The sequence below is a fragment of the Mobula birostris genome, chromosome 12 (assembly GCF_030028105.1).
Source record: "Mobula birostris isolate sMobBir1 chromosome 12, sMobBir1.hap1, whole genome shotgun sequence".
Classification (NCBI taxonomy): domain Eukaryota; kingdom Metazoa; phylum Chordata; class Chondrichthyes; order Myliobatiformes; family Myliobatidae; genus Mobula; species Mobula birostris.
The window spans coordinates 71,522,355-71,784,129 of NC_092381.1; the positions used below are offsets into that span (position 1 = coordinate 71,522,355).

Sequence of the window (261,775 nt, forward strand, 5' to 3'; positions counted from 1 at the left end):
TAAATTGATTATATATGATTACATCCTATAATGTGGAATCTCATATGCAAAGTGCAAATTATTAAATCGAAGAGAGTACATACAGCATATTGTTTTCTTGCAAACGGAAGTAACTACTAATTTCCTAGTTCCTAGAGAGCCCTCATTGATCTTATTTCTTGCATGGGTCCTTTCAGGGAAAATATGATGTTGAAAGGAAAATTAACTGAGAAAAAAAACTTTAATAATAATATTAAATTTTATTTTACATGGGCAATGCACAACATAACCTGATTTAGCAACAATATTTTGAGGAGTAATTTATGCACATTTGAAACATACAAAAGCAGAACTTTCTCTCTTTCATATTCTGATTCTCCAAGGGAGTAGCTAGCTCATATTCTCTGTTCTCTCTCCAATCAACAATATGCCCAATTCCACTAAATGTTTGCCACTTGAGTTCATATTCAGAGAGCACACTGTACTACAAGTAAAGATCCAAAGATCCCAAGTATATTTATTATCAAAGTATGAATGCAATATACAACCCTGAGATTTGTCTTCCCCACACAGCCATGAAACAAAGAAAATTATGGAATCTGTTCAAAGAAAAACATCAGCCATCCCCCACACGTACAAAAAAAAAAGAAACCAAAGCATGTAAATGCCAAAAAAACACAAAATCCAAAGAGTCCAGGCATATTCAGTTCAGTTCAATCTGGTGCTATGTTGGCTTATTAACTGCAGGCAGCTCCAATCAAAAATACACAAAAGGAATGACCAAAAACCAGAAAAAAACATCATAACATGAACTACAGAGTCCAATCCACAAACCCCCTCGATTAAAACTTGCTCAAGACCCAGGACTCCAGCACAATCCTCTGGCAGCATCGAGCAAGAGGGAGAGACCATTCAAGTACTGGGAATTTCCTCTGGGAGCCGCAAGCAAGAGGAAGGGATACTGTCATATGCAGACACCTTCATCTGGCAGCAGTGAACAAAAGGCTGATAGATGGCACTGAACACCCGCTTGCCTTCCGCTCTTGCCTCGATGATTTTGATCTTCCTCGAGATTGGCAAGAAATGGAGTCGATCATTGGCACACTCCCTGTCTCCAGGCCAGAAGCTTCGCTTGAAACCTCACCGAACATCCTCGGAGACAGCAAAGTGCCAGATAGCTCAATTGGCCTGAAGACACTCCACCAAAATGTTGACCACAGGCTCCAACAGCAGCAGAAGCACACTGGAAAAAGAAAGAGGTGAAGTGTCTTCAGGCCAATTGAGCTGAAGGATGTGTCTGAAGGATGCCCACCTTGGTTGCGTTGTCGCTGGCACCATTTTCTTCTAGAAAAACTCCATTTACCTTAGGGAATCATTTTTTGTGGAACTGTTGTAGCAATTAACTGGACCCTGAAGACCAGCACTCATTCCTCAATCCATTTTATTCAGGGAGCACAGTCTGGCCTCTGTCACCAACCTGTTCTAAAGTCTAAACAAACATATGCTCTATTTATACAGAAATTGACTAGTTGGACACAGATATTGACCAATTGGTATCCTTGTAGATGTTAATATTCCATATTTGCAAAATCAAACACCAACCACACTACAATAATATAGGTATTAATAGCCAAAGGAATCTACACATTATTGACCATCAATGCTTCAGAATTAAAGTAACTGACCAATAGTGTAACCATAGAACCCTTTGTTTGCATCTTTATCTTGTCTTGTCATGCAAAGCTATGCTCTTCAAAGACTGCTCTTGCCAGGGATGACTGCACTGTGTGTTGCTTAACTAGCAGAACCTGGGCCTCTGTACCTCCCTCTGCAACTGGATCCTCGATTTCCTAACCGGAAGACCACAATCTGTGCAGATTGGTGATAACATATCCTCCTCGCTGATGATCAACACTGGTGCACCTCAGGGGTGTGTGCTTAGCCCACTGCTCTACTCTCTGTATACACATGACTGTGTGGCTAGGCATAGCTCAAATACCACCTATAAACTTGCTGATGATACAACCATTGTTGGTAGAAACTCAGGTGGTGATGAGAGGGCGTACAGGAGTGAGATATGCCAACTAGTGGAGTGGTGCCACAGCAACAACCTGGCACTCAACATCAGTAAGACAAAGGAGCTGATTGTGGACTTCAGGAAGGGTAAGATGAAGGAGCACATGCCAATCCTCATAGAGGAATCAGAAGTGGAGAAAATGAGTAGCTTCAAGTTCCTGGGTGTCAAAATCTTTGAGAATCTAACTTGATCCCAACATATTGATGTAGTCATAAAGAGGGCAAGACAGCGGCTATACTTTATTAGGAGTTTGAAGCGATTTGGCATGTCAACAAATACACTCAAAAACTTCTATAGTTGTACCGTGGAGAGCATCCTGACAGGCTGCATCACTGTCTGGTATGGAGGGGCTACTGCACAGGACCGAAAGAAGCTGCAGAATGTTGTAAATCTAGTCAGCTCCATCTTGGGCACTAACCTACAAAGTACCCAGGACACCTTTAAGAAGCAGTGTCTCAGAAAGGCAGTGTCCATTATTAAGGACCTCCAGCACCCAGGGAATGCCCTTTTCTCACTGTTACCATCAGGAAGGAGATACAGAAGCCTGAAGGCACACAATCAGTGATTCAGGAACAGCTTCTTCCCCTCTGCCATCCGATTCCCAAATGGACATTGAAGCTTTGGACACCACCTCACTTTTTTAATATACAGTATTTCTGTTTCTGCATATTTTAAAAAATCTACTCAATATACGTAATTGATTTACATAAGAACATAAGAAATAGGAGCAGGAGTAGGCCATCCGGCCCATCGAGCCTGCCCCGCCATTCAATAAGATCATGGCTCATCTCTCCGTAAACTCAGCTCCATCCATCTGCCTTTACCCATAACCTTTAACTCCCTTACTATGTAAAAACCTATCTAACTGTATCTTAAATATATTTAGTGAAGAAGCCTCAACTGCTTCCCTGGGCAGAAAATTCCACAGATTCACCACTCTCTGGGAAAAACAGTTTCTCCTCATCTCCGTCCTAAATCTTCTCCACTGAATCTTGAGGCAATGTCCTCTAGCTCTAGTCTTACCTACCAATGGAAACAACTTTCCTACTTCTATCTTATCTATCCCTTTCAAAATTTTGTATGTTTCTATAAGATCCACTTTCATTCTTCTGAATTCCAGAGAGTATAGTCCCAGGCGAGTCAATCTCTCCTCATAGGTTAACCCCTTCATCCCTGGAATCAACCTGGTGAACCTCCTCTGCACTGCCTCCAAAGCCAGTATATCCTTCCTCGAGTATGGAGACCAGACCTGCACACAGTACTCCAGGTGCGGCCTCACCAGTACCCTGTATAGTTACAGCATGACCTCCTTGCTCTTGAATTCAAGCCCTCTAGCAATGAAGGCCAACATTCCGTTTGCCTTCTTAATAACCTGTTGTACCTGCAAGCCAACTTTTTGCAATTCATAAACAAGCACTGCCAAGTCCATCTGCACAACAGCATGCAGCAGTCTTTCACCATTTAAATAATAATCTGCTCTTCTATTATTGCTTCCAATAATGGAATGGTGACTGGTCTTGCAAGTATGGATTTACTTGTTTATTTATTATTATGTTTTATTTTATTGAATTTTTTTTTCTCTCTCTCTCTGCTAGATTATGTATTGCATTGAACTGCTGCTGCTGCTAAGTTAACAAGTGTCACATCACATGCCGGTGATAATAAACCTGATTCTGATTCTGACTTTACAGTAAGGCAAGGGTTAAAGTCCAGGTGAGGTAGACTGTAGCAGTGTGTAGCCAACCCAGACAAGGGAGACCTTTGAAATGAGACTGCCAGAGTCAACCCTGCTCACTACAGATGAGATAGGCGAGGGGATTGCAGCAATGTATAATCAAATTAGATGAGTGGGGCCTCTGAAGTGAGATCTTTTCTAGAATGATCTTTGAAGGACACAACATTCCTTTACACAGTAGTGGGTGCCATAGACGGACAAGTTAGGAGTATAACAGAAGGATGTGAAACACACCCTAAGGGACAACTACTTTACTAACTTCAAAGTGTCATGGGTCTTCAACTTGTAGTTTCTATTAACTATTAACACCCCTATTGTGAATGGTGACTGGTCTTGCAAGTATGGAATTCCAACATGCACAATTTACCAGATGGTCAATATCTGTAACTGTTAGACCAATTCTATATAAAAATAGCAGATTTCTGTCCTGGCTTCAGAACAGTTATTTGGAGGTTCCATGGAGATGGCTAACCTTTGGCTTCATTATACGCGAGAAAGGAATTCAGCCCCGGTAGCAGATCAGTCCTAAGTCCTGGGCTGCTCTAATTTGAGCAAGGGCCTGAGTCTGCTGTTGCGACACAAACTTCCTCCTGTGCGGCGTGGAGTAGTCAAGGTACGCCATCTTAGCCACTGACATAGGAAGGCAGCAGCGTTAAAAGAAAGAGTTGCCCTGGTCCAGGTTGCGTCCTGCAGGAAGCACAGGAACAAGATGCCGCAGTCCGGGTCAGGTTGCAGGTATTCGCAACTAAAATGAAGTGAGGTGTTTTACAATCAGTTAAAAACTGTAATGCATTTTATTGAACTGCAAAACCTGAACATGAAGCACGCTTAAAAGAAACTCTTTATGTAGCTACGTCACCACATCAGATCAACCTCTGAAAATAAAACCTCAACTCAGTGTTGGTGGTTGTGAATAATGTAGAGTTCCACCTATTACATTACCCGACACAGCCTCCACTGCCCCCACTCCAACCCCCAGAGTTCACTAAAACCACATTGTGAGCCTGTATGGAACTCTGCCCGGCACGGGTCCAATGCTTCACGTGTGGAGGAACAGCAGGTGCCCCTGGCTCGTCCAGAGTGGTGATGTCAAGTTCATGGTCATGTTGTGACGCCAGGGGCATGGCAGCAAAATCCTCCAAATCTTGGTGGGTTGGGGTAAGGCAACCTACCAAAACACGTTCAGGTTTTACCCCTCTATCTCTGATAAAAGTCTTTTCTCCCCTTCCAAAACACAGAACAGGCCATCGTAAGAGGGCCTAAGGGGATGTTGGTGTGCATCATGGCAGACAGAATGTAGGTCAACAGGATCCCAAGGACCCTGATGGGAGTTGTATAAAGACCCCCAAACAGTAGTAAGGATGTGGCCTACAAATTACAACAGGAGATAGAAAATGCATGTCAAGACAGCAGTGTTACAATAGTCATGGGGGACTTCAATATGCAGCTAGATTGGGAAAATCAGGTTAGTGCTGGATTACAGGAGAGGAGATTTTCTAGAGTGCCTACGAGATGGCTTTTTAGAGCAGCTTGTGGTTGAGCCCATTACAGGATCAGCTATCCTGGACTGGGTGTTGTGCAATGAACCAGAATTGATTAGAGAGCTTAAGGTAAAAGAACCTTTAGGGGAGTGTAATCATAATATGTTCACATTTACCCTGAAATTTGAGAAGGAGAAGCTAAAGTCAGATATATTAGTATTACAGTGGAGTAAAAGGAATTACAGAGACATGAGAGAGGAGTTGGCCAGAATTGACTGCCTTAGATACACCCAATGACCTGGCCTCCACAGCTGCATATGGCAACAAATTCCATGAATTCACCACCCTCTGGCTAAAGAAATTTCTCTGCATCTCTGTTTTGAAAGAACACCCCTCCTACCCTGAGGCTGTGCCCTCTTGTCCTAGACTCCCCCACCATGGGAAACATCCTTTCCAAATCCACTCTGTCTAGGCCTTTCAACATTCGAAAGGTTTCAATGAGATCCTCCGTCATGCTTCTAAATTCCAGCGAGTACAGACCCAGAGCCATCAAACATTCCTCATATGATAACCCTTTCATTCCTGGAATCATCCTTGTGAACCTCCTCTGGACCCTCTCCAATCTTTGGGCTCCTCATCTTTTCTGAGATGAGGAGCCCAAAATTGTTCACAATACTCTAGGTGAGGCCTCATCAATGCCTTATAAAGCCTCAGCAATACATCCTTGCTCTTGCATTCTAGATCCCTTGAAATGAATGCTAACATTGCATTTGCCTTCCTCAGCACCAACGTAACCTTGCATTGCAAAGTAACCTTTAGGGTGTTCTTTGCATGTCAGATTTTTGGATTTTCTCCCCGTTTAGAAAATAGTCCACACATTTATTTCTACTACCAAAACGCAAGACCATGCATTTTCCAATACTATATTTCATTTGCCACTTGCTTGTCCATTCTCCTAATCTGTCTAAGTCCTTCTGCATCCTACCTGTTTCCTCAACACTACCTGTCCCTCCACCAATCCTCCTATCATCTGCAAACTTGGCAACAAAGCTATCTATTCCAACATCTAAATCATTTATAAGCAGCATAAAAAGAAGCAGTCCCAACATCGACCCCTGCGAAACACCACTGGTCACCAGCAGCCAACCAGACTTGGATCCTTTTATTCTCACTCACTGCTTCCTTCCGATCAGCCAATGCTCTAACCGTGTCAGTAACTTTCCTGTAATACCACGGGCTCTTGACTTGGTAAACAGCTTCATATGTGGCACCTTGTGAAAGGCCTTCTGAAAGTCCAAATATACAACATCCACTGCATCCCCTTTATCTATCCTACTTGTAATCTCCTCAAAGAATTCCAACAGGTTTGTCAGGCAAGATTTTTCTTTAAGGAAACCATGCTGACTTTGAACTATCTAGTCCTGTGTCATCAAGTGCTCCATCACCTCATCCTTAGCAATTGAATCTAACATCTTCCCAACCGCTGAGGTCAGGCTAACTGGTCTATAATTTCCTTTCTGCTGCCTTCCTCCTTTCTTAAAGAGTGGAGTGACATTTTCAATTTTCCAGTCCTCTGGCACCATGATTTTTGAAAGATCATTGCTAATGCTGCCACAATCTCTAATGCTACCTCTTTCAGAACCCTAGGGTGCAGTTCATCTGGTCTGGGTGACTTATGTACCTTTAGGTCTTTCAGCTTTTTGAACACCTTTTCCCTTGTAAAAGTATCTGCACCCACTTCTCTTCCCTCACACCCTTCAACATCTGGCACACTGCTAGTGTCTTCCACAGTGAAGACTGATGCAAAATACTCATTCAGTTTTTCTGCCCTCTCCTTGTCCCCATTATTATTTCTCCTGACTTATTTTCTAGCAGTCCTATATCCACTCTCATCTTTTATTTTTTATATACTTGAAAAAGCTTTTACTATCCACTTTGATATTATTTGCTAGCTTGTTTCATATTTCATCTTTTACCTTCTAATGATTCTTTTAGTTGCTCTCTGTAGGTTTTTTAAAAATTCCCCAATCCTCTATCTTCCCATTTATTTTTGCTTTGTCATATGCTCTCCCTTTTATTTTTACATTTGCTTTGACTTCTATTGTCAGCTACAGTTGTACTATTTTGCCATTTGAGTATTTCTTCATTTTTGGAATACACATCCCGCACCTTCCTCATTTTTCCCAGAAACTCATGCCATTGCTGCTCTGCTGACATCCCTGCCAGTAGCTCCTTCCAATTTACTTTGGCCAGCTCCTCTCTCATACCACTGTAATTTCCCTTATTCCACTGAAATACTGCTACGTCAGACTTTACTTCCTCCCTGTCAAATTTCAAGTTGAACTCAATCATATTGTGATCACTGGTTCTTTTACCTTAAGCTCCCTAATTGCCTCTGGTTCATTACATAACACCCAATTCAGTATAGCTGATCTCTAATAGGCTCTACAACAAACTGCTCTAAAAAGCCACTTCTTAGGCATTCAACAAACTCACTCTCTTGAGATCCATTACCAACCTGATTTTCCTAATTGACCTCCATGTTAAAATCTTCCATGACTATCATAACATTGCCCTTTTGACATGCTTTTTCAAACTCCTGTTGTAATCTGTGGTCCACCTCCCAGCCACTTTTGGGAGGCCTGTATATACAGTAACTGCCTTCTGGGTCCTTTTACCCTTGCAATTTCTTAACTCAACCCACAAGGATTCAACATCTTCTGATCCTATGTCACATCTTTCTACTGATTTGATGCCATTCTTTACCAGTAGAGCCACACCACCACTTCTGTCTACCTTCCTATTCCTCTGATACAACATGTGACCTTGGGCATTCAGTTCCCAACTACAACCATCCTTCAGCTACGATTCAGTAATGGCCACAACATCATATCTGGCAATCTGTAATGGTGCAACAAGATCATCCACCTTATTTCTTATACTACACACATTGAGATACAACACCTTGAGTACTGTATTTGCTACCCTTTTTGATTCTGCATCCCTAATATACTGATACTCACCCTGTTGGCTGCAACCATGTCCCATCACCTGCCTGCCTTTCCTGACAGTCTGACTGCACACTATCTTTACTTTTTTTTACCATCCGTCCTATCCTGAGTCCCTTCACCCTGGTTCCCACCCACCTGCCAAGAACTCCTCCCAAATAGCTCTAACAAACCTGCCCGTGAGAATATGAAAGTAAGCGGGCCAATAATATTAAAGAGAGGATTCCAAAAGTTTCTTCAGATACATAAAGTGTAAAAGAGAGGGGGGAGTGGATATCAGACTGCTGGAAAACAATGCTGGAGAGGTAGTAATGAGAGACCACGAAATGGTGGATGAACTGAATAAGTATTTTGCATTATTCTTCAAAATGGAAGATACTAGCTGTATGGTGGAAGTTCCAGGTATCAGGAGGCATGAAATGTGTGAAGTTACCATAACTAAAGAGAAGGTTCTTGGGAAACTGAAAGGTCTGAGTGTAGATACGTCACCTGAACCAGATGGTGTTCACCCTAGGGTTCTGAATGAGGTGGGTGAAGGGATTGTGAAGGCATTAGTATTGATCTTTCAAGAATCAGTAGGTTCTGGAATGGTTCCGGAAGACAGGAAAATTGCAAATGTCACTCGACTCTTCAAGAAGGGAAACAGACAGAAAAAGGGAGAGAGACAGAAGAAAGGAAACTATAGGCCAGTTATTCTGACCTCAGTGGTTGGGAAGATGTTGGATTATTAAGAATGAGGTCTCTGGGAACTTGGTGGCACATGATAAAATAGGCTGTAGTCAGCATGGTTTCCTCAAGGGAAATCTTGCCTGACAAATCTGTTGGAATTCTTTGAAGAAATAGCAAGCCGGATAGGCAAAGGAGATTCGGTTGATGTTGTGTACTTGAATTTTCAGAAGGCCTTTGACAAGGTGCCACACATGAGGATGCTTAACAAGCTATGAGTCCATTATATTACAGGAAAGTTTCTAGCATGAATAAAGCAGTAGTTGATTGGTAGGAGGCAAAGAGTGGGAATAGAGGGAGATATTTCTGGCTGGCTGCCAGTGACTCGTGGTGTTCCACATGCGTCTGTGTTGGGACTGATTCTTATTTATGTCATATGTCAGTGATTTGGATGATGGAATTGATGGCTCTGTTGAAAAGTTCGCAGACAGTATGAAGATAGGTGGAGGGGCAGATAGTTTTGAGGAAGTAGAGAAGCTACAGACAGATTAGGAGAATGAATAAAGAAATGGGAGAAGGAATATTGTGTCAGGAAGTGTATGGTCATGCACTTTGGTAGAGGAAATAAAAAAACAAAGGGTTGAATATTTTCTAAATGGAGAGAAAATACAAAAAAACAAAGGGACTTGGGTTCCTTGTGCAGGATTCCCTAAAGGTTAATTTGCAGGTTGAGTCTGTGGTGAGGAAGGCAAGTGCAATGTTAGGTTTCATTTCAAGAGGACTAGAATATGAAAGCAAGGATGTAATGTTAAAAATTTATAAAGCACTGGTAAGGCCTCACTTGGAGTATTGTGAGCAGGTCTGGGCTCCTTACCTTAGAAAGGATGTGCTAAAACTGGAGAGGATTCAAACGAGGTTCAAGAAAATGATTCCAGGCTTGAATGGCTTATCATATGAAGAGCGTTTGTTCGTTCAGGGCCTGTATTCCATAGACTCCAGAAGAATGAGGGGTGACCTCATTGAAAGCTATCCAATGGTGAAAGGTCTTGATAGAGTGTACATGGAGAGGATGTTTTAAGACCAGTGGACACAGCCTCAGAATACAGGGGCATCCATTTTGAATGGAGATCAGGAGGAATTTCCTTAACATCTCTATTGTGAATATTGACCTGTTTTTGCCTCAGCAGTCTGCAGTCAGTTCAGCTAATCAATAAATACCTAAATACCTCCCTGAGCAACTGGATCCTCAATTTCCTCACTTGCAGCCCGCAGTCAGTTTGGATTGGCAACATCTCCTCCACGATCTCCATCAGCACAGGTGCACCACAAGGGTGTGTGCTTAGCCCCCACTCTACTTACTTCATAGTTATTGACTGTGTAGTTAAGCACAGCTCCAATGCCATATTTAGGTTTGCAGATGACATCACTATCAACGGCCAAATCAAAGGTGGTGACGAATCAGCATTTAAGAGGGAGATTGAAGATCTGGCTATGTGGTGCCACAGTAACAACTTCTCACTCATTGTCAGTAAGACCAAGGAGCTGATTATTGACTTCAGAGGAAGAAAACTGGAGGTCCATGAGTCAGTCCTCATTGGAGTATCAAAGGTTTAAATTCCTCGGTGTTATCATTACAGAGGATCTGTCCTGGGTCCAGCAAGTGCAATTACAAAGGAAGTGTGGCTGCACCTCTTTTTAGAAGTTTAAGATTCAGCACATCATCTAAATTTTTTGTCAAACTTCTACAGATATGTGATGGGGAGTATACTGACTAGTTGCATCGTGGCCTGGTATGGAAACACCAAAGCCCTTGAACAGAAAAGCCCACAAAAAGTATTGGATACAGCCCAGTCTATCACAGGTAAAGCCCTCTCCACCATTGTACACATCTACATTGAGTACTAGTGTAGGAAAGCAGCATCCATCATCAGAGTCCCCCATCATCCAGGCCATGATTTCTTGTCTCTGACAGTTTCCTAGTGGACTTAATCATTGTTTGTTTTAAAGCCGATTCGTTTGATTTGAATTATTTGCAACACATTGCAAAGATAGGGAACAGATATAAAAAAACACTTGTTCTGATGTGACTGAGAAAATGTCATCAGTTCTTTCTCCCCACAAGCAACCAATATATCCTTACTCTTTCTTTCCACTGTTGGCAGAAAATCAAATTAGTTAACTTAGTGTGAGTTTCTTCACATCTTTTCAATCTACTAATTTCCTAGTCTAGACTTCTGCCTGAATTATTTCTGTCAGCTTTTCCTGACTGTCCTCAATTAGTCAGAAGCAAAATAATATCCTAACATACACAGGTACCCGAACCAAAAGGCAATAATTAATGTGACTTCAAATCTATACTTAAAATGAACATGCTTTCACACTTGACCATTTAATACATTCTCAATGTTTGTATAGCAATTACATTCATTAAATAATTGGACCCATAAACACACACACACAAACTTATGACTCAAATATACTTTGTTTTATTTGTGCACAAGGAGAACAACATGGCCACTATCACCACACCGTTCTGAGGCCAGGCCAGAAGACTATTTTTATAGAGAATTGGCTTATCAGTTACAGATATTGAACATTTGATAAATTTAGTATGTTTGAATTCCTCACTTGCAGGATCAATAGAGCATCCAGACCATGCTCCCTTGTTGTTGCTGCAATCAGGAAGGAGCCTTAAGACCTATACCACCAGGTTCAGAAACAGTTATTAACTCTCAACCATCAGGCTCTCAAACCAGAGGGGATAACCTCACTCAACTTCACTCACCACAACACCAAACTGTTCCCATTACCTATGGACTCACTTTCAAGGACTCTTCATCTCATGTTCTTGATATTTATTCCTTATTTATTTATCATTAATAGTTTTTATTTTTGTATTTGCACAGTGTGTTGTCTTTTGCACATTAGTTGTTTGCCTGTGGGTTTTCAGTGATTTGATTGCATTTCTTTGTATTTCTGTGAATGCCCACAAGAAAAGTAATCTCAGGGTTGTATATGGTGACATATATGTCCTTTGATAATAAATGTACTTTGAAGTGAAAACTGAAGTGTTTGATAATGACTTTTTGAAAAGAGATCTGTATAACCAGGCATCATTTGTTTATTTGAATTCAATTTTTCAACACTCTTCCACACTTGGTTTTAGAAGCACATATAAATACATTTGGCAAACCAGCATGTTTACAATCTAATAAAATATAGATTTCTCATGTAATTCAGGAACTTCTAAACGTTCTGTTAACACAATGACTTTTGGCAGTTGAAATTCTCTGATGACCCAAAAAAAAGGTTCAATAGAAACAATCAACATTTCCGGTTTATCTTCATCAACATAAAATTAGGCATGTTACAGTCCGCTAGTGATTTTGCACCAAGGAAAACTCAGAACTGCCTTCCTTTTTTCCCTTGTTATCACAAGATTATAATCCCATCAATAACAAGAAAAAAAATTCATGATAAAGTCGATTATACCAGGGGTTTAAACATTTCCTGCTTTAACTTCACTGTGTGCCCTCAAGATTCCATAAAAACAAAACTCACCATTAAGATTTCACTCTAAAGAGTACATTGAAAAATAACGACAACATTTTGTTTTCAAATGTGTTGCTCCCTCAGAATTTTTTTTGATCATGATGGACCGCTTGAAGTTGAACACAAATATGATTTCAGACTACTTGTATCACATAGGAATTTGCAGATACAAGAAATTAACTTTTATTGATATAATGCGTTTAATTGCAAAATGGCACTGACACTTTGCAATAGTTCAACTAAGCTAAAAATGTTTTGGTGATGATTTTCCTTTGTACTCAGCGTCAGCTTCTCACTTAAGTGTCCAACAATAGTCAGCCAGCATTAATGGACTCTAGTTGCCCTAATACCGTTTCTCCATGACCACAGCCTTTCACGATGCTCGTCACTGACAGCACCAAGATTTGCAAGGAAGAAGTCTAAATGCAGAAAATGAATCTTTAGTGACATGTTACACTTCATGGTTTTGTATGCTTGAAGCATGTTGTCAACCAACTACACGTAGTCTGGTGCTCTGTAGCTGCTACGAAAATTTTCAACAGCATCCTTGAATGTCTTTCATGTGATTTTCTCCGGTCCCACTAAAAAGACGTTCTCAAGTTACCTATCACTGATGACTTATGAACCAACAAATATACCTTCCTTAATCTTGGCATCAGTTATTCTGATTTGAATTATGAATTGAAATAACATATATAGGCGACTTCCTAAAAATATGGTGCATGATAGGGAAATTTCATTGCGATTTTCATGATCAACAGCCCAAAATTCATAGATACACCCAAAAATATTCAGGAAGCAAAATCTTTTTTGTCCAGTCTAAGCAAAGAGCTTTATAAGTGAATTTCATTTTATTTAAAAAGTAGTTCTGAATGTGTATCTTGCAAACAAAAGATAATTGTACAACACAACGTTTATTCTGTGGATAATTATTCACCATTGAAATGATGTTGGAAACTATCACAGGTGGCGGAGTGGAGATGTCTTTATCAAAGGAGGTGTAAGATACTCTTCTCGAAGAGGTGGTGGGTTTCTGAAATTCTATATCTAGAAGTTTGTGGAGGCTAAGATATTGGTGGTATATAAGGAAGAAGGTAATTTTTTGAAAGACTGGGAAATTGAGGACTATGTAGAACGGGCAGAGGAGTTGAGATCAGCAAATCAGCCAGGCGGCTTACTTCTGCTCCTATTTTCTTGTGTTCTTCAATTAAACTGTGACTGGAAATTTTACAGAAAGGTGTAAGGTTTACAATTTTATAAATTATTTCAGTGAAACTCATTTTCTTTAGATGCAGCTTCAGGCAACCCTGAAGCATCGTGGAATCCACAGATCATAGAAATTTATCATTGATTCTGAACAGCGACAGATATCTTTGGGATTACATTCTTGCACAAATGTGCCATCAGTAAGAAAAGCAGAAAAAGAATAATGGCTTGTCAGTACAAGTATGAGTGTTCACTGTACAGTTAAACAGTCCAGTTGAATTATAGACTTTTACCATAATTTTACCAAATCCCTCAGTTAATTCTCATGGATTATGCTACTTAGAACCACTGATGGCCCCTTAGCCTTGTTATTCAGTAATCTGTACACATGCACTTCTTCTAATTTCTAGGATTGAGTTCTGCTCAATTTTATTGGTTTAAGTCTTTAGAGTAGAGTCTTCCAATAATAACAGAGGCTTCTTTGTTGTTGCAGAATTGAATCCACAGTAACAAGGTTCTAGTTGTCTAAAGCACAAAGTACAAATCTTCTGATAGGCCTAACTTGCTGAGATAGTTAAGGATATCTTTACTGAATGTGATGGATCCACAAATCAAAATGAATGGTTTCCTTCTGCACGAGTTTACAAAATTCTTCACCAAATCACCATTTATACGTCCAAGGTAAGTTTTTTCCTGGTAACTTCTCAGAAGATGTTTCATATTGTGCTCCTAGAGTAATTCAGATTACAGATATTTTATTTTGAATGTGGATGAAATTTCTGCTTGACAACTGAAAAGTCTGGGGTAGTCTCTTCAGAGATGTTTCAGTTCCCAATGAGTAAGTTGTGCTTATTTCGACACAATAAATATCAAATAAATTGTCCGGATATGGATGAGCATTATTCCATCCATTCTATCTATGTTCAACAACTAAACACCAGAATTAAACTCCATATTTTTAAGTGTAGTTCCATGCAAAAGCCTTAGGCCTATATATATATATATAGTGACTAAGACTTTTGCACAGTATTGTATTTGTCAACATGGAGCACAGAGCAAGTTTATAAATCTGGCAGGGGCAAAGGATGTTGGAAATGGTGAGTGTAGAGCGCCATGGAGAGATGTGGGACAAGTGGCAGAGAAGGAATGCTGGGGTGGGATGACCCAGGTGCAGACACACCCAGCTCTGAGACACCAGGCAAGGTCATTTGATTCCAAACAATTGGTCAATAGAGAATACCAGAGGGACGCTTCCCACTCCCTCCCCTCTCCCGTATCCTTTTCCCAACCATAATTCCCCTCTCCTTGCTCCTCTCCCACTTTCAGTCCACAAGAGACCCATATCTGTATCAGGTTTTTCATCACTCACATCATGGAATTTGTTATTTATGTGTGATCCATCTCTAGATTTTATCATTGCCTTCCGTGGGCAAGCCAGTTCTGGATCCACAAAGCAATGTCCCCTTGGATTCCATGCCTCCTTACTTCCTCAATAAGCCTTGCATGGGGTACCTTATTAAATGCCTTGCTGAAATCCATATACACTACATCTACTGCTCTACCTTCATCATTGTGTTTAGTCACATCCTCAAAAAATTCAGTCAGGCTTGTAAGGCATGACCTGCCTTTGACAAAGCCATGCTGACTATTCCTAATCATATTATGCCTCTCCAAATGTTCATAAATCCTGCCTCTCAGGATCTTCGCCATCAACTTACCAACCACTGAAGTAAGACTCACTGGTCTATAGTTTCCTGGGCTATCTCTACTCCCTTTCTTGAATAAGGGAACAACATCTGCAACCCTCCACTCCTCCAGAACTTCTCCTGTCCCCATTGCTGATGCAAAGATCATTGCCAGAGGCTCAGCAATCTCCTCCCTCGCTTCCCACAGTAGCCTGGGGTACATCTCATCCGGTCCCGGTGACTTATCCAACTTGATGCTTTCCAAGAGCTCCAGCACATCCTCTTTCTTAATGTCTATACGCTCAAGCTTTTCAGTCCGCTGTAAGTCATCCCTACAAAGATCCTTTTCCGTAGTGAATACTGAAGCAAAGTACTCATTAAGTACCTCCGCTATCTCCTCCAGTTCCATACACATTTTTCCACTGTCACACTTGATTGGCCCTATTCTCTCACGTCTTATCCTCTTGCTCTTCGCAACCAACACATTCATGTATGGTTGAATGACAATTAAAATTAAACTTGAATCAGTCTCATGTTCTGATTTTGTGCTGATCTTAAATCTGTGATCTTACCTGGCTCAGAACAAACAAGGTTTTCACATTCCAGTAAGCGGCTAGTTCCTGGAGTTGAGGTTTCATGTAGATATCCTGAAAGGTCCTGAAACAGCCAACCAGGGTAACAAAAGTTTCATCGTCCTCATCTGCCACAATATACTGGAGCAGAGGTACCATTGGAGCTATACCAGTTCCTGAGGCAAATAGCAGAAGCTGCTCATACTGACGGGTACAAACAAAGCAAACGGTGTGAGCACATTGCCACTTTGAAGTTTATTTCAGTAAGCACAGTAAGTTGGCACACACACTTTACCCATTAACCTCCTTTTTAATGTATGAAACTGGAGAAGCAATTTTATACAACACCTTGACAGCTGTTTTATATTCAAGCTACAATGATTTGTCATAAGAATGTGATCATTTTAATACTGAAATCTATCGCTAAATTAACAATCTTCCAAAGACATTTTTTTATTCCTTCAGGAGGTAAAAATGACAGGAAAATCTTCATGAGGATTGTTTCTTCCTCTAATTGATCACAATATATATTAGGATTATATTTATGTATTGCAAACCCCAATTTCCAAGCTGAGTGACTTACTTGATTCGGTTTGTATGGAAACCCTCCAAAAGGGCCCCTCCAGCAAACAGTATCCGTCTCCTTCCAGGTCTTTATATGTTGAGACATTAATCCATCTTTATAGATCTACTAGAGACAAAGCAGAAATTAAGCGACTGGATGGTTGCACACATTTCTCATTGCTTGAGATCTTATGTTACATATTAAAATAGGAGAGTTGCACTGTATGGCTGTGTCATTAATTACTCCGTAGCAGTAACAGAAATGTTAAAGTTTGACTACAGAATAGTGATGGCACACTACCTTTATCAGAACTTCAAAATAACCTTCTGCATTCACAGGACTCACTGGAGTATATGCTCTTTGGACCGCCAGACCATTGATAACGCCCCTTTAAGTTAAATAAACAATATGGACTCAGCTAAATCATGATGCATCCAGACAAATAATCCTACCCACCCTATAAGGACCCCAGACCATACCCTTGGTCACCTGCATGGCTACGCCATTTTCCTACACCTGCTTTCACTGTCCAAGATGTTTTTCTCTTATTCTCACCTTTCTCAGTTTCCACGACTTCCCTAATCACAATACTGCTAGTGAACCCGAGGCTTTCATAGCAACACTGTTACCTGAAGGTCCAATAACATTCTCAAAATTTTGCAAATCCATTCATTTGGATCATTTGCTCCAAATTTCTAATGTTTATATTGTAATATAAACATTTCAGAAAGCACTTTAGTTTATAATTCCATTGAAAAAATTTAAACCAGATTATATAGCAATACTCTATAGAACAAATTTCTGATAATATCTTTTGGTTTGATAAAATCTGCTGCTGAGCCCAGACAAAGAGGGTGACAAATAGAATGCACTTGAAAAAGATATCGATTAACTCGTCAGTGAGACACCTTAAAGGATTTCATTTCAACAAAATAACATTATATTTCCACAAAAGAGCTCTGGTTACAGCTGCATTTTACTCCCCTCAAATGATAACTCACTGTTGTATGAAGGAATTCTCCATTCTACGGAGAAAATGTGAATATGTAATACCATGGATAATTGTAAATGTAGAGATCTCTTACTTTGCCACAATGTGCTGCCCCACAGTCAATCCAAGACAGCAGCCACTGGGAAGCTGGAATCTATATAAATAAGTATCGGCTGCCTGCTGCTCCACGTATACTATCTGAAAAGCGCTCCAGTTCTCAGCTGTAATTAACTGCAAATCATTCTGGTTTGACTGAAACAAGATAGGAAAGAGAACAGTAGCAAATTAATAGCAGCAAATGCCATTTAATTTCTGTTCCATCCGAGCAATTTCATGCTGACACAAGGATGATTGAGATGTTAACGCCCACAACTTTCATGTGTGTTGGCATCAAGATGAATTACAAACTGTGCCACAATACATTGTTTTCATTTCACATTCTGGCACCCAGGAATCATTCTACTCCCAACCTGTCTAAATAAACTTTCCATTGCAGTTATTAAATAGTTTTGATGAAAACTGGTGTCTTTTATTGATATATGATTTCTGAAGCCATCACAGGATTTTTTTTGTAAATGTATGATTTTAGATAATTTGTTATGATTGAACTGAAAGATTAATAAGCATGTATGCAGCCCGTTTCACTTCCACTCATAATTATTCCACCTAATAATGAAGCACTGGACATTGTTACACAAAGTGGGCCTCATCTCAGAACTCTGCTGCATATACAAGTGCTGGAAACCCCTGATCAGCAATACCTGCATTAGCCTCACTTTACTCAGGACGAGCATGACAGTATACTATAAAGCAAACACAAGAAAGATTGCAGATACTGGAAAAAGGGCAACATACTAAAAGAATAAACAATTAAGCAGTCTAAGAATTAAACAGTCAGATCCAACAATTCCCCCCCCTTGATTCTAGATCACATGATTAGAATTATTACATCAGAAAATTCAGAGGCAGGAAAACATGTGGTATCTATGTTAAGTACACAATAATCAAAAGCTATTCAAGTTATGAAATATCAAAAGGCCGACACTGTATCTTCTTCAAAGTATTCATAAGATTATGTCATGGTTAGGAAGATTATGTGAGTTTGAACTATTCTATTAATGATCACCTTTAACTAAGTAAAAATATAAATTATGATAAGGCATATTAGTATGAATATTAGTACTCATAGTCAGTAGGCAAAATAACAAAAATATAATATCTAATAATATAATAACTTCATAATATCCAGTAGTTTCCGACTTGCTTTAAGTCTTCTGGCTGGTTGATGATTTGCTCACTGTAACCTAGCAGGGTAGGTACAGCGGCCAAGAGGTTACCAGCACATTAATCACCGCACTTTTTGTCCTCATCAGATACCACTTCAGCTCACATGTAGTGGCTGGCGAGTTTCCACTTACAGTACTTTTACTTTCACTGCCTAGTTAGTAGTTAACAGTATTTGATAAGAACCTTCCAATCCAGCTCCCAGTGGTTCCTTATGCCCCTCCTCCCCCTCGTATCCCATCCGTTATTTATTTTATATATATATTCTTTTTCTCTCTCTCCTTTTTCTCTCTCTGTCCCTCTCACTATACCCCTCGCCCATCCTCTAGGCTTCACCCCTCCCCCTTTCTTTCTCCCTGGGCCTCCTGTCCCATGATCCTCTCATATCCCTTTTGCCAATCACCTGTCCAGCTCTGTCTCCATCCCTCCCCCCTCCTGACTTCTCCTATCAGTTTGGATCTCCCCCTCCCCCTCCCACTTTCAAATCTCTTACTAGCTCTTCCTTCAGTTAGTCCTGACAAAGGGTCCCGGCCTGAAATGTCGACTGTACCTCTTCCTAGAGATGCTGCCTGGCCTGCTGCGTTCACCAGCAACTTTTAAGAATGCTGTCAGTCTCCATGTTCGTGAGTTAAGATGACCATCATGTAGTCATGTTTCTCGTTGACCTATCGGGCAAATGGTTTATCTGTATCGGGGCTTCCCAAAGCAGGTGCAGTACACAATACCAACTTTAAAGTTTGACAAGTTCTTCATTAAGAGTCACAGGGCTGTTTGAGTGCTTGCTGCCCCTCAGGTTGTTGAATGGTTGAGTAGTTTTAGCATATGAATCGACCCATGCTCTGTTGTAGTTGCACAAACCCAGAAATGACTAAAGCTGCTAACCTGTTGTAGGAGGATTCGCTGGCTTAACAGCTTTTGCACAATCCTCGGTGATTTCCCACTTACCTTAGGAAATTATTTCCCCTTTTGCAATTGTGCTTTATCTAGATTCACTTTCTAATCCTTCGTAGATGGATAATCAAACAAATAAAGCATATCATGTCCATGATGGTCTGCAGCTTCAGATGCAATTAGGAAATCATCCACATATTGTATGACAGTCGAATCAATGACTGGTAGGTCTCAGGTGTTGTCTAACAGCCATTTGATAGACAGCGGGACTGTTGTGGATGAAGCTGCCACGGGGCTCCACTGGCATTGTTGACCATCAGCTAGAAAAGCCAACTATGATTGACATTCAGATATCAGTGGTACAAACCAGAATCCACTGGCCACATCAATAACTAAGTCACTTGCATGATAGCTTCTGGGCATTGAAAATAGTTGATGAATCTGCCACTATCTTGTCAATACATTGATCAATAATGGTTTCACCTTCAGTCCTGTGTGGCTTCACTCACTTGTTCTTTATTGGAACAAGCTGTGATAGCTTGTCCCACCATGGAACACTGGTGCAGGAAAGCAACATCCATCATCAGGGACCTCCACCACCCATACGATGCTCTCTTGTTGCTGCTGCCATGAGGAAGGTGGTACAGGAGACCCAGGTCTCATGCCATCACGTTCAAGAACGGTTATTACCCTTCAACATCAGGCTCTTGAACCAGTAGGGATCTTAATTCGTACATACTTTTATCACTTTGACCACAATCTCAAAATACAAGGAGATTGTAACCAAATAGATTGATCTAGCAACTGTAGATTGATCCAGCAAGCAAACAGATTGTATAAACCAATATTTTTACTAGGCACCAAAATAGATTGAAGAGATTACAACCAATATTTTCACAGCTGTTTTTCTTTTTAAAATAACAATGCAGCAGTCCTCAAGCCTAAGTTCCATCTGATATTTGAAGCCAGAAACCTTTTTCCTCTCAAACAGAGGAACACAAGAAGTTCTCATCACTTCTGTTGCACAAAAAAATTCACTTTTGTCTTAGATTGTTCCAAGTTCTAAAGTTCAAAATCTTTCACCAACCATGCCACTTATTGGCTTCTGAAGTTTATTTAAAAATTCAAGGTTGTTTTAGAAGTCACGAAAAAGACACAAAACTTGTTGCTTCACAATTGTTTTATTAAGAGTTGACAGAACAAAGGAAAGTTGAACAGACAGAGATAGTGGTCTACTAGTGAAGACAGAGCTAAGATTAAAGATGGTGCTGCTGTGTGTTTAGCTATTATATACCAGCAGAGATAAGCAGAATTTCATTCAAATTTGTAGATAAAAATTAACCAATTAGAAAGCTATTATTCAAAACTGCAGTACCAATTTAACCAATGAGAAAGTACTTATTCAAATAACGCAGAACAAAGAAGCTTCCAGAGCTTTCCAGAATTATACTTTGTATAGCTGCTAGAGGCATATTAAACTGTTATATGCATATAGAACTACTTAAAATATAAGTAGATAATTGTTAAATTGCAAAGAAATTGGCAATTAAATACTCTAAACCTAGATTTAAACAGTCAGATCCAACAATAGTAAGACCAAGGAATTGATTGTGGACCAGAATTTAACATCGTAAATCAGTGAGTTATTTGTTATGTCTCCCCTCTCACTGTGAAATGGGGACACCCCTTTTTCCCTTACTATGGAGAGAGAGAGAGAGAGAGAGAGCCTGTGGTATGTCGAATTACCAGGTGAATGAGTAGTCTTTGGGGTACTGCAAGTCTGTATCTTTATTGATGCTTTGCTGCATGCTTGAATGCTCGTGGGGGGGTGCTGATACATTTTTGCTGGTGGGAAAGGGGGGATTGTTGCTTTGCTGCTGTTTATGCATGGGAGGGGGGAGCTGGGGGGGCTTTGGGGTTCTAACATTTAACTGTCATTCATTCTTTGGGGCACTCGTCTGTTTTCATGGATGGTTGTGAAGAAAAAACATTTCTCTGACATTAAGTGTACTTTTGAAACCTTTGAAGTTAAGGAAACACATCCCATCCTTATTGAGGGATTAGCAGTTTCAAGTTTCTGGGTGTCAACCTCTCTGAAGATCTATCCTGGGCCCAACATATTGATGCAATTAGAAAGAAGACATGACAGTGGCTATATTTCATTAGGAGTTTGAGGAGACTGGTTTGTCACCCAATACTCTCACAAATGCTACAGATGTACTGTGAAGAGCATTCAAACTGGTTGCATCATCGTCTGGTAATGGAGGGGTTACTCACTGAACAATATCGGAAAAAAAACTGTAGGAAGTTGCAAACTCGGCCTCTCCAGCATCAAGATCATTGTCAAAAGGCGATGCCTCAAAAAGGGCCACTCATCATTAAGGACCCCCATCATGCAGGTCACGTTCCCTTCTCATTGCTACCATCAAGGAAGATTTTTGAATGGACAATGAACCCATGTATACTATCTCACTATTTTGTTTTCTTATTTTGCACTTATATAATATTACAATTATATTTATATATATATTTCCAGTTAATTTGACTATCGATTCATAGGGACAGCCGCTTATTTGGGATGACTCTTAAAGAACAAAGGCTAATTGAGAAAATAAATCGATGTGATTCCCTTTGTTTATTTGAGGAACCATGCCACTTAACTGGGACAGGAGATTGTTGCCAGTTTTTAACTAATGTCAGTCGCATGCAATTGTGAGGCTATTATATCTTCCACCACGCTTCGAGCAAACTGTTTTGAAATGGCATCAATTGCATGTGCTTGTGTGCAAAAACAGTTAGTTTTATTCATCATTAAGGACCCCCATCTGACAGTTGACAAGAAATAAGCAGTAAGACAATTCAGGTCTGTTTTGCTCATGTTAGGCTTAGAGATTCCAGAAATGGATGGAATGAAAATTAAACAATTTTACTACTTCAACAAGTTAGGAACTACAAAGAATTTGACGGTATTGATAATCATCTAAGATGTCAATGAAAATGAATATTTGGAGGATGCAGTCAAAGAAAGCATTGTATGAGGCAGTTCATTATCTGCACTAGGCATCTGTGCACTGATTTTGTTCATATAGTCCATCAAAAGACCACAACAGTGAACACTGGGTGAATTCCTCAAACGATAACTATTAGAAACTAATACACAGTTTTATGGCACTATAGTATTATTGGTAGCATTCTAATTTGTTCATTGAAATGCATAATTTGTGACAGTTAAAGAGTAGTTTAGCTTTTTAAAATACCTTTCCAACTATTTCCATGAAAACTCGGCTAATTGGGGCAGCTGCTTAATTGAGCTAAAATGTACTGGTCTGATATGTCCCAAGTAACTGGAATCCTCTGTAAACATTTCTAATTGTAATTTATAGTTTTTTATTATGTATTGCAATGTACTGCTGCTGCAAAACAAAAAAATTCATAACATATGCCAGTGGTACTAAAGCTGATTCTGATTATGATGTTAAAGTACCTAACCAATCTAGTTGATCCACAGCTCTCTAGTTTGCATCCAGGTCACTTCTTATGCCATCTAGCTCTGTTGCAGAACAACCTGGGTATCCAATTGTCTCTGACGTTATTAAGGGCTTTACAAGTTCAAGTGACATTTATTGATGTCTTTAACTATACTCAGATAACCCACATATGAAACTTCATTTTATTTTACAAAACTCAAAGTAGTATGCTGGTCAATATTATTGTGCCAATTTTGGCTTGCTCCACTGAATAATTCAGCAATTTCTTAGTGTCATCTGGTACCTGAGAGGGAATTTTTTGCATTTGAACCTAGACAATTCACAGCAGACGATTGCTCATCACAGAAGCATGAGAATCAAATCTGTGCCACATCTCAAAGATACCACTCCAGCAGGATTCATGTATTAGGATGACAACAATGAATTCTGGCTGCATTTTGGCTAACCCATTTTAGGAACTGTGAAGTCAATGGAAGTTTCCATTTGCGGTATTGCAGGACAGTTAGTTCAATAATTTTATGACACTTATTGATTTGTATTTTCAGTACCACAGTACAATAAATTATTTTACTCATCTATCCTTCAGAAAGGAAGAGGAATGGGAGAAATTTGACATCTATATTTTATAGCAAATGTTTTGATTCACCCCATAGCTCTGAAAGGGTTTCCAATTTACACTTACCTCATTATCCTTACTCAGAAGATGTTGAACTCCTTTAGTTCTTGCCTGCTTCCATTGCATGAGTTCCTTCTCATAAATATCAAATACGCAGGGATTACAACCACTACCACAACACTGAGTAGGCAGAGGTTCACGTGGTCGAAGAGAAAGCCATTCATCATAGTTTTCAGCCATCACCTGTAAAATAAAATACAATTTCATTCAAAAACTAGCAATGCTGAACACTTGCCCTCAACTCCTCACAACACTAAAACTTTAATCTATATTGTCGATCTCACATATTACATTTCACTTGAAATTTACAACATCAAATTATTTGAAATGTAGCATTCTTTTCATGATAAGTTTGTGGCTAATGTAAAAATTAATGTACATAATTAAATATGGTTATAAAAATAGTCAAACAGCAGAAGATATTAGCAATGTTACTATTAGACAAACATTATTTCAAAGAAAATAATTAGAAAATTTATAATTACAATCTTTTTAGCACTAAACTTAGCTGCAGAGACAATAATATTGTAAATACAATTTGTAGGATTTCAACTTATCATATAAATATCAGTCAAGCATGCAAAAGAAAACAAAAGTACAAACCACCTCACACTGATGACGTTATGAAACTTCTCATCATGCAATTAACACCTGGAACTGTATGGTATAGGAACAGAACCTTCACTCTACAATGTTGTACTGAACTACAAACGTTTGTAGTTAAATTTGCAAAGTAACGCACAACTTAACAAATCCCTTCTTCCTATGTAATATCCATATCCTATAGTACCTACTATCACCGGGCAGGAGGTTCGGGAGTCTTAGGTCCCACATCACCAGGTTCAGGAACGTTTTTAATCTACAACCATCAGACTCCTGATCCAAAATGGATAACTTCACCCACCTCGACGTTGAACCATCTATAGACTCACTTTCAAGTGTTCTACAACTCATGTTCTTGGTATTATTTATTTACTTTTTTATTATTTGCATGATTTGTCTTATTTTGTACATTGGTGTTTGTCAGTCTTTGTTATGTATAGCGTTTCATAAATTCTATTGCATTTCTTTATTTTCGTGTAAATGTCTGCAAGACAATAAATCTCAAGGTAGCATATAGTAACATATAGTTTGATAATAAGTGTATTTTGAATTTTGATTACCTGCACATTTGTGTACTGTTATCCCCATATCCTCTGAGCTTAACTCCCTCATCTTAAATGCATGCCCTCAGGTATTAGATACAGGTTTCCCCCGCCATCCGAAGGTAGAGCGTTCCTATGAAACAGTTCGTAAGCCGAAATGTCGTAAAGCGAAGAAGCAATTACCATTTATTTACATGGGAAAATTTTGTGAGCGTTCGCAGACCCAAAAATAACCTACCAAATCATGCCAAATAACACATAAAACCTAAAATAACAGTAACATATAGTAAAAGCAGGAATGATATGATAAATACACAGCCTATATAAAGTAGAAATACTTTTCCACAATCATTACTGAACTGTTCTCCGGAGTGAAAATCTCACGCAAGCACCGTCAGCAGAAAATCTCATGCAAGCGCTGTTGGCAAGAACGCTCTGGCCAGTAACCTTCAAGCTATGAAGCTGCCAAATCATACCAAATAACACGTAAAAATACACAGCCTATGTGAAGTAGAAATAATGTATGTACAGTGTAGTATCACTTACTGGAATTGGGACAGCGCCGAGCACACTGATGATGGTGTGTTAGGCTGAGTTGGAGTTTGGGTGGTGCAGTGGCCCGCCACCCTCCAGGCCGCCAAGCGATACATTGCCGCGAAGAACGCAGGGGTCCAGCGGTAGCCAGGAGGTACACAGCACATCTTTAAGAAAAAAGCCAAAACAAACATGCTAATTAATTAGGTGCCACCCGTAACTGTCGGCCCAGATCAGTGCCGATTTCCGATTGCGTCGTCACTGAGCTGGGCCGACAATTACGTGTTGGCGGCACCTAATTAATTAGCATGTTTATTTTGGCTTTTTTCTTAAAGATGTGCTGTGTGCCTCCCAGCTATCTTTGCATTCTCCACGAATCGGTATCTGTCCGTGGGGGTTGGGGTGGTGGGACACTGGGGTGTCATCTCGTCATCTGTTTCCATTAGAGCAGGCAGCTCACCTTCTCCTATGACTGCCTGTCTCGATGTCGAAAGTTGAGGTTCATCGTCTGCTGTGGCTGATGTGGAAGGCTTGCTTGACTGCTGAGCCTCGCGCATTTTTCTATCACACAGTTCTCTAATAAGGACTCAAACTATCCTGCAAATATCTCCTAAATCGACGTACCCTTTCAAAATTAAAGTCATACTTTATCATTATTCATTCGGTTTCGATTGTTATCCTTTTTTCTTCCAATTGCATCAGCTTTTCATCTGTCAGTTCTTGGTGATGGGATGCCAAAACCTCTTCAACATCATGTTCGTCAGCTTCCACAAGCCAAACTCACGTTGTCCTTACTTCGTTCACCACGATCAAAACGCTTAATTATGTCTAGTTTTACCGTAAGTGTAACACCCTTACGAGCTCTTTCAGGCTTTTCCGATACCATAGAACTCATCTTGCAAATGGCTGCTCACAGGCACGTGTTAGAGCAATGCCGGCGAGAATCTGGGGGAGAGCAGCTGCTCGGGGTGCGCTGCCTTTTATCGCGCTCTGATTTTTTTCGCGCGCTGATTTTTTTTTCGTAACAGTGAAAACACCTTCTGAAAGCGAAAACAGGGTACTAATGTAGGTCTTTCCTAACAGTGAAGTTTCGTAAAGCGAACATTCGAAAAGCGGGGGACACCTGTATTTCAACTCTGGAAAAAAGATACTGCCTGTCTACTCTATCTGTGCCTTTCTTAATCTTATAAACTTCTATCAGATCTCCCCCCAGCTTCTGCTGCTCTAAAAGAAAAGAACACCCAAGTTTGTCCAACCACTCCTTATAGCACATGTCCTCTAATCCAAGCAGCATCCTGGTAACCTCTTCTGCAACCTCTCCAAAACCTCAACGTCCTTCCTACAGTGGAGACCACCAGAACTCAATGGAATACTCTAGATGTGACCAAATAATTTATAATGTTGCAACATAACTTCCTGACTATTGAACTCACTTCTCTGCCTAATAAAGACAAGCATGCCTTATGCCTTCTTTACCACATTACTATATCACCCTCTGTAGCCACTTTCAGAGAGCTATGAACTTGGAACCAAGGTAACTCTGCTTACAACAGCTGCCATTAACAACGTACTGTCTCGTCTCTACATTGACTATGATGCAACACCTCACATTTGGCCACATTAAACAGCATCTGCCTTTTCTCTGCCCATATATGAAACTGATCTATATCCTACTGTATGCTTTGCCAGTTTTCTATGCTATTCACAACACCAATCTCTGTATCCTGTGCAGACTTATTAACCCACCCACATAGATTTTCATCCAGGTCACATATTACAAATAGTGCACCCCCCAATACAGAACCCCGTGGACCATCACTAGCCAGAGACTTCAGCCACTTTGCAAACTGTACTTTTCTGATCAAGGACGTTACTGTTTCTACACTGGCCTCCTTGATTACTTTATGCAAGCATATTTCACTATTTAAGTAATTTTTTTAAAAAATTGGAGTTAAAATAACTCAGGAATAATAGTACAATGTAAAAGAAAACAGTGCTGGAGTGAATAAGGAAACTAAAGGATACTGAGGATGAATTGTAAACAGGGTGAGGTTATTATTAATCTGAAATATTAGAAAACTGTAAATTCTGTAAATCTTAAATGAAAATGTTTATTATCAGAATTTTGAACACTATGTTGAATTTAGAATATTTTGTTGGAAAATGTGGTGCAATAAGACCATAAGATATAGGAGCAGAAGTAGGCCATTCAGCCCATCGAGTCTGCTCCGCCATTCAATCATGGGCTGATCCAATTTTTCCAGTCATCCCCACTCCCCTGCCTTCTCCCCATACCCTTTGATGCCCTGGCTAATCAAGAACATATCTATCTCTGCCTTGGCTAATCAAGAACATATCTATCTCTGTCTTAAATACACCCAATGACCTGGCCTCCACAACCGCTCATGGCAACAAATTCCACAGATTTACCACCCTCTGACTAAAGTAATTTCTTCGCAACTCTGTTCTAAACGGATATTCTTAATCCTGAAGTCGTACCCTCCTGTCCTAGACACCCCTACCATGGGAAATAACTGTGCCATATCTACCCACTAAATTCCAACTCCCACCCCAAAAAACTCAAATAATATCAAAAATTCTGAGGCTTTTCAAAAAGTCATATACATAATTAAATACACTATGATGGCAGTGACTTCCTAACAAACTTTCCATGTAAAACTATGTCTATCCCAAAGATATCAATTTAGCAATTAAATGTTTTCTTTGCACCTCATAGGAACTGAATTCAAACAATAAATGTTGCACCATTTCTTGATAAGTGCACTCCCTACAAATGCCCGTATCATGCATATTAATTCTGAATAAAGAATTATTCAGCTTAGTATGTCCAATGCGTAAACATATAACTTCTTTCCTCCTTTTATACCCTTCTCCCAGTTGAGTTCCCACCCTCCTCTGAACTTTATATAAAAGCCGTCCTTTCTCCTGATCCCAACTTTGTTGCCACAGTGACTGAATAGTCTTTTTAACTGTGGCCTTCATCTCTCTCCTCATGCAAAGGCACTACTACATTAATATCCTTAATTTGAAGTGATGGCTTGGTAAGGACGTCTGTCAAATCATGAGAAAATCTGCAGATGCTGGAAATCCAAAGCAACACACATAAGATGCTGGAGGAACTCAGCAGGCCAGGCAGCGTCAATAGAAAAGAGTAAACAGTCGACGTCCCCGATGAAGGGTCTCGGCCCGAAACGTCGACTGCTTATACTTTTCCATAGATTAAGGCTGGCCTGCTGAGTTCCTTAGCAAAAATGTCTGCCACCCCAACATGGGAAGGAACCCATATGAAATGCATACACAGGCCTAGACCTTACAGCCTCAACAGATGTCCAATTTCAAGAATTAGCGTACATTTGAAATACCTGTTTTAATAGAGGTCAAGACCGAAAACGAATCAGAACACAGAAGTACATAATCAGGGCGTGCTTCTTCGACCCATTGCAAGGCTAAAACGATAGCAAACATCTCAGACGTGAATACTGATACTTTGATAATCTTTTCTTAATAGTCATCTGAAACTTTGGAATATAAACAGAAACTCCAGAACGACCTGTCACTGGATCTTCTAAACTATCTGTGTAACATCCTCGTATCACAACCAAACATCACCAATTACACGCCGCACAGCCGCAGGATTCGTTACTTTAAATCCCGCCCACTACTTTCTCTGTTCTAATTGGTGGATTGTGATCTAACTTTTAATCTGTATGGTTTATTTATATGTCAACCAAACCTCGCTGGCTAAGCGGAGTCAAAGTTGAAAGTCAAAAAAACCCATCATCCCTTTCGAAGCCTCGTTGCTAGAGTAACCGGATGAGGCCTAATTTTTTTCTCTGCTGAAATTGGGGATTAATTTCTTGCGATGTGGAGCAGAGCCTCGCGTATCGGAGTGCCTGGGTTCTTGGAATGTCGGGTCCTCCATGTCACTGCGGGCCGGTCGATTCGGACCCAAAAGCTAAAGGAGAAACGAGAGACCGTGGAAATACCCGGGCTGGAGCCCATCACCTACTGGGACAGGATGCACTTCGAACCGGGCTTGGCTGAACCCAAATATCCCGTCTGGAAACGTGATCGGGAAGATCCCTTCCACCGACAGGGCCCCAAGTATGAGGAGATGCCACTATACAAGGACAGACCGTGTTATACCTTCCAACAGAGAACCAAATTGCTGGAAGGTAGGTACTGTACTGACCGGGAGAACATAATATCACAAGTAAGATCTATCATCAAAGTACGTATATGTTACCATATTCTTCCTTGAGATTCATTTTCTCGCAGGTATTTACAGGAAAATAAATACAAAAGAATGTATGGCAAAACAAAGACTGACTAGCAATCAGCTAGTAGACAAATTGCAAAAAACAATACTTGGAGCATGAGTTGTAGAGTTCTTGAAAATGCGTGTAGGTTGGGGAATCATTTCAGAGTTACGATGAGAGAAGTCATCCACACTGGTTCAGGAGCCTGATGATTGTAGGGTAATAGCTATCCCTGAACCTGGTGGTTTGAGACTGAAGCTCCCTGTACCTCCTTAACCTCTCGTTATTGCCATCAGGCAGATGGCAATAACGAGAAAAGAGAATGGCTTGAATGGCGGGGGTCCATGATGATGGGATGCTTCTTTCTTCTGGCAGTGCCCCACATCTTATGGCATAGTCCAGCTACCTGGACTATACCTTTTCCCACCCTGTCACTTCTAAAAATGCCATCCCTTTCTCTCAGTTCCTCTGTCTCCACCACATCTGCTCTCACGATGAGGCTTTTCATTCCAGAACTAATGAGGTGCCCTCCTTCTTCAAAGAAAGGGGCTTTCCTTCCTCCACCATCAACGCTGTACTTGCCACATCTCTTGCATTTCATGCAAGTCTGCCCTCATCCCACCCACCTGTCACCCCACCAGCCATAGGGTTCCTCTTCTCCTCACCTACCACCCCACCAGCCTCTGTGTCCAGCACATAATTCTCCATAACTTCTGCCATCTCCAGTGGGATCCCACCACCAAACACATCTTCCTTTCCACCCCCCACTTTGTTTTCCCCAGGGATTGCTCTCTATGCGACTCCCTTGTCCATTTGACCCTCTCCACTGATCTCCCTGTTGGTACTTATCTTTGCAAATAGAACAAAGTGCCACACCTGCCCCTACACCACCTCCCTCACTACCATTCAGGGCCCTTCCAAGTGAGGCAACACTTACCCTGTGAGTCTGTTGGGGTCATCTACTGTATATCAGATTTCTCGATGGCCACCCACATCAATTCTACTTCCTTTTCCCATTCCGACATGTCAGTCCATGGCCGCCTCTCCTGCTGCAATGAGGCCACACTCCTGTTGGAGGAGCAACACCTTATTCCGCCTGGGTAGCCTCCAATCTGATGGCATGAACATCAATTTCTGGAACTTCCTGTAGTTGTCCCCACCTCCTCACCATTCCCCATTCCCATTTCCCTCTCTTGCCTTATCTTCTTACCTGCCCATCAACTCCCACTGGTGCTCCTCCCCCTTCCCTTTCTTCCATGGTCTTCTGCCCTCTCCTATCAGATTCCCCCTTTTCCAGCCCTTTATCTCTTTCACCGATCGAGTTCCCACCCTCTTTACTTCATCTCTCCCCCTCTCCCAGTTTCACCTATCACATTCTATGTTGTATTTCTTCCTCCCTTTCCCCCACGTTCTTCATCTGACTTTTCATCTCGTTTTTCCAGTCCTGCCGAAGGGTCTCGGCCCGAAACATTGACTGTAATCTTTTCCATAGATGCCACCTGGCCTGATGAGTTCCTCCAGCTTTTTGTGTGTATTACTCCATTTAAATGTGCTTAGTGGTGGGATGGTTTAATATAGAAAGTTAGGAGCAGAAGAGGGTTATTTGGTTCTTGTTATTGTTCTCTGTCAATGGCTGATCTTTCACCACTGCCTGATTTTCCTGCATGAGCCCTATATCTCACTCAACTGTTTATTTCCCTCCATGGATTTTGTTAGACTTGCTGATTTCCTCCAGTATTTTGTGTGTGGTTGCTCAAGATTGCCAGCATCCTCAGAATCTCATGTCCCATATCCCTCTAATCCCTTCAAATTAAAAAAAATCTATCAATGCCTGCATGAATATACTCGACAAATGAGCTCCCACAGTCCTCTTGCATGGAGAATTCTAAAGATCCCTTCCCTCTTGGTGTAGAAATTACTTCTCATCTCACTTCTGAATGACTAACTCATTTATCGTGGGACTGTGCCCACATTCTAAGCACCTAACCAAGGAAAACATCAACTCTCTTTTTTTCCCTTTCTACATTACCATGTATTGCATTGTACTGCTGCTAAGTTGATAACATGAGACATGCTGGTGATACTAAAAGCTGATTTGACTCAGTATCCACACTTCAGCTCTGTACCTCATCTCTCATTCTGAACTCGGGAGACTACAAACCTACTCTCTTCAATGCCTCCCAGTAATCAATCAATTGAATCTATGTTAGACTTCATTTATTGAAATTATGATCACCTTCAGATAGGGATACAGGGGCTTGGACTGAAATGTGAACTATTCATTCCCCTTCATAGTTGCAGCCTGTCCTGTTGAGTTCCTCCAGCGTTTTGTGTCCATTGCTCAAGATTTCCAGGATCTTTAGACTCTCTTGTGTTAGATAGGGAGACCTGGCTTATACACAATATTGCAGGGGTGATCGCACCAGTGCCATGTATAATACTTTTCCTCCTATGCATAAGTTCTTGAGCAATAAAAGTCAAGCCTTATCATCCACTTGTCTACTGTACCTGCACATTATCTTTAAATGTTTCTGTGTAGATGGATACACAGCTGTGTCTGAACCTCAACATCTTTCAGCCTCTTGCCATTTAAGAATACCCTACTTCTCCATCATTGTTCTTAAGTGGATGACTTCACATTTTTCTACTTGCTTTAGCTGTCATCAATTCTGTTAACATGTCTATATCTCCCAAAGCCTTAACATTCTTCTCATAAGCTGCACTGTCTTGTCAGCTTTGTATGATCAGCCATTTTAAATAATATTACCGTTTTTGCCCCAAGCCTGTGCACCTTTGATCGACAGGTTGGTCATGAGACCATGACCCTCAGTGTAGAGTCTCCTCCTGTCATCAAGGCATATGGCATTGACTTACTCAGCACTGGCTGATTCACCGACCTGGGCAGCACCAAGCAGCAAGATGGTGCAGACTCAGCGAAGCTAGAAACGTCTTCAGATCAATGAGCAACATATGGAGAACAACCAGGTACAGTGTACACACCAAGGTGAAGCTGTGCCAGAGCTGTGTTCTGTCCACACACTTGTACGGGTCAGAATGCTGGTGCGTGACAGAGAGCGACCTTTCCAAGCTCTCGTCATTCCACACCATGAGCCTCTGGAAGATCCTCAGTATTTTCCGACCAAGAAAAATCTCCAACCACGCTCTATTCCTGTAGTGTCATCAAGAAGACATGGCCACAATGATCATGAGGAAATATTCGAGATGGATTGGGCACATGATGAGAAGAGAAGCCAACTAACTCCATCAAGGCAGCATTTAATTGGACCCCTGAAGGCCGGGGGAAACGCAGAAGACCAAAGACAACTTGGCACTCTACTGTAGAGGCGGAAATGAGGACCAGAACCATACCTGAGGCCAAGGACAGACAGATGTAGGACCTTCATTGCTGTCCTAAGCACCAGCAGTGTAAGTGTTTTTCCCCGTCTAAATCAATATAGTTTATGAACAAATGAGGCATAAGCACGATTGCAGTTGCATCCATTAATCACACCCACCCAACTCAAAGATGACAAACAGCTCATTCCTACTGTCTATTAAGCAACTTTCCATTGACGACATATTTTTGCCTGTTACGTACCCCGTAACAGGTTAAAGAACCAGCAGAAATGGAAAACAGCTGGGAGTCTGGTATTGCTATTTACTAAAGCTCATTTATTAGTAACTACGCAATACAGTAATATAAAATCAGATATGTCAAACAGGTTTGCAAAGTTCATGCATATATAAGTGTGGAAATATATAAAAACCAAGCTTCTTCAAGCTTAGGAGGTAAATGGGTACAGTCTTACGATGATGGGTAAAGGGAATCAGTTCAGTTCTTGGTATTTAGTTGAGTAGTGATGGAGAGAGAGAGAGAGGTGTTTATTTCTTCAGGTAAGCAGATGCCGTCGATTCTCCGTTGTCCTCCGAAATCCTTTAGAAGTCACTGAATGAGACCACAACAAGGAGACCGTCTTCTGTGCGTGAGTTATCAACCCAGGCGAGGGTTGGACACACTAATAACTTCCCACCGGTCACCCCTTTTTCACACTGTGAGAGCCGCTGATTGATCCTCCAAAAACCCATCTTTCTGTGGGCACAGCAAAGCTCATCCAGTGTCCAAAACCATGTGTGTCTAACAATCAGCTGACCTTGTATTTATCTCAGCATGCTGAACACCAGTTGTCCATCACGTAGCTCCTCCTCTCTCTTCGCCCCCTTCTCCCCTGTACAGCTGCACGCTCTCTCTCTTTTTAAAGGCACAGTCCATAAGGGATAATTCAGGATCCCATCACATGCCCCACCACTGTGCTCAAATCTCTTGCATTGCAGCTTGTCCATTCTATGAGTTACAATTTCAAAAAGTATGATTCCCTTTCCGAGTACCCTATTGTTATAAGCATAAGAGTAGATACTGGCATTTTCCCTACTACTGATGTCAGGCAAACTAGTTACTAGTTTATCTTTTTGATCTTCCCTCCTTTCTTAGTAAATGGCATTATATATTTTTCTCTTATATTCATGGGAATGGTACTACAATCTGTAGAATCTTAGAATATGGCAACCACTGCATCCACTATGTTAATGGTTATTCCTTCCAAACTTTGTGATGCAGTTCACCCTGTGTTTGATTACGTGTGTCTATATATCTCAGAAGATATTAGCAGTTTTCTGTCCTATTAATTTTTTCCCATACTGTTTGTTTATTATTACAGGTTTCTTTTAGCTCATCATTCATCTTATACCCTCTATTCCCAGGAGGTTACCCATGTCTTCTCTGAAGACATAGTGACAACTTTTAAAAGATGATTGAATAGGTATGTGGATAGGAAAGGTTTAGAAAGATATGGGCTTCTGATGCTGTCAAATGGGACCAACTTGGATTGGCATGGACCAGTTAGGACAATAGGTCTGTTTTTGTGTTTGGCTCTACGATGGATACAAAGTTTTATTAAATTCTCTGTCATTTACTTATTCTCAGTATAATTTCTCTAGTCTCCGGCTATAGGGGACCCATATTTGTTTTTGCAAATCTTTTCATTTTTTACATACTCATATATACTTCTAGTTTGTTTTTTTTTGTTATATCTCTTGCGAGGTTACTTTCATATTACTTTTTAAAAATTTCTTGGTGATCCTGTGCTGAGTTCTGACACTTTCCCAATCCTTTGACTTGCAACTTTGGCAATGTTATGTGCTGTTGGTAATTTCCTCATCAGATCAGAAGTGGAGAGAGTGGCAGTTTCAAGTTCCTGGTTGTCAAGATTTCTGAGCACCTAACCTGGTTCCAACATGATGATGCAGTTATAAAGAAGGCAAGACAGTGACTATACTTCATTAGGAGTTTGAAGAGATTTGGTTGTCAACAAATACACTCAAAAGCTTCTATAGATATACTGTGGAGAGCATTCTGACAGGCTGCATCACTGTTTGCTATTGGGGGTGGTGGTGGCTACTGCACAGGACCGAAAGAAGGTGTAGAGGGTTGTAAATTTAGTTGGCTCCATCTTGTTTACTAGCCTACAAAGTACTTAGGACATCTTCAAGAAGCAGTGTCTCAGAAAGGCAGCGTCTATTATTAAGGACCTCCAGCACCCAGGGCATGGCCTTTTCTCACTGTTACCATCAGATAGGAGGTACAGAAGCCTGAAGGCACACAATCAGCGATTCAGGAACAGCTTCTTCCCCTCTGCCATCCAATTCCTAAATGGACATTCAACCTATGAACACTACCTCACTTTTTTAATGGATATTATTTCTGTTTTTAGATTTTTAATCTATTCAATATATGTATACTGTAATTGATTTACTTATTATTATAATTTTTTCTTCTTTTCCAATATTATGCATTGCATTGAACTGCTGTTGCTGCACAACACATGCTTGTGATAATAAACCTGATTCTGATTCTAATATGAGCAGGGCAAAGAGAGGTGGAATTTCATCCGGAGAAATGAGGTATTATATTTTGGGAGAACTGGTGAGGCATAGGGGCAGTGAGGGATAGAGACACTGATGTACAAGTCCATACGTTCATGAAGGTAGGAGTACAAGGAGATGAAGCCTGGATGAAGGATTGCAACCTGAAATGTCAAGTGTCTGTTTCCCTCTACAGATGTTCCTGACCCACTGAGTTCCTCCAGCAGTTTAATTTTTTTTTGCTCCGGATAGATAAGATAGTTAATAAGGCATACAAGATAAACGCCTTTGTTAGTCTAGCATACAGTGTAACACTGGCGTGCTTATGGCGTGACAAAATAGATTTTTATTTAGTACAGGTGTCCCCCACTTTTCAAACGTTCGCTTTATCAAACCTCACTGTTACGAAAGACCTACATTAGTACCCTGTTTTCGCTTTCAGAAGGTGTTTTCACTGTTACGAAAAAAAAATCAGCGCACGATAAAAGGCAGGGCGCGCCCCGAGCAGCCGCTCTCCCCCGGATTCGGAACTGCATTCTAGCCGGCATTGCTTAAACACATGCCTGTGAGCAGCCGTTAGCAAGATGAGTCCTAAGGTATCGGAAAAGACTAAAAGAGCTCGTAAGGGTGTTATACTTAGCGTAAAACTAGACATAATTAAGTGTTTCGATCGTGGTGAACGAAGTAAGGACAAAGTGAGTTTGGCTTGTGGAAGCTGACGAACATGATGTTGAAGAGGTTTTGGCATCCCATGACCAAGAACTGACAGATGCCGAGCTGACGCAATTGGAAAAAAAAAGGATAACAATCGAAACCGAATGAGTAATGATAAAGTACGACTTTAATTTTGAAAGGGTACATCGGTTTAGGGGATATTTGCAGGATGGTTTGAGTGCTTACAAAGAACTGTGTGATAGAAAAATGTGTGAGGCTCAGCAGTCAAGCAAGCCTTCCACATCAGCCACAGCAGACGACGAACCTCGATCTTTGACATTGAGGCGAGCAGTCATAGGAAAAGATGAGTTGCCTGCTCTAACGGAAACAGATGACGAGATGACACCCCAGTGTCCCACCACCCCAACACCCAGGCCATGGACAGATACTGTACCGATTCATGGAGAATGCAACGGTAGCCGGGAGGTACACAGCACATCTTTAAGAAAAAAGACGAAATAAACATGCTAATTAATTAGGTGCCGCCAACACGTAATTGTCGGCCCAGATCAGAGACGACGCAATCGGCAATTGCCTCTGATCTGGGCTGACAATTACATGTCGGCAGCACCTAATTAATTAGCATGTTTATTTCGGCTTTTTTCAAGATGAGCTGTGTACCTCCCGGCTACCGCTGGACCCCTGCGTGCTTCGTGGCAATGTATCGGTCGGTGGCCTGGAGGGTGGGGGCCACTGCACCACCCCAACCTGCGACGACTCGGCCTAACACACCATCATCAGTGTTCTCGGCAAGCTGTCTTCCCGATTCCGGTAAATGATACTACACTGTACATACATTATTTCTACTTAATATAGGCTGTGTATTTTTACGTATTATTTGGTATGATTTGGCAGCTTCATAGCTTAAAGGTTACTGGAGAGTGCTTGCGCCGTGTTTTTGCCAACAGCGCTTGCATGAGATTTTCTGCCGAGAGCAATTGTGTGAGATTTTCGCTTCGGCGAACAGTGCAGTAATGATTGTGGAAAAGTATTTCTACTTTATATAGGCTGTGTATTTATCATATCATTCCTGCTTTTACTATATGTTACTGTTATTTTAGGTTTTATGTGTTATTTGGCATGATTTAGTAGTTTATTTTTGGGTCTGCGAACGCTCACAAAATTTTCCCATATAAATTAATGGTAATTGCTTCTTCGCTTTACGACATTTTGGCTTACAAACCGTTTCATAGGAACACTCTACCTTCGGATGGCAGGGGTAACCTGTACTGTATACAGTTCTCTTTGCCACACGATGGAAAGAATGTGAATTGCACATGTGATACAGAGTTGATCCACCAGGATACTGCTGGGATGGATCATTTCAGTTAAGAGTGGAGATGTAATGAACTAGGTTTGTTTTCCTTGGAGCTGAGGAAACTGAGAGGGAGGATACAAAATTAAGAGGCATAGCTTTTGATTTTATTTTTCTTTCAGATACTTGCCCAGTTCCTCCTTGAAGGTTGCAATTAAATCCAGTCCTTAGTTCTCAAAATTAACCATTCACTATTTTAAAAAAAGCTGAAATATTTTTAGTTATTTTTCCCAATCATCTTCATTCTCTGTCCCCTAGTTTTTAAGCCTTCTGCCAAGAAAGAACACTTTCTCTCCATCTGCTCTATCTATACCCTCCAATTTCAAATTAGGTGGCATGTTTGTTGAGGTTACTATGGACAGTGGAATACTTCCCTACTGATATTTCCTGTTACTTTTGCTTAGACCACTCTGTCTAAGTTGAAGTGGCCATTACATTTAAGTTGCATTAGGGTAAGCTCACAAACATTGTAGGTGGGGCGGAAAGGGGGGGAGGTTAGTGTGTGGGCGCAGAGACGATCAGGAATCAGAATTGGGTTTATTATCACTGGCATATGTTGAGAAATATTTTCACGATAGTTGCCAGTGGTATTAAACTGATTCTGATTCCTGATGGGCATCCTTAACGACGGAAGCTATCTATGTGAGTTATTGCCTTTTGAAGATGTTCTCAATACTGTGGAGGCTAGTGCCTATGATGAAGCTGGCTGAGTTTGCAATTTTCTGCAGCTTTTTCTGATCCTTTGCAGTGGCTTTTCCATACCAGTGAAGCAACCGGTTAGAATATGCTCCATAGTACTTCTATAGAAACTTGTGAATCTTTGGTGACATACCAAGTCTCCTCAAACTCCTAGTGAAATATAGCCACTGGTGTTCCTTCTCTGTAATTGCATCAGTATGTTCTGCCCAGGATAGGTCTTCAGAGATGTTGACACCCAGGAACTTGAAATTGCTCTCCCTTTCCTCTGCTGATTCCTCAGTGAGGACTGGTGTTTGTTCTTTGACTTCCCCTTCCTGAAATCCATAATCAAATTCTTGGTCTTACTCGTGTCGAGTGCAAGATTGTTGTTGTGACACCACTCAACCAGCTGATCTATCTCACTCCTGTATGCCACCTTGTCACCATCAGAAATTTTGCCAACAATAGTTGTTTCATCAGCAAATTTATAAATAGCATTTGAGCTATGCCTAGTCACATAGCCATGGGTGCAGAGAGTAGAACAGTAGGCTAAGCATTCATCCTTGAGGTGCATCAGTGTTGATTGTCAGTGAGGAGGAGATGCTGTTTCCAATCTGCACTCACCTCGTTTCCCAATGAGGAAGTCAAGGATCCATTTGCAGAAGGAGGTACAGAAGCCTAGGTTTTGGAGCTTGTTGACTAATACTGAGGATATAATAGTGTTGAACACTGGACTGTAATCATTAAACAGCAGCCTGACAAGCATTACTGTTGTCCGGGTAATTCAGATAGAGAGCCAGTGGGATTGCATCCACTGTAGACCTATTATGGTGATAGGCAAGTTGCAGCAGGTCCAGATTCTTGCTTAGACAGGAGTTGATTCTGGCCATGGCCAACCTCTCAATGCACTTCATCATAGTAGGTATGAATGCAACTGGGTGAAGGTCATTGAGGCAGCTCGTCCTTCTCTTCTTGGGCACTGGTATGATTGTCGCCCTTTTGAATCAGATACGAACCTCTGACTGAGCAGTGAGAGACTGAAGATGTCTTTGAACATTCCTGCCAGTTGGTTGGCACAGGTTTTCAGTGCCCTACCTGGTAACCAAGACCTGAAGCCTTGAGAGGGTTCATCTTCATGAAAGGTGTTCTGACGTTAGCCTCTGAAACGGAGATAACTGGGTCACCTGATGTTGCATGGATTTGCACAGTTGTTGTTTTGCCATGTAGGAAGTAGTTACTGGCAAACCCATGCATCCAATTCCGTATCTCTCTTCACTCGGAATTGTTTTTTAGCTCTAAAATAGCCTTCTGTAGATCATACCTGGACTTCTAGGTCACTGATCTTGAATGCCACAGACCCTCAACAGACTATGAATTTCCTGGTTCATCCACGGCTTTGGGTGTGGGTGTGTCCAGTATGTTCTCAAAGGCACACACTCATCCACACAGGTTTTGATGAAGTCAGTGACAATTATGGTGTATTCATTCAGATCCAAAGATGAATCCCTGAATATTGCCTAGTCTACTGACTCAAAGCAGTCCTTTAAGTGCTCCTCCAACTCCCTTAACCATATCTTCTTGGTCCTTATCACCAGTGCTGCTGTCTTTAGTCTCTGCTTACACACTGGGAGTAGAAGTACAGCCAGGTGATTGGACTTTCCAAAGTGTGGGTGTAGGTTGGCACAGTAAGCGTTCTTGATGGTAAAGCAGTGGTCTAGCATGCCAGAATTTGAATGTAATATAGTAATAGAAATAACCAGTACCAAAGTAAACTGTCTGGAAGACTACAATATAAGCATAAAACATTTAATGTAACTACAGAGATGTGTAATTACAAATCTTTTATGGGTTGTGCACATTGTCAATAAGTCATACTTCCTGTTGTAAAATGTATATATTAATACAAATACTACAATACCAGAGATTTTTGTCGATATTTCCTATTGAAATTTGGTGCATCAGCTGTTGTGGTTCAGGCCATAGTGACTACGTCAGATAAATGGGAATTCTATTACCATAATGGCACAGTATTCTGCTGACTAGCTGGCCATCATTCAAGATTCCCGAACAAGTATCTGTGAATAGAAGAAAATCTGTGTCCTTAGCACTGTAACGTCTTTGTGAATGTATTGAAATGTAGTTCATATCTTCAAATGGGAAGAGATTTATGGCAAGGAAGCACACTTAAGCTACTTATAAGTTAAGATTTCAAGTTCTCTGTGTCAATGTTTCCTTGGTCCAAAGTAGCCATGCTGCTTGTCTAGTTAGATTCACAGTAAGAACATGTACGTACACACACACACACACACACACACACACACACACACACACACACACACACACAGAGATACAATGATAATGCGTGTTATGTGTGTTGATTGCCTACCATCAGGCAGAAGGTACTGTAGCATTAGGCCAAGGACTGTTAGGATGGGAAACAGCTTCTTCCCCCAGTAAACGCAAAATACTCTGCAGATGCTGGGGTCAAAGCAACACTCACAAACACGCTGGAGGAACCCAGCAGGTCGGGCAGCATCCGTGGAAACAATCAGTCAACATTTTGGGCTAGAACCCTTTGTCAGTACCAGCGTGTTGTGAGTGTTGCTTCTTCGCCCAGGCTGTGAGGCTACTGAACTCCTTGCCTCCATCCAGGTCTCATCACGTATGAAGCGTCAGTAGCACTATACTTTTTTTTAACTTGAGTAGTAAATGCACTTTATCATTTATTAGTGTATTTGTGGTAATATTACTTCTATTTTGTGTTTGAGTTACATGTACTATTTTGTGCACCTTTGGAGGAATGTCGTTTTGTTTTGCGATTATACATGTATATAGTTAAAAGACAATAAACTTGAACTTTAAAATAAGGTAAACTAAAAAAACAGATAGCACCACTGCTCTCTGCTGACCTCTTCTGTAGTCACTTGGAGAAGCATAAACATCTACATTTCACTGCTGGTTAAATTATCTTACTTTTCCTGGACTAAGTTAGATGGTTCAGAATACTGAGTGCATTTATTTAAATGCAGGAGAATGAAGATGAAGGGTTAAGTACAAGATGATTTACACCTTTAATTAAAGTATATTTGAAGAGTTTTTAAAAAAATTCTTTGTTCTTGAATGTTTAATTTTTAAACTTTCGGGCAACATTAATAAAAATAGACATACTACTAAAAGTTTTTGAATATTTGAGTGCATTAATGTACAAAAAACATTTAAGCTCTGTCAATTTTGTTGAGTAAACTTGTGGACGTAGTTCAGCCTATTGTCAAAGTAAATCCAATGATTGTTCCAGTTAAAACTGATAAAATTGGAGTCAGCTAAAATGCTACTTCCAATGTATTAACATCTATATTAATAATAAATATTATAGTGGTGATCTTGCTGTTCTGTCTCAGTAGTGTAACTTTTTAAATGTTTTTATGTATTATTATATATTTATGTTTTTAGGTGTTAAACAAGCTCTTTGGCTGACCAAGTCTAAGTTGATAGATGGCCTTCCAAAGCAGTTAGTAAGCATAGCTGAAGATCCTGCATATCGCATGGAAGATCAGGATGAGCGTGTTCAGGCAGCTATCAGTCATGCTCGATTTTGGAGTGGCCCTGAAATTCGTCCCAAAAGAGATCGGTTTTGGTAAGCAGATATACTGATGTGAAAATTAAAGTTTTCTTTATTCGTATAATTCTGGGGGGGTGGGGGTTGGAATTGCATAGTAAGTTATAAAATGGATGTCATCTAAAGTGGGTAAAATGCTAGGATATTTTCCTCTGGAAAAGAGAGACAATAGTATTAGAAAGTATATCAGCCTGCTGAGTTACTCAGTGCACATTAACTAAATATTTTATGGAAATTTGGATTTTGTTAAATCATACAGATTGAAATACAGAAACAAGGAAGCTAATGAAATACCCTATAATGAATCCTTGACCTAGTGCAATTTTTTTTTTACTTAACTTTTTTTGCATTTAACCAATAATCAGACTCTAACTGTAATCATGAACTTTACTAAGATTAATATCAGCCTATGCAGAGAGTAATAATATTTTATCTTCCAAGCAATCACACATATTAATTATTTCTTGCAAATCCTGAGTTTTGACATCATTTAAAGTTGATTTGATGTTGAAACATGTTAATTCTGTTTTTCTGGTTCCTTATGTTTTGACTTGCCGTAGCCAAGATAGAAACATAGGGCATATTATGATGCCTGTTTTTTCTATCTTGCTGCTCATCGGGATTTGGACTAGTTTTGTATTGTTAATGTGCTGGTGAACTATCCTCATTGAACTTTTAATACCAACATCTCAATTTTACAACCACTGCTGTTCAAATCACATTATTTTTCATGGTAGCCTAGTGGTTAGTGTTAAGCTATTATAGCACCTGTGACCCGGGTACAATTCTGCCACTGTCTGTAAGAAGCTTGTGCGCTCTCCCCGTGACTCCACAGGTTTCCTCCTGGTACTCTGATTTGAAAGAAGCTTTGGTTAGTAGGTTGATTGGTCACATGAGTGCAATTAGGCAGCGCAAGATTATTAGCCCAGAGGGGCCTGTTATTGTACTGCATCTCTAAATAAATAGTTTTTGATTTTGATAGAATGATCTATTTCGTTGTGTTTAGAAGGCATTTCCATGTGGCGATACCATAGCCTTTGTTGTTGACAAAGGAACTCTTTGAATGTACAAAATGCTGGGGCCACTCTATAACCAACCAAGGGTAGCCAAACTTCACACAAATAAATAGGTCATTTTTCATAAACTTAGTGATTATTTAAAACAGCTCTGGGTTAAATCTTTTGTATTTATATTTCATGGTTTTCTGTCAAAATTAATTCTGTAGTTTCCAACTCAATGGCAATTAAGAAGTTGTAGCAGTGAATTGATAGTCATTTTTGTGGTTATCAGTGTATCTAATTATGGTTTTGTAGAAAGCTGTTATACTTTTTATAGATTTAAGTACCATGAGTTGAAAATATTGGAAGGCCCATTAATGCATTATACAGGGTGACTAAAAATTATATCTAGCAATCAGCCATATCCTTTGAGGTTCTTTTTTACTAACATCTTTTTGTCAAAGCTTTTAGGTACTAATTCTGATATCTCCTCCTTTGGCTTAGTGTCTGATTTTGTCTAAGTATTTTGGAATGGCTTCTTATGTTTAAAAAAAATATGCAACATGTAAATGAATGTCTTAATTCTTTTTCTGTCATTCTATTTTCAAAATGTGTGTGCTTTTTTGTCAACAAGCATCATTTTACTTTATCAAGATTTTTTGATAACTTTTATATCAACACTGGACAAATGTTTCTAATGGCAATTTTATATGTAATCTCTAAATTTCTCAGGTGTCTTTTAGCTTCCACTATGATCTGGAGATAATCATGTACCTCGTTGCCAGTATTTTGATTTCTCTTGAACATTTGCCCTTTGTTATTTATAGGAAATTAAATATGAAAACCTTAAACTACAAAGTACAATAATTACTCTCAACCAAAAACCTGAAGTTCATGAGAATTATCCTAGGAATAGAAGGGTTAATATGTGAGGAGTATTTGATGGCTGTGGACTTGTACTCGCTAGTGTTTAGAAGAACGAGTGGGGGGGGGAAGAATCTGATTGAAACCTATTGAATATCAAAAGGCCTAGATAGGGTAGATATGGAGAACATACTTCCTCTAGTGGGGAGTCTAGGACCGGAGGGCCTCAGAATATAAGGATATCTATTTAGAACAGAGAGGAGGAGGGATTTCTTTGGCCAGACGGTGTTGAATCTGTGAAATTCTATGTCACAGGTGGCTTTGGATCCAAGAACTTGGATGTACTTAAAGCAGTGGTTGATAGTTTCTTGATTAGTAAGGGTGTCAAAGGTTTTGGGGAGAAGGCAGGAGAATGAGGTTGAGAGGGATAATAAATCAGCCATGATGGGATGGCAGAGCAGATTCAATAGTTTTGCTCCTATCAATGTCTTATTTTCTTATGGTCTAACCAACTCTCTAGCTCAAATCACTTTTTCCCATTCTGTCACTCCCTGAAGAATAGTGCCTTAATTTTCCTCTAACACGAGGAAATCTGGCCTGCTGCGTTCACCAGCAACTTTGATGTGTGTTGCCTTAATTTTCCTCTAGCTCATTCTTGCTCATGTTACTTTTCTGGTTCTACAGCCCTTGCATCTGTTTTACTTTGATTGTTCCTTCTGCTGCTCTTTCTGCTATAAATTGGCTGCCATGGGTGTAATGTAGTTTCCTACACAAATTAAGGTGACAACTGTAACAAAGTACTGTAGGTCTAGTATAAGATCAGTCTGTACCAATAGAACGGGGATATATTACAGAATATTTCAAGGTGTGCTGTTAAGTGTGATAATGTAGGGAATAAGACAGCCAATTTGCATAAAACAAGCTTTTTCAACTGGTGCTGAGATAATGACCAACAATTCATCACTGGTGATGCTGTTTGAACGATTATCATTATCCAGAAACTAGAACTTACTTGTTGTCTGTTTTTGAAATGGATATGGTATCCCTGAGGGAAGATGTATATTGGCTGAATGCATCATTAAAAAGAAGGCACTCCATTTCCTGTGTTGTACTGGACTTCAATCCATAACCTTTTCAAATTAAATCTTAAGGAATTAAACTATTTGAAAGAGTTTGAAAACCAAGTGAAATAACCTTGCTACCATGCAACCTAGTTGGGACTAGATCAATTTGGCCCCAAATTAGCATGTGATGTACATAATATGTAAAATTTTCATGTTGATAGAATTGGGAATGTTGGGATTGCCAGCCTTCACAATTCCACTAACGTATTGGTTACACATAGAATAGGCCAGATAGGATTGACAGGTTTACTTTCTTAAAAAGCAAACATTATTGAACCAGTTGGGTTTCATACTTTTGACTTGCATCCTGGAAGTGATGGTGTGTGGCAAAATGGCATGAATGAGAAGTAACATTCTTCTTGACTCTTTTTGTGTTATTTCCTTTTTTAGCCCTGTACTGATGCAGAACCTCCTACACTTGTGCAGGATCCAGCAGCCTCAATTTCCCACACTTGGAAACAGGATGTTGGCTGAAAATTACCGTATATCAGTAACATGGGAGAGAGGTTAGTCAGCAGGAATTTCTATTTAAGTTGTAATCGCTGGAAGAGGAAAGGAAAGAGCAATCTTCTTCTAAGTAGCATTCTCACGAACTACAAATGCCATGTTCTTCTGCATCTTCTTAAAATCGTTTTTGTCCGTTCATATCATAGAAACTGAAAATACATAAATATGGAAACTTAAGTGCACAGATTGAGAATAATTTGTGCCTGGCCTCTGCTTTTGTAAAATTTATCTAACTTAATCCAACACATCAGTATTTTACTTATAATCTTGAAAAGTTGTTCCTCTATGTGTCTAAGTTTTACTCCCATAATTCAGCCTGTCCAGAGCTTGGATGCATTTAAGGCAGAGGTTGATAAGGTTCTTGAATAGTCAGGGTGTGAAAGGTTATGGGGAGAAGGCAGGAGAATGGGGTTGTGAGGGAAATATATCAACCATGATGAAATGGTGGAGCAGACTCGACTGGCTTAATTCTACTCCCATGTCTTATGGTCTTTGGAGCTAGAATAGCAGTTTTTCTAGACTATTGGATGCTATTCCCACTCAACACACTTTCAATTCACATTTTGTAGATGTTACAAAGTATGATAAATTTCCAAAGAACTAAGTTTGTAGGGAGGGCAGGAATTGAGGCCCTGGTGATTCAGGAGGACAGGATCCAGAGCCCCAGCAGGTATCAAGAGATGATAGGAACCGTGCCCCTAGTGAGTCAGAAGGGTGTGCGGCAAAGATCACTTGGTAAGCCAGATGCCAAAACATTAATATTTCTAAATAGAATATTGGAGTTTTAGTACATATAATCTTTTTAATGTTTGAAGAGATTTGAGTCAAACACCTTCTGATGGTGTACTCCTGATTTTAACTACCCTTTTGAGTGAAACAAATTCTTCCTGTTTGCCCTCTGATTCTATTGCCCACTATTTAAAACTTGAGACGTCTGGTTATCAATTTATTGCCTGAAGAGTTTTTAATCCCCTCCTGTTCAATTTAAAACCATCACACTGCAGCCTACTTTGCTGTAAGTGCGATTATCTTCAATCATCTCATCATTGTCAAAATGATCCATGGTCTTATTCTGGTACAGATCCTTTCACACCTCCTTCAAAGTCTTATCACTTCTAAAGTCTGATCTCAAGATGGCAAATAATTTTCTAACTGTAGCTTTGCCAGTAGTTAAGTACACAACAACATAATGAACGTGAGCAAAGAGAAGGTCATATAGTTCTTTGAATATCTTTCATGGCTGGTCTGAAATTTGTTCTCAATCCTTGACTCTCCTATCCCTGCATTCCAAAACTATATTTTAGATATGAAGGCAGGAAAATGGAGTTGCGAGGGATAAATAATCAGCCATGATGGGATGGTGGAGCAGACTTAGTGGGCTGAATAGCCTGGTCTTGTATTGCAGTCTTGACTACACTTTCTGATTTAGCCACCATGATGCTCTCGGGTAGAAGATTCAAACCCTACAGCAGAAATTGCATCTCGTATTGTTTATGTAGCCAACCCCTCAATCCAAGACCTGTTCCGCAAATACTCTTGTATACTTCAATTGAATTACTCCAAGCAATGGTAGTAACTACAAGAAAATTATAACAAATTGATTTTCTTAAAATTAATGTTCTGAAGTTTTTATGCTCAGTGTACTTTTTTACTTTGCAGTAAAACTACTGAACCATAGAAACTACAGCACAGAAACAGGCCCTTCGGCCCTCCTTGGCTGTGCCGAACCATTTTCTGCCTAGTCCCACTGACCTGCACATGGACCATATCCCTCCATACACCTCCCATCCATGTATCTGTCCAATTTATTCTTAAATGTTAAAAAAGAACCCACATTTACCACCTCGTCTGGCAGCTCATTCCATACTCCCACCACTCTCTGTGTGAAGAAGCCCCCCCCCTAATGATCCCTTTAAACTTTTTCCCCCTCACCCTTAACCCATGTCCTCTGGTTTTTTTTCTCCCCTTGCCTCAGTGGAAAAAGCCTGCTTGCATTCACTCTATCTATACCCATCATAATTTTATACACCTCTATCAAATCTCCCCTCATTCTTCTACGCTCTAGGGAATAAAGTCCTAACCTATTCAACCTTTCTCTGTAACTGAGTTTCTCAAGTCCCGGCAACATCCTTGTAAACCTTCTCTGCACTCTTTCAACCTTATTTATATCCTTCCTGTAATTTGGTGACCAAAACTGAACACAATACTCCAGATTCGGCCTCACCAATGCCTTATACAACCTCATCATAACATTCCAGCTCTTATACTCAATACTTCGATTAATAAAGGCCAATGTACCAAAAGCTCTCTTTACGACCCTATCTACCTGTGACGACACTTTTAGGGAATTTTGTATCTGTATTCCCAGATTCCTCTGTTCCACTGCACTCCTCAGTGCCTTACCATTAACCCTGTATGTTCTACGTTGGTTTGTCCTTCCAACGTGCAATACCTCACACTTGTCAGTATTAAACTCCATCTGCCATTTTTCAGCCCATTTTCTCAGCTGGTCCAAGTTCCTCTGCAGGCTCTGAAAACCTTCCTCACTATCTACTACACCTCCAATCTTTGTATCATCAGCAAACTTGCTGATCCAATTTACCACATTATCATCCAGATCATTGATATAGATGACAAATAACAATGGACCCAGCACTGATCCCTGAGGCAAGTAAGAAAATTTGTATCGTGCTTTAAATTTATTCAGTGCATTGCACATAAGTACTTGATTTGGGGGGTGGGGAGTCGGCAAACATTTTGTGCTAGTAGTTTCAGATAATATGCAAGAGGGTAATAGAAGCAGCCAGCCAATGATAACTAATTCACTATTACTTTGATTTTTTGGGGTTCTGGGTCCTATTATTAAGGCCTGCACGTATTACCCAGCCGTAATTGCTCGAGAGCACTATAATGAGCTATTGTGAACTGTTGCAGTTTTTCTGATGAAGGTACTTTTAGTTGCTCTTGGAGATGCAGCTTAAGAATTTAGGTCTAATGATAGTGTACAGTTAGAGGGGATCCTCTGTGTTCCCACATGAAAGATGTCCTGGTCCTTGGTGGTACAGTTTGTGGAATAAGGGGGTGAGTTAGAATAGCCTTGGTGAATAATGGCAGTGTGATTTATAAATGGTATGCACTGCAGCCACTGGCAGAGCAAAGGAGTATTTAAGGTAATGAAACAATCAAGCAAGCTACTCCATTCTGGGTGATGTCAAATTTCTTGAATATTGTTAGAGTTGCACTTGTCAAAACAAATGAAGAGCACTCTTCACTTGGTGGGGAATCTTTGATGTTTTAGCTCATTCTAGGAGCCAATAATGTGCTCTTGTTGACAAAATATTTAAGTGGTTGGTCTAAATGAGCTTCTGGTTAGTGGTATCCAAAATGCTGGTTATGGTGGCAGCTTCAGCAATGGTAATGCTATTGAATATTAAGGGTAGATGATTAAACACTCTCTCTCACTGGAAATAGTTGAAGTGGTGACATCTGCCACTTACTAGCTTGTACCTGAATATTGTGTAGGGTAAGCATGGTGTACTTCATTTGCTCAGGAGTTGCAAATAGAATTGAAGTATGCTTATTGTATCTAAAAGTTAAATATAGTTTTCTGGTAGTTCAAATAACAAATGTGGAGTTGTATCTTCTTTTCCAGTAAAGTATAGGTTTGAACTTGCATCTGTGATCTATTAATTGATTGATCACTGTACAAATATGGATGAATAAATAAGAGACTCCTGCCATTCTGCAACTCTTGAAATTTCAAAAGTTGCTGAACGACAGGTGAGATGCTATGTATATTTTTCATTCAGGGTTTAATTTTTGTAAAGATTTTCAATATTTGTGTTAACCTGGTCTGCTCCTGGAAGTAAATGTACTTGCAGTCAAATAGTACAGCAGTCGTAGAAGGACATGAGGAAGAGAACAATATCAAGCCATGAACTTGATCAAGATCGTTGTCATTCATTAAGTTCATTGATTGATGAATATTTTATTCTCTTTGCAGAATCTGACCTATATCGGATTTGTGGTTTGAATGGAATGCTCTTGAGTAGTAAGCAACCTTTACCAGCCGTAGCAGGAGAAAAAGAGATATTAAGCACAGAAAACCACCCCCTTCCAACATTCTATCCTATTTCACCTAATATTGATCTGCAGCAAACACACGTCTATAAAGTATATAATGACACAGGTGAGTTTTTTTTCAATAAACTCTTTAGTACAGATACTACAGTGTTACTGGTGAGACTGTTTCTTAACCATAATTTGCCAGTGACAGTACACTACTGGAAATAAAACAGACTTCCACAGGTCAGGTGAACATGTAGGGAGAGAAACAACTAATATTTCAGAAATGGTAAAAGTTGGAGATTTTAAAATGTTGCACAGAAAGTGAGATGAGGGCTGACGTTATGTATGTTATATTCTTGTTCAAAAACAGTGTAGGAGTAAATCCAGTTTGCAGTTCAAGAGTCTTAACTACCACTAGAAAGATAAGCCAGATGAGTACATGGCTAAAGGGGTGGGGTTCAAGTACTGAGACAAGAATAGATTGATTTGAGAAAGTCACCATGGACTTGTTGGAAGTAAATTGTGACAAATAACTTGGCAGAATCTTTGTTTGAATAATGTATCAGAAAACAGTGCTCTATTTTATATGCTAATATCAGCTGGCATTTCTCTTTATTATCCTCACCTTCCACTGTTTGTGCTCCTGCTTGCTTTCTCATAGGTTTCCAGGATGGATACCCTTTTCCTCATGCACACACCCTGTATATTACAGATCCCTCTGTTAATGCAACACTATTCAAACCAGAGCCATTGAGGGCCAAGATGATTATGTTCACTTTTGCCAATGCCCTTGTAAGGGCCAAGATCTTGTATGGGGTAAGTGTCCATCTCTCTAATACTATTATTACAACATGGCATTGTGGGAATTCCATTTCTGCTTAGTCATACAACACAAAGCACTGAGTTAAATCCAAATGCCATTGGGCTAAAAGGGCACTGGGAAAATCAGATGATGAGAGGAAGATGCGGATTTATAGAGGTACTGTATATTAAACGTAAGGAGTCTTAACTACCACTAGAAAAATAAGCCAGATCGATGCATGGCTAAAGAGCTGGTGCAGGGGGCAGGGGTTCAGGTATTAGAGCATAAGGATCTCTTCAGGGTAGAGGTGACTTATACAAGATGTATGGATTTTACTTGAGCCTGGGGGAGGGGAGGGGAGGGGGGGGGAATTTGCTCTTGCCACTAAGCAGCGTTTCAACTAGATTGGCAGGAGTGTGGGACTGGAGGGAGGTCAGTGAGGAGATGAGAACGTGTAGCAATTAGAGAGTGTAAGCCCAGCAGTCAGGATAGCACTGTTTACAGTAAAAAGGCAGATAAGACCACTATTTTAAATTGCATCCATTTCAATGTATGTAGTTTTAACAGGTAAGACAAATGAACTGAGGGTATGGATTGCCTCTAGGGCCTATTATGGTCACAACAGAAGTGTGACAGGACAGCTTTTATTGTACGATTATAAGACTTTTGAATGGTTCCCAGTAAGATGTACTCTTGACTTCATGATCTGTCTGCTTGTGATCTTCCACCTTACTATCTACCTGCACAATAGTGTAACATTTTATTCTGCACTCATTGTTTTTCCGTGTACTACCTGAATGCACTATTACAATGAATTGATCTGTGTGGCTGTTATGCAAGACAAGTTTTTCCATTGTATCTTAGTATATGTGACAATAATAAACCAATGTTCTGGGCTACCAATGCTATAGGCATGAGGAAACACCAGGTAAGAGTGTAGGGACTGGTGCTTTTTTGATAAGGGAGGACAATACAGCAGTATCTAGACAGTATTCTTGAGGGATTATCTAACAAGGCTGTTTTGGTAGAAATAAGGGGAAGGTCACCTTGGTAGGATTATATTTTAGATACCTCAATAGTCAGTGGGAACTTGATAAAATTACACATTGCTGTGAGAGTAAGAGTAGTGCTAGTTGCAGATTTCAGTTTTCCCAGCATCGACTGCAATGCCCAGAGTGCAAAAGTCCAGGATGGATTGGTGCATCCAAGACTGTTTCCCTGCGTAATATAGAACACTGTCTCTGAAATAGGTGTTTCAGAGACAGTGACCACAACTCCCTGACCTTTACAATAAGCTTTGGATAGGTGTAGGAGCGGACAGTATGGAGAAGTATTTAACTGGGGAGGGAGAATTATGATGCCATTAGCAGTAACTCAGTAACAAATGTGCTCAGGGAAATGCACAACGGAAATATAGAGGTTGCATGGGGTTCTAGATAGATTGTCCCATTGTGGCAGGGAAAAGATGGTAGGGTGAAGGAACCACAGTTGACGAGATGTGGAACATCTAGTGGAGAGGAAGAAGCATACTTGCTTTCTAAGCATTAGTGATCAGACAGGGCTCTAGGAGTTACAAGGTAGCCAGGAAGGCCACAGTTCCTTGAAAGTGGCTACAGAGGTTGTTCAGGTGATAAAGAAAGGATATAGCATACTTGACTTTTATTAGTTGAAGAGTTAGAATGTTACATTGCAGCTTTATAAAACTCTAGTTAGGTCATGTGGAGTATTGCATTCAGGATGTTGAGGTTATGAAGAGGGGCGAAAAAGATTTCAAGAATGCTGCCTGGATTAGACAGTATGTGCTGAGGAGAGATTGGATAAATGTGTGGTTGCTTTCTGTGGAGCAGTAGAGGCTGAGGGGAGATTTGACAGAGGATTTATGAGATTGAAGGGCATAGATAGACACCCACACAAAATGCTGGAGGAACTGAGCGCAAGCCAGGTAGTATCTATGGAAAAGAGCAGAGTCAATGTTTTGGGCCGAGATCCTTCATCAGGACTTGGGGGGGGATCCTTTTTCTCCAGTCCTGATGAAGGGTCTTGGCCTGAAATGTCAACGGTACTCTTTTCCATAGATGCTGTCTGGCCTGCTGAGTTCCTCCAGCATTTTGTGCATGTTGCTTCGATTTCCAGGATCTGCAGATTTTCTTGTTTGTGGATGGACACCCTCCATCTTTTTTTTCCCCCCAGATTTGAAATGTCTAATACCAAAGAGCACATTTTTAAGGTGAGAGGTGGTAGGCTCATAGGAGATGCATTAGCCAAGTTTTTAAAAACAGAATGGATGTCTGGAATAGGCAAATACAAAGGAGGCATTCAAGAGTTTCTTAGATAGGCAAGTGAACAGGAAAAAATGTGGTCATTGTGTAGATTGAAGGGTCTTCAGTACAACTTTGTGGGATGAAGTGCCTGTTCCTGTGCAGTACTGTTCTATGTAATTAAATATTCTAGAATCTTCTCCCCATTTTAAGCTACAATTTGGGATAGAATAATAGCTACTTATTTTCATTCTCATTCTCATAGGAAGAACCAAAGGTGTTAGACAATCCCATCACAGTACAATGCATTGCCACGAATGGAAGGCTGTTCCAGTTTCTAGTTTTCCAATTAAATACCACAAAACTACAATCAAATGATGGGATAAAAAATCTCATTTGGTTGGATCAAGACCAGCTCCTGTATGACTATGCAAAGTGCCTCCCAATACTGAAAAAGAAAATGGTCCAGGTAAGTACAATTAGAACCATGCCAAAAAAACTTCAAAGTGGTGTAACAGTAATGGCAGTTTTGCAGCAGTGATTTTCAGTCCTGCATCTTGATGAACTTAAATGTGCAATTTAACAGCAACTTGATCAGTTTTAAACTGACTAGGGACCAAAGCAAGCTTTCTTCATGATTGGCACAAGTTGTCTAAATTTTTAAGATGAGTCCCACACTTAATTAGTTTATTTGGAAACAGTGGCAATATACAAAGTATTGTTTTAAATGTAAATTAAACAACAGATCCATATTCAGAATTTGGTTTCTTCTTCCTAGGTTCCTGCTGGGCTGGCTGGATATTGTCCCGAGACATTCAGCAAGTTTCTTGCATTATACTTGCATGGGGCTGTATAGAATTATAAATAAATTTATTTATATGAAGAACTGTTCATATTCATATGATGTGTCTTGGAAACAAGAGATTCTTTAGTGGAAACTGGAAGAAATACTGACCATAAATGAAAGTACTTTGAATGTGGATGTATACGAAAATCAGTATTGCCAAAAATTTCAAATGGAATTAAGAGTATCATGTTAAAAAGAATTAAGATAATTAATTGTGAATAATGCCATTTTTATTTTTATTAAATGTTTAAAATGCTCATGTTTCAATGGCTAGTTTAAACTTGACACTTTGAAATAATGCACAGTTTAATGTATTTCTTTCTTTACAATACAGGAAAGTCATTCTAATATTTTAAATTCTGGTTAGTGAGGACTACAGTTTTATTTAGGTTGGCCTTCACTCCAGCCCTGTAGGCTGTTGTTCATCCAAACGTGATGAAAGTCCAAAATTCTATCGAAAATTATGTAAACATTTCCCATGAGAATTCTAATTTTTTTAATGTGCAGTTATGGGCCATTGCTAGGGTAGCAGAATGTAGATAGTGGCCAGTTTATCAGGATCTATCAATTCCATTTAGCTATAATGCTGTTCTGCAGCTTTTCAAAATTTCTAACATTTGGTGGAAAGCTGTAAATTGAAACAATCTTAAGAAATAATGACATGCAATGACATTAGGAAAAAACATCTACTGTACACCTGCAGTTTCTGTAATAGGGTATTTTTCTTATACTTCAGGTTGACTTTTTGAATTTAGCATGAGCACATTTTTCATGAGGGTGCAAATAAGTGGTTTTAGTCTTTGGTAGAAAATCAAGAATATGGGACAATTAATTTTAAAGCAGAGCTTAAGGCCATATAGATTTTAAAAATCCTTCGTAATTTGTAATAATACATTTAAATTTAAGGGATTGATAATCAGAGGATAGACCTTTGATAATGGACAAAAAACTAGGTAGATGATGAAAGCTGCTCTGGATTATTTCAAGAATGCTCAGAAGCTGGAGATGGTTACTAAATTAACTGGAGCAGGAGTGGTCTTTTCTTGTACAGCAAGATTGTACCTTCATCCTAATTACATCTTTAAAAATTCAACTTGCTTATTTTAAAGCAGCAAATCCTGTTGGGGACAATAACAGCTAGGGAAGAGTGGATCATCTAATAAGATGCTGTTGAGGGCAAGGACTACTGTAACTGGAGAAAGAAACACCAGTGCAAAGAGTTAACACAAAAAAAGGGATCAGTTAATCCACAACGGATCCAAAATCAGATCGTCTGAAATTCAGATGTTTTATAAAATTGGCTAGCTGCAAGTTTTCTGATCAGAGCTCTGTTTATAAATATATCAGTCTCTTCCCCACATTCTGAATTAACCCAACTCAGTTTAAGTGTCTGGAGTTTCTTTGGAAACATCACAGAAAAAACTTGGCAATTAGAACAAATAATTCAAATCCAAAATCTGATATGATCTTGCTCATAAAAGGCACTAAATTCAGAAACCCCATTTTTGCAAATTAACAAACAATGGGTGATAAGAAATGGGAAACCCAGCCTCACCTCCCCCTTAACTGTATTTCTTAATCTACCTTAACACCAGTAATGGAGAGGTCTGCATTGGTTTTTAAGATTTTGTGGCTATTAAATAACCAAACATGCTACAGGCCTTAATGTAGAGTATTGACTTAAAATGTCAACAATTTCTTTCTTCCCACAGCTGCTGCTTAACCTGATAAATTTCTCCAGATCCAAATGCTGCCTTTGCATTGCTAACATAGCAAAATTAATTTTGTTAAGATAATGATACTTTCAGAAATACTGCTTTTCCTGCGAGGTCTTAGCACTTTTCTCAGCGGACACGTGTAGATTCAGAGGGCTTTGCACAATTACTTTTGCCTGCCTAGTCCTTGCTCTTTAAATATGACTATAATATTTTTAGTGATGCAATTTTACCTCCCTCCATTACCAATTTCCATTTAATATTCAATTATATTTGGCATTAATGGGAATTTACGAGCAGCACAGCAATCATTGATGTAATTGTCAAAATTTAGGCAGTTCTCTTACAAAAGGAAAACTCAATTAACAGCAATGATACCATTGCTGCCCTATCTGAGATCAACTCAATCAGAAGACTGGACAGAAATCTTGGGTCATCCCCAATCAAGCTGATTTAAAACTACATTAATCCATTCAGCCAGCAAGGAATCAAAAACAATAGGTTGTACATTGACCCAAGCTCACGAGCAAGGTATTTTGCATCAGAATCGGAAAAAAAACATTTACAGGAGGCACCATCTCAATCCAATTATTTATAGAAGAGTGAAGGTTGGACAGTCTTATCCAACCTCTTGTGGGTCTGTCTGCTTCTCATGCATTAAATCTTCTTTAAAGAAAGGTTGTTTACTTTAAAGAAAATTTCTGAAGAGCAGAAGCTGCCTTGCGTGCATCAGATTTGTCTACTTCATCACAACTGTAAAGGCATCTTTGCACTGGTACCAACTGATTTATAAATGTAAGGGACAAATATGAGAAACAGAGTCATCAAGGAGTACTTAATGTTTATTGTTAATCCTCAGTTAAATGTTCGATTATTGAAAAAACATGCACAAATATACAGAAAAAAAATCAACACAAAAGCTTGGTTAGTAATGCAAGTTTTGGCCTTGAAAATAAAGTATGAGCCAATGCTTCCTGCTAACAATTTTAGCAGTAGGACAGAATTTAAACACATGGGAAGGAAAATGACAATATAAAGTATAAAGAGAATGGGGGTAATGTTGAAAACACAAAGTATTTAACTTGGAGGTTAGAAATCACTCAATTTTGATGATTCTTGGCAAGGGTACAAGTAAGGTACCATGAGAACTTACAAAAATGAAAGTGAGATTCAAATCTCCAAAGTTTAGTTTGAAGTGTGCAGAGATTTAGAAAACAATCTTGGTATTGTCATTCTTCAGTGAAGGGAGAGCCACAAATATTAGTAAGAATGTCCATAGTCAGATGACAATAAGATTGAAGCTCTGATTAAAAGGTTTAGACAGAAATAATATAGTATTGTAAAGATGGAAACTCAAAATGTTAAACAATAAAAATCAATGTGACTAAGGCTGATGAGTTGAGAGTCAGGAGGAAACAGCTTGTTTGTAGAACCCAGAGTTGGAACTTACATTTTACAAAAAAGCTGTTAGCTGTCATGCTAGCCATGTCAAATGCTGATACTGTGATTGGAGAGGGGTTGGCATTAAATGCATCAAAGTCTTTGTGGATCTTGTACAACAATATTCACTTAAAGTTCAAAATCAGAATACCTATGTGTTCATGATACAAGCAACAATATAGTAAGTCACCATATTCTGGAAGAAAATGGAAGCTGTTAAAATAAAATGAACATGAACCTGTTTCAAAATACAATAAGCCAACATTAAGATACTGAAGCAATAGCAAAGAACAGTGGTAAATAGAAATTTTAATGATTAGTTGAAAATTCAATTGCAGGAATAAAACAAAATGTATTATAAATGGACTAGAAAGGAGAAATTTGAGAGCAATTTGCCACCTAAATTTCTCTTTCAAGATGCTAATTGACTTATTTGCTTTCCTGTTGGAACTGAACAAGTGTAAATGGTTTTATTTCCCTGCAGTACCTGTACCGTACTTAACCTGGCAATTCACTAACTTGCCACTGGATGTAAAATAATATTCTTCAGATTGGTGAGGAAATGTTGGCGACCTAACTCCTGTTTCTAATACAGGGTAAAAATCATAGAACGTCTTTTTCACAGAATGCAGATTTACAGAAGCAAATTCACTTCAATATAATATTAAAACGTTGAAATAAATGTGGACTGAATTATTTTGAACAAACTCAGGTGCACTGTCAAATCCAATTTACTTCTTAAAAAAACTCTCCTAGTTATTATATAAAGATTTTGTCTCACTCCACCTAAGACCAATTAATTACACAGCAACTGCAGTATAAATACATACAAAATGCGAAATATGTCAGTCATCAGTATACTGCAACTTTACATAATGACATTTGAAAGATGTTGGGATTAGAAATAGATGGATAAAGCTTATAAATATCACTAATTTGCATTGAATTTTGTTCACATTGACAAATATTTAAGTGATCGTAATGACAGATTTAAAACTGAAAATAGCTATTCTGAGGTTTTTTTAAAAATGCAATTTACTTTCAATCTAATTGTTTAAAAAATTCAACTCCCAATTTGGAGACAATTAACTTTTGTTTGAGCATCTTAACAGCAAACATTTAAAACGTGAAGGCAAAATAAACCCATCATTTGGTACACATCCTCAGTTATACCTGTAAACATCTGTACACAATCTGTTTTCCCCCACATGGCATTCACACATTCTTTGGTTTCTATTCAAGAGATTTCCTTTAACAAGTGGATTCTACAAACCTAAAATCATTCTAATTTAAGTGTTTCTTTTTTGCTCCAGTTGAATAATAACACTTCAAGAATTCAAGCAATGTTGAAAATAAATTAACATAGTATGAGGAAATTCATGTGGAGCACATGAGACAGCATGGAATAAATAGCCTGGTTTACATTTTACATCAATTTGAGCAAACTTTTCATCTGATTCTCAATTCCTTACCAATGGAAATAATGCATTTAATTATGTAACAAATTAATGTTATTCTTTTTGGTGGCTTCCCTCAATTGTTCCTAGAATTAACACTCAATTACACCTCCTCTCACAATTCACTTGGACTTGCTCTTGATACTTGAAATAACAAAGATTTTATAAGATTTTAAGAAACTCTTGCAGGAACACAAGACTGTAGTTATTAAGAGAACAGAGAAGTTTAAGTATCTTTGAAAAATACATACTGAGGTGCAACTGTCAAACTTACGAGAAAGCCAATACAATAAATCTAATGATCATTGCCAATAAGTACCAGGATGCAAGGAAGTAACTCAAGGAATAAATGCAACAAAGAATCAGTGTCTCAATGATGCATACATTTTATGTACTGCTTTTTAAGCTTGAAAACAGTTGAAATATCTTAAGACTTCAAAGCATCCCAGATCATTTTGTTGTCACCTGGTTATATTTCTCAATGTTTGGCAATAGATACAAAACTATTTAGCTTTGCAAATGCAAAATTACAGCACCAGTTATAAGAAATTAAATAATTTCTATACAATATACAATATTGGCAATCTTCAAAAAACAGAATTATTTAATTTTGTAATGACACTTTAATAGTTCAAAGATAAAACAACATACTCAGGTCAGAAGCAACCACTGATTATATCATATTAGGACAAAACATTCTTAAAAAGCCTCATCATAGTTTTAAATGTCAAGAGCTAGAAACATCTTTCCTGACTTCCTTAAAAATTAGCTGTGGGAGAGCTGATGGAAATAGCAAGGCTGGGAGACACACTGTAAAGTGACACATCTATCAGCTCAAACATGTTTTTTAAAATAAATAAACAATTCTAGTGAATTTTTGGTAGCATTTGTCAGCAACTCACTTGGTTAATTTCTCCATCATAATAAGGTCACTATTTGTTAAGTTCCTTGTTCCTTTTTTTTAGTTTCTTAATTTTTTGTGTATTTCTTTCCAACTTCCCTTTTTAATTTTGTGTGGGTAGGCTAATTTTCCTCTTTATCCATCTCCCATTTTTGTGTTTTTGTTAAAACATTTTTATCTATATGGTTTTTAATTTTCTAAATTACTATTTTGTTACAGTTTCTCAATTCTTGTTCCACAATTTCTTCATATTTTAAATATATTCAGCAAAGTGGTTGTCCTCTGCTACTTGCAGGAGAATATGCACAGGCAAAATACATAGACAAGTTTATCAACTTCACTCATTATTCATTCCCTTCCACCACCCCTATTCCTTTTGGAAAATTCCATTTGTATTTTCTTTCAGATTTTCAAAATTACACATAAGCAGAAGTCATAATCTCATTAGAAAATTAGATTAGGAAAGAAAAACAAGGTTGCAAGGAAAATGGATAATAGGAGATGTTACTGGTGAAATATTAGTGTATTGTTGTGTAGGACAAATCCCTACACAAAAATCTGCATTTCACACAATTTTACTATCATTTCCATTTCCTTTTTTAAAGTTCTATAATTTAATTTCTGATTTCATTTCCTAGTCCATTCAATTGCAGCTTCATTTCCTAGTCGATTGAAAAACACTGGGGCGGGTTGGTCCATGCCTCAGTATTTAAGGATCAATTTTAAACTACAGTTAATGCTCAAGATAGAAATGTGATATTTTGCTATTTTAGGCTTCCATCATTGATCCTACCTCAGGTTATTAGAGGTCTTTTAAGAGGCATTTTGCCTTCAACAGGTGCCTCAAACATCTTAGTTGTTTTACATTAAGTAGGAATTAGATTTGTTCTAGCCATTTAATTGAACATTCCCTACCGTACAAAATGAGAGTTTTCATAATGTTTTTGATTTGGACAATGCGTACTCTAAGTCTACCATCTTCCAAATTGACCCAAGGCTTCCCAATCTAATTTTGAGCATAACCAAGATGGCAAGAATGCTGGTCTCATCCTTCCCTGGATTCAGATGAGTGCTACACAGTTAAGTGCATTGTGCACTCGAGTGACATTTGACAGCTTAGTCCACAATTTCCATAGCTTGCTGTTTTCATATTCAATTCCCTATGCACCAGTCATGTAATACTTTAAGAGTTTCCTGGTGTGACATAGAACCTCTCCACCTTTCACAAGCAGCTTGATCCTTTTCAAACAAATGCCTAGTTTTACCACAACCTACTGCACTTCATTATTCTGTACAATACAGAATGGGAATTATTTAAATTGTTTCTTGTACTTTAACTCTTTTAAGTTGAGGAACAGGAAATATCAGTATTTCTTCCAACAACTCTGAATAGCAAGTTAACAGAAAAGAATCAAAATTAAGTTTTATGTTTATATTTATTACAGCGTTGGAGAAAAGAACCGTTTCATTCAAAACCATCCCAATGAAGACAATAATTTAGCGAATTTGTAAAATTACATTTGCCAGACTTGTCTTTGTCTCAGTTTAAAATGCACGATTTCCTGGAGACTGAAATCTACAATAAAACACCAAAATTTCATCAGTATGTTCCGATCTGACTGCAAATAGGAGATTTACATACTCGGTCAGCAACTCTACAGCTAAACACAGTTAGATTGATTTGAAACACATCTAAAAAGGCAATTCATTTAGAAAGATCCTGCTATTTCCCCCATCCCCTACCACCCCTCTCCCCCCCAAACAAAAACAAAGTATGTTAACATCCCATAACCTGCAGTCAGCACAATAAACACAGTTGACGTTCCTGAAAACTCTGTAAAGGGGTGCAGTAAAAACATCCCTCAATAAAACATTAGCAACAAATATTGAACACAAAACTACATTGTAGAATTTTTTTCTTTTTTATAACCAGACTACAGGGTAAGAAACACAGAACAGCTACAATGTTATCAAGAATCAGCACAAGGGTTGTCCAGGCAAGATAATATTTTACATAACTTGATACACATTGTATAGAATTGGGGTTAAACAAAAGACCATCTGCAGGTAGTGTGTAATTGTACAGAGATCCCAGCACGATTGTAGTGCCACTACAACTGTTTTATTTTCATCTAGTTCAATCAAGTCTGTAGTTGTCTCACGCACAGAGGTTTCCTCTGGGTCAATAAAGTAACAGAGGAATGAAGCAATCCAGATTCGAGGTGTGCACATACGTGTGGGTACTGGGAAGCGCATGTGTATGTGTGTGGGAGGGGGAGGGGGAAAGTGGGTGTGTGGATGGTTGGAGAAAGGAGGGAGTTAGGAAAAAAAATATATGCTCCTCTGAAACTGGAACCCACTTGGCATATCATCGTTCAGCTACACAGTTATGGAACAAGCCACTGATTAACACCTTGCACCTGGAGGGGAAGGCTCACAGAAGCAAGAAAAAAATCTGTGCCACCTAGAAAGGGCCTTCGAAAGTAAACCACATTGTGTAAATGTCCCAGTTAAAATGGCTACAATATGGACAACATCGGATCTTATACCTAGACTAGCGCCTTATTCAGTTCAGCACAAAGATACATGGGTTCAGAGGATGAAGCGGAAGAGGTCTGTTCGGGTGCTAGAGGCGTTTAAATTTTTTTTCTTTGCTTCAAAAAGATGAGATGTGTAACGTACAGTCCTTCCAGGAGAAGGGTTTTATGTCTTGAATCTTTTGTTTTTGTCCTTCATGTTTATGGAATTAAAGAAGTTCAGCCTTTTTATTGCGTGAAACTCAAAATTGGGGTTTTGCCCCCAGTTCCTCGTCAACACGTTGAACTGCTTCTTGCATACGTTCTTTAATCTTCCAAAGGGCAGCTGTCTCATCATTCTGGTCCTGGAGAAGGGGGAAGGGGAAAAATCACACGCTCATCGTCATGCTGGGGGAATACTGAAAGAAAGTGACAAGGATTACATGGGTTGGAACCATACATCTTGTAGCATCTGGGTTCTACTAAACATGGCAAACTGCAAACAGTTTGCTGAAACTGACCTCAATATTACATTGCAATTTAATCTCCACTAATGCGGAGGGAGTAATTCATTAAAAGAACATTGTTTTATCATTTGAGAAAAAAACTGCACAACTGAGTTATGGATTATTGCCAATGAATGTGGGAACTCTAAACCAGGACATGAGAATAACATCACCTGTCATTAGCTTCCTCCCACTCTTTCTTTCTATCCCTCCAATCTGACCCACGTCCACAACACGGTTATCACTCAACTGGCATGATTTTTAGCTTACAAAACAAAAACCATCTTAAATCATAAGTTTTCCACTCCTAATTCAATGCTTTTTGATGCTTCGCTTATTTCCACTTATAGCTAATTAATTCACAGCCATTTGCTTCATCAAACCACACAGTAAGTAACCTTTCCACTGCTCAGTTATGCAACAGCCTACTGAAGAAAACTGGAGTTCTTTTAAATCATGGTTGACCCCATATTGAAAATTTGTTGGTGTATTCAAAAAACATAAGTTAAAATATATAATTCATGGGAAAAATCTATAATTTCCTTTAAAAGCAAAGTGACTAATGATTTGTCAAAGCAAACTTGTTTAATATATTCAGTGGGTATGAGGCACAAGAGCAAAGTAATCCTATTCTTGCCCTAAGAGCCACCATTTTGACCCTTTTCTCCTTTTTTAACTTGAATGTTCTGAGATTTTCATCTGGAAGGAGGTTATCAGTCAAGTCATCAAGAATGGTTTTGCCCTTTTATAAGCTTTAATATAAACCGCTTTGTGTAAACTCATTCTTATTATAATCAAACTTAAATATTATTGCAGTTTAAAAATCTCAGGAACCACACCAGAAATAAAAACATGAATGACATTAGCTCACTAAGTAAAATCTGCAATGGTTATTGTGTGCTCTGGTGATCTCACATACTCACATTATCATTTTGGAAGGAGTGAAGAAAATTGCCTCCTAATTCACCGTCATCTCTCGGAGTGCCTGGAGGATTGGTAATGCTGCTCATGTTGTTGGGAGAGTTCTAGAAAGAACAATAATTTCACTATAAAAGCACAAGTGTTTCTCTCCCATAGACAAAGCAAGTGAACATCAATTCAAATTTCAAAGTAAAATTTATTATCAGAGTTGATACATGTCGCCACATACAACCCTGAGATTCTTTTTCTGCAGGCACACAGCTATTAAATGGCAGTCTTAAAATTCAGAACTCTTCATTCCAAATTTATGCCTTCATGAGGTTGGTTGTCATGTTGCCTTCAATAGGGTGCCTCACAATCAGGTTTTAATCTCGTCATGTGTTCTATCAGCCATGAAGGACATTGCAAAACAGCACACATTCTGGAGAGAAGTCGTAGTTTAAGATCATAAGTCATTGAAAATAGAAGCCAATAATAAGGCACTCAAGCTTCTGTCACAGCAGAGGTTCTTAATCCACAAGGTGGGATCTTAGCTTGCATGACATCCTGCAACAGTGCTGACCCTGAAGTCAAAAGCACAAATCCCTGCTGACACTAAATCGGATATGGAGGAGAGAAAAGTTTTGGAACTGCTCGGGGATCATCTGTAAGGCTAATATCACATAAAGATGGTTCAGATGAGCAGTTCAATGGGAAAAAACAAATGCAGAAGGCAAGCCCAGAAGCTAATGAGAAGTCAGCAGGTACTGCACTGACAGAACTGAATGTGTAAAAAGGGATGGAATTATGGGAAAAAAATTAAAGAATCTTCAGATCCAGAAGACATGGAGAATTGAATTATCAGAAAAGTGAAACAAAAATCTGATTGTTTACAAAGAAAGCTCTAAAGCAATCTAAGGAACTACTATGCATTTTCCATGGGGTATTTTTAATCAATGTTATTGCCAGAATTTCAATTGGAAACAGAAAAGGCATCTAATAAAGGCAATGTTACAATTGTCCTGGAGGATTTCAAAATGCAGGTAGAGTGGGAAAAACTGGTTGGTGCTGGATCCCAAGAGAAGGCATTGAGATACCTTTTTAGAGGAGCTTGTGGCTGAGCCCACTAGGAGAAAGGCAATTTTGGATTGGGTGTTGTGTGATGAACTAGATTTGATTAGGGAGCTTAAGGTAAAAGAACTCTTCGGAGGCAGTGCTCATAATATGATAAAATTCATCCTGTAGTTTGAGATGGGGAAGATAAAGTCAAATGTATCAATATTACAGTGGAATAAAGGGAATTAGAGACATGACAGAGGAGCTGGCCAAAGTTGATTGGAAGGAGGATACTAACAGCAATGACAGCAGAAAAGCAATGGCTGGAGTTTCTGGGGGCTGTTCGGAAGGCACAGGATGTTACATCCCAATGATGATGTACTCTAAAGGGAAGATGGTGCAACTGTGGCTGATAAGAGAAGTCAAAGGACAGAATTAAAGGAAAGGAGAGGGCATATAATACAGCAAAAATTAATGGAAAGAGAATTGGGAAATTTTAAAAACTAACAAGGCAACTAAAGATATAGAGAAAAGATGAAATATGAAGGTAAGCTAGTCAATAATATGAAAGATGCCAAAATTCCCCCCCCCCCCCAAATATTTAGAGTTAAAAAGTGAGGCTAGTGTGAATATTGAACCACTGGAGCAGTAGTAATGGGGGACAAGGAAATGGCAGACAAACTCAATAAATATATTGCGTCAGTCTTCACTGTGGAAGACACTGTCAGAAATCAAGAGAGTGTCAGGGGCAGAAGTGAGTGTAGTTGCTATTACTAAAGAGAAGGTGCGTGGGAAGCTGTAAGGTCTGAAGGTAGTTAAGTCACCTGGACCGGATGGACTTCATAAGAGTTCCGCAAGGGGTAGCAGAAGAGATTGTGGAGGCATTAGTAATTATCTTTCAAGAATCACTAATTTCTGGAATGGTTCCAGAGGACTGGAAAATTGCAGATGTCACTCCATTCTTCAAGAAGAGAGGGAGGCAGAAGAAAGGAAATTATAGGCTAGTTAGCCTGACTTCAGTGGTTGAGAAGATGTTGGAGTCCATTATTAAGGATGAGTTTTTATGTTACTTGCAGTCGCATGATGAAACAGGCCAAAGTCAGCATGGTTTCCTTAAGAAGAAAACTTGCCTGACAAATCTGTTAGAATTCTTCTGAGGAAATAACAGGCAGGATAGACAAAGGAGAGTCAGTGAATGTTGTTTACTTGGATTTTCAAAAGTCCTTTGACAAGGTGCCACAGACGAGGCTGCTTAGCAAGATAAGAGCCCGTGGTATTACAGGAAAGATAGAAGATTGGCTGGCTGTCAGGAGGCAAAGAGTCGGAATAAAGGAGGCCTATTCTGGTTGGCTGTTGGTGTCAGTGGTGTCCCACAGGGTTCAGTATTGGGACCACTTGGGAATTGATGGATTTATGTGGCCATGTTTGTTGACGTGATGGGGCAGATAGTGTTAAGGAAGCAGGGAGTCTGCAGAAGGACTTGGACAGGTTGGGAGAATGGGCAAAGAAGTGGCAAATGGAACATAGTATAGAGAATTGTATGGTCTTGCACATTGGTAGAAGGAATAAAGGTGTAGACTACTCTTTAAATAGGGAGAAATTCAAAAAATTAAGTTGCAAATGGACTTGGGAGTCCCAGTAAAGGATTCCGTAAAGGTTAACTTGCAGATTGAGTTGGTGGCAAGAAAGGCAAATGGATTTTCAGCTTTCATTTCAAGAGTACTGGATTTTAAAAGTAAGGGTGCGATGCTGAGGCTTTGTAAGGCATTGGTCAGAACACAAGAGTATTGTGAGCAGTTTTGGGCTCCTTATTTAAGAAAGGATATCCTAGCATTGTAGAAGGTGCACAAGAAAGATCCCGGGAATGAAAAGGTTAACTTACAGTCTGAGGAGCATTTGATAGCTCTGGACCTATACTCGTACAGGTTTAGAAGAATGAAGGAAGAAATCTCATTGAAACTTATCAAATACTGAAAGGTCTAGACAGAGTGGATGTGAAGAGGATGTTTCCTATAGTGCGAGAGTCTAGCACAGCCTCAGAATAGAGGGACGTCTATTTAGAACAGAAACAAGAATCAATTTCTTTAGCTAGAGGGCTGTTGAACCTGTTGAATTCATTGCCACGGACAGCTGTGGAGGCCAAATCAATAATCAGCCAAGATGGAATGGTGGAGCAGACTCGACGGGCTGAATACCCTAATTCTGCCCCTATGTCTTATGGTCTAAGACTTCAAACTCTCTTACAGATGATGTGGACTCACACACCAGGGCTTTTGTGAAATGCACAGTTTTTCTTCCAATACCTGAGAGCCCTGCCACCATGTTATCCACCATTTTAACAGTCTTGACCACTACGACTTCCTCTGGTACACCAGCTTCTCCAATTTCTCTTCCTTTTGAGTATTGTAGAATATCACATTCACATCTCTTTAGCATCAGTTATTTATCTACATTTTATTCTTCCCACTTTTCCCTCTCAGCTTTTTAATTTGATATTTGATCACCTTTCCACACACAATCCTGACATCCTTCCTCTGCCGTGTAATGTTATGCAGACACTATGCACTCAGTTTGCTCCAACTCAGATCGCACATAAGGGAAATATTCGTCACTAGCTCAGTATGTGGTCAGGGGAACTGAAGTCAATCAAAACAGTCCTTAAGGGATTTGACTTATAACCATATAACCATCACAGCACGGAAACAGGCCATCTCGGCCCTTCTAGTCCGTGCCGAACTCTTACTCTCACCTAGTCCCACCGACCTGCACTCAGCCCATAACCCTCCATTCCTTTCCTGTCCATATAGCTGTCCAATTTAACTTTAAACAACAACATCGATCCTGCCTCAACCACTTCTGCTGGAAGCTCGTTCCACACAGCTACCACTCTCTGAGTAAAGAAGTTCCCCCTCATGTTACCCCTAAACTTTTGCCCTTTAACACTCAACTCATGTCCTCTTGTTTGAATCTCCCCCACTCTTAATGGAAAAAGCCTATCCATGTTAACTCTATCTATCCCCCTCATAATTTTAAATAAGTCTATCAAGTCCCCCCTCAACCTTCTACGCTCCAAAGAATAAAGACCCAACTTGTTCAACCTTTCTCTATAACTTAGATGATGAAACCCAGGTAACATTCTAGTAAATCTTCTCTGTATTCTCTCAATTTTATTGACATCTTTCCTATAATTCAGTGACCAGAACTGTACACAATACTCCAAATTTAGCCTCACCAATGCCTTGTACCATTTCAACATTACATCCCAACTCCTATACTCAATGCTCTGATTTACAAAGGCCAGCAGACCAAAAGCTTTCTTCACCACCCTATCCACATGAGATTCCACCTTCAGGGAACTATGCACCATTATTCCTAGATCTCTCTGTTCTACTGCATTCTTCAATGCCCTACCATTTACCATGTATGTCCTATTTTGATTAACCCTACCAAAATGTAGCACCTCACATTTATCAGCATTAAACTCCATCTGCCATCTTTCAGCCCACTCTTCCAACTGACCTAAATCTCTCTGCAAGCTTTGAACCCCTACTTCATTATCCACAACTCCACCTATTTTAGTATCATCTGCATACTTACTAATCCAATTTACCACCCCATCATCCAGATTACTAATGTATACGACAAACAACATTGGACCCAGTACAGATTCCTGAGACATCCAATCTGACAAACAGTTATCCACCACCACTCTCTGGCGTCTCCCACCCAGCCACTGCTGAATCCATTTTACTACTCAATATTAATACCTAACAATTAAACCTTCCTAACTAACCTTCCATGTGGAACCTTGTCAAAGGCCTTACTGAAGTCCATATAGACAACATCCACCACTTTACCCTCGTCAACTTTCCTAGTAACCTCTTCAAAAAATTCAATAAGATTTGTCAAACATGACCTTCCATGCACAAGTCCATGTTGACTGTTCCTAATCAGACCCTGTCTATCCAGATAATTATATATACCATCTCTAAGAATACTTTCCATCAATTTACCCACCACTGACATCAAACTCACAGGCCAATAATTGCTAGGTTTTCTCTTAGAACCCTTTTTAAACAATAGAACAACATGAGCAATACGCCAATCCTCCGGCACCATCCCCGTTTCTAATGACATTTGAAATATTTCTGTCAGAGCCCCTGCTATTTCCACACTAACTTTCCTCAAGGTCCTAGGGAATATCCTGTCAGGACCCGGAGCCTTATCCACTTTTATATTCCTTAAAAGCTCCAGTACTTCCTCTTCTTTAATCATAGTTTCCATAACTTCCCTATCTGTTTCCCTTACCTTACACAATTCAATATCCTTCTCCTTGGTGAATACCGAAGAAAAAAAATTGTTCAGAATCTCCCCCATCTCTTTTGGTTCCACACATAGCTGTCCACTCTGATTCTCTAAGGGACCAATTTTATCCCTCACCATCCTTTTGCTATTAACATAACGGTAGAAACCCTTGGGATTTATTTTCACCTTACTTGCCAAAGCAACCTCGTATCTTTTAGCTTTCTAATTTCTTTCTTAAGATTCTTTTTACATTCTTTATATTCCTCGAGCACCTCATTTACTCCATGCTGCCTATATTTATTGTAGATATCTCTCTTTTTCCGAACCAAGTTTCCAATATCCCTTGAAAACCATGGCTCTCTCAAACTTTTAACCTTTCCTTTCAACCTAACAGGAACATAAAGATTCTGTACCCTCAAAATTTCACCTTAAATGACCTCCATTTCTCTATTACATCCTTCCCATAAAACAAATTGTCCCAATCCACTCCTTCTAAATCCTTTCGCATCTCCTCAAAGTTAGCCGTTCTCCAATCAAAAATCTCAACCCTGGGTCCAGATCTATCCTTCTCCATAATTATATTGAAACTAATAGCATTGTGATCACTGGACTCGAAGTGCTCCCCAACACAAACCTCCGTCACCTGACCTATCTCATTCCCGAACAGGAGATCCAACACTGCCCCTTCTCTCGTTGGTACCTCTATGTATTGCTGCAAAAATCTATCCTGCACACATTTTACAAACTCCAAACCATCCAGCCCTTTTACAGTATGGCTTCCCAGTCTATGTGTGGAAAATTAAAATCTCCCACAATCACAACCTTGCGCTTACTACGAATATCTGCTACCTCCTTACAAATTCGCTCTTCCAAATCTCGCTCCCCATTTGGTGGTCTATAATACACCCCCATAACAGTTACTACACCTATCCCATTCCTCAATTCCACCCAAATAGCCTCCCTCGACGAGCCCTCTAATCTATTCTGCCAGAGCACCGCTGTAATATTTTCTCCGATAAGCAATGCAACACCTCCCCCTCTTGTCCCTCTGATTCTATCACACCTGAAGCAATTAAATCCAGGAATATTTACTTGCCAATCACACTCCTGTAACAATGTTTCACTAATAGCTACCACATCATACTTCCAGGTATCAGTCCATGCTTTAAGCTCATCCACCTTTCTTATAATGCTCCTAGCATTAAAATAAATGCATTTAAGAAATTTTCCACCTCTTACTCTCTGTTTATCACTAACGGTGCAAACAACTTTACTATCTCCTTTTTCTTCCTTCTCCCCTACATCTGTTCCTACACTCTGGTTCCCTTCCCTGCTTGTATCTAGTTTAAATCCACTGGAGCTTCTCTAGCAAACCTACCTGCAAGAATATTTGTCCCCCTCCAGTTCAGATGTAGACCGTCCCGCCAGAACAGGTCCCACCTTCCCTGCAAATCTGCCCAATTATCTATAAATCTGAAGCCTTCCCTCCTGCACCATGTCTTCAGCCACGCGTTGATCTGCGCTATCTTACTATTTCTAAACCCACCTGCACGTGGCACTGGTAGCAATCCTGAGACTGCTATCCTGGAGGTCCTGTCCTTTAACTTGGCGCCTAACTCCCTCAACTCACCTTTCAGGACCTCCTCATCCTTCCTACCCATGTCATTGGTCTCTACATGGACCACGACATCTGGCTGCTCACCCTCCCTCTTGAGAATACCGAGAACTCGATCCGAGATATCGCGGACCTTGGCACCAGGGAGGCAACAGACCATCCAGGATTCTCAATCTCTTCCATAGAACCTCTTATCTGTCCCCCTAACTATTGAATCCCCTATCACTACTGCTCTCCTCTTTTCCCTCCTTCCCTTCTGAGTTGAGGGTCCCATCTTGGTGCCAGAGACTTTATCTGCACGTTTACACAGACAGGTGTCTGCAAGATCTGAATGCAAGTGCATGTTGGGATGATTAATGCATCTCCTCTGGAGATTCTCAATTCATATGCATGATCCATATTAAGAAAATAAATGTAGTAGCTCTTCCAAACCAGTTCAATTCACTGATATTAAACACTAGTAGGGAACTAGTGTGCAGCCAAGGTCTACATTCCAACATGTGGATCTTTCCCACAACAGTTAGTCCTGTTCAGTATAGAATTCCCAACATTACAGATCCCCAAAGACTCTTCCACTCCAATGACCTTTCGGTTTTGATCAAAGATCTTAATCTAGCAACTTCCAGTGAACTTTGCTATTATATTAATTATTATATTTTGTATTAAAGTTACAGCCAGACTCATACCTTGGGGATTCCGTCCATGTCGCCTGACCCTGAGGAGAGTAAAAGCAAACATTTTCATGAAAATATCTGACAGCACATGCTCATGATAGAAAAATACTGAAAATTAACTTTTGCGATACAAGATTTAATGTGTTTCACTTTCCACTTACACATGCATACAAACTCAACAATTACCTTTTTTGCAGCCAAGGACCAAGAAGCTACCTTAGTTTAAAGAAATTTCCTCTTTGCTGAAAAGGCTTCAGTATTCCTTTATGATTATTCCTGGTAGGAAAGCAACTTACCTAATGATCCATTCATGTGATGTGGCTCAATTCCTCCCATTCCACCCATGGGACCTTCAGAGCCAGGACCCAATGGGAACTGGAAGCAAAACAAAGCACATTTGAAAAAGTTGCATGCCAACAATTTCTATGGCTAATACAGTTAAGCAAAAATATTGTGCAAACATCAAGCTTCTGAAGGAACCCAGCAGGTGAGGCAGCACCCTTTTTTTAATTGATCCATATGAGAGAATCTACAGCTTTGTATCTCCATGAAGTATTGTACTGATGAAGATGACCACCCAGGAATACAAAGCTCTGGTTGAACAGAAACAAGCTTGAAGCTACAATTAATGGCCATTCCTGAGAGGAAATGCAACTGTGATGGATATTCAATTTCCAGGGTCTGATAGGCTTATTGCTACCGTCAGTATGATCTTTCAAAGGGTTAGAATTGTTGGTGATAAAGTTAAACGTCCAACGAATGTTCTTTGCTCAGCTTTGTTGTAAGCAAAAACCAGTCTCCAGTTTTTAATGTAAATTGCAAGCAGCAATCAGTATGAACCTGGCTGCACAGCTTTGCAAACCACGTTACAAAGCACAGGCTGCTGGCCCACAACAGGTGGCTAGCTGCTAAGAGGTCTTGTTTGCAAAGTGAAGTGACCAGGAGATTTTTTGTCTGCATTAGCCAATGGGGTTATGTCACTTAGTACATCAAACTCTATAACAAGTTGGGATATTTGTGTATTCAGAGGGTCGGCACTCATAGCAGTAATTGTGGATGTTTGGGATCTTTCCCCCCCCAGAAGCTTTTGAGACCATCTGTGAGTTGCTTTATCCCAGAAAAGTTACCTGTAAAACATCATATGCAGATGATGTCATTTAGAAGAAAATAGTATAAATATCAGAAGCATTGGGGATTGTTAGGAATGACAAGGAGAATGACAATAAGATGGGGTTATAGAAAGAAGAACTAGAATTCATTCATCAATCCTTAATTTCTGCGATGGACAACTCGTTCGTCTTGAACTCATTGGTATATTCTTCAAGTTTGTAAGAATTGTACCTGGTTTGGAAATCCTTCATAGGTTGTAAATCTATTGTAATTCAGAATTTTTTTAATTAATCAGAAAATGTTTGAGAGTGTTAAATGTGTGTTAAGAACTAATTGTCTAAATTTAAATGTGTATCATTAAAAATAAACTGTGTTTAAACTACTCTGCTAGCTGGAAGTATCTCCTCCTTTGTAGGAGGGGGTATCACCATACAAGCAGTGGGTATCGGCAGCTAAACGCCACCGCAGAGGCTAAACAGGAAGTAAGCTGGTCCCTGAAGAGTGGGTGGATACCACCTCCCTAAGGTGTAGCTGCAGGTATCTACGGTGCCTATAAAAGGTATTCACAGACCCCCTCCTTAGAAGTTTTCATGTTTTGTTTTACAACATTGAATCACAGTGGATTTAATTTGGCTTTTTTGACACTGATCAACAGAAAAAGACTTTCATGTCAAAGTAAAACAGATCTCTACAAAATGATCTAAAATAATTACAAATATAAAACACGAAATAATTCGTTGCATAAGAATTCACCCCCCCCCCTTTAATATGACACACCAAATCACCACTGGTGCAGCCAATTGGTTTTAGAAATCACATAATTAGTTAAGTAGAGATCTGGTTTTGGAGACCTGTGTGCAGTCAAGGTGTTTCAATTGATTGTAGTAAAAATACACCCGTATCTGGAAGGTCCAACTGCTACTGAGTCAGTATTCTGGAAAAAACTGCACCATGAAGACAAAAGAATACTCCAAGCAACTCTGCGAAAAGGTTATTGAAAAGCACAAGGAGATGGACACAAGAAAATTTCCAAGTCAAGACTGGTTCTTGTTTACAACAAAGCTGAGCAAAGAACATTTGTTAAAAGTTTAACTTTTATCACCAACAATTCTAACCCTTAGAAAGGTCATGCCACAATGTTAGAACGCTGACGATAGCAATAGGCCTATCAGACCCTGGAAACTGAAGCAGTCACCAACAAACAGAACGAATATGGCACAGCTGTAAATCTGCCTAGAGCAGGCCATCCTCAAAAACTAACTGACCATGCAAGAACGGGATGAGTGAGGGAGGCTACCAAGAGACCTATGACAACTCTGGAGGAGTTAAAAGCTTCAGTGGCTGAGATGGGAGAGACTGTGTATACAACAACTGTTGCCCGGATGCTTCACCAGTCGTAGCTGTATGGGAGAGTGGCAGAGAGGGAGAGCGACTGTTGAAAAAAACTCACATGAAATCTCGGCTAGGGTTTGCCAGAAGGAAAGTGGGAGACCCTGCAGTCACCTAGAAAGTTTTATGGTCTGATGAAACCAAAATTAAGCTTTTTTGGCCATCGCTCTAAATGCTATGTTCGGTGTAAGCCAACCACTGTACATCACCAAAAACACACCCTCCCTACCGTGAAGCATAGTGGTGGCTGCATCATGCTGTGGGGATGCTTCACCTGCAGCAGGCCCTGGAAGGCTTATGAAGGTAGAGGGCAAAATGGATGCAGCAAAATACAGGGAAATCCTGGAGGAAAGCCTGATGCAGTCTGCAAGAGGCCTGCGACTTGGGAGATTATCTGTTTTCCAGTGAGACAATGACCCCAAGCATAAAGCCAAAGCTACACAGCAATGGCTTAAAAACAACAAAATTAATGTCCTGGAGTGGCTAAGTCAGAGTCCAGACCTCAATCCAATTGAGAATTTGTGGCGGGACTTGAAAAAGGCTGTTCACTCACGATCCCCATGCAATCTGACAGAGTTTGAGCAGTTTTGTAAAGAAGAATGGGGAAAAATTGTAGGATCTAGATGACAGAGACCTATCCACACAGACTCAAGACTGTAATTGCTGCCAAAGGTGCATTTATTAAATACTGACTTGAAGGGGCTGAGTAATCAATTATTTTGTGTTTAATAATTGTAATAAATTTAGACCAATTTGTAGAAATTTGTTTTTACTTTGTCACAAAAGTGTCTTTTCTGCTGATCAGTGTCAAAAAAAACAAATTAAATCCACTGTGATTCAATGTTGTAAAACAATAAAACAATAAAACATGAAAACTTCCCGGGGGGGAGGGGGGTGAATACTTTTTATATGCATTGTATATTGGATAGGCTTAAAATCTTTTGAATTTAGGGCTTTGTAGACAGGAAACCCAATTATATCACAACTAAAGCAGTCACTTCTTTCTCTTCTTTGATCCTACAGGGTAATGATTTGAGAATTTCTTACATTATTCTTTTCATCTTTTCAACAGTACGAGTATCAGTTTTGTAAAGCCAAGAGAAAGTCCACATTTTCATTTTTGTGATCTGAATAGTGTGAGGTTTTCTTTTCATGAAAGCCGTACTCACATTTGATCGGCTTCCTCCAGGTGGAACGGGATTAATCATTGTGTACATGTTGTCACTGGAATTCGTTGAATCTGTATTTGAAGATGAGAAAAAGACCAAAGCATATTAATTCAGCTTTCACTTATTTAGAACATACATGTGACATTTGATAGGAGGAGGATTCTTGGCTTTCCAGGTCCTTTAAAATCAAGATTTATTTCGGTCAGGAGTTATTTGGCATTTTAGCAATAGTTTTGATTACTTTGTATTTACATCAACAAGACAGGTCACTCGATCTAACAAGTCCACATTGTTGCTCCACGTTAATATTTTTCCACTCTTCTCCAATGCATATATTGGGTGGCCACTTAGTAAAGCAGCTGTATCATCAGAAAAATGGGGCAACTTGGACTCCCTGGCGCCTGGACATCCAATTTAATTCTCTTGAAGCTCCGAAGCCATCCCTCAGTCTGTTCTTTTATTGCAAAGAGTATCCAGTATCACTCAAGTGTACTCATTCAATTCCAGTGCTAAACATGTATTTATTGTAATTTTTTCCCAGGGTACTATAAACATAAGGAAACAATTCACTCAAATTGTGGTCAAATCAACATAATGTACAAATCTAGTATGCTTTCTTTTGCTCTTCAATTCCATCACCCTGAGCCGAGTGCAGCACTCCAACTAAAGCACTGTTTTTTTTTTAGCCATATCATTACACCAAATCAGTGATAGGAACCTAACTGGTTAAAATGAGGCATCAAGGAGTAATTACTTTAATCATATCTATGGACAGAAAATAACTGAGCCCATGTAAAGATCATCCACTTTATTACAGTGAAAGCTTTAGAATCAATCTTGTTAAAAAAAAAATAGATTCAAACGTGTTCTTTGCTTACTTAAACCAAACTCACCTACAGGCAAAAAAAAATCTGTATGTTCCTTCAGTAACCAACCATAACAATGTATAAAAATTAAAGAAGCAGCTCCAAAAATAAATCATATCAGTTTGCTCCTGAATCGCATTGCGCTTTTAAGAAAACACTGCTTATGATCAAAAGGTTAATTTATCCTCACTGTGCAATTAAGCAGGTAATTAGACCACACTGTGAGTGCAGATGACACAATATAGGGAATTAACTTGGAGTACTTATTGTGTCCAACACATGTGGGAGCCTATCAATGGAGAATTATTAATCTCATAGTGTTGGCTTTTTCCCAGCCAGCGATAAAACTGTATGATCAGCACTTACTGATGAAAATATAAGCTACAAAAGCAGACAAGGTTCCAATCTAAAACAAAAGATTACTCCCAGGACACTTATCTTAAAGTGTGGAAACAGCACACATTTTCATACAAAGTCTTGGAAAGGAATTTAAGACAAGCGTGTATTTAAAATGATAACATCTGTGTCAAGAGAGACTGCTGTAATACTGTACCTGCCGGGCTTGGCATTATCGGTGTTCCTGGAGGACCTCCACCACCAGGGGGACCCTGTGAACAAAACACCAGCACTGACTGAATGATTCGGAATGGGTCATCCTGCTCTAGGCAAACTGGGTTAAGGCCTTGGTAGGTCACTAATGCTCTCTACAGAATATTAGAATGTAGTCTATATAACTTAGGTAACTATTTTGCTTTTGTTTTTAGACCTCAAACAAAACTGTGGGATCATATGTTGTTAAAAAAAAATCACTCCCTACTCTGTACAGAGTTTTTGTCTTTCGATTGTTCTTTCTTTCCTTTTAGTGTATACCTCAGATAAATATTATGTGGAGATTTGTAACAAATATATGATTTATTTGTACAGTATCTGAAATACATCTTATAGAAATGTTTGTTTGATGATGAAATTCAATAAAAAATAAATTACCAAAAAAAAACTGTGGGTTCATTCCAACCAGAGCAGCAAATCTGCCCAAGTTATAGATGGAATTTAATCTATACTTAACAGTGCTGCAACTTCATTTATTGCTTCACTGTTCTACATTCACAGCAAATCTCTGCAGCAGAATTAACCATTTACCATCATAGCTCTCTTCATTTTGCACCAGTCGTTCACTACCATATTAAGTACTGCTGAGGTCCTTTTCAAGAACTACAAAAGGGTTTAAAGATATGTAAACTGAAATTCAAAATTAAACTAACAGGCAGCTTTTTTTTAGTGGGCACATTTTAGATCAAATTGCTTTCACATACATTCCAGGTTATCAAAACACAAGTTTGTATTCCAGATGACATTTACATTAATAAAGTCAATTCAATTCAGATGCTGGGCAAATTACTTTTACAAGCTATTCTTGTTTTGGCTTTGGATGTGGAAGCAAGCTACCTTTTCCTTTTTACCCCAATAGATTAATTTTCTTAACACACAAGTTACAGGTCAACAGCCAAGCTAATACCAAGTTGATTTGAATTTCCCACCAGCAATCACTACTGATCAATTTTTCCTCAAGTAAAATATTTGCGTTAGGTAAAACATGCTCAAAAATACAAATACATACCCCATATGTACCAGGAGACGAAGAGGAGTATGGAATCTGCAAATTGGGGGGGGGAAAAAAAATCACATTTTAGAGATCATGTTTATCAAACAATAGACAGAAAATTAAACATACTTTTATGGATAAACTTTGTATGAATGCAAAGGGCTTTCGCCCTGCACTTCATTCCCCACCTCCTTTAACAGACATCAAAATTCCTCAGCCACATGCCCAATTTTTTTTAGAAACAGATAAGCAAGCCAAAATGCGTTCAAACTGTTTGTGGGTTTTAGAAATTATCCCAATCCTCCCAGTCACTGATAAATAGGATTTCTGTGGCAATAATTAAAATACAGTTTTTCTTTGTACATTATTTCACCACTCTTCCCATGGGCATTAAGAAAACCGACATGAATTCATACAGCTTTTGCAATTGACATTCCAAAGGTAATTATCAACTTTCTGAACAGTTGAGTAATGTTTAAAAATAACTCAGCAGACAACTTGTACACAAAAATCTCAGAGAGCAAAGTAATATCCAAATCATGATCAAACTTTCCTGCCATGTCAGGACTTCTGTGCCACACGCACAAGGTGACAGAAGCTAGATCAAGTTCTGCCCACTAAGCCTCTATAAAAATTGACAGCTGATTGAACCTCATCCCTCATTTAGTTATCAGATGAAACTTGAAAACACTACAAACAATGCAAAAAGATTCCTGCACATAAAAATATTCAAATTTATAAATTTTAAAAGTAACAAGAAACTACACCAACAAATGCTTATAAATAATGCACTAAAATAGAATTAATTAATACTTTACAGTATGGCATTAAGTAAATGGCGACATTATTCTTATCCCCTATTCCCAGATTTCACAGACTTTGCCCACTGCTCGTCTACATAAACTTTCTGAACAAGTGAGGGAATATCAATAGTTCCACTGAAGGTCGAGAGCCTGATATGGTGGCACTCAAGTCTGGTGACCCAGGTCTGTACAACAAAACCAGATATGACTTGCAGATGATGGACTGACTTCATACAACTTTCAACGACTGCATCCTCTGAATCGTCATTTTCATTGTAACATTCAAGATGAATGTCAATACCTTCAAAATCTTCTTAGTTCATAACTTGAAGTAGTGAAATTGTTTCATTTTCACTCCCGGCATCTCCAAGCCTGAATGCTTGAAACCACAGTGAGCAAAACAGTTTGGAATTGTCTAACGGCCACACAAGTGCACACAACGATCCCAAGCAGATAAAAAAGACCCGGACTCCACTGCCATCAATGCGAGTTCCAGCAACCTTGGACACCTTCAAAGTGCCGATTGTCCAGCCTTCAACTCTTAACTCCAGCCTTGACTGACGGCACCTCTAGGCCAGGACTTTACGTGCTGCCACTGGAACCCGTCTCCCCTTCCCCCACCGCCACTCAGCAATCCAATGTCTTGGGTCCTCGGAGGCTCCACCTTTTTCTCACCCCATCCTCCCTGAACACCCCAACGCTCCCCTCTCCTCTGACACTTCCAACCGCCTTTCCTCCTCTGATCCCAGCTCTCATCCATGCTGGATCTTCACCATCCTCTGACCTTCCCCTCTCTGAGCCAGAATGTTCTGTCCTTAGTAAGGGGCTCACTTTCGTCCCCCTGCGGCTACACCTCAGTGAGTTCCATGTCCCCCATGATATTGAACTCTTCTACCACCGCCTCAGACTCTGTGCCTACTTCTTTGGCAAGGACTCTCCACCCCCACAAATGACTTCTTTGTCCACTTTCTGCCCCCCTCCTCTTCCTGGACACTTCACTCCGGCCTTCTGCCTGCTCTGTTTTTTCTCCATTGCCAATCGCTGATGAGACATCAACTGTCTTGACTTCACCACTCCTCTCCCCAATTCCAACCTCACTCCTTCTGAATGCTCTGCTCTCCACACTAATCCTAACCTCACCATCAAACCCGCAGATAAGGGGGTTGCTGTAATTGTCTCGCAGACTGCCCTCTACCTTGCTGAGGCCCAGCAACAACCCTCAGACACCTCCTCTTACTGACCCCTCAAACAGGACCCCACAAAGAAACACCAGGCCATTGTCTCCCACACCATCACCATCTTTATTAACTCTGGGGATCTCCCATCCACTGCCATCAACCTCATAGTTCCTGCGCCCTGCACCTCCCGTTTCTACCTCCTACCCAAAAAACAACAAACCTGTCTATCCAGGTAAAACCATTTTTTCTGCTTGTTCCTGCCCCAGTGAACTCACCTGCAAACCCAACTCAGTTTTAACCCCCCTGGTTCAGTACCTTCCATGACACCTCACACGCTCTGGATCTTTTCAATAATTATAGGTTCCCTGGCTCCCATTTACATCGCCATCCCTCACCAGGAAGGCCTCAAAGGTCTCCGTTTCTTTCTGGACACTAGACCCAATCAGTTCCCCTCCACCATCACTGTCCTCTGCCTAGCGGAACTTGTCTGCACTCTCAATAATTTCTCCTTTGGCTCCTTCCACTTCCTTCAAACTGAAAGTGTAGCCATGGGTCCCAGCAATGCTGCCTTTTGGTCGGTTACGTGGAACTGCCTATGTTCAAAGCCTACACTGGTGTCACTCCTCAACTTTTCCTACACTACATTGACAACTGCATGGGTGCTGCTTCCTGCACCCACGCGAACCTTGTGAACTTCATCAACTTTGCTTCCAACTTCCATCCTCAAATTTATCTGGTCCATTTCCAACATCTCCCTCCCTTTTCTCAATCCCTCTGTCCCTATCTCGAGAGAAAGCTTATCTACTGATGTCTATTATCAATCTACTGACTCTCACAGCTACCTAGATTATACCTCTTCCCACCCTGTTACTTGTAAAAGCACCACCCTCTTCTCTCAATTTCTCCGTCTCTGCCGCACCTGCTCTCAGGATGAGGCTTTTCATCCCAAAGCGGAGATGTCCTTCTTTAAAGAAAGGGTCCTTCCTTCCTCCACTATCAACACTGCCCTCAACCGCATCTCTTCCGTTTCACACATGCCTGCCCTCACCCCATCCTTCTCTAGTCCTCACCTACCACCCCAGCTGCCTCTGCATCCAGCACATAATTCTCCAGAACTTCCGGCATCTCCAATGGGATCCCACCACCAAGTACATCTTCTCCCTCCAATTCCCATTTTCTGCCGGGACTGCTCCCAATGAGACTCCCTTGTCCATCCATCCCTCCCCACTGATCTCCCTCCTGTCACGTATCCTTGCAAGCAGAACAAGTGCCTCACCTGTCCCTAACATTCCTCCCTCACTACCATTCAGGGCCCCAAACAGTCCTTCCAGATGACGAGACAGTTCGGCTGTGAGTCTGTTGGGGTCATATATGTATCTGGTGATCTCGGTGTGGCCTCCTGTATAATGGTGAAACCTGACATAGATTTGGAGACCACTTCACCAAGCACCTACACTCCATCCACCAGATAATTTATTCAGCAGTTGATCGGAGCACGGCTGCGCAAGCGCGTGAAAATTGGAGCGCGAGTGTTTAAAAAAGGAGCAGATTAACTGAGCAGGCGACGGAGTAGTGGGAGACAGAGTAGGAAGGCTTTGGCTCGAGAGGCTTCAGTGAGGAGAGGCTGAGGTAAGGCCAGGTAAGTTCCTTTAATTACTCTAATTAACTTAGAAGTAGGTAGTGCAGGCAGCAGTTAGGGCAATCGAGTGCTCCGTTTGCAGTATGTGGGAAGTCAGGGCGAACACAATTGTCCCTGATGACTACACCTGTGAAAGGTGCTCCTGACAAACCAAATTAGGGAACTAGAGCTGGAGCTGGATGAACTTTGGATCATTCGGGAGGTAGAGGCAGAAATAAACAGGAGTTACAGGGAGAGTCACCCCTAGGAGTCAGGAGACAGGTAGCTGGGTGACTGTCAGGAGAGGGAAGGGGAACAGACAGAATGAGCAGAGCACCCCTGTGGCCATTCCCACCAATAATAAGTATATCATTTTGGATACTGTTGATGGGGACGACCTACCAGGGATAAGTTGCAGTGGTTGCATCTCTGGCACCGAGACTGGACCCTCAGCTCAGAAGGGAAGGAGGGAAAAGAGGAGAGCAGTAGTGATAGGGGATTCGATAGTTAGGGGGACAGATAAGAGGTTCTGTGGAAGAGATCGAGAATCCCAGATGGTCTGTTGCTTCCCTGGTGCCAGGGTCGGCGATATCTCGGATTGAGTTCTCAGTATTCTCAAGAGGGAGGGAGAGCAGCCGGATGTCGTGGTCCATGTAGGGACCAATGATGTGGGTAGGAAGAGTGAGGAGGTCCTGAAAGGTGAGTTTAGGAGGTCCTGAAAGGTGAGTTTAGGAGTTAGGCACTAAGTTAAAGGACAGAACCTCCAGGATAGCAGTCTCAGGATTGCTACCAGTGCCACGTGCAGGCAGGTTTAGAAATAGTAAGATAGAGAAGATCAATACGTGGGTGAAGACATGGTGCAGGAGAAAGGCTTCAGATTTATAGATAATTGGGCAGTTTTCCAGGGAAGGTGGGACCTGTTCCGGCAGGACGGTTTACATCTGAACTGGAGGGGAACAAATATTCTTGCAGGTAGGTTTGCTAGAGAGGCTCCAGTGGATTTAAACTAGATACAAGGGGGGAAGGGAACCAGAGTGTAGGAAAAGATGTAGGGGGAGAAGGAAGAAGAAGAAGATAGTAAAGTTGTTTGCACCATTAGTGATAAACAGAGAGTAAGAAGTGGAAAATTTCTTAAATGCATTTATTTTAATGCTAGGAGCATTGTAAGAAAGGTGGATGAGCTTAGAGCATGGACTGATACCTGGAAATATGATGTTGTAGCTATTAGTGAAACATGGTTGCAGGAGGGGTGTGATTGGTAACTAAATATTCCTGGATTTCGATGCTTCAGGTGTGATAGAATCGGAGGGACGGGGGGGGGGGGAGGTGTTGCATTGCTTTTCAGAGAAAATATTACAGCGGTGCTCTGGCAGGATAGATTAGAGGGCTCATCTAGGGAGGCTATTTGGGTGGAATTGAGGAATGGGAAAGGTATACTAACACTTATAGGGGTGTATTATACACCACCTAATAGGGAGCGAGGATTGGAGGAGCAAATCTGTAAGGAGATAGCAGATATTTGTAGAAAGCACAAGGTTGTGATTGTGGAAGGTTTTAATTTTCCACACATAGACTGGGAGGCCCATACTGTAAAAGGGCTGGATGGTTTGGAGTTTGTAAAATGTGTGCAGGGTAGTTTTTTGCAGCAATACATAGAGGTACCAACTAGAGAAGAGGCAGTGTTGGATCTCCTGTTCGGGAATGAGATAGGTCAGGTGACGGAGGTTTGTGTTGGGGAGCACTTCAGGTCCAGTGATCACAATGCCATTAGTTTCAATACAATTATGGAGAAGGATAGGTCTGGACCCAGGGTTGAGATTTTTGATTGGAGAAAGGCTAACTTTGAGGAGATGCGAAAGGATTTAGGAGGAATGGATTGGGACAATTTGTTTTATGGGAAGGATGTAATAGAGAAATGGAGGTCATTTAAAGGTGAAATTTTGAGGGTACAGAATCTTTATGTTCCTGTTAGGTTGAAAGGAAAGATTAAAAGTTTGAGAGAGCCATGGTTTTCAAGGGATATTGTAAACTTGGTTCGGAAAAAGAGAGATATCTACAATAAATATAGGCAGCATGGAGTAAATGAGGTGCTCGAGGAATATAAAGAATGTAAAAAGAATCTTAAGAAAGAAATTAGAAAAGCTAAAAGATATGAGGTTGCTTTGGCAAGTAAGGTGAAAATAAATCCAAAGGGTTTCTATAGTTATATTAATAGCAAAAGGATGGTGAGGGATAAAATCGGTCCCTTAGAGAATCAGAGTGGATAGCTATGTGTGGAGTCAAAAGAAATGGGGGAGATTTTGAACAATTTCTTTTCTTCGGTATTCACTAAGGAGAAGGATATTGAATTGTGTAAGGTAAGGGAAACAATTAGGGAAGTTATGGAAACTATGATGATTAAAGAAGAGGAAGTACTGGTGCTTTTAAGGAATATAAAAGTGGATAAGTCACCGGGTCCTGACAGGATATTCCCTAGGACCTTGAGGGAAGTTAGTGTAGAAATAGCAGGGGCTTTTGACAGAAATATTTCAAATGTCATTAGAAACGGGGATGGTGCCAGAGGACTGGCGTATTGCTCATGTGGTTCCATTGTTTAAAAAGGGTTCTAAGAGTAAACCTAACAATTATCAGCCTGTAAGTTTGACGTCAGTGGTGGGTAAATTAATGGAAAGTATTCTTAGAGATGGTATATATAATTATCTGGATAGACAGGGTCTGATTAGGAACAGTCAGCATGGATTTGTGCATGGAAGGTCATGTTTGACAAATCTTACTGAATTTTTTGAAGAGGTTACTAGGAAAGTTGACAAGGATAGAGCAGTGGATTTGTCTATATGGACTTCAGTAAGGCCTTTGACAAGGTTCCAAATGGAAGGTTAGCTAGGAAGGTTCAATTGTTAGGTATTAATATTGAAGTAGTAAAATGGATTCAACAGTGGCTGGATGGGAGATGCCAGAGAGTGGTGGTGGATATCTGTTTGTCAGGTTGGAGGTCGGTGACTAGTGGTGTGCCTCAGGGATCTGTATTGGGTCCATTGTTGTTTGTCATATACATTAATGATCTGGATGATGGGGTGGTAAATTGGATTAGTAAATATGCAGATGATACTAAGGTAGGTGGAGTTGTGGATAATGAAGTAGGTTTTCAAAGCTTGCAGAGAGATTTAGGCCAGTTAGAAGAGTGGACTGAAAGATGGCAGATGGAGTTTAATACTGATAAGTGTGAGGTGGTATATTTTGGTAGGACTAATCAAAATAGGACATACATGGTAAATGGTAGGGCACTGAAGAATGCAGTAGAACAGAGGGATCTAGGAATAATGGTGCATAGTTCCCTGAAGGTGGAATCTCATGTGGATAGGGTGGTGAAGAAAGCTTTTGGTATGCTGGCCTTTATAAATCAGAGCATTGAGTATAGGAGTTGGGATGTAATGTTAAAATTGTACAAGGCATTGGTCAGGCCAAATTTGGAGTATTGTGTACAGTTCTCTCACTGAATTATAGGAAAGATGTCAACAAAATAGAGAGAGTACAGAGAAGATTTACTAGAATGTTACCTGGGTTTCAGCACCTAAGTTACAGAGAAAGATTGAACAAGTTAGGTCTTTATTCTTTGGAGTGTAGAAAGTTGAGGGGGGATTTGATAGAGGTATTTGAAATTATGAGGGGGAGTAGATAGAGTTGACGTGGATAGGTTTTTTCCATTTAGAGTAGTGGATATTCAAACAAGAGGACATGAGTTGAGAGTTAGGGGGCAAAAGTTTAGGGGTAACATAAGGGGGAACTTCTTTACTCAGAGAGTGGTGGCTGTGTGGAATGAGCTTCCGATAGAAGTGGTGGAGGCAGGTTCAATATTGTCATTTACAGAAAAATTGGACAGGTATACGGACAGCAGAGGAATGGAGGGTTGTGGGCTGAGTGCAGGTCGGTGGCACTAGGTGAGAGTTGCATTCGGCATGGACTAGAAGGGCCGAGATGGCCTGTTTCCGTGCTGTAATTGTTATATGGTTATAAAGCGGAATCTCCCAGTGGCCACCCATTTTAATTCCATTTCCTGTTCCCATTCCAACATGTCAGTCCACTGCCTCCTCTACTGTTGTGATGAGGCCACCTTCAGGTTGGAGGAGCAACATCTTGTATCCTATATAGGTAACCTCCAACCTGGTGGCACGAACCTCGATTTTTCAAGCTTCCAGTAATCGTCCATCCCCTTCACCATTCCCCAGTCCCTTTTCCCTCTCACCTTATCTCCTTACCAGCCAATCACCACTCTCTGGTGCTCCTCCCCCTTTTCTTTCTTCCATGACCCTCTGTCTTCTTCTATCAGATTTCCCCCTTCTCCAGCCCTGTACCTCTCACCAATAAATTCCCCAGCTCCTTGCTTTACCTCCTTCCCCGCTCCCTCGCGGTTTCACCTATCACCTTGTGTTTCTTCCTCCACTCTCCCCACCTTCTTTATCTTTTTATTCCAGTCCTGTTGAAGGATCTCGGCCCAAAACGTTGACTGTTTGCTCTTTTCCATAGATACTGCCTGACCTGCTGAGTTCCTCCAGCCTTTTGTATGTGTTGCTTGATTTCCAGCATCTACAGGTTTTCTCATTTGGATTGAATAACATGTATTTTACCCACTGACAATCAGGAAAATTCCCTGAAAGAACTTTAATCTGCAAGAATTATCACCATTAGAGGGACTGTTGAATCAAAGGCTTTAATGTGATCTAACGCCCAAATAAATGAGAAGCATAAAAAGCTTAAGAAAATATACCAGTTCTTCTGCTAATTTTGCATTAAATTAACAAAATTTAATGTCCTAAAGTTAGAATATTCAGAAGTAGCTTAAGCTTATATTTTTTTCAAGAAAGTAATGCTGATAATCTACCAAGAATATTATTGATACTTTGCCAGAATAGATCATTAGAGAACAGTCTAACACACATGTAAAACGTGAGCCAGCTATTAGTTAGAATGCATAACGGAACAGGTGATATAAAACATCTGAAGGACAAGCCTTGCAGTTTCAGAACAAACAATGCTGGAGGCACTTTGTCCTGTCTTAATAACTCCCAAACTTTTCTATAACCAAGCCCATCTGTCTGAAAATATAATACAATGAAAATAACATGTAGAAGAGGTTCATTCCCAAGCTTTTTTTTAAAAAAGAAAGCCACATAGAATACCATATTAGAAGAGGTGGTTTTGAGAAGCGCAACCATATGGAAAAATATGATTACAGATCCAGATTAAAAAAGATTACTTGTGCAGTGTTTCATAAGATCAGTAACTCTCTCCTTGCTCTGCTTCCATTTAAAAATATTGGCCACCTTAACATACTTTCACTGGAACCACTCCAGGACCTTCAACATGGGTTTAAGATTATGTATGACTAACTTTGGATGGCAGGATGGAGATATGTCTCTGCCAAAGGAGGGCTAACCCACCCCTTCCCTCCACTAGCCCGCAGGTCACCTTGGGCAAGGTGTAGCACCTGCATAGTCCCCAATCAGGGTCACATGAAGCCATGGGAGCAGGTGGTAGATGGTTCAATGAGCAACTAGTGCATATCAAAAGTCCTGGTTATGCGACCATTGACACCAGGCAGACAATCTCTGAAGAGTATTAATAATGACTGGGATCATCCATCTTGCAAACTGCCCAGGAGGCAGCAATAGCAAACCACTTCCGTAGAAAAATCTGCCAAGAATAATCATGGTCATGTACACCATGATCGCCCTCCTCATGTGATACAGCACATAATAATAATGACGACGACGACTAACTTGGTTGAATATATATTTTGAGCATGGAATACAGAGGATTGAAAAGGGCAGTGCATCCAAGGTTGTCTACATGGATTTTAGCAGAGCCTTTTAAAAGTTTCCATGTGGTTGATTAGTCAGAGAAGTAATGGGATTTAAGAGCAAGGGAAAAAGTGGATCCATGATTAGCTTAGCTCCAGGAAACAGATAAAAATGGTTGATGGGTGCTTTTTTGATTGGGAGCGTAACACCTCTGAGGCTCCACACAGCTCAGTACTCAGTCCCTTCTTTTTTGCTTTTTATTAATAATTTAGACCTAAATGTGAGAACCATGATTGCTTAGTGATAATAAAAACTCACCTTATAGTTCAACACTTTGACTGCAGGAAGATATTGGTCAGAGAAACAGCAAATGGAATTTAATTCAGAGAGTGTGAGATGATGCGTGTGCAGAGCCGAAATGGAAGGATATCGAGTGACGTGGAGGAACAGAAGGATTTAATATGTATCCACAGATAGCTCAATAATGCAATTATAATGGCATTCAAATTACTTTCTTTTATTAGCCAGGGTATAGAATACAGGGCAGGGAGGCAATGCAAGAACTGTATGAGCACAAGAAATAGGAGTTGGCCATTCACCATGGCTGATTTCTCCAAATTATTCCCATACCTTTGAATCCATTAACATCCAATCTACCTTTTTTTTTTAAAAAAAGGTATGGTTGATTTATTTTTCCCTCTCAACCACATTCTCCTGCCTTCTCCCATAACCTTTGACATCCTTACTAATCAAGAACTTATCAACCTCTGCTTTAAATATACCTAATAACAGCCTCCATAGATTCCCTACCCTTTGTCTAAAGAAGTGTCTCAGCTCTGTGCTGTATTGTTCTGAGACTGTGTTCTCTGGTCCTAGACTCCACTGCAGGAAACATCCTCTGCATGTCCTCTCTATCCAGGCCTTTCACTATTTCATGTTTCATGAGATTTCCCCTCATCCTTCTAAACTCAAGTGAATACCGGCCCAGAGCCATCAAATACTCCTCATACATTAATTCTTTCATCCCCAAGATCACTCTAAACAACCTTTGACTCTCTCCAATGCAGCACATCCTTCCCTAGATTTGGAACCCAAAATTGCTCACAATACTCCAAATTCAGTCTGATCAACAGCTTATAGTTACTCAGCATTGCTTTTATATTCCAGTCCTCTCGAAATGAATGCTAACATTGCCTTTATCTTGCTTGCTGTTGACTCAATGTGCAAGTTAACCTTTATGTAAACCCACACAGGACTCCCAAAGACCCCTTGCACCTCCAATTTCTGATTCACTCCCTGTTTATAAAACAGTCCACACCTTTATTCCTTCTACCAAAGTGTATGACATTACATTTCCTTACACTGCATTCCATCTGCCACTTCTTTGCCCAGCCTGTCCAAGTCTGTGCACAGCCTCCCCGCTTCCTCAACACCACCAGCCTCTCCAGCCATCTTTGTAACACCCCCAAACTTGGCCACAAAGTCATCAATTAGATCATTAACATATACCGTAAACAGTAGCAGACCCAACACAAACCTCTGTGGAACACTTACAGCCAATTAGAAAAGACCCCCTTCATTTCCACTCTGCGTTCTACCAGCCAGTCAATCTTCTATCTATGTTTGTACCTTTTCTGTAATATCAATAGTTTGTTTAGCAGCCTCATATGTAGAAACTTATCAAAGGCCTTCTAAAGATCCAAGTATTACTCACTGAGTTAGCGTTGGAAGGATTAGGCCATGGTCGCCCAGCCCCTGGACCCCTGAAAAAGACATCAGCGTAAATATTTATTTTCCTGTTGCATCAAGTTTTGGTTCATTTTTGCAGTACTAAATCTTAATAAACATTCACTAAACCTTCAATTATCTAATTTAAGATTCAGAACAATTAACATTATCCATGGTGCAAGTTTCAAATCCCTTAATATAAAAACATTAGAATAGTCAAAAGAGCAAAAATATAATGTATATATTCCTTACTAGTTTACAATCATGCAAGCAAGGAAAATACCTTGTAAACTAATCAATAATAAATTGGAACTTTAAAACCAACGGTCTCCACTTTTAACAATAAGTAGACAACGGGGTGACCCACTGGGGCACCCTTTGAGAGAAGGGTACTGCAGTCTGATATGAGCAGAATGAACATTAAATTTTCCTGAATGCTATTCGTATTGCTTTGCTTTGGAAACTGAAGTAGAAAATCTCAGTTTATTAAAGAAGAATGACATGTCGCAAAGCAAATATAGCTGCTCCTCTTTTAACGAAGGACACTTTTGATGGCATCATTTCTCATTTATCAGCCACCCTTGTGCCTCTCGTTGTCATTCTGGAGACATGCAGCCCTTTCATCGCTCATCTCTTCAGCTCTTCTGTTGTTTGTTGTTTGTCTCTGATCCTGGAGACGTGCATGCCTCTCCTCCTCTGTCTCCTCTTCTCTCATCTTTTTTGTCCTGACTCTTTGATCCTGGAGCCGTGCGGCCCCGGCCTCATCTGATTCTTGTTCTCTCCCTCTCCTTGCCGCTTCCCATGTTTGGTGTCATCTCTTGACCATGATGACCCCCTTCCCTTTCCATGCAGCATAATTAGGCTGACCATTTTTTTTTAACCCTAATGCTGGATAGAAGATATGAAGCACTAACACCAAAGGATGCTGATTATTCTAGATGTTGTGGTTGGTGCTCTCCTAAATGGACATGATATAGTCACCGCTGTCCTTTGACTGCAGCAAAGGGTTTTATGGGTGTCTCGAAGTACGTCATTACAGTAAGATTTAATTATCTCTTATTGATGGGTGGCAGTTAGATCTGTCCCAATCCTGCACATGCTGATGGTGATTAGCAGAATGTGACCCCTCAAAATCCCTCTCCCTCTCTTCCCCAACCCAGTTTCACTCTGCCCCCTCCTCCAGCTGCCTATCACCTCCCTCATGGTTCCGCCTCTTTCTACTACCCATTGTGCTTTCCCCTATTCCTTCTTCACCTTTCCTGCCTATCCTCTCCCCCCATCCCTTTATCTTTCCCCTTACTGGTTTTTCACCTGGAACATTTCTAGCCTTCTCCTTCCCACCCTCCCCCCACCTTCTTTATAGGGCCTCTGCCCCCTCCTTCTTCAGTCCTGACGAAGGGTTCCGGCCTGAAACGTCGACTGTTCGTTCCCACAGGTGCTGCCCAACCTGCTGAGTTCCTCCAGCGTGTTGTGCGTGTTGCTTTGACCCCAGCATCTGCAGATTATTTTGTGCCCTCGAAATAGAGCTGCCCTGCCCTTTTGCTCCAGTAGGTGTCGTTGCTGGGGCTGGCCGTGCGCATGCGTTGGGCTGTCGTGTCCCGACTTCCATGATGGCCAGTCGGGTCTCGGGTGAAAGCCAACCCGATTTTTGGCAAATGAGCAATTTTATACGAATATATAACCCTGAACTTTGCCTGCATTCTGTAAGTTAGCGCACTTGAATTCAACGTAGCCAAAAAAAGTGCTGCTGTAATACAGCGTTTGCGCTGACTCGAGGTCACAAACAGACAGACAGAGCATGAGAGTTTTAGTAGCATATAGATTTATCTGTATGCAAGAGACTTACATGTTCATTCCAGCCATGCCTGGACCTATTGAATTGGGTGGAGGTCTCATTGAACCACCATAGTTCTGCAACGATAACCAAGGATCAGACTACCATAACGAGAAGGAAACCAGTGAAGGGCAGGGAAGGGAAGAAAAAACAAAGTTAATTTGTTAATATGCACATTCCCAATACCAAAAGCAAAATTCAACTGACATCATCAAGCTAATTCTCAGTCCCAGTTAAAGTTTTTTTTTAAAATTTAAAGCCCAAGACAATTGCTTTCACCACATGGCACCCACCCAAATTCAATTGGACATCAGCAGCAACACTTTAGCCCCAGCATGCACTTGAATTCACTACTACCCCAACATACTCCCATCTTTTCCTCACTAGATAGAAGAAACGCCCTTAAACATTTGATCAAAAATAAATGGGTATCAGGAAAAGTTGTCCAATATTGAGAGTCGATGCTGAAGATGCCTATGCTGAAATTCCTACCTTCAAATTCTGTAGTTTAGCACGATACTATAAACTACATACCAACACTGCTGCACTGTATGAATGATATGCTGAAAACACTGCGCCAATGCTTAAACATTTAGGATTGTGTTTGAAACCACAACCTTCTCATTTACCAGTTTAAACAACCAACAAACCAGGCCTGGGAGGAACTTTTCCTCCGGCAGATGTTTCTTCTCTTTCTAGATCAGAGGTACTGTGTATCCAAATTCAGAAAGGATAACTTATGGCACATTTGATACACTTACTCAGTAGCCATTGGAGACTTCCAAATACTACCTCCACTTAATTAAAAACAAGGGCTCATTTTCAATTGACCTGCACAACCTAAATTTATTTATTTCGAGATACAGCACAGAACGGGTCCTTCGAACAGCACCACCCAGCCACACCTGACAACCGGTTTAACCCTAACCTACTGCGGGACAATTTACAATGACCAATTAACCTACCCAGTATGTCTTTGGACTGTGGGAGGAAACCAGAAGGCGAATACCTGAATGAATAAAGTACAAATCTCTTCATAAGGAAGCCAATCAGACATGCTAGGGCTTGCTAACAACTGGTGGACAATGAAAATTACAGATTCTGCTAAAACACGATTCCCATGTTCAAGGGTAGAAACTGAAAGAATGCAGTTTCTGTTCTGCTTACCTGCTGTCCCATTGGGCCCATTCCTCGTGGAGGAGGATTCATTCTCTGCATTGGCCCACCCATACCAGGGTGTCCTATAACAAGGGAGAGGAAACTTTATGCAGTGTACACCACAGAATTCTTTTGATTCCTATCTGGAGTTGGGAATACATCTCACCTTGCTGCCGTGTGGGATCCAATGTGTTTGGTAGCAACGGCTGTGCACCGGGAACACCACCTGGGGGCTAAAACAAATGCAGGATTACTAAACCGCATCCACTTTCACAGAATTTACCTCTGCTCCACACACAACTAATGGATATCCATGTGCCAGTTGATTAATGAAGGAGAGACAAGAGAGTGCATATGGGGCTACAGTGAAGGGTGGCTGCAAAGGATGAATAATTGCACATTTCCCGTAATCAGCAGCTTTCCAAAAATTGCACTGGAACTTGCACGTTTGAAGCATTATGAAGAAATTGTAATGACAAAGTTTTATGAAGTAAAATACAGTATACTGAAGTGATAAAACACTTCCGTGCTCTTTCATTTTTTCCCTCTTCTCCTTAGGCATGAACTTTTGCCCCTCCTAAACCCCTTCAATGTCATGGATCCAAGTGGTCTACTTGTGTACAAGTGTTAATATATTGTCACAGATTGACTTAAAGGGGAACATGCCTAATGAAAATGAACCTTTTTTTAAAAAAAAATTGCTTTAAGAAATTTAAAAAAGACAAGCAGACATATCTTTTAAAGACCATCTATTTAAATCTTCTACTAAGTAATACTACACCTTATATGTTTTATTACCATGAACTGTGGCAAGGCTTTTGACAAAGTCCAGCACAGCAGGCTAATCCAAAAGGTTAGAACAGACAAGACCTCGGGTGAGCTAGTCAATGATGGTAGCAGTTAGAAGCTCATCGTGGAGGGCTGTTTATCAGACTGGAGGCCTGTGATCAGCAATCCCCTGTTGTTTGCAATGTAGTTGGAAGAGAATGTGGGTGGCATAATTAGTAAATTTGCAGGTTGCACCAAAATTGCTGCTGTAGTGGACAATGAAGAAAGTTGTCTGAAGTTGTAGCAGAATTTGGACCAGATGCGGAAATGGGCAACTCAGACAATTAATGCAAACTGATGCATTTTGGAAAGTTAAACCAGGCAGGACACAGACAATGAAATGTTGGCAAACAGAGAGATAGGATCCAAGTACATGTTTCGCTGGTTGTTTTCACTGACCACAGCACTGAGTGTAAGAGTTGGGACGCCATGTTCTATCTGTATACAACACTGGTTAGGTCGTATGGGGAATTGTGTGTAGCCCTGGTTGCCACATAGTCAGGACATGATTAAGTTAGAGAGAATGCAAGGAAGATTGAAGAGAACATTGCTTGGATTGGAAAGCTCAAGATATCAGGGGAGTGCAGATGGGTTGGTTATTTCTTTCCCTTGACTGAAGGAGGCAACACAGCAGAGGTATGTTAAATTATGGTAAGTGTAGATAGCCAGCGTCTGTTTCCCACTGCAGAGGTGTTTAAAACTAGAGGGCATTGGTTTAAGGTGAGAGAAGTTTAAAGGGGATCTGAGGAGTATTTTCCCTACAGCGGGTAGTCGATATCTGGAATGAGCTGCCAGAGGTGGCAGAACAGCAACAATATTTAAGAGGCACCTTGAAGGGTACATGAATGAATGGGGTGGGGGGGGGGCGGGATATGGAATTAGTACAAACAGGATTAGTATAGTTGGGCAAGGTGGCTAGTATAGACACAGTGGGCTGAAGGGCCTATTCCTATGCCACACAATGTTTAAAAATTCCCAATAACTGATTCCTATCAATCATAGTCTAATGAAAATGTTAGACCACAGGTTAGAAAATGTGATTAGACAATTACTGTGACAGCAATTAAAGTGTTGCAATAGAATCACGAACTCAATAATTCTGGCTCAGCGTACTTTACCAATAACACTTAGAAAACTGCTACACTGCTCAAACTAGGAAGCCCTACATTTGGGGGGAGGGTGGGGGAAGAAATACTATTACTAATTACTGAAGATGATCCAGCCAATTGGCTCAACATTCCTATGCAAAAGACCCAGAACATGCTGACGTTAGGGTCCGTCCAGTACTTGTGTGTTATACAATGGATTCAGCAGAATACAAAGACTGCACCCCAAGTTCAGTAGCTTGGGGTGACTGAAAGCTCACCTCATCTCCACTAATGGCATATGTAAAATTGTTGCTCAGCCAATCACCACTTGACTAGCTGTGGATGGTAGGGCAGATTGAATATTAAAACCTTTTCCTTGCACTCCAGCAAAAAATTTTAAAAGTTGCATAGATTTTTCCAGCTCCTTTACAAGGAGAAAGGTTTACCTAAACTAAACTGGAACAACAACTCATCTGTCTTTATGGCGGTCCATTTCACTCTAACTGCAATAATTAATTTGAGCCATCTTGAAAAGAAACACAGTATTTTGATATTGTATTCCACCAGTCCACAGTACTACAAGATATTGCAGTCCAGAACGGTTCTCAGAAAAAACAATGAGGACATTATTGCTAATAAGCTAGGGCTGCTGCTGTAATCTGAATGGACCGAAAAAAAAAACCCCTTCTGTTTCTTGGTAGTCTTTCTATATTATTCAGGAGGAGAAATTCTTATGGCATCGGAAACATTTTAGGAAGGAAGGGCGGGTTCTTAATAGCACCAGTTATTTAATCTTTCCCAGAAAAAATGCCGCGTCTCTGCACAGGAAGCTGCAGCTGACACTCAGAAGAAAGAACATACAAGTTCAGGGTCAAATGGAAGTAGTTTATTATCATGCCACTGGGCGTGGGGAACAGGAATGTATTGCAAAGACCAGGCTCATGTTTTGGAAAAGCTGCACGGTCGTATTTAGAAGGCCTCTGCATGAAGAGAAAAGTGACATCTTTATGCTTTTAAAGTTGCCTTCAAGGAGGTAATCCAGCAATGGTTCAGCTGAACAACTAATCTAAAATTAATTTGTCAGGATTAATTTTTGGTTTGGGTTATACAAAATCAGACCTTTTAGTTATAGGGAAACATTCATTCCTAACTTGTCCTGTGGTGCGAGGGGAGAAGGGGGAGATCAGGAGGAGGAAATGGGAAATGAAGTAGTAACAGCCTGGCATGTCAACGTACTGATGGTGACTGTTGAGCTGGTGGAGCTACATATCCTAAGTTGTTCTCAATGTGCCACAGACTATGAAGGTAGGTGAGCAAGGCAGAGTGAAAGCAGTGAGTGAGATTTCCCACTCCTAATCATTGCTCACATCCAAAAAATCACTGGACGATGCGGAAATCTGATGGGGTTTCAGTACTAGCTACATAAATCTAACATAAGTGATAGTTAATGCAGTTGAGAAGGTGAATTGGGTTTGGGTGAGGTGGCGATGAAGAAAGGTGCTCTGGGAACTGGAAACAGATAAATGAAGAATGCAGACACTCCGAAAACTAGTAGAAACAAAACACAACGTATTTCATTCCAAGGACCATGATCATTTCGATGGTTTCCAAGACAAATTGTTGAATTAAATATATTCTAATGGTTATCTCATGTCCCAACAAAATAGATATACTTCGCAAGGGCTGAAAAAGAGCCATCTCCAAAACCAGGTTTTCCCAAATGCCAGGGTGCTGCTGAAATCAGATGCCACATGTGTACATGTATTCTGTAAGCAAGTTTTCTCAATAAAACCATTAACACTTGTGCCAACCTCATGCAAGAGTGTAAGCAAAGACAGGCTCCACGTCATCATTGATCTGACATTCAAACCAACTGAGCTTATTTGTACAGGAAAACAAAACTCAACAACAGTACAATATCACTCACAAGATGGATCAGCAGTGGATGTGGTAAACCATTAGAACAAAAAAATTAAATATATGCATTTTAAATTTTAATATGCTAGAACCAGTGGTGACTCCAAAGATCCATATATACAAGTGCACTTAACTGTAGAGATCAGGCACCAGAAGAATGGAAATAGCCAAAGGAAAGTTGGCCTTTGGAAGACCAGAATACAAAGGGGGGGGGAAACTCTTGCTACAGCAAATCAAAGTCTTGGATAGCCCACATTAGAAAGACAGTACAGACATAAAGGAATGTTATCAGGGAACTAAAGATTATTTAGATTTGGAAGAGAGATTATTTAAATTAAGCTAGACTTCCTTGGATGATAGGTTAAGGGATGATCTGACTGAATGCCTTTACATTGGCAGGATGGGTACACAGGAACTTATCCCACTAGTGGGGAAACTAGAGGACAAGGGACAGAACTTAAAACATGGTGTTAAGTCATTGAGGAGATACTCCTTCATGCAAGAAACTGCAGCATAGCGTGAGAGAAACATAGAAAGGTCTCACACAAAAACAAAATGCTACCTCAATTAATAATTTTGAATCTGCAAAAGATGAAAGTTTAGCCAGTTAAGGCTATAAAGCAGAAACCAAGGAGAGGGTTGCAGTTGCGATCAGCCACCACCTCACCGAATGCCAACGTCGGCTCTACAGGCTGAACAGTATAATCTGTTCCTATACTACCGAGGATATTAAAATCACCCCAGCCAAACTGGTACAGGATGGGGCCACTTACTGTGGCCTTGTGATAGAAGCACAGTGGGTACAGTACCTGGCTTCCCATTCTGATGGGGGGCCTTGGACCTCCTGCGTATCGCGGTGACATAAAAGGCTGCAATCACATAGAATTGGTTAAGTCTACAATCTGCTAAAATAACAGTCTTAATCTCACTCAATTAAAACATTTTTATACAAGTGGAAAAAAAACTGCAGATTCATGCAACAATTTGAAAAGTTACCATAGACAAAGCAAGTGATTTGGTGACGTGTGAAACAGTAAATTAACCAACCCTATGAATTCCTGCACTCTCAGTGAGCTCAGTACAATTTACAATCCATGCAAGGTTCAGGTGGAATTGAAAACAGTGGTTTCTGAGTGATTTCACTTGTGGCAATAAATCACTTGCCATAGCCATTTCTTGATTACTGCATCTGGATAAAAATGAGGACTCGGAGGTGACAAAGGAAATTGTAATTCACTTTTCAAACATCATACTATGCTTTTAAAAACAATTTTTTTCCAAATATTCCAATGAACAACACTACACAAAAGAAAGTTTAATAGAAACTGAATACTGCATATTACAACTCAACTTCTCTGACCCTTCAGAGAAGAACCTTTATAGCTTTAAAGCTGTATCAATTTCCTTCACAACATAACAATCTGTCTGGAATAATTAAGCAATATATTCCACTTTACCGTGGAGTGTGAAATATTATAGGGTCGTGCACTGATTCGGTGCTAAGTAAGGAATATGTTCACAGCCAATGTTTCTCCTCACAGTGGTGCTGCTCTTTTACAGCTAAACTTTAAAGGATAACAGACTCTAAAGATTGCAAAGAAAAACAGATCAAATGCAACTCAATTTTTATTCAGTTACAAAGAATTTGTTTCACTTTGTGAACAAACTGAAATGGACATAAGCAGTCTTACACTTTACCTAAGCAAAACTATTTCCTCCCAACAAACAAAGCCACGGCAAATTTATGCAAAAACTGGATGCTGGAAATTTGGAAGTTTTTGAAAATAATTACAGAAAATTCCAAGCTCCCACTGAAACATTTGAGGCATCCACATAACAGGTAAAACTTCTGCAAGACTAAGATTTACAGGAGTATTTGCTATTCTTTTAAAAAAACACCATTGTACTGGAAGGGAAGAAGATTCTAAAGAAAATCCTTCTGCCTGGGTATCATTATACAGTTTTTGTGGAGCAGCACCAGCCAAATAAAATGTGGATTGAGAGAGGAATGCAATAGATATTCAGCTGGAGGGGGGAGTGAATTAATATATAAAGCCAAGTTATTTTAGATTTTCAATATAAGACATTAAATAGGAGTCTTAATTAAACAAACTGTGGAGTAATGTACAATAAAAAGTTGCTGGGAGTATCATTTGTTTGGAAATGTTTTCTCAACTGCCTTGTGTCTAAACACAGTAAAATGAACACATTTGTAGACAGTGAGCTCACGATAGCCAAGGAATCAGTGACTCAGCAACATCTTGAGGGGATTCCTCAACGCCGCAAATAACATGGTAAACAATCATGCAACAAAATACTGCACATTTAATACAGAGACACACGGACATGTAAATACAAAAAAATCACCAGTAACATAACTCATCAATAAACATCAACACATTCAGTTTTAAACCATGGACTCAAAGAAATGAAAATGCTCACAGACCCAGTATCAGGGCAGTGAACTGCACACATAGCAAGTACATTTAGAAGTATTTACAATCATGGAAGGAAATATGTAATAGCTAATCTGGTTATCCCATGAGTGAACCTTCTTAATCCCAAAGGATCATGTATATACTTTTGAAAGTCAAGCCACCGCACCACCCTACAAAGTTTCCAAATAAAAAATTAATTAGTCCTGCCATCTGAAATTGCACACGTTTCAAAAATGCCAGTATGCCAAATGAATTTAAGACATGAAGTTTAAGACGAGGGTCTCACCCCACCTGATACATGCACTATACGGGTTGGAATCGAACCAGGTGAACAAAGGAGACCAAGGTTCAGCTCCAGTTCGATGCCCTGATTTAAGAAAATTTGGCAAAGCTCAATACGCTATTAACCTCATGCCTCTGGACCCAAAAGGTGAATGCCGAGGGATAGATGGTAGTTTAGGACAGGTGGGTGATCTAAAGAAATGGGGCAAGAAAACTATAACCAACCAGAGTTCCTACTTCCATTCATTATCCACTGATTCTTGTGGGGAAAATGTGCACGTGTCTGTGTGGATGGCAGGACAGGACTGGGCTGTGATGGCCTCCGAGTGCAAAGAATCACCTTGCTTTCACTGACAAGGGTCACCTCTGAAGTCTGGCCACATCCCTCAAGGGTAGGCATACCACGACCTAATCTGGGGAGAGGCCTGAAGGGCATGAAGAGAAGGGAACAAAAAAATGATTTCAATATGCATTTGTGTACTGTGGGCCAGCAGAAGCCTGAACCAAACTGAACAAATTTAGAAGAGCCCTAAACGGAAGCTTCACTTCTGGGGACAACCCGATCAGGAATTTTGTACATAAAAGAACAGCAAGCAAAGGCAAATCATTAGTCAAATGTAGAAATTCTTGCTCCCTTTGAAGTGAAGAACCCAAGCAACTGCATCAGCTCATTACCTGATTGTGGGGTCCCATCATGTTGTTAGGATTGTGAGGAGGCGGCTGTGTATGTGGCGAGGGTTGAGAACCTGGGGGTCCCTGCGAGAGGTTAGAGAGCAAAGGAGGGGGGTTACAGCGTCAGTGCATCAAGTTGCAGGAGGCTCGGAGAATTGTAGAGCCATTTTAAAAGATTTTTTTTAATATTACAAGAAGAGCATAACAGCTGTTGCAGACCCGCCATGTTTGTGCTTTCAACAAGTGTTAGTCTCTAGGCTGCTGCCAGCGACAATGTAGTTTGTTACCACGAGCAATTTTCTTAATTAACAGACATTAATTAGTCATTTAGCAATTCTGCAAAGCAGCTTTACCAAACATGAGTACCACTGTGATAAATAGTACTGATTAGAGGGTGCCCTAATTAACAGCGATGAGCAAGAGAGAAATGAAATTACGCAAATTAAAAGGGAGTGGAAGTTAATGAAGCCGGAATGCATTTGCACCTGTAGTTCTTTTGTGTTGGTGAGAACGGAACACACTACAGAATTTACATCTCATCATTTCGTTAAAAGATTCATGGCAAAACACAGTAAATAAAGCTTTTGAACCAATTAGGTTGATACTCAGCCAACCAGTTCCATTTCTAGATTTACAAGAAGCTTTTCTGTAAGTCCCTGTAATCATCACCAATTCTACGCGTTATTGAATTCTGGGATTCAAGTTTTGCATTAAACATTGCAAAGGGGACAAACAAAATTCAAGACATGGAGTGGGGAGGGGAGGGGGACTAGGAGGAGGGCCTTACATGCAGAAACTCCTCCCCCAACTTGTCCATTAACCAATCAGTTTCCTCCAGCTCTGCAACAACAACAAAAATTAAACACTACGTCACTTTTAACAATTTCAAATTAGGTATAAAATTTCAGATTTAAATGCTGGTTAAAAGTGGAACTCAGAAGCCAAGGGAAGAGTAATCACAGCTACAGGTTTCCATTACCCATGACAATCAAATTAAAAACTGCACTCCTTTAAACTGCATCAGTCAGGAATATTGAAAAGTAACTACCCAAAGGAGGCAATTTCCTCCTCCCCTCCTGAAGGTATAAACTTCTCCTGGGATACAATTCCATCAAGTTTCAATATGATGCCTCATAAGCCATACATTGTATTCAACCCAAAGAATCAAAACTCAGCTCTACCTTGTTCAATCTTCCCAGATGGTCTTGTGCCAAAGCCTAATTCCACACCCCCACCCCACCTGGACCCCCCCCCCCCATCCTCATCCCCATCCAGTTTCAGACAAGCCAGCAGAGTTGGGACAGAATTTGCCACTTTTTTGATCTATTTGCCTCAGCAACACAAGAGACAGTGCACTTATTCACTGAGCCACTTGGGGAGTCCTTTTTATATGAAGGAGCCTCATCAATGGAAGAGAGCCTGAAAAAATTACCTGAAAGCTGAGAATGGCCTTTCCATAGAGTGGGAGTTAACAGAATTAGGAAGACAAAATATTTTAAAACTCTCATTTTACTGGTTAGAATTACTCATTCCATTAAATCTGGTCTCATGGAATGAGTATTCAACTAGGAATTCTTTTTTTTTGCTCCTGATTTTGTGGAATTTACATCACTTAACATTCTACAAAACTCTTAGAATGTATATTTCTCCCTTAACCAAAAGACATTGTCCCAGTTTAAAATCTCACTTAAGGGTTAACTGAACAGAAGGTCAAATAAATATGTTTTTTTGTGTGAGAGCAACCATAATACTACTGCCTCAAGCAATAAAAAACTTTAGACATAAAAAGGAACGCCCAGGAAATCCAAAACTTCACAAAACCTCCCAACTGGCAGTAAATTTTTTTCAGATATGAATCAAACCCTTGCAGCAATTGCAACTTCTTGCGTTGATGTTTCTGGCAGATACTTTCTGGATAATGTGGCGGCAGACGCAGCATCAATGTAAACACTTCAGCAAACATCGCATTCTCATGCCAGCTCTGTCTGTAGGGGTCGTAGGGCTTGGCTGTCTGCATAACAAAAGTGTTTTAAAACCCTGGCTGTCCACTTCCTCCCAGCCTCCCACGGGAGGGTGTATGGAAAAGACGGCACACTACACCTCAATATTCTAACAGCAATGAAGAAACAGGATGCACGTGAGACAAGCAGATTTCAAGAAGGAATCCAATTTGATTTTTACATTATCGGAATGTTCTGAGAACATAAAATGAGCACAATCTGTTGCCTTAAAATCATAACAATGATTTTATACGTTCAATTAAACCTCAAAGTTTGGAAAATGAGCTGGTGATTGGCGGCAGTTGAAGAGGGCTGGGAAGATGAAGAGTGTGCAGAAAGTTGGGGAGGAAAGAGAAAGTGGCTGCACAGTTCGATCTATATTTAGAGTTAGTCAAGAATGGGGATATAGTGTGATCGCAATCTCTTAAAATCAGTTAATCTAATTTCAAACTACAACACAATACACACTGAATCCAACATATAGCACATTACATACAGCCTTGCAAGCAAATTACCAAGTACAATGCAGACATTGCCCTCTACAGAATACCCAACAGACAACACAATGTACACTTAGCATTTGAGATACTAATCCAATTTTAACATTTCTGCTCCTTTATGAAAAAGATGACTAAAAAAAGTGTGTCTACTGTTAGGAAAAGATGCCTCAAAGTGTAGAAAGTATTATGCTGGTGACATCAAAAACAGCCTGATCTTCTTTTAGACACATTTTTAAATTGGGTTACCTCTTAACCTTTCAAGGTAAACTGCTACTTTAAAAAAATTGAAAGGATTTAAAGCATTCAGATAGAAATGAAGCAGTGCAAGATTACGTTTGGAAGTTTTCTTTTTAATTTTGAACTACAATTGTCGCATAAACATCTGCCAAAATTCTGCTCAACCAGTTACAACATGAGGACCACTGTATCAATACCAACATCCAGAATATCCTAATCTAGTGTGGTCTGATACTATTTTACTTTTGCTGTGACTGCAAACAAAAATGTACATACATATATACAAATACAAATATATACATACAAACACACACTTACACAATTAGTAGAAATTGCAAGCGTGTGCAGGGCAGTGGAATAGTAAATCTTTTGAAGTTGATAACCAAACAGTCAAGTTAGCTGTACTGACTATTTCTTCAACGTGACGTGTATACAACTGTCTATCCAACATTTCCTGCAAAAGTTGTTCAAAATTTCCACCTGAACTCATGTTGGTGCAAAATCCAGTACAAAGTTGTTCACTTCTGTACAATATCACAAAACATTAGGGGGCAGTGGTGGCACACAAGACGGGCTGCTTTGTTATTCCTCACGCTGCAGGCTAACTGCTGATGCGTAGCAAACACAGCAATGGACATTGATTTATGAGCAACTTTCCATTTCAACAGTGGTGGTTCAAACTCTACATGGCTAGTTTCTGTAGAAAAGAAAACCTGATGGTCGTAGCCTAAAAGTTTCCAATTTAAGGTAGAACACAAACAGATCAGCCATGAATTACTGGAAAAACTATACCTTGAACATTATGCCATTCGTTAATTCATAAAGAACCATCTGTCAGAGAAGAAGTGAGAAAAATTGCACCTACCTTTCAAGTTTGTAAAATAAAAACAAGGAGCAAGATCATTTGGAATAGAGAAAGCGAAAACTTATCTGGAATTAATGTTTACTTTGCCTGAATGGTATAGGGTGGGAGAGTGCAGAGTTCAGGGAAGGAGGAAGTCAGTTTGGATTTTCGGTTCTGATCACTAAAACACAGAGCTGAACTGTTGGGACGTGTTTGTACCTATATGCCAAACGTATTAGTGGTGAACTAAATTGCCTGCAATGCCCCTTCTACTGCCCTTGCAGTGCATTAAGTGTATACAAAGCTAGGCAGTGAGTCAAAAATCACCTGAGCCAGAAGCTTTCTTTAGGGTTTTTAATGGGATCTTTCTTACTTGTGAAAGGATATTGCTGTTTCAAAGGTACATAAAGAGTGCATGAAGATGGATGTCTTTCCACCGTGTGCTTCAAGCTGAAATCTAAATTAACCCGCGCAGGAAATGATATAAAAAAAATGCTCACATGCAGGAAGTGATGTTCATGCAAAACAAACTGCATAGGAAACGAACTGCGCCTCCAGAGTCCAGAACACTTCCCCCGGCATCCATAGGATGTCAAGTTAATTACTGAAACTAAAAGACAAGTGTCGACTCATTAAGTCTTTGGTAACAGAAGGATAGTCTCAGAAACTAGCCTTGAAAACAGTCTTGAACCGTTCTCACTTCGAAAATGTTGCTCATGGTGGCAATGTCTAATGAGCAGACATTAGACATGGTGCTTACTCAGAATGACAATTGGGTAACACTTTGCCTTGCCCAGGATGAATCCAACTTCACTACGTCCAGCAATGTCTGTTGCCTTCAGATACTTTTGTGTTTCAGCCTAGAATTCCTTCTCTCCCTTGATAGCGGATTACCAGAGCTGGCAAGGAAGGGACAGTTATCAAATACATGAACTTTCTTACTGTACTCCAGAATCTTGATGTCCAGTTGGTGGCCTTGAAACCACAAGAATCTGAGGTAGACTCGATGATCCTCTCTCATGAGGCAGCTGGACCAATTTCTTTTTCACAGCCAAGATACATTTGTTCTAAGTCTACCATCACTGGGACAGACTCAGCTCTGAGGCACATGACAACCCCAAGCAGACAGTTATGGAGGTCTGGACCCTGCAAGAACACATTGCTCAGTGATACGTCTTTGAACTGTGCACTTGAATCAAACAATTCGTACTTATGCAGGTTTCTGGGGGTGGTAAACATGAAAGTTGGGCAAGTACCAGTTTTCTTTTTTGGGATCTGGTGGAGGTGTCTACTCAGCATTATTGTCCCTGAGGTCTCTCCGTGAACTCTGCGTAATGATCTTTCATTTCCGGTTTCCTTCTCAATGTGACTGAGGGACACGAGTCAACTGAGAGCCTGCTCTCTGTTGTCTGGTAGGAGTTGCCTTGGAGAGCAGCAAGGAAGGGAAGATACCCAACTGTTCAACTCATCTTTGCTGAACTCTTCATAGTTGAAAGGAAGACTTCATCTTCAATGGAAGATGCCAGCGTATAATCATCTGAGTGAGAGAAAACCAGCTTGCCTAAATCTGATTGAGCAGAAGTATGTCAGGGTGCTTGGTTTGCTCGCCTACAATCTTCTCTTTCATATAAATTCTACTCTCAGAGTCTGAAATGACTTAGGTGCACATTCTCCGGGATATTAGTCTTAAATGTGCTGACAGTGGGCTGATGAACACCATCACGGTAGACTTCACCCACTGTGATCCAACCCAGGTCCAGTCATTGGGCATAAGGTGAGCTGAGCAGACCACTGCGCTGATCGTGTACCTTACGTGCACAGATGGTGTCTCTGCCAAGCAACAGGAGAACCTCAGCAGAAGAATCAGTGAGGGATCTAGTCAGCTACGTCCTCGTGTGCAGCTTCAGGAATTGGAATGTCATCCCTGTTGTTGGGAACATGGCCGCACTCAATGAGGGTTGGCAAGAGTAAGTAGACCTCTCCTCCTATTGACTTCACAATAAATCCATTGGCTCAGTTGGCTCCCCTCTGTGCTCTGCTGCAGGTACTCCTTAGTTCTCTGTTGAGGCACAACATTTGAAACATATTGAGTATGCCTTCAGAAAGTGTCTCCAGTCTGCAAGCGGTTTCTTGCTGAACTCTCTGCATTTCTTAAAGGGGGTAGGTTTCTGATGGTCAGGGCATTGTCTACTGAGGTTCATAACAGAGTTTTCAACTTAAGTTTTGTTGACCGTTGTAAAGTGTTCTCGTTTCCCATGCTTTTACCGAACCGAAAACCTCTTTGAAAGATGTGTTACCTGAAGCTGAGAACATAAAACTAGGGTCATTTCGCATTTCTGTGCGGCAGCAGACGGACTCCACAAAGAATGAAAAATGACAGATAGTGGGCATGATAAAAACGCAAACAACAGGAATTCTGCAGATGCTGGAAATTCAAGCAACACACATAAAAGTTGCTGGTGAACGCAGCAGGCCAGGCAGCATCTCTAGGAAGAGGTGCAGTTGACGTTTCAGGCCGAGACCCTAGTGGGCATAATGCTTTGTTTAGTTATCCACTGTTCTTGCTTGGTAGTCTCTGCACTGTAGGGTTTATTCCTCTTGCCATGTCCAAGTAACTCAGTCCTCGTAGGTAACCCTTGTTTTGTTCTGACAACAGATCTGCAAACTCCAGTAGCTTCTGCTATTCTTTGTGTGAGAGGTTTGGAAAATTAAGAGTCTGCTGAAGAGATATCCTTCGATTGCCCCTGGAGAGTCACAGAATTTGTCCACCTCTCCAACAGCATTTGTAAAGCCATAGCTGGATTATTAATGTGCACCACCCTAACCTTTCTTGCATGTTGCAGTGACATCAAGCCACTTAGAGAAGGTCTAGCTCTTCACCATGGCATTGCAGAAGCTTGATTTCCAGGACAGATAAAGGGTCGACCGGTTGCCAAACACTTTAGTCCTGCTGTGACTAGGTTACAGATACCAAGTGAAATTTAATGCACCTAAGGCTCCTGATTGAAAGCATTGTGGAGACTGGTTTGCCAAATGTATGTCCTGGGATAGATGGAAGCTCAGTCTGTCCATGTCTGTGCAGTTGAAATTGGTATCACTTGCAACTCTTGACAGAGGTTTTTGCTGTGATGAAACTGAAGAAGGGGGTATTTGTGGATCTTTACTGCTGTAGACCTTGATAGTCAATACCTGGAATACGCGAAAGGCATATGGGCCGTATGGTGTGGGCAGCTGGACCAATTTCTTTTCACAGCCAAGATACATTTGGACATATTCTTTGGATGCATTGGTTCTTGTGATGGCAAACCATAACTGATTCTAGTTGCAGACTCACCATTATCTAAATCAGCTGCTGCATCATACACCTTGGCCTCTGCTGAGGCAGCCTCAGCCTCGTCTTCTTCCCCAAGTACATTTAACATAGCCTCTACACTCATTCTCTCTACATCTACGCAAGCTTTCTCTGTTTGCATCTCAACTTCTTGTTTAGCATAAGCCACTCGCTCTTATTCTTGCTGCATTGGCTCTGCTGCTGATTCATTTAAGCATCGCAATGACACAGTCAATGCGCTACATTCTGACTTCATTTCTAAGTCTTGGTGATCAATGTTGCTCAGGTCAGAGGATGACACTGTCGTGTACAGCGTTCAGCGTGTGTTTGTAGTGTGTATACACAAAGCTGTGCAATGAGTTAAACACCTTCTCAAATATCACCTGAGCCGGAAGCTTTCTTCGGGGTTTTTAAATGAGATCCTTCTTGTGAAAAGATATTGACGTTTCAAGGCAAATAAAGAGTGCATAGAGATGGATGTCTTTCCACCATGTGCTACAAATTGAAATCCAAATTAATCCGTGCAAGAAATGATGCAAAACAACAGGTTACATACAGGAAGTTACCTACAGAAGATTGGAGGCAGAGTTAAGATGGCGCTAAACGGCGACTCCTTTGCTTTGCATCTTCGGAAACAGCTCTATTTCCATCTTTAATATCTTTATTTTTCCCTTTCAGGGTTCTTTTGAAGTCCCTGACCTGAAGTTACACGCAGACTTCGGTTCTTTGCAGGAATGGGACCCGTTCTCGGGGTTTCAGGATTGGCCAATGTTCGGCACACCAAGGGTTCAACCTGAGAGTCCGGCTCGAATTCAGAAGCCTACAATTTCAGGGCTCTAGAGACGGGCGGATTGAGTGTCACGGTAGGAGACTCGCATGTCGTTGGGGAGACCGGAAAATCTATCGCTGTGGGCCCAAAGACCCAAGATCTTTGCGATCTTTGGGCACAGAGCTCGAAAAAAGCAACAAAACGGACTTTTTAAACATCGTAAACCAGCAGGCTGTTGTTATGTATCCCGCTCACAGTGAAAATGGGGGACACCTCCCTCTCCCTTACTGGGGAGAGAGAGAACCTGTGGGCTGCTGAATGCCGGATGAAATGCAATAGTCTTTGGGGTAACTGCAAGGTCTAGGTCTTTGCTATCGCTTAGCTCACACTTGTGCTTGGTAACGGCCGCGCTTTTTTTTTGCGGGGGGGAGGGGGTATCATTGCCCTGCTGCCGCTTACGTGCGGGGGGGGGAGAGGAGGGGGAGGGGGACCGGGGTTCTCACTTTTAACTTTCGTTCATTCTTTGGAGCACTTCTCTGTTTTCATGGATGTTTTGCGAAGGAAAAGCATTTCAGGATGTATATTGTATACATTTCTGACATTAAATTGAACCTTTGAAATGATGTTCATGTAAAACAAACTGCACCTCCAAAGGACAAAATACTTCCAACTGGCTGAACAACCAAGTAATTCTCATCACCTGGACTTAGATGAAGAATGCCCTTGCAAGTGAAGTGACACTGAGCAGCCAATACCACAGGGAATATGGGTGATGCCAAATCAGGGGAACAAGAATTAAGAACCAAGGATCTACTCACTCCATAAATGGAACAGCTCTGCTTGTATGTCTGTTATCAGAGATGTTATAACTCAATGAAGATCAATCCTTCACTATTCAGTGCATAGAGCAAGTCAGAATGAATGGAACATCAATTGCGTTGTTGCTTCTATCACATTTGAAATATCTTTGGTTTGACTATACACTAAGGTTGTGTGATACAGGTGTGCCAATTGGACTGGAGATGAAGATTAAATTTACAAGACAACCACTCAAGAACCACTGCTGCAATGAGAACCTGTACTAGGTCAATTTTTCATGTTTCTATATAGGAAAGCTCTCAAGCTGAGTAAGTGTTAATAGATGATGGCGCTAATATAGATCAGGATATCCTCATTTTAAAAAGAATTTTCATTTAAAATGTTGTATGTGGATTAGTACTGGGAACCACCTTTGTAAATTATTCATGCTTCAACAAGACCCAGTAGCGGTACAGCAGTAGAATGAAAATACAATGCCATGATTTACACTGTGCCCATTACAATGATGGGAATTGTGTATATTATTGTATTGTAAACCTAATGGGAAGAATGGACAGGAAGAGTAAAGGCGTGTGTAGTCTGGACATGATCATTGTACTTTACTATTGAATATCTTGCCAACACTTATCACCTGGAGCAGGGAATCCCAATCTGGGGTCCATGAACCCCTTGCCCATGGTAGAAACAAAGGTTGGGAACCCCTGATCTAGACTCATATGCGACTTACCAAAATGCTACCAGTGCTAAAGCTGTACACTGGTATGAGATCAGCACTTTCCAAGGAGAGAACCTAAAATTGCATTCTTTGTTGTACACTTTTTGTTTACCATGCAGTAACTCATTGAGACTGCATTCACATAAAAAAAAAAAGAATTCTCTTAAAGCCATCTATGATCCCTCCTTTTGCCTCGTATTGTCCCTGGGAACAATTTTCAGAAAGGCATCCCAAGTCTGAGTAGGAATGCAGTTTCTTCTTCCAATAAAGAAATCCTCCCCCTCCCCTCTTCTTCCATTCCCCACTCTGGCCTCTTACCTCTTCTCACCTGCCTATCACTTCCCCCAGCCCCCCCCTTCCCTTTCTCCTTTGGTCCACTCTCCTCTCCTATCAGATTCTTTCCTCTCCTACCCGCTGGCTTCACCTATCACCTTCTAGCTGGTCCTCTTCCCCCTTCCCCATCTTTTTATTCTGGTGCCTTCCCCTTTCCCTTCCAGTCTTGAAGAAGGGTTTCGGCCCAAAACATTGACTGTTTACTCATTTCCATAGATTTAGCCTGACCTGCTGAGTTCATCCAGCATTTTGTTTGTGCTGCTTAGGAAGGCAGGTATTTTCCTTCACTGCAAGATGCAGGCACACTTAAGTGGTTAAAGGTAGAGATTGCATGAGACTCCCCTACATCATTCAAGACTGCGCTGAAGTTTTATTTAATGCTGAAGCATAAATTCAAAAATAAACCAACCCAGTTCACATTTGCTAATTTGCATCTGCCTGTAATTTGAGACTATTAAATATTTAATACCTTCCAAAAATTATTCTGTTTAAATTTACTAAACTGTTGCCATGCCATTTGCTGTAGCGATCCTAAACAAGGGATCTGGGCCAGTTTATACAATGCAAGATATAGAATTTACTTTCATATTTATTGGGGTTTTTTTTGGATTCTCAAAATGCTTTATCGAGTTTTGAAGAGCAAACACCCTTGAATAGCAATAATGCCATCCATGATATAGTACAAAGTTTTAAATCTCACATGAACACTGCAGGATGCATTATGTTGTCTCTGGTTTCAAATCCATTAGCTCAGACTTTGAAGAATAATTTCCGATGGTCCCAGTCTGGGACTAGTGGAATTTTTGACCCCGAGTGAGATTAATAGCAATTTACATATTTCCTATGCTTGCATAATTAACACATCTGCCTGCTGGCTTTGTGATGAATGTCATTTTCCCTTTTCCATTATGTGGCCCTATTAAACTTGCTCTCTGGTGAGTTGACAGCATGTTTGTTATAAAATCCTCTCCTGAGGTTCATTCACGATGCTCATCACAACAAGCAACATTACTTTGACCATCATTGGGCCATGATAAAAAGAATACAGCTAAAAGTTGTTCAAAAGATTACCCAATTAATATTTTAAAGTTAAAAGAAACCGATTTTTTAACAAATGTTATCTAAATAGGGTGGTACAATTAAGAATACAAATCAGTTAATTTTTCCCTCCTTACTTCATTCATGAACAATGTCTTGAGAAAGTAAATACAAAAAAAATTGACCAAAATAAGGCCCAAAAAACTGCGTTCTCATTAAAGCAAAGATTAAACTGGTTTTCAAAATTCAAAACACTGGTACAGGAAACAGACATTTCGAACTGCAAGCAAAACAAAAATCAGAGGTCACTGACTTAAGATAATTAGAAAATCCTTGGGAATGATTGCTCCTTTTTATAAAAAAAATGAAAGCTGACTTGGACTGTTTAACACGTTGGTGACGCAAGTTTAATTGCAACTTTCAAAGAGGAATGCACTACTCTCATGAAATCCGTGTGGGGCTATCGACTCTTTAAGGCCAGCAAATGGTTCCAGGATTCTAGGGATGCTGCTGCACAGAAGAATTTTGTTGATAGGGCACTTACAGTCTGTAATAAGCCTACCAGAAAAGGAACTTTCACAGAGTGCCTCAAAAGTTGGCCAGTGGTACGGCAGTACAACTGCAAAATGCTCAGGGCCTCTGCCCAATCTCACAACCTACCATCAAAATGTGCAAATTTCCAATGACTCTCAAAGACATGCCACAATATTTATCTGATTTTTCTCCTCCCTACTCCAATTCAGAGCTCAAGAACACCAACTGCTGCAAATAAGCAACAGCAAAAGGATCCTTTCTGGAATTACCCTATCTCAAGCACGTCAGTCCCCAAGACTCACCTATTAAGTCAATTATAATCAAATAAAAAGCTGGCAATACTCAAGATTAGCCTGCATCTGTAGGAAAATAAACAGAGTTAACATTTCAGGGTTGAACTTTAAAAGTAAACTGGTTTCTCTTTCAACAGGTGCTGCTTGGTCTGTTGAGTATTTCCAACATTTTCTGTTCTTATTTTAGATTTCCAGCATCTGCAGTTTCTTTTGTTTTTCTTTAATTCAGCTACTTGACCAAACTTCAGCCACAATGACTTTCAAAAACGAAACCAGGTGGTAATATTGCAAGGCCACACAATAGCAGTTTGCATTTAAAACAATGCAAAATGCCAGAAGGCGTTTTACAGGAGAAAATTATGATCAAGTCAGTATGGAGAAACTAGGACAAATTACCAAAATTTACATTAGCATTTTAAAAGATGCAGAGGGATTAAGGGAGCAAATCACAGAGTTTAGAGATTATAAAGCAGCCTCCAATGGTAGACCAAGGAATCAGAGATGCCCACAAGCCAGAATAGTGACTTGCGGGTTGTAAAGCTTGAAAATAAGGAAGGGCAAAGCCAACAGGAGACTTGAAACAAAGTTGTGAATTTCTGAATTGAGGAACTGACAAATTAGAATCTGATAAAGGAATCAGTAGATGTGGAGAGAGGGCAAGAGAGCAATTGATGGTGAAAAAAATCAGTGGTGAGTAGCTGATGATCAAGTAGTTTCACTGCATCCTGGGACAATAATCTATCTAAACTTGAAGAGCAGAGTTCAGGGCTAGAGGCCAGCTCTTAATCTTGTTACACAATGTACAGTATGTTAGGAAACAGAATTTTGTATAACCCCAAACCAAGTTTAGATGAGGAAATATACTAAATCCATCAAAATACTCTATATCCCAGTGCCTTTTCAACTATGAGTTCTACATTCAATGAACAAAATTATTCTTGAAGAAAGCAATCAAAGTTTTTTTTAAAAAACCACTCAATTTGTAGTCGTAAAATAAATGTAGAAAATATTGATCTGGATTCAAGAGTATCATAACATCTTCTTTTGTGATGTGGATTAAAACCATTCTATTCAGGACTGACACCATGACGTTGGAAAGCTTGAAGTCATTTATCTTCATGCCCCAGTCAGAAACATCCCTTCACCACCAGCTCCATCCGTTTCCCAGGCAACTGACACATGGAATAAGATTGTTTGCAGTCTTTGTATTCTGGTTCATCCAAAAATGAACTTCAGACTATGCCATTGCTACAATCATCTACTTCCTGATATCCATCCTTTTCTCAACTTGGCTAGCCACTACAACCCTCATCCAGGCCATTGATACCCTACTAGCCAGTCCGTTCACAACAAAGTGGAAGACACCTAAAAATTTGCAGCCTTTATCTCAACTCTTGCCAAGTTCTGATCACTATAACAGTGTTGACTGACCTATTCAAACTTCATTCTGAAATTATCACCTTGATTTTCCAATTGCTCAGCAGCCTTACTCATCAATACAACTCTATATCATTTGTGTTCCTCCAACTCAGGAGTTCCCAGCCTTTTTGCACCACAGACCAATACCATTCAGCAAGGAGTCCATGGACCAACCCTTGGTTGGCAACTCCTGCTCTGGTTTTGTTTTTACTGCTCAATCACTGGAGTCTATACCTTCAGCAGACAAGGGCTCAAGTTCCGCAATTCCTTCTAAACTCTTGAGATGTGCTTTCAAATCTAGCTGTTCTGGCCACCTGCCCTAATTTCATGAGGCTCTGGGTCAACTTTTGTTTAATAGTACACCAGAAAAATGTTCAAATACTTTGGGCCATCACCGAGGTGCAGCTAATGGAACTGCTGCCTCAGTTCCACCAATCTGAGCTAAAGGACCACGTGCATGTGTATATGGGGTCTCCACATTTTCCTCAGGACACTCTAGTTTCCTCCCACATCCCAAAGACTTGGGTTCATGACTGGCCACAGTGTGTAGGTGATAGGAATGCCAGGAGAAAAAGGGATTCGTACAAATGGATATTTGACAGTTGGTGCAGAGTCAGCGAGTGGAAGCGCCTTTTTTTTTATTGCTTATGATTCTGACTGATGATTTTTCTTTGTTAAAGATGCTATATAAATACCATTGTATGTGTCAAGGCAATTCATCTTTGCAAGTACTTCACTGCCTGTAAAGGGCACAGGGACATTTTGAAATCGTCAAGTGGTACCAGAGCTTAGTTTCTCACAATCAATAAAGAGAACACCAATGACTAAAATGATCCCCAGACCCGCACTCATCTTCAGCCACAACTTCTCTGGCACGAGATTCCAAAGTGGAATCTGTTGACAGGAATCAAAGCACCATCCGCTTCAGTTGAACATCAAACTCACCTGCACCTTCAACAAGCCAAATAGTTCAGATCCACAAATACAACAGGAATCACAACCATCAGTGATAACATGGTTTTAAAAAAAGCTACAGTTTAACCTTCAAATAGACTGTAATTTGGATACTGAGGCAACTCAACCAATAAGAAAGCCTGTTTTTGGATCTGCCTGCCATTTTTAGCTACTCATTTGAATCTCAACTCTCGGCCAATGAAATGCAATGATGCATAGTTCACTTGCTTGTGAAGGTCAACTCAGGCATCATACTGGTAGAAATCAGATCAACTGATGGAAGGTAAAGTGTTCTGCATCACCTATAACTTTCTCCACCTAAATAACCCGTCAAAGCACCAATATTAACAAATTATCACTGTTCTAGAGAGAGGAAAAAAACTTTACGAGTACAGTGTTTGTAAAATCAGGAATAAATTGGTCAAAACATTTAAGATCATAAAACCTTTTTACCTGAAAAAAGCCTGGAGGAATGGGGCCTCCTGGTATCCCATCACTGGGAGGAATGTTTCCAAGCACTGGACTTGGAGCTGCCGCCGCACTCTGCAAGAAATAAAACATTCAGATTCAAACCTCTGTCACAATGACATACTTCCCTGAACCCCTTTTGGCAAAAGGTTAAACTCGGTGGGAACAGTTCACTCACTACCAGAGCAAGAGATTCATTTACAAAGAGCAATCTGTGCCTAACTACCACAGTTCCTTTTCACATTGTTCTGGAAACTCAACATCCACTGATCCATTGCACATTGTGTCACAGTCCTTTCACCTATAAAAAAAACTGGATGCTTTCCTCACACACCCAGATGTTGTTAAACGAGAGATCTTTTTCCCAAAACCCTTGGCATGTTTGAAACTTACACTTCCCAATTTCTTCCCTCTTGAATTCTAACCAAATCTAATGGTCCTGCTTTTAACCACATACCCAGCAAACGTGGACTGTGACGGATTTATTCCTGTCAAATTAGGCTGCTTAGAGACATCTCAGCATCTTAAGTCTCATAACCTGACAGCTACTAAAACAGCTGTCCAGAGATTCAATGTTTTGTGCAATTGCAACTCCATCAGTCAATGTTGTTCTGTACACACAATGAGAAAAAATATTTGCAAAAGCTCAAGTCATTACTTTTCATCTTCCTTTTTCCTCATTCACCCTAACAAATCACTGATTCTGAGCAGAATATCTGACCAGTGTAAAACTTGTACAATACTTTATTACATGGCTTACGCACAAACGAGATTTGCCATCACCCTCAACCTTGTACACAAACCAGCATTCTTTTCTGGGTTGGCAAGAACAGAGGCCAAGGTTGGGGGGGGGGGGAAGAAGTGTATTGTTTGTAGACAGCAAGAAAGTTTTGCCATTCTTGAATGGATTTCCCTGCCACACTCCAACAGAAGTAAAAATGAGATGCAGCATCATGTGTTTCATAACCAGAATCATTATCATTGACATATGATATGAAATTAGGTGTTTCATGGCAACACTACAGTGCAAGGGCATAAAAGGTATAAATTGCAAAATATAAGAGTAAAAAGTCTTCCTCTATTCCCCAGTCTGGCCTTTTACCTCTTCTCACCTGCCTATCACTTCTCCCTGGGTCCCCTCCTCTTTCTCTCTCTCTCTCCCATGGTCCATTCTCCTCAGAATCTTTTTTCCCCTTCAGCACTTCTTAACATTGCCCACCCCCCTGGCTCCACCTATCACTTTCTGGCTATTCTCCGTCCCCTCTCCCCACCTTTTTATTCTGGTGTCTCCCCCAACCCCCGTCCTTTCCAGTCCCGAAGAAGGGTCTCGGCCCAAAACATCGACTGTACTCTTTTCCATAGACGCTCCCTGGCCTGCTGAGTTCCTCCAGCATTTTGTGTGTGGCTCGGGATTTCCAGAATTTCTCATGTGTATAATGTGGTAGTGCTCATGGGCCATTCAGGAATCTGATGGCAGAGGGGAAGCAGTATTGAAATATTTTGAAATTGTTTCTAACTGAGTTACTGACATACAATACCTTAATATTTCATGTTGAAAAGGGAAAGCTAACTGCTCCAACTAAAAACAGAATATACCTGCACACAGTGTTATCTTACAATTGGGAGACAGATTTGTCCCTCAATTGATTTTTTATTAAATGAAGCCATAAAGCTGGTCAGTAGTGCTGATCTTTTATAAAAATAGGTTGCTGTAAATACATTGCATACTCTGATTCTGCTCTGTTCAGATCAATTACCTGTAGAATTCTGAGCGACTTACATCCATAACATTAACTCGTGCATTAGTTAATAACGGATTTGATTTGTAACCACTTTAGGTTTTATTAAAAAAAATAAAATCTTAAATAACTTGGGTGTCGTTTAAAGCATGAATGGTATTTTACTCCCTCTAAGTGAGTGGATCTAAACCAAATAGAACAAGTTAATGATCCAAATTTGGAACTATAATGATGAAGCCCTCAGCATTCACTGTTGTTCAACAGTATTAAAAATACAACAATGGGTTTAGGAAGGAGAAATCCAGAAATTATGGTCACTGATTTTCAGCTCCTTCATGAGTACGCATCATTTTGCAATCATTTCCAATAAAATCTTCATAAATCTAGTTAATGGGATCACAGATATCTACCAACTACCCTGTTTTGTTACAAGAGGGCTAAGCAAGTTTTAACTGCCACCATTAGTAATTCAACATCTCCCACACCACCCCCCCGCACTTCCCAACCCTAATAAAAACTAAATTTACACATGGATTTTAATTCCATCATGTAATTTAAAAATAACATTTTAAAATTATTTTATACTTAGATTTCAGCTACCTCAATTCCATATTGACATCTTCAATTTACACTCTACAAAATGCTTAAAATATAATAAAATTGAGTTCTTTTTCCTCATTTGCTGTGAGAATTCTTCAATTCAGTTGGCCTTTCAGTTGTTTCAATTGGCTTGATAGCATCCTTCTTGACAGATAACAGGGACACTCCCTCCCACCCCAGAATTCATTGCTCTCTACATCTGGTATCCAGGAAAGTGGTGTTGGTGGGTCAGAGAGGAATATAGTAAATTAAATGGTAAACAATAAGAGGTACATGGTTGTATCAAGAGCTCAGGGAGTTAGGGAAAATAAATATTGGATAGTTTCTAGAATGGGAGAGGGAGACATACAGCAATCAAGAAAACGTGCAGGGTTAAAAATAGAATGCACTCCTTTCAATCTTCCAGCCAATCTTGAAGCAAATGTATTCACATTGAAGCCAAAATATACTCTAAATTATCGAGCCTTGGCGATTTAGCTTTGTAAATGACTACAGTCATGGTATCAAGCCACTTGGCTTGGCTAGAGAGAAATACTAACAGATCTTCAAATTTACCACAGTTCAGCGAACTGCAGCTTGGGAACAAGATCAGGCGATGAAGTCACCTCACAAAAATCAAAAACTGGAAGCAATACTAGAGTGAACACAGTCCAGCGAAAAAGAATAGGTGGTTAGGGGTAGTAGGAAGATGATTATTCTTGGGTAGGGAGTGGAAAATAATGGGAATATTTGCATTCCAGCAATCCACAAGCAATTCCTATATTTTATATACATATAAAAATTATTCAGAAGTAGGTAAGCTCACACTGTACTAAAGCCTAAAACAGTTATAACAAAATATTCCTGAACTGTGATCAAAGGCAAAAAAAAATTGAAATCTCTTACCAGCTCTATCATCTCCAAATAATTTATTATATGCAACATGTAATAGTAGCCATGGAACCAGATAATATCATATATAGTATTTAGCATTTTCTTGGTTTACCGAACCCATGTTTCACGCACATCTTCCCTAATTTATTCAAGACTTTGCTCATGACAGAGCAAACTCTCATTGAGAGTAAACCACACACAGATTAGGCCATGCAAGGTCTGTGGTTAAGTCACTAGTCCAGCAAGTTAAAGCTGGACTATGGATACACAAGTTCAAATCACACTGCAATAGCTTGGGAATTTAAATTCCTGCAACTAATTAAATATCAAGAGTAAAAGTAACCATGAAACTATTGGGCTGCTGTTTAAAATTATCTGTCTTTCAGGCAAGGAAATGTGATATCTTCATTAGGTTGGTGACTGTGACATGGTTGATTCTTAGCAGTACTCTGAACTGTCTTAGCAAGCTCCAGTTCAGAGGCCACAAGTCCGGCTTAACAATTCACCATTCAGTATGACTGTATCCTTAGTTTCTAGCTTCGTCAAGTTGTGCTTCACCTGCTGGACAATAATAAGAGTAAGGGAAAGAACACAGAACAATCCCTGAAAGAAACAGGCCCTTTGGCCCATAATGTAGTGCCAAACTCATTAATCTAATGACACCTTCTACATGCACACATAGTCCATATCTTCTTCACAACCCCCCCTCCCCCATTCAAACATTCCCATCTCAGAGCCTCTTAAACATCTGTCACCACCCTGGCAGCATATTCCAGCACCCAGTATTATAATAACTGGCCCCGCACATCTCTTTTGAACTTTCCTCTCTTACCTTAAGTGCATTCATTCCTTGTAGCATTAGACATTTTCACCCTGAAGAAAGAAGCCGGCTGTCTACTGTCTATGCCTCCGCCTCCCAATTTAACAAACTTCTATCAGGTCTCCTCTCAGGCTCCACAACTTCAGAGAATACTGAAGTTTGCCTGTTATGTTCTCTCACCTATAACAACAGATGAGACCCGAAACCAGGAGATAGGACAAAGCTGAAGCAAATTCAAAATACTCTCTTATTCAGTAAAACTATGCAATTACAAATCACAAACTCAAAAAAACTCACTGTACATCCTAAAGCATGACCATTTAAACGGTTTACCCAAAGAACATTCAAGATGTTGATTAGAACAACGACAATCAATTTGTGGAAGTCAGCCTGGAATTGGCTGTCAGCTGACCAATAGGTGCTAGTTGTCCCGGCTTGCCGTAACACTTCCCTCTTGAAAATTTGAGCCAGAGGTTGTTTTGAATTGGAACGACCGGCTCACGCTACAGATCAGTCCTTCTTTGTGGTTGCAAGCTGTCATTTTCTTGTCATGGTGTTGTTTGCAGCTCTGCTGATGCTGGTAGTTGCTTCAGTCAGGGTAAATTGAACCAAACCAGGAGTTGAAGGCCCAGTTCTGTGTCTGATCATCTGCCTGACAAATTTGTTACACCGTTGGGAGCAAGTGGTCACATCTGGTTGATGTGGCAACGCCAGCGATGTCTGTCTATGATAACTTCGTACAGCACTTTCCCTGTTCATTGGCCAATCTGACCTGGTACCCAGGAGTGTTGTCCATTGCGACACTGTCTGACCCATGCTGCAGCTCCAGGCTTGCGTGGCTTCATCCACTGACCAAGGTCTGTGTGGCCGCCTTTATGCACCTGACCATCTGCTGCCCAAGATGTTGGATGCTGTGGCAGCATTACATCCAACACGGTGTGCAGTTTTCTTCCCAGAAGTGCTTCAGCCAGCGACTTCTCCTCGAGACCTAGATGCGATGTAATTCAATATGTGAGCAGAAATGTGTTGACAGCCTTGGTGGACGCTCCTTGATTTCAGAAGTGACCATTTGAAGGTATCTACAAACCTCTGTGCTTGGCCTTTGGACTGTGGATGATATGGGGGTGAGTGAATGTGGATAATTCTGTTGTTCTGGCAGAATGCAGCAAACCTGTGACCTAAGTTGCGTGCCATTGTCATAAACATGTTTTTCTGGCCTCCTAAAGTAGCTAAAAATCTGCAGCAGATGTTGTATACTAGCCTCTGTTGTTGACGCCATAGATAATATTTATTGAGATACGGTACGGCCCTTCTGGCCATTTGATCCCCCGATTTAATTCTCGCCTAATCACAGGTTAATTTACAATGACCAATTAAACTACTGAGCAGTACATCTTTGGACTGTGGAAGGAAACCGGAGCACCCAGAGGAAACCCACGTGGACATAGGAGAACGTACAGACTCCTTATAGTCAGCAGCAGGAATTGAACCCAAGCAACACATACAAAATGCTGAAGGAACTCAGCAGGCCAGGCAGCATCTATGGAAAAGAGCACAGTCGACGTTTCGGGCTGAGACCCTTTATCAGGACTGGAGAAGAAAAGATGAGAAGTCAGAGTTAGAAGGTGGGGAGAGGGGATGGAGAAACACAAGGTGATAGGTGAAACTGGGAAGGGGGAGGGGGGGAGAGAGGGGTGAAGGGTGAAGTAAAGAGCTAGGAAGCTGGTGAAAGAAATACAGGCCACGAAGAGAAAAGGACAGAATACAAGGTGTTGCGCCTCCGCCCTGAGTGTGGCCCTCATGACGACGGTAGAGGCCATTGACTGACATGTTGGAATGGGAATGGGAAGTGGAACTGAAATGGGTGGCCACTGGGAGATCCCGCTTGTTCTGGCAGATGGAGCGCAGGTATAGCAATCAACTTCCCAGCTCTTTACTTCACCTCTTTCCCCTCCTGGTTTCACTTATCACTTTGTATTTATTTCTCCCCTCTCCTCCACCTTCTAAATGTGACCCCCCACCTTTTCTTCTCCAGTCCTGATGGAGAGTCTCGGCCCAAAATATCAACTGTACTCTTTTCCATAGATGCTGCCTGGCCTGCTGAGTTCCTCCAGCATTTTGAGTGTGTTGCTTGGATTTCCAGCATCTGCAGATTTTCTTTTGCCTGCAATGGAAATCGAACCCGAGTTGCTGGTACTGTAAAGCATCGTGCTAATTTTTGGCTATTTGGAATAGGCATCAACTAAGACAAGGTAGGCACACCCACTGATTGGACCAGAGAAGTCAATATGTACTCAACTCCAAGGGCTGATGACCTGAGGAAATCCACGGTTGTGGATCTGCTCTACTTGGATCCTTGCTGCCATCAAGCACTGGTTGCAAATGAATGTGATTACCTTTGTCTCTAACTTGCCCCAAGAACTGTAAACACAACACCCCTCAAGAAGAATTTCAAAATCCCCTCAAGAATAACTTTGCTTAAACAGCACCTCTCACACAACTTGACAACTCCCAACCAACAGAAGTAGTAAAGTGTCCACAGCATTTGGCTTGCTCTGAACTCCAGCACGATCAGCAGCAGTGAAGAGACTCTTGGCTTCTCTACCAGGACTGCTTTGCTGAAAATTATCAAGCGTTCCCTGAACTAATGCAGTTGTTCTGATATGGAGTGGAAAGTCCAGTTCCATCATAACCAGTAAAGATATATCCAGCAGTTTCTGCTGGTATCTCACACCAGTTCTTGTTAATTGCCAACCTGAACCTATATCTGAAATCTTTCAAAGAGCAGATTGTAATAGCTGTAAAATAATGCAAGGCCCATCAAAGCAAACAAAGGACAGAGAATAAGCACAGCCTTGCCAAAATAATCCTTATCTCAAGGTCAAAGCACAGTATTGTCGACTCACGTGGAGGAAGTCTCTATGCTGGTTTCTTTCTGTAATATCCCAGGAAAACTGGTGATATGGTAGTGTGCTGACTGCCATTCTGATTGACAGCCAGTCATTTTGGCAAAGACAACTTCAAGTCTTGGACTATGACAATAAACCTAGTTATCCAGTGAAACTTTAGCAGAGGATAGCAAAAAAGTATTTCAGATTTCTAGTTGTTTTTATTGCAGTTGCTGGTGAAGATTTATTTTAAATGCTGCCTTTGAGCTTCCATTCTTATCTGAGTAAAATGTTAACTCTAGCCTCTTTAATCACTCATTTTACTCTACATCAGGGGTTCTCACCCTTCTTTATACCATAGACGCTTCCATTAACAGAGGGGTTCATGGACCCCACGTTGGGGAACTCCTGCTCTAGACCTAAGCAATTTTGGAGTGTTCCATTTCACCAGGCTACCCATCCCCCATTACTTCCTCTCCAGTGGCTTGCAAGAGCTGCAATAATCTCCTACTGGGTCACATAGCCCTCCACAGTTTAGAGGCAACAAAGAGCTAAGAAATGCTGCTTGTTTCAGCAGTCAAACTACCCAAACCCACCTTTGCACAAGCTCATAGTCATAATTATTATAATTAGGAAAATATTGAAACTAAACAGAAAATTACTGCATCATTTTTCTTTTGTCTTCTTTGAAATCTTATCAAAGGTTTATTTAATATGAAAGCATGTATCCATATACAACTTGTATCTAAATTAAAAGCAGTATTCAGTCATTAAATACTAACTGGTCTCCAAGAGATTGCAGCAGATACTGGAGGTAGAAGTCTCAACTGGTCAGACTGCATGTGACAAGAACACAAGGAGAGACTCATTAAAACTGTGGTGTACTTCCGCAGATTGCTATCTCTCCTTCCACCCAGTGAATATATTCTGAATTTAATCCAATCGAATGTATCCATTTCAACATTGCCCCCTCTACTGTAAAGATGAAGCCACACTCAGGTTGGAGGAACAACAACTTATATTCCATCTGGGTAGCCTCCAACCTGATGGCATGAACATCGACTTCTCTAACTTCCGCTAATGCCCCACCTCCCCCTCATACCCCATTTGTTATTTATTTTTATACACACATTCTTTCTCTCTCTCTCTCCTTCTTCTCCCTTTGTCCCTCTGACTATACCTCTTGCCCATCCTCTGGGTTCCCCCCCACCTTGTCTTTCTCCCCGGACCTTCTGTCCCATAATCCTCTCATATCCCCTTTGTCAATCACCTGTCCAGCTCTTGGCTCCATCCCTCCCCCTCCTGTCTTCTCCTATCATTTTGGATCTCCCCCTCCCCCTCCCACTTTCAAATCTCTTACTAACTCTTCCTTCAGTTAGTCCTGACGAAGGGTCTCGGCCTGAAACGTCGACTGTACCTCTTCCTAGAGATGCTGCCTGGCCTGCTGCGTTCACCAGCAACTTTGATGTGTGTTGCATGAATTTCCAGCATCTGCAGTATTCCTGTTGTTTTCATTTCAACATTTGTTTGAATAGCAGTTATAGCGTACTGCCACCAAAAACATCAAACCCAGACACAAACAAGAGAAAATCTGCAGATGCTGGAAATCCCATCTACACACACAAAATGCTGGAGGAACTCAGCAGGCCAGGCACCATCTAGGAAAAGAGTACAGTCGATGTTTCAGGCTGAAACCCTCAGCTTACAAGTACACCAAACAATGCAGGGTAAGTATTTAACCTACTGTTTCAAGAGCTGGTGACCAAGAAAACTTTGCCAATCAGAACCCCCAAATAAAGCTGATAATTCACTATTCAATTATTCACAAATTCCAATGTTTCATCATCTGGACTACAGTTGATGTCTGCCGTGAAGCTAATGCACTGGGACCTCAGTTCCAGCACTCTGCACTATCTGGGGCCCTGAGCTTTCTCGAATTTCTAGTGGACCAGCTAAGTTTAATTATAATATTATGTAATATCTAAAAAAATAAATTAAAATGTATTGAAATACTATTAGAAATAGCATCCTATAGTCCATAAAATCTGCTAGCCTGACAAAGTCTCAAGCGTGTGAATTATCCATAATGTACGTTAGTAGACCTTTTGGAATTCTTCATCAAGCAAATTAATTTTCATCTGTCCTCCACTAAGACATACACAAATCCAGAACAGTATGCAATTCAACATGAACGGAAGTCTGTATAATCACATTAAAACTCCCATCTTTCCCCAGACAAAAACAATAAACTTTTGCAATACATTCAATACCAAGAAATGAGGAATGGTGGGAAGGAGGTTCCAGTAAATGACTTCGATCAACTTGTTAGCCCTGGTTTTCTAACTCTCCTGGAATATTATGTAACTATGTGTGGGAGAGAACAATGTCACTATTCATAGCTGTAGCATTTCTATCTGCACTCACTTGATGTACCAGGCGGCCTCGTTGATGCTTTAGATGTTCTTTCATGAAAGCAGCTCGAGCAAGTTTCTCAAATACCCTCGTGCATAAATAGCAAACCCATACAGATTTTACCATGATGTTACTTTGATTTTGCTCTTTCACAAAGAATGCCTGAGGCATTAGATGAAAAAAAAAAGCCACATCAACAAAATAAATGCCAGGTAGCCAAACCCAATAACATCACCTTCTCATGCCACAACTTGTTCATCAGGAAATGCGTGGAACCTTTTTGCCCATGCTCTCTTTACCACAGCATATGCCACATATCACAACAAATCAAAGAATGTCCTCAAGAGCAATCACTGCTATTCAAATCTATTTGTATACTCTGAGTACCAAGTACTTGCACACTGGATGTTATACTTACCCTTTTCTAATGGTCAGCTCCAAAAGCTCGAACTTTGTTTACTGTTCTCCAAGGACATGCTCATTCATTTTACCACAGCACCCTGACACAACACAACTTAAAGAATTCAAGCATAAAATGGAAGGATATCAAAATGCCCTTGTGGAAGTGTCATATTATAAACAATCATTTTATTCCCCTTTTCTTTCGCAACATAACATTTCTGAAACATGGTCAAGCTTAAATTACTAGTGTTATCTTTACAATTCATCAGTTGCATGTAAAAATGAGTTATTGAATTTTAGATTTCAAGGAGAAAACGTCCAGTTGTTCTGTGTGGGGGGGGGGGGAGGGGGGAGGAGAAGATAGAGTTTATTTCTATTTCCTCTCATTCTCACAATTTTACATCCAGTAATCTCATGACAAAGTGGAAGAAGCCATTTTTGAATCATTAACTGTGGATCTTCAGGCTCCTGTACCTCCTCCCTGGTGGCAGTAACTAGAAGAGGGCATGTCTTAGATGGGTTCTTACTGACGGATGCCAGCTTCTTCAGGGACTGCTTCTTGAAGATGTCCTCGAAAAAAATTGGGTGTGGGTTACACCCATGATGGATCTGGCTGAGTCTACAACCCTGTGCAGCCTTTTGTGATCTGTGTACTAGAGCCTGCGTTATCAGGCTGTGATGCAACTAAAATACAGTACAATTATATCAATAGACATTTGCAATTGTCTTTGGTGACATATCAAATTTTGACAAACTCCCAATGAAGTAGAGCCACTGGCATGCCTTCTTTGTGATTGGATTAATGTGTTGGTCCTAGGATAGATCAAGAATACTGACATACAGTAAATTAAAGCTGCTCATCTCTGCAGAATCCAAATCCTATCAATATCAATGATCTCTCCCAGGCCAACATCCCAGTATCACCATTAATCAGTTCCAATGAACAGATCAAAAACTATTCATACGCTCATCATTAAATTTCCAATGCAGGCAAACAATACAAAGCTCTGCTCAGTTAAGAGTCAGAGCAATGCAGCACGGATACAGGCCCTTCAGCCCAATGATTCTATGCTAGCCACAGTGCCCATCCAGCAAAACCCATATCCCTCTAAACCCCACCCCTCCATGAACTTATCAATATGCATCTTAAATGATTTTATCGTATGTGCCTTAAAGTTCAAGATAAATTTATTATCAAAGTACATATACAATCACCAAATACAACCCCGAGATTCATTTTCTTGTGGGCATACTCTAAATCTATAGAATAACCATAACTTAATCAATGAAAGATCATGCAACTTCAGCATTTAATAAGAGTGCAGAAGACAACAAACTGTGCAAATACAAAAAGAAAGAAATAATAAACAAGTAAGCAATAGAGAACATGAGATGAAGAGTCCTTGAAAGCAAGTCTATTGGATGTGAAACATTTTGATGATGGGGTTGAGTGAAGTTATCCCCTTTGGTTCAGGACCCTGACGATGGATGCTCTTTCCTGTGACAGCATTTCAAGTAGATGTGCTCAATGGTTGGGAGAGCTTTACCCGTGATGGACTGGGCTGTACCTGCTATTTGTAGGAATTTCTGTTCAAAAGCTTTGGTGTTTCCATACCAGATTGTGATGTGGTCAATATTACTCTCCACTACACATCTATATAAGTTTGCCGAAGTTTTAGATGTCCCTGAATCTCCACAAACTCCTAAGGAAGTAGAGGCACTGTCCTGATGAAAGGTCTCAGCCCAAAACATTGACTGTGCTCTTTTCCATAGATGCTGCCTGGCCTGCTGAGTTCCTCCAGCATTTTGTGTGTTGCTTGATTTCCAGCATCTGCAGGTATTCTCTTGTTTGTGATTAATTTACTGAGGAATTTAAAGTTGCTGACCCTCTCCACCTCCGACAGCGGTGTTGTCAGCAAACTTGAATATGGCATTGGAGCTGTGCTTAGCCACACAGTCATTAAGTGTAAAACCAGTAGAGCATGTGGCTAAGTACACAGCCTGTGGTGCACCTGTGCTGATGGAGATTGTGGAGGAAATGTTGGAGATGTTGTTGGCCAAACTGATTGAGGTCTACAAGAGAGGAAATCCAGGATCCAATTGCACAAGTATTGAGGCCAAGGTCTTGGAACTTACTAATTAGTCTGGAATGAATGATGGTATTGAATGTTGAGCTGTAATCAATAAAGAACATCGTGATATATGCATCTCTGCTGTCCAGCTGTTCCAGGGTTGAGAGAAGAGCTAATGAGGTGGCATCTGCTGTGGACCTGTTGCTCTGGTAGGCAAATTAGAGTGGATCCAAGTCGCTTCTCAGGCAGGAATTGGTGTTTCATCACCAAGCTCTCACCTTATATCTAAGCCCCCTAGTTTTGGATTCCCCTACCCTGGGGAAAATGACTGCAACCATCCACCTTACCTGTGCCCCTCATGACTTTATAAATCCGTTAGGCTACTCCTCATTCTCCTAGCCTGGCCAATTACTCCCTATAATTCAGGCCCTCTGGTCCTGGTAACATCTTCATAAATCTTTTCTGTACTCTTTGTAGTTTAACTATGTCTTTCCTATAATAAAGTGACCAAAACTGTATACAATACTCCAAGTGCTGCTTCACAACAACATGTACAACTGCAACATGAAGTCTCAACTCCTATGTTCAATGCCCTGGGCTGATGAAGGCCTGTGGGCTCAACTCCTTTTTCATTACTACCTGTGATGCCACTTTCAAAGAACTATGCAGCTATACTCCTGGTTCCCTGTTACCTTACACCCCCTTGTGCCCTACCATTCACAGGACAAGTCCTGCGCTGGTTTGAGTTCCCAAAATGCCTCACCTCACACTTATCTACCACTCCTTGGCTCACTCTTCTAAATGATCAAGTTTATCTATGAAAACCTTCCTCACTGTCAACAGTAACACCTATTTCTCTGTCACCCGCAAAATTACCAATCAAGCCCTGTGCACTTAAATCCAAATCACTGATACAAATAATGAACACAGCTCACCTTTGGTTACTGGCAGCCATTCTGCGAAACCAGCTCCAGCAAGAGATCAGAAAAAAAAATATGGATGATCTCAAAGCCTATCTCGCTCACTTGTGGGAATCCCATGACTGGCCTAAAATGGAGAAGGAATGACTTGGGTAACAATGACAACCTCTGGTGTCTTTGATGGGAACATACAGAAGCCCAGCAAAAATGGCAGGAACTCCCTGCCTCTCATACGACCGACCCATCTGCCTGTACCTTCAAGCAGCTTCTGCCCCATCTGTGATGGTTCCATGGGCTTTCTTAAAGCCATAAAGAAGAAATCCCTTCCCTAAAATTAGTGACCAATGGTTTCAAACCACATACCAGTTTTCCTGCTGTCTGTGCAAATAGAACCTAACTTGTGCAGTCAACAGATTGCTACGTTGTGGCAAACAAGGCAGTTGGAGATGCCATTATACATTTGTGTTGGCTTCCGGGGGGGCTCAGCTGGTGCCTTTAACAAGAAGTCACAATCAGATCTAGACCATCATCTATCTGAATTTGAGTTGTTTCCAAATGTTGAGATTTGTGGAGAAACATCTTCTGAGATTTTGTTTCGTTTTTACCTTGGCAGCTTCAAGCCCATGGTCTGCTCAGGCAAGGTGGAGTCAGAGTTTGAACTGAACCACAGAGAAATGGACCTTTCAGCCCATCTTCATGCCAACCTTTCTGCTAATCTATACCCATCTCAGTAGCCCACAATAGGCTTGTATTCCTCCACATCATGTCTATTTAAATATCTGTTTAAACATCTCTTAAACATGGTGATTGTATGATTCTGCTACATCCTCTGAGTTCCAATACCAACAACTGTGTAAGCAACTTTCCCGTCAAATCCCCACTAAAATTCCTCCCTCTTACCTCAAATCTATGCCACTTTCGAACACAGAACAGTAGAACATGGGTCCTTCAGCCCTCAATGTTGTGCCAACCTTTAAAAAAACTGCTCCACTATCAAGCTAACCTTTCCCCCTAACATAGCTTCCATTTTCCCAACTTCCACGTGCTTATTTAAGAGTTGTTTTGATGTCTCTATTGTATTAGCCTCTGCTACCACCCTTGGAAGTAGGCTCCAGGGACCTACCACCGTGTAAAATACTATCTCTGACACCTCCCCTACAATTTCTTCCAATCACCTTAAAATTATGTCCTCTGATATTGGCCATTGCCACCCTGGGAAAAAGGCACTCGTTGTCTATGCCTCTCATAACCTTATACACCTCTAACAAAATACCCCCATCTCCTTCACTCCAAAGACAAAAGTCCTGACTCACATAACCTTTCCACATAGCATCCTGATAAACCTTCTCTGCATTCTCTCTATAGCTTCCACGTGGTTCCTATAATGAGGAGACAAGAACTGAGCACAATACACCAAGTACGGTCTAATCAGAGTTTTACAGTGCAGCAACACCACCTCACAGCTCTTCAACTCAATCCCCCCACTCATGAAAGCCAATACACCATAGGCCTTTTCAACCACCCTATCAAGTTGTGTAGCAACTATGTGGGATCTATGGGACTTACTTATGATGACCTTACCATGGGATAAAGACTATTTACACCTCTGATCATTCTATACACCTCTATCACATCATCCCAAGTCTCCAGTGCTCCAGAAGAATAAGCCCAGCCTGTTCTATCCAATCTCTCCCCTTAACTGAAGTTCTCCAATCCAGGCAATATCCTAGCGAACCTCCTCTGCACACACTCCCCAGCTCAACCACAGCCTTCTTATAGTGAGGAATGTACACAATACTCCAAGAAAAATCTAATAATTGTTTTATTCAGTTGCAACACAATGGCCCAATTGTTATTTTCTAAGCCCCACCCTACGAAGGCAAGCACGCCATATTCTTTCATTACCCAATCCTACTGGCATTGCCACTTTCAATTAACTATAGACTTAAATCCCAAAGTCCATCTGTTCATCACCCTTTGCACCCCATCATTTACTGTTCAGATCCTACTCCTATCAGATTTAGTGAAATGGGCAAGACAAATTTCTTTACAGACTGACAGAACCAAAACCAGCTCCTTCCCTTGTCCAGATAACTACACCAACTCCAAATCCAAACCCATTCTCAAACAGAGGTGATCTTTTTAGGGTGCATTTATAATTGGGACATACTTAATTTCTGCATTCCGTTCATGTACTCAATTACAGGAAGTGCTCAGCTCGCAAAATCCTAGTCACCAGATCAGCTGTTTTTCTTTCCCCAAGCCTTGAGATTTTATAAACTGAAGCTTCCCATTTGCAGAGCTCAGCTGGAGAATTGTAATTCATATTAAGGAATAATGCGTACATGGTTTGAATGTAGAAATTGACTAGATCCAAATTATAAATGCGCCCCAAGCAATTCATTTTAAATCCTAACCCAAGTTCGGTTAGTGCATCTCTCAAATACAACAGAAGCTTTTCAAATTTGCCTGAGGGGAATATGATAAAACCATAGAGCAAAAATTATAGAGGGCAAAGAGCACAGCATCCTTAATTCCTACAGCAACACTGCCTTGGTGAGGACTCATCAATATTTTTGAGCAAATCCTGGAACTCAGACCATATGATGATACCAATGGTGATATTAAAATATTACTTTTAATATAGGCAACAAAACTGATGATAATACCCAGAAATGATCCTTAGGATAAAGCAGTCCATTTGGTAGCTCATCCCATCACCTTACGCATCTCCCTTGCTCCACCACAGTGCAGCATAACTATACTGCATGTTCACTGCAGAATCCACTGCTAAAACTCACCCAGGCTTCTTTGACAGTAGCAGCCTGAAAAGCTCCATCATTTCGAAGGACAAAGTCATCAACTGGATCACCTCCAAGCTACCTTCCAAACAACATACATCATTATCAATGTTCTTTCGTAATCACAAAGTCAAAATCTTACAACGTCCCATTTAACAGCACTTTGGGAGTAGTGGGCTCTAATGGTCAGGAATAAAGCTCATGAAGTTCAAAAGGTTATCTACAGAAAGGTGAAATTTTGTTTTGGATATATTTTGATAGATTTTGATTTAAGTGCATTAAGTTTAAGAAATACATTTTTTAAAAAACACTTCAGTTGTTAACAATACTGAATCTTCCACTCTTTTCTTCCCCTTTACCTTTTGCAGAACAACCAAATCTTAATACAGGCTTTCCTTTTCCACAGACAGAATTTGAAAACAAATCACTGCATGGCACTTACTCATGAAATAACTTTTTAAAAGAATAAACAGAAGCCATTCTCCACCTGGTTGGACCTCACTCACATGATAAAGTGGTGCTGTTGGTTGGCAATGCCTCAATAATACTGGAGCTCTTAAAACCACAAACCATGGACTCACTTTCAAGAACTCTTCATCTCATGTCTGATATTTATTGCTCATTTATTACTTTAGTTTGTGCTTTTTTTCTTTTGTATTTGTAATCTGTTGTCATTTGCACATTAGTTGTTTGTCCACTTTGTGTGAAGTTTTTCATTTATTCTATTGTTTCTTTGTATTTACTGTGAATGCCCACAAGAAAATGAATCTCAGGGTAGTATACGGTGACATACATGCACTTTGATAATGAATTTAATTTAAACTTTGTAAGGGATACAAAGGGATACAAAAGGATAATAGGATCATTCCTGACAGGCACCCATTAGTGCCAAAGAACAAGACAGAGGCCGCATACATTCACCATTAAATATTAACATGACATGTAAATAAGAATCAGTGTTGTAGAGGAATGGGGCATGAAAGTAGGCTCTTTGACCCTCCAAGTCTGTGCTAGCAAGTACCCTTTGTTTTTAAAACACAATTCCTTTCCTACTCCATTTTATTCCACATTCCCATCAATTTCTCCCAGATTCTATCACTCGTTGATACATTAGGGACAGTTCACAGTGGCCAATTAACTTATCTACCTGCACTTCTTTAGAGTGGGGAAGAAAACCAGAATACAGCAAAAACACAGTCATGGGGAGAAGATGAGAATTCCATACAGGTGGCACCAAAAACCAGAATTGAACCGGGTACACCACTTACATGCCACTCTACTGCTATGCCATTCACAGAAATATTATTAATTTACAAGTTGTATGCAGTCCATTGTTGCTGCAGGAATAAATGACAACATAAAGATACAAGTTTTCAAAAATCTTTTTGGCTGAACTGCAGGTCAATCAAAATTAGGATTAGCAACTTTGAAAATGGGATTGGCGTATACAGGCATCATGATTGGTGCCTATCACGATGCTTATATATGCTCCCTGGTCGTGGGTCACACAGGTTTGTTTCTGTGTTGTACCTTGGTACAACTGAAAACTTTGCTACTTTTTTTTTGCTTTCATTGTTTATCACCTAAAGGCGAAAGTCAACATCAGCACAACTCAACTAATTAAAAACTTCTCAACCTGTTACATTTTCCTAAAAAAGTGCCAAACGCAAACAGACATAGCATCTTACACAAATTAATAAATTAAGAATTTTTTAATAATATATACATGTTCTTGCATATTTAAATAATTGGTACACATCTCTAAATCTGTGAATGTCCTGGAGCAGAAAATTCAGGTTATTTGTTAGCATTTGATAAAATTAGTTCTAGGACCAAATAGTTCAATTCACTCTAACGTCTGACAACCCAATGATATTCAACTTTACTCAACCAACTACAAGGCAATGCAGTCAAGTGCTTCTTAGATGTCTTGGTACTAATTTTTATTAGTAAAATCAAAATTAGCACCAAATTAGCAAAATTTAAATTGAAAAGTAAGGTGTCTTTCAATATTCTATACTGCTTGCTCATGCATAATCCTCAGCATAAGAGACTTGGTTTTGACAAATATGTAACAATCAATAAGGTATTGAAAGGGTAAAGTGATTTAATAATCACAGAAGCCAACAACTGTGCAGTGCAGGTCTTGCTGATCTTGATTTCTTTCTGGACTTTCCAAGCAACCATTCTTCTTGAGTGAAGACAGATAAGCTGAGCTGGCAAGCTGCTTGACGAAGTCCCAAACTCAACTTCCAGCAACATCCAAGTTTATGGAAATAACAGCAGGTGGACAGAAGGAAAAGATCAGGTATGTTGTCCTTACATTGCTGATGACTCCTTGGAATCCCCGGCCTTTGACCACACAATGTGGAATAGCAGGATTCAGGGTGGCATCACGAGTCTCAGGTCCTTGCATCAGGAGCACACAGGAAAATATGTACTGTGAATGGTGGAAGCGCCACCTGCCTACCAATCCCGTAAGGTACCTCTACAGAGCAGTCTCAAGTCCCACATAAGCTTCAAGACTCAACTCACAACCCAAATATTAGAGTAGAAGTAATCCTTGATCCTGAAAGACTGCCTACAGGATCACAGATGAAGGTCTCAACCCTGAACATCAATTGTCCATTTCCCTCCACAGTTGCTGCCTGGTCCACTGAACTCCTCCAAGCAGCTCATTTTCAGCTCTGATTCCACCATCTGCAGTCTCTTGTGACTGAGTAATATACAGAACCTATTTAGATGCTGCATAAACTGTCAGTGCAGATTCTGCATCGAATGTAAACAACAACAAACTTTAGAGCAATGTTTCTTTGATAAATGAGTAGACATAATTGAAAGCACAGTGAGGGATGAATAGGCAAGAATGCTCTCACTCTCACCAGAACTCAAAGTTCAGATTGCACCAAAGGAACCATATCTTCACAAAAAACATTATGTGCAAATCAGACTCACAAAACGCATCTTTGGATTAGACTACATTAGACATTTCTATGGTCAATTCATTGCAAGCAAATGCTTTTGCTGGTGATCCCTGAACATCTGCCCGTTTAACAATTCACATGTGTCAAAGAACAGAGGCAACGCAGCTTACCATATTCATTACCAATTTAGTAGAACCATGCAGTTGTTTTGTCTTTAAACCGATAAACATCTGGCGTGTAAATTGGTTGTGAAAGCTGAAACTGACCCCTTAAGGAAAGCAGGAGCATTGCTCTGCTTTAACAGTATCAAGATGAGATGCCCACACTTCATTTAAACAGCACTCTCGCCACAGCAAAAAATCATTTCTCATCAACAATGAATTCAATTCATTGAGCCCCAATACTCCACACAACCTCACTTAGAATTGGCATTATTTGCCAAATTTCTCTTTTCTCCTAGGAGCTTCACATCCTGATCAACGACCAGATGATATACGCTTTGCAGTTGGCCAATACAGCCATTTCAGAAGGAAAGAGTTTCATTATGTGAAATTATATAAATCGAAAATGCTGGATGCAAATCTTGGTACAATGTACTCCCATACACCAAGTGTGGCAGGCTGTTCTCTCCAGTGAAAAATAGTTGCAAGTAGACAACAGTATTATAGCTAATACTTGTGAATCAAATGTTGCAAATCAAACTACTCCACAAAATGTTTTGTCAAGACAACAGATTATAGTCCCTAACTAATATGCAAAACTAGGTTCCAGAAGGCGTCACCAGATAGTAATTTAAAATACTTCCTGGATTTTCAGCAGGCACCAAAAAAATAATTAGTATTCCAATCACTAACTGAGCAAAATTAATGCTGTTGTCTCCCACATTTTGTTACCTCAAAAGAATATGGAGCACACTTATGATGAGCCAAAAGATACATAAAACCTGAAATATTTAGAAATATTTATATTTTTTGTTTTCAAACCTTCCTCTAGTTAGAAAGTACGTGCATAACTCTCTTCTGAACCTTCCTTCCCAGTGATCTAATGCTGATATGACACAAATGCTGAATATTCAAGTCACTTTTTATTGTCATTTCAACCATAACTGCTGGTACAGTACACAGTAAAAATGAGACAACATTTTTCAGGACCATGGTGCTACATGAAACAATACAAAAACTATGCTGAACTACGTAAAACAACACAAAACTACACCAGACTACAGACCTACCCAGGACTGCATAAAGTGCACAAAACAGTGCAGGCACTGCAATAAATAACAATAAATAATAAGCAAGACAATATGCACAGTAGAGGGCAGTAGGTTGGTGTCAGTCCAGGCTCTGCGTATTGAGGAGTCTGATGGCTTGGGGGAAGAAACTGTTACATAGTCTGGTCATGAGAGCCCGAATGCTTCGGTGCCTTTTGTCAGATGGTAGGAGGGAGAAGAGTTTGTATGAGGGGCTGTTTGCTTTATGGATGCAGCATGTGGTGTAGATGTCTGTAATAGCGGGAAGAGAGACCTCGATGATCTTCTCAGCTGACCTCACTATCCGCTGCAGGGTCCAAGATGGTGCAATTTCCGAACCAGGCAGTGATGCAGCTGCTCAGGATGCTCTCAATACAACCTCTGTAGAATGTGGTGAGGATGGTGGGTGGGAGATGGATTCTCTCTGCCTTCGCAGAAGGTAGAGACGCTGCTGGGCTTTCTTTGCTATGGAGCTGGTGTTGAGGGACCAGGTGAGATTCTCCGCCAGGTGAACACCAAGAAATTTGGTGCTCTTAACGATCTCTACGGAGGAGTCGTCGATGTTCAGCGGAGAGTGGTCATTCCATGTCCTCCTGAAGTCAACAACCATCTCTTTTGTTTTGTTTACATTCAGAGACAGGTTGTTGGCTCTGCACCAGTCCGTTAGCCGCTGCACCTCCTCTCTGTATGCTGACTCATCGTTCTTGCTGATGAGACCCACCACAGTCGTGTCATCTGCGAACTTGATGATGTGGTTCGAGCTGTGTGTTGCAGCACAGTCGTGGGTCAGCAGAGTGAACAGCAGTGGACTGAGCACACAGCCTTGGGGGGGCACCCGTGCTCAGTGTAATGGCGTTGGAGATGCTGCTTCCAATCCGGACTGACTGAGGTCTCCCAGTCAGGAAGTCTAGGATCCAGTTGCAGAGGGAGGTGTTCAGGCCCAGTAGGCTCAGCTTTCCAATCAGTCTCCGAGGAATGATTGTGTTGAATGCTGAACTGAAGTCTATGAGCAGCATTCGAACGTACGTGTCTTTTTGGTCCAGGTGGGTTAGGGCCAGGTGGAGGGTGATGGCAATGGCATCGTCTGTTGAACGGTTGGGACAGTACGCGAACTGCAGGGGGTCCAGTGAGGGGGGCAGCAGGGTCTTGATGTGCCTCATGACGAGCCTCTCGAAACACTTCATGATGATAGATGGGAGTGTGACGCGACGGTAGTCGTTGAAGCAGGATACTCTGGACTTAATAGATTATGGTGTTACATACTATTACAGAGGGCTAGGTTTTGTACATAACACTTAACCACATAAATGCTGTTTTCCATTGTAACTCTGGAAAACACAAGATGTTCACACAAGGATTTTAATTTGTGAATCCCTGAAACAATCTAAATGGATTGGTGCAGTTAAGTACGGAAGCACAGCAGGGGGTGTGATAATACCCTTATACTAAATAGGAAATCCACAGGAATTAAAATAAGCAAGCATCTATAACTGCATTTTCTTTAACATTTTCATTTTAAAGTATTCAAGTATCTTTAAGTATTATTTATCCAATGTCTCTGAACAGCTGAGACATTCACATATTAAGCCCATGTCATAGCTCCAGCTAAACTTGGGAGCCATGGTTTAGCCAGCTGGGTCTGCTGGATTGGCTTGATCTGCCCCCACCCAATACGGTATTATGTTGCAACATACAGAATTTTGTCACTGAGGACTTGGCTGGCTTACAACTCCAAGTTCCTACTGTCAAAGATTCTAAGCAAGAACAGACTTAGTTTTGAGATTAGTAACAAACATGAGCTGACTATAGACTCTAGGACATTGCATTTAGTAAACAGAACATTGCCCATAGTACAAGTGTTGGGATAAGTCACTCAACACACCCCTTCATTCCTTGCTTCTTTGCGTATTTAACTTACTTCCACCAAGTTACATCGAAGGTGTGCAGTGACCTCAGCTTGTAGTGTTTGACAACTTTGGGTAAACAGTCTCAAAAATTCTCTATTGGATTTGTAAGTGACAAACTTATATATACAATTCCCATTCCTAATCTTCTTTGAGATAAACATAAAAACATCATATGAAATTACTGTTTAGGAAGGTGAAATTACTCAGTTCAGTCCTGCCGAAGAGTTTCGGGCCGAACCATCGTCTGTACTCCTTTCCACTGATGCTGCCTGGTCTGCTGAGTTCCTCCATCATTTTGTGTGTGTTGCTTGCATTTCCAGCATCTGCAGATTTTCTCTTGTTTAGGAAGGTGTCCAACTGATAGCACAGGACTGTAGCCATTCAGCTAATAAGTAGCATCTATTATTCAGGAATTATACATCTATCTACCAGACATCATGCCCACATATCCAATCTTTAATAAAGAATTTAAAATGTTTACTGGGTCTATGAGAAAATTTGAATTAAAACCACTGCTATAAGGTAAACAAGTGAGTAACAAACTAATATTACTGCAGATTTGGTCTCTGTGTATCAACCGAACTATTTTTTCCATTGGAAATAGTAAACCTGTGGCCATGATCAAAAATATTCCAGTGCCTGACTTCAATTAATATAAACTTTAATCTCTTCTCTTTGTAATAGGCAAGACAGACATTGACAAACCATGTCTGTGGATTTCTGCCCCTCAACAATGAGGCACCTCACCAATAGAAGCACAAAAAATTTATGACACAGGAGGCCATTCAAAGGAAACACCACACGTTTTACTAATCAATGCCATTAAGATCATTCACTCATTCCAAAAAACTCTTCTATCAAACTTTTAAAATTGCTTCCATTCAAACGTAAATCCCATTAATGATTTGATCCCAGGAGAGGGCATTAGCCATCCAGAGGAGCCTGACTTTAGAGTTATTATGTGTAAAAGATGACTGCACATCAACAACTGAGTGGAAGGACTAAGAGGTTTACTCCCATTGTGGAAGTTTTCCCTATTTCAATGTGTTTCTCTTCCAGCCTATTATGTACAACTACAAACCAATTTCCTATTTTCCAACCTTGGGATACCTCTTGGTTGGGTGGCAAACTGACTACAAAAACATTTATGTTGAGCCTCTTCTGTTTTCATTATACATTTCCCAATCACTGGCTCTGGTATACCGAAGAGGATAAAGAATGGGAGCAAATGTGATAGCTCAGTTTCCTGGTTAGGAACCATGTGGCTACTTGCATAGGACTTGGTTCAAGAACCAGGAGGGAAGCTTGCCCAATGTGTTCCTGAACACCAGCAAAAGCAATAAATTATATTTTAGCACCTCCAGTACCTCAACTTTACAGAAGTGTCACTGAATAAAATTTCATAAATATCAGAAGAGCCAAAAGCTCAAAATGTGCAAGACATAGGGAATCAAATAGACACTGATTTCAGGGGTATTAGAGAATGCTAAAGGGACAAAGATTTAGGGAGCAAATTCCATGCTGAAGAACAGCTTCCAATTATGCATAAATTTGAAGTGGATTAAGAGTCAAGAAATAGACTTACATTTGAGGATCACAGGGCTGGAGATGGTCACGGAGATATGGAATGCAAGGCCCTGGAGGGATTTGAAATAAAAGTGAGAATTTTGAAAGAACCGCAAAAGCGAGTAATACTGGTCAGCAAGCACAAAGATAAGTTAGGGTTTGGAATATCTCAAGTTTACAAAGGAGGGAATGAAGGAGGCTAGCTGGGAGAACAACAGAATAGTCAAGTCCGGTAATGACAAACATGGATTAGGGTTTAGCAGTAGTGAAGCTGACAGTTGCAGGGCTGGCTATGTTTTTCAAGTGTAAATAACCAATCTTAGTGATGGCACACATATGGAATAATTAGCAACAAACAAACTGCTGGAGTAACTCAGTGGGTCATGCAGCATCTGTGGGAGGAAATAAATTGTTTACATTTCAGGTCAAAACCCTGCATCAGAGATCACCTTGTCTGGAATAACTAGCTGTTGTGGCAGACAAAAGCAGGGCACCGTTGTGCTGTACATGGTAAAGTCTGATCTAATTGCAAACAACCAAAACAGATGTTTGCCTAATCCAGACATCTGCACCACTTGAACTTAAAGAAACAGAGTTGAAGGCTGTATCAGGAGAGTGTAGCACAAAATGTATGCAATGACTTTAGACTAGGCCATATTAAAGCGACAGCTTCTACACAGAATCTTTAAATTCATATGTATTGTATGAAATGGTGAATATTTCTCAAAATCGTTTTATAGCATAATGCAAAATGATGCAAATCAATAAAACGAGGGAATGATTCAGATTAGTTCATTTATCACACGTACATCTAAAACGACAGTAAAATGAGTCGTTTGTGCTGAGGCAGCAAGTGTCGCTACACATTCTGGGGCCAACACAACATACCCGCAATGCTCAGCACAACACAAAGCATGACAAGCAAAAAAAAACAGCAGCAAAGCTCGCTCCTTTCCTCCATCCCACCCACATTGGACAGTCCTCCAATCAGCACATAGACAATGGGCATCTGATTTTCCCAGTGGACTTCAGGGTTTCGGCAATCGGGCTTTGATCTTTAGTATCAACCTCAGTCAATAACAGGATACTGAACTCCAGGCCTCGAACTCTGGACTTACCAACCCTGTATATCTAGGGGGAGTCACCAGCTCTCATGCCCCTTGATGGCACGTACATTCGATCCCAGGACCTACTGACCTGGGGGACTAGCTGACCTGGTCATCCTCATTAGTCTTCATCACAGCGCTTTCCATCCCCACATCCACTGACCACCTTCGTCCAGGTTGCTGGCCTTAGAGGCCTAGACTCCAAATGTCCCTCAACACTCGCCTACATCACTGGCCTTCACATGCGGAGCACAGGGCAGAGGCCTAGACTCTGTCTAACTCCTCCACATCCCTGTCCCTGAACGCTAACCTAACCTCTAACTCCCCTCTCTGCCCCCAAAACATTCCCTACAAACTTAAAATACTTAATTCTGAGCCACAGCCTTGACGTAGAGCGCAGCTCGATGCCATCTTGACCAGAATGATAGGGATTCTGAACACTGAATTTCTTGACCCTGTATTTCACATAAATTTAATCTCATTTCCCTCTCGCATTAAATAAGCTATTGGCGTTGCTGTCCCATTTTTCCTCAGTGAAAAATTATTATGTACAAGAAACAAGTATTGCTCACTTATTACCATTATGCCCTTGAAGGAGCCCTATAATATACTGGCAGCGCAAGATAGGTACCAGAAAAAATTATATATTTTGCACTTCATGAGTTTCCGTGTAACATACAAATGTTATTACAAAATGGAATATGACTTGCTGCAACAGTTTGCTCTCCACATCGAACTGCCATGGCTTGCATACTGGCAAGCATATCACAAACAGCAACATCCATGATCAACTGACCAATGGAGTGCCTCCAAATATGACTTGGTGCAAATATCCTAACGATGAAGGGTTGTATGCTTCCAATCGGTTTTTTCCAATGGGGTAGGGATCAAAGCCATCAAAACTGATCTACTGAAGACTTTACTCCAAGGAGTTGGGGTGGTTTCAACCCTATTTTAAAAGCATGAGTCAATTACACACAATATCCACTAATTAGTCTTGAAATTAGCAACTTTGTAAACAGAAAGGATTAAGTAGGCATTTGAAAGTGAAACCATTGGCAGAGAAAGAGCTTTTTTTTGAGGTTGTTGTTATGGAGTAGTATTAAAATACAACAAACATAGCTTTAATTCTCATTTTTTCTTGTATTGTATCTGATATGGCGTAGCTTAGCACTGCAAAAAGATGAACTGATAAGGATACAGAAAACTTCCATCTTTGTCCCGGCATTTGATGAACATAAATGTCAGTTAAAATTTATTTTAAATTTGCTTATTTGTAAAGGCATTAATCTGGAAATACATCATTATTTGACAATTTGTAAAATTCTTTCCCCTCCCCTCCTCATTTGCCCACCACCCCACTCCCCCAATGCTGCACAATATTTATTGTAAGGTCATTTTTGCCTCACAGAATGTGCAAACAGAGCTGGGTTCAAGCAGATGCAGTGTAAATCCTGCAATCAAATCATGCACTAATTGTGCTAATTGACATAACGAGCACTGTTGAACTCTCTACTCCAATCAACAAGCAGCCACTAATATTACTGCAGAGACACAAGCTGTTGGCTTTCATTTTATTGTGTTAGCCCATTAAATGATTTGGAGCCATTAATTGATTTATTACTGTTGCCTGAAAGTACAGCTTTGCAAATCGAGAATGATGTAGTTTGTAATTTGGATGAGAAAAAAATGAGACTAGAGCAAGGGTACTTAAATTATCTGTAGGACTCTACTCATCAAGTCTCTTGACACTTGGGTACAAACGACAGTATGTTGATTTGGCTGCATAGCCAGAAACCTGCTAACTAGACTGGCACGCCAGCAGGAGAAGCAATTATTAAGTGCCAGTTCTTCTCTGTACATGGTAACCTATCAAAGCCTTCAGCTGTGTCAAAGAATGATAGACTCGTAACACACTCAGAAAACAAATGTTTATTCTCTTAGTTTATATTACTAATTCAATGAAAACCCTCTTTTTGTTTTGTACTCTCTGCCTGACAATGGACAAGTGAAGCTAGATGCCATCCTCTTCAGCTTCTTCTTCATTTATTGCCATCTTCTTCATCGCCCTTTCTTCTTCATTTATTGCCATTGAAAACAGAAATACAACTTAAAGCAATTTCTAACTGCTGGTTCCACGCAAAATATATTTAATTCATATAGAAAATTAATTTTAATTGATAGAGAAATCCATAAACCAAACAGTAAAGCTTTTCTAAAAGCAAGTGATTGTTCATGAAACCAGTTTACCTTAAAAGCTCTGATGCAGAATCACACAAAATAGTCAATAATCTAACAGGGGATACCAAATTTTTTTTTCCAGAGATATACAGAGGAAGAGGCTAGAGTGGACATTGGAAATTACACCGGAGAGACGTAATGGGAACAAATAAATAGTGAATGAACTGAATATGAACAGTACTTTGCTGTGAAAGCACCAGCAGTATGCCAGAAATTCGAATGTCAGGGGGCAGAAATGAGTGATGTTGCAATGACTAAAGAGAAGGTGCTTGTGAAACTGAAAGGTCTGAAATTGGATAAGTCGCTTGGAGCAGATGGACTACACCCCAGGGTTCTGAAAGAGGTAGCTGAAGAAATTCTGGAAGCATTAGTAATGATCTTTCAAGAATCACTAGATTCTGGAATGGTTCCAGAGGGCTGGAAAAATCGCACCCCACTCTTTAAGAAGGGAAGGAGGCAAAAAGCAGGAAAGTTCAGCCTAGTTAGACTGACATCAGTGTCCATCAGTAAGAGTCCACTACTGAGGTTGAGATTTCAGTATACTCCAAGGCACATGATAAAATAGGCCAAAGTCAGCATGGTTTTCTAAAGGGGAAATCTTGCCTGACAAATCTGTTGGAACTCTTTGAGGAAATAACAGGTAGGATAGAAAAAGGAGAGTCAGGGGATGTTGTTTTCTTGGATTTTCCAAAGGCCTTGGACAAGGTCCTGCATAGGAAGCTACTGAACAAAGTAGGAGCCCATGGTATTACAGGAAAGATACTAGAATGGATAGAAGTTTGGCTGATTGGCAGAAGGCCAGTGGGGGGCTTCTAGTTGTTTCTTAAAATTTACTGTGAATGCCTGCCAAGAATTTCAGGGTTGTATATGGTGATGTACATGCGCTTGGATAATAAATTTACTTCGAACTTTTTATTATTTCCTCCCCCCCACTAGTAAGTGCTTGACTTCTTAAGCCTACTTTTGAAAATTAAATTAACTGTTTGTATCATGTATAAATGTAAATACTTTAAATTTCTAAGACCAGCATTAATAATCCAAAGAATAATACATCTACAGCTCTCTAAGAATAAGCAGTAGCTTCTTTGGGGTGGGTCTCAACACAGTTTTCAAAAACAGAATACTGTATTTCCATTACAGTCAGGTCATCCACAAATCTATACAATACTAAAGGTATAGTTTGACCCAAACATTAGTCTGATGAAAATAAAACTGTAAATGCTGAAAATCTAAAACAGAAAGAAAAACAATGGAAATATTCAGGATGTCGGGCAACTTCTGTTAAATGAGAATGTGTTTGCACTTTGGGCCTGACACCCATTGTCAGAACTAGGAAAGCGGGATTTAAAATATAACAAAAACATCTTAAATTTGTAAAGATGGCAACAGGAGAAATGGAGAACAGAAATGGAATGGGATGGTGAGACAATATTTACATACTTTTAAAAAATCTAACTGCTCAATTCTGCTCCCAGATCACAACTTCTTTCAACATTTACAAATTGTTTGGGCTGTGTGAGACACTTGTAAATTTATACCAATGTACTGTGGAGAGCATTCTAACTGGCTGCATCACAGCTTGGTATGGAGCCTCCAACAAAGGAGATCACACAAGAGGCTGCAGAGGACTGTAGACTCAAACAATTCCATCATGGACACAACGCTCCTCACCATAAAGGGCATTTTCTAGAGATGGCGACTCAAGAGGTGACATCATTACGGAAGACCCTCACCACCCAGAACACACCCTTTTCATGTTACTATCATTGGGGAGGAAACAGGAGCTTGAAGATCCACATTTAATGTTTTAAGGACAGCTTCTTCTTCTCCATGATCAAATTTTTGAATGGTCCATGACTACTGCCTGATTATTTATCTTTTGCACAACATAGCCATTTTTACCTCGTGCTGTACTGCTGCTGCGCAGCAAATTTCATGACATGTGTCAGTGATAGTAAACCCGATTCTGGTTCACTGAGTTGGATAACCTGCTCCTGAGTTCATTAAACATGTTGAGAATTAAGTCAATTAAGAAACACTCTCCCACAGTTCCTATCCCACTGATTTTTATTAATTTCCTTCTCAACTATTTCCAACCCATTCATACAGTAAAGATTACCCAAATTCCTCCCACCCCACTGTATGTCATTGTTTCATTATTTCACGTCTTTAGAATTATTAATGTAGTTTGAAAGCACATTGTTGATGAATTATCTTAATTGCCAAATATACCACATCCCAGTTCCCATTCACAAAACTGAGCACAAAATGATTCCAAGGAGGGAAATAAATACCTTCACAAAAAGTCATTTCATGACTCTAGACTCATCATCTTTTTCTGAAATAGCAGTTTCAACTAAGATGACCACAAGCATTACTGGACTTTCTCTGGAGACGCTCAGTATTCATCATGGGATGGGTTATATAATGCATGCAGAAATAGTAACAGAAATTCAGAGGAGATGTGACTGTTGCATGGATTTCAGAATCAGGTTTATTATCACCGGCATGTGACGTGAAATTTGTTATCTTAGCAGCAGCAGTTCAATGCAATACATAATCTAGCAGAGAAAAAAAACTAAATAAAAAGTAATATTAATAAAGTAAATCAATTATGTATATTGAATAGAATATAAAACGTGCAAAAACAAATACTGAATATTAAAAAAGTGAGGTAGTGTCCAAAGTTTCCATGTCCATTTAGGAATCAGATGGCGAGGGGAAGCTGTTCCTGAATCGCTGAGTGTGTGCCTTCAAGGCTTCCGTATCTCCTACCTGATGGTAACAGTGAGATAAGGGCATGCCCTGACTGCTGGAGGTCCTTAATAACGGACGCTGCCTTTCTGAGACACCGCTCCCTAAAGATGTCCCAGGTACTTTGTAGGCTAGTACCCAAGATGGAGCTGACTAGATTTACAACCCTCCGCAACTTCTTTCCGTCCTGTGCAGTAGCCCCTCCATACCAGACAGTGATGCAGCCTGACTGAATGCTCTCCACAGTGCAACTATAGAAGTTTTTGAGTGCATTTGTTGACATGCCAAATCTCTACAAACTCCTAATGAAGTATAGCCACTGCCTTGCCTTTGTAACGACATCGATATGTTGGGACCAGGTTAGATCCTCAGAGATCTTGACAGCCAGGAACTTGAAGCTGATCACACTCTCCACTTCTGATCGCTCTCTGAGGATTGGTATGTGTTCCTTCATTTTACCCTTCCTGTAGTCCACAATCAGTTCTTTCTTCTTACTGATGTTGAGTGCCAGGTTGTTGCTGCAGCACCATTCCACTAGTTGGCATATCTCAGTCCTGTACGCCCTCTCATCACCACCTGAGATTCTACCAACAATGGTTGTATCGTCAGCAAATTTATAGATGGTATTTCAGCTATGCCTAGCCACATAGTCATGTGTATATACAGAAGAGAGCAGTGGGTTAAGCACACACCCGAGCTGTGCCAGTGTTGATCGCCAACAAGGAGATATGTTATCACCAATCCGCACAGACTGTGGTCTTCCGGTTAGGAAGTCGAGGATCCAATTGCAGAGGGAGGTACAGAGGCCCAGGTTCTGCAACTTCCCAATCAGGATTGTGGGAATGATAGTATTAAATGCTGAGCTATAGTCGATGAACAGCATCTTGACGTAGGTGTTTGTGTTGTCCAGGTGGTCTAAAGCCATGTGGAGAGCCATTGAGATTGCGTCTGCCATTGACCTATTGTGGCGATAGGCAAATTGCAATGGGTCCAGGTTCAGTCTAGTCATAACTAACCTCTCAAAGCATTTCATCACTGTCGATGCATGAGTGCTACTGGGCGATAGTCATTAAGGCAGCCCACATTATTCTTCTTAGGCACCGGTATAATTGTTGCCTTTTTGAAGCAAGTGGGAACTTCTGCCCATAGCAGTGAGAGGTTGAAAATGTCCTTGAATACTTCCACTAGTTGGTTGGCCAGGTTTTCAGAGCCTTACTGGGTACTTCATCGGGACTTTCCACCTTGCAAGGGTTCACTCTCTTTAAACACAGTCTAACATCAGCCTCTGAGACGGAGATCACAGGGTCATCGGGGCTTATGTTTATTGCAAGACTTGGAAAATACTTTTAACAAAATGAATTAGAAACCAAAGAGCAAATAATCTGATCGTAGAAGGAACATCTTGAGAGAATAGATTCTACTTTCAATTGGCTTCATCATAAAATGCAACCACCAAACTAGAAGTTTAATTTATGAACTAGCCATATGAATGAATTCAGTTTTCCTAATAAAATTTTGCTATCCTGAGGCCCTTTCTGGAGTAGACACTTAGGTTGTCTACTGATTCCTTAGTAAGTGGAATGTTTTTAAAAGAACAAATTAAAAACTTATATACACAATAAAACACCACAAACTTTCAATTTTAGTTAGTCAACCCAGACAACTCCAGAAATAAAATTTCTTGGTTCCTTTAGAACCAAATGAGTATGTACCCAAAACATCCTAATCTGTTGAATTACTAAAATACTTAAATAGAAAACAAACACTGGTCTGATAATTGATAAACAGCTCACTTTTCAATATTTTTCTTCAATATTTTGCTCAATATAGGTTCTGCCACAGTTGAAAGTGAATTTTTGGCTTGTTTTCCTGAATATTTAGGGCTTCAGAACATCATCTTGTATCACTGCAAAAAACTTCAGCAATAAGAATTAGATTTTGATTGTGGACTGTAAATTCAGAATATTTTTCACTTAACAGAACCTATTCGATACATTTAAAAAATAACACTCCTTTCCTTTATTCTTCATCTGTCTGCTATCCTTAACTGACAATCAAAAACTGTCTGCAGATACATAGCCAACAGCCACTTTCACCCACTTCTTACATTCTCAAGGACCAAACCACCACTGACACCACCAGCCCTATTTCCCCTATCATTTATCCAAAATCTATTACTGGATGAGAACTTCCTCCACATGAATATCAAATACTAAACCCACTGCTTCCAATTATCTTCACAAGCTGCCATTTCCCAGCAGCTCTGTGAATTTTAACAAGACTTATTGTAAACTTGTTAACATAGTAACGGTGCAGTTGAATTCCCTTTTCTAACATTGCCCATATTGGCCATTGTCTCAGCGCACCTTGGAGCAAAGACAGAACTGGAAGAATAGGAAAAACTTACTTTTCAATTGCACTCTCAGCACACATCCTATATTCTATGCTGTGTAAATTCAGAGTCACCCAAAAATTTTATACCTTTCCCCAATGCACAGTCAACACCCCAGCATTTGTTGAATTACACTGGGTCTTGGTTAAGCAATCCCTCAGATTTTCTAAGTTGCTTTGTGGCCTTACTCCACTCCTTTGTAGAACTCCCAACTTGACAACTGTTTGCAAAAACTCCAGAGTAGGGATTTTCTCATTCCCAATTTTCATGATTTCACCACAGATAAGGATGCCTTCAGCTGTCAAGACCTGAAGCTCCCCCCAAAATTGTCTGCTCCTTTCTAATATCAACTTCTGTAATATTTTTGTTGATAAGACACCTGTGAAGCACCTTGTAATGTTTTGGACATCTGTTGCAAGTATAAATCTTTTGTCAAGTCAAATGCTAGGCTGTGTGGCTTAGTACCACATGTACTTTTACCAACTAATGAACTGAGAAAGCCAAAATGTCAATTTAATCTTGCCTGCCCTTTACTTAGACAGTATACAGTAATAAGTGATAAAATTATTTAGACTTGTGGTAGGGAGGGGTGAAATGGAAATATGACCCATGTCCTTATATTTTTGTGACACCAATTATGAAGAACACAGTTTTAATGAAAGTTCTGCAATCTGTCCCTAAGTGTGTCAATGATGTTCAGAGTAGTAATACTGGTGTTCAAATTCTGCAAAGTAAATGTTATTTAAATCCTCTTGACAATGTTTCCAGGTTAACTAAGTGTTAAATTGGCCCCAAAGGGTGACCAAAACCAAATGTTAATGTCTCAAACACGGCCTGGATAAAGTTCAAACTATTCTCGTTTGTGAATGAATTGCATAAAGCCAACCATTTGTGTAGCTTATACCAGAGCAGTTAATTTTATAATATTCAAAATGTACCAATTTTTGCAGTTCTGTGTTATCCTTTTAGCAGCTCTGCAAATTGAATGAAGCTTCACACTTACACTAATAGAGCTTACTCATCCTGAAAAGAAGGGGTTAAAGGACTTGAAGTGAAGAGATTAAAGCATGATACTGTGCAGGAGCAAATCTTGCTCTTTAAAGGTTGATGATTGAAAAGATATAGTGGTATTAAAACAGTCAGACAACTTTCAAGGAAGAAACAAACTAAAAGTGAATGACAGAATTACTTTGGACAGTGTTACTCACTGGATATCATCAGCATCTTACATCTCAGTCCAACATCTCAAGTTAGTTTCTTTGAATAGAGTTTTATTACACCAGATCACCACATTCCAGTTCAAGACAACACCTTCAACTCAGGACTGAAAATAGAATTTAACAGAAGATTTAAATAATCTAGATGGAAGTGAAAACAATATATTTTAATTAAATACAGGTCTCTGTTGGAGATTTCCAGGGTACATGACAAAAATGAAATTTTTGTAATGGTGTATTCCATTTCAAAACATTGACTGAAACATCTGATGAAGCTATTTGCACAAAAATTGATGCAGACTCTACTGACAAAGTTGAACTAACAGCAAACTCTACACCTCTTCCACAGGTGTCCTGGTCTTACAATGGCAAATCCTTTCCACTTTAAATGAGATAATAATAGCATGGAAGAAATAATATCGTGTAAGTGAACTAAATTGAATGGTAGAAACATTCAGGGTTGAGATCAAAGGGAGATATTTCAAGAATCAATTTGAGTTCTCTTACTTGCAAGGTACTTTTAATACTACTAGATTACTGTTAATACGGGTGGTAATGCCAGTCATTCCCATTGTATGGGCTTGCTCAAACACCAGCAGTCTCTAAGCAAAATTCAGCATACACTTCAGTTGATAGAGGAGATTCCCTAGTTTTAATAATTCCAAGTCAGGTACAACTTTGGGAAATGTTACAAGATGGACAAGACCCACACATCAGGAGCTAGTGATTGCAAGCTACTACAGAAATAAGCAATTTAGAATTACTGTCCAGACTACTAGTTAATTACTATTCACGTTAAATGGCACCAAGGTCATGGAGATGAAATCCTGATTAACTGGCACCTATCAACATCTTTACGGATCACAAGACACCACTGGTGATAGACAGCAGAGAAGGCTTTAATAAAGATTATTTGGGGAGCTCACTTTTTTGGAACTGTAAGGAGGAAAGAGGTTATCAATCTTTTGGATCTTTATCTTGTTATAACTGCTATGGTCTCAGAGCCACCAATTCTCCTGCTGATAAGTAATGCTTGCCCACATCTAGATGACAGGACTAAGATTGTTGTTACTCCCTCAGGTTCAAATTTCCTGAAGCAATACACTACTGTGCACCTTAGATATTTTTTCCCCAGTAGAAGTTTTGTTTTATATGTATATTTTTTGTTTTCTGCCTTAGTGTCTGTAGAAAAGAGATTTTAGATTTCCAAACATTCATTTCCCAAAAAAATTAAATGTCAGAAACTTCAGTAAAGAAAGTAACATTAAGTAACAGACTACTTTTCAAATAAGAACTTGATTACTTTGCAGGTAACACACACAAAATGCTGGAGAAACTCAGCAGGTCCGGTAGCACCTATGGAAAAGAGTACAGTCGACATTTCGGGCCAAAACCCTTTATCAGGGACTGGCAAAAAAGAGAAATGAGAAGTTAGAGTAAGAGGGTGGGGGAAAGGGAGGAAGTAGTACAACGTAATAGGTGATAGGTGAAACTGGGAGGGGGAGGGGTGGTAACGAGCTGGGAAGTCAATTGGCGAAAGAGATAAAGGGCTAAAGATGGGGGAATCTGATAGGAGAGGACAGAAGGCCAAGGAAGAAAGGAAGGGGGATGACCACCCGAGGGAGGTGATGGATAGGTAAGGAGATAAAAGTGAGGGGGGAAATGGGAATGGTGAAGGAGAGGGGGTGCCATTCATTATCAGAAGTTCCAGAAATCAATGTTAGTTTGTTGGAATATAGCCCAGTGTATGATTAAACAAAGATAACAAACAGGTGCTAATGATCAATGACATAATGAGTTGAATGAACTAAACTGATTAACTGAACAGAAACTGGTCGAGAAGGATCAAACTAAAAGGTGAGGTTGCGACAGATGTGACAGTTTAACCTTCAAGTTGTCATTTCTTGCACCATGACAAGAGTGAGCATAGCAACAAGACACAAGGTGATTGTCCTGCATCAGCAAGGTCTCTCGCAAGCAGAAATTTTGCAGCGGAAAGGAGTTTCAAGTCCTCTTCTAAAGAAGCACAAAGAATCAGGCAAGGCTGAGGACCAGAAATGCAGTGCTTGGCCATGGACACTGAGTACAGCAGACGAAAGATACGAACTGATGTCCCTTTTAAATCGGAAGTCCAGCAGTACTAACAGCTCTGAACTCACAGAAACCACTAGAACCAAAGTACACCCCTCTACAGTCTGGAGAGGTCTTGTCAGAAGTGGTCTTCGTGGAAAAGTTGCTACCAAAAAGCCATTCCTCCAAAGTGGAAACAAAACCAAGAGACTCACCTACGCACAAAAACACAAGGACTGGGTTGCTGAACAACGACAGCAAGTGCTATGGTCTGATTTGAAATTTTTGGCTCAAACAGGATGCAGTTGTCCTTCGAAGAGCTGGAGAGCTCTAGCTGGATGAATGCCTGCAGCCAACAGTGAAGCATAGTGGTTTGGGCAGGTTTGGGTTGCATTTCTGCAAATGGAGTTGGTGATTTGGTTAGATTTAATAGAATCTCAATGCTAAGTACAAGCAGGTTCTTATGCATCACACAATACCACCAGGGAGGTGCCTGGTCAGTCCCCAACTTCAATCTGCAGTAGGACAATGACCCAAAACACATGACCAAGGCCATAAAGAACCATCTTCAGTGAGAACAACAAGCAATTCTGCAACAAATGGAATGGCCTCTGCAGAGCCCTGATGTCAACACCATCAAGGCTGCTGGAGAGACAGAAGCAAGTGAGACAACCAAAGTCTGCAGAAGAACTGTCGCAACTTCAAGATGCTGGGGAAAACCCATCAGCTGATTTCCTTACAAAACTGCACAACAGTGTACCCAAGAGATTTGCTGCAGTTTAAAGGCAAGGGTGATCACACCAACTATGGATTTGATTTAGATTTTACTGTTTACTGCTCTTTATAGTTTTTTTGATAATTAGAAACTTACAGTTTCATTATTTTTGAAAGCATCTTCATTTCACACATTTATTTACATGTACCCAAGACATTTGCACAGTACTGTACGTGGTGAAAATGCGTGAGTGTGCGTGCACACTTTCTGCATAAACAAACTTTATTCATCCTCACCCATTTAACCCTTACTGAAAATCTTTCCCATGTACCTTCAATTTAGGACACTTCCATGCCCATCTAAACCTATTAATCTTGCAGATCCATCAAATCTCAACATTTATCATTAAGAGAACACCAATTGTTTCAGACTGACTCGTTCAAAGTTCAAGGTAAATTGATTATCAAAGTATATATGTCACCATATACAGCCCTGAGATTTTTTTCCTGCAGGCATTCACAGAAAATACAAGAAACACAATGGAATCAATGAAAGACCCCACCCAAATGGGTGGACAAACAATGTGCAAAAGACAGCAAACCACAGAAATACATAAAGAAAAAATAACAATAATAAATAAATAAGCAATAAACAGAGAACAAAAGATGATGAGTCCTTTAAAGTGAGCTCACAGGTTATGGGAACAGTTAAGTGATGGGGGCAAGTAAGTTATCCCCTCTGGTTCAAGAGCCAAATAGCTAAGGGGTAATAGCTGTTCCTCAGCCTGGTGCTGTGGATCCCAAGGCTCCTGTACCTCCCTCCTGATGACGGCAACAACAGAGCATAGCTGAGGTGGTGGGATCTTTGATAGTGGATGCTCCTATCTTACAACAATGTGCCGTGTAGATGTACTCAGTGGTGGGGGAGGGCTTTACCTATAATAGAGTGGACAGTATCCACTAGTTTTTGTAGGCTTTTCCATTCAAGGGCATTGGCGTGTCCATACTAGGCCACGATGCAACCTGTTAGTATAGTCTCCACTACACATTATAAAAGTTTGTCAAAGTTTTAGATGACATTTCAAAGCTACACAAACTTCTAAGGAAGTAGAGGCACTGCCGTGCTTTCTTCATAATGGTACTTGTGTGTTGGACCAAGGAGCTCCATGGCTTTTCAATCTTCAACCTTTAAAGAGCAAGTTTGGCTTTTGCCCAGTATTGTGCTTTAACCCCTTCTTTTCAAGCCCTTTAACCTGTTTCTCCCCCCCCACCCCCACCCCAGGGTATGCGCAAGCTCTACTAGCACAAATGTGAAGCTTAAACTCATTCAACTTGTACCGCTGCATTTGTGACACCTTTGGACCAGGACAGATTCTCTGAGATGATAACACTTTCTCTGCAAGGAGGCAGTAGAGGATATAGTTTCACAACAAGGTACTGAGCTCAAAATATTATAGCTTATAGATTAGATTTGAGGGGATGACAGTATTGAATGCCGAGGTGCTTTCTTGGGAACATGAGTAAATGTTAGAAATCTCTTAAAATATCTTTAAATTCTTAACTATGGTGTCCAGAACGGAAAGCCTAAGCGGAGATTTTAAAAAGTTAAGCATAATAAACAGACTGCACTCTGAACGTTGAAGATCTAGGCACATGAACCCAGAAGCTGCTTTGTTCCTCCGTAATTCAGAGCTTTGTCACTAAGTATATAAAGCCTGCCCACATACCTTCTGCCATTTGCAATACCTCAACCGCCTCATTTGTCTGCCTATTCCAGTAGCTTGTCTATACCTGTTGCAGTGGACAGGTAGCCTTGAAGTACACTGTCCTTCAGAAGTTTGGTATAATAAATTTAAGGTATACTCTGTATGCCAATATCCTAATTGTTTAAATGCATCAATAATAAAAGCACAGAACAAGCAATGACCTTTTGGTAAATTCCACTGTCTATCAAGCTCCTGTCTGGAGAACAACTTGTTGCCACAACTTGGGTAATCCTTTATCCAAGCCAATACCTAACTCTATTATTCCAGAACGCCTAATTCTGTTAACCAGTTTGTTTGAGAAACTCTGTCAAAGACTTCAACCTTCAGTCAGGCTAGTCGAGCACAGTCTGCTTTTACACAAATATGTCCTGGTATATGTACTTTGATAATAAATTTACTTTGAACTTTGAAATCTCTCCTGCATGCCTGTTAATTACCTACCCCCACCACCATGCTCATTTCTAATTTATCACTAATGCTAGCCTTACTGATCTGTAGTCATGAGGAATGCCCATACTTTCTTGCTTTCTCAAGCAAAGGGGGCATATTTACTACTTTCCAATCCCCAGGATCTACTATCTGGGATAGACATCAGAGAAAATGTCATCCACCATCTCACAGCTGAGTGCAGCAGCAAGTAAACATGGGGAAAATTCAGGAAAACAAAACACACAACTGACCTTGGTCTTGAACTAAAAGTATTTCACTCAACAGGAAGATTACCAAAAAACGTCTACTGGCAACTGCAGTGTGTTTTTATTCAGAATTAAATGGCTAGTCATTTTGCCCTCTTCCTACAGGAAGCCATCTAGCTGATTGTGGAATTCATTGCAAAACATGAGACAAGAGATTAATTTTTGAACTGACTACTAAAGAGTAATTTGCAGAGGTAACTGTCTCTGCTCAACCGTGTTTGACCTCTAAAGTACTGAACCAAAGCCAAAAGAAAAATGCAGATGCTAGAAATCTGAAACAAAAATAGAAAGTACAGGAAACACTGAAGAGGTTGGCATCTATGGAAAGTGAAACAGTTCAGGTCAAAGATCCTTTTTCAGAACTGAAGAAAAGCAGTCAGGTTTACATTGAAGGTGAGTGGGGGGAAAAGGAAGAGCATAGGGAAAGAAGCTGAGTGCACCTTTCTTGCTCAACATGCATGTTTCTTTTGCATGGTGAGTGTTTTATAATATCCAGGCATGAAGAGCTAGGAAATTGAAAATTATAATTCTTTGGTGACAATAAAAACCAGGATTACACACTGAAAAGGATTAATGATATTACACTGCCCAATTCATCATATTTCAGTCAGAAAGCAAGTATATTTATTTCCACCTTCCAATTCGCGAGTGAAGAATACTGCTGCGATTTAGCCTTCCTTCACCCATTCCATCACAGCTAACAATGCTTCAGCCTATTCCAAGACTTCCTCCCACACCCTCAGTAAGCCTTTCACCACTCAATCTTATCAACCTCCTAAAGATGAAAATAAAGTCTTCCTGTTTTACATTATGTATTCTGTACACAAACTATTGGCAAAAGGCAAACAATTTTACACCAGGTTTCCACAGCAGCTGGATCAGATTTCACATTCGATTCCAATGCAGGCACATTTAAATTAAGCTTGAATATTGCAGCTCAAATAAATAATTTGAAGGTTTTTTTTGCATGTTTGACATGCATAGGCATGCATTCGCATGCATTCATGACTGAACACAAATCACTTAAAGTTATGTACATAGAATTTCTGTAGCAGGGTTTCCCAATCTCGGTAAATGGTAGGGGTCCATGGCATGTAAAAAAAGATTGAGAACCCCCGCTCTAAGGTGTCTTATGATCACAGGATTAAGGAGGTATTGGGTCAAACAGGCCTGAATGTATATTTAGAAGAATAAGAGCAGATCTCATTAAAACAGACAAAATTTCAACAGGCCAAATACAAGTGGTATTGTTTCTCCAGGTTAGAAGGGTTTAAACTCCAGCGGTCAAACCTCTCCACCATCAAGGACAGCTTCAAGAGCTGGTGCCTCACGAAGGCAGCATCTTTCAAGGACCCTCACCATCCAGGACATGCCCTCTTCTCATTACCACCGTCAGGGAGATAGCACAGGAGCCTGAAGACCCGCACCCAAAGAATCAGGAACAGCTTCTTCCCCTCCACCATCAGATTTCTGAATGGTCCAGGAACTATACTTTTTTATTTTCCCACTATTTTGTAATTTTTAGTAAAATTATGTCCTGTGCTGCACTGCTGCTGCAAAACAACAAACTTCACTCCATATGGAGCAGGATTCTGATTCAGGACTGAAAGAAGAAGAATTTCTTGATGCAGAGGGTGATTGACCTTCAGAATAATCCTTGAAGGCAGTGGAGCAAATATGCTGAATACAGTTAAGGAGACAGATTCTGAGATACAAAGTACAGTGGCATGCAAAAGTTTGGGCACCCCAGTCAAAATTTCTGTTACTGTGAATAGCTAAGCGAGTAAAAGATGAACTGATTTCCAAAAGGCATAAAGTTGAAGATGACATATTTCTTTAATATTTTAAGATCACTTTTTTTATTTCCTTCTTTTACAGTTTCAAAATAACAAAAACGGAAAAGGGCCCGAAGCAAAAGTTTGGGCACTCTGCATGGTCAGTACTTAGTAACACCCCCCTTGGCAAGTATCACAGCTTGTAAATGCTTTCTGTAGCCAGTTAAGAGTCTTTCAATGCTTGTTTGGGGGATTTTTGCCCATTCTTCCTTGCAAAAGGCTTCTAGCTCTGTGAGATTCTTGGGCCGTTTTGCATGCACTACTCTTTTGAGGTCTATCCACAGATTTTCGATGATGTTTAGGTCGGGGGACTGTGAGAGCCATGGCAAAACCTTCAGCTTGCGCCTCTTGAGGTAGTCCATTGTGGATTTTGAGATGTGTTTAGGAACATCATCCTGTTGTAGAAGCCATCCTCTTTTCATCTTCAACTTTTTTTTTTACAGTGTGATGTTTGCATCCAGAATTTGCTGGTATTTAATTGAATTCATTCTTCCCTCTACCAGTGAAATGTTCCCCGTGCCACGGGCTGCGACACAAGCCCAAAGCATGCTCAATCCACCCCTGTGTTTAACAGTTGGAGAGGTGTTCTTTTAATGAAATTCTGCACCCCTTTTTTCTCCAAACATACCTTTACTCATTGCGCCAATAAGTTCTATTTTAACTTCATCGGTCCATAGGACTTGTTTCCAAAATGCATCAGGCTTGTTTAGATGTTCCTTTGCAAACTTCTGACGCTGAATTTTGTGGTGAGGACGCAGGAAAGGTTTTCTTCTGATGACTCTTCCATGAAGATCATATTTGTGCAGGTGTCGCTGCACAGTAGAACAGTGCACCACCACTCCAGAGTCTGCTAAGTCTTCATTAAGGTCTTTTGCAGTCAAACAGGGGTTTCGATTTGCCTTTCTAGCAACCCTACAAGCAGTTCTCTCGGAAAGTTTTCTTGGTCTTCCAGACCTCAACTTGACCTCCACCGTTCCTGTTAACTGCCATTTCTTAATTACATTACGAACTGAGGAAACGACTACCTGAAAATGCTTTGCTATCTTGTTATAGCCTTCTCCTGTTTTGTGGACATCATTTATTTTAATTTTCAGAGCGCTAGGCAGCTGCTTAGAGGAGCCCAAGGCTGTTGATTGTTGGGACAAGGTTTGAGAAGTCAGGGTATTTATAAGGTTTTGCATCACCTGGCCTTTCCTAACGATGACTAACAAGCTAATTAAGGTCTGAGACCTTGGCAAAAGTCATCTGAGAGCTCAAATCTCTTGGGGGTGCCCAAACTTTTGCATGATGCTCCTTTCCTTTTTTCCTCCACTCTAAAATTGTACAAAACGAAAATAATACACTAATCTTGCTTAAATGTTGAAAAGAATGTTTCATCTTTAACTTTATGACTTTTGGAGATCAGTTCATCTTCTACTCACTTAACTATTCACGGTAACAGAAATTTTGACCAGCGGTGCCCAAACTTCTGCATGCCACTGTATATGGGAATATGGGGAAAAGGCAGAGAGAGTTCAAAGACAGAGAGTCAGCCATGATCATATGTTCCATGCCTCCAAATATGCAATAATTAAATTTTGTGTTTTAGTCCAATCTGAAGATAACTTTTTTAGTACACTTTTAGCTAAAGGTGAAATCACCAACTGTGCTGCTTCTCCCAAGAACAAGGAACTATTATGAACAAAAGAAATCTATGATACAAGTGCCATGTACCAGGAATCAGGAGCTAACATTAGGAAGATAGAAGGGAAATCAGGGTTCACTTGTAAAATAAACAAAAATAACAAGTCTGACTGCAACAAATGAATGCTACTGAAGAGGACCATACCAATCATCCACACTTCCATCAATTTAAATTTCATCTCCACATTTGACCTAGCCTATTGAAATATTGGTAATTTTGAGTGTCCACAGAAGGTTCACGAGGATGATTCCAGGAATGAAGGGGTTAACATATGGAGGGTGTTTGGCAGCTTTGGGCTTGTACTCACTGAAATTTAGAAGAATGCGGGGCGGGGGGGGGAAGAGATCTAATTGAAACCTACTGAATGTTGAAAGGACTAGATAGGGACGACATGGTGGGGATATTGCCTATGGTGGTGGTATCCAGAACTAGAGGGCACAGCCTCAAAATTGAGGGGTGACCTTTCAGAGCAGAGGTAAAGAGGAATTTTTTTTTTAAGCTAAAGAGTAGTGTATCTCTGGAATGCTCTGCCACAGATGCAGTGGAGGCCAAGTCCGTAGGAAGTTGATCGCTTCCTGATCGGTCAGGGCATCAAAAGATATGGCAAGAAGGCAGGTGTACGGGGTTGAGTGGGATCCGGGATCAGCCATGATGGAATGGCGAAGCAGACTCAATGGGCGGAATGGCCTAATTCTGCTCCTATGTCTTACGGTCTTATGATCATGCTTCAGCAACTACTGTTTGCTTTTGAGAAGTATAGCAAGTTGGTTAAAGAAGGTTCAATAAAAAAAAATAGGGCCTTGGCCTGGCTTCGTACGTCCTTTAGAGCATTTCCATTTTAAGGAACTCTTGTTTTGGAAGACTACATTGCGACCCAAAATGTGGGTTATGATTGGGTGACTATCACAGTGCAAATATATTTTCAGTCTGCCAAATTGGCTTAATCTAAATATATTACAGTGAAATACGTGTCCACTATTTCAACATTGGCAAATACTTTCAGAACAACATGACAGGAAAAACGTTACAAAAAAAAATCTAAATAACATCTGCAACTTTTTAATACAAAAACAAAATACAAGAATAAGTTTGTTCCCACATATAGGTTTGGTCCTCATCAGACCCTGGAATCACAGTCTTTGTGCAAGTGAACAGCCCCTACCTACAACCATTCCAGAGCACAGAACCAAGTTAACATACCTGGGCTGTTAAACAGCAGGCAAGAGTCACATCCCTGCCTTCCAACCATCAAACCCATTCCAACTAGAGAATCCAGGGATCAGGTTTTAGACTTGGAATAATTTGGATACAGCACAGTACTTAACTAAAACCAGGATATTCACGACCAAGTGTGTAATATTAATGTGAGGCACCTTCAATGGTTCAAGAGCACTTTCAGTTGCTCAGTCAATGATGTTAAATGAACTCCACTTCAAGCATTCGGCACGGACTAGAAGGGCCGAGATGGCCTGTTTCTGAGCTGTAATTGTTATATGGTTAAGTAAAATAATGTTCCCAGTATAAAGCAATGGTCTTCAAGGTCAGTTTGTTTTCAACATTTATACAGCCAAACGAACAACACTCTTCCAGATCATGTTGCACAACACAGTACATACAACTCTCACACACAACAGAAGTAATATTACCACAAGTAGGTTAACAAACAATAAGATGCATTTATGACACAAGCTAAACTGTAAACAGTATAATGCTACTGGTGCTTGATACATGATGAGACTTGGTGATGGCAGAGAGTTGAGTTGTCTTACAGCCTGGGGGAAGAAGCTGCTTCCCACCCTAACAGCTCTTGTCCTAATGCTCTGGTACCTCCTGCCCGATGGTAGGGCTTCAGAGATTGTTGGACAGATGGGAGGTATATAACAGTGACAAGGGTAAGGGCCCTGCATTTGCAGCGCTCTGGATAAATATCTCTGATGGGTGGAAGAGAGACCCCAATGATTCTCTTAGTGGCCCTCACAATCCTTTGTAGGGACTTGCAATCAGATGCCTTGCAATTCTCATACCAGACGGTGATGTAGCTGGTCAGGACACTCTTGATGGTGCTCTTGCAAAAATTAGTTAGAATGGGGGTAGAGGGGCATCCTCACTCACCTCAATCTCCTCAGGAAATGGGGGTACTGCTATGTTTTCTTGACCAAGGTAATAGTGTTGAGGGACCAGGTGAGATCACTGTATTCTACAGTGAAGAGGAAATTAGCAGGTCATTCATTTCAATGTAGTTCATAGTATTGCTGTGTTGTCTGCCTTTTCCAAATCCCATCCTTCAAATTCATAAGTCATGAAGTATGAGGGACATAAATTTAAAGATGGGTGGAAGTTTGTATACAAGTTAAAATAACTTAAATGATGACTAGAAAAATCAACAGTGAACTTAACCAGTGTTTTTTTCCCCTAATCTACAGCTTAGTAATAGGCACATTCTTTACAGTAGTGGTACAAGAGAAAATCATTCAACTCTACATGATACACAAACTTTTTAAAATTTGTCCTCATCCACTCAAACACACATACCGCTACTCTGATAGGAAGAGAGCCAGGGGTCCAAAGTCTTAACAAATGCCATTGCCACTTCGAGATAGAAAAGCTTTATTCTAGTTACAGCATTACTGAATCACTGCAACAGATTAACTGAAGCATATAGGGAAAATGTGCTTCATATTCTCCCCCATCTGCCTGCCCTGTACAACACCTCTCTTTTCCACGGCTGGAAGTACTTATCTCCCCTCAGAATGATACATCCCAAGATGCACTGGTGAAAACAGTGCACTCTCAATGGCGTTCAACCAATGAGTTTAGTGGGTTTTTCTTCATCATGAAAAATTCCTGCTTCTTCACATTCCAACCCTGAAATTGATCAAGCATAGTTTGTGCAGCTGCTTGGTCACAATCCCTTCACCTATCTGCACCTGATATACCACGATGAAAACCCATCTCTAGATGGAACACTACATCACAGGAACAGGTCCTTCAGCCTATTCTGCTAGTCTCATCAACCTGCACCTGGACCATAGCCCTCCAGGTACAACAAACCTTTCACAAAGTTAGCTGGACATTCAACATCTGAGCTAGCTGTTGCAGCACCACCATACTGAGTCAGTAACATAGCATGGAAATAGGCCTTTGGCCTAACTCATCCTTGCTGACCAACGGTCCTGCATTTGACCCATAATCACCCGAAATCTTTCTTCTCCATGTACCTACCTACGTGCCTTTTAAACGTTGTGATTGTACCTGACTCTATCACTTCCTCCAGCAGTTCATTTCTGTAAACTACTTTAATGAAACTGTTCGAATGCAGTGTTACATTCTCAGTTATTCACACACAGGAAGCATGGTGCAAAAGAAAAACTGAACATCACCATTTATGAAGCACTGGTACACAATGGGTCACATTACATTTTTGGGATGAGCTACAGGGAAAATACTCCATTTTTAACTTGGGAATTAAGGGGTTTAGAGATGATCAAAGAAAAAATTTTCCACTAAGTATTTATCATTATAGTAGTAGGATCTTGTAGTGATTTTCTACATCACACAGACCACAATGCCATCTTACTCCAACTCCTACCCCTAAGATTTGCCTCATTGTTCATTTCTGCTGGAACAGCCGAGGTTATTAAATATTTACAATTGCACATATGCCAACCAGCCAGTAGATAATGTGACACATGGGTGTGTGCACTGAAACCAATTCTCTCCATTTAAGGCAATTAGCAGTATGGAAATCAGAGCAACCTGCAAAAATCTGACCTAGCCTGCTGCGTGTACAGCACAAATAGAAAGAATACCTGTTGTTAATTTAAGCTGCTTTTAAAGCAGAAAACAGGAAAGGGGTTAGACGACAGTTCATCTAACCCCTTTCCTGAAGAATCCACCCATCATCAACAAAGCACCTATTGGTGGGAGATAAGGGCCTGTGCTGTATCTTTCCATACGAGCCTCTTGCAATATTTAAGGCTCTTTTATTTTGAACCTTAAATGCAAAAGGGTGCAATTTTTCCCCTTTCAATTATATATACTCAGTTTCTTGTTTCCTACCACTTTATTACTTTTATCTTCAAAAAGGCACGTCTCCTCATCCCTGGAACCTCAAGGCCCAGTAACCCAATGAGTTGTGATTTATTTCATTTTAAAAATCCCATCTTCCTCTTCAAGCCTTGTTTCCACACCAGTTTAATGAATTTTCCTATAGACCTAAAGAGTTTGCCAGAGGTGGCAGGTGTTCAAACAGGTAAGGGGTACTCCATTGATAGGTTAGTTTGGGAAGTGCGTGATATTCCCATAGTTTATGTTGGGCTTCTGTATTTCCAATGAATAGGCTCAAAATTCTTAACACCATCCTAAATGCTCCTTCTCCACTCTGAGCTATCGTGGCTAAGAACTCCCTCGAGTTGATGTGGATATTGCAATTTTTCCAAGGCATCTTTGAGAACATGCATGAATCTGTTCCTCTGTTCAGACTAGTAACCTCTTGCCTGTAAGAACTCAAATTTGAGTTACCTACATCAGGGTCTGGCGTTGCACATGCAGACAATGAGGTTTTCCTGCTGGAGGCAAAGAAGAGAAAGAGTACAACTAGCACTTCATTGCAGATGTTGACCTGGAAGAGAAACTTACATTGATTTGTTTACTCTGAGAATATATTTGAGGATTTTGAAAGGTTTTTGAAAGTGTTTGCGGTCTCTCCATAGTGAGCAAGTGAGGTACCTGCTATAGGTAGTCCACGTCTCAGAAGTATACAAGTTGGACAAAGGTCACTTTTGCCCAGTAGACCATTGTATACTTTATGCTCATCTATTGTCTCACCAACAGCGTGGCCTTGAATGTTACAGAGCTGGCTGCAGAAGCTTTGATTACTACTGTGGGAACAGCATCAAAGTTAGTTGAACACAAAGGTGGTGACAAGTGATGATTGGTTCTAATTTAGTGGGTTAAAATATACTGGACCACTTACTTCAGCATTTCATATTAGTGGAAAGGGTTTAAAAGTAGAGTGTGCAGAGGGATTGGGATAGTTTATTTAGGGGGCTTTGCTGTCTGGCTGGTTGCGGACAGTGCTGCGGATCGGCTGAATGGGAGGGTGCTGCACTGCAAGAGGCCTGAGTGTGACTAGGTAAGTATTTTAATGCTTGCTCTGTTCTGTTCTATATACATAGTTTTGTAGTTCTAGATAATTGGACCTGGTATTTTTCTGTCGTGTTGCGTCAGATCCAAGAACCTGTTGTTTTAACAAAACATTCTGGCATAGTCAGCAAGGAATCTAGCAGGTGCAATAGAAAGCAAATATTTAGAAGTACGTGTAAGAAGAAAGAGACCCCGTGTGAAGAATACCGTGTAAAGGGGTGGATCGATAACTCTGCAGGGTTTGGGAACCTGGGCAATTTGCTGGCGGACTATGACATGCCAGCAGATTGGACGGACAAGCAGGAACCCCCGAAGGTTAAAGATGGGACACCATCTTGTGTCCATACTAATGGGATTAGGGTTTCCGAACAAGGAGGAGAGCCAGAAAAGGACCTTTTGGCTGTTGGTGGTCATCATGAAATGGCAGCACAAGGCAATCTCTCAGGAGGAGGAAATAGGGATACCTAAACATGAGGTGAAGGCACTGAATCAGTACTGCACAACCATGGGTGGAGGCCACCCGGTCAGCACAGACCTGATTCAGGAAAAGAATGTCGGCATCGCCTGCCACGTGGCCAACATCCAGCAGCAAGAAGCAGCACGTAGGGCTAATTAGCAACCAGACCAGTGAAAGCCCAGGCTCTTATTTTACAGGGTGATGACTCATATACCTGGTTTGGGGATATTTGGTTTGATGGTGAGGATTGAGAGAGTCATCCTCTTCACTGAGCCTCTGGGCCTTTGAAAGCATGACCAACTAGGGTTACTATATCCATAGAACAAGCCTGCAGGGTCTCCCAGCACTCCAGCATAATCCAACCCAGGAATAATGAGTCATCCAGCTAGAAGAAGATTGGGAGTGAAGACCTGAAATGGTGACCATCTCACTGATGACTAGGGACAACTCCTCCAAGGTGGAGCTGGGGGATCAGTAAAGAGAGAAATCAGGGGAACCATAAACAGCATGGTTGGGACGGGACGGGACGGGACGGGACGGGACGGGAGGAGGTGGAATGATCTTATCCAACTGAGAAGTGAGTGCCCTGGGAGGATTGTCATTAAACCATGGGGCAAACAATGCCCTACGGGTGACAGTCCAAGAGGAAAGGTCTTTGTGGAACAGAGTAACAGTCACAGTAAAGGTTAAGCATCCCTCCCTGTTGGACTGGGATTTTAAAACTTGAGAAGAGTGGAACACGGCAAAGGAGGGGACTAAGGCTCTCCATCATTGGGCCCTGATCACTGGGATTTATGGGAGTGGGGATGGCCCACCAGAGAATCAAAAATTTACCTCAACCATCATAGAGTACCTAGTATAAATGGCATGACTCCATCTCAAGGGAATAATGCTCCTTTTAGGGCCAGTGGAAGGAAGTACAGCAGGATTGGCTATTGGGCTCTTGGAGAGGTTGGCACATGTTTGTAGGGCTTGTAGCCAGGGCTCCCAGAGTATACGTTCAGTAACCCTTTCCCAGCCAGGAGACCTGAAGCCTCATATATCTACTGCAATACATTAGGGAAAGGGAAACGCATGATTATGGATGCTCCAATGGCATTAGCAAAATCGGGAGATGCAAAATAGGTGACAATCCTATTGGGAAAACATACGGGACGACACCCAGAGGCGGCAGATCACTGTCTACCATGCAGACACTCACATTGAGCAGCACACAACGCTGCTGTTGATAGAGATTCTCAGAAAATGACAGCCACGGCGACCACAAAGGAGGAAGATCAGAGGTTTTTTTTGGCTGCGTAGGCACAAGAAGAGTGAACGTCTCTGAGAGGAGGAGGAGTAAGGAAATGGGCAGAAGCCTGAGGGGTGGCGCAGACATGTGGTGAAGCCAAAAGAGCAGCAGTGAACAGTCCAACTTGCCAGCAGGTGAGGCCAAGGGCATGGCTGGTGGGCCTCCGGGGACAGATCTGAAGAGTTACGGAGAAGGGCTAGTCAGATTTGGCAAGTGGGCAACTTTAAATCCAGAATCGCAGGTCAGGGAGGGTTCCTGATACCCTGAAACTTGGTAGTGTCTGAATTCTTCCACCACCCCCCCGCCAACCAAAATTGAGGGGTGGAATTGAAAGAGAAGTGGGGGAAGGTAAGGATACAATAATCAACAGTGCTGCTGGAGAGGGGGAGAGATTGTGGTGCAGGAGCCAGGTAATACGCGGTGGGTGGCGCAGCAATGTCGTGGCAACTTCTGTAATGTAGGAAGCACACTACCACTCCCTTTTAGTTGTTGAGTGTTCAGACACACCATTTCCTGTTCTGAAAGCGCCACCCACCACGATCTGGGAATAATTGCCATCGCTGTTATGATGGGCAGGTTCCAATGGGGAACGGCCAGAGTACCTCTATGCACCATAATGGTATAGAGCAGTGTGGCACTATGACAAAGGGAATATACTGCTTTCTTTCCCCCCTTGTTGAATGGCACATACTGAGTCTGCGGCTCCCAGGCCTACCCTTGGCTCCCCATGGGCTGGTTGGGCTGCTGCTACCTGGAGTATGTCATGCCATATGTGTATCACATTGACCTGGCTAACAACCCTATCTCCAAGAAAAGGGACATCACGGAGGCTGATCAGTTCTGGATGATAGCTTCCACCTCACCACACCGCCCCCCACTCCGTATTGTCCTGCCCAGTTATCCAGGGAGGTCATCTTGATGGCCTCAGACAGAACAGAATGGCATTAGATTATAATCCTGGCAAAGGAAGGAGGTACCCACGCTATAATGGGCCAGAAGTGTTGTACAACATACATCCTTGAGTCAAAGTATATACAGATTTGGCTGACCATATCCAATGATCGGTAGGTAAGAAAGATGCAACATCAGTTCCATAACTATTACACTCCAGGAAGGAGTTGGTGGCCCTTTGGAGTGCCAGGAGGCTGGTGGGCTACTGTAGTGCACTGGGTGTTACTATAGCCATTTGCTTTTATGCTTAGTTTAGCAATTTACTTGTAGTATAGTGTGGTATCTGCAGGTGTTGTATTAATGCTTGTAGCTTGGATGCAGCAGGGCTGCAACAGACAAAATGCATTGTAGAGGGTTAATCCATGCTTGTCAGATGTCTCAACGCCACTGTGTTTCAATGCAACCATACTGGCTACAGAAGATTTGATTACAATCATGGGAACAGCATGAAAGTTAGCTGAACACAGGGATGGGACTGACAAGTCATCATTGGTTCAAATTTGGAGGTTTGGGATGGCATTATGTAGAGATCCACTCACTGCAGCATTTCATATCAGTGGAAAGGGTATAAAAGAAGAGCATTCCGGAGGCTTGGGATAGATTTTTTTGGGCTTCACTGTCAGGCTGGTTGTGAACAGTGTCGCGGATCGGCAGCCATAAGGTGTGCTGCAGTGAGAGAGGCCGCGTTTGCCTAGATTGTCAGTGAATTTTATCATTTTTGTTGAGGTGTTTCCCAAGATATGGGGAGGGTTAGCATTTTCCAGGATCCCTTCATGGACCTCAAATGCCTTGAATGGAAGATTTTGGAAAGAGAGAGTAGTGTTGCACATTGGAGTAGGGGGTGGTGTAAGAGTCTGGAAGGATGTAAAGTCATTTTCTCATATGCTTCAGTGAGCCTATTGGATTGACTTGGAGCTCAGCCAATGAACATGCACATAACACAATTATTGTCTGTGACGGCAGTTCAATGATGAAAGTTAAGTGACCTTGGTTTTGGAGCTCAAATGATACAGTTTAAACAGTTTCACTTTTGTTCTGGGGACTAGTTGTGCTCCATCAGGAAGTCTACAGTGCTGTTTCTCATCTCCAATATTGGGGAAAATTGCTGGAGCAATGATACAGCATTGTCTGACACCATTCTTCATTGAGATTGTGTCCATTGCGGTCCTACTGATTAAAGTTGTGGTTTATATGCCATAATGCAGCAAAACTTAGGTGCAGATTTCTGCAGGTGACTAAACTATGTTCCAAAGACCTTAATGATTGGATTGAAAAGTTGTGACAAGGTCTAAAATAAAAATCATGAAGAGTGGTTGATGCTGCCCCGTTTTTTTTTTCTTCAACTGGTAGTGAAGATCACACTCACAATGCCCTAAATTAATGGAATCCACACAGATTCAGAAAGCTATTTCACCTACTGAGAGGTGGTGCTTTTTTTTTTTAAAAAAAAAGGATCCTGGCAATGTCTTCCCCTGCAGCAAATGGCAGCAGGGAGAACTCGAAGAACTCTGAAGGAACACACACAAAATGCTAGAGGAACTCAGCAGGCCAAGCAGCGTCTATGGAAAAAGGCACAGTCAACGTTTCGGGCCAAAACCCTTCAGCAGGACTGGAGAAAAAAAAGCTGAGGGCTAGATTTAACAGACGGGGAGGGGATAGAGAAACACAGGGTGATAGGTGAAACCTGAAGGGGGAGGGGTGAAGTAAAGAGCTGGGAAGTTGATTGGTGAAAGAGACAGAAGGCCATGGAAGAAAGAAAATGGGGGAGGAGCACCAGAGGGAGTCAATGGGCAGGCAGGGAGATGAGGTGAGAGGGGGAAAAGGGGATGGGGAATGGTGAAGGTGGGGGGGGGGGCATCACTGAAGTTTGAGAAGTTGATATTCATGCCATCCGGTTGGAAGCTACCCAAACAGAATACAAGGTTGGGAATAGGAAGTGAAATTATAATAGGTGGCAACTTTTTCTGGTGGACAGAGTGTAGGTGCTCGGTGAAGCAATCTCCTGATCTACGTTAGGCCTGACGATATACAGGAGGCCACTCTTGGAGCACTGGACACAGTATATGACCCCAACAGACTCACAGGTGAAGTGTCGCCTCACCTGGAAGGACTGTTTAGGGCCCTGAACAGTAGTGAGGGAGGAGGTGTAGGGGAAGGTGTAGCACTTGTTCTGCTTGCAACAGACTCCCTCTGGTGCTCCTCCCCCACTTTCCTTCTTCCATGATCTTCTGTCTCTTTCACCAATCAACTTCCCAGCTCTTTACTTCATTCCTCCCCCTTCAGGTTTTACCTATCACCTTGTGTTTCTCTCTCCCCTCCCCCTTTTAAATCTACTCCTCAGCTTTTTTTTCCTCCAGTCCTGCTGAAGGGTTTTGGCCCAAAACATTGACTGTACTCTTTTCTACAGATGGTGCCTGGCCTGCTCAGTTCCTCCAGCATTTTGTGTGTTGCCTGGATTTCCAGCACCTGCAGATCTTCTCCGTTTGTGATCGGAGAACTCTGAAGGCTCACATGACTCATTGTCCAAATCAATGTCCCTGATGAGGGAGATACGGCTAGGCCTATGGAACCAAAAATATTCTAGCCGAATACCGGCAGAGAGAAACTGCAGTCAAAAATTCAGAAGCCACATCCATTGAGGATGGTAGCACATGAACTTCATCGTTTACATTACTTCTAATAATTTCCAACCATCCAGAGTACTGTTCACAGTGAGGTGAGTGGAAGAGGAACCACCAAGTTACTGAGTCACATGAATTATTCTTACATGCCAGAACATTTTCAATACAGTAGATTCCAGTTAATTGGGCCATCAGTTAATCGGGGCAGCTGCTTATTTGGGAACAAAGACCATTGGGAAAATAGCCAGTGGCACTATGCCACTTAATTGGGGCAGAAGACTGTTGCTGAACAGTTACTAACTAGTGTCAGAAGCATGCACTTGTGTGGGCATTAGATACTACACTACACTTAAAGCTAACAGTTTTTAATATAGCATCAGTTGCATGGATTTGTGTTCAAAAACAGTCATTTTTGTCACTGATACTTGGTGAGAAATAAGCAGAAAAACAATTCAGAACTGTTCTGCTCACTGCAGTTTCAAGCATTCAGGCTCGGAGATGCCAGAAACAGGCAGGAATGAAAACAAAACTATTTCACTATTTCAGCAAGTTAGGAACTAGAAAGAATTTGAAGGTATCCACAATCATCTTGAATGTTACAATGAAAATGAAGATTTGGAGAATGCATCTGTCGATAACATTGTATGAGGCAGTACAATATAGCCACTAGGTGTCCCATGAACCAGAATCCACTGTACTTTGAATTTGTTGTCATTGTCAAATGGAATTCTGCAGCTAAGTATTAGCATCAGTTTACAAAAACAATTTCTACAATTACCTTCCCACTTTAGAATTGTACCACTGAACTTCTTTAGAAAAATAATTCATCTCCAGTTAAGTGCCATGATTACAATCACTAAAGGGAACTCCTGTATGCAAAAGCACAAGGATGCACAATCAGTGGATGTTTACTAAAGAGAAGATGATAAAAGCTCAATTTTTGGTCTTGGTTAAATTAGATGTTCGTAGCTAACTTGGCGAGAGGATACCATGAACAGCTTTTATACTGAAGACTGAAAAGATCCAATTAGATTGAAGACCTCACAATACCTCCTATAATTTTGATATATGGACATCAAGTGAGCAAAAGAAAAATGACAACCAAATCTGTGGTGCTCCAGGATCTTACATGCAATAGAAACAAAGCAAAGAAAAAGAATGAACATAAATAACGTCACCACTGACTGAACTGATTTTGAATATGGCTTTGTGTTTCCAGTCTCTGCATCAGAGCTTGGTTTCCAGTTATCTCGATCTCCACTGTCATTGGACCAAATCCACGTAGCTCCTGGTATACAATCACAGCGTCACTAAAAGAATTCATACACAGATATTTTCTCTACTCAAGTGGAGTAGAATTAGATCCATCTTCAACTCTGGAGGGACTGCTTAACACAACACCACCTACACCAATACTTTCGATATTTTCTATTCAATATTCAAAGTTTGCCAGTAATCATGGAGTTGCACCACAAACTTCTAGTCATTGTGCAGGTGAGATCTGCTCTAAGAGAGTGATGACACTTGCCCCTGTTCACTTTTGGGCCAATGTGACCTCATCCATGTAACTTGGTGGATTCCATCCAACTGGAGGCAAAGGACTCAAGTTCACCAGATAACAATTCCAAGAGAAAAACTGGGAGCAGGACCAACCACAAAACCTTTTTTGACCAAATCCCTTGATTCTGTCAATCAAGGATAACTAGAGAACATTTTTTCCACATTTGGCTGCCTACAGGATTTTTTCTCCATTCCACATCTGCTGTGTTATTGCCTGCAAATTATGATTTTAACAATTAGTACTACACAAAAGACCAAATTTTAATGCCAACTAGTGTCATGCAAGGCTGCTCAATTTCCTCACTTTTCTGTCTTTCTTGCCACAATACTGTATCTCAAATCCAAGAAGCATTCTGTTTAATTGGATCTAATCCACACAAGTGGGAAACTATTCAAACAGAACACAGGTCACTCCAGCACAGCAAGACCCTAAAAAACACAGGATCACTCACCTAAGGGACAACCTCTCAACCAATTCAGGCACTGCTTTCTAGGCACCAACACGGCTTGTGAGCTTCTGAGACATCGTGTCTGACGATCAAAACTTCCAACCAACCCAAAGTTCATGTTCCATCAGCCAGTAGTGATCCCTACTTCAGAGACATGTGCTTTTGAGATCCCTGCTGTGGATAGTAAAAGGGAAATGCTGCCAAAATCATTTCTGCAAAATCCTCCAAATCCACTAGTAAGTAAATCCACACTGCCTTTCCTCTCACACATAATATCCTGAGCATCTAATCGTTTAGTACATTTAGCCAGCTCCAAATGATTCACATGTCCACCACAAGACTCCTCAAATAGACACCCTATGCTGATTACCAGAAGCAGCGAGGCAATGATTCATTGATGTGCTCAGTGCCTCTATGAAAAAAAAATATGATTTTCCCATGGAGTCACAGAACCCCATGGTGCTCAACTGCTCACAAATGAGGATGTTTGAGATTGCAATGAGATGATCAGAAGGAGCCTCTGAAAATGCCTGAAAGAGCTCATCACATCAAAAAAAAACAACTGCCCAGCTGTCTGTTAAGCATCCCATGTGGGAGTGTCTGCAGGTCTCAAATTGACCTCATCAGCCACTTCAGATCCTACAAAACTGTTGAATCAAACTGCACTTCATTTGTCGAGCAGCCCAAGAAGATTTCACAATTATGAATCAGGACCTTTAGCAGTAGATAAGAAAACTGTACCAAAGAAATAATCTAATTACCGGAGGAATGAGTAAACAGGAATAGGTATACAAAGCTGACCAGTACTAATTTCCTTCCATGGTTACATGCTGTAAACTCCAGACACAAGGGTTTCATGAGACTGCTGCATTTCTTTTGGAAAGCAGCCAACATTCAATATCACTCTGAGAGCATTAGGCACACTTGCGCAGTCCCACTGGTACAGACAGTACAAATACTGTAAGTACATAACAAAATCTGCGTTCATCTGGTTTATACTGCTGCTAACTATGACAGCCCCTTTAGAACAGCATCTGATAAGGGTAATGCAAACAGGAGCAACCATTTCTCAGAAAGAAATGGCAAAAGTTACCAGCAGGAAATGACAGGGACTCTGAAGCATTTCAAACATACAGCATTCCCACTGAGGCTTAGACGGTTCCTTAATATAACTCCTCAAAACTATGACTGCATGGAACCTCTCAATGACCCCTTTCCTTGAAGCAGAGACTTCAGTGATCTCTGCCTCACCAGTACTGGCTGGATTAGTTAATCATCAACTGCGATCATTTCTCTCTGCAGGAATTACTGCTTAGCCTTAAGCGATAATGAAGAACCTCCTGCTTTCAGTTAACAGGTTACTAAAGGACAAGTGAATTGGAGCATGCAGGGCTTTACATTCTGTATGAAACTGAAGTATTCTATTTAACTACTCCGATTAGTACAAAATCCATATGGATGGCTGGATATATCCAAGCTTGAGGGGCAAACTTCAGCTCTCAAAATATGTAATGTCCCCTTTAGACTTTTCTCTGATCCACACTCAGCAACATCCTTCTTCCCCATGGCAGCAGTCCAGCAAAACAAAAGGTATTTGGACACCGTCGTCAAGGCTGCAGGTGATAATCTTCCCCTATTTAACACCAGGCAGATTATGCCCACGTTTAACAGTACAATGGCAATCCACACTAGCATAGTTACAGTTTATGACTGTTAACATGTGGCTGGGATTTGTAACCCCCAAAAGGTCAAAATTTAAACTCTCAGCTGTCCCATCTGGGCAAAGTACCACACAGCACCCTACAGGATTGAGTGCTGGCTAAATCGTCCTGCCAGTGGAAGGGTGAGAAAGCATATTAAAAAGGCAAGAAATATCATAGGCAAAACAAGATTGAAGGAAAAATACCACTGTACTTGAATCATTATAAGGTTCCATGCAGTACAAGAAGACTATCAAAAATCAGAGATGTGGCACTCTGAGGTAGACAGGCCTGACACTGGCATGAGCTCTCTACACAAAGTGCAGTATGCCTCATCAGAAACTGTTGTCGATCTTGGCCATGCTCAAGGAGTCCTTTACACAACACAGGACGTTTCCAACAGCTGCCATTGATTAGATGAAAGGGAAATGATGCCTTTCCACCAGCTCAAAGACGGCTATTATTATTTTTTTAATTGCTGACCAGCCCAAAACCAGTGTCATCATGCACCTCTAATTAACCTAAAGGACTTTCCAGTGGTTTTATACTTACTTTGCTTGACAGTTACTACACTGTTAAATTAGAGAACACACTCAAAAAGGTGCCAGCAGAATCCAAATTCCAATTTCTATTTTCCAAGCAGATTATTGGGAGCTTTAGGTGCTATCTCAGCATCACCATCTTGACCAAGAATGTCATCCTTGGCTCAGTTGGCATAGCACTCAAGTCAGAAAGCTGTAGCTTCCAACACTGCTTCAGGTCTTGCACATATGATCTAGGTTGACATTTCAATGCCATACTGAGGAATGGAACATTACATCAACCCTCCATCTGCTCTCTTTTGGCAACATTCAAAGAGCAAGGTTGTCCTGATGGTATACAAGCCAGCATTTAGCTCACTCAACATGAAAAAAACAAACCATTTATCTCATGTGTTGCTTGTGATCTGTCCATGCACAAAAATGGTGGCAGCATTTTCCTACAAAGTTACATGTCAACACTTCAAAAGGACTTAAGTAGCCTAATTGAAGCAAAATATTCTAAGGTTATTACAGAGGCAAATATCAAATCATTTGAATTTATACAACAGGGAACTTGGACAAGATGGGAGAATGCGGTTGAGAGGAAAGTGACCTGGACTGATCTTTGGAAAGCCGAACCACACCGCATCCAATTTCTCATCCAGACAGTGTACAATGTGCTTCCAAGCCCATCAAACCTGCATACATGGGGCAAAGCAGTCACCTGCGTGCCCACTGGGCTCCAAGCAAGGAACCCGGGAGCACGTCCTCAGCGGCTGTGCAAGGGCACTTGGTGAGGGACGGTACAGGTGGAGGCATGATCAGGTCCTAAAGACCATCACTGAAGCCGTCAGCACAGGAGTTGAGTGGGCGAAGCGGTCCCGACCCTCCAAGCAGACCATTGCCTTTGTCAGAGCTGGGGAGCAGTCAATACCCGCCAAAAGAACATCTGCAGGCATTCTGACCTCTGCAAGGGACTGGCAGCTGTTGGTGGACCCCGAACGGCAGCTGAAGTTCCCCAACCATATCACAGCCACCACCCTGCGACCAGACATTGTCTGAGTCTACTAAGCAAGTGGTGCTGCTGGAGCTGACAGTCCCATGGGAAGATCGCTTGGAAGAGCCCTTTGAAAAGAAGCTCTCCAAGTATGCAGGACTGGTCAGCAACTGTCAGCAGGCTGGATGGAAAGCGAGGTATCTCCCAGTGGAGGTTGGTTATAGGGGATTCGCAGCCCGTTACAGCCTTCAGCAATTTGGGCATCCAGGGAGAGAGGAAGAGGAGAGCCATCCACAGTACCACCGATGCGGCAGAGAGGGCCTCAAGATAGCTGTGGCTCAAAAGAGGGGAGACATGGAGTCACAAGTAGCTAGCCATCTGGACACAAGCTGGGGTCTGATCAGCCCCGGCTGGGTCACCTGGAGGAGGTTGTATGATGTTGAAAGACCCAAAACACCCGATGATTCCAGGAACATCACTGAAGATGTGTCCAGAAGCATCAGTAGATGTATGACAGCATTGCCACGGTTATATTTTCCTGCCACTATTTTCCTTCATGACCTTAGCACTCGAGCACTCAGTCACAGAGTTATACAAGCCCTATGGCCCATCACATTTGTCTGCATTAAATCTGTATCCTTGTATGTGCTGATTATTCAAATACCTGTATAAATATACCACTAAAATATAACAATTGTATCTGACTCCAAACCTCCTCTGGTAGTGAGTGCAACTATTGATGACCATAAAAACTAACCCTTCAAGTTCCCTTTAAAAGTTCTTCTCACCTGAAACCTCTGTCCTCTCACAGGGGAAAAAAAAAAGATTCTGACTGTCTACCCTATCCTTGCTTTTTAAAACTTTATATACCTCAATAACGTCATCCCAAGCCTCCTTGGACAAACAAATCCAGACTAGCCGATCCTAAAGTCCTCCCTTCCAGGGAACACTCTCATGAATTTCTTCTGCACTTTCTCCAGCTCATCCATCCTTCCTATTGTGTGATGACCAGAACAGCAAACAATTATCCAAGTGGGATCCAACTAGTGTTTTGTGAAGCTGCAACATAACACCTCATCTTTCACGTCCAGCCTATGAAGTCAAGCATGCTGTATGACTTCTTGACCATTCCAACTTCACCATGAAGTCACTGCACCCTTCAGCTGCATAGCTCCCTAAATTTCCCCAGCACAAAATAAATTGCTTCAAATCTGTCAAAAGGTCAACCTGATAATTTAACCATTTCTCTCTTCGAGCTTGGTGCCTGACCTGGTAAACATCTCCAGCTACTTCCTTCCCCATCACCATCCAAAATTAGGTCTTCTGTACTCTTATATTTATGAAGATCAGCAGTGACATGAAACATCCCAAGGAGTGTAGTGAGGGCAGGAATGCAACTCAAAGGAACATGATAATTCCAGTTTATATTAACACACATCATTTCACTTGCCAAAAATATTTTATAAACAAACAACCTTTTAGTTTAAATTCCATGCAAGCTTCGGAAAAAAATAGATGCTGGAAATCAGAAATACTAAAATTTCTGGGAAAACTCAGTTTACCATTCAGGAAATGCAGAAGGGGTAAAAAGTAACTGCTTCAGGTCAATGACCTTCTCTCTGTAACATTGTCACTATCTTGGTAATGTCCTTAAACATCACAGACTTTCATAATCTGTACACTTTCCTAATTCTGGGAAAACTAATGTTTCAGATGATCACAAAGGCAGGACAGGCAGGACTTTGGGTGGATTTGAAAACAGGAGCAACTATTTTAATAATAAATCAAGACATTACTGTAGTAGCGACCAGCATGGGTCCGCAAGTACAGGAGTAATAAATGATGGAAGAAGAGACTGGTACCAGTTCAATGGTGAAGCTATAAACAAGATGTTAATAGACTTAACACAGTAAATGTGGAGCAGCAAGAAGAATACGTAGCCACATAATTTTGCTGCATTTGCAGCACAAAATTCATTTGTCATTTTGAAGTTTGTTTTGGTCTCCGTTGATCTATGTCACAACTGCCGAGGTCAGTGTTGGTCACCAAGAAATGTGAGAAACAATCAAGGTCTACAAACATCACACATGAGACTGAATCCTAGAGAATGAAATAGGATGAAAATGTTACCCAGTCTTGAAAAGAGGAAACCATTGTGTATATATAATGGGGGGGGGCAGTGGGGGAGAGGAGGGAGAGGAACAGGTATTGATTGATTTGATAAAGCTAAAGATAAAGCTAAACTGAAAGCAGCAATTCAACAAAACTCACCACAAGCCAAACAAGGCATCATGCATCCTAATTGATGAACCGGTTTCTCACCAATCTGTTTTACTTCGGTGCAAATTAACACCAGAAACAAAGATACAGTTGAAACAGAAGCAAAAGTATTGTTGATTCTTTGTTTGTCATCTAGTTAGCAAAGTCTGTGATAGGATGAGATCATCATCCACCTCTCGTTGAATGTCACCATGCACAAAAGAAATGGTACATGTCCCAGTTTTTCTCCAACAGCTCTGCTGTTTTCCTGGCACTGAACCCAGACAGGCCCCAATTGCTGCTGGAAGATTAAGCTAGTGATCTATCAGAAACCTACTCTTCTTTCAGCCTGTGTTGCCTATGAGCACACCAAAGTATGGGGATACTTGTTACTTCCTTAAGCCTATTCAACTATCTACAGGCAAAGGCTATTCAACCCTGAATACAGCGCGAATTATATACAGCAGACTAAAAAATATTATTTGCCTTTGCATCCATTTAGAATGTACGAATTTTCTATGAAATATTCTACAAAAGATATCATTTACCTGGAATTTTGCAATGTCTGCTAAATGCTAGCACTCAACAAGTGATCTCAAATAGAATAGATAAGAATTTGACTTGAAGGCAGGAAGCAGCGATTAATCATAATTAGCTGTTTTTCAGACCAGAGGATGGTAGATACAAATGCTCCCCAAGTTTCTGTATTGAAACTCTTGCTTCTTTGAAAGATTTGATATCACTTAAACATGGGTGTACAGGGTAAACTTACAAAATTTGCAAATTTTACATAGCTTGGCAGCATGTTAAATAATGAGGAAGGAAGTCATAGACTCAAGACAACAGATGAGCTGGCTGAATGGGAAGACAAGCAGCAGATAAAATTTAATAGCATAGCGCACCGCGATCAATTTTGGCAGAAAGAAGAATGAGTCATAATGAAAACTGAATGGCAGAGTTCTAAAAATGCAGAAACAGAAGAATCTGGATGTACATGTATATAAAATCCATGAAAGTGGCAAGCCATGTTAAGAGAGCAGTCGAAATTCATAAATTTAGACCTGTAGTAAAAATGTTTTAGAAGCCCAGCTGATCAAATACAAAATACTAGCATAATGTATCCAATTCTGCTTGCTACACCTTGAGAATAATGCAGGAGGTTCTAGTGAGGCAGATATGATTAACTAAAATGATTCATCAGCTGAGAGGTGATACTGAGGCAGAGGTGGTTGTTCTTAAAGCACAGAATGTTGAAAGCTAGAGATGTATGGGTTCACTATTGTTTCCCACTGGCAGATAATTCCATTTTGGGCAAAGATCTAAAGAGGATACAAGAAAATGCTTTTTTGTTAACTTCTGTTGCAGTTATGATATGCAATTCATGATCTATAGAGATGGTGAAAAAAAAATACCTTGACCTGCATCTTTATAAAGGGACAACACACTGAAGAAACTGTGTTGCGGAGGCATCCAAGGAGGGAAACTGACAGTCAACGTTTTGGGTCAAGACTCTTTATCTGGATAGGTGATGACTGACCCACCGAGTTCCTCCAGCATCTGCACTCTTACGTTTCCATCTTCAAAAGGGAATTGGACAGATATAGTTGACAGTGCTTTGGCAGGAGAGCAAACAATGGAAATGGAATTACTCAGAAAGGAGATAGCACAGAGTGCATGGACTGAATAGTGTGACACATAACAACTATGATGTTATTTCATATTAGTGATAATTTCTCAGCAGAGTTGAGAAATTTGAAAGGCAGACAAGTTGATAAAAATGTGACCCCAGGTAAGCAATATTGATTTAGCACAAAATAGTAAACAGCTAAGGAGTAAACTGAATAGAAAACAATGACAAGGGCACATTTTAACAGATTAATTTATTACTCATTCATATTCACCATATGACATTGATTTGAAATATTTGAAACTAAATCAGAACAGGACAGCAACATCTCAAGCTAAGAGTATAAAGTATTAATGTAGAGAAACCAGATGCCAGTTACAAAATTTGTCAAAATAAGAAACATTTTTATACTAGTGCAGAGTAGGGAAATGCCTAAGTCATCGCAAACACTAGAAAAATTTAATAAAAATTTAAGTTTATATTTGGGTTAGACTGTGCATCTTCAAGCACTTAAAAGAAATTCAACACAATTTGAAAATATCTAATAAGATTACCAGTATATCCATGTCAAATAAACTGTGCACACAACAGTCACTCTGAGTTTATATATTTGTGTTTCATCCTTTATCACTAACGTGGAAAAACGAAACTGACTGCATGACAAATGTGATCACACTCAATGAATGCTGCAATTTCTGAGCCTCCAGCAAAAGGCATGTCTTTAGAACAGGTAGCAAAATAAAAAAGTTATATGTTATGATGTATTGACTGCAATTAAACTTACTGAATTTAACACAAAGGAGCAGTAAGCTGGCCTGCCTAGCCATTATTTAACAATGGTATGTAATTGACCATCTGCCAAACAAGCTGCCACCAAGATTTGGAGGCATGCACTTTCAACCCAAAGATGAAATCTTTAAGTGTGCAAGGTAGGGTTTTGGCAGGCCAGAATTTTTGCTCTGCAAACCTGCAAATAAAATACAACTACAAATTTGGCTCAGACTGTGCATTTTAAACACACTTTCCAGAGGAAAAAAGTAATTAGTGATCCCAACTACATTCATAAATATTAGAAAAATGTTCAACTCAGATAAAGTTTGCTCCCGGGATTTATTAAATGAAGCCACTTTACCCTAGTGCAAAATGCCAGTACCTATTTATTTTTGTAATGCAAAGTTGTCAATCCATGATTTAGCCTCCTCAAAGTCCGATTTTTTTATGATCTATCTGACATACTGCATCAACTTATCTAACATGCATCAATTCCCACCAAGACCAAATCCTCTACTTATACACCACTAAGTGTGGCATTGTTATCAATTTTAGAACAACATTTAAAATTCCCAAGTGAAAATTTGAGCACATTTCATCTATACGCATTCTCAATTTGGTGCAAAAGTTGAAGGACAAGTCTTACTCCGATAGGCATTCTCTGAATTACAATGAAACTGTTTCCTCTGAAATTCTTTATTCACTTCTCACCACACTTCATCTGAGTCAGCAAATTCAAAAGTCTCCTCTTCAACCACAGTTCCTTAAATTAGGCCCTTCTTTTATTGTTCCTTAAAAAGGCTTTCCAACTTGTTTTAAAGGGATTGAGCTTGCCTTCTGCACAAAGAGCACTATTTAAATTCATGCCATAAATATCTATCAGGTCACGCTGCACACAGCCTCTCCCATCACACTGGAAAATAACAGAGAGGCCTGTGCCATTTATCTGCACTAAATGTGTGGGGTGGCATGATAGTGTAGCGGTTAGCGTAACGCTATTACAGCCCCAGCAACCTGGATTTAATTCCGTCGCTGTATGCAAGGAATTTGTATATTATAACCATATAACAATTACAGCACGGAAACAGGCCATCTCGGACCTTCTAGTCCGTGCCAAACGCTTACTCTCACCTAGTCCCATCTACCTGCACTCAGCCCATAACCCTCCATTCCTTTCCTGTCCATATACCTATCCAATTTTTTTTTTTAAATGACAAAATCAAACCTGCCTCTGCCACTTCAACTGGAAGCTCGTTCCACACAGCTACCACTCTCTGAGTAAAGAAGTTCCCCCTCGTGTTATACCTCTAAACTTTTGCCCCGTAACTCTCAACTCATGTCCTCTTGTTTAAAACTTCCCTACTCTCAATGGAAAAAGCCTATCCACGTCAACTCTATCTAATCCCCTCATAATTTTAAGTACCTCTATCAAGTCCCACTCAACCTTCTACACTCCAAAGAATAAAGACCAAATTTGTTCAACCTTTCTCTGTAACTCAGGTGCTGAAACCCAGGTATCATTCCAGTAAATCTCCTCTGTACTCTCTCTATTTTGTTGACATCTTTCCTATAATTCGGTGACCAAAACTGTACACAATACTCCAAATTTGGCCTGACCAATACCTTGTACAATTTTAACATTACATCCCAACTCCTATACTCAATGCTCTGATTTATAAAGGCCAGCATACCAAAAGCTTTCTTCACCACCCTAACCACATGAGATTCCACCTTCAGGGAACTATGCACCATTTTTCCTAGATCCCTCTGTTCTACTGCATTCTTCAATGCCCTACCATTTACCATGTATGTCCTATTTTGATTAGTCCTACCAAAATGTAGCACCTCACATTTATCAGCATTAAACTCCATCTGCCATCTTTCAGCCCACTCTTCTAACTGGCCTAAATCTCTCTGCAAGCTTTGAAAACCTGCTTCATTATCCACAACTCCACTTATCTTAGTATCATCTACATACTTACTAATCCAATTTACAACCCCATCATCCAGATCATTAATGTATATGACAAACAACGTTGGACCCAGTACAGATCCCTGAGGCACACCACTAGTTATCGGCCTCCAACCTGACAAACAGTTATCCACCACTACTCTCTGGCATCTCCCATCCAGCCACTGTTGAATCCATTTTACTACTTCAATATTAATACCTAACGATTCAACCTTCCTAACTAATCTTCTGTGTGGAACCTTGTCAAAGGCCTTATTGAAGTCCATATAGACAACATCCACTGCTTTACCCTTGTCAATTTTCCTGGTAACCTCTTCAAAAAATTCAGTAAGATTTGTCAAACATGACCTTCCACGCACAAATCCATGTTGACTGTTCCTAATCAGACCCTGTCTATCCAGATAATTATATATACTATCTCTAAGAATACTTTCCATTAAATTACCCACTGCTGACGTCAAACTTACAGGCCGATAATTGCTCGGTTTACTCTTAGAACCCTTTTTAAACAATGGAACATGCGCAGTACACCAATCCTCCGACACCATCCCCGTTTCTAATGACATTTGAATATTTCTGTCAGAGCCCCTGCTATTACTACACTAACTTCCCTCAAGGTCCTTGGGAATATCCTGTCAGGACCCGGAGACTTATCCACTTTTACATTCCTTAAAAGCGCCAGTACTTCCTCTTCTTTAATCATCATAGTTTCCATAACTTCCCTACTTGTTTCCCTTACCTTACACAATTCAATATCCTTCTCCTTAGTGAATACCAAAGAAAAGAAATTGTTCAAAATCTCCCCCATCTCTTTTGGCTCCACACATAGCTGTCCACTCTGATTCTCTAAGGGACCAATTTTATCCCTTTTTTTTGCTATTAATATAACTGTAGAAACCCTTTGGATTTATTTTCACCTTACTTGCCAAAGCAACCTCACATCTTCTTTTAGCTTTTCTAATTTCTTTCTTAAGATTCTTTTTACATTCTTTATATTCCTCGAGCACCTCATTTACTCCAAGCTGTCTATATTTATTGTAGATCTCTCTCTTTTTCCGAACCAAGTTTCCAATATCCCTTGAAAACCATGGCTCTCTCAAACTTTTAACTTTTCCTTTCAACCTAACAGGAACATAAAGATTCTGTACCCTCAAAATTTCACCTTTAACTAGCCTCCATTTCTCTATTACATCCTTCCCATAAAACAAATTGTCCCAATCCACTCCTCCTATATCCTTTTACATCTCCTCAAAGTTAGCCTTTCTCCAATCAAATATCTCAACCCTGGGTCCAGTCCTATCCTTCTCCATAATTATATTGAAACTAATGGCATTGTGATCACTGGACCCGAAATGCTCCCCAACACATACCTCTGTCACCTGGCCTATGTCATTCCCTAACAGGAGATCCAACACTGCCCCTTCTCTAGTTGGTACCTCTATGTATTGCTGCAAAAAACTATCCTGCACACATTTTAAAAACTCCAAACCATCCAGCCCTTTTACAGAATGGGCTTCCCAGTCTATGTGCGGAAAATTAAAATCTCCCACAATCACAACCTTGTGCTTACCACAAATATCTGCTATCTCCTTACAAATTGCTCCTCCAATTCTCGCTCCCCATTAGGTGGTCTATAATACACTCCTATAAGCGTCACTACACCTTTTCCATTCCTCAATTCCACCCAAACAGCCTCCCTGGATGAGCCCTCTCATCTATCCTGCCGAAGCACCGCTGTAATATTTTCTCTGACAAGCAATGCAACACCTCCTCCTCTTGCCCCTCCGATTCTATCACACCAGAAGCAACGAAATCCAGGAATATTTAGTTGCCAATCACACCCCTCCTGCAACCATGTTTCACTAATAGCTACATCATCATATTTCCAGCTATCAATCCATGCTCTAAGCTCATCCACCTTTCTTACAATGCTCTTAGCATTAAAATAGATAACATTTAAGAAACTCTCCACCTTTTACTCTGTTTATCCCTGATGGTGCTGACAACTTTATTACCTTTTTCTTCCTTCTCCCCTACATCTTCAGTCTGAGCACTCCCCTTCTCTGTCATCTGCCTATCCTCCCTCACACACTGTCTACTAGCTTTCTCTATTTGTGAACTAATCTCCTCTCTTGTCTCTTCTCCTATTATCCCTGTGCTCCAGTTTCCTCCCACATTCCAAAGGTGTACGGGTCAGTAGAGTAATTGGGTGGTGTGGGCTCATGGACCAGAAGAGCCCGTTACTATGCTGAATCTCTAAATACAAACAAAATAAATAAATAGCCTTGAGGTTAAGTTTCTGCAATGTAACACTGATTACTTTCAAATTAAGGAACAGATATCCCATTTGTAAATAATTCCACATTTCTTATAGATGTATCCAACATCTAAATAAGTTATACCCATTTCAGTAACCTGAATACAGTGATCCAAATATTTGAAGCATAATTTTGGTATGTTCTTAAAATTATAAAAACCTCATTTGTTCAAATCTCAGGTCCTCACAAACACGCTGACATGCTCCAAAGTCTTTCAAAGAAGTCAACTTGGGGAAAATAACCACTTTCATTCAAAGTACTAACAAAGGTACTAACTTATTCAAACTATAACACAAGCCTTGTGTACCAGGTAACAGAAACATAGATTTGTAGAAGCACAGGAAACCATTTCATCCATTGAGTTTGCAGTCTCCTTGTAGAGCAATTCCAGTCTGTTTCCCCAAGGCCCTTCAAATTATTGTCTTAGCCAAGCCACCTCTTGAAGTTACATAGTGATATAGTGACAACTATATAGTTATATAGTGACAACAGCTTCTCTTTCCAAAAACTTGTTTGTTTTTTTTTAAATTATTTAACCCAATGCCATCTCCCCTTCAGCAGGTACAAGCCTAGCCTTTCTTCAATTAATCCATCCATCCCAGAGATATTGGTCTAGTTACACCTTCTCTGAACTGCTTTCCTAAATAAAGAGACTAACAATCTGTGCAGTTCTACAGAAGCAGTTTCACCAAATGTCCTATATAACTGAACACAAGCTCCCAACATCTTATATTTAAATTTCCAGCAATAAATAATAATATTCTGTTAGCTTTCCTAATAGGTCTCTTCCTAAAAGACCAATGCCTTTAACATGTCTTGACAACCAGAAAAAAAAATCCATTTATGCCTACAGTCAGTTGCTTATCAGCAACAGCCATTACTGCCTTCTAACCATGGCAATAATGCTCCCATCTACACCATGTACTATTATTTTCCAAAATTACCTTCATGCATCATCTTATCTAATGCTCTCTGGAAATCTAGAATACAACATACACATTCCCCTCTATCCACAGAATTCCCAATAAATTAGTCAAATGATTTTGTTTACACAAAACCAAACGGACTTTGGCTCACAAGAATTTTATTTTGTTATGACATCTTTAATTCTGCTCCTATATCTTATGGTCTTAATGATACATCGGTACAGGGTAAATACAAAAAGGTGACAGTAATTCAGTTTTCTTCTCTTTCCATTGATGCTGCTCATCTGTCGGGTACTTCTAGGATACAATTGTTTCAGATTTACAACAAATGCTGTGTTTCCTTTCTCACACTTCCAATACAATCTCCCCCCCTCCCCCCTTAACGGCCAGCACTAAAATCCATGCTACCTCCACTCTGGCATAAACATTTCCTACCACTCCTGGCAACTCAAAAGAAAATTCATATTTTCTCACTTTACCAGTACTGACCTGATACACTAACGCTTTTTTCTCTCTCCATATACCTACTGAAGTGTCCTGAAGGGTCTTGGCCAGAAACGTTGATTGTTCATTCATTTCCATAGATGCTGCCTGATCTGCTGAGTTCCTCCAGCATTGCATTTTCATTGTGATTTTATTTCAAATTTGGATACTCCACAGTATTTTACATTTTGAAGAGATGCTGTTCTAAAGTTAGTCGTTAAGTACTCAAACAACTAACTTTGTCAAACTACAAGTTATTTAACCTTATATTGCACAAATATCATCCAAATGCACTTGCACTATTTTGCAAGTAGAGTGCACTAAACTGGCCAGACATTCTAGGCACCCGTCTCTGTGTTAAATAAATTTGCCCTGCATATCTCCTTCACCAGTGAACACTGAAGAGAAATACTAGTTTAAAATTCCACCCATACTATGCTGCTCTCTAAGGGACTGACTCTCTCCCTAGCCACCCTTTTAACCAATAGAACTTCTTGGGATTTCCCCATTACCTACCTGCCAGATCCACCTCTTACCTTCTCTTTGCACTCCTGATTACCCTCTTCACAATGTCCTTAGTCTTTTTATAGACATTAAGGGATTCATTCGCCTCCAACTTGTTAAAACCTTCATTTTCTTATCAAACCCTCAGTATCTCTCATTATCCAGTGTTTCCAAAATTTGCCAAGTTTACCCTTCACCCTAACAGCAACATGTGGGCCCTAGACCCTTGAAATCCTATTTTGAGTATTAATTAAAGTAACATGCAATAGTATGGAAAACCTGCTGGCTGGCATCAAAGTCCCAAAAGTGCCTGATTGTCTATTTTACCATGCACCAAGTTTTAAAAAGCCTTTCCTAATTTAAAATGATCTTTTCTAAAATAAAAAAACTCCCAATTTTTTAAAATCATTTACTGCTTCCTGTATAACTAACTAGGGAAGCCATGTTCAACAGCAAATATTTAGTTGGTAAATTTTGGAGAAGTAGAGCAATGAAGGGCAGCAGCACCATGTTATTGACTGTGGGTCAATGAAGGGCAGTAGGGACACGTTATTGGCCATGGGTCAATGAAGGGCAGTAGGGACACGTTATTGGCATGTTCAGTTATATACTTCCATGATCCAACAGTCTCACTCCCATTGATCAAAGGGAACATCAAATCTGTAATGTTTTTGAGATATCATCATCCAGTGTCACCCAGCTGGGTGAGGCCGTATTTGGCCACTTCTATTCTTATCTACCCAGAATTAACTAACAAATCAACTGAAATACTTCACTTCCTGCTGTGCAACATTTCTGGTCTCCCCCACCCCAAGTTTATTCACAGCCCTTGTTATTTCAGATTCATAGGTCGCTCTTTAGCAAAATCTTTTCTGTGTACAAACTGATAACCTATTTGTATAACATTGTCAAATCTAATGAATCCAACAAACTCTCTAAGTCAAAATTTTGCCCACCAATATACCGAGACGGTTGAAGTCCTTGTCAAACTGCTCTATATTCACCAGCCTACCCTTTTCATTGATATCCATTTCAAGTTGAAATAGCGATCACAATTTTGGTGTGATTTTTAATACAGAAATGAACCATAGATATTAAGTAGGTGCTCCATAGGTATTAAGAAATACCATAAAGCAGCACTCAGCTCATCTCCTACTAAAGCACTCAAGGAAGTGAAGTACACACCAATGTCTGTCAGCCCATATGGTCATCCACAATTCTGGTATCTGAGTCTCAAAAACATGCTGGCAAATTAATTGGCAGCTGTACACTATCCAATAGTTCTGCCAAGTAGAAGTGGTAGAAAAGGAGCAATTGACGGGCAAAGAAAAAATATGATACAGGACAACAGAAGGAAATGAGAATCAGACTGATGGGATTGATCTTCTGGAAGACATCAGCAGCTAGTGGGCAGAATGGCCTCCTATGTCACACTAAGCCTGTTGCTCACTCATCATTTCAGTGCACCTACTGAAGTACAATGGCTCCTAGTTTAATATCAAGTATTATATTTCACTGTTTATTTTCAAACTTTGCATCCCATCTCGGATCTCTCCCAGCATCGCACACCACCATAATTCCAGGTGCCAGGGCCAAATTCAAATTCCTAGTCCAAACTTCTCCATCAGTTTCCTCCTCAACCAAATTTTTGGTCAATAGGACTAGTGTCATCTCATGTGACTGTTTTACCATGTTAGGTACACTGTAGAAATAGTCTTAGCAGAGAGCAGGTAATGCAAATATTCAGATTGATTCCAAAAAAACAGGGTGACTGGTGCCTCTCTAAAAAACCATCAGCGGACGCAAGAAATTCTCACGAGTGCTACAGCAGAGGTTTATCCCAAGTGTGTAGGTGAGTGGCAAAATCTGGCAGAGCTGCATTAACGGAACTGTGGCCAGAATAAAACAGGATTAGTGTAGGAACACTAGCTAATAGTAACCACAGATTTGATGGGCTGAAGAGACTCCTTTACACTGTGGTGATTTTGTGGTACCTTCAGAAGGACCCATTGTTTTTATTTGTTAGCACAAAACATCAATTGATTTTCTCTGTCCTACCTCACTCCACAACCCCTTCCTTTCCCCAAGCTTATATAGTGCCGAGCTAAAGCTTCCCCGTCCAGCAGCAAAATTCAACACTTCCACCCCAGATGAAATCAAGGGTTTTGCTAAAACTCACAGCTTGTTACTTATTAATCTTTTCCTATCCTTCTGGGCACCTTATACATAATTTATGCACACAATGCAAAGAAATCACTTGTTTTCTTTATGAACACAGTTCTGTTCTGGAAAATAAACCATTGCAATACTTTGTTCAATACAGGCGTGTGCTCCCATCTGCTGCTTTGAGTGCAGATTGTGTCATATGGGACACACACAGCCCAGCATCTGTTGTTCTCCACGCCTCACTATCTGCTAAACCGGCAGTTTGACAGGCATCAATCACATGACAACACTGACCACAAGCCCCAGAGGGAAGCCATTTTCAAGCCAAATACAGCAGGCAGCATCAATAAATCAGGCTTCAATGTTTTATGGTGCTACATCTGCAACAAGACAAATCACAATACACTAAAGGAGGACAAGAAGGCAACAGCAAGCAAAGTAATTCTGTTTTTTTAAACTACAGTAAGCATTCATGCCAAGTGCAGTATATACAGTATTTCAGTACTATTTGAAAAATATTGTAAATATATTGTTTGATTAAGCAGTCTTTGTTTATATAATTATGGATTATATGCAAGTAAAACGTGAAAGGTATATGTCACTATGCCCCCACGTCATATGTCAGAGTCTTACTAAAAAAGGAAAAGGTATTAAGTAGACACCACCCCGGTTCCTGTGTTTTTCTCTCTCTGTTCGTTTCTGGAGTATAGACACAAGATTGGCAATAAGGAAGTCTCAAAGTGAACCCAAAATGACTATCTAACTGTTGAAGCACAGCACGTTTTCCTTCAGAAGGAGAGAGAGCAAGAGATGTTTGAGTTATAAAAATATGTGGCATATTTTTCTTTGGAAGGGGAGAGAAATATTTGAGTTCAAAAAAAGGCAGAAAACTGATGAAATTGACAACTACGAGTATGACCACAGGTTTATAGACAGTGAGTACTAGGTGAAAACAATAAATTAAAAAAGCAGAAATGGCTGGCTAAATTGGAAAGATAGACGCATTTCATTGCACAACAGATAACTGGATGATGTACATTGAACAAATTCAGCAGTATTTTGAAGCAAAAGAAATAACCAATGAAAAATGAGTGCCAATGTTGCTGAATGCAATGCATGAAAAAGCATATTTTGCTTAGAAGTTTGACTGCTCCAACCAAACTAGCCAAAATGAACTTTGCTGATATCATAAACATAATGCAGGAACATTTAGAATGAAAACCACTGTTGATTGCAGAACGCTTTAGATTTCTTAAGCAGAATCAAAAGGAAGGGGAGGGTTTCAGCTTATGTGGCTGAATTGAAGAAATTGTCGGAGCATTGTCAATTCAGTGATGGGCTTAATAATGCACTGAGAGATTGCTTAGTTGTGGAGTCTTACAAGAAAGCATTCAAAAACAGCAAACTGAAACACACTCGCATTTAAAAAGAACAGTTGAAATAGCTGTATCAATGGAAACAGTAGACAGGCATGCATTTGAGTTGCAGTCATTAATGACATTAGTGTAGACAAAATTGCCATCTCTCAACTGAAACCTGCCTGGCCCAAATTGTCCTACTGTTGTGGTAGGACACCACAACACCATACACCAGAACAGTACAGGTTTAAAGGCGAAACTTGAATAAAATACAACAAAGTAGGACACATACAAACAATGTCAAGCAGAAAAAAATAAATGCACTGCACAGGGAAGAGAGAAAGATAAAAAGTCAAACTGCAGTTTCAAAAAGAGCACTAATCTGCATGCTGTTGATGAAAAATCTGATAATGGTGAGTGACATAGGACTGAGCAGCATTGAGGATTACAATGTGAAAACTAACAAGAGACAAGCATTACAGCTTACACCACAAGTGAACGGCAAATTAATTTAAATGGAATTGGAATTGGGCTCAGCTGTTTCAGCGATTCCTCTAATGAATCTGAACAGCATTTCAAAGACACTGAATGGCATTATAAAGTTCATCCAGTTCTTTATCCCATCCATGATAAAGTAGCCAGTGAGCTAGATTGCATGGAGACTGAAGAAATTTTTTCCAAGGTTGAGTGGAGTCTACTGCCAGCGGTTCCAGTAGTTAAGAATGGGACTGTCAGGATCTGTGATTTTAAGGTCACCACCAACCCAGTACTGAGATAAGATCAATACCCTCTGCCCAGGATAAAGGATATCTTTGCTGAAGTGCTTCCCTCCAGAAAGGTTTGCAAAGCAGACTTAGTTGAGGACTACCTATAGATGGAGTTGGAAGAAGATTCCAAGGTGTTTCTCACCATAAACACTCACAAAGGGTTGTATCACTATAGTCGGCTTACCTTTAGAGTAGTATCTGCACCTGCACTCTGACAGAAAGCTATGGACCAGCTGCTGCAAGGCTGCCTAGCAATCAGTGTTACCTGGGTGACATCATTGTTACTAGACAGTGTGACAAGGAACATCTCCAAAATCTCAAGACAGTGTTAAAAAGATGAGATATGGTCTCAGAGCACGACGTGACAAGTGTGAATTCTTTAAACCAAGCATCACTTACTGTGGTCACACCATTGATGCACAAAGATCACACATGTATGCTGAGAAAATTCAAGCAGTGGTGAAAGGCCAAGGGCATGTCACAGTTACAGTACCTTTTAGTATTTGTCACCTACTTTAACAGGTTCCTGCCAAACCTGCCTACTATACTTCACACCTTGAACTCATTACTACAGATCAGGAAGAAATGGCAATGGATAAAACAGCACGAGGTGGCTTTCCAAAAGGTAAAGGAAATGGTGATCTTCGCTGTACTCGGATAATGACCCACTTTATCCACTGAAACCTGCATGTGACAACTCGCCTTATAGATGCAGTCATGACACGTTATGAGTGATGGAAGTGAATACCACATAGCCTTTGTATCACATTCCCTTACTGTTGCAAAGAAAAATTACACACAGATTGACAGAGGCTTTGAGTCTGGTTTGGGCTGTTAAAACTTTCAGCCAATACATGTTTGGAAGAGAGTTTACCCTCATCACTGAACATCAACCACAGGTGTCCATTGTCAATCCACAAGAGTGTTTCACTAACAGCAGCAGCACTAATGCAGAAGTGGGCTCTGTTTCTTGGAGGACAAAATTATAAGGTCAAATTCTTTCTTTCTTTTTCAATCATATTAATTTCATAGAATGAAAACATAAAGCAAAAATACAAGTAGTAGGAGATACATTGTTACATTTAAAATGAGTAATTGTAAAACCAAATAGTAAAGGTCAAATTCAAAAGGACAACTAATCATGGAAATGCTGACAAACTGCCCCATTTATGTCCTGAAAATTTTACAAAAATTACAAAAGGGGACACTCCTCTTGCAAATCAAAACTGTCCCTTTTGCGACAGAAATGATCCAAAGGGAAATCAGAAAAGTCCCCACAGTGTCCCAGACCTATGGCAACTGAAAATGGATTGAATGTGCAGCAGAAATTCCAGCTCCCCCATTGTTACTAATGCTGGGATAAACTTGTCCTTGACAGGGGTTGCCTTATGTGAGGACTGAAAGTTGTTGTACCATCCCAGCTGAGAGGTAAAGTGTTGGGAGGAGCTACATGCCAGTCATCCAGGCGGGATCAAAATGAAAGCACTGGCTCGAAGCTTTGTCTGGTGACCTGGGTTAGACCAGCAGATCGAGCAGCTTACCATGCATTGTTCGAGATGGCAACACGCACCCCCCCCCAAAAAAAAAATCACAGAACCTCTCCATCCCTGGTAAAGGCCTGCATTGCCCTGGCAGAGGATTCAGGTGGATTTTGCCAGACCATTCAAGGGCACTAAATTCTTGGTAGAGGTCCATGCAGCTACAATGTGGCCAGAAGTGTTCCCAATAGCCTCCACTACAGCCTTACACACTATTGATGTGTTGAGAAGCACCTTCACAAGGACTGGTGTTCAGGAACATTTAGTCAGTGACAATGGACCACAATTTGTTGCAGAATGGTTTCAATCAATCCTGAAAATGAATGGAATAAGTAGTTACATCTGCACTATACCACCCAGCTACAAATGTCTTGGTGGAAAGGCTTGTCCAGAGTCTGAAGAACACACTGCTAGCAATGTCAGGAGATCACACTCCACTGACACTTAATCAGAAGCATGCCAATTTCTTCCTTCCATAACGCAATGCATCACACTCCAGAACCAACAATTCACTGTTAATGCTGTTCCTGGGTCATTCCTTGCACTCACACCTGTATCTCCTCAAACCCAATCTCAGAAGAAGTATGCAGGATAAACAAACTGAGTCAAATCAAGGGCTCCTCAAACAAGGAGGTTCGATGTTTCACTCCTCTACAAGCAGTTCTGGTGTGGAACTACAAAGATGATCAAAAGTGGGTCCTCGGAAAGATCAAGAACAGAATCGATCAGTTGAGGAGAGCAGAGACAATTTTAGAGAAGAAAGGTGTTGACAGCCATCAGAACCACTTTCTGCAGTCCCAGAGTCAACCCTAACAACCACCATGGAGGAGGCATCAGAACCCGAGATTGTTCCACAGCCACAACTCTCACCTACCAAGCACAGTGACACCCCTCGTCAGGAAAGACATTATCCCACAAAAGAAAGCCTCCACAGAGATTAAATACTTAGACCTGAATGGGACAATTTAATATTTGCTATGCTGTGGTAACTATATAGTTGTGTTATATGATATACTGTATGATGACTAGAGTAATATGTTACATATTTGAGATGCATTCAATATCAAGTTGAAGTTTATAGCTAAGCAGAGATTGTAAAAATATTGTTTGATGAAGCATTTTGTTTACATAATTCATATGGGTTATATGTAGGAAGTACGTGAATGGCATATGTCAAGAAACCAAGTAGACACCATCCTGGCTCCTGTGTTTTTCTTTTGATTAGTTTCTGGAGTACAAAATGTTACAATAAGAAATGTTTCCAGTGAATTTTATGTGTCTGAAATTCCCTTCTTACACTGATGAAAATGGGATACAAAAATGACCCCAAAAAAAAGTTCACTTTTCTTCAAATATCTATGCAGAAAACCATAATGTTCAACAACAACCTGGTGTCTTGGGTTTTCTTTGTTGCAATAGGACCTTACAAAAATTTAAACTGTTTTATGATCCTCCTGTCACTCACTGATCTTATATAAAAAGCACCAGTTAAAGATTTAATCCTTTATCTGTAACCGTCACTCCAAAAATACTGGTAAATGCAAATATGCCTCAGTTGCAGCTGCTCCACTCCCATGTCGGGGAAGCCTTTCCCGTCCTTTTTGCTGAACCCTTTAGCAAGCACCAAGCAGCCTTTCCTGATCTCTGCAGAGTGGTAGCTATAGTGATACAATTCTTAAATAAGAATCCTGAACCTACCAATAATTTTCACAGATTAGAAAATACAACTCTAGAAGAGTAAAGTGTTTATTTACTTAGATACAGCACAGAATAGGGCCTTCTGGCCGCACCACTCAGCAACACTCGATTTAACGCTATAGCCCATATCATAAGACAATTTTATAATGACCAATTAACCTAATGACCTGTACGTCTTTAGACTGTGGGAGGAAACCGGAAGACCTAGAGAAAACCCACACTGTCCATAGGGAAGATGTACAGAGTCCTCAGATAACGTCAGAATTGAACTCTGATGCCCTGAGCTGTAACCGCTATGCTACCATGGTGCCTTACACTCCTCCATAAGTACTCTAAAACAACACCACAAACTCCAAGCCTGCTACAGTTTTACTCCCCATTCCATCTTCTTACTTAATTACTTTTTTAAAAGTTAGAGTAACCATCACAATACAGAACCTTAGAAACTTAATGCATAGGATATCTGCATGCCAACCAAATGAGGAGAGTTTTAGATCAACTCCAGCTCTCAGTACCATAGCTTATGATATATCCAGAGCTCGTTCAATCTAATTGTTAAAAGAGTTCCTGCTTCCCTCAAGCAGAAAGTTCTAAATAAACCCTCTGATCATTTTACCAAATATCATACATTTACAGTTGAAGTCAGAAGTTTACGTACACTTAGGTTGAAGTCATTAAAACTCATTGTTTAATCACTCTACAGATTTCATATTAGCAAACTATAGTTTTGGCAAGACGTTGAGGACACCTACTTTGTGCATGACACGAGTAATTTTTACAATTGTTTACAGACAGATTATTTCACTTTTAATTGACTATATCACAATTCCAGTGGGTAAGAAGCTTACAAACAAATATCAAAAGAAATCAGCCAACACCTCAGAAAAAAAAAACAGTGGACCTCCACAAGTCTGGTTCATCCTTGGGAGCAATTTCCAAATGCTTGAAGGTACCACTTTCATCTGTACAAACAATAGTACGCAAGTATAAACACCATGGGACCATGCAGCCGTCATACCGCTCAGGAAGGAGGCGCATTCTGTCTCCTAGAGATGAACGTACTTTGGCGTGAAAATTGCAAATCAATCCCAGAACAACAGCAAAGGACCTTGTGAAGATGCTGGAGGAAACAGGTAGACAAGTATCTCTATCCACAGTAAAATAAGTCCTATATCGACATAACCTGAAAGGCTGCTCAGCAAGGAAGAAGCCACTACTCCAAAACAGCCATAAAAAAGCCAGACTACAGTTTGCAAGTACACATGGGACAAAGATCTTTTTGGAGAAATGTCCTCTGATCTGACGAAACAGAAATTGAACTGTTTGGCCATAATAATCACCGTCATGTTTGGAGGAAAAAGGGTGAGGCTTGCAAGCCGAAGAACACCATCCCAACCGTGAAGCACGGGGGTGGCAGCATCGTGTTGTGGGGGTGCTTTGCTGCAGGAGGGACTGGTGCACTTCACAGAACAGATGACATCACGAGGAAGGAAAATTATGTGGATATATTGAAACAACATCTCAAGACATCAGTCAGGAAGTTAAAGCTCGGCCACAAATGGGTCTTCCAAATGGACAATGACCCCAAGCATACCTCCAAAGTTGTGGCAAAATTGCTTAAGGACAACAAAGTCAAGGTATTGGAGTGGCCATCACAAAGCCCTGACCCTCAATCCAATAAAAAATTTGTGGGCAAAACTGAAAAAGTATGTGCGATCAAGGAGGCCTACAAACCTGACTCAGTTACACCAGTTCTGTCCGGAGGAACGGAACAAAATTCCAGCAACTTACTGTGAGAAGCTTGTGGAAGGCTACCCAAAACGTTTGACCCAAGTTAAACAATTTAAAGGCAATGCTACCAAATACTAACAAAGTGTAAGTAAACTTCTGACCCACTGGGGAAGTGATGAAAGAAATAAAAGCTGAAATAAATCATTCTCTCTACTATTATTCTGACATTTCACATTCTTAAAATAAAGTAGCGATCCTAACTGATCTAAGACAGGGAATGTTTTCTAGGATTAAATGTCAGGGATTGTGAAAAACTGAGTTTAAATGTATTTGGCTAAGGTGTATGTAAACCTCCGACTTCAACTGTGTATTGCTTTAGTGTAAGATCCTTTGCTAAGGGAAATGACCACATACAAGCATCAACTTTTACACACTTTATAATCTTTGTTTCAGAAGAGACTAGACCCCAGGTGGCCAGTCTCTCTTCACAACTGTAGTTCTTCAACCCCAGCACCATACTTGTCAATCTCCACTGCATCCTTTCTGATGCTATCACATCCTTCCTGTCATGTAGTGTATAGAATTTATAAAGAACTCCATAGTCTAATGCTTTGTACAGTGTATTATGGCCTCTGTCAATAAAGGGACATAGTTCATGTGCCACCTTCATCTTATTCATCCATCTTGCCGATGTCAGGGATCTGTGGAAGTAAACTACAAGATTCTCTTTCTATGCTCGCTTCATTATCTCAGCATTAATCATGCAGTCCCTTGATTCCTCTCTCCTTCAATTCTGGAATATGGACTTACTCATCTATGACCAACCTTACTTGGCTTTGATTGACTCTATTGACTGCCTCTAATGTGTGGGTATCGATGAACTCGCACCTCACCCCCCGGCAATTCACTGATTACTGAACAATTCATTTGCAAGTGGTACTGGTGTAGCGCAATACTTACGTCCCTGAGAAACTTCATGCTACGGAAAGCTGCTTTACAGCTGACTGTAGTTGCCTTCATGGAACAGATTTAAACAGATTTTCCCAGTTGCAGTACTACCAATGGGTACCATATAAAGCAAATAATGGCCACTAATCCATCACATCATAACCAATTTACAGAAACAAATATAATAGCAGAACTATCTGCACAAATGGACTCCAGTAAAATAGACAAGATCGTTTAAAATAGTGGTTAAATAGCAGCATTATCAAGACTATGAAGTATCAAAAAGTAGTCCACCAAATGTAATCTTTCCAACAAGTTAGCATAATGTTCGAAGTTTGCATAAACTTCAATCAAGCTCTTTGCTTCTGACATAAAAGTCAATTGGTAGCAAACACTATGAGAAATTAGAGCTAGGAAGTCAAGCTTAGGATGCAATTGGTCTACAAATTTGCACAAATCAACAGCCTCAAAGATAGAGTTAAGAATTTTAAAAAAGAATACACGAAAGGAGGTTTTGAAACAGGTATTAGTTAAAAGCTGTGATACAGTTTCAGAGTAAAGTGTGCTATATCATATTTCACAGGTCAGGATTAATTTCAGAACTGGACAATAGAAACTGTCATCTGCTTTGCCAATAAAGTCTAGAAAAGGAAACAGTGGCTCATCCTGCACACAAGCACAACACAGGCCTGCGTGTTCCAGAGTTATCAACTTGGTCAAAGGTGCATTTTAGATTACCTGAAACACGTGTGTCTTTCCATTTGTTTCAGCGGGATCAGGGAGTCTAGAGAAAGACTCAAGTCAAATTGAGGAGTATGGGCAGGAAAAAAAAATGGCAGATGGAATATAGTGAGCAGCTTTGGGCCCCTTATCCAAGAAAAGATGTGCTGGCATTGGAGATGGCCCAAAGGTGGTTCACAAGAATTATTCTAGAAATGTAAGAATTAACACATGAGGAACATAGCATAGTACAGCACAGTACAGGCCCTTTGGCCCACAATGTTGTGCCGACCCTTAAACCCTACCTCCCATATAACCCCACCCCACCTTAAGTCCCTCCATATACCTGTCTAGTAGTCTCTTAAATTTCAAAGAAATTTAAGGTGGATCGGGGCCTGTACTCATTGGAGAAGTTTACCAGAGTGGGGGGGGGGGAGAGAGCGGGGGGGGGGGGCAGTGGAGAAGAAGAATCTCAATGAAAATTATCAAATATTGAAAGGTCAGGATAGAGTGGATGTGGAGAGAATGTAGTGGGCAAGTCAAGGAGCAGAGGGCACAGCCTCAGAATAAAGGGGCATTCATTTAGAACCTGATGAGGAGGAATTTCTTTAGCCAGAGGGTGGTGAACCTGTTGAATTCATTGTCATGGATGGCAGTGGAATCAAGTCATTGAGTATATTTAAATTAGAGGTTGATGGGCTCTTGGTTCATCAGGGTGTCAAAGGAGAATGCGGTTCAGAGGGATAATAAATCAGCTATGGTGAAATGATGAAACAGACTTGATGGGCCAAACGGCCTAATTCTGCTGCTAGGTTTCATACCAGGATCTGTCCAGAAATGAGTGCCGGAAACTGAATCAGAAGGCTGAAGATGTTTCGTATGGGCCCCCAAATCCTAAGGACTTTCTACAGGGGTACAATTGAAAGCATCCTGACTGGCTGCATCACTGCCTGGTATGGGAAATGTACTTCCCTCAATCACAGGTCTCTGCAGAGAGTGGTGCAGACAGCCCAGCACATCTGTAGATGTGAACTTCTTACTAGGGCATTTACAAAGACAGGTGTGTGCAAAGGGCCCGAAGGATCATTGAGGACCCGAGTCACCCCAACCACAAACTGTTCCAGCTGCTACCATCCAGGAAACAGTACCACAGGATAAAAGCCAGGACCTAAAGACAGCTTCCCATCAGACTGATTAATTCATGCTGATACAGTTGTATTTCCAGGATATATCGCCTGGTCTGTTGTACATACTATTTATTATAAATTACTATAAATTGCACAATGCACATTTAGACGGAGACATAACGTAAAGATTTTTACTCCTCATGTATATGAAGGATATAAGTAATAAAGTCAATTCAATTCATTTTCCTGATGTCCAGGCTTAGATACAGAGGTTCACACTTAAGCTTGGCAAAGCTGTTGCATAAGCTTTATAGGGAAAAGTCACAGATACAGTTCTTTTGCCCTGGCACAGAAAAACGAGAAACTGTTTAAAAGCTCCTTCAACTTGTCATTCATGGGATGTAATTGAAAAAAAAGTTTGATATGTTGACAAATATTTATCTTATAAGCAAACAGAATGATACATCTGACAACATGTGACTGACAACATGAATATATTTTATTATATTTGCAAATGTTTTGAATACGGTGGACTTTAGAGAAAAGACAAGTCAGGTGAAACTGTCTAAATCAGTTTGTCATCCCCATTATTTATTCCATTTGAGTGTCAAAGTTGCAATTGCTCAATTCTGAGGTTGAGAGAAAACCCATTTCTAGCTTCAGGACTAGGTTCTGGAACAAGGCATTAAATATTGATGACTTCATCCAAAGCAGTACACCATTTCTGACATCAAAATCTTCTGGTCAGAAAAGATAAATGCAATAATTGTTCAGTGTTTTCTATATCACAAGAATGCAGGAACTGCTCTAGCTGTGCTTTCATTGGATGTATTACTTTAAAGTCACCTATTCAAAATATCACCAAATATATCTGACACAGAGCATTACACGCTTATAAACAACTCCCTCATGCAACATCAAGAATCTGCCTAATAAATTAAGAACTGCAATTCAGAATCACATAGAACATGCTGGGACTAACATAAGTCATGAGAAATTTTTGCACATACCTACTCTAGAAAAAAAAGACTATCATTAAGCTTGAAAATATGCACAAAGTTCTGCAGCCACAAATCCTCCATGAACTGCAGTGAAACAAAATAAAATTCTATTGCCATGATCAATGGAAAGTGAGCACCCCTACCAGCAAGATTTTAAAAAATCCTTTCTTCCCCATACACCTACATAGGTGATCAAAATTTTCAATCTTTAACTGTAGCCCTCAACATTTTTTTTTAATTAGCACATTTTTATTCATCAGAACTGGTGCCTGGATAGTGCAGCATATCCCTGCTACTTAAATGCAGGTGTTTAAAATTTACCAAGATACTGACAATACTGTTAATTCTACTGGGCAACTTCCCAATACATCGGTGATTTTCCATTTTATTTCTTCCCCAGGAAGGTAGACTTTAATCAAATGCTTCACCTACAAACCCAAAATTAACAATCGTCTGATCTACCAACCCGGCTTTATTTAAGGGAGTGGACACAGTGACCATCTTTTAAGTACTGTATCCTACATCCATGCAAGAGTCGAGGCTCCCATTTTGAAAACCAATGCAACACATAATCAGCAAGTTCTCGACCTGGAGAGTGGGTTGCAACACAGCTGGATGTGATACATTGCTTAATTACACATAATGTACATCCAAGCTCCTTTCAGTAGTAGTAGTAGTAGTAGTAGTAGTAGTAGTAGTAGATCAAAATGATGCAAGCTTATTTTGCTGATCTTATGTTTTCAGTAAAATATTTTTCATGCAGCTTTTATAACACATTAAAGAGCCCTCAGTTAAAAGGTTCACCTTTTCTGATATAACAGGCACTGAATTATAATGACTGTGAAGCTAATTTGGGGTGGTGCCTTATATACCGAATTACCTCAATAATTGAAAAAAGAATCTCCAATCGCTTATAGTTTAGGAGTTTCCTCACCCCAGATATGATTGATTCAACTCTTTTTGTGGTTAAGCAGTGGTAAATGTTGTAGCTCTACAAGAATGTTGTCAACTTGCACTTTACTTTATCATACTTCAGCTGGTATATTTAGTATTAGGCTGAAGATCCAATAGGCAAGTTTTCATGTATGGCTGTCCTGCAATTCTCATCTACATGGCACAACCAAACAAAGTGCTAGCTTTGTCGAAGTTGTTCTTGCACAAGCTACTCCCTTCTTTTGGATCCCTCAGCTAGATACAACCCTACTATAAACCAAATAGATTTTAAAGTCAATACCTCTGCCAGCTACTCTAGCAAAAAGACTTTGCCCTATAAGCCTTGCAGATTTAAGGCATGTTAACAGAATTTACTTGAGATCTATGCTTATGCAATGGAATTACACCTAAACAGCATGAACAAACTAGTACCTGTACATATGCACAACCTATTATGCATTGGACTGTAAAAGAACTGAGCCTCAAATCTGCTGACAGGTAATCTGAAGGAATCACTCACTGTTCATCAAGTCTTTGCCAATTTTCAGAGATACCCAATTATTTTCATTTTCTCCACAAAGCTCAGTTGCCCCCCCACCAAGGTTTTTTCTCTTCAAAGGTTTTCCCCATAATAACCACTGCACTGACCCCTAACATCTTATGGAAAGATGTATTTTCCCACATAGCATTAGTTAATGTATCTGAGAACTTCCTGAACTGCTGTCACTGCTGGAACTTTCCCTTTGCCTACTTCTTTATCCAGGTGACTTTGCAACTACAGCATTGATCAGATAAGCCTCACTGATCTTTTCCTGAGCTCTACTTTTCCAGGATAAGTATATTCCTACCACAGTCCACCATGAATAAACTGCTGAATAATGAAAACAGTCTCAGCACAAAAACAATCGGCAGTTCCGGACTCTAAAATTTGGGCATCAGTTTTAAACAGGCGAAAGATATTTTCACATCATATAAATTTTGCAATAATTATGTACAGGTATAATAAAACTTGTGAATTGCACGTTTATCGTACACCTTATATACTGAACACAAAAGGGATTGTTTCAAATAAACACACCAATTGGGAGCAGAAATTGACCTTACAGCCTGTCAAGCCTTCTCCACCATTTAATAAGATCATGACTAATCTGATTGCAAACTAAATTCCACATTCCCACCTACCTCTGAAACCTTTTAACTTAATATCAAAGATAGGTCTCTCTGTTACAAAAACTCTGTCTCCATTGCCGTTTGAGGGAGAATTCCATGAGCTCATGAAAACTCAGGAATGAAAAACCACCTTAAATGGATAACACATAATTGTAGATCTGCCCACAGAGAAAATATCCTCTCCACCTCCATGTCAAAATCCTTCCATCTCAAGTTTCAATCTCTTATTCTTCTAACTTCCAGCAAATACAACCCTAGCTTATCCAAACTTCAGGGCAAGCAACCTAAACCTTCTCTGAACAGCTTTCAACATCCTTCCTCAAACAAGGAGACCAATGTACAGATACTCTTTTAATCCCCCTTTTAAATGAAGCATGATCATCCTACTTTTTCTTTACAATTATGCCAACAAGTTTCACAACACACACCAGTGATCATAAAACTGATTCTGACCATAAAAAAAATTAATTTCCTATTTACTTTCTGTCTACATCCTTGTCCATTCTATAATGTACCAAGAAACCTAGATCCATCTGCATCTCAGAATCAACATTTAGAAAATTATCCTTCCCCAACACCACCCCCCACCCATAAAGACAAGGTCCCAGCACCAATCTGTAGGGCACAATACTTACTACATTTTTATCAACCAATGAAATGAAAACCTGTATCCATCTTCTTCCCATTAACCAACGAAAATGTTACTTCTAACATTATGAGCTGTTAGTTTCCAAAATGCTTTTGATGGGAGCACCTTTTCAAAGTCATGAAATTACAATCAAAAATAGAAATTCAGTTTATGGTTAATGGATATTATCTGTAATACATGTTAATTTAGGTTTTACCAAAAATGTCCTAGCCAACATCTACCTCTAACTTAGTATCACAATCAGGTTAAATTTCATCTGTTTGTACAAACTTGATGTACACAAATGGATCACCACATTTCACTGCAAGGACTACACTGGGAGAAAATTCATTATGTAGTACTTTGAAAACACCAAGGACATGAAAAGGTCCCAAATATGTACAAGTTCATCTTTAACACCAACGTGCATCTTCAACACTATTCAAATGCTACATTTCTCAGAATCCTTCACAATCTGGCTTTGGAAGTACTGAGGAATGCTTTAACACCCAAGGTCAAATTAATATATAGGATTTGGTATACAAGAATAAGTCTATACTAATGCTGGGATTTCACCAAAAACTACAGTTTAAGAACTATTTATTCTATCTGTTCAGAAATGTAAAACTGCTCAATGTTATCTTCATAGACCTTAGGGAAAAAAAATACTGACCACAAAATCATTGTTGTCAAAACCCATTCTATTGAGTTATGTTAATAATACCATTAAAGACAATGCATCCATTCAAGAAAAAGCATTGGGCTTTCAAAAATGTGTCTAAAAACAGCTTACCAAAAATATCATTTTCAACTGCCAATAATATATTTCTTTCCAATCCAAAAATTGAGGTTAAGCATTAGACTTTTGCACTACAGCTTGAATAAAAGTACTGTTGTTATAGTCTCCCCAAACGTGTTGTTCATGACACTTTATATGCCATCAGCTCAACCCCACAATGCAGCAAGCCATCAGCTCCAGCTTCTTGTGCAACAAGCCAGCTCCTCTGGAGCAGCCCTCTTTATCATGAACTCTTTGCTCACTCCCAAGATATCCTTCTCCAAGCAACCAACCAGTAATAAATACTGGAGTCCCTCGCACAAATAAAAACACTCGGAATAAAGAGGAACAACATCAATCCCCTGCAAACTACAGAGGCTGGCCCAGAAAGATAGCACATCTACAACTTCATCCTAGGTAAATCAGCAGCAACCACTTTCTTACAGCCAGCTCTATGTCAGCAGCAGATGCTCTGTAAAAACTTCGTATGGTGCTGAAAAGTGATCCCTTTTACAGCATATCTGCATTTTACAAACAATTTACCAAGTTTTTACAAATACAATGCAGAAATTTGTGCAATTGTGACCTATTTCAATAGGATCTCATTTAAAATTATCATTTTGCTCAGAATCACTCACGTGCCTTATAATTAGACAGAGATAGCTTGCAAGACTAAAGCTACTCATCCTGTTTGCCATTGTACTTGCTTTGAATTGCCAGAAGACAACACAGCAGGGTTTAGTAATTACGTGGTATAACTGACTTGCATATATTGGGTTTTGGTGAAGAGTAATGAAGAAAGGGAGGGGACACATCAACCACAGACTCCACTTCTATGACCCTGACCAGAAAATATAGGGCTACAAGTATGATACAAGTACCTGTATAGTATTATGTTAGTCATTCACACTCTGCTGACCCAATCTCAGCATGTGTGCTGAACAGCCCAGCAAGGAAGCATTAACTACTAGAATAGTTTAAGAGAAAAAATAAGGGTTAATTAATTTTTGAGTAAGCAGTTGGAGAGAAAGTTAACTTATAATAGAAAGCAATAAATATTCTGATTGGCATTAAGGCAGTTTCCAAATTAACATGCTGTGGATAGTTCAACTCAAAAAGGTAAAGATGAACCCAATCTGCTGCTTTCTAGAACCCAAAATATTAAGTGTTGTGCTCACAAATCAGGATCAAGAGTGGGGAAGGAACAGTAAATAACTGAAATCTTACTCATTTCTTACGCTTCAGTAAGGAATGTACAGTGCCTTGAAAATGTAATCAGCCCCCACAACTGTTTTCACATTTTACTGTCTCATTTTCTAAATTCAAAATGTATTGAAGTAAGGTGTTTTTAAGCTAATCTACAAAACATTGTGCATCTTATCAAATCAAAAGAATTCCAAAACCAGTAACTAAAAATGAAAAAACCAAAATTGTGAAATGGAAGTATTCACCCCCTTTGTAATTACTATATTGACTTTCCTCAGATGTAATATACAAGTATTACCTTACTAATTCACCCAATTTATTAATGTAGAAAATTGGAGGATCACCTGTTTTCAATTAATTCATGAGAATAGATAACCCATGAGAACAAGGTCCAATAGTATGGTAGATTTTCAACAGACCAAACCAAAATGAAGATAATAGAGCATTCAAGACGAGTCAGGGAAATGATATTCAAGAAGCCTACATCTGGGGAAGGATACAAGACCACTTCTAAGGTACGGAACAGATCTCAGAGCTCAGTGCAGTTCATCTTGAAAAAAGCTGAAAAAACTACAGCCACACTGCCACCCCTCTAAACATAGTCAACAAAAAATGGCATTTGTAAGAGTGGTTACTATGACCCCAACAGTCACTGAGTGAGCGGCAGAAGTCAGTGTCTGCAACTGGAGATGAAGTTCATGGCTCACAATCTCCAGGGCCTTGCACAAAAAGGGCATTTATGGAACACTGGCAAGAAAGATGCCCTGGCTAAAATAAAAAAAGCATATCCTTGCTCATAAAGATTTTGCAAAATGTAACTTAGAAGATACTGTAATGATGTGCAAGAAGGTCTTGTGGCCAGATGAGACTAACGTGGAAATTTATTGCCTCAACACATGTGGAATCAATCTAATACACTGTACAGTGTGTCAGCGAGATAACACCATCCCTACTGTAAAGAATGGTGAAGGTAGCATCATGACATAAGGTCGCCTTTCAGCAACAGGGACTGGAAATCCGGTCAGAATTGATCAGAACATGAATGCTGCTAAATACAAGATCCTGGATAAAAATCTGCCGGCCTCTGTTTGAAAGCTTAAACTAGTAAGGAAATTCGTCTTTTAGCAGGACAACAACCCAAAGCACACTGCCAGAGCAACCATGGAGTGGATTCAAATGAAGAAACTTGATATCCTTGAATAGCTCAGTCAGATTCCTAATCTTAACCCAATCAAACATCTCTGGCAAGACCTCAAGATTGCTGTCCACTGCCACTCCAACTAACCCTGCACAGTTTGAATAATTTTGCAAGGAGGGATCTTGCTCCATCACGTTCTGCAAAGCAGTGATAACCAATCAAATGACCGGTTCTTAAGAGCAGTTAAATGCTATTAGACCCAAGCACACCAAATATTTTGATTCAGGTCCACCTAATTCCACAAGGTTTAATCAATCTCTACAATTCCTTTGATACTCAATTCTCCAAACCTGCCCCTAGCCACAAAAGAAATACAACTTGCCATGACCTGCAATTACACATTACAGCCACAGAATTATTATACAAGCTCAATATTGTGACCAAGTGCTACAACTATAGATTGCAAAGACACAAACCCTTTTCCTACCACGTCAGTGTGCAAAGCCCAGCACGCTGTCTCTGGATAACAGGCAGAGTGACGTACATACAATATGCTAGAGAAATTCAGCAGGTCAGGGGGCATCCACAGAGGGGAATACACATTTGGTGTTTCAGACTGAGATCATTCATGAGGACTGGCCTCCAGTCCTGATGAAGGATCACAGTATGAAACATTCCAACATTCATAACATGCTGGAGGAACTCAGCAGGTCGGGCAGCATCCGTGGAAAAGATCGGTCGACGTTTCGGGCCGGAACCCTTTGTCAGGACTGTAGAGGGAAGGGGCAGAGGCCCTATAAAGAAGGTGGGGGGAGGGTGGGAAGGAGAAGGCTGATAGGTTCCAGGTGAAAAACCAGTAAGGGGAAAGATAAAGGGGTGGGAGAGGGGAGGCAGGAAGGTGATAGGCAGGAATGTGAAGAAAGAATAGGGGAAAACACAATGGGTAGTAGAAGGAGGCGGAACCATGAGGGAGGTGATAGGCAGCTGAGGGTGGGGACAGAGTGACATAGGGATAGGGGAAGGGAGGGGGAGGGAATTACCGGAAGTTGGAGAATTCTATGTTCATACCAAGGGACTGGAGACTACCTAGACGGTATATGAGGTGTTTCACCTGGAACCTACCAGCCTTCTCCTTCCCACCCTCCCCCCACCTTCTTTATAGGGCCTCTGCTCCTTCCCTCTTCAGTCCTGACGAAGGGTTCAGGCCCAAAACATTGACTGATCCGTTTCCACGGACGCTGCCCGACCTGCTGGGTTCCTCCAGCGTGTTGTGAGTGTTGCTTTGACCCCAGCATCTGCAGAGTATTTTGTGTTTAGTATGAAACATTGACTGCTTATATCCCACCCTCCCCCCTCCTTCCCAAGATGCTGCTTGAATGGCTGAGTTCCTCTTGCACTTGTATGTTGTTCAAGATTTTCAGCATCTACAAAATCTTGTGTTCAGAGTGAAACTGTCACTCCCTTTCATTTACTCTTAAATACCACAATTTGAAGATTGACAGCTTGCAGATTGATTTCTCAAACTTATGCTAACTTGAGCACTTCTGACCAACTAGAGCTCAAAAATGAATTTGAAGAAACCAACAGGGTAAAGGTTATCAGTCAGTGTGCAGAGAAACATGTGTAAGCTTCCTGCTGTTTTGTAATTTATTTCAGATTCCCAGTTCTATATATCCCATCAAGCTGGATACATATCTCATCTTTACACACTCTGAAGCACTTGTGATCATTTCCAAAAAACAATGATTCACTTTAGAACTTGGCAGGTCAGGCAGCATCTATGGAAAAGAGTAAACAGTGGACGTTTTGAGTAGATCCTTCATCAGGTTTACTCTTTTCCATAGATGCTGCCTAGCCTGCTGAGTTCCTCCAGCATTCAGTGTGTGTTGCTTTAGATTTCCAGATATTCTCACCTTTGTGTCACTTTAGATCTGTAGTGCTGGCTCACATCAAGATAATCAAGTTTTATCCCAGAATAAGAGTTAATCATGATCACAACAACACAGGTGTACAGTATAGATAATTTTAATCCACCCATTGAAAATTATCTATTCTCAATTTTATAATGCCTTTACATTAAAGTACACAGCACAGGACAAAAGATGCCCTCACAAAATTAACTTAAAAGTTGTAACAGCAAGCCATAGGAGGTAGGCTTTGAAAAGCTGAATTGTTGCATTAAATAGCAAGAACAAGTCACCTACATTATACCAAATTTCTGGCACTGCATAAGATTAAACTCAACAGTTGATTTGGAACCAAAATCTCTATAATAAGAAACAGACACGGTTGCTGCCCAGCACAGCAGCTGCAAAACAACAGTTCATCAAGGGATCTGCAGTCATTGCATACCCACGTCCTTCTTTAGGGGCTGAACGGTGGGTGGGTGCAATGAAATGCAAAAGTACAGCAGCAAAAATTAAATGATGCTCTGACTAAAACAAATACACTTAAGTAATGTAACCATCGCAGAAGAATTCTCCAGGTGTTGCAGTCTCAACTGCAAGTTAAAGTTGATAAACCTCAAAGCTTTCCCTGAGCCCAGCACCGATCAGACACCTGCCTTTTCATATCTCAGTTTAAGCATTAATGTTTCAAAGGTTGTGCAGCCCAAATAAGATAAACATTTTTTTTTAAACTCTAGGTTTTAGAGATCTGGTTTCCTGCTTCTATATAAAATGATTATAGTCATTTAACAATTTCCTGATAATCAAAAGCAACTTCTTCATAATAGGTTTTGATTCTGTGGTGCATTGAAGCAGATCTAAGCCCAAACCATTTGTTCCTCTTTTCTTGTAATTCACTAATTTTTAGAATATTTCACACTTCTAACTGGTAATTAACTGTGCCACAAGGCCATCCTCCTTGTACAGAAGTTCTGACCTATGGCCCATCTGACATCAAGCTCAGATACTCATCTAAAACTATGATTAAAGCCTATAAATAAATCCCACCAAATCTATAAATGTTCAAAAGTTTATTCCTTTCACGGTTCTCAAATAGCATTTCTCCACTTCAACTGCCTAATGCTATCGGCAGTAGATGCCAGTGTTTCACATTTTCAAAATATTTTGTTTTCAATTCTTACACAAATTATATTCTATACTCTGTTCAGCCCTTCCTAGATTTCCACCTGTTTTAACCATTTCTATCTCTTCTATTCCACAGACACCTTTACTTCATCCTCTCAGACTTTCTCTGCACATAAATAAAAACACCCACATCCAAAGACAACACCATTTGTGTCTCCATGTTACACATTTTAAGAGCTGTCAGCTTGATTTGAACCCTTAATCAGGAGAAATTGCCAATATCTTTTGTTTTGTAATTAATTACCTCAGAACAATGTTGAAAATTCAGGATCATTATAATAGAAATATGCTTCCCACCAAAACAATTATATTGGCCTTTTATCAGTTGGACTAAGCAAACTGTAAAGAACTGTACTGGCTGTGCTTGCCTCTCCACACATTTTTTTTCTGAACAATTAGAAAGGGTGAATCTCCATTTTTGAGATGGTAAATTTATGGCTGTTATTCCAAAACAGTTGGATTTCAGCTGTACTGTTCTGTAGCCACATCCTCGCACAGATTGGCTGTGGAGTCAAGACGCTGCACACACTAAAATCTGGGGAAAAAAAACTGACCAACGCAGCCAATCAGGCAGCATCCAAGAGAAATGGGTCAAGACCCTTTATCTGAACTAGATAGCATGTGATCATGGAAATTCAATTTCCTAGCAGCAGGGCCCCAGTCTCTCCTGTGCCTTCATAAAAATCAACCATTGAAAATTTAAAATAAATCGCAGCTACCATTGCCCAAATCACCCACCCTAAACACATTATCACATGGGCAGCTACCATTGCCCAAATCACCCACCCTAAACACATTATCTCTGCACAGCTGTAAAAAGCTCACAACCTTCTTAGTGCAAACTATTTTGCAGTTAGAGCATCAAGTTCAATGAATCATTAATGAATTAAGGACTACAGTATAAAAGCATAAAAAGAAAACCATTTACAAGTCACAGATACAAAGCAGATATGATATTAAATAATAAAGCAGAAAACATTTGGCTCTACAAGCGTGATTGTTTGTCAAGAATATGTTGAGCACATGCTTACAACATCAGATCTATTATCACATTCATAATTGTCAGCAAAGCTCTTAACCTCACACTTGCACGAAAAGATTAAACACTAGTAGGCAAATAACATGCAGGCTGCTGAAATGCACCATTACTACTGCAGCACAAAAGAAATTTGAAATAACTTCCTCGTATTTGCACTGCTGAACAGTCAAGCAATTACACATCAGGAAAATAGCAAGCAAATTCTATCTGCTATTTCTGAGAAAAATCATGCACTTCTGGAGGGAAATGTCAAGATTATATTCTCAATGACGAAACTATCAACAAGCAAACTCAAAACTTCTGTTTTCAGTAAAAAGAGTAATTGTCATTCTTTAAGGCTTTCAATACAAGATCTACACATCGCTTATATTTGCAGTACAGTATATTCCAAGATATTGATCTTGAAATTTTGAGCACAAGCCCTCCTTGGCCTTCTGTAAAGGCCAATCAGTCAACTGCTTTCTTCCAGTTGTTAGCAACATTCTAGAAGATAATTAGTTACAAAAGTTAATCCAAAAATACTATTCATATCTGACATTGCCACTAAACTAAAAGAACTCTTTCGGTGCTTTATGTCTCACATTCTTAGTCTGTGCAGTTCACAATGCTCTCTGAAAGCTCTTTGTTGATTAATTGGTAATTAACATATTGATCTAATATAATGTATAGTACTTATCTTGAAGTTAGAAAATCTGCTTCCCATACATCTGCAATTTCAAAACACACAAATTATGTTAAGGGCCATGATTTATTCACCTGTTTCCTTTTTAATTACAGTATCTAAAAGTCAGATACAATTCTCACATTGTTTCACCTTCCCTGAATCATGTGCTACCAAGAATTGAATTCAAAAAAAATTTGAAAGGGCTAAAAAAAAACCTGAGTCAGCATACTCTCAGTACAGACGTGTGGAAATTAGTGATGAGAACATTGCTATCATAACTTCATTTTAAAATCATGAGAGTATCTGAGTTAATGTTTCAGAAATCTATTTTACACAAGCATTTGAGACTGCTTCCCCTGAAGTTGTATCATTGTAATCAGCGCCCCCAGTTCTAGCAGCAGAACCCAACACCAAAAATTATGACTGGACACAGTTCTGCTTTGAGAAGGTAGGCAAATTTATTACCGTAAAGAGGGCAGGAAGAAGTGAGCAGTTGGGTTTAAAGAGAGTAGCAAATTATTCTGTTTATATTAGATGGCATCACGACTTCCAACTGTGCTCACTTAGCTCTGCCAACCTTGATATTGAAAAGCAGCTGGATCAAAGAAAACAAAGAGGGAGTTTGGTTAACCCCTGCAATGTCCGTTTCTCATGAAAAATAAATGCACAATTTGATCAGTAGTTTTTAAACTCTCTTTTAAAACCACTTTTGAGTGCATTTCTATGCTTTTTCCACTATGAAGTCAGCTTGGTATGATGGGTTTAGGCCGAGTAACCACAGCTCTCCATAACCCATTCGCAAAGTCTGCAGGGCTAACAAGGTACTACACAAGTAGCTTACGTACATTTGAAATTGCAGCATCCATGGTAAATGGCTTGCACTGGCTGGATGACTGACAAGGTGGCAGAAGAGCAAGGATAATAACTTGATACTAAACTAAAAGGAAGTGACTAGAGGCATTCCATAAAGTTCTCTATCATTAACTATCAACATTAGTGACACAAATAACATACCCAATTTTGCCAAGAAGACAAGTGCAGTGGTATACTAGCGTAGAAGGGAATACACTATGAGGATTAATTAAGGAAGAGGACAAAAGATGATAGATGATATTTGAACAAATCAGCAAGAGGTCATTCAATACAAAGCAAAGAAAAAGTTTTAACTTGCTAAAAACAGTGAGATTAAGGACAGCATATTCACAGATACAATATTTTGATCAAGCACAGGCAGTAAATGAAAAAAAAACAACAGAATCCTTGACTTTAGAACCAGAAGAGCAGAATGAAAGCAGAAGCAGCTTCACAAACCCTTATGGACTACATCAGGAGTGCCATTAGATAACTCCACGTATAAATGGTCACTAATCTTGGAAGGACTACAACCAGATTAACCAAAATTTTAAACAGAACTTAAAAAGTAGATGCAGAGAAATGATTAAAGGTACAGATACTCCCTATAACTATAAACAATTATGGACAACTGTGGAACCCAGTAGTTTTCCCACAAGTAGAAGATGCTCCTGATTTATAATTCAGACCCAAGACCAGGATAGTTTTTTTGCTTAACAAGGACAAAAAAAAATTACAAATACAGGATCAAAAATGATGAACTGTCTGTTCAATCAAGACTACATCAGCCATCTCAACTGGATAAATCACAAATCAACTGGAATAAGATCCAAGATGCAGGCAAATGTGACCAACGAGGCACCTTGGTTTTACGGACGAGTTGGGCTGAAGGGCCCAGTTGTGTGCTGTATGCACTGATGACGCTTCCCCCTATAAGAAAATAAGATCAAACCTGTTCCCAATTGTAACCAGTTTGCTGCAAATGCCCTTGATCATAACATGTCTCATTTAACCAGGGAGACCTCATTTTTGGTCATGCTCTTTCACCTCACGAAACTAGAACCAACCACAAAATACCCGCTTGCAGTGGTGAAACAGCATTCAACTTTCGTAGCTCAGATGCCTCCTCAAGCAGTTACCTACCACCAGCAACATCCAGAGTACAGATAAACTCATGGAAACACTCATTTGACTAGTTCAAATCACAAAGTCTGCAAAGCCATCGATGGCTGCATAGAGAGACTGAAAAGAGCAGACTTCAACGCTAAAAGAAATTTGAAAAAATTTCTCATATCAGAGTAGAGTTACCCATTCACCATTACCTTCCCCAACCGCCACATCCCCCCTCCATCCAACAGCATATTTATAGTTGGATAACAGTGAGAGCAAATCAAAATGTACGACTTTATCTCAGATGTGTAATAACTTGTTGCATGCACTGAAACTACCAACCCAAATTGAAATGCTCCTCAGTGAAACAAAGGGAGCTGCAAAGAGCTGCCAGAATCTGTTCACTAACTCAGTGTGGTTCAGCATCAACACAATTGGCTTTCTTTCTCCCCCAGATAAATATTACATCTTCTCAGCTAACCAATGCATCATATATTCCAGGGCATAAAAATTCTCAAGTTCACATTTAATTGTCATTCAACCATACACATGAATATAACCAAACGAAACATAATTCCTCTGGGGCCAAGGTCCAAAACACAGTACCAACAGTCACACACACAGAGCATGTAATTACAATAGCAGGAAAACATACAATCACAAAAGAATAATATAGCCTAAGTCCCTAAGTGGTATGACCTGTAGATTGGTGGTGTGTGAGATGTCATCCTGGAGCCACGTTTCACATCATGTGTTAGTGTGGCTACAGACGCACACAATCCAGTTTGTCTTCCATCGAATGAACACTGGAGTGCAGCAACAATGGGAGGGGTTAGCCCCCCCCCCCAAACCAGAATGAATTCCAGCACCCCCAGAGGCTTCTGCTCTCTCTCATGTCGCCTCTGGTGTCTTTTCTCCCAGGTGGCTACAACAAGTGGGCCTGTTCCGTGTAACACCCAAGGCAACACAGCTCCCCCACCAGTCTTGCCAATGAACCAGTGAGTCGGTCTTGCAGTATTCTACATTACCAATCTACCAGTGCATCTCTCCCCCCACCCCCCAAGCACAATGACACGGAACCATCAAAATACCAGTCATGGATAAGCTAAAGCACCTTTGAGCAATTGTTTTTTTCTAGACTCACTCCAGAAAGTCAAATTAAACTGACATTGCAGAACATTGTCAAATCTGCCAGTCAAGATTTCTTAGAACTTCTCATATGAATAGAAATCAAACTGCAGTTTTCAAAGAATAGAAAGGTTCTTAATGGCATCCTGATTAATACTTATCACTCCACCAAGATATTTCAAAATTTCCTGATCATTCTCATATTACCACTCATTAAAGCCTACTTTCAGCAACATTTTCAACATTACAACTCACTATAATTTTAATATTACTTCATTATTTAAAAAGCATTGCCACAAATAAGCTTAAGTTATGATTTAAAACATAATTTTTTGCTTTGTTTCAATATGGCAAGTTCTACAATAGATTTAAGTCAAGATTTCCCCTACATTCACATCTATATTACTCTTGGAAAATACATTAAAAAGAGCAATCAATTTGGGGCAGTGGAATAATCACACACCACCCAAAATAATGTACTTGCTTTCATTGAAAACAGTCAATAGCTAAAGTTTCTTTGGTCATTTAATCCAATGGTTCGTAATGATGTAGCTACTAAGAGAATGCTCCGTTTCACATCTAACCCTCTCATATCAACATATTAGAATTATACATTGTTGGAATTAGGTAGATTGAGTGTTCATGTAACAAACATGCTGTTTTAAAAAAACTCAGAAATACCTTCATTCAGATTAGAAATTAATGCCTTGAAAAAATATCACAGTTAACTGGGACATATCTGAGCACCACATATTAAAGACAAGAAATGGTTTATATTACTCACTTTATGGTGAAGAAAACAGATAAATAATGTGGATTTAAATTAATTTGAATGCATTTCCAATAAAAAAATGGCTAGTTCATAAATGGCCAGAACTCAAGTGGTGAAAATTCAACATGAAATGCACAAGATAACTGACAAGCAGCTCCGCCCTGGTCAACTGCAAGTTAAACTCAAAACTAGCATATAGTTTTTCTGTCCAAAATTTTCCTTTGCTGTATTGGTCACATGACATTCAACAAGCAAGCAAGCACAAAATAAAATCCAAACACAAAACTTGGAGTCTTGCCTATAACAAACTGTTAAAGAGATGTCAGCCATGAATCTAAACTGAAGAGCAATGATGTCAGAAAATAAAGGTGGAACAGCCACCGGCTCCCAAATTGTGAAATTGTGAACATTCACTTTCCTCTCACAAACTAGAGAAAATCTGTGGATGCTGCTATTTCTCTCCCCCTCCCCCCCACCTTTTAAATAATCTACTCCTCAACTGCTTTCCCTGATGAAGGGTCTCGGCCCAAAACATTGACTGCTTACTCTTTTCCACAGATGCTGCCTGGCCTGCTGAGTTCCCCCAGCCTATTGCATGATTCACTTTGCTCTGGTTGCTTACTGTTTGCCACGCCAATTTTATCAGAACTATCCATGTGTTTTTCCACACATGACACACCACAATTAAGCCTGCTAGAAACTTTCCCTTTGGTAAAAATACAAAGTTATACAAATTGATTAACTCTTCTATCATGGTTATTTCAATCATAAGTGATATAAAATTTAGGAATTGGTATGTACTGGACTCATCTGCTCACTCCTATAATCTATTAAATTACAGAATGCCAATGAAACAATAATTGCCAAAAATACTTACTTTTGTAACCTACAATGATTTCCAAAACTCACTATATGGGGGGGGAGGGGGAAATTGTGTTGACTTGTTTACCTCCTTTCTCCACGATCACCACCCCCCTCCCCTGATGCATTTCAAATATTTAGATAGAAATTTGTCAATTTTGTTAGGGGAAAATTTTGTAATTCAAACAATGCAACCCTAAAATTTTACCTGCAGTTGTTTCCTTGTGCAGCCCTGAGAAAAGCAGATCAGATATTCCAGCAACACACATCAAAGTTGCTGGTGAACGCAGCAGGCCAAGCAGCATCTGTAGGAAGAGGTGCAGTCGACGTTTCAGGCCGAGACCCTTCGTCAGGACTAACTGAAGGAAGAGTGAGTAAGGGATTTGAAAGTTGGAGGGGGAGGGGGAGATCCAAAATGATAGGAGAAGACAGGAGGGGGAGGGATGGAGCCAAGAGCTGGACAGGTGATAGGCAAAAGGGGATACGAGAGGATCATGGGACAGGAGGTCCGGGAAAAAAGACGGGGGGGGGGGAGCCAGAGGATGGGCAAGAGGTATATTCAGAGGGACAGAGGGAGAAAAAGGAGAGTGAGAGAAAGAATATGTGCATAAAAATAAGTAACAGATGGGGTACGAGGGGGAGGTGGGACCTTAGCAGAAGTTAGAGAAGTCGATGTTCATGCCATCAGGTTGGAGGCTACCCAGACGGAATATAAGGTGTTGTTCCTCCAACCTGAGTGTGGCTTCATCTTTACAGTAGAGGAGGCCGTGGATAGACATGTCAGAATGGGAATGGGATGTGGAATTAAAATGTGTGGCCACTGGGAGATCCTGCTTTCTCTGGCGGACAGAGCGTAGATGTTCAGCAAAGCGGTCTCCCAGTCTGCGTCAGGTCTTGCCAATATATAAAAGGCCACATCGGGAGCACCGGACGCAGTATATCATCCCAGTCGACTCACAGGTGAAGTGTTGCCTCACCTGGAAGGATTGTTTGGGGCCCTGAATGGTGGTAAGGGAGGAAGTGCAAGGGCATGTGTAGCACTTGTTCCGCTTACACAGATAAGTGCCAGGAGGGAGATCAGTGGGGAGGGATGGGGGGGACGAATGGACAAGGAAGTTGTGTAGGGAGCGATCCCTGTGGAATGCAGAGAGGGGGGGGGAGGGAAAGATGTGCTTAGTGGTGGGATCCCGTTGGAGGTGGCGGAAGTTACGGAGAATAATATGTTGGACCCGGAGGCTGGTGGGGTATTCCAGCCTATTGCAGTGCAGATATGCTACTGCTGGCAATGTATTACCTTGACTCTTTTTGGGGCGAATAACCATTTTTATCATTTTCCAAAATGTAATTCAAAAGGGAAAAAAATCAAATAGCCCAAGATTCCTTGTGTTCTGCTAATTATTCTCTGCTTTAAAAAAATAAATTCTGTTGACACCAGCTGCTGCAGCACAAGATCATTTATACTCAATTTCATGAGATGTTATAGCATGTATTAATTTATTCCCACATTTTATGAAACTAAACACTGCAAAGATTTATAATTAGTTATCTTAATAAGAGTTGTACCACTCCAGCTCACAAACATACAAAAAATATTTTATTTTCCTCCCAATGTTCTTTCTCTTGGATATAAACCTATATCAGGGTAGGACCTGGGGAGTTTGAGCCAGTGGCAAAGAGAAGTGTACAGATCCAATACAATTCTTGTGTCCCTGAAAATTAACCCATATGCAACACCCCTCTTCCAGGAGAGGAATTCAAGACTACAAAGGCTCAAAAACCTTAAAACATACAAGACACAGGTTAGCCAACAACTGCAGCAGATCAAACAAAGTCAATGTTTCAGGTCTATAACTTGTCATCAGAACAAATCTACATCCTAATATTACAGAAACAATGGAAGTTGACATTAAATGTAACTTCACAGAAATTAAAAAGTTTAAAACGATCCAAAGTGACAACCAGCAGGAAAGCCAAGTACAAAATAAAGCAATCAGATCACAGTATAGAATTCCCGGAGACAGGAAAATTCAGAGAACAGTAGACTAGTGAGTACTTCTTTGACCTCATCATCCTAAAGCACCTCACAAACACCAATGTGCCTTTGAAGAATAGCCACTGTTGAAATGTGAGAAACGTGGGCAGCCAATTTCTGATCAGGAAACTCTTAAATGTTTCTGTTTGATGAGATAATCCAATTTATGACATGCTGGATGAGGGACAGATACTTGGAAGAATTAATGGGATCAACCATTCTCTTCTGCAAGATAGGGTTGTGAGGTCTTTTTAGGTTCACTTGAGATAGTTGGTCAACCAGGTAGGGCTGTGTGGTGAGGCCAGACATGCATAAAAGGAGAAATACACCTGCAGATAAAGTGGTAACATTTCTGTAGCACACCCAAAACATCCTCCAAAGTTATAGGTTTATTGGCATCACAGTTTAGAATCTCCAGAATAAAATTTCTCAAAACAGGTGCATTTATTGAGGAAGAATTTAACAACAACATTTAAGGTTACAAAGCTGGAGCTGAAATAAAACATATTGTGAAGTGGTATTCAATTCAATTCCCTTGGCCACTCTTATGGCCCCACTGCTACCCTTTTAGAGAAAGAAGAACCAGATGACAGATCAAGTACCAAATAGTTGCATATGTCAGCAGGATGGAATGAACAACCCAAGAGAGCCATGACTTGCAGAACAATCTAGTGGTAACAGCCTTACCAGAACAGGAAGCTGCCTGAAGATGCAAATTTACCACCACCTTGGATACGGCTCCATTTTCAACAATCACTTTCTTCTCCTTAACAACCTACCACCACACTGAAATACACTCAGGCACCAAGCTAAGGTGGCACACTCGATTCCCAAGTCAGACTGCAATGTACAAGATGCATACACCACGTATTTCCACCTCAAAAACAAAATACCACAGATGTTTTCAATCTATTTAAAATTTAAACACACCACAGGTAAAAGATGATTTAGGCCATGTGTTTCTTAGTAACACAACACCATGTACTCAGAGAGCTCACTAGTTAAATTGTTAACAGACAAGCTCCTTCCTAGTTTGCCTGTGCACCGCCCAACCGGAACAATGTTGTGATTTACTCAAGGTTCTGCCCCTGAACCGTCTGACACCAACCATGGCCTCAGTGACCGTGAATTACAGAAGATAAAACTATCTTAAAGGGCCTTGGATTATGGGTTTAATTTCTCCTACAACCTTGAAAGTAAATACACACATGAATACCAGGCAATAATTTCCGAAGTTGTATAACCTATTGATGCCCAACAATAAAACTGTGGGACAGTCAGCTGGTCCCCTCAGATTGTAAATCTGTTAGTGCATGAACTTAACATTCAACAAAGGATCTGCATTAAAATCTAAGCCATTTCAAGTTATTTTTGCCTACATTAGAGTTGGAACACGAATTCTGTCCACAAGCCGGGCACCAGAGATTTCCTTAACATTATGCTTACTCAGAGGCACTGGGAAGTCTGTCGTGCTTCCTGAATGGGGATGGGAATAAGATCTCCAAAGCCACAGTTCTACAACACAGGGCAAAGCCACGCCTGCTGGAAAGTATAACCTGAAACACAGGCAGCTGTACACCACCTTACGGAGTGACCTACTGTGGATATCAGTGTCATACAGTCATGGTCTCGTGGACATTACCTTCAGTTCTCAAACGACAGACCCAAGCCTGTCTGCTGTTCAGAAGTGAAACCAACCTTTCTCCTCCCTAGCTCAGAGGCACAGAGGGCAAGTGAACAGACTACTACATGCTGAAGACTAATATTACAACTAACAACTACACTCATTAAAGATGCACATTGTTTCAACAATACAGGGTTTGTATAAACCCCCACCCTGTAATTTAAGCCCATCATGATCCACACCCCTAAAATAGTGCACACCCCATCTGTCATCTGAGGTAATGTCTGTATACACACATTTTAATTTAGCCGACAGCAGCAAAACTTCCTTAAAGCTTAATTAGCTGCTTCAAGACAATCTTCTTGCCACTGTAGCCTGTTGTGAAACATTTATTCCCCAACCTTAAAGCCAGTAAGGTTTATACTATTAGCAATATCAGATATAGTTTGCACTGTACCTTTCACACTCTGAGTAAATGCAACATGATGTAGTGAACTAAGGTCATGGAAGTCCCAAATTCCACCCCGAATACTCAAGTTAATCTTACGCAGGACAGCAGTGGAAGTGATATAATAAATAGGCTGTAATGGCCATGACAAAAGATTGGGAAGAGGGAGGCAACAGGAAATGAGACTCCTGCTAGCTAACATTTAATATCCCTCACCTCTGGGCTGAGCTTTCATCATGGCTTCACTGCAGCAACCCCTCTCCCCACATCAAAATGGTTGTTGACTCACTTCAAAACCCAGAGTGGCAGCAACCCCAGCAAAAGATATCAGGCAATCAAAAAAACACCTTGCTCCAGATCTGGCTGGCAACTGAATACCAGGATCTGTGGAGGAAACAAACATGGAACTCCCAAACTTACTGAATAACAGATAGCATTTGGGCAACAGAGAACCCAGAGGCAGAGCTCCATCTTCCCAAGATACTCCAATCCTGAGCTAAGGAAATATTCTCTCAGGTCCTGTGCCAATTTAGATTTTGCTACATAGTCCAAACTTCACTGATGTCAGTGCACTTTGTAGGCCTTCGCACATTAAGGAAGGGAAAGCAAAATCTTTTTTTAAATAATTAAACACTACACAGAATTATTTACTGTGTTTGACTGTTTTACCTATGTCAATAACATTTAAATTTTAATTATTTACATCATTTTAATGGCTTTAGCATCTCCAAATGTCAGGGATATTTTAAAACCTGTTGAACACCTCTCACAGCGGCAAAACTGGGTCTAGGTCTTTACAGCCAAAGTCGTTAGGGACAGTCTGAGGGGGATGGGCTTCTTCACCACACGTAGAGGTCCTATCATTATTTAGAACACACCAATGATCTATGACACTTGGTTCTACAAAGTACAGACTTGTGTTCCAAATAAGATTAAGCATGTATATGGAGTGATACAAGCAGCAATTTCATGAGTACCTGTTAGTATAGAACCTATGGACACACAGGATGAATGGAACAGAATACAGCCTATCCATCTTTTCTAGCACTTGTGTAGAATTCAAATCTCCTGCTGTCTTTCCTCATTTTCATCAACTGGATAATATTTCCTTTACATGCTTGCCCGTTCTCCCTTCAATTCCATCTAGAGTAAGGTATTCCTTTCAATTATTCCTCACGATTCTACATCTCACTATTCCTTAGTCCTAAGTTCTTCACAGAAAAATAGAAAGCTATTCAAACTATTACCTCGTCTTTATGATATTCTCTTACCTTTAAAAGTCCTGGATCACAACATAATGACCCAGCCCTGTAATTTCTTCTTTTTTTTTTTAAAAAAAGAGCCAACTATTCCCTTGAATATTTTTCAATAAATTAGATTTGAAAACTAACATGGGGCTGGGAAAGTGCACAAGTGCTTCTGCTTGCTCCTAAATTCATATGTTCATAATTAAGCATTATTTAATGATGGACTGATATGTGGAACAGAATATAGAAATTTCCCCAGGTCTCCATGTAGATTCTGCTAGCTAAACAATTTCCTTGTGTGCGAACAGTGAAGGAGAACTGGTTGCCACTCATCCTCTGAAATCCTCCCTGCACATCTAACATCAAGAACTACTTGATGAGAAAGGCACATCCAAACAGGATACCTTAAGTCAATCACTTACTTCACATTTGAGAAAGACAAAAATCAGGAGGGAAAACAAGAAAGCAGAGTCAAAGCCATCAAGTGGTTTTAGTAAGAGGTGAGGATGGTTACAACCTAATTGTAGTAACTTCAGACATAATCAACGTCATCAATTATCATTTCTTCCACATACACACAAACCCACTGGCACCTGAAGAAACCACAAGCTCCTTCAGTTTACTAAATTCTGAGGACAAGGTCACATCCATTTTTCTGACTTCAAGGACCATTACTATACATGTACTTACTGCTGTACAAGACAACTTCAATTCACATTCAGAAGTTAACTTCCCTGTTTAACCCAACAATCGCTGAACAGGCTAAACAAGCCAAAAATTCAACCTTACAGGAAATATGATATTTTACAGAAAATCTCTAAGAAAAGTGGAGTTTTTTGTCTCCCTTGAAACAGTTACCGCTGTCCTATTTAGCTGCAGTTTTGTTTTTATTTAGAACTTCCGACTCACCAATCTCTTTTTAGATAGGGAAGCTTCCTGTCCAGAATTCTGTCATCACTTAATACAAAGGAACCACCCACTTAATCTTGTGATTTGTCCCAGTAAACAGGAAAAAACTTAACAGACCACCATTTTCATATTTCTGAAATAAACACAAGAAAATTGAAAACAAGTTCAATGAAAGAAAATAGTTGTCAATTTCTGTTGCTCTCAGTACGAATCAATTTATCCTCTATAATCAATAGGTTCAATTCTAGTTTTCATCACAATCCAGCAAGCATACAGCAGTGCATCTATGATCAAATATAGCAGATTTCTCAAAACTATTGTGTAAATTGAACATAAAGCATTCAGGCTGTAGACTATTTTTGTTCTTTACAAAGGACTAGATGAGGCTAGTATACAATTACTAGTTCCTTTTCTATATATTTGCCAGCAAAAAAGAACTAAAGTAAAATTATTTCTGTTTTTGTATACCATATACAGGCTGATCTACATAAGACTATAAGATGGTAAGACATAGGAACAGAGTTATGCCTCTCAGCCCATCAAGTCTACTCCACCATTCCATCTTGTCAGAATTATCATCCTTCTCAACCCCCATTCTCTTGCATCTTCCCTGTAACCTTTGATACCTTGAACTAACCAAGAATCTATCAACCTCCATATTAAATATATCCAATGGTTTGGCCTCCACAGCCGTCTGTGGGAATGAATTCCATAGATTCACTACCCTCTGGCTGAATAAATTCCTTCTCATCCCTGCGCTAAATAGATGTCCCTCTATTCTAAGGCTGTGTCCTCTGGTCCCTGATTCACCCACTATAGCAAACATCCTTGTCACATCCACTATATCTTGGCCTTTCAATAGGTTTCAATGATATCCCCCTTCATTCTTCTGAACTACAGTGAGTACAGGCCCAGAACCATTCCCAGGATCATTCACATACACTAACATCAATGTAAACCAGCAGTCTTTTAGTTACAGTTCTGAACCACATTAGCAACTCCAAACCGAGGTCAAAATCCATTCTGGGCTGAACAGCAAACTACAAGGTTACCAGAGCAGAGATGGAAAAAAAAAGTTCATACAAATTAACATCAAGACATTTTTGTAATGAGACAGCTATATGACTAATTCAGCAAAAAGCAAATTCCCCTCCACACCACCTTTAGATTGGCCTAAATTGCTATTAACTGCATGACTTAGCACCACCCTACACCTTCTATCAGAGGGAGATCATGCCATGCCCAAACTGTACTATCAGAAATGCACAGGCTTGATGGACATAAGACTTTTCCTTGTTTGTTATTTTTGTACATATGTAATATGTTTAAAACTAAATCCACAGGATCGTGGCATCCCTTATAGATAATTCCACAGTAATATCAATGGAAACATCCCACCACTGGGAGACTTTGAAAGAAAAATGTACTTTATATAGATATAAAAACATTTACTCTGTACATTTCGTTTGTGGTACAAAAGTTAATCCTTGCAATTTTACAATACAAACCTGATTTAGAGATACAACCAACCATAATTGGATACGAAGTTAATGAAAAGGTATAGAGCAGGGATTCCCAACTTTTTTATGCCATGGACCAATACCATTAAGCAAGGGGTCAGTGGTTTAGGAACCCCTGGTTTTCAAAAGGTGCTTTGATTTTGTGGTTTGGAGTTTACTTAAATAAACAAGGTTGAGGATTTAAGGGAGAATATTCCAAAGCACTTATATATCAACTGAGGCCATTTCTGCCGATGGTAGAAGAGGTGTGCAACAGACTTGGAAGAAGAGAGAAGGCCACAGAAACAGATGGCAAAGCAATTTAAACACAAGGAACTGAATTTTAAATTGAAGGCGTCAGGAACCAATGTTGATCAGAAAAATCAGAAATGTTGCAGAAGATGGCCAGTACATTGGCAGAGTTTGATATGAGCTGATATAAAGCTCATGAGGATGAAAGGAAAAAAATAGCTATGTCTCATGGAAATAGATTGTCAGCAGCAGATAGTCAAAATACTGAAATGGAACTTGCAATGAAAGCACTAAGTTGCAAGCTCAGCTCAAGCAGAACTTCCAAGATGTGAAGCTGTCCGTAACCAGGAAGAGAGACATGGAACTGGAAGGTCAGAGTTTGTGACAAGGGCAACCAGTCTTCAGCATCTCCAAAGTCCCCTTGCAGGAAATTGCGGTTCATCTGGTACTGAATAATCAAAAACAGGCAGTGGAGTGGAGCTAATTTCATGTCTACATATGATCTTGTTTAGGAAAAACATATGGAACATCATTAATGAGTACAACAGTATGAAAACCAGAAAAGGCCAATACAGAAGATTACTTTGCCATAATCTGGTGGATAAAAGTGAAATCAATTTGGTCAACAGGTGCAAATCATGATACTGTATCAACAACTAAGATTCAAGGAGTGAAAATGCATTATGATCAAAGTAGATCATGCAATTTGCAACAAAACCCAGCAGGAAATTCAAACAGGAAAGATGCACATGGATAGAGAAAGCAACATATTCAGAGTTACAAAAAAGAATCTTAAAGCAAAAAAAAATGCTGGACTTCTGAAACACAGGTATAAAATGCTGGAAATATGCAGCAGGTCAAGCAACATTAATGGACAGATAAACACAATTAATGTTTCTAGTCAATGACTTTTTATCAGAACCACAAAGGAGTCAAGCTGAGACATTTGTTCAGAAGAACAAAGGGTTGAGGATGAATATTCTGAAAGGTCACAAGTAACTATTTTTCAAAGAGAGGTAATCACTCACCATAACAGGTAATATAAAAGTCAATAAGAAAAGCTGTGAATGTTTGAAATGGATTGGGTTAGGGCACATGGTGCAACTCAAACAAAATCAAGCTCAGCAATAAGATGAGGGTAAATAACAAAGAAACACAACAACGCAGGGATAAAATAAGGCTTCAGCCCCACCACTGGCACCTGTCCCTTTAGCAACCAAGACCACAGGGTCTAGTACTCCCTCATGAAACTCCTTTCAGACATGACCTAAACCATCTTTCTCAGGTGCCATGTTATTGTAAGTTTCCATTGAAGATAAAGTGACAGCAGAAGGGGCAAGTAATTGGTCAGAAAGTCATTAACCATGATCTTAATTGGTAGATTTAAGATTGAGACAATAACAAAAAGTAGAAGATGGACAGTGGTTAACTTGGTATAAACGTCTCAGAATGTGGGTAAAATTTTGTCACCATTATTCAGGAAATAGTTAAAATGCTAATAAATATGACTGGCCACACATCAATGTACGATGTTCAAACTTAGAGATTTGCCTTCCAAGTTATAATACAGGTACGAAAGGAACACAAATGAACTATTTCTGTGCTTAACTGAGGTGAGAAAGTTTGTGTTGAAGCTTCAGATCAATTCCATAACGAACGGATAGAGGAAGTTACTTGCAAAAAAAAGCCAAGGAGAAACATTCTTCAGTCATGTAAACAGTGTGCGCAGCCAGCAATTAGCTACTTAGAGAACAGCTTGGTTAGGATCTGAAGAAGAGCTTTCGGAGTAATAGTTCACGTTTATGACAAACTAGGCACCTTGGTACAATTTTTTGGGGGGCTGGCAGGGTCAGAAATGAGAATTAAAATTAGGTTCCACTTCTGAGAATTAATTAGTTCTAAAGCAACTACATATTTTTTTTTACAATATGCATGGGATAATTTGTATTTCACCCCTTGTCTTGAAAGCCAGTAATATTATTTGAATTGTTATAATTTGTTTGTTAGTTTTCCACAAGCCCAGTTTCTCTATCCCATTAAGTGTTTAGTTTTGTCCGAGAAATTAGTTGATCTTAGCTGGGGAGAGAACAGGGGTGTGCCAACCGACCTCTGTGGTTTAGGGTGGGGAGCTGTAAAATCAGCCAAAATTCCTCCTCCCAATCATCATCTAGTGACCTCTGAACAAAATGCACATTTGACAAAAATCAGAGATCAGCCACTATTCCTTCTATAGTCAAGTCTCCAACCAGTTGTTTAGATTCCACCTGGATAATCCAAATTCAGTTTTCAACAGTAAACACAGACCACTGAATTTTTAAACACAGAATCGTGAAAACATTGCAAACTTTACCAATAAACGAATCTGTACTTCAATACTGGGCTGTACAGCACTTAACCCAATACAAAGGCAGGTCATTTAGCATCCAGTTAAAAAAAAGGTTCAATTACATCTGGTTCTTACCAAGGCCACATTCTTCTCTACAAATACTAAAGCAAACAATTTCAGTACATTAGTAAATTTCAGTAAACTAGTAGTGGAAAGTGACTTGACACTCCCCTGTTCTTCACTGCCTTCCCCCACCCCACTGTGCAAAATTTAATGCTGGAACACCCAGCAATCTGCAGCAGGGTCATACTTGCCAATCCTCCCCAACATCTTAACCTCAAAAAAAAACAAATAAATCCAGATACAACACCACTTCAGAAAGCACAGATAGAGTTTACGATGTACCATCAAGAGCACACAAGGGACAGATGCCCCATTTGAATAGAAGAGCCCAAATAACTAGAGCTTTTTCTTTCGTGGTTCACAAAGCAAGTCATACTGCAGCTTCCAATACGAATTGCAAATCTCCCTCTTTTGTCTTCCTTTTGTCCTTCAGAAACAGACTGTGGAAAGAATCTGGACAGAGGCCCAAACACCACCATAAACTACAAATCTGTAACTAGGCATTCTGCCCTAAAGAAAACAGGCTCCTGATCCCACCCAGCTCCCCAGCGTAGGTCAGACACCTCAAAGTGCAACTTAGCCAGCAATAGCTGTCTCATACTAACACAAAGACAGATCTGACTATGGGCCCCTATTACACGTGGCCATGTCACAATGAGCAACATTCTACAAACAAAAGGCAGCTCACACTATGCCACAGCTATGCACAGCTCTGCTACTGCTACTCAAAACAAATATGCATTCAACTCAGGATGGTGACAGCACTGGTAGAGAAGGTTGTTCCTATGAAGAAGTGACTTGTTCCTGACCTGTTAGCAAAATCGTAAACCGTTGGCAGCCTTGGGAGGAGAGGCAGTGAACAGGAAAATAAAAATCAAGCTGTGGCCAGTGTCTCTTCAATCAGTTGATGCTATTGAACATGGAACACTCAGAAGACCACTCACTTAAACTACGTATAATTGCCAAACCAAAAGCCCGATGTATCATTTGAATTTTCTGTTACTATTTTTGTACAATGGATGACAACTAGAATTAACATGCAGCAAGCATTTTACTGCAACTTCCACAACTAGGAATTTTTTGATAATTTATTTATTTACTCTGAAACAACAGCTATCATTTAGGTAAATCAAGAGAGGATGAATTGATAAACCTGAATATTATTTTCGAGCTTACTCTTCAACACTGGTACACAGATAATCCACATCTGTGAAGGAGGAGGGCTGAAAATCCTGCGTCAGATTCTGAAGCTTCCACTTTGCAGCCTTATAACCCAAATGCCAATGGATGAATTCAAGATCCACCCACCAGGACACAAGAGCTTCAACCCGATCACGAGGGGTGTTAATATAATGCATCCAGGACAAAATAAAATTATGGGCACTGCTAAACTCACATTGAATTTCTATTAAATCCCAGTAGTTACATTTATATAATTTTATGGTGAAAGGAGGAAACAGATTTATAAGCTCCATAAAAATTCTCAAATGAAGTGTTCCATAAGCTTTTTTTTAAAATGATATAGCAGAATTGAACTGCGCACTGCTCTTTAAATTTTACTCACTAGAGTCAAATGCTCCATCTGTTTGTGAACTATTCAATTAGCTTACACATTGCAACTAAGATACAGCTTTGGAGGACCAATTTTAATAAAGTATGTTATCCTTTTCTGTGACATGTTACTTTCATTCTTTTTTCATCAGGTTTCCTATTCAATGTTTCTTCCAGTGAAACTCCAGGTGAATACAGATTTCAGAAAAACAGACCAAGTAGCTGGAAAATCACACACTACTTCTCCCTTTACCAAGTAATCAAACGTGCAGGCAGAAATCACATTGACATACCCTATACCAAATACCTGGTTTTCATGGATTTTGACACTAAAGCAAGAACATGCAGTCTCCACATTTTTAGCTTTAATTTTAGTAATACACATACTTTTTAACATGTACATTTGAATGTGTCAATATTTTTTCAAAACAAGTGAGGTCACAGCCCATCTATTATTTTGCAAATTACCCTGTTTGACCTCATCAGAGTGGCTGTTGGACCACAACAGGAGGCTTCAACACCTCTAATTTAACATTTCAAACCATCAGCAAGGGTGCCCATTCTCAATCACTACCCATGTTGGAAAATGCACACAAGCAGAGTCAGGTTAGTCGAGGTCAGGATTGACCTCCCACATGTTACACATGTAAGTAAGTCTGCTGACATACACCGTCTGGGATGACTGAGACAAAGAATGGCCACCCATTGGGGATGCATCTGGAAGCTGTGCAAAGACACCAATGACCCTTCTTAGAAATTTAGGGATAAAAAAAAACCAAGAGGATCAACAGAATATGCTGGGAAAATTCAGCAGCTCAGTTCTGATGCAGGGTCTTCAGTCTGAACCAAACAGTTTTTCTTCCCACAGATGCAGCCCGACCTGCTGAGTTTTTCCAGCAATTTATTATTTCAGATTTCTAGCATCTGCAGTTATTTCTGTATTTTCATCTGCCTTATATTCTTAACTCTGGATTACAAACTTGTGGATTCAGGCTGCATACTGGATTTTATTTTAAAATTAAGAATGACCAGTGTAGTAGTGAAGGAGTACTTTGGGGTAGTATCTTTCACACATTCAACTGAACAGTGAAAATCCAACTGAATCACATGAAGCTAAATGTTCTGCCCCCTAGGAAAAATGGTGATAAAGCCATCACCTCACCAATTCAAAAAAAGCCTTATATGAACTCCACATTAGCCATGTAGGAGCAACTGTAGCCCCTCACACAAGACTCGTGTGCAATTTTTACCATTACTCAAGTCAAAGTCACACAGCACTGAAAAATGCTTTACATCCCAGCAAATCTATGCCAACCATTATGCGCCCAATTGCACTAATTTCTTTTTATTCCCTTTCCATGCCTCTTCCCCCACATTTCTTCCCTTCCTCATCTGCACACTGAGGGTACTTAAATGACAGTTAACCTACCATTGCAGGATATCAAGGAAACACACTTCATGCCCTCGAAATCAAAGGCAGAGTTGCCACAACGTAATTCGTATTCAGCCACATCCGAGCAACGTCAGGTCAGGACCAAAGGGGAAGGCAAAAGTATCATTCTGCAAATTTAACTATTCCAAAATTTACATCATGAGTATTTTCAACATTAACTGCACTAAAAATCCATGTGGGTTATTCCAAATCAGCCTACTTATTCAGCTATTTTCCTTTCAAAACACTAAAAACTTCACAACCTTTACACAATTAAATCCGTCCATCCACAACTTCAGCAGAATGAAACCTCAAGATTCAATTGAGATCATTGTAGAAGGACTTCCAAGCTTCTCTCAAACTCTGAAAAACTGATACTTACTTCCATTTATCGACCCTAGTAGTCTTTATGCCACTTAAACACCTACATAATTGACCAAGTTGATCATGGGTCAATTTTGAAAATAGTCAGAAAAGTTAAATATTTTGTTGCCAAGATACAGCATTTAAGCATTTAACCATCTAGCTTAGAAACAAGCCTTCTTGTCAGTTGATTTTATGCAAGCCCTTTAATCCTTCATTTTCTTATCATTAAAGCCTTTGAAACCTCTTAAAAATGTGTTTGGACCCAGTAATGTGTTCTTGGATGCCTGATTTTAATGGACAGCAAGGAAAAGAAGAGCTGAGAGGCATTGTTAATAAAGCAGCAAATACAAATTATGATAAAGAATATTCACTAAAAAAAACCCAAGATGCAGAATCAGTCAGGGTAGAGCTAAATGACACGGGCAATAAGCATTAATGGGATTTGTCACTTGGCCTCCAACCAATAACATGGGGGACAACAAACCAGCAAGTTAGAGAATTAATCATAAATATAGACTGCTCAAACCAAATTAGCAATAAGACATAGGAGCAGGAAAAGGCGATTCAGCCCATCAAGTCTGCTCCACTATTCAATCATGCCAATTTATTTTTGCGCTGAACCCTATTTCCTGCCTTCTGTCCATAACCTTTGATGCTCTCACTAATCTAGAAGCCATCAGCCTCTGCTTTAAATATGGCTGCCACAGCCATCTGTGGAAATGAATTTCACAGATTCACCACCCTCTGGCTAAAGAAATTCCTCCTCATATCTGTTCTAAAGGAGCATCCTTCTATTCTAAAGCTGCACCCTACAGTTCTAGACTCTCTGAAAGTAGCACAGAAAATAGATTTGCAGAGTTACAAGTGGATTACATTTTAGACAAGTTGTTCCCTAGCTGAACAGCTAATGAGCTATCTGGGTTTGGGTACTGTGCAAGGGGGTTAATCAATAATTGTGTTGTGCCGCATCCTTTAGGAAAGATAGAATTTAAGGTAGTATGTGAAATAGTTCAGTCTAAAACTAGTGTCTTTAATTTTACACAAACCAACAAATGTACCAGTGAGCAGGCCATGAAACACTGAGGAACATTCACTAAAAAATGATAGTAAAAGAAAAAAAACAAAAAAATACAAAAAAAATAATAGTAGATAGGAAATGGTCGACATTTAAGAACCAAATGCAAGAACAATAGTTCTACATCTGAAAAGGAAAATAGTCATACGATGAATGAAAATGTAGTCTTATATCCAAAAAAGAGGCAAATAAAGTTGTCAGAGAAAGTAGAAAATTACAAATAGTTGTGCTCGCAAGATTCTTAGATGATTAGGTTGGGATGTGACAAAGTTTACAGAAATTTATGAAGGGAAATGCTTTTTTTGACAAATCTACTTGAGACTTGAGGGATTATGGAAAAACCAGTAGATAACTTGTTTTTGAATTTTCAGAAGATCTCTTTAACAGCCCAACTCAAGAGGTGAGTTTGGGAAATCAAAGGATATGAGGTTGGAGAAATATAACAAAGGACTGAAAACTGGTTGGTGAGCAGAAAACAAGGAATAAATGGGTCTTTATTAGGATAGCACTTGACAACTTGAAGTAGTGGGCATCAGTACCTGGGCCTCATCAATTCTCAATATATAATGACTGTGGGAATTGATTATAATATTTTTAAGCTCATCATTGACACTAGAGTTGTCACTGAGAATCATGAAGATAATGCAAAGAAATTTCAAGGCAATTTAGACAAGTTCAGTAAGTGGACAAATACACAATAAACACAGCATAGTGTAGATGTATGCAAAGTTATTCACTTTGGAAGTTAAAACAAATGTAGCCCATTAGTTAAATGGTGATAAATCAAGAAATAATGTAGACCAGTGCCTGAATCAAAACGCTGGCTTTCATTGCAAGAGTGTTTGAATATAGGCACAAGGATGTCTTGCTCAATTACAAAGAGTTTTGGTGATACTGTATCTTGAGCATTGAACAATATTGATCTCTCCTACAAAAACCTATACTTGTTATAGACAAAATGATCCATGAACTAGCAGCACTGTCATATACAGAGATTCACAAACTTCTGACAGGGCTTGAAAGACTACATGCAAAGAGAATGTTTCCTTGATTGAAGTGTCTAGAACTAGTCGTTATGTTCTCAGGTTATAGTATTAAGGCATTTATGACAAAAATGGTGATATTTACTCATGCAAAGTGTAGTGAACAGGACGGATCATCTACCACAGAAGGAAGTAGAGACCAAGCCAATAAGCTGTCAATATATAGATATCTACATGTAAAAAAAATGCATCTAAAGGTTAAAGGAGTAAAGCAGGAAAATAGTTTGAGGATAGAGGATCTAATATTATCATAATTGACAGAACAGGCTCAAACAAACAAGCAGCCTACTCCAATTGTCTTATTGTGGATCTCACATGCATCAGCCAGCAAAGACCATATGAAGTTGAATACCTGTACCTGGTTCAATATCCAACTCAAGTGTAAAGATACCCACTTTCCCTAAAATATCAAGGTTGATTTCAGCAAACAGACTGATGATCAAGTATGGGATTTGACCGGTTTTTCAGTTAAGTGCAACCCTAGTAGAGATGTAGTGTCATTTGTACTAGACATCCCTGTAACTAAGACTCAGTATTCAAACATGAACACACCTGCAGAAATTTCTCTTCATCCTCCAAGGTTAAACATTTTAACAACACTTTTTCTTATAATGCACCCACATTTTCATTAGTTAGTGCTTTCAATCGAGAAATTCATTTTTTTTTTAAATGGTAAGATTAACCTGGGTAGTTAACAAACACTCAACCACAACTGCACACTACTTTAGAATCCTGAGTTAAGGAACTTAAACGTCCTCTACATTTACTCCCAGTTTCTTCCATGACTCAAGGGATCTAATGAAGTGCTTTTCCCCCATCATACAGATTCAGTAAATTCTGTACACTTTCCCTAATCTTCTCCTCATATTTACATCTTTTAAACTGACTCCTTCTGAAGCTCACCCAGCACTGAGCATGTCACATTGGACTGAGTCATAATGTCCTGCATTTGTACAGCATCATGTCACATTAAAACATTCTAATGTACTTTACCATCTGTGCAGTGCTGAATAGAAACCCCACATATAATTTCCATACTGGGGCTAAACTTGCTGAACCCACCCTGGGTGATAATTAAATCACAAAAATGATTCTCAGTAAAAAATAAAACACAAGTGGAAAGGAACTTCTGTGGACTTTACAGGAACCTACACAAGGGTGTTGGATCGAATCAGCTGGACTACCTTCCATGGGCTAGCAATAGTGTCTGCTAAGGCACACAATAAGGGAGAAATGCACTTAGCCCATAGTATTTAAGGGCTGCTGTCCTTTGTGGAATAGAGCAATGACCAGAAATAACTTTTGAGATACAAGGACCCAGATTCAAACACTGTGGAAACTTCTGCTTGGATTGATTCCTATTGCCTGTTCTAACAAATACCTCAACTAACTGTATACTGTATTCTAATCAAAATTCCCTCGAGCATTTTGTAAGGTATTTTTTTTTTAATTTAAAAAAAATACTAAACACTAGAGTACACTGAAAAAATTAAGTAACTTTGAAGAATATTTTGGTGCTATTGCCCATTACTACATAATGAAAATGAGCTATAACTAGCTAACTAGGCCATCATTTTCACTTGTTTACAAAGAAATTTTTATTTAACTACGCCCAATAATTCAAAAAACGTAAAGCTCACTTGGCAGTTACCCATCACATCTGAATGCCAGTCCAGCTAAAACCTACTGCAATTCTAAATAACATCAACAAACTGATTTATTTCAAGTCATCAGTGTTGAACAAAGTTCTTCCTCAAATTGAAGCTCAAGCCTCAGAAATTCAACCTTTCCATTCTAACAAGCAATGGTTTGGGTGGTCTAAGTTACACCATGTTCTATACCAAGTTGCACCCACAATGACAATTACAGCAACATTCTTACAGAAAGCTCAAAGATGAACAAGCTCCTTAAATGGTACATTGCAGCTTTGGCTGTGGAACTCAACAGGAGGAGCAGAAAGCCACTTTATCCTGATTTGGCCAACTTCAGCAGGGACCTGAAGAGCATATTGATTAGTATCATCACCTTATGAGCTGATGATGACAAGAGTCTGTTGATCACCTCAACCTCTTGCAAAACGAATGCTCTTAGGCAACTACCAAGCTCAGCCATTGTTATTCCAACTTTGCAAGAGCTACAGAGACTTCACATTTCATCAGATTTTATCAATATATCCGGTAATGTAGCTATACCCGAGCTCAGATAGCAGGGCTTGACATGTGCTGATTAAACAATTATAACCCATCCTCAACTACTAGTTGTCCATAGCAGTTATTCAGGAAAGTGACATTGTATACATCACAAATAGCTATCTCTTTCTAAACCACGGACAAGTGCATACAACTGTACTGACATGACAAAGCAGCAATAAACTACAGCTAACCACACATCCAGATTCTTATTAAGTAAAGCGCATCATCCTGTAAAGTACTGCTACTAGAAGTCCTCAAATTCAAATTCAAATCCAAATCCCAATCAGGCAATTTCTGCAGCAATTGGAATAACTGATTTAATGCTCCTCGGCAGGAAACAAAAACAAAACCAGGACAAGTTGTTATGCCTAACCATTACCAAACAAACCCTGCTGAACAACATTCTGAAAGTTATGAGTCTGTGTTAGTACCCCTCAGCCAAACATTCACTGACAAACTCAAGAGTTGGCATTTTGTTAAGATGTTGACCACTGTTGATTAAGACACTTTTAGCTAAAACTGAACTTGGATCCAAATGAAGGCTTGAGAATGTGTATAACCCAATGAAAATTCACACAAAGGCATTTGTTAGTTCTAATTGTGACATCTATTAACACAACCTAATTTTAACAGCAAGGATGGTGACATAATGAGGTATAAATGCACAAACCCAGCAATCACAGATCACAAGTGTTCTCATAGCAAACATAGATTTTGAACAATTCAACTGCAGAAGTTGATATTCTACAGTGCAATTTACCCAAATGGACATAGAAAAACAAGTTTCTACATTCTTTGAGTATACTTACATAGGCATTTCCAGAACTAGTGCTTCTCATATTAATTACAATTTTGCTATAATCTATTAACACTCATTAGAAGGCAGCATTTTTTGTATGTCATTCACTCATCATCTCCACACCAAATAGAATTTAGGACTCCTGCTTGCCATTGACTTTCATTAGAAATGGATTCTAAGAATCCACATGGACAAGGATGTCATCTGATTTTCCTACTGCAAAAAAAAAAAATCACAGGCTAAAGAACTGAAAAACTGTTCATTCTGAAGTTCATGGAATGCCACCAGCTGCAGGTACCAACTCAGTGTGTTACTATCTTAGTCAAGCTTATGACTGCTCTCACCTAAAGCTCAAATTCCAGCAGGAATCATGAGATCAGGAATTGATTTTCCAAGTTCCAAAAATGCAATGGATGACCTACATATTAGCTACCACCTCAATCCAGAGTAGTTAGCGGATGCATCGCAGATCACAATCAAACCCAGTAAGACTTTGTGCATCACAACATAAACATTGATTATATTAGAAACTTAAGCATCAGGAAAACTCTGAACTGAGCATCTTCAAATTGTAACCATGTTTGTTTTACCTGCAAGTTCAACTTTGAAAGGAGGCAATTGACAGGATACTAAATACCCTCACTTTTTGCCCACTTATAACAGAGCAGGCTTTCAGGGGTCATCCCAGCCTTTATGGATTTTGTACATTTCCTGTACCCGTCAGCTATGTGCACATCAGAGGAGACTGATGAGAATCAGAAGGTTCAGCCATTTTCTAAAAATGCATTCTAAAGAAATATTGCCATAAATGACCTGGGTGAAGAAGTGGAGGGATGGGTTAGTAAATTTGCTGATGACATAAAGGTTGGGGGTGTTGTGGATAGTGTGGAGGGCTATCAGAAGTTACAGCGGGACATTGATGGGATGCAAAACTGGGCTGAGAAGTGGCAGATGGAGTTTAACCCAGATAAGTGTGAAGTGGTTCATTATGGTAGGTCAGATATGATGGTGGAATATAGCATTAATGGTAAGACTCCTGGCAGTGTGGAGGATCAGAGGGATCTTGGGGTCCGAGTCCATAGGACACTCAAAGCTGCTGCGCAGGTTGACTGTGTGGTTAAGAAGGCATATGGTGCATTGGCCTTCATCAATCGTGGGATTGAGTTTAGGAGCTGAGAGGTAATGTTGCACTATATAGGACCCTGGTCAGACCTCACTTGGAGTACTGTGCTCAGTTCTGGTCACCTCACTATAGGAAGGACATGGAAGCCATAGACAGAGTGCACAGGAGATTTACAAGGATGTTGCCTAGATTGGGAGGCATGCTTTATGAGAATAGGTTGAGTGAACTTGGCCTTTTCTCCTTGGAGCAACAGAGGATGAGAGGTGACCTGATAGAGGTGTATAAGATGATGACAGGCATTGATCGTGTGGATAGAGGCTTGTTCCCAGGGCTGGGATGACTAGCACGAGAGGGCACAGTGTTAAGGTGCTTGGAAGTAGGTACAGAGGAGATGTCAGGGGTAAGTTGTTTATGCAGAAAGTGGTGAGTGCATGGAATTGGCTGCCAGTGACAGTGGTGGAGGCGGATACGACTGGGTCTTTTAAGAGACTCCTGGGTAGGTACATGGAGCTTAGAAAAATAGAGGGTTATGGGTAACCCTAGGTAATTTCTAAGGTAAGGACATGTTCCATGCAACTTTGTGGGCCGAAGGGCCTGTATCGTGCTGTAGGTTTTCTACGTTTCTAAAAAGTATCCAAACCCACTCATCTTGTTTAAGATCAGCAAAGTCACCAAACGGAGTTCAGCTGACATCAAGCAGTTGTGAACCAAGAGGCAGCACTTAGCCAGCAGTCTGAATCAGAGAAGATTCTTTTGAGCCCAGTGCCTTTTGACTGTAATTGTCAACATTTGCTCAAATCAGACACCTCAGGTGCTCTTATGTTACATAAAGCTGTTTCCATGATATCCTTCATAAATTAATTACACCAATTATGGAACCAGTTTAATTTATGTAAAAATGTTGAGATCTACAGTGTTAACTTCAATGAAAGCTCTAAATATACTGTCCTACAGTCATCTTCCATGCAAGTTCTTAGTAGTAAACCATGAGAAAAAAGTTGTTTTTTTTTTAAAACAACTCATAAAGTGTTTGAACAGATTACGACAGAAAAGTGTACAATTTGCAACGTCACTTATGTATTTTTCTTAACATAGTTGAAAATTATACAGCATGTACCCTTCAACAATTTTTCCTCCAAGTTTGGTAAACTATTGTTATTCAACTGGTCACCTTAGCCTGGTTTCAACCACTCAGTTCCACCTGCAGTGCAGCTACTCAAACAGGTTGTCATCACCTGGCCAACACATAAAACCCTATGCCAGGGTTATAAATTTTCTAGTCTCTAGCACAGTCTTGCTGGGAAGGTACAGTTCTTGCAAAAGCATACTAACTTCACCTCACATCCAATCAGACAGTAAATGACAGAACTCAACTCAGCTGAACCAGTGACATACCAACAGACAAGATTACACAACCAGAGCAAAAGTTGTACTAAACAGCGCCACAAAACATCTGTTGGCAGGTATCCCACACATTTAGAGCTTTATGTGGGTTCTTTTGTATTTTAAAACTAAATTTAAACAGTCAAAATCCTTTTTTTAAATAAAAGCACAAATACAAACACATTCTTGAACCATTCCAACATTCCATTTTCCACAATATTCCTACAAAGAGGCTGCTTGCTCTTCTAGCAAGTGTTCTATATTTGAGGGTTTATAATATCATTCACCATCATCAGCATACTTAATCATGACACCCCCAGTGCCCAAGTGTTAATTCAAAGCATGTGTCAGCAACTAGTCAAACTCATCATGACAACTGCCACTCACCACGAGGAAAATTCCCCAACACAAGTCCTACTCAGTACATAAAATTCTTAATGAGATCTTAGCTGTTAACTAACATTATTTTTCCACCAGTCAAGTCTATTTTTAAAATAATTAATTTTCTGCAAAAAAAGAGTTGCATTTAATTTTAAACACATTTCTAACAGTGTTCTTAAATCATGCACAACAATCTACAATATACAATTCTGAAGGCTCAGATTCAAAGCAGATTGATCTTGGACTCTCACTGCATTAAATGTACCCCAGGCACCTGCTGAAAATCATTATATGTAGCATGTACCAGTATGCTGAAAGTTCAGTGACCAAAGGCAAATGGTCCTGTTTATATGAAGACCACCTTTCACTTTTCACACAAAATTACAAATTCAAAATATCTGATGTCCTTGAAACAAAATGTATTCACTTTAATAAAAAGTCTACAAGGAACCATGTAAACAGACTTAATGCCATTTCTTTAAGACAATGATCTACTTGCACTTGTTTCCTGTTTTAAAGCAAGGCTCGCAGCAAATCCATCCAAACTGATTCTTTTGCAAATTAACCCAGATTATAAAGACCAGAAAAATACAATTCTTTTCATTCTTTCTAACAAACACTTTAAAATCACAGAATCTGTAACTCATACAGATTTATTTTGACAAAAAGTTTCTCCTCCCAGAAAGTTGAGAATCTATGCACAAGCATCAACACATACTACTCCATAAAGGAACACAGAAGTTGACAACCAAGATCGTGTACCAAAATAATTATCCAGAAGAACTTTTAATTAACTCACATAATCATGAAAGGCTTTTGCTTCACTCGAATGTTCACAAGTGTCTCGCCTTTCAGGAGCTGCACAGTAAAGGTCCCAAAATACACTGAGAGAAAAAAAGAAGAAGATAGTTAACAATTTCACTCATTCTAAAACACTGCACTCAAATAAATAATGATAAAAGAGCAGACGGGTATCAAATCTCCAAGATTAGTTACAATTCAAGAGCTTAATGAATTCACAGAATTAAAAAGCAGCAAATTCATAATCAACTCCATTTCTACTTTTCTTATAAAATTTAAAGAGCAAAAAAAAAGTGTGTTATTTATGCTGAGTAACAATCAGTAAATTAGTGCTCAGGCACTTTACTGCAAATACCAACAGTGAGGAAACAGCTATAATTCCAAGCCATCAGCTTCTTTGTCCATTTCAAAGCTTCTATCAGTTCCATTCACATCTGTATGCTGCACATCCACAATTCCCCTGGTTCTACCCTGGGCCTGTATTCACAGGTGCTGCTTTACTAAAACATTTACCTGACTGAACCTATAAATTTGCAAACTAGTCTGTCGTTATTTTATATCATTAGTGTTCTACTAACATCTCTCCAGCTTATATTACATCCACTTCACAGTCCTCAAAATGAACAGGCCTATTTGCACCATTCTAAAGTTAAACATCATGATGAGCCTAACACTTCTACCCCATCACTCATCTCACATTCAACTCCAAATTCTCACAAGTGCAACAATCCCCATCAAGGTATGCTGTTGCAAAGACCAGCAGCCTATCAAGAGTTATAAACTGTGGTTTCCTCCACCAAGCTTCTCAAGTCCTTTCTGAACTCGCAGAGACTCTCAGATAAAGAGAGATGTATTTGTTGCTTTTAGTTTAATCCATAAAATCTCCCCTCTGCCTCCAACTTGAAAAACAATCTTTTGCAAAGTTAGGAAACCACTCCAAGTATCAGCTACAGTTCTTGAAGCTTAGCCAGATGTTTTTTGCGACTTCATATTCATGCCTGTCCTGTAGTGCAAACACAAACTTTCTATTCCAGTTGAGTATCTTATTGACAGTAACAATATCACCCCTCAGTCACCATTACAAATTGCACTCTTAAGATTCCAAATACCTCACACTGTGGTATACAAGGAAATTTTACAACAGGTGACCAAATGATTGCATTAAAAAGACAAACATACAAACACAACACACCCTTCAAATAGTCAATAGCAGCAATCAGTACCTCTAGTTAGTTCTTAACCTCCCTAGCCTGAGGGTCACTAAGGATATTGGTAGCACCCAAGCAGAGATCAGCAGTGACCCTGACTGAACCTGAATTTTTTTGTGATCAGTAAGAATCAAACCTCATAACAGCTCTCACATTAAACACTGCTCTTTTGGACAACTTACTCCCAAGCCTTATACTTTTACCATCTTCACTCAACTCCTCACCATAACAATATAGGCAACATCACAAGCACAGCAGGGGCAGTTGTTTCAGAATGAACACTCATGCCTTGCAACACTGTCACATTTGCATCAGTAGGTGGCTGGCAATGACCAAATTAAAACCAAAAACAAGCTTCTTTACCAAAACCATTAGGATACAAATAAAATGTGTTACTATTCTTGGTTACATAGAAGACAGGTTTTCAGACAAAATGAAGTCAAAAGAGTTTTTAAAAGTTCTATCCAGAAACCACCACTAGTTCCAAGCATTTGGTGACTGCTCATACAACTGCAGAATCACAAGTCAATAAAACTTTTCAAACCAGAAATTAACTAATCAATGGCAGAGGTAGAAATTACAATTCCTCACTGCCACTGAAGATGAACTAGAACGTATGCAACCACCAAACCATAAACTTTGTCCCACTGGTGATCATGGATTTATTAACTTAAATGAGAAATATCTTGCTGAGTACATAGAACTGGGTGGGAAATACTTGTACCACACACTCCCCCAAACAATCAAGTCAAATGAGATCAAACGTTGCATTTTCCTATATTACAGAATAACTGTTCCTGTATCAACATTTCAAGGATCTTATTTAACATAATTGACAAAGGAAATGATTAAGCATTTAAACTCGCACTGCAAAACATTCAGTACAAAAAAAATCACACCCAAGAAATAGATTCTAATTTTCAATTCCAACATATTCATGAGCACTGGCATTACATGGCGGTAACTTTGGCCCACCCAAAGTTTGTATGTTTACATACAGAAATACGTGAACCAGTAAATGTTTGACATTAACATTACGGCAATTTACCCTTTCTGCTATAACAGTCACATTCAACCAAATTACTCCACTTCAAAGGTCTGTATATTCAAAAGACAATATACACATTCCCTTGTACAGACATCTCTCCTATTCCTGCCATGGAACTCTTAATTCACTTCAAATGGAGGTTTCTAACAATAAACACAGCCAAAGAAGAAAAAATCAATACTTCTTGCTCACTCCACTGCCCTCAAAATAGAGGCCAGCCCTCAAAATCCACTCACATTCTAGGAACAGCTTCTTCAAAGTAAATCTATCAAAGTACATATTTGTCACCATATACAACCCTGAGATTCATTTTCCCGTGGGCAATCACAGTACAAGAAACACAACAGAATCAATGAAAGACTGGACCCAACAGGCGGACAACGTGCAAAGAATATGTAACCGCAAAAACGGAAAGAAGAAAAACAATAATAAGTAAATAAATATCAAGAACATGAGATGAATACTCCTTGAAAGTGAGTCCCTAGATGGTGGGAACATTTCAATGATGGGGCAAGTGAAGTCATCCCCTCTGGTTCAAGAGCCTGATGGTTGAGGGGTAATAGCTGTTCCTGAACCTGGTGGTGTGGGACGTGAGGCTCCTGTATCTTCTCCCTGATGGCAGCAGCAGCACTAAGAGTGCATGCCTGGATGATGGGGGTCCTTGATGATGGATGCTGCCTTTCTGCAATAGCTCGCTGTGTAGCTGTGCTAATGGTAGGTGGGGGGGGGGTCTTTACCCCTAACAGATGGACTATGTCCACTATTATTTTTGTGGGCTTTTCTGTAAAAGAGCATTGGTGTTTCCATACCAGGTTGTGATGCAGCCAGTCAATATCATTTCCACCACACATCTAAAGCAGTTTGTCAAAGTTTTAGATGACATACCGAATCTTCTCAAACTTCTAAGAAAGCAGAGGCACTGCTATGTTTTGCCCATAATAGCATTCACATGCTGGGCCCATGACATATCCTCTGAAATGATAATACAGAGGAATTTCAAGTTGCTGACCCTCTGAGCCCCAGTGAGGGCAGGCTCATGGACCAGCAGCTTCCTTCCCCTCAAGTCAATAATGATCTCCTTGGTCTTCCTAACACTTATGGTGACACCACTCAACCAGGATTTTCAATCTCTCCTATATGATGATTCATTACCACCTTTGATTTGGCCAATGACAGTAATGTTACTGGCAAACATAAATATGGCAATGGGGCTGTGCTTATCCTCTCAGTCATAAATATAAAGCCAGTAGAGCAGGGGGCAAATCACAGCCTTGTGAGGGGGATCGTGGAGGAGATGTTGTTCTTCTGCTCCACTATTAGATTTCTGAAAAGACCATCCACACTACTTCGTTATTCCTCTTTTGCACTATTTATTAATTGTAACTTAAGAGTAATTTTTAATGTCTTGCACTGCTTTGCTGCCACAAAACAAATCCCATGACATGTGTCAGTGACAATAAACCTGATGCTGAATACCCAACAAGCAAAATTAACACCTAGAAAGCCACCAGGTGAGGATCTGAGCCGTGAAAAGCAGATCTGCTTCACCAGTCTGTACAGAGGCAGTGTTAGTGTGTAAACAGAGGTACTTCATAAGTACTGCTTCCATTCGACATGATAACTTCCATGGATAAGAGCACACAAAATAATGCGGGCAACACATCCAGGATCCTCAATTCATCTCGGTTAACAAGAATTGCTAGCTACATGGATGAGGTGTCAGACAACTGCTAACATCTGTGGAATTACACCTCAGCAACAGGCAACATGTTCTTTAGAAGGGAGAAAAATCAAAAGGTACTTCCTCCCTCCTCCACCCCCCCCAACACATCCTGTTTCCCGCATGCCTCATGCATCTTCCAAGGTCTCAATAACCACTGAATCAATTCTATTACCTACCAATTCTTATAACCCACCTAAACACAGCACTTTACTTCCATTCTCCTTAACAAAGTAACAATATTGAATAAAGCAGGCTTGAGAGAAAATTAAACCCACACAAGCACAGTGCCCTGAAGTCTTGAAAACAACACAACAGTTTATAAACAATACGTAGTAAAAGCAGCTACACACGAAATTTTTAATCACAGAAATTGACAAGAATTTACACATTTCAATAACTAAACAGAGCTACATGCTACAAATTGCAAACAACCCCTGCACAGTACAATTTAAAACTGATAAACTATAAACAATTTAATATTTAACCAGATCCCAAACTTACATTTTAGCAAGGGATGCCTGTTGCTACTATAACCCTTTGTGTTGATCCCAATTTATCAGTAACGTTTGTTATAATGTTACCTAAAAGTTACAACAGAAGCCACAGAATCAAGGTAATACAAAATATATTTATGACTGGGAACAATGTGGGACACTCAAAATTATCTACTTACCACCACCAGGAGTGTAAAAACCCAGGAGGTTCTCCTAATGTAATATTTTTCTCCCATCGTATCTGTAAACCAAAAGCAAAAAAAAAACTCAGAATAAGTCCAGAAGGAAAACGGGGAGAGGGGTTGTTGTCGGGGGAAGACAGCATTCAAAACTAGTCAGATGAATAGAATTTTTTTTTGTTTTGTAGCCACAATAAATGGCAAAAGGTTAACACAATTCAAAATGGAGGCGAGATTGTCCGCCTGAGAAACAAAGGCTAAAGCGGAGTGATGGAGACATTGAGTTACCTCTGAGAGGAAGGTCTGTGCAGATTTCTGTGCCCCGACATGAAGCAGATATTCGTACACGTACAAAGCCAACCTGCAGGCGAAGAAGACACAAAGGAGCCGGTTACAAGGCTATCTATTTATTACAGCGGGAATGCGGAGCGAGAGGGAGAAGAGGGAGAGAGCAAGTGAGGATCTGGAGGGGGGGAGGTTGTCATCGAGCGACGCTGCACCCAACCAGACCCGCCGGACACAATGTTTCATTCAGCTTCTTCAAAGAAGCGGAAACGCACAGCGTGCAAGTCAGAAACAAATAATAATAGTAATAATAATAACGAAAAGCAATTTAATCCCTGAGATTTGCAGCGGCCGCTGCCCGGCCCCGGGGAGCCTGTAAACGCTGAGAAATTCCGTATATTCTGAATAACAAAAATTAAACTTACTTTTCTCGAGCTTGCCCGTCCGAGGGCACCGCCGAACCTTTGCTTTTAGCGAACATGCTTTTTGGGGAAGGAGCTGCCTGGCGTCGGGCACCTGTCAAACCATCAAACCCGGGGCGACCCCATCGCCGCGTCCGCGCACGCAGCCCAGCCCCGGCAGCGGAAAGGGCGGCCTTGACCCCGCCTTCTGTGCTAGAGTGACAACGAGATCAATCAATCAGATGCCGAATATGGACGTCGATCTCTAGATTTGACCAATTGTTACAAGCTCTTGTACGTCAATCACTCGAGAAGGGCTCGCCCCTCCGCCAATCAAACCCAGTTGAGTGGGCGGGTGTTTCCCGGTGGAGTGACTGGCCAGTTTGGTTACTGAGACGGACTACACTGATTGGCTGTTGAGAGACATCGACAGGGGGGAGCCTAGAAACAGCGTGTCCAGGAGTTTCTAAACCCCCTCTCCCTCCCCTTACGCTATTCCGGGCTAGGACAGCATCCCCCCACACGATGGCTGTTGTAAAAACCTGGGACGGAATAAAGCATTCGGTATAAAGTCCACACGGAAAAAAATACTGCTTTGACGCTCAGTTCTTTATCTATCGCATTCATTGGGTAAACTTTCTGGATTATTTCTTTCTGATTGTTTTCTTCTATTGAAGGGCGGTGTTTTGTAGCCCATTTAATAATGTAATAGTACGGCTTTAACAAACTCAGTCGCTCTCTCCACCACCTCACTCCTCCCGCCATGCCCTCAGGCACTGAAAAGATGTTAGGTTCGTAGAGAGTTAACTGTAGATCTGTACAAAACCGGAATCTAATTATTCGGTTTTAAATCAATGTTGTAAAACCCGCAACTCACATCATCAGAAGCGCATGTAACGCAAAGCATGTGCTTCAGGTGAAAATGTAACGTGGAGAGACAGTCAACCCACCAGAATACTACATACATCGTCGCCAATTATTAGCAGTATGTATAATAATACCATATACCCACTTTTACGCGGTAAAGTCGTTTTTCCTCCTTTTCAAGGCTCGTTGGAGTGAATAGGAGTAACGCAAAACTCTGAGATTGAACAAAACCGGTTTACATGCACGTGATGTGCAGTAGTTTTCCATTCAGTCGCGTATGATTTGAAGGACTGAAAAAACACTCCGGGACAGGCACTGGGAGCGGGGTATTTATCAGTCAAGATCTCACAGTTCGGAGCAATTTCAGATCCCCATCGAACTTCATTGGAAACATCACGAGCCATCTACACGATTACATTGAGATTTAACTGCCTGGACCCCGTGTTAACTTCTTCAGCTTCCACACCATGGTTTATACTAAATAATTCAGCACTAGCTGCCCGTGCATGATGTACAAACATATGTTGACTAATCGGTTAATTCTGCGACCACAACCAGAATTATAGCATAAATCTTTGCATCTTGTCTTTGGTCGATTTTTAAATTACTTATGTGTGTTTATACAAGATCTGTTTGTTTGCGTTTAACAGTAGACATCATGGTGTAACTACAATGAAACACAGCTCCTTTTAAAATCTGCTTTTTGAATCAAAGATATAATTCACCGACACTTATGGGCGTTGTAATTCTCAGTTCAGAATTTAAAAGAGCTTCCTTTATGAACAATGACTACAGTAAGCCTTGGAGAAAGTTTCTGAAATCTTAAATCAGATCTATCAAAGGTCTTTATTTTAAAACTCCCATTAGCATTAAAAAGTACCAGACAAAATATTTCAGTGTACCACATATTGGCTTTCTGAACTTAAAATGTTCATTTATTAACTTTTGTTTTCTGTTAACAGCTTTGAATTAAGGTGCATTCAAAACCATACATGGAGTAGTGCTGTAAAGTCCACATCTTTTCTAAACAGCAATTAATACTAATACAGTGGGACCATGATTCTTTTCTCCTCCTGAACTCATTTATTCCCAATGTCGAACATGGCATTCTGCTGCATTATCAGGGTGTGCAAAGGATCTAATTATTCAGTTTTTAAAACTTGCAAATTTTCTACAGATGTACCTGGATGTTGCCTGGAGTGGGTGCACTTGAGGAGTGACTAGATAAACTGGGTTTGTTTTCCTGGGAGCAGAGAAAGCTGAGAGGAGAACTGATGTGGATGTACAAAGTTATGAGAGAAGTAGACAGGATCTATAATAAGAAACTTTTCTCCCTATTAGAGTTGCCCTGGATCAGAGAGTGTAGACTTACAGAAGGAGTGGAAGATTTGGAGGGGATTTGAGAAACATCTTCATCCAGAGGATGGTTGAAATCCGGAAAGCAGATGGCGGGGCAAGGTACACTTACAAAATTTCAGAAGTATTTAATTGCCCAGTCAAAATGCCAAGGCTTGGAAAGCTATTTGCCAAGTGCTGGAAGGTTGGGTTTGTTTAGATAAGTAATTAGTGTGGATTTACTCACTAACCCATACATCCTTGAGATGCTGGAGGAAACCGGAGAATCGGGAGGAAAGCCCACTCAGTCACAGGGTGAACGTGGAAGCTCCATTTAGACAGCACCCAAGGTCAGGATAGTATCCAAGTCCCTGGCACTGTGAGGCAGCCAGCAGCTCTTCCAGATGATGCAACCTTATATTTAACAGGCTTGAAACCAAGCAAGAAAATAAAATGGGACCTGCAAAATGCTTCATTAGTCAGTAGTAAATTCATAAGTGGCAATGGCTTAAAAAGTGTCGGAGACAATTCATTAAGCTTACCCAATTTCAAACACATTGTGCATAAAAAGCAATAGTGTCTCTTGGCTAAGCTGATACTTTTAATTTACGTTCACCGCAGGCAGCATGTTAGTTCAAAAGAAAAGCTTGGGACACTATTTTATCCTCAAATACCAAAACTGCTTCCATGGGTGACTGAAACATCGAACTTGTCCTTTCCCAAATAAATTAGTTATTCAAACTAGGGGGGAATGCCAGATTCCTGTCATCAGATGAACAAATTGTTTGTCAGTTTCCATTTAGAATCGGACTCAGGTTTAATATCACTGGCGTATATTGTGAAACTTCTTGTCTTTGCAGGAGCACTACAATGCAATGCATAACAATAGACAAAAATGAGAATTACACTCTCATATTAAATAATAAAATTAGTGCAAAAATGGAAATTAAAAAGTAATGAAATAGTGTTCATGGCTTCAATGTCCATTCAGAAATCGGATGGCAGAGGGGAAGAAGCTGTTCCTGAATCATTGAGTGTGTGCCTTCACACTTCAGTACCTCCTTCCTGATGGTAGCAATGAGAACAAGGCATGACCTGGGTGATGGGGGTTGTTGATGATGGACACGGTTTTTTGAGGCATTGCTCCTTGAAGATGACCTGGACACTATGGAGGCTAGTGCCCATGACGAAGTAAACTATGTTTACAACTCTCTGCTGCTTATTTCGATGCTGTGCAGTAGTTCCCCCCACCCCCACCCCAAACCTGACAGTGATGCAGCCAGTTAGAATGCTTTCCACAGTACATCTGTAGAAATTTGCAAGTACTGTTGTGACATATCAAATCTCCTCGAACTCCTAATTAAATATAGCCACTGTCACACCTTCTTTGTAGCTGCATCGAGACTAAGTTAGATCCTCAGAGATATTGACACCCAGGAATTTGAAATTGCTCACTCTTTCTCTTTCTAATCCCTATACGAGGAATGGTTCATGTTCCCCCGTCCTCCCCTTTCTGAAGTCCACAGTCAGTTCCTTGGTCAATGACATTGCGTGCAAAGTTATTGCTGCGACACCAACCAGCTGCCACATCTTGCTCCTGTACGCCCGCTCATCTCCATCTGAGATTCTGCCAACAATGGTTGTATCATCAGCAAATTTATAGATGGCATTTGAGCTGTACCTCACCGCATAGTCATGGGTATAGAGAGAGTAGAGCAGTGGGCTAACCACACATCTCAAGGCTGCGCCAGTATTGATTGTCAGTGAGGTGGAGATGTTATTTCCAATCCGCACAGATTACGGTCTTCCGGCTAGGAAGTTGAGGATCCAGTTGCAGAGGAAGGAACAAAAGAAGTAAGGTCCAGATTCTGGAACTTTTCAAACAGAACTGTAGGAATGATTGAGTTAAACACTGAACTGTAGTCAATGAACAGCATCCTGACCTAGGTATTTGCATTATCCAGGGGATTCAAGGCCACGTGAACAGCCAATGAGATCGCATCCACTGTAGACCTATTATGGTGGTAGGCAAATTGCAGTTAGCTTTCAAGTATATTTTCAGCAATAGTTTGATACACATCGCCATCTTCATACATGAAAAAATGTGCCTTCACAGCTGCATTTTGATTTTCAAATCAAAATCACAGAGCTGTTCTTTCAGTGCCTGGAAAACTGCTGAATTGTAAAGTACAAGATTGTGTACAGTGATGGTGTTCATGTATCTTCCTGTAAAGTCTTAGATAAATCTTTAATTTTAGAAATGATCTGTTCACTATGCATTCGTTTTTATTGATATACTAGGAGTAATGTTCAAACATTTCCTTTTTGTATCCCTCTCCTATGAATCTCATAACATTTTTTGAAAGCTTCATCAAAGTATCTACATGTTACAGGATGGGAGTTTCAGGCAGTTTGGATGTTCTAAAGTTCAAAAGTATTCACTGAGAATCAGGAAATTTTTCCAGTCTTTTTTATGTTTATTACTCGCTCTTTTCTGTCCATGTTGGTTTACTATCCAATTAATGGAGTTATTAAAAAAAAACTTGAAGCAGCTGATCCCATAAACCTTACAATTATTGACCTGTAAGGCCAGTTCAAAATATTACACCACCAGTCCTAGTTAATAACAAAGTTTTGAATCACATCATGAACTCCCTTGTTTTATCTAGCCCGAACAAATATTGCTATATATGTCTTATAGAAATCTCTTCATCCCATAATGTTCAAAATACACTTGGCTGATTACTGTGAATTTAGGAGGTTCAACAAGGCAAAAGGATGCAGAATGAGTACAGACAGGTTACTAGTGATTGTCCTTCCAACAACTAAACCACTTGATGATGTCCCATTATGTTTTTTCCTCAGAATTTCTGCAAATACCAAATATGCACCATTTAGGTATACTTTGCCACAAGATTTTTTGCAAATGTATTTTTTTTATTTGTATGCTTGGTTTACCAAAAGTATTTTCTGTACATTAGTTTGGCTTTCAACAGAGAGGTCTCCACAGGCTTTAACATTTCAACTTCCCAATGTGGGGGCCATGGAGATAAAACTTTGAAGTGCTCTTGTGTACTGGTGCTGGAATTAGAAGCTTGAGATTCAAGATCCAATTCATAACATTGTGTTAGAGCATTAACTAACAATAATTTAAAATAATTGTCCATTCTAACAATTAAAGTCGGAATCAAATGTTGATAGACAGACATTCCAAGCAATTGGTTGCTTATTGTAGGATACATAGTTTCAAGGTTTGTAATTTACCAATGTTGTTTCCTTGCATGAAACAAGTAAGAAAGCAAAGCTCTTTGCAACTGCTTTCCTGTCATCTTAAGTTACATGTAAATGGAAGAGATGTGCCTTATTTTAACTCTCTCACTGCCTAACTTTAATACAGATAAGATGCTGCTTACTTCTGAGTATTTTGCTCTAGATTCTCTTTGATTGAAATAAAAATCCTTACTCAATTGCCTAATCTTTCTGCAGTATCTTCCAGCCTCCTGAAGTCTATATTGTCCAACCACCCTTTAAGTAAGGACAATGTGAAATATAAGCAAAGAAAATTCCTAAATAAGAGTATATGAAAACATCATTGAATAGCTCAGTACTGTAACCTAAGGTGTGAATATAAAACAGAAAACACAGTGTCACCCAGTACTGTAACCCAAAGTGTGAATATAAAGCAGAAAACACAGTGAAAATAATTACGCTGTTACTCTTGAACTTTCGGCTGACCTTTATAAAAGTTCTACACAATCAATAGTTGACCATCTGCCATTAGTAATCTTGTACTAGGTAAACTATGAAGCCCTAGATTTTCCTCTGTATATAAAAAAAACTACCAAAAGCCTTAGGCAACAATGAATAGAGAGCTGATACCAGATTTTATAAACCACTGTGGATTATTGGATTGCAAAGAGGTGCAGGGTGCTTTGTTCCCTCTGTATACTTTTCCTACTGTGCTGCATATACATGTTCTTACAACTCTGTAAGAACTTGATATCCTGCTTCCACTCTTGGCTGTCATTACCATCTTGGTATTTGACATTGGTTGTCCTCCATTACTCCGTGTTCACTGCATTAAGTTGTCCATTGGCATCGACAGGCACCACTGTGAATATAGAAAGTAAAATAAAACTTCCTGAATACATTATTATAAATAAACCTTTGTGAGATCCCTTTAAATGTATCACAGAGAAGGTTCCAAGTCGCAAAGCTGTGGTGCTTATTAAACATTGGCAGGCAGTCAGGTGTCTTTCTAATTTACCTCAGCAACCTTGAGATAAGGAGGGAAAATCATCATATTCTAGACAAACTCAAAAGTCAGTCCATGAATCCAATTTGTGAAGTCACAACAGTAAAACTGATTTGCTCTCATGCAAAGAATGGTCACTTAGCCTTGTTATTATAAAGTGTCAAACACATGGAACTGCATGCTAATTACACACTGGTTTCCACTGAAAATTGCAGCGAAAGATCACTCTGCAGGTACTGCAAATAATCCTATTCATCACAGATAAATCCTGATTTGCACTTTCCAGTGAGGTTATGCTGAGGAGTCACTACCAAAACTGATTTACACTTTGCTAATCCACAAACACTAAAGTAATTTGTCTCAATCTTATCTGAACTCGGGCTTTCTCTGTTCAAGTAAGAAAGCCCAACCCAGGCCTCGCCGGTAGTGTGGCACTGTACCAAACCCCAGACAGTAAATTTATTGAGAAGTCCATCAAACAGCCTTGGTTTCAGTTGGTATTGATACATTTGTTAAAATGTTATTTTAAATTACCTTTAAACATATTCAGAAGTACGTTTGTAGAATGTTTCTGTTTGGATGAAAAGTTTGAAGCATAATAGGTTCCTCAAAGTTTCCTTTGATCAGTGGCCAATGAAAAAGGCAGTTTCAGTATCAGGATGCTTCATTAATTACAGGAAGAGCGTTTCTTTATATTCCAGTTAGATCTCTGCTACTGAAGTTAAAAAAAAATGCTTATTGCAGTAGGTGTTCGAGCATGTGCAAGGGAAAACCCTGTGATCTCCTGTGACAAAGCTTAACTTTACACACAGCTTTCAGTTTTAATTTAAATATCTGTTTTCTCATCCAATAGCGATCCTGATTCCACATATATTAAAATTTGAACATAGGGAGTTAAGTTCAATCAATATTCCAATTAATGTCCCAGCATTTGTACAAAATAAAGGACAGAGCAGAGGAAACAGCAAGCTCTTTAAAGATTGAAAGCAGAAAAAGGCACATTGTAGAGTCTCACTAGATTCACAGAGGTCACAGTGCAGACTGGGGGGAGAATATACTGGGGAAAGAAACGTCTGTAAATCATTTCCCCATCCCCAAGGTGTGGCCTTTTAGGCTCCACTGCACCCTATATATCCTAAGGGTGTCATCTTATCACGACTCGTGTTGCTCTGCTGGCATATACCCATTCCAGCAATGCTGAGTCAGGCTGCGGGCAGGGAAGCTGTGGTATTAATGAGCTGTTACAGGAAGTTCCTTTTAACAGGATTGCCTTTGAGGTTACAGCAATCTAATGGCTGCAATGACCAAAACAAACAGAAGCAAATTAGTGTGTTGAAGAAAGCTAAACATTAAATGAACCAGCATTCGCACAAATTAAACAAATTAGCAGTATTACAACCTAAACTGAAAAATGTGGTTGGGATTGGGAATCTCATTGAGGAGAAACTGTGCCATATTAAAGGCAATGTAGTGTGTTGAGATATCCTTTAAAGTTCCTCGGGAGGCTAAACTCTTATCAGTTTTTAATCGATGCATCTTGGAAAATATTGTGACTGGCTGCATTACACTTGGCATGGCTCTGTAAGTGACCACAAGAGACTACAGCTCAGAAAATCTCAGGTACCTGTCTCCTTTCTATGGACTCTGTCAATACTTGTTGCTGCTTCAGTAAAGCAGCCAGCATACACTCACTCAATCCTCTCAAAGTTCAAAGTAAATTTATTATCAAAGTACGTAAATGTAATCATATACTACTCTAAGATTTGATTTCTTGCAGGCATACTTAGTAAATCAGAATCAGGTTTAATATCGTGAACCACGATAAAATCGATGAAAGATCACAACCAACAGAACGAACAACCAAAAGACAACAAACTATGCAAATACAAAAAGTGAAAATAAATAAACAAACAAACAATAGATATCGAGAACATGAGATGAAGGGTCCTTGAAAGTGAGTCCAGAAGAGTTTGTAAGAGTTGATGCATTTCATTACCAACCCTTCAAAACACTTCATCACTGTGGATGTAAGTGCTACTCCTCAATAGTCACTGAGGAAGGTTACCACGTTCTTTTTGGGCACTGGTACAACCGAGACCTACTTGAAGCAGGTGGGTACGTCAGACTGCCAAAGCGAGAGGTTAAAGATATCTGAGAACACTCCAGACAGCTGATCAGCACAAGTCTTCAGTACTCAGCCAGGTATGCTGTCTGGGCTGGATGATTCCCAAGGGATCATCCTCTTGAAGGAATCTCTAATATCAAGTCAAGTCAAGTCACTTTTTATTGTCATTTCGACCATAACTGCTGGTACAGTACACAGTAAAAACGGGATGACGTTTTTCATGACCATGGTGCTACATGAAACAATACAAAAACTACACTGAACTATGTAAAACAACACAAAAACTACACCAGACTACAGACCTACCCAGGACTGCATAAAGTACACAGAACAGTGCAGGCATTACAATAAATAATAAACAAGACAATAGGCACAGCAGAGGGCAGTAGGTTGGTAGTCCGATGGCTTGGTGGGGGGGGGGGAACTGTTACATAAATAAACAGCTGAGTCCGGGGTTCTGTCCATTTCTGTACCCCCGCCGAGTATTTTGTTGGAGTCGGATGCAGTCCAATTTAATGTTCGTTGGTGAGCAGAATGGATGGGAGAGCCGGCCGGCTAGGGCTTGCTCTTCTCCCGGCACGGACTCCCGCCCATTCGCCTCGCTTCCACTTCCTCGCACACCACTTACGACGTCCCCACCTCCGGCCACCGGCATCAGGCGACTCCGAGGACTGCCGGCCCGATTCCCTCAGCAAGTGGACATTGGAGACAGAATGGACAGGAGAGCCGGCCGGCTAGGGCTTACTTCTTTCCTGACACGGATTCCTGCCTGCCCGCCCACCTCGCTTCCACTTCCTCGCACACCAGAGACAGAAATCATAGGGTTATTGAGGGCTGTGGGAGTTTGTGAAGGTTCCTTCACGCTTTGATGGTCAAAGTGAGCATAGAAGGCATTCTTCTTGCTGCTGCCATCAGGAAGAAGGTTTAGGAGTCTCAGAACTCACACCACCAGGCTCAGGAACAGTTACTACCCCACAACCCTATCAGGCTCAAGAACCAAAGGAGTTAACGACTTCACTCGCCCCATTTTTGAAATGTTCCCACAGCCAATGGACTCACTTTCAAGGATTCCTCATCTCATGTTCTCGATATTTAATGATTGCTTGCTTATTTATTTATTTTGTATTTGCACATTTGGCTGTCTTCTGCACTTTGGTTGAATGCCCAAGTTGGGTGGTCCTTCATTGATTCTATAGATTTATTTAGTATGCCCAGAAGAAAATGAATCTCAGGGTTGTATATGGTGACATATATGTACTTTGGTAATAAATTTGCTTTGAACTTTGAGCTCATCTGGAAGTGAAGCCCTGTTGTCACCCATGTCGCATTTAAGCTCTCCCTCAGGTGTTGAGCATTCTTCATTGATTCATAATCAGTCTGACATTGCCACTTCGCCTATAAAATTGCTTTCTGGAGATCATACCCAGACCACTCTCCCAAAGGACAGAAGATACAAAAACTTGAAAACACGTACTTCTAGGCTCAAGGACAGCTTCTATCCCACTCTGTTATCAGACTCCTAAATGGACAATAAGATGGATTTGTGGCCTCACAAGCTACCTCTTTATGACCTTGCACTTTATTGTTTACCTGCACTGCACTTCTTTTGGTAGCTTTTACCTTTATTCTGCATTGTTATTGTTCTACCTTGTGCACCATGTAATGATTTGATCTGTATAAACAGTATACAAGTCAAGCTTTACATTGTATCTTGGTTCATGGGACAATAAGAAACCAATACCATCACCAATTAAAAGCTTAAGGTAAGTTTTGCATCCTCCACACTCACTCCTAAAAGCTACTATTTTAACTTTCAAGGAGTTCTGCCATACCAGTTCTCCACACTTCCCCAAGATATGCATTCCATGTGTAGGCTGAGGCGATGTGTGTTGATGGGACATTCACTTGTATGGGGGGGTTACTGTAGTGGTCTCTGACACATTATAGGAGGGGCCACCAGGTGGTGATGAAGATAACAAAGCTTGATTTATTTTTACACCCACCCCCACACCTAGCCAGAAGCAGAAAATCTTTTTATCATTTTGTTGTTCATCTAAAATCTAGTGCATACAGGAAATCAGACCGATGACATTTTCAGTGCACAGAAACACCAGATAATGCATGTTCCCACCACAGATGCCTGCAACCTACAGACAAGAATCCTTGGAATTCACTATCAGTAATTGTACTTAGACAATTTCGCTGTACACCCATGATAATAATTAAATCAAAGGACCCCGAGAAGAGTTTATTAATTGTCTTTACTGCAATATAATCTGTAGAAAAGCAAGAGGTGCTAGGATGACCAATGAGGTAGGTGCAATGTGCAGTATTTATTTAACTGCAAGCTCAGCCATTGTCAGGAATTAGGCATTGCCAAAGACAGGCAGCTGACCTCTGTACTCTACAAGTATTTTCCTTCACAAGCTATTTGAAGTTCTTCAAGTAAAGCGGGAAAAATTCATGCATGTCCATTTTTCTATGCTTGTCCCTTCCTGTGATCATCTAGGCTCCGCTGGATGCTTGTTCACACTATCATGTGAAGACCAGAGTCTCTGCCAAATGGAGGAATCCTCTGCTTTCTTGTTCCTTTCCTTCATACTCAAGAATATGGTGTATGCAGTATGTTGGAGGAACTCAGCAAGTCAGGCAGTATCTAGGAAAATTAATAAACTGTCAACGTTTTGGGCTGAGACCCTTCATCGGTTGGAAAGGAAGGGGAGAAGAAGGCAAAATCCTCCTCCTTCCTCAGCTCTTTACCTTTTCCATCTATCACCTCCCAGCTTATCACTTAATTTCCCCTCCCCTACCTCCCTACCTACCTTCCCACTCAGGTGACTTCATCTATCATCTGCCAGCTTGTATTCCGTCCCTTCACCCCCTCCCCCTTCTTACTCTGGCTTCTTCCCCCTTTCTTTCTCGTCTTGATGAAGGGTCTCAGCCCAAAACTTCGACTGCTTATTCCTCTCCATAGATGCTGCCCGACCTGCTGAGTTCCGCCAGCATTTTGTGTGTGTTACTCTGGACTTCCAGCGTCTGCAGAATCTCTCGCGTCAAGAATAATGGCACCATGCTCTTTTATTATCAGAATGACATGAACAGTGATGTGGGGTATTGAGACTGAATTAGATGCTCTTTCCTGTGAGACACGCAAAGCGGAAGATTTTATCTCCGATTAGTGTTGAGTCCTTTAATCCTAAATAGAGCAACAGTAGAAAAGAAAACTCCAGTTGGTGTCATGAAGTCAAGGTTTAGGGAAGTGAAACTGGGACAACTTCATGTCCTGATTAATATCCGGGGACCCCTGATGTAAACACCTGTGCCTGGTCACATACTGGAGGAATTCAGATGTACCATAGTGGTCCCATGTTATAACCCTTTAGTATAGCTATTGTGATTCTGGCCTCCTCTTTGCTAGTTTGGGCAAAACCTAATATAAATCTGTTGTCTGGTCAGGTCCATAGCTTCAAACTCACCAAAACCAACCTTTTCTACCCTTTCCTCCCTAAGCACCTTCCTCAAATGTTATCACGGCTGAAACTTCTCATCTGTAGGTTTAGTTCTCCGGCATTTTCCCCATTGGCTCTTTCAACTGATCATTCATTGCATCTGCCTTTGCAGATCTTCACTGGTTCCAGCAACTTGTTATAGTCTCCTTCAGCACTGAACTGCAGCTCAGAGGCTGCTCCCATCTCAATCATTCCACAAGCCCCAGTACACCAACAAGAGTGCAATCCCAACACCAGCATTGCTCTCCAATTCCCTGAGGAAACCTTTCCACCTCCACTACCTTTAAAAAGACTCCTCCCATAAAGGCTTCCTACTTTCCCTACATTCAGTATTGTAAATAGAAATTCTTTCTTCAATGGCAAAGTTGATATCTTTTACAGGGGGAGAAAGGTAGAGAAGGACTCAAGGAGGACTTCAGACTACAAAACGTTCAACAGGAGGGGAAAACTAGCCCTGAGGAAAACCTTATCAAAAATTATAACCTGCCGTTATACTGGTTGGAAGTAAACTCCTCACCATAAGAGCTAAAATCCCATTTCTTGCATCAACGGATTTACTTCTTAAAGGATTCCAGTATGAAGATTGTTTGTGGAACAAAGTGCTTTGAAAACATTGTAGTACAGTGAATTGGTGTCGAGACAAAAGAGGAGGCTTTTGTCAAGTTGACCCTACTGACAATTTGTGCTCTTCCAGCACTGGTGTCAGTCCTGGTCGGCAGCTCAATCACAGCACAGATGGTACCAAGAGAAAATGGACATCTGCTTAGGAAAACCCCAGTATCCATCCACAACCCTATTCACTCCAGTCCTCTCATAAATCTTTGACACTCGTTTACACAATCCTCTTTTCCTGCCACCTTCCCTCATTTTTTTCATCCTTCCTTTCTGTATCCTTCTCACCCATTTTCCTCCCCTTCTCTATATGCCCCACTTTCACTATTTCCCATCCTCCCACTCTTTCATTTTCCCTTTCTTTACACCCTCACATTTTCACACACCTTTTATTTCCTTTGCACCCTCCCCTACTCTCCTGCCCCCTTTCTCTATCTCATCTTCCTCATCCCTAGCTTTTTCTCTTCCTTCTGTTTCACCACTCCCCAATCTCTCACCACACTCTCTATTTTACTCCTTTTCCCAACCCCATGCATTCCCTTGATCCATATTTCTCGTGTTCTTTTGCTTGTTCTTGATTCCCTATTTATTTCATGAACAAAGAAAGTTCATATCATTTTTCTTCATTCCTTTCTCATCGGCCGTATTGTACTCTGCTGTGTTCAAAATGTGTTAAAGCAATATATTTTGTAAAAGATTTGTTTTTAATCAACATTCTTTTTTTAACTGAAGTGGTCCCAATGTAAAATGAACAATTCAAATTAAACACCAAATTCTAAATCCTGTGTTGTGGCTTTAAATGAAAATATGAGAGATGGAACCATTATGAAAAATGTACAGAGAGATGAAGAATGCTGTTTAACCAGGACCCTCCGCTGTAGGAGCCAAGGGATATATTTAAAGTGTGAACAAAGTGCCATCTGGTGGTAGCTGCAAATCACACGCCTGGAAGGGACAGCGCACATTCTGCAATTACCACTGCAGATAAAATCTGCAGTTGATGCAATGGGTACAATCAAGTTACAGCTGTAAGAATAGTCTGCTGTTGATGTGTTGAGGATAAAACATCAGTAATGACACAAATTTGAACTGTCTGGCAACTATCTGCTTTTAATTTTACTAATAGGAACAATTTACACTGTAAACAGAGCTAATGGTGCTATCTACATTTATTAAGGGAATAGTCACAGGTAATAGTTTAGGAACCTTTAACATCAAATGTTTAATGCTATAAAAATCTGAAGCATCCTCTGGTTACACTTTGTGAATAATTTGGTAATGCCACAGGAAATCTGCAGACAGTGCTGTAGGTACAATTTGCTTCCAACAATTGTTCTGTTTAATTTATAAGCAGACAAAACAGCCTACTTGTTCTGAAAGTAAGTCTTAAAATGACACAGTGTATTAAGGCACACAAATAGACACAAGAAGAAGCCTCAAATTACAGATTGTACATTTACTTGTTTTAGCATGTATATCTTTTTGATGGTGTATTTCGCAGAGTGCAGTTCCAGTTTGTACCTGCTGCATTCAGAAAGGAGAGCTTGTTTCAGCAATGATGGATTGAAAGCACAGTAAGCTAATTTGAATCAGTCACAATAATAATCAGAGCCCTTGGAGGCACTGTCTGAGGAATTGCTGACAAAGGTTTGATCTAGAAAAACTTGCGGTCATATGAGATATTTTTGTTCTTTTTCCAGTCTCCCTCTGTTTATTTTAACCGCATTACAGAAATTCACCCTGGTATGCATTCTGTAGTGCTCAGAAATGATATTTTTCACATTTCCTCTGCTATGATTTAAAAATGATTCTTTTTCATACACCCATACTGAAGCCAATTGTAGCCTGCACCAGTGAACACAAGCTAAGATCAACGCATTTAGCACCAATTGAAATTGAAATCAGCTTCCGATTCAGATTCAGATTTATTTATCAGATGTAGATCGAAACATACAGTGAAATGTGTCATTTGCGTTAATAACCAGGACAGCTAAGCCTGTGCTATGGGCAGCCCACAAGAGAAGTATTGCCTCATAGCATGCCTGCAATGTTGAAAAGAATAACACAAGCAGCAACATTAACAACAACAAAACAAAGCAAGACAGCCACAACAAAGTAATTCCACACCGCCCCCCCCCCCAACACATGCACACACACAGACAGGTTACCAACCCCAGGCAGGCCCCCTTCAGTCTTTGGCCCCTGACCTCGGGACAAACACATCTGGGGCTTTGACCTTTGGCCTTTATCTTTGGAGTGGCTGAATTCTTTGACCTTCAAGCTTCTTGCACTGGGCTCACCGAGCTCTGGACTTCGATCTCTGGCTCTGCTATCCTCTGGGTATCGATCCCAGGATTCTTCAGATACTGCCCCTGACGTTTACCTTTCCCTCCTCCCTATTCCTAAACCCTGATCTGACCCCTGATTTCCCGTGCTGTCCCCAAAACAATCCCTACAAACCTAAAAAAACTACTTAGTCTGAGCCACTATATCGACAGACATCGCAGCTTGGCACCATCTTGACGAGAAAACACAATTGACTAGAAAGTTCCTTTAGTTCTACGATTCTTTACAAGTACAAGTAATTCTTTACGCCATTAAACCATGTGGAATCCTCATGCATTTGGCAATATGTCCCAGATATACAATTCTTACTTTGATTTCCAATGTTCACCAAAGATAACCTATCAAGTTTTTTCCTGGTATAGTTAATCACTGATAAGGCACATTTCTTTCATTCACAGAGTTTAGTTTATTCCAGAGAAGTTGAAAACCTGCTAAATCCCATTCTAAATTTCATGACCAGTTCTGTACGAATGTTTTCGATGTTTCTGTCCTTAAAGCATGTATGCACTTTTATGGGACACTTTGAAAATCACCTTGATCTGTGCTTTGAATTATTCCAGGACTATTTTAGAGCACTCACAGTGGATAGATGCTACCAAATATGTTAAACAGATCAAAATGTGCAAGTTTAAAAATAATCTCATCTCTGTTAAATAACAGGCCTCAACAACTCTTAAAGCAATGTAAGGATGGACCATTAGATTGATTCCTGGGATGACAGGACCGTCATGCAGGGAGAGACAGAGTGGGTAGTGATTTTATTCCTGTAATTCAAAGGAGTTACAGGTGATCTGATTGAAACATGTTACATTATTAGTTGGCTTGATAGGGTGGAAATTAGTGAATGTTTTAACTTCAATGGAAATCTGGGGTTAAACTCAAAATTTCAGGAAGTCAGATATCTAGGACTGAAATACCTTCAATTAGGTAAGAATCAGATAAGGACTTATTTATTAGCTACATTCAATTGAGTTTGGACATTATGATTTTACACAACAGCAAAGGAGGCCATAGTGGAAATATTATTTATTTATTGTGACACAGTGTGGAGCAGGCCCTTCTGGCCCTTTGAGCCACACTGCCCTGCAATCCCCTGATTTCATCGGTGTCTAATCATGGGATAATTTACAAAGACTAATTAACCTACAGACCGAAACATCTTTGGACTGTTGGAAGAAACCGGAGCACCCAGAGGAAACCCATGTGGTCGTAGGGAGAACATACAGGCAGAGGTGGGAATTGAACCCGGGCCGTCTGTACTGTAAAGTGTTGTGCTAACCACTACGCTACCATGTGCTGACACCAACACGTACTTTCCATGTACTTACATCACCTAGGTAAGGAAGAACAATCTATTTCTCCCGCGGGAGTGGAAGGGGTCGGGTGGCAGGGAGTATGTACCTCAACAATGGTGTGGTAAGATGAACCAACGGAGTGCCATGTGGGTGGCCAAAGGTATGGATATGTAGAGACCACAAGGGAAACATATGTAAAGGATTGAGAGTCATTTATTGTATATAATATTATTTTTGAATAAAGTATATTTTGAAATTTAAAAAAACAATCTATTAAAAATGTAAAGTCCATAATGGAAACATCTGTAAAGGAGTGAGAGTCATTGAATGGTTTATTGTACATAATTTTATTTCTGAATAAAGTATATTTTGAAATTAAAAAGAACAATCTATTAGAAATATATATACTTGTATACATATTTTAGCCTGTTGTTGTTCCTGCCAATAGTTGAATAGCCCAGAATCAGGAAAACTGTTGACTTGAATGTCGTGTTGGGGAGAGGAATACAGAATGTGGACATTGCTGTAGCATGAACCAGCAGCTTCAGAAGAGGCAGAAGACCAGAAAGAAAACATTTGTAATTGATGGTAATATACTCAACACTGATTGTATAATAAGGTTTTCTGTAGAAAAAAACTATCCCTTGGAGACCCCAGATGACTGAGAAGCAGCTAACCTGGCTGGCACCAATTAATGAGAGGATTTGGGAATTCTAGACTAGTAAGCTTGACCTGAGATGTTGTAAAACAATTTGTGAGTATTGTTAAAGCACGGTTCAGGGTCATCCTTTGGAAATGAAGATGAGATGGAAATCCAGCATTGACTTACAAATAAGAGGTCATGCTATACATGTTAACAAGACCCTTTTTTTTTGGAGGATACAATTTAATACAAGTTTCATTCAACTTTGAAAAGAAACTTGATGACAGGAGGTGACATATGAGATAGAAAAGCTACAATTTCATACTTATGAAAAATCCTGCAAATTAGGACCATGTTTTGACAACAGAAGCTGGTAGCAAGTTTATATATTAATGATCTGTTGCTCTCAGAAAAGCAGTGAGAAAACATGCCTTAATTCTTGAAATGCTACAGGTTCCATCTATTTGTGTTGAATCAGACTTCTTGAAATTGCTCCAGGTTCTAGGTGCAAATGAGTCTTTCCCACCTCATCTGAAATGCACTAATGATTCCTTTCAACGTCTGTTACTGGATAGAAATCTATACACTTCAGTCCTTTGCTTCTGTGCTGAAAGATGTCAAGACCAATAATTGTTCCTCAGGCTACATTGACGGATCTAAACTGGGACCTTCCTTATTTATATTGCTTATCAGCAAGTTATTCACCAACCAAGCTATTGATGGGAAAAACAAAATTTCTTTTCATTTGTAATTCTTTAATTCATTGGTATTGAGACAGAAGTTTTGCAAGTCACCAACATGACCACTGAAATTGTCTTGTCTAGTCTACAGAAGCCATTTGTTCACTTAGATACAGAGTACATAAGCTGGAAATTACTGGTCTGGATGGTTAGATCCTGGTCTCTTAGTCCAGGAACTAAGATGAAGCCCTGTTACCTGTAATTAGTTTGGAAAATCTCCGTTTTATTTCCTAGATGGTCCAGATCAACAAATGAAAATTAATTATTTGGTGTTAAATGACAATCTCTCTCAGAAATGTAGGTCCAATACAAATGACCTGTATTAGAAATGGAAAGTATATCACATGTCAAACCAGATGTATATACTATATATATTTGGAAACTTAATTCTAAGTTTATCTTTCACAAAATTTATGTCTAAAATATGTGAAAACAAAATTTCAGAAGTACGAATTTTAGAGGAAACATTGGAGATTGAAGAGTGCAGTCCACAGCTACCTGTTAGCTGAACCTATCTGATACAGTTGCATGTTTCAAATTATAGTATTGGGAAGGACTTCCACTTGCTGCATAGACGTTTCTGGCAAAGTCTGTCTGCTTTTCAGCATTCCCAGGCGAGCAGATTAGGCACATAGACTGCTCAGTTTAGTATCTATCCTTATACTATTCAAAGAAGCACCAATATATAAGTAGCAGAGTATTCATTATTTCCTGGAGTAACTGTGGTATACCTGTATTAGAAAATATTATTGGTAGAAGTTAAAACACATGAAAATGATATTCCTAAATAATCTCAATCTTTTTTTACTCAGTTAAAGTATGTTGATTGGTGATTAAGTTTCCTGTTTAGTAACTCAGGTACTTGGATTAACACTCAGGGGACGTGAATTCAAATCCCACCAAGGTGGTAGAATTTATATTCAGTTAATAAACTGGATTATTTAAAACAGGCTCCCTCAATGATGTAGGCCATTAAATAACTGGATTGTTGCTAGAAACTTATCTGGTACTCTAATGCCCTTCAATGCAATTTGCCATCTTTGCATGGTCTCTGTAATTTCTGAGTCCAGACTTGTAGCAATTTACGTATCTTCTACCTTCCTACCTGGCTCAGCAAGCCACTGGGTTGTATCAGGCCTATTAGTTAAAGCAGAAAAAAATAAAACCAAGTGGGCAGCTGATATCATTCTAGGTACCAAATTCAGACCTAACAAGGTCCTTCCCAGCTCAGGGTTGATTATGCAAAGTCCTCCTCTCAGTATTTGGGCAATATTGAGCATCCACAAGTAACAGTGCACAACTTGTTAACACAAAATATTCTGCAGATGCTGGGATCAAAGCAACACTCACAACACACTGGAGGAACTCAGCAGGTTAGGCAGCATCCGTGGAAACGATGTTTTGGGCTGGAACCCTTCGTCAGGACTGTAGAGGGAAGGGGCAGAGGCCCTATAAAGAAGGTGGGGGAGGGTGGGAAGGAGAAGGCTAGTAGGTTCCAGGTGAAAAACCAGTAAGGGGAAAGACAAAGGGGTGAGGGAGGGGAAGCAGGGAGGTGATAGGCAGGAAAGGGAAGAAGGAATAGGGGAAAACACAATGGGTAGTAGAAGGAGGTGGAACCATGGGGGAGGTGATAGGCAGCTGGGGGAGGACAACTTGCAGTTACAAAATACACCGCAGTTACTTGCCCAGGCTATAGTGAAAATATCTTGCAAACATGCAACCATTACCAAAGGATGCCAAGGGGCAGCAAGCAAATGGGAGCATTGCCATCTGCAGTTTCTCCTCCAAGTCACACCACTGTCCCTGGATCTAAATCCTGGAATGATTTATCCAGCACTACTGACAGAAGGACAGCAGCAGTTCAAAAACATGGTTTGTCCTCACTCAAGGGCAACAAATGCACACCTAACCTAACTCCCCCATCCCAACAAAGGAATGGTGTGAAACTATCAAAATTAAGGCTGCCAGGGTGGGTAACAGCTTCTTTCCCGAGGCTGTCAGACTTCTGAACACCCTGCAGAACACATTGGTTATGACAGTGCCAGTAGCATTATACTGTTGACTATGTGTCATATCCTGCAGATTTTTTTTTACTATTATCTGTTAATATTGTTGCATTGATATTATTTTATGTACTGTGTTTTGCACCTTTGTCCCTGTGGAATGTTGTTTTGTTTTCTTGTAAATATGTGTACAGTTGAGTGATAATAAACCCAAAGTATTTTTCATCTCTTCAATAACCAGCCTGTTCCCCACCAATTATTCTCCAATTCATTGCAAAGAAATCTACTCAATACCAATAAATCCAGTGACTGGAACAACATTTCAAAATAGGCAGCTCCAAAGTCAATCTTGTGGAAGTTACATCAAAATATTTTGGAATATTGTAAGAGTCTTGTTGTCTCTTAGCTGTTGAAAGCTGAATAAGCTGATTCGGTCAGATTGGTTGACGGGTCGCTCTCAGCTGCTCTACAGAGGAGCCATGCCAAAAACTAGAGCTTTAATGATAAGATCTCCCGGATCTAAATGTTTAGTGGAGCAGGATGACCCTGAGAAATCAAATCAAAGTATCCAACAGCTGAGACAACAAAAACCATGGCCAATTGACTCCAACATTCTTTAAATAGAAGATTATGGGCCAGAAACGTCATGGATATCATCCGCTCCACCTCCAATTGGCTTTAGTGGACCTGGGGAAAGTCAGACAGATTTCCCACTTAGGTATTGGGCTCTTTTATTTTGTTTTATTTCATCACAGCTCGATGAGGAAAATCAGCACATCACTTTCAGCAAGAAATGATTAACTTACATTTATATAATGTTTCAAGATGTTACAAACACACTAAATTGTAATGTAGGAGCATAGCTGTCAATTTACATAAAACTGATAGTAACAGTGGAACAGTCAAGGACAAACTAGGGTCTGCTTGACCACAATTGACCATCCAAGTTATGCAAAGATGACTCTCCAGAGGGAGGACAGACCGGTACTGTACTTGAATAGGGTAAATAATAATCATTCCCTTTTCCATTCAGTCGTGACATGAATATATTTAATTGCTATTGTTGATTGGTTTCCAAAGGTGATAGTGAGGTACCCTCTTTAGTCATTGCAGTGTGTAAGATGAAGCTGTTACTTCAGGAATTGCAGCCTATTGACTAGCAGACAAGTAAGGAAAAGAAACTCATGTTCAGTGAGGATGCAAGGAAACCTGGAACCTGATGTATCAAGGTGTGCCTATGCTTTCACTGCCTTATCTTTCCAGATGATGGATGGAAGGTCACTTTTTTTTTTAGGTACTGTCAGTGATCTTTGTGGGTATCTACAATGCATTCGCAGATGGCATAAATAATCATGGTGCATCGATGGTGAGAATTGTGAAACTCAAGCTAGTGGGTAGGATCCTGAATGCTGTGGAAATGCACTAATTAAGGGAGTGGAGAGCTTTGTTCCTCGTTGTGGTGGAAACGCTCTGCAGGTTCAAGTATTGAACACCTTGCTGCAGAGTATTCGACATCTGATTATGCTTGTTTGCTACATATCCAGTGAAGTATCTGCTAACCTCCCTCCAAGATAGAGATGGCAAGGGATTTAGTAATGGAAATATTGCTGAATTTTAAGGGAGGTGGAAATGGTCATCATCTTTCTTCAGTGTCAAATGAATCTTAATTTCCACTCCTCTGCCAAAGACTATCTAAGTTTGGCTCATTATTTGAACTCCAAAAATCACAGGACATCGAACAGTACAGGCTTTTCGGGCCACAATATTGTGCTAACCTACATGATCAATCTTAGCCCTCCCTCCTACATAGCTCATATCCTCCATTCTTTTTATATTCATGTTCTTATCTAAATCTCTTCAATGTCCCTATTGTATCTGCCTCTATCACCAGCTTCAGCAGTGTTCCCTGCACCCAGTATTCTCTGTGTAAAAAGCCTATCTCTGACATCTCCCATGCTCTTTCTTCCATTTACCTTAAGTGGATGTCCTTTGGTATGAGCTGTTGCTGCACTGGGAGAAAGATGATGACTGCCCTGTCTTTTTATGCCTCTTATACACTTCTATCAACTTGCCTCTCATTTGCCATTGCTCCAAAAAGCCCTGGTTTGCTCAGCCTTTACTCATAATCCAACTCAGGATCCCAAAGAATCTCCAAGGTAATGCCACGAAAGGCCTACTTTTGTTCCTTTACTTCCTACTGAATTAAAGATGGTGGTATCTACAATACTTTGTGTGAATATACTTCCCTCTCTGCAAGAGTGCCCCTCCTTATTTGTGCAGCTCTGGTAGGATGAGGCAGCAGGTGCAAAGGGGATTGAACATCTTCTCTAACGACCACCTATTGGTCTGGCAGGGTAGCTCAAATATTGCGCGCACAGCTGATGGAAGCAAGATGAGTCCTGCCCTTTCCTTGGGTTTCTGGTATGCACCATGAACATTTATTTTTCTTTTAAATGAGTTTGCACACAACCCATAGATATGGGAGATGCAACAGCTTACAGTTTCGTAGGTCTTTCTCAAACCATTAATGTGATAGGGTGCAATTTAATCACACTTTGCACAGGGGTAAAGTTCATATTTCAAAACTCTAGTGCATGTGTCCCTTGCTGTTCCCTATTTGTGGTTGGGGGTGGTGTGGGTAGGAAGGAAAGGTGATTCTACCTTTCTTTGCATTGGCTACCCTTGTACCTTCCCTGATCCTGCCACGGACGGCTCAATGGAGACCCTGGGGACATATTCTACATCAACATACAATGGTCCACAGGTGGAAAATATAAAGCTCCTGTCACCTTTGCAGCCAGAGACAGCAATCCACCCACTCAAGATTTTCAGTCCTGACATCCTTCCATTGTGTTGTGATGTTGCACATATGCCCATAAAACAGTGGGTACTGTTGTGCTCCAACAATATACTTTATGTTAGACTCCCCTTCTCCATAACCTGACTCCCTCTATTTCACCAGGGAGTGTGGGCTGCTGGTGAGTAGATATGTTCTACTAATGGAAAATGGCTCTTAAAAGTGATTGCAGCACAGGCTCCTGAGAAAATAGCAAAGGTCTGCAAACACATCCTAGTTTAAAAAAAAGTGAAAATGCAAATGAACAACTGTGTATTTACAAAGCACCCACTGAACTGGGATTTATTTTGATCTGATTATTAATGCAACAGAACCACTTTTTTTTGGAAAAAGTAATTTGATTGATGTGCACAACACATATTAGTCTATACAATTTTCACTTGATGGGATAAATGCAAGCTCTGGTGCTGATGGTAATTCCGTGCTTATCCAGAGTAACAGACAATGCTGGAGCAACTCAGTAGGTCAGGCAGCATCTATAGAGAGGAATTGACATCAATATTTCAGGCTGAGGCCATTCATCAAGTGTGTTTATCTATTTGTCTGATGGAACTTACCGACTCTTCTGCATCCCACCCAGTTTTGAAAGCAGGTCCATTTCCACAGCTGTTGGGTATTGTAGTAGTGACCATAATTCAGGTTTCCTTTTTATTGAATAGAACATAAATACAGATCCTTCCACCCACATTGCTGTGATGGCCTTGTAACTTACTCCAAGATCAATCTGATTCATCCCTCCATCATAGTCCGATATCTCTTTCATCCATATACCTAACCTACAGTCTCCAATGTATTTGCCTTGATCACCAACTGACAGTGCATTCCACACACTTACCACTGTGTAAAAAGAGCTGACAACCCCCCCATATTTTCCACTGATCACCTTAAAAATAATGTCCAAGTATAAGCCAAATAGCAGCAAGTTAATTAACAAAGAGCATTGTAATTGGGATTCATTAGACACCTACTTTCAGGAGTAATTATTTGATTGCAAACATCTAGTTTGTTTTATTTCCCACTCCTTTTCCAAAGGCCACATTAGTCAATTGCACCACTCATGCTAGCAGGATTAGCAGAGCTACAAAGTAATTACAAATTGCAAGCCACTGCCAACAGATCACCAGGGTAAAGCAGATAACAGTCAACCAATAAAAAAAAATTCCAGAAAGCACAAGGGTATAAGTATTAAAACAAAGATCATCAAAAGGAGCAAGTAATAGAAGCAGGGGTGTTGTAGTTATCTATTTTGAGTGGGCTAATTGCAGCTTTACATCAACCTTTGACTATTGTAGCATAAGCTGCATCTTAAGAAACAATTCAAGTGAAAGTCAGAAGGGAACTGAAGATGGGAATCCTCTACAAATATTTTATAGGGGAAGTAATTCACTCCAGCATGGCTGGTTCTATTAATCATACAGTCTTGTCTCCTCTCCATTTCAAGTTTAAAAAAGGCTATAATAGAATTTCCTCACACCATTATTTCTGATAGTGGTTTGCTATGCTTTATCCTAACTATAAAAACACACTTTAACTTTCTCCTTTTATTTTGATAATGTTATTTTTGTCCTGTGGTTAACTCCTTACCAACTATCAAACTGTTCCTGTCTTTCTTTAACTGATTAAACTGGGTGAGTACCATCATCGGATATTTTTCCTCAGCCTTATGTACACTGGTCTTCACTTGTGATTGTAACCTCTCATCCTAACTCCATTAGCAAATCTCTTTTTGTCTTTTCCTTAACCCTGACATTTCTTTGAAATTAGCACAGCTAAAATCATCAAATTAGTACTTTCTGTAAGTTTAGAAACATAGAAAACCTACAGCACAATACAGGCCCTTCGGCCCACAAAGTTGTGCTGAACATGTCCCTACTTTAGAAACTACTAGGGTTACCCATAACCCTCTATTTTTCTAAGCTCCATGTACCTATCCAAAAGTCTCTTAAAAGACCCTATCGTATCTGCCTCCACCACTGTTGCCAGCAGCCTATTCCACGCATTCACCATTCTCTGCAAGAACAACTTGCCCCGACATCTCCTCTGTACCTACTCCCAAGCACCTTAAACCTGCGCCCTCTTGTGGCAACCATTTCAGCCCTGGGAAAAAGCCTCTGACTATCCACACAATCAATGCCTCTCATCATCTTATACACCTCTATCAGGTCACCTCTCATTCTCCATCGCTCCAAGGAGAAAAGGCCAAGCTCACTCAACCTATTCTCATAAGGCATGCTCCCCAATCCAGGCAACATCCTTTATTACCACCTCTGCATCTAT

At 40.2% G+C, this 261,775-nt stretch overlaps 3 protein-coding genes across 13 annotated transcripts; 1 reads left to right on the forward strand and 2 right to left on the reverse strand.

Annotated features, from left to right (window-relative positions):
* Positions 1–11,421: 11,421 nt before the first annotated feature.
* On the reverse strand, positions 11,422–29,161 carry LOC140206027 (NADH-cytochrome b5 reductase-like). Of its 5 annotated transcripts, XM_072274070.1 has the most exons (9): positions 29,107–29,136; positions 28,919–29,002; positions 25,020–25,134; positions 23,863–24,039; positions 17,612–17,769; positions 16,827–16,914; positions 16,545–16,649; positions 15,962–16,165; positions 11,422–14,433 (listed from the first exon to the last, which is right to left on the reverse strand). In XM_072274070.1, the coding sequence occupies exons 4-9, from the start codon at positions 24,034–24,036 to the stop codon at positions 14,230–14,232; spliced, it is 933 nt and encodes a 310-aa protein (XP_072130171.1). In that variant the 5' UTR covers positions 24,037–24,039; positions 25,020–25,134; positions 28,919–29,002; positions 29,107–29,136; the 3' UTR covers positions 11,422–14,229. The 5 variants fall into 5 exon arrangements, with proteins under 5 accessions (XP_072130171.1, XP_072130172.1, XP_072130174.1 ...); XM_072274071.1 differs by lacking the exon at positions 25,020–25,134; XM_072274073.1 differs by lacking the exon at positions 25,020–25,134 and having other exon boundaries at positions 28,908–29,002.
* A 181-nt stretch (positions 29,162–29,342) lies between these two features.
* On the forward strand, positions 29,343–57,386 carry mrpl37 (mitochondrial ribosomal protein L37). Of its 2 annotated transcripts, none has more exons than XM_072274076.1 (7): positions 29,343–29,731; positions 41,892–42,075; positions 45,434–45,549; positions 49,554–49,739; positions 50,331–50,434; positions 52,944–53,147; positions 53,457–57,386. In XM_072274076.1, the coding sequence occupies exons 1-7, from the start codon at positions 29,419–29,421 to the stop codon at positions 53,532–53,534; spliced, it is 1,185 nt and encodes a 394-aa protein (XP_072130177.1). In that variant the 5' UTR covers positions 29,343–29,418; the 3' UTR covers positions 53,535–57,386. The 2 variants fall into 2 exon arrangements, with proteins under 2 accessions (XP_072130177.1, XP_072130176.1); XM_072274075.1 differs by having other exon boundaries at positions 50,280–50,434; positions 53,457–57,385.
* Positions 57,387–60,455: 3,069 nt separating this feature from the next.
* Positions 60,456–237,116, reverse strand: ssbp3a (single stranded DNA binding protein 3a). 6 transcript variants are annotated; one of them, XM_072274082.1, is made up of 18 exons: positions 236,936–237,113; positions 236,514–236,586; positions 236,226–236,287; positions 231,572–231,656; positions 112,329–112,418; positions 98,093–98,173; positions 95,507–95,566; positions 91,031–91,097; positions 90,874–90,947; positions 89,719–89,807; positions 87,859–87,907; positions 76,763–76,798; positions 75,698–75,752; positions 74,279–74,349; positions 70,907–70,985; positions 70,623–70,651; positions 62,984–63,085; positions 60,456–61,919 (listed from the first exon to the last, which is right to left on the reverse strand). In XM_072274082.1, exons 1-18 carry the CDS (start codon positions 236,989–236,991, stop codon positions 61,818–61,820), a joined length of 1,260 nt encoding a protein of 419 aa, XP_072130183.1. In that variant the 5' UTR covers positions 236,992–237,113; the 3' UTR covers positions 60,456–61,817. The 6 variants fall into 6 exon arrangements, with proteins under 6 accessions (XP_072130183.1, XP_072130179.1, XP_072130180.1 ...); XM_072274077.1 differs by having other exon boundaries at positions 61,829–61,973; positions 236,936–237,116; XM_072274078.1 differs by lacking the exon at positions 98,093–98,173 and having other exon boundaries at positions 236,936–237,115.
* Between the last annotated feature and the right edge of the window lie 24,659 nt (positions 237,117–261,775).

Coding starts and splice junctions, on each gene's coding strand:
- LOC140206027 (XM_072274069.1), bottom strand. CDS start 29,021: ATGTTTGCTATCGTTTTAGCCTTGCAATGGGTCGAAGAAGCACGCCCT. Junction 16,650..16,826: donor ATTTTGAAGTTCTGATAAAG/GTAGTGTGCCAT, acceptor TGTCTCTAGTAG/ATCTATAAAGATGGATTAAT. Junction 14,434..15,961: donor CCTTGTTTGTTCTGAGCCAG/GTAAGATCACAG, acceptor GAATTACTCTAG/GAGCACAATATGAAACATCT.
- mrpl37 (XM_072274075.1), top strand. CDS start 29,419: ATGTGGAGCAGAGCCTCGCGTATCGGAGTGCCTGGGTTCTTGGAATGT. Junction 45,550..49,553: donor ATCAGTAACATGGGAGAGAG/GTTAGTCAGCAG, acceptor TTCTCTTTGCAG/AATCTGACCTATATCGGATT. Junction 53,148..53,456: donor TGAAAAAGAAAATGGTCCAG/GTAAGTACAATT, acceptor TCTTCTTCCTAG/GTTCCTGCTGGGCTGGCTGG.
- ssbp3a (XM_072274082.1), bottom strand. CDS start 236,991: ATGTTCGCTAAAAGCAAAGGTTCGGCGGTGCCCTCGGACGGGCAAGCT. Junction 89,808..90,873: donor TGGGCCCAATGGGACAGCAG/GTAAGCAGAACA, acceptor TCGTTATGGTAG/TCTGATCCTTGGTTATCGTT. Junction 63,086..70,622: donor ACATGGACGGAATCCCCAAG/GTATGAGTCTGG, acceptor TGTTCTTTCTAG/AACTCTCCCAACAACATGAG.